The sequence below is a fragment of the Calliphora vicina genome, chromosome 5 (assembly GCF_958450345.1).
Source record: "Calliphora vicina chromosome 5, idCalVici1.1, whole genome shotgun sequence".
Classification (NCBI taxonomy): domain Eukaryota; kingdom Metazoa; phylum Arthropoda; class Insecta; order Diptera; family Calliphoridae; genus Calliphora; species Calliphora vicina.
Window position 1 is genome coordinate 82,485,347 of NC_088784.1, and position 267,281 is coordinate 82,752,627.

General features: G+C 30.3%; 2 protein-coding genes across 3 annotated transcripts; one reads left to right on the forward strand and one right to left on the reverse strand.

The window, feature by feature from the left end:
- Positions 1 to 8,976: 8,976 nt before the first annotated feature.
- On the reverse strand, positions 8,977 to 201,088 carry Sema2b (Semaphorin 2b). Of its 2 annotated transcripts, none has more exons than XM_065513665.1 (15): positions 200,759 to 201,088; positions 82,350 to 82,437; positions 69,958 to 70,009; positions 51,678 to 51,746; positions 51,153 to 51,257; positions 46,136 to 46,273; positions 44,332 to 44,464; positions 43,743 to 44,099; positions 37,258 to 37,486; positions 31,611 to 31,947; positions 31,308 to 31,471; positions 18,556 to 18,708; positions 17,500 to 17,608; positions 9,327 to 9,405; positions 8,977 to 9,061 (listed from the first exon to the last, which is right to left on the reverse strand). In XM_065513665.1, the coding sequence occupies exons 1-14, from the start codon at positions 200,961 to 200,963 to the stop codon at positions 9,334 to 9,336; spliced, it is 2,211 nt and encodes a 736-aa protein (XP_065369737.1). In that variant the 5' UTR covers positions 200,964 to 201,088; the 3' UTR covers positions 8,977 to 9,061; positions 9,327 to 9,333. The 2 variants fall into 2 exon arrangements, with proteins under 2 accessions (XP_065369737.1, XP_065369736.1); XM_065513664.1 differs by having other exon boundaries at positions 51,153 to 51,260.
- A 9,169-nt stretch (positions 201,089 to 210,257) lies between these two features.
- LOC135961422 (uncharacterized) lies at positions 210,258 to 211,061 on the forward strand. Its single transcript, XM_065512922.1, has one exon. The coding sequence runs from the start codon at positions 210,258 to 210,260 to the stop codon at positions 211,059 to 211,061; it is 804 nt and encodes a 267-aa protein (XP_065368994.1).
- Positions 211,062 to 267,281: the final 56,220 nt, after the last annotated feature.

Here is a 267,281-nt window from a genome sequence, read left to right on the forward strand (position 1 = left end):
TATTTTTGTTCTTTTGTGATCGTAAGAACTATAACAGAAAAGAAGACGCCGTATGTATCGGTTTGAAGAAACGTCTAGGTCAAGGTTTAATGTACAAAAAAAAGTAAAAATCTGCGACTTAAATACAAATTTTAAAAATAAACATACAAATTTGCAGAAAAAGCTAAAAAGTTAAAATAATCTTATTTCAAATAAATATTGTCCAACATAATTTATTTTGATTAAGATAAACTTAACGAATAAAATGTTGGTTCAAAACTATAATCGAATTTTATAGAATACCTGAATACCTGAAGACCTGAACTTTATTTTGATTTAAAGAGCTTAAAAAACTTGATTCTGGTGTTTACTATATATGCGATTTTTACTTTATAATACAAAACAGTATTTTATTCCTACACAAATTACACGATAGTTGTTCAAAATATAATTTATCATATTCAAGGACCAAGTCCATAAGAATTCCATAATTAAATATAGCCCACGTAGAAGAATATCATCATGTACATATGTATATATTAGGGCGAGTCGATTTAAAATTCACCCAAGTGACGAGGAAAATCGTACTCTGGGGATCAAAATAAGAAACTTTGAACCATACCTTTAAAATGAATTCTGATGTTCCTTATTTTGACCACAAAGTCAAATTTTGAAAAATACCTCTTTGACCCATTTAAAGTGCCCCAATCGAGTCTAAATGTGTGACCGACTCCCACTAACTTTGGAGGACTGACCCACCAATGCTAGTGGCACAACCCCTGAAATTAATCTGGGGGGATCCACATACAAAAATTTAAAAAAATCAAAATTTTTGTCACTTTACATGATGTGCACATGTATTGTGTATAAATTTTGTTTATAGAGCGTATGATAAATATAAATGTGATGTGGGTAATAAATAATATTAATCATGCGTCTATGAGAATCAGCATAGCTCTATTATACTTTTCACCTTCGTGAGAAGGGTATATATAAGTTTGTCATTCCGTTTGTAATTTCCACATTTTTTATTTCCCACCGTATAAAGGGTATATATTCTGTATCCTTATATATAGCGGAGTCGATTAAGTCATGTCCGTCTGTCTGTCTGTCCGTCTGTCTGTTGAATTTTCTGAAGACCCCTGAAGACTTACAACCTCGCTTTTTGACCTATATCTGGATTACTAAGTCATCACTATAGACAATATGGATATCTAATGAAAGATATTTCAAAGACCTTGGCAACGACGTATATAAGACCATAGTAAGTTGGACCTACAATGGGTCAAAATCGGAAAAAATATTTTTTAACCCGAATTTTTTTTTCACCAAAAAATTTTTTTTTCCAAAAAATTAAAAACTCAAAAAAAAAAAAATTTGTTCACCTACAAATAATTAAAATTTGTATTTTGAAGTATAATTTGAGAGAATTATATTCGGCACAGCCGTTTTTAAGATTTAGTTTAAACTTTAAACCAACATAAAATGATTAACACTAATAGTTTTAGGGTGCTTAAGTAGCGGAGTATTCAACAAGCTCAAAATGGGGTTCGTGTCATAATAAACAAATTTGGAAAAATACACATGGTAAATTCTTCAATTTTTTTTTAAATTTGACCATTGGGTCAAAATAAGGAACATTAGAATTCATTTTAGAGGCATGATTCCTTGGGAAAAGTTTATAATTTTGACCACTAGAATACGATTTTCCTTGTCACATGGGCAAGGACATTGCGTCCCTACAATTCGACCCGCCCTAGTGACCGTACATAATTCTCAACAAATAAATTTCATGTAAAATTTTGTGAGAATCGACCTATAAAATTTAAATTTTCCAGAAACTAATATACCAAATTTTATTACGATCGCAAGCGATCGATCTGTCCAGAATTGATCTAGCTCCTAAATATTTTTTTAAATGAAGACGCGATGTACGTTATGTATATTGAATATACATATATTAATTATAGAGTATTATACATAGAGACGGGACACTCCGATTTGTTAAACAAAAATATTGGGTGTGTGACTTAAAAATACTATATCTACTATAGATGGCGTATTTTTTGAAGGCCGTTTTTTTATAACTTTGTCATTTTGAAGGGTACATATCTTGCATTTATTCTTACTTAGTTATTTAACATTATAGTGTAAAAAACAAAGTTTTTTTCTTGCTTCGAAAATGTCTTAAAAAAGTGTCGCTGATGCACACCGATTGCTGACCAAAGCCGTGATATTGACACGGAAGACAAAGATCGCCCTGGCCAGCCAAAAAAGATTGTTATCAAACTCAGCAAGAGCTTGCAAAATCACTGGTAGCTAATCTCAGTTTCCATTACGAAAACCCGAAGCCCGAAAAACCAGCAGAATCGAAGCTAATGCCAAGTATCCATGGCGCTAAGGTAATGCTCTGAATTTGGTGAATGGGAGCCAAAGGTTCCTTTCTATTATGAGCTACTGAAATCTGGTTAGAACATTACAGGGAACCTTGTACCGTACGCAACTGATTCGTTTGAAGCGATATTTTGTCGAAAAACACCCGGAATATGCGGCCACATTATGGAACGCTCGGCCACATTATACAATACCTGTTAAAAACTACTTACAATAAAGTAGTTGGGATGTTTTGGCAACAGACCATGCCCCGTCCGATTAATATTTGTTTCGAACGATACAAAACGCTCGCTCTGGGATACGCTTCACTTTTGAACAGAGCATCCGATATTGGCTTTATTCGTTCTTGGCCTCAAAAGATGAGCAGGAATCCATATTTTGACAAAAATATGGGAAAAGTTCATAGGTGACAATGGCCAATATTTTGAACAAATTTTTCAAATAGTTCAAATCACGTTTCAAAATAAAAGCTAAAAATTTTAAAAAATCCGAATAAAATACGAAATCCATAACACTACTTTGTGATGTAGGTTATAGAATTTTAGGCTGCACATAACATTTGAAATCCCAATTTTCAATTATGCTTAAATAACCCTCTCGTTTAAAAAAAAATTTTCGAAGGCTTGTTTGTTTTTTTATTAAAAATGCTTTTTTTTAATTAAAAAAACAGAAAAAATTCCTACAACGCTAAATAAAATATATCTTTATGTATATTGTTTTGCTAAAAAAAAATTGCTCGTATTTTAGTATTTTGTTTTTCTTTTCCAATTTATTTTTTTTTATTTAATATTTTACAAATATTTACAAAATTTTGGGTTTTTTTTTATATCTTTGCTATAATTAACTATAACTAATTGTTTTATAATTTTTCTGTTTTTTTTGTTTCTTTCTTTATTATAAATTGTTTAATAATACTAAATTAAATGTAAGCTTAATATTAAGTTGTTATTTTGTGTTATTATTTTTTTAGATTTTAAAGTTTCTTGTTTTTATATAAAAAATATGTAATAAGTTTTTGAAGTTGTATATTTTAAAGATTTTTACAAGCTGGATTTTTTTGTGTTAGTTTTAATGTTGTTTTGAGTAGGAAAATGAAAGAAGGTATTGTTATAATGAAACTGAAAATGTATTTGTTTTTTTTGTTTTGTTTTATTTGTGTAAAAATTCGCTATAAAAAACTTAAGCTTTTGTAGTTTTAATTTCAATTATAATAATATAAGATTTTTGTTTTTATTTTTGTTGCCTTAAGGTTTATGAATTCTAATATAATTAATAATAATCTTAGGACTAAAATTATGTACAGAGTTTTAGTTTAACGGTTTAACACTGTTTTTCCAATGGTATAAGGATAGTGGGATTATGATTAAGTTTGAAAAAGTACTCGTACTTAAGTTGTTACATCCATAACGAATGCGGAAACATATGAAAATTTATGTGATAGCAAGAAAATGCTTTGGAAAATCGTTAACGATTTAATGAAAAACATTTTCTAGTTAAAAAAATATTCACCAATTTTTGGTGATTATAGACAAACAGATGGACATAGCTATATCATATTAAAGTTTGATTAGAATCCAAAATATAATATTCCGATATTTGGTGACTCAAAAGTAAAATTTTCTTTAAATAAATTAAACTGGCCATGTTAATTAGCAAGTCTATAAGATAGCAGGCTGATAAAAAAAACTATTTTTTTTGTTAAAATTTCTGGAAAACACAGGCAGTCATAGTCGTGGTGTCTTGCTTAGATCTATGCTATTTTTGGTCGGATTTTCAATGTAATTTCTCCTTAGTATATCAGATATATATATCAAGGCAGCGTTATAATTACAAGTTCAGCAGAAAATAATATAGATATATCTCTTAAACTACTGGTGTGTATGCCCATATTATTAAAGATGATTAATTTTTTAAGTAATTTTAAGTAAATTATTGTAGGGAAATGTAAGAAAGAGGACAAACTCACTGTTGTTTGGAAGATAGAAATTAAAACCACTGTGTGCCGTTTTGTATTTATCAGATTTTTTATATGAATTTGTATGAAAAACAAGTTTTAGCTAATAATCCTTTAAAAAATTAGACACATTGAGACTCTTTACAACCATAGAAGAGGATACAATCAATGTCTATTATTTTTTAAGAATTTAAAAACAGTCGGTTTTTGAAATGAATAACTTTGAACACCAATAATTGACCTTTGAACTATTGAATCATATTTATATCCTTTCAAATTCAATCAAATTTGAAGTTGTACATTATTCAGTTTTAAGGTTATGGATAACGAATTTTGTAATGTTTTGAATTTCAGGAGAGCCAAAAAACTGTTTTTATCGCGTATTACTTGGTATTCTACAATATTTTAAAAGCACCTACTGAATCTATAGTTTTTAAAATTTTGCATTATTGTAGATAGAGATAGAGGATTTTGCTTTTCAAAACTATTCAATGTGTATGTATGAAATGATTAAATATAGGGTTTTAAATTAAATTTGCATTTTAATAAAAATTATTAATTATTTTGATTTCATTATGCCATCTGTAATTTTTTGATGTGTAAAACTGGGACGACCTAGAAATTACATTTAGGTTGAGTAATTTTTTTTAAATCACACAAAAAATTAGATAATTATAATAACATTTTGAATGAATAATTATTTATGAGAAATGCGTAGTGAAATACTTTTTAACAGTTCTGAAGATATAGAAAAGTAATTTTCACCTGACCAGAACATTCGACATCAAAATTCATTAGAACGTTTTTCTTACAAGTATTCGAGAACGATTATCGTAAACGAAGTGAATGATGCCTGTCGCTCGGTTTGTGGTAGCAAAATCTTTATTCTGGAAGGTTCGAGAACGATAACAGAAACAATTACTTATGACTACCGTTAGAGATTTGTTTACTTATTAATCTTTGTTTGAGAATTTTTCGCTTTTGCGAAGCTTAATAAATTTTTGTTTCATCCAATTTCATCACGATATTTATTATTAGTACTTACAGTACTTGAACTAATAGTTACATCGATCTTGATGAAAATAGAAATTAATGTCACGATATTTTTTATTTTTCATTTATTCAAGATGTTTCAAAATTCCCTGGTTTCTTTCCAAAGGGTTGCAGACCTCTCCCTTTTGTTCCACATCTTTCTTTAGATTCTTTTGCTTTTCACTTGTACTTGCAGCTTTTGTTGCTTTTTCACTTCCTGTTGCAATCTCTCATTTTCCAAAAGTTTCCTGATTGGATTCACATACAAAACCAGTGTCCGAATTACAAGTTTTAGAGTTTCACAAGGACCCAGAATTTATGCACATTTGTTTGTCTGCGATGTATGTCGATGTGTTACAAATAGATAAAATAAATATATCAACCATCTTTTTTGATGGAGAGTATAAAAATCATTCAGTTTTGTAAAGGGAATAGCTTCTCTCCCATACAAACCTTGTCAAAGGTTAGCTTAAATTTTTTCTGGGTACGCACTGATAGATATCTACTTGTTGAAATTACGGGCATTAGAGGATGTCGTTTTCCCCAAATATTATTTCCGAATCAAATATTTTGTACTAAAAATTAGCAAAATCGGTTCAATCTAAACCTAGGGGAGACCTAGGAAGCTGAAATAGTTATTGTTCCAAAAAATTAACAAAATCGGCTGAACCTGTAAAAGGTTTTGAGTCAAAATATATTGACAATTTTGTTTGGACTTAGCACTATACATTAGGGTGGCCCTTAATTAACGAAAGTTGGATTTTGGTCATTCTCACCACCCAGTTTGGTGAACATTAATAAAAAATGATTTTAGGTAAATCGGTTGGGGTTAAGACGTGCCGCAAGCCCTCTGAAGTTTTGAGATGCATTTACAAGGGGAAAAAATGAATTTTTTTCAGTTTTTGTAAAAATTTTGCCATTAAAAAATTACTTTTGCAATTTAGTTTAAAAGATTAGAAATGTGTCCGTAATTGTCGTTCTAATGCAGGGAAAGGCAAAACATGGGCGCCGCGTTTTTCATTTACTCTTCTCTTACGTACGTGTGCACACGTATTGTAGAGAAATAAACAACTTTTAATCTGTCTAGCTTGAGAACTCAAACAAGCAGGTTGTGTATTGTTTTTTTATGGCACAATTTAAGAATCAGCGTTGCCAGTGAAAAAAAAAATGTCCCAACTTTTGAAGATGTATGATGAACAATATGAGATTTTACATTTTTAATTGGGGAAAAGAGACGAAAGTTTACTGGCAACACCGATTCGAGGTGAGAGCGGAGAGAGTGTATAACTAATACAGTCGTAAAATGCAATAGTATAGGTTGCCTTTCCCTGTTCTAATGAGACATAAAAAACAGAAATTGGACAAAAAATGTTAAAGTTATTAAAAATTCGCCAGGCCATTATCGTGTCTCAGGCAACTAGAAGAAGAAATGTAGGAACAAAATTAACACATTTAGATAAATATTAAAATAAAAGCTCATTTTGACTTAAAATATATCCATATTTACTTGTGTATGAGTTTTTGTCTTCGTAGGATACCGTTAACCTATTCGCAGGTGTGAACAAAAAAATAAAATTTTTTTAAAGGCAGTTTCAAAACTCCATTTTCAAATTTTTAAAAATTTTGTTAAACAAATTTCAGAATTTTTTTATCAGCTCATTGGATTTATTGAGAACATAATAGGGAATAAAAATATGAAAAAATTATGAAAATATCTCTCATAGTTGTGAAATTTTCGAGAAAAACCAATTATTTGGAAATTTTTTTGGCGAATGAGCTCTATTTCCTTACTGTTATAAATTTTAAGTAAAACCTATTCAGAATATTATAGTCCAGATAATTCTAAACATACTCTGAAAGTTTTGCTAAAATTGGAAAACCTTAAATCGTGAAGGTCAAAGGTCAGATTTTTCAATATTTTGAATTTCTAATTTAAAGAGCGAAATGTTGTACATTTTTGGGCCGATTTTGATGAAACTTAACAAGTATATAACACACAGCCTAGTATTTACAAAAACAACAGAAAAATTAAAATTAACCCTATATAGCACTTGGGGTTAAAATTAACCCAAACTTCTAAAACCATAAACAAAATTATGATCTTAACCCCAACCGATTTACCTAAAATTTTTTCAGGATGTTCATCAAACTGGGTGGTGAGAATGGCCAAAAACCAACTTTCGTTTATTAAGGGACGCCCTACTATACATTTCGATTCTTCTAACATTTAAAACCATGAATCTAGCAAGGTAATATTTTCTAGTAAAAGAAAATAAAAAAATTAATAAATCACTTGAAGTTTTTATAAAAAATGCACAATAATCGGTGGCATAAAAGTCGGCTTGGTGGTAGCTAAGATTCACTTCTAACTTGCTTTCTATTGACTTTACTTTTCTTAACTTAATAAAACAATCTCTTGACTCCAGAAATCAACCGTTGATTGATATTAAGCGACAATATTTATGTGGATCAAAAAAAAATTTTATAAACATTATAGTATTGCCTCTATCCTTATAACAATGGTAAACAGTGTAGAATAATAATATCTTAATTTTTTTTGCTTTTCTTTAAATTATATTATAATATAAAATAAAATATAATTCAATTCAAAATTATTATATATAAAAAAAATATTTTTTTTTTAAAATATCATGTTCTTCATATTTCTCTTAAATCCAGTTGTTTTTAACTTTTTCTCTTTAACAATAAAACACTGAAACAATGGATAGTAAACAAAAATCAAATTCTTATACTTAAAAAAATTTGCAAAATTGAATAAAAAGAAAACTTAACTTATTTAAATACTGAATATATAAAATCATAAATGTAGCTTTTTTATCTCTTTCATATAATGGTAGGTGGTTTATGTAATTTTGAATAAATATTTTTTTGCTCTATTTTTACAAGGTTTTTAATTTTTATTATTATTCTGTTTTTGTGTGTAAATGATTTTTGTTTTTACATTTGTTTGTTTAATTATAAAACTATACCTTGTTGTTGCTGTTTTTATGTATGATCTGTATTTGTTTTTCTGTTTAAAACCATTGTATTTCTGTTTTATTTTTATGTATTCTTGTTTTTTTTTATTTGTTTGTATTAAAATTTGCTTCTTTTAAAATCCATTTTATGTTCATTTTTAGCATTTATTTTTGTTTCTTTTGTTTTGTTTTATTTTTATTTTTCACTTTAATGTCTGTGGCAGGATTTTTTCATTCATTTAGTAACTTTTCTGTAACTTGTAGTTTGTGGGTGTGTATTTAACAGTTTCTCTTTTCGTTTTCAACCATTTTTGCTGTGTATGTGTTTGTTGTTTTTGTGTTGCCAAAATCCATAAGAAATGTAACGAAAAACCTTAACCTGTTATTTTTGTAGATTAAAAAAAAAAATTGTTGTGTTTTTTCTTTACTTTTCGTAGTTTCATGTATTTTGCAAATTTTGTTTAAAAATCCTTGTAGTAGTTTTTTTTTTCATTCACTTGTTTTTGTTCATGTTGTTTTTTTGTTGCTGCTACTGTTGCTGCTGTGGTTTGTCGTTAGAGTTGTGTTTAACCAAAATTTGAGAGTATTAATTTTTGTGTTTTTTTTTATATTTTTGCAAAATATTATTTCAACCAAAGTCAAAAAAAAAATTTAAATAATGATATTGGAAATATTGTCCTTTAAAAGCTTAAAAATGTCAGTCTTTAGTAAATGTTTTGTTTGTCTGTAAAGAAAGGGAAAATAAATAAGAAATTTATATTAAAAAATGTTTATAAATGATTAAAAATTGTGTTTTTTTTAATAACTTTTCTTAAGGATATTTTCGTAAATATTCATTTTCTCAAGGTGGAACTGATAAATTTTGACAGCTGCTGTCATAACATAAAACGTTGTTAAACAAAATAATATTCTCAATACTCATAGTATTGAGTTGCATTTAAATATTATTAGTTTTTTCAAATAAAATAATTATTACAATTTTTACTTACCATGTGGTCAGACTATGTTATCATTACTATAGACATCATTTATATGCTTTCCAGTTGTTTTTTCTTTCATACCACATTGCTGAAATTAGAAAAAGGATTTAGTTTATTAATAAATCTTTACTTTAAATACAGAATTAAATAAATAAAGCCATATTTTAGGCAAAAATCATATTAAAATTGCAATTTATTTTTGAGTATAATTTTGCTAATTTCATAGCCACATGGGATACTCCTCAAGGAGGTGTTTTATCACCACTTCTATGGATTCTGGCCATAAATTGCCTGCTCAGGAAATTGGATCTCATGGGTTATAAGACTGTCGCCTGTGCGAATGACGTTGCAGTGACAGTCTCTGGAATCCACTTAGGCACGAATCACTATGGTTGGAAAATGCACTAGCTTGTACGGAAAGTTAGCTTGTACTGTTCACAAGAATGTAAAAGATTCCTCATTTCTCGCTACACCGATTAAATAGTGTTGAAATAATCCTAAGAATTTGGCCCAAAAGTTGAATTTTATATCAAAAAAGAGGCGTTTTTTGGATGGACTTGCTACCCTCGGTATCAAAAATTTTCAAATTGGTATTTATTTAGAATATTTAATGTAAAGTTAGCTTTTCGAAAAGTATAAATTCCTAATACATCTTCTTAGAAATTTTTTAGATAAATTAAAAAGAAAAAAAGTAATTTTTTCCCAAAAACGAAAAATCTCCTTTTTTAAGATTTATAAATTCAAATCATAGAACTTTGAAGTCAGTCACGATTTATAAACAACTCTTTTTATACCCTTCGCCATGAGTCATAAGTTTGTCATTCCGTTTGTAATTTCTACATTTTTCATTTGCGACCCCACAAAGTATACATATTCTGGATCGTTATAGATAGCGAAGAAGCCTTGTCCGTCTGTATGTTGAAATCAACTTTCCGTAGCCCCTAAATAACTTGATTCATACATCAATATGTCTGGAATTCTTCCGGCTCGGTTGATAATTAAAATCGAAAAAATCGGTCCAAAAATGGCTGAAATATAAGGAAAGAACCGGGAAACCTAGACGTTTGGCCTATTTTTGATCTATATCTGGATTACTAAGTCATTAATATAGACAATATGGATATATAATGATAGATATTTTAAAGTCCATTACAACGATGTATATATATAAAGCTGTAGTAAGTTGGACCTACAATGGGTCAAAATCGGGAAAAATATTTTTTAACCCGATTTTTTTTTCATAAAAAATTTTTTTTGTCATAATTTATTTTTCAAAAAAAAAAATTTAAAAAATTTAAAAAAAAATTGGAAAAAACTTTTTAAAAAAAAAATTAAAAAACAATTTCGAAAAAAAAAAATTTAAAAAAAATATTTTATAAAACTTTTTTATAAAAAAATTTTAATTTTCTTTACCTAAAAATATTTAAAAAAAAAATATTTTTAACTATAATTTGGTGAAGGGTATCTAAGATTCGGCACAGCCGAATATAGCTCTCTTACTTGTTCTGTTTAACATATACAATTGTTGTCAGTCCAATAAAATAAAATTAGGAAATATTTGGATCCGCTATTATTAAAAAAATGGGTAAAAATTTTTAAAATTTAATTTTAAAATAAGAATATCTTCTAACCTATAATAGATAACTGATATCTTTTTATAGTGATCACTGAGGAGATTCTTTTTGTGTAATTTTTTGGAAATCGGAACCCAAACGAAGAAATAGTATCATTTTAAAAATTTAACATACCCGAGGTGTCCTACTTTGGGGACCCGTGGCCGCACATCTAGTGGGCTCATGATGTTAACACTCAAAACTTCAACTCTACAGAACTTCTTCTTTGCGCATGTAAAATTCCATTCAAATCGGACGTTACAGATTTAATAATCGAAAGTATCGGAATAATCTTATAGATGATATTGATAAGATTATTCCGATTATACTGCCGCTTAGTGGTATTTAAAAAAAGAGGGAAATAAATCTGTAACTTCTAAAGCCTTAGTTCGATTTGAGTGAAATTTTACATGCATCTCCATGTTCTTCCTATCAAGGAACATCTAACTAATGTAACTAATGGATGGACCTACGGCCAGTTCTAGGAAACGAGATCATGTTGGCGCAGGTGTATATTTTCAGGAATTTGGAATAAGGTTATATTTTAGAATTCCAAATGAATTTAGCATTATTCAAGCAGAAATATTGGGTACTAAAAGGGTGGCTAACTAGCTCAGTTATAACAGGCAGGGATATTCGTATATATAAGCAATAAAATCTCTGACAGGGGTGTACACAACATCCAGGAATGCGGGGCATCCTTAAATAGGATCACGAGAATTTCAACAGTCGTACTTATATTGTTACGTGGAAATGGAGATATTACGGGCAAATGCGCTACTGAAGTTTTGGCGAAAAAAGGCGCCTGACGGAGACATAGACTTCCCATGTGGGATTCCGTTATCTAATTGCAAGCTACAAATTAGTAACTTTTACTGTGAGCTCGCTCAGATAAGATGGGGTGTGAACATATGTGACAATATATCTTCTTGGCTTCACACGCTCTCAATTAAGTAATATAGAGGCGGTAATAACCGGACACTGCATATTTGGCAACCATGCGAGTAGACTTGGCCTACCATATAACGAATTCTGCGGAAATTGTCAAAATGAAGAGGACAGAGCTGTAAATGAATCATTAATTTTTGAATTAATTCGCGAATCATTCACACAAAAAAATTAATTAAATGAAATTTGAGAAAAAAATGAATTGCAATTTGTTTCCAATTCAAATGAATTCAAACAGCAATTTTGGCATTTCTTCTTTTTCCACAAATTAAGTGTGTGCGGTTGTCCAGGACAAGGCTTTTCAATTTTTGTACTGAATGTTCTCATTTTGGTAGGAGAAATTTAAATTTTTCTTTCCCCTTTGATTGATTGGAACTAACTTTTGATTTCATTCATTTGAATTGCAACTCATTGTTCTAATTCATTTGAATTAATTCAAAATCAATTCAATTCAAACGAATTGGAAATGAATTGCAATTCGCTTTGACAAATTCATTGGAATTAGAAACGAATTCTACAAATTCATTTCAATTGGAAACGAAATGCAATTTTTACAAATTAATTGGAAATGAATTGAAATTCATTTCGTTTGAATTGATTCAAATTTCATTCAATTCTTTTTTGTTGTGAAATGAATTAATACAAAATTTATCTAATTCGTAACAAATTAAAATAAAAAAAAAAAAGATTCATTTACAGCTCTTGTCATTGTATGACATTAGGAGAAATAGTCTTTCTGAGCTTTCGGATATGACGTTAGAGTACATCAATGCCTTTATTAGGAATAAACATTGTTTAATCAAGCCAGACACGGGAATCTGCAAGGAGTGACCTAGTATCCCTCAATTGAGTGGTGCATAATTTTCTCATCATTTCTTTTCTTCTAATCACCTTCCTCTTTACTTCTTCTAATCCTTTACTCTATCTGGCTTTCCCCTTCTCTTTTTATTTCTATCTGGCTCTCTTTTATCTGTATTTTCAAATAACACAAAGGGACCTATTGTTTGGACACAAGTGAGCTGCTCTCTTTCCTATCTCTATCATGCAACTGCCTGTTAACCTAACCTAAGACTAAATTTCCAACAACTATTTTCAAAAATAAAATTATTACATTTATATTGTACTGGAGTAGGATATCATATATATCCTATACCTTTAAAACATCTCTATAGAAAATAATACATCAAAAATTAATAAATATTACTATATTTATTAAAAAAAAGTTTTCTTCTTCCAAATTTCTTATGCAGCAACAAATTTCAATCACATTAAGGTCATATAAATCATTTGGCTAATAAACCATGGCACATTTACGTCTAGAATTTCCACTAGCAATCTTTATTAAATTAGCCCAAAAACACACAAAAAATACATGAAAAGTTAAGGAAACCTTAAAATAAATTTTAATTGCTTCAAACATAAATCATATTTTACAACCCCCCTAAACGAATATGGCGCACAGGAAAGAAAAATATTGAAATAAAAATAGCAACAAATCTTAATAAGGAAAACTCAACAGAGCAAAGCAACATATTGAATTTAAATCAAAAATTATATACACTGGCATATAAATATCTAAATACATACAAATGGCCAATGTAAAGACAAGCTAACAATAGAACCCAGAAGTTCTGGTGACTGTGATATGTAATTAGAATGCATTGGATCATAATATGATTTCATTGGGTCAATTTATGACATTGGGTCATATTATGATCGCTATATGATTATCATAATATGATTATTTCAACACATATCTAGTATGACAAAGATATTACTACTATATTTGATCATCATATGATATTTTTTGATACTAATAATGTTCATAATATGTAGTTCAACAACCATAAATATGTTTGCCACAACCATGTTTTCTCTGCTTTCAGGTATGGTCACAATTCCATCTGCTGGGAGCACAGCTACCATAAAGTTCAAATATTTTACAACTACAATAAAATTTTATATTGGTAACACTTGTTAAACCCAGCGACAAGGATGATGATTTTATTTGTGGCTGTCATTGAGTGTAGATGTTTTTTATTTTTTTTTAATTAATCGCTAAAATACAATTTTATTTCTTGTACGTCTTCAGTTCAGTTTTAATATTTAGAAATTGCTCTTGTTACTCATAAGATTTAGGTGGAATGAACTTTAATGAAAAAAAAAAACACAAGAAACACACCAAAATTAAAACTGAACTGAACAAGAAGCAACAGAAATTAATTAAAAACAATTAGAAACGTTTAATTTCATGGACATAAAATATTTTCACGTTCGTTGCTGTTATTTTACAAAGTTGCCAACAATTAACAACAATCTAGACACACATTCACCCAAAAAAAAAACACATTTCAAACCCATCAATTTATAATTAAAAGTAGGGGTTGATAATTTTGCCTGTTCTGTTTAAAATGTGTTTAAAATCGCATTAATAAATGTGTGTCTGTTTGTGTTTAAATGTTTTTAATGGTGGATTAATGAATTATTTGCTGGCAGAGGAACGGACCATTTAAAGATAATTATTTTTGAGGCTAGCACATGAAAGTGTAATAAATTATAAGTTATATTTCAAGGGGAAGTTATATATGAAACAATTTCGTTACAAAAAGAACAATTTATATTTCCTAAAGTCAGGTTAACATTTACATATATATGGGGGCCCAGCAGAAACTTTCATTATCAAGTAATGAGTTAAAATGCTATATTCTGGAACTATACTACTTACACAATAGGATTTTAACTCATTATTTTAACAATGTGATGTCATTAAAGTCAAGTTCTTACCAAAATAGCTTCTAATGTTATTACCGAGGATTTTCGGGGGGGTTTTCAGTCCTTAACACAAGATCACATACGATCATAACTTCTTTGGAAGTGGAGTTTATCAAATTTAAAAAAAGTGTTTTTAAATAAAAACTCGAGGTATCGCACAAAAAAAACTTCACAAAACTTCCCATAGAACTGACGTGAATAACCTAGCAGAATTTAATGCAGACGTTTAAGACGTTTATCTATTAAAAGCCAAAATTTTATTGACATCTTTCCCAGTAATTTTCACCAATGTCTTACTGCTTAGCTGACTCCATTTTATATATTTTTCAAGTTGACACGTATGTGCTCTTGGTAAGAAGTCAAATGGTTACTTTGTACATCCCAGGTAATCTATCTTTAACTCTTTCAGCCACGTATTTTTACTTTAAACAAGGTTATAAAAAGTAAGAAAATATTAATCAAAACATGAAAAAAACCACCTCATTCTAAGGTTTTTTGTGGAGTGAAGTGGTTAGTTTACTAACCACCGTGAGTTTTACAATATTTCCAAATTAATGCATTTATTTGATGCAAAGTTTTGCAAGAAAGTTTTACAATAAACTATATTTTAAAAACTATAGAAAATGTGGTTAGTAAACTGTCCAGCTAACGGCAAAGAGTCTTAAGTCAGTTGTCACTTTAGTGCCTTTAAGTACTCTAAAGAGTAGTCAATTTAAACAGTTTTTACTGCATTGTAATGTAGTTTTTGCAATATATGTAAGATTAGTTGACTTTCACATAAATTTATTCAAAGTATTGGCCATTGTTAGCTATGACTTTTTCCCATCTTTCTGGAAATAAATGGATTCCGAGCCAAAATAACTGCTCATCCTTTGAAGCCTATAGTGAACCAAACCAATATCGCTTACTCTGTTTCAAAGTGAAGCATATCCAACAGAGAGCATTCTACTTCGATTGAAACAAATAGTAGTCGGACGGGACAAGGTCTGGACTATAAGGCGGATGGGGCAAAACTTTCTAACAACTTTTTTCTAAATTTCTCTCTCTTCTCGAATATTCTCTTAATGGAATATTACAGTTTCATGTCTTCGCTTCAAACGAATCATTTGAGCTCGGTACAGGTTCCCTGTGATAGCCTGGTCAGAGTTTAGCAGCTCAAATTATATGAGCCAGTTTAACTCCCCTCAAATACAGAGAATTACCTTAGCGCCATGGATATTTGGCTTTGGTATCGATTCGGCGAGAGCGTTCTACAACAATTAATAGTCGGACGAGGCAATGTCTGGACTATAATGTGGGTATGACAAAACCTTACATCCACTTTTTTTCTTAATAAAGTGGACGAGCGTATTCATGAGGGAATATTACGGTTTCATGTCTGTCCACATTTTCTGGGCGTTTTTCGGCCAATTCTTTCTTCAACCGCATCATTTGCGTTTGGTACAGGTTCCCTGTGATGGTCTGGATAGATTTCAGCAGCTCATAATATATTGGACCCCTTTGGACCCACCAACTACAGAGGATTACCTTAGCGCCTTGGATATTTGGCTTTAGACATGCAAAAGCGTCTTTCAGGGTCTCTCGGTTTCAATTCGTTTGCTTCCGATTTCCCTGATTTTGGTTGAATCCTGCTGCTAGCAAACGTTTTTAAAGTACTGCTTGAGTAACTATCAATGATCTTGCAAGCTTTTATTTAGTTTGACAACAATCTTCATGTAGTAATGCCTTTAATTCTTGGTCTTCAAACATTTTTGGCTGGCAGCATTTCAGATATGCAAAATCGTCTTTCAAGGTCAGTCGGCTTCAATTGTATGATACCCAATTTCCTTGGTATTGGATGATTCCTGCTAATTGGATGAATAGCTTTCATTAATTTTGCAAGCCCTTTTTGAGTTTCACAATAATCTCCATGGAGTAATGCCGCAAATTTTTGGTCATTTGAGTTTTTGGCTGGCCTGGGCTATCTTTGTCTTCCGTATCAAAATCACCACTTCAGAACCAAACAAACCATCAATCGCACTTTGAAACTGATAGAACACATTCACCAGAAGCTTTGGTGAGTCATACACCCATTAGAATGTTTTATTTCTGGTACTGGTAGCTAGCAGTACAACATCGTAGAAATTTAAAAGCATTAATAAAAATAAACAAATTTTGTTTAGAATTCCATTGAATTAAAAATTAACAGGCAACCGTCTTCCGCCTGTGTATATTGAAATCCAGTTGGAATAATATATCTGTTTAGCGCCAAATTTCGTTTGGAATACTTTGAATTAAAGATTGGATGTATGAAGTTCTAAGACAATCAAACCTTATCCGTCCATCAGTCCATTTAAAGGACGATAGTGACTAAACTAATGTATTTAGAAAGATAAAAATCTGGGTAAGATTGTATTATTCCTAGGAATGTGTAATAAATATTATCTTCTAAGAGAATTCATATGTATATATTTACACAGCATACACCAAAATAAGCACCAGAGCCCATAAAATTCAAGCACTTGAATATTTTGTTGGAGTTTGACTTGAATGCAAATGTAATTATGTTTAAATTTGAAAAATATTTGAAAAAATTAAATATTTTTCAAACAAAAAACATATGGCTTGAATTTATGTATCCTTTTTACTATAGAAATAAAGTGTAATACAAGTGTAATTACATTGCTTGAAAGGCTTGAATTGCACCTGCTTTCAACTTGAATTCCTGTCAAGTTGCTTATTGGGACAATATTATTTATCTTCTCAAACTGTTCACTCCTCACAAAACTTTTTAATTTTAATTTCCCCTGAAAACTTACTTTAAATATTTGTATTTTATTTATTTTGAATGCTTTAAAAATTTCACTTACCTCTTGTTTGGCTTGCCATTGCTTCATGGCTGATTTATATTTTTCAAATTCATTACACCAATGTGAGTAAATTTTCTGATAATCGTTTTTCTTCGATGGTGGTGTACATCTGTAATTAAAAATCAGTACAGCAAATAAGAAAATGGTTACAGGTAAAGCATGTAAATACAAATATATGAACATTATATACTGGCATGCATGAGTTTATAACAAAATGTGTGAAAGAAATATTTAACCATAAATAAACTTTACAGAAATACAATATTTGTTCAGCCACAGAGAGAACAAACTAATAGTATAGTAAAACGTTATATTTTACAAAAGTTGCAGATTTCTTTATATAATATATTTTTATATATTTTTTAGTTCAACAAAAATCTTGTATTTTATTTTAAAATTCAGCAAACTTTAGTTTATTACTTTAAACTTTGAACTATTAATTTACTCTGTTCTGTAGAATATCTCTACTGCATGTTTGTTCTCTAGTGTTACCTGCTACACATGATAAACGTTCGTTAAACGAAAAAGTAAATTAACAACACAATATGAGAAAACGAAATTGAAAAAACGGAAATTAAATAAACGGAAGGAAAGGCGTTCATAATTGCTGTCAACATAAAAAGGAAATCGATAAAAATATCAACACACATCCATACAAGCAATCATATACATAAAACAAAATTAAAACTGAAAACCAGCCAGGGCAGCAAATAAAGTAAATATTAAAAAAAATTAAATATATTTTTTTTATTTAATAACGAAATAAAATATAAAAATAAACAAAAGTTTTAAGACATATTTAAAAGATACGTGTTAAAGCATAAGATTTTTTTTTACCCCATAAAACAAAAAAAAAATAATTACAAACGAAATCATTAATATTTCTTGTTACAATAGAGAAATATACGCAGAGAAAGAAACATTTAAGCGGATTTTCTTGTTTAATAATTTTCTCTTTTAAAGCACATTCTTAAGGCTCTGCTTTCATATTACCTTTTAAAATCAATATTGAAAAGAAATGTTTTTTTAATTATTGAAAAGAAAAACGTATCTTACCTGTGGGCATCCACATTTACACTGTAACTGCACAGCAGCGTACCATCGAGATAACTGTCGTAACGTCCACCATCGCCTTCATTAATTGAGATAATAACGAGACCACCCTCTGATGTTTCAATGTATTTTGAGGGCGTATAGCCAATTTCATAACTAAAATGAGAAAAACAATTAAATTTGTTAAAAAAATATTTTTCATTTATTATTAATTTAAAGGAGAATTATGTAAGATTTTGTTAGATTCTAATTGACTGAAAATAATGTTCTGTGTCAATTCAGTCCGTCCATCTCTCTGTCTGTCCGAGGTTGAAGTATATTTTTAAATTCATTTATTTTAACTGCAAGTATAAAAACCTTTAAAATTCATGATATATTCCAGCTATCCTACACGCAGAGAAAAAATATAATTGTCCATGTTTACTACTGTAACCATTTAAATAGTGTTACAATATTTTTAACAATATTATAGTCACAGTAACTATTTACATGATTGTGGTAACCATAATATGGTTAATTTATGATTAATATGATTGTATCAACCATATATGGTTACAGTAAACAAACATATGTTTGTGGCAACCAAATTTATGATGAATAATTTTATCTGTTCTCAGATTATGACAAGCCTTAAGCCGAGAGCAACATAATATGATAAGTCCTACATCATATGAATGGTTGTCACAAACATATATTTGTTTACTGTAACCATATATATGGTTGATACTATCATTAGAATCGTAAATTAACCATATTATGGTTACCACAATCATGTAAATGGTTACTGATATAGTTAAAAAACTTGTAACAATATAGAAATGTAACAGTAACCATGCCCAACTATATTTTTTCTCTGCGTGTATACAACAGCTTACATTACACTATACTACAAAATCAAATTTTTTCCAAAATTACAAGGTCCGACCAATAAATTTTCATAGAGGAGACAAAAAAGAAAAGACAGGTGTATCGGCGTTTTGAAAGTTTACATCTGAATTTCATTTGAGGGGGGGTTAAAGTTTCCCAATATTATCCGTGACATTTTACTATAAGTCCCTGAATATACCAAAACGGAAAATTTAAACAGAAAGTCAGAAATAAGACACAACAAAAGAGAGCTTATGCTTAATTTCGTATTTATTAAGAATTTGGTTAGGAAGTCTTCATTAATTACATTTTCTTTAGCTCTAGGTAATTCCACTTCATTACCATACCATGTCCAGCATATTTCATCTATAAGCGTTCTTCAATAGGTGCGCATGTCTGATGAAATTTTTGACCAAAATTCAATAAAAATTCATTTTTTAAATTCCTATATGGATTACTTTGAGCACTAGTTGTCAACAGAATCTGATGAGCAATGTAGACAATTTCATCTGATCTTAATCGGTTTCGATGTACGATAGATGGTTTGAGCTGTTCTGAAGTGGTAATTTTGATACGAAACAAATATCGCCCATGCCAATTAAAAAAGTTTGAAGACCAAGAATTGGAGACATTACTACACGAAAATTGTTTTCAAACTCAACAAGAGCTTCCAAATTCATTAAGACCTACTCAATCAGTAATTTCAAACATCCTCGAGCAGCAGGATTCATCAAAAACCAGGGAAATTGGATACTATACGAATTGAAGCCGAGAGACCTTGAATGACGATTTTTTATATCGGACATGATACTTTAACGCTAAAAAAGAAAATCAGTTTGGCAACGAATCATTACTTGCGATGAAAAATGGAACCATTACGATAACCCGAAGCGTAACAGATCGTATGTGAAGTCCAGCCAACTAACCGAATCGACACCAAAGCGAAATATCCACTCCCAATAAGCATTTTTGCTGGAATTCAAGTTCCAAGCAAGTGTAATTCAACCCTTGAATTATTGTCAAGCAATTGAATTACAGTTGTATTACACTTTATTTCAATAGTTCTCTATAGTAAAAAGGATACATAAATTCAAGCCATATGTTTTTTGTTGGAATTTATTTAATTTTTTAAATATTTTTCAAGTTTAAAACATAATTACATTTGCATTCAAGTCAAATTCCAACAAAATCTTCATGAGCTAGAATTTTTGAGGCTTTGGTTCTTATTAGGTTTGTAGTTGGACAAAGATCGCCCAGGCCTGCCAAAAAAGACTGAAGACCAATAATAGAAGGCATTATTCCATGAAGATTGTTGTCAAACTGAACAAGAGCTTGCAAAATCATTGGATGCTGTTCAAGCAGTAATTTCAAAACGTTTGCCAGAAGCAGGGAAATTGGGTACCATACGAAGTGAAGCCGAATGACATTGAAAGTCGATTTTGTATGTCTGAAAAGTTGGTAATCCTTTGTATTTGGCGCGACCAAAATGGTCCTTCCTCTTATGAGCTGCTGAAATTTGGCCAAACCATCATAGGGAACCTGTATCTAACACAACTAATTCGTTGGGAGCAATCATTGGCGAAAAATGTCCAGAATATTTTGCCAGATATGAAACCGTAATATTTCATCATGATAACGCTAGGTCACATGCTGCAATACCTGTTAAAAATTATTTATAATGAATTGGTTGGGAAGTTTTATCTCATCTGCTTTATAGTCCAAATCGTGCCCGTCCGACTACTATTTGTTTCGATCGATGGAAAACACTACCTTTTGGATATTATTCACCTTAAGACAGAGTTTTCATTATTGATTTGATTCTTTCTTGCCCTAAAAACATGAGCAGTTATTTTGGACAATGGCCACTACTTTGAATAAATTTATATTGTACAAATGATTCAAAATGAAAATAGATTCATGATCTGTTCCAGCCCCCATATAGCTTAAATGTGTTGATCTTCCTCTTTTCTGGTAAGGGTTATTATTACTCGGGATCATTATAGATAGAACAATCGATATAGCCATGTCAATCTGCATATTGAAATCAACTTTCCGAAGCCCCATATAGCATACTGCCATTATTGATACATCAATATATCGCGTATAGTCCTGGTTCGGTTGCTATTTAAAATCGGGAAAATCGGTTCACAGATGGCTGAGATATAAGCATAGTACAATTATCCCGATCTTTTAACCTATATCTCGATTGCTTAGTCATATAAAGGCACAACAACGTATATAACGCCATAGAAATTCGGACAGGCAATGGGTCAAAGTCGGAAAAATCATTTTTTAAGGGACTTGTTTTTTACAAAACATCTTCTAACAAAAATTTTATATTCATTAAACTTTTTTTTACCAAATTTTTTCACCAACTATTTTTTTTTAATTTGTTACTCTTTATCATAAAGTATACTTTTCTGAAGGGTACATAAGATACATTAGAATATATTACTCATACTTGGTTTTACTATTTATACTAGCATTGGAAATTTTCTATACAAATAGTAGACAAAATATTGGAAAATTGTAAAACTAAATAGCACACAAACTAACAAATTGAATAATATTATTATAAACTTTTCAGAGTATCATATGGAAGGTCATACCAAATATTTCAAATGTGACATCTACAATGAATCTGCCATAATTTCTAATATTAATTTTTTTCATTCTTATGTTGTCTCTAGACAAATTACAACCAAATTATGTTCATGACTTGACAAAAATGTACATACTTAGGAAAGAAAATCCTATTATTATTTAATAAATAATAAATTTGAGCTTTGGCACAATGTACTAGAACAAATCAAAATTGCAAAAATATGAATAATAAATTGTTTTTTAAATACTTGACAACCAAGGGTGACATTTTGAGTAACTGTAACAAATTAATTTCTAATCTAAAGAAATTGAAACCACCCTAAAAATATACACACACTCTTCTTATCCCTTCACATATGCAAATATTTTATATTGTTTTGTTTTTTGACACTTGTTTATAAGTAGACATATACACAGAGATATGAACGTTTTAATAACAAAATAATAAATCCTTCAAAAATATATATTTTATTATTTTGTCATTGATATTAAATAAATACTTAAGATTTCGCAAACTCAGTCAAGTATATTAAAGAGATGCTTGTAATCAACCAATACCGCTCACCCCTAGTCTTTATAAACTGAAAATTTGTTTTGTTTTTTCTATTGATGTCTTCATTTTTCTGCAGTACTAGGTTTATAGCAGGGATGGAAAATACAAATTTTTATTCGTTATCAAAATAATATTCAAATTATACTTGTTTCAGCCTCAGGGTACTAAAATTTGGAGGAAAATCTTTTCGACTATTCGATTATTCGAAAATTATTATTCATCAAATAACTTTTTATTCTACATTGAAAAATGTTATTCATTCAAATAAATAACATATATTCTACTTGATTATTCGAATAATATTTATTCGAATGACTAACCTACTAATGATACTGCAAATTTTCCATCCCTGCTTAATAGGTTATGATACGAATTTGCCATAAAGTATGCTATTGATATGTATAACAACAAATACTTAATAACAACAAATTTTCTTTTTCTTTTAAGTATTTATTTTGCTTCAGCAAGTTAAGAGTGCATTTTAGTAGGTCAAGAACGAATTTTCTATACACTAATTATTTATTAAATACCCATTCATTATAAATGAATAGAAAATGAAGTGTACTTCTACTAGTGTTTAGGTTTTGCTAATTGAAATATTTGTTGTACAAATTGATTATGGAAATGTTTAAAGATTTTCAATTGGATGTTAATAAGAGTTTAGTGCTTCTTAGAAAAATCTTAAATAAAAACAATAAAATACTTAAAAAAAACACTTTAAAATGTTATCGGGAAATTGGAAAATTCTATCAAATATTTGTAGTATAGTTTTCATAAAAATGTAAATCCAATTCGCCCAGACCAGTCAAAAAAGACTGGTGAAGATCAAGAATTGAAGGCATTACTTCATGAAGATTATCATAAAACTCAACAAGAGCTTTCAAAATCATTGAGAGCTAATCAAACAGCAAATCATGCGAGCAGCATGATTTATCCAAACGCAGGGAAATTGGGTACCATACGAATTGAAGCCGAGAGACTATGAAAGACAATTTTAAATGTACGAAATAATGTTTTAATGCTTTAAAAGAATGGAAGAAAATCGTTTGGATCAATTATGGTTTTGCATGTCCGAAATGATGCTTGAAAGCTATAAAAGGAAATCATTTTTGCACGGAACCATTGCTGGTGATGAAAAGTGGCTCCATAATGATAACCTAAAGCGTAGGAGATCGAATATGAAGGCCGACCAATTAGCCGAATCGACACGAAAGCCAAATACCCATGGTTCTAAAGTAATTCTCTGTATTTGGTGGGAGCAATTGAGTCCTATCTATTATGAGCTGCAGAAATCTGACCAGACCATCACAAGGAACTTGTACCGAACGCAATTGATTCGTTTGAAGTGAGCATTGACCAAAAAAACGCCCAGAATATGCCGCCAGACATGAAGCCGTAATCTTCCATCATGACAAAACTCGGCTACATGTTGCAATACTTAACAGGTATTTAGAATGAAGTGGTTGGAAAGTTTTTAATTCAGATGTTGCCCCGTCAGACAACTATTTGTTTCGATCGAAGCAGTACGCTCTCTCTGGGATATTGGATGGCTGCAAAAGATAAGAAGTTTTTTTCGCTCGAGATCCATATGTTGCCAGGAAGATGGGAAAAGGTCATAGCTCGCAAAGGCCAATATTTTGAATAAATTTATATTGTACTAATGTTTCAAAATAGAAGCTAATAATTTTAAAAATTTCGCAATTTTAGGTCAAACATTTTGAAAAATTAAAATTAGTTCTTATTTTAACTTTTTTATATGAAAACTTTTCGGTTTTGGGGGGGGTCCGCGCCGGCAACCTGTACCATATAAATTTCATACTCGTAGTATGGACACCATTTAGGAGACAAGTTCTGGCAAAGTAAAGCACATTAAATCAAAGTGTAATTGCCATCAGGTGCTGAAATCTAGCGACTTTTTCTTTGCTTAGACGTTAAGGAGTAAATGAGCATTTATAGCTCTTTTGAATCAGGCACAAATACAGGAAAAGCGGTCCGCAAACTTATGTTTCTGCTGTTGTAAAAAATTCCAGTAAACAAATTGCGGCTACATCAATTAAAACAAAGAACATCTCATTAATAATCTAGAAAGGTAAACAGGAAGCTCAAAATATATGCCAAAGTTCTTCAGATATTCGACAATAACTATGTCATTGGTATGTGAGTTGTCACATCCTTAACGGTGGGATAATATCCCTTAGCATCCCAATTTCGTACAATGTTAACAAAATAACTCATGCAAAGTACTGAGTATCAAACTACTATATTTCTCCATATATTTATCATTAACTATTTACCTTATATGGGAGGAGACACGATCATTATTCAGCAATTTAAACGAAATTTAAAAGCTCTGCTAAAATAGTTTCCAAAACATTCCATAATGACAATTAGCTTTATATAAGAGGAGCTATTCTACTTGTAACAACATAACTCACGAAGATTTGTGAGTATCTCACTATAATAGCTCTACAGATATTCGATAATAAATATTTAATTAGAAAAGGAATGACCACGCCCACTGTTCCGATCTCCTTTATTTTGTTTGTAACAGCGGACACTTAAATTAAAGTTAGCTACACAAAGTTCAAGGAGTCTCGCAATTAAAGTTCTTCAGCCGTTGAAGTACAGGAAATTTTAGAACTTCCTGTACTTCCAATTGACTATGATTATATCTTCTTCACGTTAGAGTGGAGTGAAGTTAGGAAAGGATATAGTTTTTCATCAGAAATCGAGAGAACAGGTGCGTACTTCCAATTGACCATGATTATTCCTTCTTCACGTTAGAGTGGAGTGAAGTTAGGAAAGGATATAGTTTTTCATCTTAAATCGAGAGAACAGGGGTGGATGAAGATTCGATCAGGACATGGAATCTGCACAAACAAATGCTCAACCATTTAATGCATATTGTTGCCAATTGTCTACATTCCAGTTCCACTTAATTTTAGACAAACATAAGCATGATACTAATTCAGATTCTAATTCCGAAAAATCAAATGAAGTACGAAAAGTTTCAGTTAAAGAAATTCTAAATCAAACTAAAGCTAAAGGAAATATAATAAATAAAAATCAACTGAGAATTTGAAAAGAAAAAATCATGCATTTAAGGGTTAAAAATACTATATTAAAAATCTCAAACTTATCCCCATATTTTGTCAGCAGCACCAATTGTAGGGCATTCTTCACATATAAATGTTTTCAAAACGCAACCAAAAAAAAAAATAATAATATTGTAGTAATAAAAAGATTCCTTAGAGACAACAGATGTAACTTTATACATAAATTCTCAAAACTTGTAATGAAGTTATAACCAAATTTACGTCTTCTTTTACATTTTTTTTCTTTAGCTTCCCATTCACTAAATGAAAGCTTCTGTAAAATACGCATATTTCGGGTGACAATAATAAACATACAATACTTTTATAATGACAACAACGGAAATGTAACTGATGATGCTTTTTAGATTATTTTCATACCATTGAAAAAAGAAATATGAAGGAAAAATAAGCATCAACTGTGAATATAAGTAAATAAATTTTTTTATTTGAAAGCAAATTCAATTCAAATGTTATACAAAAAATCAAACAGGATGTTGAGAGTGAAAGAAGCACACAATGTCTTTGGAATTCTAAGGCAAAAGGAACGTTTTATTTGTTATTAAAGCGGTAAATTGACACTTTAAATTGTGTTTCAACATTTTATGCTTTTAAATTTTTGTTTTTCTTTAGACAGTTTTTGTGAGCTAGTCCTTTTTGTTGCCAGGTTGTACTTTTGATTTTCAGTTAAATGCTAAAATTTTTCTTATACATATATGTATATGTATTTATATTTGTATCTTGTATTTACCAGTAAATAAATAAATTTTGTATTTCTTTTTTCAATACAATTATTCTGATGTCTGCATATTAACAAATGTTTGTATTTACGTGTATTTTGTCAGAATTTTGCTTAAAGTATTTATGAATTTCTGTATGCAGGGATACTGCTGTAACTTCATATTGGTACTAAGATAGCATATCAAACTTTTCAATTTAAATTTTGTCTGTATTTTTTATTATGATTGTTATTGGTACGTAATATATGTATTTAGTATATTCTTACTGACAAGAACATTAAGGTGTCCCTTAGTTGGGTCTATTTCGATTATTGATGATCCGTCATCTCAAAATTAAATGCTGATTTTAGCCAAATCGTATAACACTTAGAGGTTTCGAGATTTTGGGTCAAATTAGCAATATTTTAAAAATCCAAATATTTATAATGGAATTAATTTATAACGGAATTCATTCAACCTTTGAATGCTCAAATTTTTGTTAATTACAATCTAATACAAATTGAATTGAAATACTTTTTCTTCTTTCAGTTTTGTTTAGCTTTTAATCATTTAAAAAGTCAATTGAAAATAGATCTGAATTCAAGAAAAATTAAATCATTCAATAAATTTTTAAATATATTTTGTAATGGTTTTGAATTCAAGAAAATTTTAATGATTCAATAAGAAAAAAATTCTACAAATAATGAAATGAGATCTTAATCTTCATGCAGTCATGCTTTCGAGAAGATTCCTATTTAAAATCAGCAAAATCGGTTAACAAATGGCTGAAATATAAGGAAAAAACCAGGACAACCTCGATTTTTGATCTGTATCTTGATAACTAAGTCATTAATATAGACCATATGGATATCTAATGATCAGGGAAACCAAAATATGCAAATGCATGTTTTTTCTGGTGAGTCTAATGAGCACATGGATAAGATATTTACACGTTTCAGAACTATTTAAGAATTTTGGCATCGATTTGTTAGTGCATATTTTACCCTTAAATTCATATTTTTGCATATATTTGTTTTAAGAGCATATTTATGTCATATTTTTGCGTTTTTTAGAGCATATTTTACTGTTTAATAGCATATTTTGACTTCATCAAAAACTAATTTTGTCTTACTTATTTTTCGCTGTAGTGTTACAGGTTTTTACTTCCTTTGTTTAAAATTCAAAATTGAAAAATAGATGGCTTTTCACCAAAAAAAATATTAAAAAACAAAAAAAAAAATTTTAAATTTAAAAAAAAACAATTCGACAATTTTTTTTCCAAAAACTGAAAAAAAACATTTTTTTGTTCACCTATTAAAATTTTTTATTTTGAAGTATAATTTGGTGAAAGGTATATAAGATTCGGCACAGCCGAATATAGCTCTCTTACTTGTTTTAAAATAAAATAAGCACTATTTTAATAATAGCGCCATCTAAATATCAAATTTTAGTTCTAATTCAAACTAATCCATTCTAAGTGTTAAAGAAATATTGTCTTTTAAATTTGCTCCTATAACAGCAGTTGATGTCGAAAGAAAATGTTCTATGTATAAGAATGTTTTCAGATCCAATAGACAACGATTTTTATTTGAAAATTTAAGTCAATATTTTGTAATTTATTGCAATAATAACCTTAATTGAAGAAGTGACTTTATATTTATATGAAATATCATCAAAAAATACCTCTCGAGGCATTTTCATAGCTTAAGTTCCTATAGTTTTTATGTTGTATTTTTTTGTTATAGTTCATGTTATTTTTGTTTCCCAGCAAAAATTTTGTGAATTTTTGTAATGACAACTAGTTATTTCATGCATTCTTTTGTAAGGAGTGGTGGTTACCCAGCACATTATTTTATTTCTAGAATAAGTACTTATTTTTATACAGGCTGGTAATGAACTTTTGCATTTAGCACAGCTATCTAGTGTGTTTGACTGGAAAACGAGAGGTTAGTGGTTCGCCACCTGTCAAAGCCATTGACAGGTGGCGAATGTTGATGTTAAAACTATTGTTAACTTCCAATAAAATAACTCGTACATGAGGCAGTGAGTTAGCAGCTTGACTATCAAACACAAGCAAATAATGTGACTGTTCGATTCCCACACAAGGCAATATTTTTTGTGTTTTTTTTTAGCTACATATTCTTGTTGTGAATTTACTACTTATTTCTGAACTGATTGTAAGTACATTTGTAAGCTTGACCCCTGATTTTTTTAAAAATCTCGAACAACGGTAAGTAGTGTTTCAGTCAAATAATAATTAGTTATCGCTTTGCTCCAATTATACTTGCTGGCTTACTAGGTAAGTAAAGTTTTTGCTGGGTTTATTAAAAAATGATGTAAAAGTTTGTTTTTTTAAGAGCATATTTTTTAAATTTTAAGAGCATATTTTAAAGTTTTTACTGCATATTTAAAGCGCTTAAAACGCTTTTTTTAGAGCATATTTCTGGTTTCCCTGCTAATGATAAATATTTCAAAGACCTTTGCAACGACGTATAAGTTGGACCTACAATGGGTCAAATTCGGAAAAAATATTTTTTAACCAGAATTTTTTTTACCAAAAAAAAAATTTAAAAAACAAAATAAAAAATTTTAAAATTTTAAAAAAATAAATTTTAAAATAACAATTCGAAAAATTTTTTTTACAAAAAATTAAAAAAATCAACTTTGGAAAAAAAATAAATTTTGTTTACCTAAAAATATTTAAAATTTGTATTTTGAAGTATAATTTGGTGAAGCGTATATAAGATTCGGCACAGCCGAATATAGCTCTCTAACTTGTTTCAATAGTTACGGTACGATAGAGTAGATTTTAGTAAACCAATTTCATCTATTTAATATTGTTACGAAATTATATTTGAATTCAAATATAACGGTTTCTAACGGCTGGTTTCATCGTATTTCACAACATTTCTATTTCTGGAGGCTTCTAATTGCGGACAATGTTGTTTACATTCCGCTGTTAACATAGCTGTGGAACATATAAAAACCTTTGAGTTGATCAGTGTAGAAGTAGAATCTACTGGAAGGCAGATGGCGCTGTGTATAAATATTTGCAGTGCTGTAGTTCGTTAGTTCAGTTTATCATAGGCGCTGCTAGAGTTAACATCAACTGCTTTATTTTACATTATAAAGTGTAATTTACGTGTGTGTATTACTATGAATTTTAAACGTCTATTTGCAAATTTGAATAAACAAAGAGTTGCTAAAATTTTTAAACTACTAAACTGCTTTTATTTGCATTCAGACTGTTTTTAAAATGTGAAAACGTAATAATATTTTAAATCATTGTTAATGTGGAGGTCTAAATTTACTATATTGAACAGATTTGACACCAGACATAAAAGGGTTAGAAATTCGAACTTACAAAATCGTAAATTAAAACTGAATTTCTTCGAAATCCGTGTTTTTCCTACAACTTTTAAAATTTGCAGTTTTATTCCCCATTTAGGAAATAATTTTGGATTTTTTTAAATTTCGTCAGAAACAATTTTGAAAATGTAAAATTTGGTAAAATGTTTAGAACTTATGAGAACGAGAAATCTAAAAAATCCAATATAAGGCCAACCCTAATGCACATATTTAAAATACTTTACTGGATTTTAACATTTATCTGTTTCACCGACCGTCTGTTTCTACATTTATTTTAGGGTTCAAATTTGTTTGTAATTTGATTGTCTTTAATATCATCTTCAACTGTTAATATCAGTATTATGTGTCAAGGTTTTTTATTTGATTTCTCTTGAATGAAATTATCTGTATTTATATAAATATTTAAGATAAAAAGGTTATATACATTTAAATTTTTGCCTTAGGAAGCGGTGTCTGAAGCGGATTGGTGAAACTTAAAGAACTAATATTAGTAAATGCTACCGGGCAAAGCCGGGCGGGTCAACTAGTTTTTTAATATTAATGCATTTTCTATCCTTAATTTAAATTTCTTTAAATGTATAAAATATCTAATTTTGTGTGGTTTCACACACACAAGCGTGAGATGAGGGTTAACAAAAGAAATATAGTATTTTTTTTTTGGAAAATGTATGTGTTCTGATTTATTGTTTAAAGTTAACACAGAGAGCTTCAAAAATATTGAGTTTTTATACTCTTCACCATGAGTGACAAGGGTATATCAATCCCGCCTCGGTTGTCTCGAAAAAGTCGGCCCACAAATGGCTCAGATTTAAGGAAAAAATCGGGACAACCTCGATTTTGGGCCTATTTTTGATCTAAATTACTTTGATCTTAATTACTATTCATTAATATAGTCAATATGGATATCTAATGATAGATATGTACTTTAAAGTCCAAAGGCTATAGTAATTTGGACCTATAATGGGTCATAATCGGTAAAAATATTTTGAAATTCGAATTTTTTTTTTCACAAATTTAAACTTTTTTAAATTGAAAAAAAAATTTCTTGAACATTTTTTTTTTTTTTTTAATTTTTAAAAACTATTTTGACAAAAAATGTTTAAATATTGTTTACCTTAAAATATTTAAAATTTTTTTTAAAGTATAATTTGGCACGGCCTAATTTATCTCTCTTACTTCTTTTAGATAATTTATTTTCTCCGAATATATTCAAAAATTCCTGTTCACATTTATTTAAGAAACAACTAAGTTTCAATTCAATTTAAATCCTAAAAACAGCATTTGCTCTAATATAAAATCAATTGAAATACAAAGTTAAAATTTTATTATTCCGCAGGAGTAGAAAAAAAGTTCGTTGACTTTTATGCTAAAGCAAGACAAAAAAAAAACAAATCAAATTGTGCTTCAATGGCTGAGTGTCTATCTGTGAGTCTTCCTTGAAACTTAAATGCACTTAACAGCAAATATTCCAGTTTTATTTATTTTTTTTCTGTTGGTATTTTCGAAAATAAACTAAATTGTTTATGTGACATACGAGTGTCAGTAACTTACCGTCCTTTTTCTGTTGAATGATGATACCATCTAACTGTTTTTTGTTTTAGAACTTCTGGAACTTTAACAAAACATGACAAATGCAATGTTTGGCCATATGAAGCTGTAATACGTTTCTTTAAAACACTGGTATCACAAATGCCGGATGTTTCGTTGGCAACATCCTACAAAAAAAGAAAAATAAAAACAAAGAAAGAAACAAAAATTAAATGAAATTTTCGCATATAAAAGTTTAAGACATGTTGTTGTTTAAACTAAAGAAATTTGTATTAAAAAAAAACCATCATCAGCCCTTTAACTCACCTGCAGTAAACCCAATTGATAGGGCTTGCAAGTGCCAGCATCTTTATCCCAACCGCAATAGGGATCGGCGACACAGCGGAAACACGAGTCATAACGTCTTACACACATTGCCAAATCGATTTGTTTAACCACATGATCTGTAGCCAAATACAAAGAACCAGTCTTTTGACTTATGCCCATTTCACGTATTGGCTCATTGTTGGCCACTTCCAAGACATCCAAAAGATTCGAATGACGGCGTCCATAACGTATAAACTGTACTATTTTATAAATATTACCAGTGGCAGTGCCAATGAAATACACCAAATATTCTTGATTTAGCTTGTCAATGCGTATTCTGCAAATAAAAAAAGTTCATAAAAGAAATTACAAATTTAATTAAAGTTTTTTTCTATTCCTTTTGTTGGTTTCTTGTTAAACAAAAAACTTAAATTTATTTTTAAGCTTGTTAACCCCTTTCAAACTTAGTTTAACTAGCTTAAGCTTGACAACAAACAATTTTAATGCTTTAAGTTTAACCCAATTTACTTAAGCAGCTACTACTCATTTATCTTATTTTTTTAAGTTTAAATTTTTTTTTAGTAATCTTTCTTATTCTTTGCGGCTTTTATTTTATTCTGCATAAACACATACTACATATATTTTTTGCTTGAAAATAAACACCAAATTCTTTCAAATTTAAGTTTAAAATTTATTTGCAAAAAAAAAAAACAAAAAAAAGAAACATTTCTCTTGTTCCACTTAAGTTTGTGTATCTTTTTTCCTTTTTCGAAAAAAGGAAGTATAAAAAAACATTTATTTTTGTTTAAGTCGAAAAAGGGAGTAAACAAAAAAACATTCTCAAATTACTGTAATTTTTGGTTATTTAAAAAACATTACCCCAAGAACCATTAACATAAGTCACAACTACTACAAAAACAGTTCAAAAGAAAAGAAGCAACAAAAAACCTAACAGAAAAAAAATAATCTTTTCTGAAATGAACTTGGTCAACAAGGACATATTTCAAAAGCAAACCCAACAAGAGAGAGAGAGAAAGAGAAAATCAACAACAAAATAAAAGGGTCAAGTATTTAAATAGCAGTGATAACCCAGCAAAATGTTGAAGAGGAAAATATTCTTACCATCTGATCAAATGGACTTAACTATAACTTTTGCAAACAAATAGCGGAACGTATGGTTCATGTTCGCTGTTATTTGATGTGTTTGAAGATTTACCCCATACATCAGTATTTTAACCCTCTAATGTTTAAGCATGCCTCAAGGCACTCATCTCATAAATGCAAATATAACTGATTTTTCATTTCAAAAACCTTGAAAGCTTTTTAAACTATTTAAGTACGTTTTTGAGCGACTGCTAGAAGAGTTTTTGGAATTACAAATCAGTTATATTTGCATTTTTGCAATGAGTGTCTGGGGCATGCTTGAGCATCAGAGGGTTAAGAACTACAGAGATTTATTTATCAAATCAAAATTGCGCCCTTTTCATTATAAAAATATCTGATGGCACCTGGATGGAGTCTTACCGAGAAATAATTGAGATTCCATTTACTTCTCACTTCACGGCTGGCCTATTTAACAACATCGAACATAAAATGGGCGATACCGAAGATTGGACAAATTCAACACAGACTCTACACTGTCTTCCTTCTTACTTCAGATTCTAATGAGAATACTTGAAGACCAAATAAGAAACATATTACAGCAAATAATGTTCTCTTCAAAAAAGATAAATCGTTGAAGATAGAACTTCATGATCTCACGTTAGCCCTTTCAATTAAATTTATATCATGGAAAACATGCTCTTGATTTTTGTTGTTGTTGTGATCTTTCCATCAATCCTCAGAAAACTAAAAAGGTTATATTCATAAGAAAAGAATATTGAAATATTAGGTATCAAAAAATTGAGAGAAAATCGAAATTTCTGGTTGAGATTTTCAAAAGAAAAATCACACTAATCCATGAATAATTTAATGAAACAATTGTATGGTGGCCAGTAATAGAAGTACGAACCCCTGCGTGAAACTGCTGAATCGAATCAAATAAAACTAAGACCCCTTTCACACTAGGCAATTTAGTTGCGCAAGTCTCTTGTGTTTGTAGATACCAGAGGTAATGTCGGGTTGAGGAGAAGAAAATTTTGCATGCTGTTTTGTTGTTGGGCAAGAGACTTGCGCAACTAAATTGCCTAGTGTGAAAGGGGTCTAAGACAGAATTATCAATCAATTCTGGTAGTTCCGGACACTTAGCTGTGATATAAAAATATAAATTCGGGAACACAAGAAAACTGCGACAAAGGAGATTGCCACAAAAATTCCCCCCAAAAGATAACTATGATTATTTTATCAATAATATTGAAGTTATTGAAATATTCACTGACGTTTCCAAGACAGTAAATGACTTGGTAAGTGGTGTTTTCTGTGAGAAATTCAGAATTAGACATAGCTCAAGATCAGTGGTCAGCATTCATAGCCACCAAAGTTTGAATATTTTATGTCCTTTCAAAAAGGACATTGAAAGAACTTCTTCCATTTTCACGAAAAAAAGGCTCAAACTGATCCCTAAAGAGAGGAGCTAGTGCGTTAAGATCTTCCACAAAAATGTTCCCCATAAAATTCCACAACATAACTCTGACAATAAGAATTCTCTTAGACATTAACTTACAAGATTTTTTTCAGTTAGTATAATGCTCTCTTCAATCAAAAAATTAAAACTTTTATCCAATGTAAAAAAAATTCAGACCAGGGCCCTGCAGGGGTTCGATTCAGGTTCTGTGAAACGGTGAAATGAAAAGTTTTTTCATATTTTCATAGAGTTTCTGATTCTCGTTTAGTGAAAAAATTATAAATAAATTCAAATGTTTTCATATGAATAGAACAAGTGGAACGGGAATCGCAATTTGTGTAATTGTGAAATGATAATATGAAAGGTTCTTATGAAAACGAAATTGAAAAGTTGTTTTTCATTTCAACTGTGCTGGGTAATAGCTCATAACCATATTTGGGATAATGAAATTGCGCATGAATTAGACTGGGCCAGAACTGATCTTGCTACAGACGTCGATTGTGAGCATATATATATGGATATTTACCTTGTGTACAAGACGATAAGGAATAAATTAATATGCAGACAGATTATGAAATATTGTGTGGTAATGAAGAACATAACACCATTAACTTTCTGTATCAATGTCCTGCACTATCACTCATTTGGTTTAAATGTTTTAAAATTTTTTCATTCAGAATACTTGAAGAGTATGACCCAATTGGCAATAGTAAAATACATGAAAGTATTGAAGAATAATTAAACTTTACCTGTTGTTACGTTTTTACCTTTTAAAAACGGTGGTTTATTTCCTTTAAATAAATCGGATACTTTTGATTACAAACAAAAGCAGTTGAGTAGTTTATAATTTGTAACAACAAAGTTCACAAATTATACAGCACAATGAACGGCAGTTAATTTATCTTTATTGAACTATTCTTCAAATTAGACTTTATAATGCAAACAAATATATTTGATCATAACTCTAACAGCGATAAACTGACTATCGGCTGCAACTGCTACCACTATTTGTACACAGCGCCATCTTCCTTCCAGTAGCTTCACGAATAATCTTAATGGACAAAACTACAATGTTCGCATTCCAAAGCTTTTAGCAGGTTCAATGTTAATGTTAGTAGCTTAAGCCTTTAGTGTTGCAATACTTAAGGTAGGGTCACTCATGACAAATATTTGACGAAAAAGACGTAACCACTAAATAAAATACATTTGAATTCTTTTATTTATTTCAAAAACTTATTTTACTTCAATGATTCAAAATAAAAAAATTTGTTTTAATTTATTTGATGCTGTTTGATCTTACAAAACACTTGTAAGAGTAAACACGTCAAACAAATTTGTGCTAAATTTGCCGTGTGTGACCCTACCTTTACAAACAATGCTAATATTTGCGTGCTATCAACATTGTTGATAGCTGGACATGTTTATAAACATGATGAATGTTGCAAGCAGTCGTTACAAACCATTATATTCAAATTGATAGTACAATTTGGTAACAATATGAAACTCGCTAGTGATAAGGAAACTATCATTCTATGGATGAACGTTAATTATCTTGTGAAATAAACACATTTACTCAGTCGTGGATCTAGTGAGGGTAAAACCGAAATTTTCCGCCAAAACCGAAAAGTTTTCATCCAGTAGCTTCATGAATAATCTTAACGGACAAAACTAGAATTTTCGAATTCTACAGCTTCAATGTTAATGTTAGTAGCTTAAGCATTTAGTGTTGGAATGCTAATAACTTTGTGCTACCACTATTTGTACACAGCGCCCTCTTCCTTCCAGTAGCTTCATGAATAATCTTAATGGACAAAACTAGAATTTTCGAATTCCAAAGCTTTTAGCAGGTTCAATGTTAATGTTAGTCGCTTAAGCCTTTAGCGTTGCAATACTTACAAACAATGCTATCAACATTGTTGATAGCTGGACATGTTTATAAACATAATGAATGTTGCAAGCAATCTCATTAAATTCAAATTGATAGTGCAATTTTGTAACACTATGAAAACCGCTAATGATAAGGAAGCTATCATTCTCTGGATGAACGATAATTATTTTGGGAAATAAACACATTAACTCAGACTTTGATCCAGGGGGTCCAAACCGAAATTTGCCCCCCAAAACCGAAAAGTTTTAATATACTTAATAAAGGAAAAAAGAAAAATGTAAAATAAATTTCAATTTATTTTCGCGCACCAAATTATGTTCATGTAAGTTATGAAACATTCAAATATATCAAAGCTTCCTTAGATAGAATCTGTCAGCATCATTGGCAGGAATCGATGCTGCAACCTTCAGACTGATTGACCAACACACTATTATATGGTCTGTTGTAGCACTCTTATTTGCGACACTATGTTCGTGAAAACAACTCTTCAAAAATTATTAAATTTTAACAATTAAGTATTTCAAGACACAGCGAGTTGCATTTAGTTTTTTTTTCTCATAGTAACAGCAACAGTAATTGTTAACAATTCAATTCCCCTTATACAAATTTTCTTAATAAGTTGTTATTGTTTTATATGGGGAAATTTAAATCTTAAATTCATATTTTCGGCTCACTTGGTTATTTTTGATTACAATTGCATTTTGCCTGCAATCCTCTTGCGTCCTTTTTTTTTTTTTTGCTCTTTGTTAAGGCGAATATTTTTGTGTGTGTGGCATAAACTTTTGTTTTTGGCAACATTACAGAAAAACCAAAAAACCCATAAAAGATTCTACATACTCTTATTGTAGCTGTTGTTATTGGTGATGTTGCTGTTGCTGCTGTTGTTGCTGCCTTGTATTTTCTTTATTCAACACAAGTCATTGTATAAACCATTATACCATAAATATTTCTTTATTTTTTTTGTTCCTTCTGTTTTTTGTATTCGTATTTAAACAAACAGACTCAACAGAAATTTCTTAAATTATTTACCACAAAAAAAGTCGTTTATAAAATTCATGCCACAGAAACACAGCAACAGCAGCAGCGCAGCTACAATCAAGTGCACACATAAAGGCAAGTGAAATAAATGGTTTTTGAAGAAGACATGCTGAAAAGAACACACAAATATATGTATCTATAAATTGTCATATACTTACTTGTCCACAACCAATTTGGTCAAGATAATATCACGTTTATAAAATACTGGATTGCCAAATTCATGATCGATAGCTTTATCCATTAAGGGATGTTTGCGTATAAAATTCAACACCTGGTCGGGCAAAGATGTGGTATCATTTACACAAGTACCGGGTCGAGGTTCCGGAACTTTAGAGTTTAAGACTGGCAGCCAAGCTGAGTTGGAGGTAGCTTGTTCTTTGAATTTGCCTGTAAAAAAGAAAATTAAAAAAGTAAAAATTAGTATAAAGCTCAAAATAAAAAAAGTTAAATTAGTTAAGGTCATATTGATAATGTATACAATTTAATTAATTCTTATTTTAATATTTTGCACTCTTCCTAGGAAAATACATAAAACGTGAATTTAATAGTCATATTTATTGAAGCTTAAATATGCAATTCATAAAATTAATTCAAAAACTATGTATGTCTCAAATTAAAATTCCTATTAAGTCTTGAAAAAATATATAATATATTCCTTATACTTTAGGTTGAAATCAACAATAAACTACAATTTAAATGCAGTTTATGCATTTATATTTTATTTTTTTCCCCACTCTATGGCGTTTTTTATTATTTCTGCTACGCTGCAGCTACCGAGTATGTATAACACTTTAATTTTCCCATTGCTTTTATGCCACATACAATGCTTTCCGTTTCCGTTAACGAAAAATATATTAAGCAAAGAATGAAAATAACTGTTTCTGAAAGTTTTGTTTTGTGTGCTACACACAGTTTGGTATGTACGTTTGTACCTATACATTAGAGTAGCCCTTATTTTGTACTTTTTCGATTCAAAATTGTCCTCCGTTATCTAAAAGCCAAATACTAGAATTTGAGAAAAATCGAATAATGTTTAGAGGTTCACCCAAATTCAAAACAAGTCTCAAATAAGTACCACCCTAATATTCATACGTATATATATGTGTGTTTGAATAAGTGTGTTAGTACGAATGAGTATGTATTTTTTTCATTCCTTTAATATTTATTTCATTTATTTTTCTTTTCATTTTTATGTAAAATAATGCATTTATATACAATTCTTTATATAGTTTTTCTTTATTTTTTTTGGTGTATATGTTTGTTGTTTATACGTTTCTTATTTTATTTCATGGGTTCATGCAAATGTGACATGAAGTGCATGCTCAAACATGCATATAAGGCATTGCAAAACGTAACGAAAATAGAACAGAACCAAACAAAAATAAATAATAATGTTTTCGAAATTATACATGAAACTGTTTTCCTGGATTTTTTCCGTGTAATGCTTGCTTTTTGTTGCAGGAATAACAAAAACATGTGTAAATGTCACGTGTTTTTAACATTAAACGTGTTGTTTTTGTTTGACTTTTAACAGGGCGAAAGACTAAATATAATAAACAATATAAAAAAATAAATGAATAAAATAAAATGTATCTGCAAATTTGCTTTGAAGAGTGTATTAGAATGGCTCCACTTGTAAATAATCAAAAATACTATCAATTATTTATTAAGCGACCATTTCCTTGTAACAAGTAGAATCTGTTTAAATTATACCCAGATAAGACAGATTCATTAAGGCAACCAAATTTATTGTCAATGAAATGATTCGGTTGTACACAAACAATATAATTTTTCGATTGCATCAACAAAAAGTCAGTATTACAATTTATGCAAAACAAATTTTTGTTATTCCACCGAAAACTTTGTAGTCGCAACTCTAAAATTCGAACATTAAAGCTAAATTATTACATTAGTCAATAATTTTTTTGGTTCTGCCTAATGTACATACATACATATGTAAGCCGTTTTATATTGTTATACATATGTATTGTATGTATGAACTATATAATTGTAATATTTTTTTGCTTACATTGTGTTAAATAATGCTTCTATGGAGACAAACTTATGTTTTTAAATAACTGGGTCAAATAATATAATTATTTAATAAGACTCATTTCTACGAAATCTACACTGTTTTAAGATTAAATCTCAAAATTGTAGTATGTCTAGTTATTGTTTAAGAATATGTCATTGAAGTTATTATTATAAATTATTTTTTAAAAAACTAGTCTAAAATATAATGCAATTTGAAAACATACAATTTGCGATTTTGTGATTTTTTCAAAACAAAATAGAGTAACGATGTCGGAAAATTTTTATATTTATACATCAATGGGTAAATGAAATCAAAATATCATTTTAAATTGGATTGAATACGAGTGGGCGTGGCACCTCCTATACAATGTAAATCCCTAATTTCGAATATCTGAATGATTATAATCGTAAAAGTATTTAAATTTTGAACGAATTAATTTCGTATCACTATACGGAGTTTGCCTTAAAATGGGCGGGATTGATTGTATTAGTGGGTGTGTCACCACCTATCATACAAAGTAAATAGTCCAATATTTCGAGAACTATAATTTTTAAAGTATTCAAACTTTATACGAATCAATTTTGTATCACTGCATGAAGTTTAACCAAAAAATGGGAGGATCGGAAAAGGGGATAAGTCACTTCCCATACCACATTTAGTTTGTTTGTATGACTGTTTGCTTACTTGTACTTTGTAGGAGGCTAAACCGCTAAGAATGTCTTTACTACATCACGATTTTGTAATGGAACTTGACTTACAGTAAAGAAATTAATGAACAATCTATACGAGGCACACTGTGGTAAATCACAAATCTAGCTGGACAAAATTAAAAAATAAATGTCTGGCAACATTCCTTCTGATCATTGAATGAGCTTCTCTATACAATAGGGAACTGTAATTCATGTTTTGTTTTTTTGTTTTTTAGCTCCGATTAGGAAAAACTAAGCTTTAAAGTCAGTTGTTGTCAACAGGTACATTAAGATTTCAAAGAGAAGTGTATTTTTTGTGTGACTTTGGTTTATGATTAAAAATTGTCATAATTTTTTTATATTATTATTAAGCTATATTTCAAGGAAATATGCAACAATTTTCATTTAATTATTTCCATTGTAACTATTAAAAAAACTATTTTTTGTGAGAAGATCAGAAATTGGAAAAAATAAAATATTTCTTTTTTTCAAGTAGAGTTAAAGCTGTTTATTCCGAATAGTTCCGCTGTAAAACTATATTTGGGTTAATCTGTCAAGTGTTCACTTTAAGGTAAATCAAAAACATCTTGCGCATTTTTGCGACCGCCATACATTTTTTTTCACATTTCCACTATGACCTACACAAAGAAAAAATAAAATATTTCCTTTTTTCAAGTAGAGTTAAAGCTGTTTATTCCAGATAGTTCCGGTGTAAAACTATATTTGAGTTAATCTTTCAAGTGTTCACTTCAAGGTAAATCAAAAACATCTTGCGCATTCTTGCGACCGCCATAAATTTTTTCACTTTTCCAGTATGACTTCTACTTTTTCACTCCCAAAATACATTGCGAAAAAAAAAGTTGGTTTTTTATAATCGTTTTTATATTTGAACTCATTTTTTATATGATTCATAAGTGGGAAGTGAACCCAACGTGATTTATTTATTTTGTCCAGTTAGATTTGCGATCTACCACACTGTGCGAGGAGACCATTATAACTGGAAAGTATAAAACGTATGTCTTTTGATTTTAAGCAAATGCAGAGTCCTAGTCGCCTAGCATTTGAAATGACAATTAATAAAGCTTAAGGTCAGTATTTGCAAGATTGTGGACTAATTCTAGAAAATGCATGTTTTTCACATGGACAGCCTTACGTTGCAAGTTCGCGAGCCGAATTTTTTTATTTTATTTTCTTCTTTTTATAGCACCTTTAATATTTCGAATTATTCAACATATTTGAAAAAGCTTATAACATGCTGATACTATATTGAAAATTCTTTAAAATTCATAAACATATTGAATTTTTTTTTTAAAAATTTTGAGTTCGAAATTTATAAATTTAAGAAATTAGAGTTTTTTTTAAGTATCATCATAATTTAGAGATTATTTTAACAGCTTTAAACAATTTTCGAACATAAGTTAGAAATTTTCCAAATTAAATTCGGAATTTTTGAACATAATATTGCATGGTCATCAAGTTTATGCGTGAGCTAGATATTATTTACGCAGTTTTATATATTTTTCGAACATAACATCGAAAAAAAATTTAAATTCAGCTTTAAGATTTTTTCATGGTTCGAAATTTAAAATATTTGTCGACTTTATGACTTCCAAAACGACTTTTTTAGCTTTTTTCGTTAGGCAACTATTGAAATAGTAAGACTACATAAAGTCGTCCGGAAAAACGCCAGTTGAAAGTTTAGCATTTTTGAGGCTAAATTTAGCCTTTTTATTTACCCTTTAGCATCGAAATTTTGGTTTTAGCTTTTTTCTAGCCTTTTTTTGGTTTCAAAATAACCGTTTGTAATTTCCACAATATAATTTTCCGACCCTATAAAGTATATATATTCTGGATCCTTTTAAATAGCGGTGTTGATTAAGCCATGTACGTCTGTCTGTCCGTCTGTCTGTTGAAATAAATTTTCTGAAGACCCCAGATATCTTCGGGATCCAAATCTTCAATAATTCTGTCACAAGTTTCCTATTTAAAATCAGCAAAATCGGTCTACAAATGGCTGAGATATGAGGAAAAAACCAGTACAACCTCGATTTTTGACCTATATCTGGATTACTAAGTCATTAATATAGACAAAGACATTTTCAACGACGTATATAAGACCATAGTAAGTTGGACCTACAATGGGTCAAAATCGGAAAAAAAAAATTTTAAAACGGGATTTAAAAATTTAAAAACCAAAAAAAATTTTTAAAATCTAAAAAAAAAATTTGAAAATTTAAAAATTTAAAAAAAACAGTTTTCAAATTTAAAAATTTTAAAATAACAATTCGAAAAAATTTTTAAAAAAAATAAGAAAAACTACTTTGGAAAAAAAAATAATTTAAAATAACAATTCAAAATAAAAATGTTTCCATAAAATTAAAGAAACACTAATAGAGAATATACATAGAGCGGAAACTCTCCTGTCAAAGACTTAACTCAGTTGTCAGAAACCTAAGTGGTGAGAATGTATTAGTAGAAAAAACTATGTGAAAACAAAAACAACACTTGTATGTGTGATTAATTTAAGTAAATTTTTTGTTTGAGTTTTTTTCTAGTTTCCGCTCTATGTTTCTCTATGGAAACAACTTTGGAAAAAAATTAATTTTGTTTACCTAAAAATATTTAAAATTTTATTTTATAAGTATAATTTGGTGAAGTGTATATAAGATTCGGCACAGCCGAATATAGCTATCTCACTTTTTTATCTTCATATTGGGTTTGGTACAATCTGAGTCCAGAAAGGTTCTGATTGGTACATACAATTTTTATTATTTAATCGCCATCCATCTTGATTATACTTGTTATCAAAGATCAATATTACTCATACGCTAACACATTTCATGCGAAAATTACAATTCTAGAAAAAAATATTCTAGAATTAAATTTTCTTAATTTTAGTAAAACAAAAACTGTCTCTAAGTTCTTTTGTGTACAATCAGAGGCCACGAACAAGTTTCTGTTTGGTACAATTTTTAATTTCTACTAGCCATCCAAAAATAAATATTACTCATATGCTAACATGGTACATGCGAAAATAGAAGTAAGAACATATTTTTTTAAAATAAATTTTCTTAATTTTAGTTAAAAAAACTGTCTCTAGTTCTTCTGTGTTTATATTTAAATTAGTAATTGTACACAAAATTTTAGTCATTTAATAACATTTTATTATTTCAGCTCAATTGTTTCTCACTGCAGTTTACTATATTGTATAATTTTTATTAAATTTAATTTTCCACTTTTAAGCTGCCTTAAATTTAATATTATTTTTATAAACTGAATAGAAAAAAAAAGGAAACTTTGCAGACTTTTTGTGTATGTTGAAGATTTGGTGAACATCAACTTTTAACTTTATCAAAAAGTTTTTCGCAAACATTTTTTTTTATTTTATTAAACAATTCCACATTTTCTTAGTGCGACAGTAATACGGTTCAATGATTTGCTGGAAAAAATAAAGTACGAAAAAAAAGAAAAATATAAATGTACCAACATTTTTCTTAATACCATTTACTAACACATATAAAACCATTAAACTTGAAGCCATATGTGTACAAAGGTGGCTGTAAGTAAAAGAAAAATATTTCTTACTTCTGCCACAGCTATACACCTTTAGTTGCTTGCAGAAAACCAACTAAAAAACATCCTGGAAAATAAAAACTTCACTGTAAGAATTTATAGCAGGTACAATAAATCGTAACAAATACTCGCATATATTTTCGGTCTTTCTTAAACTCATACAGCACACTCTTGTTATACAAAAACCCACCCCTACTTGCCCGCTTGTAATGGCTCTGGTTTGCCACCTTCATTTATTTTAAAATGTTTTTTAGAATTATTTTTTCACTGCTACATTTCTACTTCTTTACCTTTATGCTAGTTTTACAGTCAAGTAATTTAGTACTACATAGTTTCTGTGTCTTACCTTCAAAAGTGGCATTTATGTCGCGTATATCGTAACTGCACACAGCTGAGCCCACGATACCGTGAGTGTTGGTGGTGAATGTTGCATAGAATTTTGTATCATCGTGCGGCATCTTATAGACGGATTGTATTTCATTAAAATAGAAGGGAAATTCACTTGATATACTGCAATTGATGCGTGCCTTTAAATATGTTGCCCAATTTTGTCCAGTCATATATTTGCCACCGCGATCATTTTTACAAACGCGTGCTATACGCGAATAAATGGCCTTGCCACAGTTGATGTATTCCACGGCATGTTCGCGAAAGAAGAAATACACATAGTCACCAATGTCAAAGGAGCCCACAAAGTTGGGTTCTTAAATGGAAAAGAAAGGAAAAGAAGAATTAATGAAAATTAATTTTCATGTTGAAATTAATATATTCTTAATGCTAACTACCAGTTACTATATCAAAAAGCGAGTACTTTGATTGAAAATTTAACATGATTTTTGTTAAAGTAACCACAAAGAAGTACTCGCATTGTATATAATATATATATAGAATAAGTTAGTTAGAATTTAGCTTTTCTTGTAGAAAATTATACTTACTGTCCAGCCATTTGGAATCGTATTTAACAGTTCTTTTGAAATTATGCTCCTTGCGGCCGGATGTCATGTTGTACAAATCTGAGCGGAATATAACTGAGTCAGCTTTGGTGAATTCGGCATTTGTGCCAGAATACTGTAGGGGGAAACAAATTGAAAGTATTGAGTTCAAAAAGATTATTCTAAGAAACACAATTGTGGTGTAATTAAAGTCTTAACCCATTTCAAATTCATGTGTTTAAAATGTTTATTGGTAACATGAACAATACCCAGAGTAAAATTGTGAATAGAAGATGATGATATTCTAAGAAATTGACATTTAGATATGGAATATTTATAAGAAATATGGGAGCCTCATATGGATTACAACTAAAATAAAGTATTTTCGTACGTATTTCAGCAACATGAAAAGTTCTTTGAACGATTAAACAACCGCGGACGAATTAAAAGGTCTTCCAATAGGGTCTTCCAAACTTTGCTATATCTGTCGAAGTGACTGTTATTTATTCAGTTTGTTTTGCGAAATCACCATGGAAGGATATTGCGTCCAATAGCTTAAGCAAATGATAAAATTGTTTTATCAAAATGGGTGTTTTGTTCAAGCAACTCTCCACGGTCTTCTCCCATTTTACGCGATGAGACCCAATTCTGGATGAATGGGTAGGTAAACAAACAAAACTGTCGGATATGGAACGATACCAATTCACATGAGATCCAAAAGAGTGGATTTCGACAAAGTCACTGTTTATGTTGGTTTTAGGTTGGCGGCGTCATCGGTCAATAATTCTTTGAGAACAACGTTGGACAGACCATGATGATTACCGTCTTCTTTTAGCCTGAATTATATGGAAGCAAACGACATGTGGCATCAATAAGATGACGCTATGTGCCACACAGTTCATGCCACATTAGATATTCTACACGAATGATTTGAGGGCTTGATCATATCACGTAGAGGTGATGTGAACTGCTAGAGAGATCGATTTGACCCTGTTAGACTTTTTCTTGTGGGTCTTTCTGCAGTCTCAGGTCTATGCGAATAAACCACAAACCAAAAATCGAAATAAACCAAATATTTATTTACCATTTTCCTTAAAATATTTTACACAATAAACATATGGCAATGACTTGATATGATATTCATTACTCAGAAGTCGTCATATAATGACATACTTATTACCTCGATAACGGCTTCTACGAGACCAATTTTTTTTTAAACAAACACAAACTGCGAAGCGTTTTGCTGGTCTGCAGATACACCCACGGCCTCTGGCGGGAATCCAACCCGCAACCCTCAGATTAATAGTTCAACACACTATCGACAGATCTATCGGGGTACCCTGCTATCAATTAATTACTAAACTCATTACTTTTAACTAGTTTCAGTGATATTAAATTAATGACTATTTTATACCCGGCTTTGCACAGTGGGGCAGAATAAAAATCAAAAATATTGCTCTTTGTATATTTAATGTGACTAAATCAGAACCATTGACTTTTTGTTGAATAAATTATTAAGAAAATTTGTAGAAAAATTTTGGATGAAAAAGTGAAACATTTTTGAAGGACTAATTGAATTAATTTTTTTAAAAAGAATTTCAAAACTTATTTCTAATAATAAGACATTTAAAGTCGGCTAAAGGTTGGCATTTCGACCTTATTAAAAAGTGTTCAAAAATCAGTATTTTAACGGTTGGAATGGGTTAAATAAGTAGATTACCCACAATTGTCTTCAAATCTAAATTTTATTTTTTATATATGTATTTTATTTTAACAATTGTATATATTTATATATTGCTGTACTTACCAATGCTGGCAAACCATAAGGATTGCCCTTCTCTACATAAACCGCCGTTGAATTATCAGCTGGATCATAAGGGCATTTACCAATGCCTAAGCCGATGCCGGGCACGTACTCAGATCTGGGTAAATGTGTTAAGTTTGCCTAACGTAACGACGTTTGGGTCACGCAGTCAAATACAATTACAAAATGGCAAAAACGGAGAAGGAAAAAAAAAGAAGAAAATAAAAATGACAATAATCACATTAGTTGCTAAAGAACACAAGCAAAAAAATATAAAAAAATACATACATAACAAGAAAGAAGTAAGGTATATAAAATATATATATATACATATCTTAAGAAAAACCTAACCTTGGCATTCTTTTTTTTAAAAAACCTACTAGTCATATACAACAAAATTTAGTACATTACCTAAGGTCTATTTTAACTAAAGAAATGTCGTTGCTGTTTTTGTTTCTGCTCTACTTTAGCAATGTTCGTTTTCTTTTATTTCATACTTGAAGGACTAAAAACAATGACATGTTTATTGGAAGGTTATCTTTTATTTTTTTACTTGAAAAGAGAATTTTAAATTTTACTTAGGATTAAAATCTCTTCAACATTTTTTGCCTAAGTTAACAGAAAATTATTTTCTAGTATTTACATTTAGTCTATGTGCTTGTTATTTTCTTTTTTTTAATAATCTGCTTCTTTGTATTTGTCATGGTCATATTTTAAACATTAAATATGAATTTTTTGTTATACAAAATTTCTATATTTTTTTTTTGGTAATAAGGCCTAAAGCTTTGGAAGATGTTTTATTTATAGTCATAGTTTTTTTTTAATAAGCTTTATTAAAAAACGTAGCAACATTTGAATTAGTGGTATCCTGTTTAAAATACAGGAATATTTTCGGGATTACTTGGAGTTCATTCAAGTTGATTTCTGTATGAAGGATGTCGATAGATTTGTGGGATTATTATAATACCCGGAATATTTGATCTCTAGTATTTAAATATTTTGTAAATCTAGTTTTTTAACAAAACCTGAATATTTAGAGGGATTTCGAAGTAAAAATTATGAGGTGGGATTTGGATAATTATGATACATCCTTAGAAATATTATTTTTTTAAAAAAAATTGTATTAGCTCTGAAATCGTTAATCTTTGAACTATCAGTATCCTTTATTTATTTTGAATAACATAATTTTCCGAACCTTTTATATTTCTGAACTAGTGCTTCAAAATGAATTGTGCAACGCATCTATGAATCGAGCAATAGAACCAAAAATTATGTTCCATCTGTATTCTACAACTTTTAAAATCTAAAACATTGTGAAAGGTCTAATAAGCAACCAATACATATTTAAAAACCTTTCAGATATATGAAAGAATTGATGAAAATATTATGTTTATTTTTGGCCTAAATAAATCATTTTCGGTGGTTTCAAATAGCTTCTAATAACGGCTGAAAAATAAGTTTTATATAAACATTAGTCTGCAATTTATAAAAGTTCCTAATTACTTCAAATTTTGTTAGTAGAAAAAGTGTTAATTTTTCAAATACAATAATATTAAAATTATATTTGATCCGTACTCTATCTGTTAAGGTCCATAGCTAGCAAACCGTTCAAAATTCGAGGAAACATTCCACTGCAAAAATGTACCTAAGATCTCAATAAACAACTTTCTTGAATATATGAACTTCATAGGAATTATTCTTAACATCGTTTAGGTCAATATAAGTTAGTAAGAAAAACTAAAGGAATTATTATAAACTAAAGCATACTTTTAGGCAGCCTTAAAAAAATTTATTTCTAAATTTATTTGGAATTTTTTAAAGTTTTTTGCGATTTTGATCTTGAAGATGAAGTTTTTTTGATTTTGTATGTTTACAATTTTTGTTCTATGTGACAAGGGCTACAACTTTGCCTCAGAGAGTAAATAAAAACTCCAAACTTTTTGCAAGATATGAGCCTAAGAGAATGATCTCTTTTTTGAAAAAATTTCACCGAAAACCCAAAAACTTTGCGGGCCCATAAAAAAAGTGCATGACTTTGGGAAAAACTGGGAGACACAAGTCTTTTTCTTTGGTCTTTTATCACGTAGTAGTGTCCGTATATGGTTATATTTCCGTGACTCAAAAAATTACACACAGTGTAATTCTGGAACCATATTTAGACCAAAATTTATGGTTACGAAAATAAAGCAAATTAGATTCAAATGATTAAAGTAGAAGGCAATGGTCAAAGTTCTGAGTTTTTATATTTTCTTATTTTCATAAAATTTAACAAAAGTTCTTTAATAAAACAGTAAAAAACTGGATTTTTTTGAGAAGATGGATAAATAATTTAGTCTGGAGGAATCTTATAAAAGCAGGATAATCCAGCCAAGTGCGGGACGAGTGATTAAATTAGTTATACTCAGACTGTAAAATATTATTGAAAAAAGAAAACTCTGTATCTACAATTTCACGGTTTGTAAAATTTCATGGTGAAAATTGAGTTTATGGAGTATGACTGCAGGGCTATGAAATCAGATTGTTACATTAGATTCTCTAAAAGTGGGCCAATAAGATTTTCAAAGCAAAGATTATTAAAACATAAATTTAACTATATAGACACCAAGGATTAAATCAAAAAAAATAAATTTAACTTTATAAAGGCCTACTATTGGAGCAAATATTTAACAACATATCGACGTCTGATTAAAACTTAAATTGGACTCCATAATGTTCTACGATAGAAGTAAATTTGAACTACGTAAATATCTACAATTGCAGCTAAATATGATTTTTATAGGGACCTCAATATGAATGAATTTTCATTTAAACTTTCACAATATAGACTCCTATGATTAAAGCTAAAATTGAACTACGTAAATACCTACGATTAAAGCTAAAATAGAACCATATAAAGACTTACGATTGAAGGAGACATTGAACTACATACAGACCTGAGATTAAACTGAAATTGAACTGCATTTTAACTACATACAGACGTAATATTAAACTGAAATTGAACTTTATAAAGACCTACGACTGAAGATAAAATTTAAGTACATAATACATACATAAAAATCTAAGATTGCAGCTAAAATTTGACAACGTAAAGACCTTCGATTTATGTAAAAATTGAGCTACATAACGTCCTACGATTGAAGCTGAAATTAAACTACATAAAGACTTACGATTGAAGCTAAAATTGAACTGCATAAAGACCTGCGATAAGAGCTAAAATTGAACTACATAATGATCTACTATTGAATCCAAAGTTGATCTATATGAAGACCTGCGATTGCAGCTAAAATTGAACTACATAAAGACTTACGATTGAAGCTAAAAATGAACTATATAAAGACCTACGATTGCAACTAAAAATGAACTACATAATGACCTACGATTGAAGCCAAAATTGAACTATAGAAAGACCTGCGATTGCAGCTAAAATTGAACTACATAAAGACTTACGATTGAAGCTAAAAATGAGCTACATAAAGACCTACGATTGCAGCTAAAATTGAACAATATAGAGTCTTGCAATTGAAATACATAAAGATCTATCTAGGTATTAAATAAAGACCTTTGATTGAAGCTAAGATTGAACTACATGATGACCATTATTTGAAACTAAGACTTAACTACATAAAAAACTACGATATAAGCTTAAATTGAACTCCATAATTAACTATGATTGAAGAAAGATTTAAGTTTATAGACCTATGATTGAAGCTAAAATTTAAAAGAACAGCGGTTGAAGCTAAACTGGAACTACATAGAGATCTGTGATTGAAGCTTATACTGAGGTAAATTATAACCAATATTTGAATACAAATCTAAACTATGAACTCCATAATGACCTATGATCGACGACAAATTTTAACTTCTAAGGGCTAAGATTGAAGTTAATATTAAATAAAAATTAAATGTAATTGAAGCTAAAATTGAACTGCATGAAAACTTACGACTGAAGCTAGAAATAAACTACATGAATACTTCGGTTTGCACCTTTGTTCTTTGTGTGTTGCATTTATACAGTTTAAATGGAACTTCATAATGACCTATGATTGAATATAAAATTGAAATCCATAGAACTATAATTGAAGCCAAGATTTGACTTCATAAAGAACAACGATTGAAGATCAAATTCAACTGCAGAAATATCTGTGATTGAAATTTAATCTGACCTGCATAGTGGCGAATAAATGAAACTAAAAGTTAACTACATAAAAATCTATGATTAAAGCTTAAAGGAACTCCATTATTACCTATGATTGACGATTCAATTAAAGTTCATATTGTTATGATTGAAGCCAAAATTTAATTGCATAAAGTTCCATGATTGAAACTAACAATATGAAGGCTTCATTTTGCACCTTGGTCATTTATGTGTTACATTTCTGCAGTTTAAACTGAACTCTATACTGACCTGTGATTGAAGATACAATTTAAATTCATAGCCTTATGATTGAAACTAAAATTGACCTACAAATGATTTGCAATTGAAGCCAAAATTTAACTGAATAAAGACTTCAGTTTTCACCTTAGTCCTTTGTGTGTTACACATTTCAACAGCCCACACTTCCTACCAACACGGGAGAACTGTTAACTAAAGTAAGAGGATGTCTGTTTGGGACTCAATTAAATAGTAGGATTTTTTCATTGGATCTCGCATGCATAAAATGAGTGATAATATGAAAGAACTTATTAATTTTGTTCCAAATTTTCCACATAATAATTTGCTTAGTTTTTGGTTATTTTAATCCTATCTTAAAGCCATAATTTAAAACTAAAACCTACTCTACTTAAACTCCAAGTTAAACATAATATTATTTTCTCCTATTCCACCACTAACAACCATTTCTCTACAAATAGCCTTAACTTAACCTAAATAACTGCATGAACTATTGATGCTGGTCCAGAACCTAAACGTTATATAAATGTTCTTCTTATATAACTACATACATTTGTAAATACAGGCATAAAAAAAACAAATATTGTTTTTTTTTCTTTTTTTTTTTTTGCAAATTCTTTATATACTTACATTTATCACGTAGTCCTTGGGATTGTGGGCGTTTGTACCGCAAACATATAGACGTGTCCCAGAGTCCATAGGTTGTATAACACGTATGTGATTACGGCATTCCACCTTCTTCAGGGCAATTTAGAAGACACGTACAAGCAGTTGTGTTGTGATGGTAAAAAAAAGGACGGCAACGAAGAGGAATGAAAAATTAAATGTAAAAAAGAGAATGAAGAAATAGAAGCGACACAAAAAAAATAGGAAAACAAAAATTCAATATAAATAAAAAAACAAGTGACCAAAAAACCAAACGAGTAACAGAATTACAATTTAAAAGAAAATTTCGAAAATTGTTAAGAAAATGGGAGAGAGAGAGAAAAACAGAAAACGCACCCATGAGTTATATAAAAGCCAATTGTTTTTAATTTAATTTTTGTTAAAAAAAAGTTTTAAAAATTAAACAAATTATTGCAAGAAAATGTTGTTAAGTTTAAATTTAATTTTGAATTTTTTTTATTCTCTCTTTGGTCAATAAAGTACACTTACCTCATGTTTTCCTTTAGAGACACAACTCAAAATATCTGAACCTGATGGCTCCAATATAAGAACATCACGCTGAAAGGAATGGAAAAGAAAACAGAAATTAATTTAGTTTAACAGAAAATATAAGAAATATATTCTTAGTTTAAAGTAAAGTTTATAAATAAAGTTGGGATTAAGCTTTTAATTTTTAAGTTAAATTCTTTTATTTTTTGTTTCTTAACTTAAATTAAATTGGTGGATTTTGAATAAAATTTAACTCATTTCATTAAAAATCTAATTGCATTTAAAATTTATTAAAATTGAATTATTTAAAAAAATATTCAATAAAATTATAAACACTTGAATTTTCATTTAATTTAATATACAAATTTTTCCACTTCAAGTAAGTTAGTATTTAGGTCATATTCTACGAAAAAAATAATCGACCTTCCCTTTCAATGCCATTGAAAAATCAAAATTAATTTTATTTAACTACAACAGCTTGTCATTAAAATTAATTTCCTTTCGTTGTAAAAAAATATATATCTGTATATTACAATAACTAAATTTTTTCAACGAAAAATTTTTTTTTTACTACTCGCACTGCTTAACAAAATTATCGTAAAATTTTATGTTTATTTTGCCAACGACAAAATATTTTCATATTTTCGACAACGCTGTCAACAATAACAGCCATAACAACAACAATAGTATGAAAAAAAGAAATGAAATCAATTTTCCTTTCATAAATATTTCAAACGGAAAAACGTGCAAAAATTCAAATGCCATTATTTTATTCATTCACATACACAACAAATCTTGATGTTTGAAAAAGTTTTCTTTTTAACTTCAAAAAAAAATATTGGATGGTAGCAAAATTAAATTCCAGTAAATAAAAATCAATTATTTGTAAAATATTACATTATATCTACAATATAATCTAGAAGAAGTCGTATTCTTTCAAAATTGGCCACTTAATATTTCGAAATAAATAATAATCATACCACACGTAGTACACATATTTGATTTTAGGTTGAATTTATATACATACATTTCAAATATCGAAATTTCGGTATATTGAATATACACAGATTGTCCTTATATCTATGATATGTTCGTTGTATGTATACAAATATTTAATAAGTTAATTTAAACCTTCTACACACTTCCATTGATATTGATATCATCTCCGCTATCTATAAGGATCAGTGTTGCCAGGAGCTGGCGAAAAAAGAAGCTATATTGGCTTCAAAAAAAGGCCAGAAAAAGCTAAACCGCTTTAGAAAAAAAGCCAAAAATAAGCTAAAATATTATAAATTAAGAATTTTGGTTTATATTTATTTTTAAATAAAAAATTAGAAAATATGTTCATAAAATTCATCTGCTTTACTTAAAGGAAGTACTAAAAAGTTAAAAACTATATTAACCATGTCAGAAAATGGACATTGTTGGTTCTATATTTGTCCATTTGTAGTTTAATATATTCTGCCCCTGAGCCTTAAGCTTCGTAATTTTATTAGCACTTTAATTTTTCACTATCAATATGACATAATATATTTTTTTTGGTTTTACTACTTTATTATCTACGGGAAAAAAATTGATTTTGCGTAGAGTTTTCATATGGTAATCTTTGTCGCAATTGCTCAATTAGTTTAATTTGTCATATTATTTTTGTCATAATCTTCACTAATTAAAACGTTCTTTATTTTATCTCTCATTCATCAAACTAGTATGAAAAATGTGTCAAAAACATTAAACAATTTTCAATTGGCGACGATAATGGATCAAATTCCTTGAATTTTAAATCAGAAAACAGCAAATGATTTATTTACTTTTTGTGCTTTGTGTAATACTGGTTTTAAAAAAAGATGGTACGCCAAATTATAATCAGTGTATTAATTACTTAAAAGTTTGGCTTTTTAGAATTGCTGGTTTGACGAAATTAAAACAAAATGGGTTTTAACTCGAAGCATAGATCCACAAGACGTTTAACGGCTATTGATCGCCATCGAGTATCACAAGCCTTCAAGAGTTTGTGGGGCTCTTGTCCATTATATAATGATGAATATAATGTGTAATAACAATTTTGTCTTGAAAGAGAATTTTCTAGACATTTAAGCTTTCAGATATAAAATACTCTATTTAATTTTGAACCACTTGATATCGGCAATTGTTATTTGTTCTTTTAATACTGCACAATTCTTGAGTATGTTGAAAAGCTAAATGAAAATCAGTAATGAATTAAAATGAAAATGGTTCACAAATATAAATTTAGCCTTTTTATTTACTCTTTAGTCTCGAAATTTTTAGCCTTTTTTAATTTCAAAAAAGGCTATTTTGAAATTAAGAAAAGGCTAGAAAAAAGCCACGAAGCTAAAACCAAAATTTCGAGGCTAAAGAGTAAACAAAAAGGCTAAATTTAGCCTCAAAAAGGCTAAACTGGCAACACTGATAAGGATCCAGAATATATCGCACTCGTTCAACAATACTGCATTAAATCAAAATTTTAAAATGTTCAGTAGAGGGCAAAAACTGTTTGTGATTACATTTTAAGAGAATTTGAAAATCCGAATACATCATATGAAGCAAATTTCATTTGAAAATATATTTACAATGGTTTTCTTTAAAATTTTTGCAATTATTGCAAAATAAATATATTTTTTGAGTTAATATTATTTTTCTGAAACTTCTCGATATTTTTTTGTATTATATTATCAACAAAACAGTATCAACTCAAAATACAACCAAATTTAAATAAAGCAATTTGATTATTTTTAACTTGAATAAAGGCTCAATTCAAAATAATACATTTTTTATGAAAATATACGATGCATTTCTATTTAAATTTTTGTATTAACTCAAAATAATGGTACCGTGAAATAGCTCTCAAATGAAATAGCTTCCAATGAAATAACTCCCAATGAAATAATTCCAATCAAAAATGAAATAATTCCTAAACTTGAAAAATGAAATAACTACTAAAGAGTAAATTGAAATTACTCCCAATAATCGGCGGTTTCAGAATTTTTAAAATATTAGTCCCAAAAAAAGCGAAATATCTCCCAATAGAAATGAAATAATTCCCAATCCGCAATTTATTTATGTAATCTAAAAAATGGTAATTATTCTTCGCTTATCAAACATTTTCTGCATTGTGAGCCATGTAGCCATGTAATTTTTTTGCATTTGTTAGGCGATAAGATTTTCTCCTCTGGGGAATATCAAAAATTGGCTTCGCTCTGAAAAGTGTTTTGCATTAACGGCCTTCGGCCGGGCGCTATGGTTTTCTACCCGGGGTGTATCAAAATCAGGCTTCGCTCAGAAAATATTTCTTCCATTGCAGAAAGGTTTTATAATATTTCAGAACACCGATTTAAATTTCGCACCAGATTAAGAAATCGTTGCAACCTGACAAAGGCAAGCCGGTTTTTGATATACCCCAGAGGAGAAAACCTTAGCACCCGGCCAAAGGCCGGCATTGCAAAAAACTTTTCTGAGTGAAGCCAGTTTTTGATATTTATGGGTTCTGCTTTTGCAGAAAATATTCACAATATTTTCTATTAAAAAAACTGTTATACACAAAATTTTCTATAGATAACTCTGCTATAAACAAAATTTTTATAGAAAAAACTGTTATACACAGCAAAATAAACTGTTATCCACAAAATAAACTGTTATACACAAATACTAAATTATGCACTATATTTTTAATAAAAAAAAGATGAGCACATAAGTTTTGATAACAAAACTATAGCACAGACAACGTTTAGCAGAAAAAACTATTTTAAAAGAAACTAAACGAATAATATTTAAAAAAAATAGTTATTGAACTATTACACTTATAAATTCGGTAATATTTGGTAGACATGACTTAAAACTGTTGTATTTTTGAAATTTTTAGCTTTATTAATTTATTCTGGCAACAAGAACTGATCATTTTTGAGGCCAAGAACGAATCAATCCAATATCGGATACTTCGTTCCAAAGCGAAGCGTATCCCAGACAGAACGTTCTGCATCGATCGAAACAAATAGTAGTCGGGTGCTTTCTTCTAGCGAATCAGCTGCGTTCAGTAGAGGATCCATGAACCTTTTGATCCTACCTTTGGCTTTGGTGTCGATTTGGCTGGTTGGCCGGTCTTCACATACAATCTCTTACGCTTCGTTATCATAATGTATTAATTTTTCATCATATGTACTGATTCGGTGATTATTTGCTTTTATACGTAGAGAAAACAGATTCTTAGTAGCAACCTAATTTGTTACTAATCAGGTGATTCGATTACACATACAGAATTTTTTCAATTCTATCAACAGAAAGTCAGTTCATGAAGATGACTGTCGGTTGAAACAACGAAACTCTTATTACTTCTTCTAAAATTGTGTAGAATCTACTGCAAAATTCGGTCACTATGGTAGAATCATTCGATGAGCAACAAATTCAGTTGTTATTAGGAATCAGCTTTCTCTTTATATCATTAAAGCATCATTTCGGAATGCAAAATCAATCGTCTTTCAAGATTTTTCGGCTTTACTTATCATAACTAATTTCACTTAAGTATCTGCCTAGATCCCTATGATTCTACAAGCTCTTGATGAGTTTTATAGCAATCTCCATGGAGTAATATCTTCCAATTCTTGGTCTTCAAACTTATTTGGCTGGCCAGGGTGATATTTCTCTTCCGTGTCAAAATCACCACTTCTGAACCGAACAAACCATCACTCGCACGTTTAAACCGATAGAACACATTCACCATAAGCTTCAGTGAACAGCAGCACTTCTTTTCAAATTAAAGAAGTAAAGCAAAACTTCCCGCATATGAGGATTCGTACAATATTCGAAATTTTTCAAGTAAAAAAAAGTTGTTGTTTACACTATAATTTCAGTAAGTAAGTGAAAATAAATGACAGATAAGTTATTAAAAACAAAAACCGCTTTCAAAAGATACCCCATGTATTGTAAATCCCGCATTTTTAAGATATATTTTAACAACTAATTGTCTAATTTTAAAAACTAAGACTTATATTAACCCTGGGGGGGGATTTCATGTCAAGTGAACCAACTTTAGAAATCGATGTCTTCCTATAGGGCTGAAATTTGCATCAAGGTTCTATTGGATAGTACTTCAAAGTTTTTGATTTTTGTTTTTTTTTAAATTTTTTGTTTTCGAAAGATTGAATAAATAGCTATCTAAACTATTTGGGACACATTTTGCTACGAACAATAGGTAATAAGTTACATGGATGAGAAAATACACCTGTTTGGCCAAAATGTCAAATTTTGACACCCTCTAACTCAGAAAGTTCTTTACCAATCTTGTTGAAAAAGTGTCTGAATTACAATCCAATAGAACTAACTTTAGTGCAAATTTCACCCCGATGGGAACTTTGGGAAAATCAAAAAAGCTTTTAAAACGATAAAGATTACAGCGAAATATTTCCAAAATTATATTTTATATTTATATTGCAGATGTTTGGAATAATTTTAGAATTTATTAATTTATACAATAAATGGAGGAATTCTTAATGTGTTCAGTACATTTTGAAGGACCCTACTTTGCCTATTAGTATGCGTATGATTAATATTTAATTATTAAATATGACATGAAATTTTGGACATGTAAATCCCCCTACAATATACGATCATTCTAATTTGTTGCAGTAATGAAACAATAAATGGAAAAATTCCTAATTTTTCCATTTATTAGTCCAATAAGTAGACGTATGATTGATATTTAATTAATTAAAAATTACTCATACGTCACCAGAATGCTCTATGCAAATAATTTGAATAATTCTCGGCTACTACAATAATTTTGTAAAAATATTGAAACTTCTATCTGATTTCATTCATTCAATGAACAATATGCAGATTAGTGTTATTATACAGAAACCTCAGTAAATTCTGCTGAAAGTGCACGATAATATAGGGTGTACCAAAATTTATACAAAGAAAAAATATATTTTTTCTTTTATATATGAAGAAATGGAACGTTATCCTACCCAACAAAATACCATAAAAAAAATTAAATTGTATTGTGAAAAAAATACATATTTGTTGCTGTTTACATACACAATACAATATTTAGCAAACCTCTAGGCTTCACGCAAACAAAAATTCACGCAAACAAAAAAAATACTCATACATACACGCACTCGCTTCCTTCCTGTCATGGCAAAAGAAGAAACCATCAACCATGGTACGACATAGTTCTCATCATCACACTCAAACTTTATGCACTCATTCCCAATGTATTTAAATCGCTCTCAATAGAAAATTGTTTGACATGTTTGTGCCAACGCTGCTTGTTTGTTGTATGTGTGTATTTTGTAGTTGTTGCTGCAAATTCTTTCGTTTTTTTCATTCATTCAAACAGTCAGTCATTCATTCAATTCGTTCGTTCGTTTTTTCGTCTTTAGCTTCTTGTGGCGCCTTGTAGCGCGTACAACAAATCGAATTAAATAAACAAATGCGTAACGTGACTAAACTGTAAAAATGACATTTTAAATGTTCTGCTGCTATAATAGCGAAAACAGGATGAACAATTTCTAGCATTGCTGCTGGTATGACTTTTACTAATGCCTGATACTTTTTGTGAAAAGTGTCTGCAGCAGCGGAACCAGTACAAGTTCACCACACTCTATCACACTCACCCACTTAAAGTAAATTGTTGTTTATTCAAAACATATACAAACCTAGGCACTTAGTGGGTTAAAACTGTTTTGAATTTTCTTTAATTCTGTTGACTATTTTCTTTGTGCGTTCGCTTGAATTCAGGTGTTTAAAAGTATTTATCACTTCTTATTTATTTTCTTTTTTTTTGCTACTCTTGCTTACATTTTTCTTGCCATGACTTTTAATCTTCTGCTAAACTAACTTTCATTTTGCAGCAGGTATGAAAAGTGGTTGTTGTGAATAAATTGGAAATTTTATAAAATTTTATTAACAGCAATAAAAAATGGTAAGGAGATGAAATTATTTGTATTTTTTCTTCTTTTTTTTTGGGAAATGGTATATTGATACAGTTTATTTATTGGGGAGTGAAGTGAGAAAATAATAAAATTCCAAAACGTTTTGTATAGAATACAAATAGTTGTCGAAATTGAAGTTAAATTTAAACTGCTGTAAGTGATGCAAAAATATATTAAGAAAGAAAATAAAATAAAACATTTAACGGTATTGGTAAAATGAATTTAAGTAAAATATTATAAAATGAATTTCAGAAAAATATTTATCAGGCAGAGAAAAACATGGATGTGGTAAATATAATCTAAGACCAACATATTATGATAAGATTTACGATTATAGTCCAAACATATTATGAACATTATTAGTATCATAATATTTTGTTACGAATTTGCATTAGCGATTTGAATCGGTAACGACTGCCTGCAACATTCATCATATTTATAAACATGTCCATCAGTAGAAGCTTCTACTTATCAACAATGTTGATAGCATGCAGTTATTAACATTGTTTGTAAGTGTGCTACCATTAACGTCGAAAGCTCTAGAATTCAAATATACTAGTTTTTTCGTTAAGAACAATCGAGGCTACTTTAATGAAGATGGCGGTTGCAGTAGTTAGTATGTTTATCATAGGCGCTGTTAGAGTTAACATCAACTGTCTTGTACATTATAAAGTGTGTGTTTTATAAAAGTGTAATTTAAACTGTTGTTGTGTTTGAAAAAATAAAGAGCTGTTACAAATTTTAACCTACTAAACGACTTTTATTTGCAATCAAAATTATCCAGTTTATTTAATGGAAATAAACCACTGTTTTTTAAAACGTAAAAATTAAACAGTTTGTGTCAGATGTGGGATTGCAAATTAATAAGCATGAAGTTTGAAGAACTAAAACTAGAACAACTCAAGAAAGAATTGAGGAAGTTGGAGCTACAACAGCAGGTAACAAAGCAGAATTACAGAAAAGGCTCATAGATGAAATCAAGCTGCGTGATATTGACTTTGTAGCTTACGAATTTCAATATAAAGAAGAAATGGAAGTTTCTACCCGTGCAACAACAAGCAGCAAAAATGGAAACAGCCAACAAGAAATTTCTAGTTGAAGTTCAAGAAATTTCTAAAGCCAACAACGAGACACTTCTTGCTGAAGTTAGAGAAGAAAATAAAATAATGGTCGTGAAATTTCAAGAAACTTGTAAGGTAAACAACGAGAAATTGTTAGCCGAAGTTCAAGTCAACAAAGAAAAAGTCCTAGCCGAAATGCAAGCGAATTTTCAAGAATCTTCTAGAGCCACAGACGAGAAAATTCTGGAAATATATAGAGAATGGTGTCGATAATAAATTGCTCGATCTAGAAATGAAAATTAATAATCTTAAGTGCAAAGATAGAACGGTGCGAATTATATTAGAAGCATCTAGTAGAATTCTAGAGAAGTTCAAAAAATATCTAAAGCCAACAACGAGAAACTTCTTGCTGAACAGTTGCCAAGAGAAATGTATGCAATAATGAAGAAAACGCTATAGAGTTGATGTTGGCTTTAAAAGGAAATGCAGCAATAGTTCTTGAAAGCGTACCAGTAAGTAATAAAAACAGTTATGACGACATAATGCACTTTCTACAACGTAAGTATGGTGGAGAATACATGAAAGAAATATAGAGGGAAAAAACCCAGTGAGACACTACAAGACTTTGTAATGAAAATCTAGCATTTGCTACAGCTTGTTTTTGGAGCAATTAAAGATAGAGGCATTTGTGAATGGCATTCGTGATCCTGAAATAAAACATGCGGTCTGTGACACACCATAGGCATCATTTAAAAAACAAGATACAGTAATAAATTCAAAGCCCCAAATACGAAAATCGAGGTTATCGCTTAAAATGAGAGAAATATAAGCAATTAAAGGAATTAAAAGAGGCAATTAAAGGAATTAAAGGCTTTAAGTCAGAAACAAAGTAAAGCCATAGTTAAATGTTATAACTGTAGTAAAATCAGTCACATTCAGCGAAACTGTCGAGCTCCAAGAAAGCAAACCAGATATGTTTCACCGCCACGAAACAACCAGCACTTGAATCAACAAGCATTACAAGAATCACCTTTGAAACGAGCTAGCACTGAGGGACAGGATTTGACACCCACATCTCCATTTCAGTAATGCAGCAAGAAAATAACAATACATCAACGGTCAGAAGCTCATCCTTACTATGGACAAGGGAGCGTCGTAGTCTAACATCAGATTAAATTTAGTAAAGGAAGCAATTAAACAGATTTGCAATAAGTCTCCACTTTATTATTAGTGACAAAAAGTAGGATATGAGAGCACGTTTCAAATAAAAAAGCGTATTTGTTGTGCACCAAAATTTGCCACCGCAGTCAGAGGATTTGTTATGGGCCCGTGAGGAAGAGGAGGATTGTGCAGACAATGGTTTGTGGGTGTAGCAATTGTGAAAAGATCTGGCCCGATGTCGGCTGGACGAATCTACTCATAGAATTCCGTAGGAAAGTAGGATATGAGAGAACGTTTCAAATAAAAAAGCGTATTTGTTGTGCACAAAAATTTGCCACCGCAGTCAGAAGATTTGTTATAGGCCCGTGAGGAAGAGGAGGATTGTGCAGACAATGGTTTGTGGGTGTAGCAATTGTGAAAAGATCTGGCCCGATGTCGGCTGGACGAATCTACTTACAGAATTCCGTCATGAGAAATTAAGGCTAATTGTTTATTTTATTACAGGACACTGAATAAATCGAACACATGCTAGAAGAATTTGCCTACGGTTTAACGATTTCTGTCAAAACGAATAAGAGGTGGATTTTGTGTCCCACCTATTCTGCCAATGCCCAAACCTAACAAACTTTAGGGATCGTATTCTCGTGTTTAGATAAGTTATCAAGAATGAAGCTGTGACGCATCCATTCATACATTCATTCATCAGAGAATCTGGTTGGCTCATTTTGGAAGCAACGCATGTAGTATATACATTCTGCTGCTTACTTCTGAGGTAGCACAATTCGATCAGTTTTGAATGGACCCACGAGAGCTGATTGATGGAACTCAACCTAACCTATTGCAGTTATATAAATATTCATAACTTCCTTTGAATAAGTTTTGGAAAAGAATGAAAATTTAGAAATTTTGCATGAATCTTTCTAATGTTTAAATTAAAATGTAATAGCACTGATCAAAAACTATAAATATTTTAAAACTGCAGCAATCTTGCACATCAATATTCATGCAAAATTTTAATGCTCAATAGTAAAACAAATGTTAAATCTTTACAAGTCTCTAAAATTTATATGCATTCCTTGTTTAAGACAAATATTTATATCTTTTTGCTAAAATTTAAAATTTATATGTTTATTTTCCTTACAAAATACACATACATATTTCCAAGTATTTGAGAATGTTTAGTTCAGAGGTGTTCAAAGAAACAGAGCAGTAAAGATAGAGGAAATAACAAAACAACTGTCATTACTTATTCGTTCACGTGTGAAAACCTACTTTATATGCAGTCACAAAAATATGCTACAAAAAAATTCAAAATAAAATGAAAATAAACAAAATACTTTGTTTTGTAATGTGTGTTTGTGGATCTGTGTGCAACATCAAATACTTGAACACATACAGATGTACTACATACAACTAGAAACATATATAGATGGCTGCATATTGTAGTTGTATGTATTTAGAATTTAGCTGTAACAATTTTTTTTGTAGCTGCTTCTGTTGTTGTTAACAAAACACACTTGGCAGTGTGCTAGACTGCAGGTAACATACACTCAAGAGTTTAGGGGCAGGCTATTTAAAAGTATTGTTTCTTGGGCCAAGAGACAGCCTTTCGCAATTCATCTAAATACTCCAAAATCTATGCCAAAACCTAAAAAATCTAAATTCAACACAAAAATCTAAATAATTTATAAAGGGGTTAAATTTTAGTACAGATATGCTTTTATAAATATTAGTCATATCACCAAGTTTTAAAAATATTGCTCTTTAATTGGCCCCAGGTTAATTATTGTTTATTTTAGTCCCGCAGCTCCCTATGGATCACATCGACTTTCCATCTAATTTCGATTACAGTTTAGTTAAAGAAATGATTCCAGTACACTTTTTGCTCTTGCACTTACATTCCTTTTTCTTCTCGAACTATTACAAAAAAAAGTGATGCTCATGAGTGTGTTGTCAAGAGAGTGAGTGCAATGCAGCCATGTGCGAATAAATGCAGGTATATAAAATGTTTGAAAAGGTAGACAAACTTCTAAATGCAAACATCCAAACCGACATTTATATAAATAGGTATACACTGATACCAAAGATATAGACTGACAAATGGAATAGACAGACAGTTAGACATAGAAATAATGTATATTAGAGGTGATGCAAATTTGACAAAAATATAAAATGTGTTAAAGAAAACTTTTCAAAAATTCAATATTTAATATTTTTTTTTTCCCAAAAATTTCTGGAACCCTAAGACCCTTCACTATGAGCGGCAAGGGTATATATATTTTGTAATTTCCATATTTTTCATTAGAAAACCGGTTTTTCGGTTAACCGACATCGAAAAAACCGGTTAACCGTCATATATGTATAGAAAACATAAAATGTCCTATAAAGTATACCCAGCTTTAAAATTTGTAGTTTTTAGTAGTCAGGAATGGTTAATATTAAATAACTGTAAATATACAATGTCCATTTATGCCAAGTCCAAACATGCTAAGTTCATTTTATTTTGTAAAAATTTCAAAATTATTATCTCAGTTAAATTGAATTGAGTATAAATATGTTACTAAATATATAGTAGTTTTTTAATATACATATGTAATTTTTTTAATTAAATATTTGATAATTTTAAAATTTATTATCACCTCGAGATTGCAAAAATATTTAAACTTAGTGATGATTTTACCAAACGTTAAATTGAATTTAATGTGCATACCTTCTTTCAATAAATTTGACATCATTAGTGTGTTTTGTTCTTAAAATTATATTTTATTATTCATTTCGTTAGCTTGGTGTACAAAGTCCTTTTCAGAAATATTATTATTTTAGAACTTTTTTGTCTCTTCTGTAATATTTCTGAAAAGGACTTTGTACACCAAGCTAACGAAATGAATAATAAAATATAATTTTAAGAACAAAACACACTAATGATGTCAAATTTATTGAAAGAAGGTATGCACATTTAATTAAATTTAACGTTTGGTAAAATCATCACTAAGTTTATAATGAATCATTATTAAAATTTGGCTTAACTTCTAGAATTATGCGGAATTTAATTTTTATTCTGAAAAAGTTTTTCAGTAAACTCATCGCCCTCTACTACTGATAATCATTGTAATTCTTAAAAATATTAATCTAAAGAGGTTTGTATTGTAAATGTGTATAAGATGAATATAAAAAATTAACAAAACCATGAGATTTATTAATTTTAGTCCCAAATTTTAAACCGGTTAACCGAGTGATAAAAACCAGATAAACCGGTTAACCGAAAATCAACATTTTAAATTAACCGGTTCGCAAAAAACCGAGATTTCGAAGAAAACCCGGTTTATAAACATAAAATAACAATAGATTTTTTCACCAACAATTTTGTCCAACGAAAATTTGTTCTTTAAAAAATTTGTTACCCTTTTTTTATCGTGAGAAATACTTTGAGAAGGTTATATAAGATTCGGCAAAGCCGAATATAGCTCGCTTATTGTTCCATTTACTTTTTATAGATCGTTGAGCACTGCAATTATGTTACAAAGACTATATATGGACGTGGCACATTTCATACAAAATAAATTGTTATTATAAAGTATGTGGCAAATTGTAATAAAGAAAGCTTCAAAACTTTTCAGTATTAATTTTGTTGCCACTTCGGCTAAATATCGGAAAACCGGGATCGGATTTGTGGGCGTGGCACCTTCCATACAAAGTAAATACTTATTTTAGATTATCTCAGAGTCTCTGAACTTTAAACCAAATTTGTATAAGAAAAAGTTTATTGGTTCTCTGGCACATTTTTAAGACTACATTTCATCATCGAACTCATTGTTATCTTTTTCTTGCCTCTCGATTTCTGATTTCCTGGCCTTTCCAAATTCTGTCGAGCTAAAGTAATTTGAACAAATCCCATACAAAGTAAGTACTTATTTTAGATTATCTGCAGAGTGATTAAACTTTGGGTGAATTCCCAAATGTATGTATGCAATGCAACCTTAAAAAGCGATTCTTAACGCAACCGTGTAAACTTTGATAATGTTTCATATCGCAAAATGTACGAAAAAGTAAAAACATGATATGATATGATAATTTTTTTAAAATTTTAACTATATGTTTGCAAGCTTTGTCTTGATAAAGATTGCATTGCATACATATATTTTTTAATTCACCCTTTGTATGTCCGCCAAATACAAGAAATTTGCACTAGAAATTGCTAAGACTGCAGTATAAAATCGAACTCATCTGTATCCTTCCCTTGCCGACTTTCTTGATCTTTCCACATTCTGTCGCGATAAAGTATTTTGAACAAATCATATTAAATTGATGGTTTAATGCAAATGCTCCTAAATCCCCTATATGTTAATGGTTTGCTAGTGTTTTTGTAGGAATTTGTGGGAGCAACTGCTCATTTCAACCAACAATTTGAATTTTCATGATCACTTTGGTAAAATTTTCTGGACCATTCATGGGATGTCCTTTGAATAAGAAATTCCAAAGCTACTACTTTGAAAACTGTAACCATTACATGTCTGGTTGACTCTTTTTGAAAAAACTTGAAGGATTCCAGATAAATGAAGTTCATTGATTTACAAAAATTTGGAACAAGCTTTCCAAACCACACCAAAAAAGTAATTAAACTGCATTAACGGAATTCAAAGATATTTAGAACATAGATTTTAGAACGTTTTTTTTTGTATCCTATGCAATTTGTGATAGTTGAGTTTTCAGGATTGCACACTAAGCTAACGTACTTTGCAAAACAAATAGAAAAATTAAAGAAAAAATTATCAAAAATGTTGAGAAATAAAAAATAAAATCATAAATAAACAGATTCATATAATTTACAAATTTAGTAGGATCATATTTTAATGAAATTTACATACAAATTAGTGTCCTGTCAATTATTTTCCAAATTAGAGTTTATATTACTTTAGTTTTCTTTTACTTTTTAAAATTCTTCATAATTTGAATGATCCGCAAAATTACTTATACGGGTTTAAATTAGAGTTTAGTATTCGGTTTTAATCAAAATCAAGTCCTAAAACCGAAACCGAAACCGACAATTATTCCTCGGTTTTTACTTTTAATCTATGTTCAGTAGAAAAATTAAAAATTTAAAAATGAAAAACAAACTTTTTCATTGTAAGATTCATCCAAGTATTTCCTGGCAATTAAAATTCAAATGACTTTTTATTTATTTAATTTTAAAAAAAAGAATGCAAAGTGTTTTTAACAAGACTTAGTTATTTTCAAATATCCAATAAAAGTATGTAGTACTAGGAGTACTGAAACGGTACGCTTCGCCACCCCCAATTAGAAGAAAGAAATAGTACTATAAAGTCTCCCTTTGTGAATAAATAATAATTCAGGATAACATGTCCCTAGTTTCAAGTATATTGGTTCATTGTTATGTGTATTCTAGATCATTTGAATATTTCTGGGCCCATTATTATTGAAAATGCAAAAGAAATGTACCACTAAAGTCACCTTTTGCGAATTCTAACTCATTCAGAATCATGTGTGTCTAATTTTTAGGTTTATTATTATAAAATATTCCAAAAGTACTATTACAATAAATCAATAACACTATAGCCAACTATCATGCACATAAGTACCAATTTTCCACAATTGAATACCCGCGGGGCCCCGTCAAGTTTGAAATCAAAGTAATTTCCTAACTATGGGTTCAATATTATAGAAAATTCAAAAAGTACCATTTTGAAGAACGAAAAAATATTAGAATCACAATACTATTCATCCCCCTATTCTTGATTATTTCTTTACTGAGAAGCATATTACCCAACTTTAATGTATATACGCTAACTAATTTATTATATTAAAAAAGTACCATTAAAAGAAAATGTACCAATTTTTCTTTTATCCTCTTAATCACCAGTTTGAATTTTAAATTTTTATAGCATTTCCTATATTATCAACTGATTTTGTTTCTATAACACTTGATATTTAATAAATTATCACAAAACCGACCGAAACCGATCGGCTTTCAATTTTTTAAAACCAAAACCGCGGTTTTGAAATTCTTCGGGTTTTTGGAAACTCTAGTTTAAATATCGACAGTAGTATATTAAATTAATTTATGATGCAGCTAATAAACTAGTAAGTAGAAGGTTTATTGAGCCTGAACTAAAATCTAAATGGTTATTTCAAAATTCCTAAGATTTTTGAGAATTTTATCACTGATTACATGTACCATCAATCATCATCTATTCTGTCATCGTGTCAACACGGATTTCGGAAAGGTTGTTCTACTACAACGAATGTCCTTCATCTTACAACACATGTAAACCAAGGCTTTGTCCAAAGAAAACAAACTGATGCCGTATATACCGATTTTAGTAAAGCTTTTGATAAAGTAAATCACAACCTTCTTTTTATTAAGCTGGACCTTCTGGGTTTAACATCTCGCAGCCTAAACTGGATAAAATCGTATCTTTTGGATAGAACTCAATGTGTTAAATTCAATAATAAATACTCCAAAAATATTTTGGTTACTTCTGGTGTACCTCAAGGGAGCCACCTTGGTCCTATTCTCTTCTCCCTGTTCATCAATGACCTTCCGGATGTTTTAAATTTTTGCAGCATTCTAATGTATGCGGATGATGTCAAAATCTTTTTGAGCTTCTCTCAATATGTGGATCATTTTTATCTCCAATCCGATCTCAACAATTTCTTTTTTTGGTGCAGTCAAAACCTAATGGAATTAAACTTAAAAAAATGTAAACTTATGCGCTTTTCTAGAAGTAATTATATTCCAGCCAACTATACTTTGGGCAATTATCAGCTTGATTCTGTTGAAAATTTTCTTGATCTTGGAATTTTATTAGACCATAAATTAAACTTTGTTTCGCATATTACTATGACAATAAATAAAGCCAGAGGTGTACTTGCATTTATAAAACGTTGGGCTAAGGAATTTAGCGACCCCTACATCACAAAACAACTTTACATCTCTTTAGTAAGACCTATATTGGAATATGGCTCTGTTATCTGGGATCCTTATTACAACATTCATATTCAGCGAATAGAATCTGTACAAAAACAATTCTTACTCTTCTGTTTACGTGGTTTACGTTGGAATCCTGAAATAAACCTTCCATCATACATTGATAGACTTAAGTTAATAAAATTGCCTACATTACACAGTAGAAGAACTATGCTTAATGTAACATTTATGATCAATATAATTAATGGTGAAGTCTGCTCCGAATTCCTTGTAAATAATGTTACTTTCAACGTCCCTCAACGATTGTCACGTCATTTCAAGCCACTGTATGTCAAAAACGTTAGAACTAACTACGCTCAAGCTGATGCAATAAGGAGATTATACTGCGAATTCAATAATCTTTATCATCTAATTGATTTTTCTCTTAAAACAAGTGTAATTAAATATAACATTATTCGTTTTTTAAATGATTAATTATTTGTTGTACTTTTTGTAAATTCATTGTAATTATATACTATATATTTTCATAATAGTCTGTAAGGATTTAATCCATTGACTTAAATAAATAAATAAAAAAAAAAAAAAAAATAAAAAAAATAACAACACCACAAACAACAATTCGGTATACACTCCAGAAAAACCCGAGTATCACTCGGTCAAATACTTTCAATCCAGTCAGAACGGCATCGAAAATATTTTCCCCATGTTAGGAACTTTTAACAACAGTGGAACTATTACAGTGTAGCACCGTATTCTAATATTCATAGGATGATGCAATTGGGTACGTTTTTACCTTTTAAAATCGGTGGTAAATTTCCTTTAAATAAACTGGATTCTTTTAATTGCAAATAAAAGAGATTAGTAGTTTTACGATATACTGACTCACTCACAACCCGCTGTTACTATTTAAGTATACACACAGGGCCATCTTCTAGAAGACTCATGAATAATCTGACGGAAAAACTAGAGTGTTATATTTCCACAATACCCACCTAGAACATTTTTGATAAGTAGAAGTTTCTACACACGGAAATGTTTATAATTATGATGAATGTTACAGAACATTAAATTCAAATTGATAATTAATATTCTTTCGTTTATTTCAGCTATTTATTTATTTTTTTCCATACATAAATGAACCACCCTAATGTAAATACAACATTGGTGCTACAAAGTTTACATTTGCCATATTTAGTTTTGTAACATGTTTTAAAAAAGAAGTATGTATAAACAGAAAAATACTGTCTACTTGCATGTCTAGAATTTAGTTATATGAGTGCTGCTATATACGTATGTGTTACAGTGTTTTGCTAAAAATAATAAAAACAAAATATCTAAATATATGTATGTACAAATTAGGAACCTACACTAAGGGTTCCTAATTTCTTGGACTTTTTCATTCCCGAGGATATAATGGAAAAATCGGTTCATTCCTGAGAATTTTCTATCACTAAATTAAGCCAAAAATATTATTTTGAAATATTCTGTCAAAATTCAATAGTGTATATCTGTAAAAATTCTAAGTTATATCTTATAAAAATTCGCTGATTTACCACTAATATGATTTAAGGCTAATTTGTAAATGAGAATCTGTTTTATCTGTGCAGCAATAATGCTGTTACTTTAAAAGGAAAACTTATTAAGAAATTCTCAAAATTTCCCAGAAATTCATAAACAAAATATTCCCGGATTTCCCGGGAAATTTTTCGCCGACTAGGAACCCTAATGTAATGGGGAGAGTACGAAATATGTATATTTAGATACAAGCCTTAAATGTAAACACAAAATGACAACAACAGCATCAACGTCAACACAAACAACTACAAAATATGGTTAAAAGATGCATGATGATGCATCATAGATGAATAAGATTCTTTGCAGTTGCACTTACACACTTGACTACAACAATGTTGGTAGTTTGCATTTAAACGAGAGTTATAAGAGAAGTTCTAAAAACTAAGTTAATAATATCCCATATTTCGAATAGGCATTTCAGAGTAAACTGGATAATATATCACATCACCCTCGTTTCTATAAAAAATTCACAATGTAAATAATATGGAAACCAGGAAGTCTGTTGTAAAATCACATATTATTTCTAGCATAACTACAGCTTAAATACTACTATATATAACAAATACAAAATGCACTCTCGTAAAACTTACCTCACATATTGATTGGCTTATATTATGTAAATTTAAACGAAATATACGATCCCTGTAAAGAAACAAAAAAGGAGAATAAAAATCATTAAATTTTTAATATAGATTTTGAATAATTTATAAGTTTTATTTATGTTTTATACAAAAAAAAGTACAAGGAAGAGCAGGTATTTTGTATAAACACAAAAATTCCAAACATCATCACTCGTTCTCATTTCAGGTTTTTATAGTTTTTTTTTATATTTTTTTCTTATTTCAAATTGTTTGTTTTGTACTACAAAACCAGCAAGAACAACAGAAAATTGGTAACCCCTCCATTCTTTTTTTGGGAACAAAGATATCGTGTCACACGCTACCTTTAGTTTTTATAGACTTAAATTATACTTGCACCATAAATAAATATGGAAAAATACAGTGAAAACCAGCAGAGAGTGGCAACTGACTGAAGTTAATGTGGTTTTAATATGTTAACAATAAAAACCATTAATAAAAGGCTTCTTTCTTTTTTTCTTTATTCTGTTTCAAACCAAACATCATATATGATTAGAGGGTTTCCAAAAAAAAAAATAATGTCTAGTGTCTAGTCTGTAACAACAATTCAATCATTTTTCATTTCGTGTTTCTAAATTATATACCAAAATATTTCTTATGGAGCCAAAAATTATTGTATTGTATTTTTATGTTAAATTTAATACAATAACTATGCAGAATTTCGTTTAATCGTATTTTTTCTTTTTTATTCCGGCTGCCTGTGACACCATTGACATTTTAAAGCTTTAACCTTAACACCTGCTGCCATCTATGTAATTTCCTTCACTGATTGATGGATGAATGTCATCGTCGAGAGTATGTGCTGTCATTCTAAGATTATAGGGTAGCACAGACAAATCAAAGAATACCATTATAAGGTAATGTTTAAGTATGTATACATATTTAGAATGCAAGGTATCAGAAAAAAAAATAAGTAAAACATAAGACATACACGAGTTGGGGATTTGGTAAGAATATTAAATGTATTTCATATCATATTTTGACAGTTAAAGATGGAGTGGTATGAACTTAAATTATTTCAATGACATTTTTTAACTTCTAAACGTATGGTATTTTAGTAGGATTTAAACAAGTGTGAAAGTAGATATATACAATAAGCACCAGAGCCCCAAAAATTCAAGCACTTGAACACTTTGTTGGAAATTGACTTGAATATAAATGTAATTATGTTTTAAACACGAAAAATATTTGAAAAACTATTTTTCAATGTTTCCTTTCTACTGGAGAATGCTATTAAAATAAAGTGTAATATAACTGCAATTCAATTGCTTGACTATATTTTATAGGCTTGAATTATAATTGCTTTCAACTTGAATTCCAGTAAAAATGCTTAATGGGATAGTAAAATAGCAAAGATAGCTAGATATAGACAAAAATTGGCTTAGTTGGAAGCGGATAAGTAAGAGGACTTTAGTAAATAAACTAACAGATGAGGCACAAAGACAGATAGACAGACATAGACAAAGATTGCTTTAGTTAGAAACGGACAAGTAGCTGGACTTTAGTATAAAATCTAACATATATACTGTTTTTCTTAGAAATTTGGTGATCAGGTCTGCAATGATTTTGTGTGAATAAAATATTTCTATATTCCCGTTTCAAAATCTTTTCTTTCTTGCGATTTTCATATAAAACAATGTCCACTGTACCAGGTCTTTTTGGCCAGAATGAAACAAAAATAAAGGATGAATAGATGAATAATTTTGTAGAAATTTTTCATAATCATTTTCCAATTAACAAAACGAGAAAGTACATGATCAGAAAATGTTTCCAGCAGAAACTGAATTGTTTCACAGAGTGAAATATCAGAATCACCTAATTTTGGCAGAATGATATTGAGCATCAGTAGCTGTCACTGCTTGACCAGCCTCATTTATAAAGAATTAAGGTCCAATGATGCCTCCAAACAAAAAACCACACCACCCAATGACACGTTGTGAATGCATATGCTTTTTGACAATCACACGTTTTCTGAACCCCAAAACAGCACTTCTCAACAACAGCACTTCCATTGTCCGATATTTGCCATAAAGGGCAAACATCAGCCGTTAAACAAATCCTCTACCCGATTTGGGTTTTAATCCATAGCCACCACGTGTTCACTGAAGTGACCAACAGGACATATCCGATTTGGATTTTAAATCACAACCACCACGTGTTCACCGAAGTGACCCCTCCAGAAATCCAACAGGACAAGGGTACATTGAGCCCTTGTCCTGTTGGATTTCTGTGGCAATAGATGAAGACTCTAGTCAGCTGCAAATTTAATTAATATACTACTTCTGGGTCCCGTTTTCAACCCATATTTACCTTTTAAGGATAACATCAATGTGAGAGTTTTCAGCAAGATGTTCCAAATATACGACATTCATGCGCTATTTTTTAAAACTGCCGTATACGAGTTACGGTCCAATGAATCCTCTACATACCTTGATATGTTTTTCTCCCTTCTGGCATGCCTCGGGCTAGGCTCTACTCGAGTGATTTTAAAGCCAGGATAATATTTTCTTTTTTGGGGTGAGCATTCGTTTTTGAAAGCTTTGAATATTTTTTTCCTCTAGGCATCACTCAGGAAACTGATAACACTGGAGCAGGGTAACTGACCACTAAGTAGCCAACGAGATTTCTTGGTTGAGAACTTTATTTCTACGTCGAGTTTAGAGTTGACCAACCAAAAAGTTTGAGTGGTTCACAGTGGGAAATCAGATCCCATATCTAAGGTTGCGCTTTACCTACTTTATCCAGATGGTGAAGAGTGTAGCTGAAGACTTCGTTGATAATAATTGCAGGTAATGCGCTGTTAAGAAGTTGTGTATTTCTTCTAAATAACCATTCACCCGATCGAATATATCATCATTAATGTTGTGGTCGGTCACCATAATCCTGCAGTAGTCAGCTTATGAAATCGCGTCCACCCCCTGTGGAGGTGCGGGGAGTATAGATAAGATTAGAGAAAATCTAAGGGGTGGCGAACTTGAAATTATTGGGTGTACAACTTAATCTTTCATTTTCCCATCTTTCTGGCAACATATGGATTCCGAGCCAAAAGAACTGCTTATGTTTTGAGGCCAAGAACGAATCAAGCCAATATCGGATATTCTATTCAAAAGTGCTGCGTATCCCAGAGAGGGCATTCTGCATCGATCGAAAGAAATAGTAGTCGGACTGGGCACGGTTTGGACTATAAAGCGGTTGAGGCAAACTTCACAACCACTTTATTCTAAATACTTTTTAACAGATATTGCAACATGAGACAGAACGTTGTTATGATGGAATATTACGCTTTCATGTCTGGCCGGATATTACGACCGTTCAATACTATCTTCAAACGAATCAGTTGCGTTCGATGCTGTTTCCCTGGGCTGGTCTGGTCTGGTCAGATTACAGCAACTCATAGTAGATAGGACCCTTTTGCACCCACCAAATTACCTTAGCGCCATCGATATTTGCCTTTGGGGACTATCTCTTAGTAGATCCATTTTTTATCGCAAGTATTGATTTGATGCAAAAATTATTTTTTTATAGCGTTTAAGGTCTCTCAATCAATAGTCTGGTATCCAATTTTCCTGCTTTTGGGGGAATTCTGCTGCTCACAAACGTTTTGAAATTGCTGCTTGAGTAGCTCCCAATTATTTTGCAGACTCTTGATGAGTTTTAGAACACGGTGATGCGAATAATTACGTCATGGAAGTTGAAACAAAATTTACATACTTAGACCAATTGATGGACATCGTTCAAATGGGCACAAAGGATAGTCTGAGGTAATTGGTTTACTTTATAATTAACAATTTTAGACGTTATAAACAGCAACATAAAGCCTTCCCTTATGATATGGGAGAATGGAGAAAGTAGTAAGAATTCACGCAGTAAATATTGTTTAAAGAACTTTGACTGGAAAAGTAAATTGTAAGGAAATTCCACCAATTTCAAAAGTACTTTTTTCCCTTAAAATAAACTGAGACAAATAATTCCATATTAAATGAAAGCAAAATATTGATTCGACTATTTTACACTTCATCAGCAAATTTAATAAAGATGGCTGACAGCCAGACACTGCTTAATCAACCCTAAATAATTATCATTATGCCAACACACTATTCCCATTCTAGCACATAAATATCAATTAGTCTAATTTACATTTACAAGCCATATTTATACTTTTAGCTTAATTAAGTATTTAACTCTTATCTCTAATGCTAACCTCCTCTTAAAGCATTTTCTGCCTGCTGCCATTTCACAAAAAAATAACAAAAAAAAAACACACAAACCTCAACTTTTTATATGAAAAAAAATAGAAATGAATTCCATAAAACAAAACCAACCAATGACAAAAGTATAAAAAAGTACATTTCTACTGCTGAAAAAAAAGGGGTCAGACCCTGAGTAGCATTAGTGAACTGAAATTAAGACAAACATAGAGAAGCTGTCGCAACAAAATAATATGTTGGTAGAATGAAAACATAAAAACAACTTCAACAGCCAACAAATCATAATTTTCTGAGTTACTTTTTATTTTTTGTTGTTGTTGCTGTTTGTTTGTACTTTCTGCTAACAATGAAATAATGAATGAATGACTGTGACATGCTAGAAAGTCAAGCTGTTTAAAGTATTTTGTAATGTTAGGGACATGACAGTGGCAGCTAATGGCAGAGGACATTTAAATTTAAAATAAAAATGTAGGAAATTTTATGACTTATTCACACAGACCTGAGACTTAAGAAAACCCCACCAGAAACAGTCTAATGGGGTAAAATTGCACGATCTCGGTGGCCAGTTCACATCGTCTACACGCGAGATGGTCATGCACTCAAATCTCCCTTGAAGAATATCCAATGTGGTTGAAACCACATGTTGTCGGTATCCATATTATCTAATTCAGGCCAATTCAGACCAAAAGAAGTTGGTAATCATCAACCTATAGAGCTCGACTTTGACGGTGATTTCTTGGCCAACGTCGTTCTCAAAGAAATGTTGACCGATGACGTATCAATTCATCCAGAAATGGGACTCATCGCTGAAGATGAATTAGGCTCAGTTTCCATTTCATTTCCAATCCACAATTTTATCGTATTGTCGTATTGGCTATCAATTTGCTATCAACTACCAAATCCCTTCCGGAAGACGAAACCCTTTCAGGTTCCAAGATCGCCTACTGTATCCAGTTCTTGTGACACAGTAAACAACAGCAGCAAAACAAAAGGGAAAGAGTAATAAAAAATAATGGCAATCGTAATGGTGATGATGGCGACGATGATGATGATGATAATAATAATGATGATGACGCTGATGGTTATGGTTAATGGCTGACCATCGAATGGTAGCAGGAAAATCTTAGTATTTTTTTTTCTCGGCCAACATTAAGCCATTGTTGGAAAGGAAATATTTAAGAATTTGTTAAGTGAACCAGAAAAAATTGTTTAGAGAAATGTACAAAAAAAGAAAAATAAATAAATAAATAAATAGAAAACTAAAAAGCAAGAAAGTACTTAAAAGGTCATTAGAAATTAGAGTAAAGTACTGCCAAAGAATAATATATTTAAAGGAAATGACTTAGAAACAAGCATAGAAAGATTTTCTTAAATGTTTTCAAGTTTTTTGTATATTGAATTTTTAGAAAGTAGAATGGTTGTGTGTTGTGCTACTTTAAAAAACAAACTTTAAAATGTTTAAAGTTTTTTTTTGTTTTGTTTCATTACTTTAAATGAGGTTAAATATATAAAGTTTGCTATAATTTAAGTTGAAACATTTTTGCAAAAGTTTAGCAAAATTTTTTTGAATATGTCGTCTGTGTTTTATGTGTAAGTGCAAGTGTTTGCTTTAAAGTTGTTAAATTTTAAGTTTTGTTTTTCTGCTCTATTTTGTGGTTAAATTGTTCTCGAACAATAGTCATTAATCTTCATTTTCATTCTACTTATGTAGATGTTCTGTAGTCTGAGTGTATTAGGGTGGCCTTTGTTTTCTGTTTTTGGAATATTCTCAGTCTTCTGAAAAGCAAATGTTGAAAACCACTGTATAGACTTGATGTACCATGGATACATAAGTACAAAAATGGTCAAATTTTTCATGGGGAAAAATTTTTCAAAATTCAAGCAATCGAAAGAAGAACATTAACTATTAAATTTTATGTATATCCAAAAAAAACTAAAGTTTTGTGAAAATAAGCGAATTCACTTAATTGTGAATCAATTCTAAAATAATCTATCGATTTCTATGAACGATATCTCGTTTTGTTTCTATTACATGTGGCTCTACGATACATAAATCTAAACAATTTCTGTCGTTTTCGATTTTTCATGATTTTTTTAAAACCAAAAAATTTTCTATTTTCTCTTAAAAAATATATTTTTTGCTTCAATTTGTTATTATAACTCCGAAACTACTGAGGCTATTGAAACGCAATATATGTATGAAAATTTGTACACACCATGGGGAAAATCTTTTCAGCATTCAACCAATCGAAAGAAGAACTTTAACTACTAAATTTTATTTACATCAAACAAAAACCTAAAATTTTGTGAAAATGAGCGAATTCACTTAATTAAGAATAAATTCGAAAAAAAATCAATCGATTTTTATGACTGATATCTCGATTTGTTTCCATTGCATGTGGCTTTTTGATGAAGTAATAAATCTGAACAATTTCTGCCGTTTTAGATTTTTCATGAGTTTTTTAAAACAAAAAAATTTGCTATTTTCTCGTAAAAAATATATTTTTTGCTTCAATTTGTTATTATAACTCCGAAACTACTAAACCTATGGAAACGCAATATATATATGAAAATTTGGACATATGATGGAAAAAATGTTTTCAAAATTTAATCCATGGAAAGAAGATCATTAACTACTTAATTTTATGTATATCAAACAAAAAACAAAAATTTTCTGAAAATGAGTAAATTCACTTAATTGTAAATAAATTCGAAAACAGTCAATCGATTTCTATAAACGATATCTCTTTTTGTTTCCATTACATGTGGCTCTACGATACAGTAATAAATTTGAAGAATTTCTGTCGTTTTCGATTTTTCATGATTTTTTAAAGCAAACAAATTTTCTATTTTCTTGTAAAAAATATATTTTTTAATTCAATTTGTTATTATAACTCCGAAACTACTGAACCGATTGAAACAGAATATAAATATGAAAATGTATGCATAGCGCGGGGAAAATGTTTTCAAAATGCAATAATTCAAAAGAAGAACATTACTACTCAATTTTATGTATATCAAACAAAAAACTAAAATTTTTGTGAAAATGAGCGAATTCACTTAATTGTGAATCAATTCGTAACAAATCAATCGATATTTATGATAGATATTTTATTTTGTTGATATTGTATGTGACTTTGCGACAAAGTAATAAATCTGAACAATTTCTGCCGTTTTCGATTTTCCATAATTTTTTTAAAACAAAAAAATTTGCTATTTTCTCGTAAAAAATAATTTTTTTGCTTCAATTTGTTATTATAACTCCGAAACTAATGAGCTGGTTGAAGTGAAAAATATATTTGAAAATTTGTACATAGCATGGGGAACATGGTTTCAAAATTCAATCAATCGAAAGAAGAACATTAACTACTCAATTTTATGAACAGCAAACAAAAAACTAAAATTTTGTGAAAATGATCGAATTCACTTAATTATGAATAAATTCGAAAAGAATTAATACCTTTTTATGATCGATATCTCATTTTGTTTCTATTTTATGTAGCTTTGCGATAAAGTAATAAATCTGATCAATTTTTGCCGTTTTCGATTTTTCATTATTTTTTTAAAACAAAAAAAAGTTGTTATTTTCACTTAAAAATTATATTTTTTGCTTCAATTTGTTATTATAACTCCGAAACTACTGAGCCAATTAAAACGCAATATATAAATGGATTAAAGGGTATGTAAGTTTTAATTTCTCAATATTTATTTTAATAATTGGACTAATGGTTTTTGAGTTATCATTAATTATGTGGAGAAAGGTCTAAAAAAAAATATTAAGTAAAATTATAATTTTTTTGAATAGAATTTAAAATTTTGACCATATTTGAACTACTGGAACCACAATAAATCAAAATTTGATAGTGGTTTAAAAATCTTTTAAAATTTTTTCGATTTTGTTATTGATGTTTCGAGTTTTGGGTAGAACCAAAAAAAAATTTAAAAACTTAAATATTGAAAAAATCCAATTAAAAATGGTTTTTACTCAAGATCCAATTTTGTCGAAATTTCATACACACTATTTGTAAGGTATTTATATGAATATTTATTTTTATTTTCTACACCTAAACCTGTGACATTTGAGTATTATTATACCATCTTCGGGCGTAAAACATATCGAGCCCTTTGCGCGAAATTATCGTATGTTACATTTTTACATAGTGAAATATTATACCGATATTTGCTATATTTATGGAAATATTACTACTTAAGTTAATTTTATCGTATGTGAAATTTAATTAACTAAATCGGTTATTGTATCGCATTTAAAATTTGGCCAAAGCAAAGAAATTCAAAAATAACGCTCTCCTGTAAAATTTGGTTTTTGTAACATGCGATAATTTCGCGCAAAGAGATCGATAAATTCGGATTGTAACACTTACAACAAAGCAACGCAGAGGCGGTGATAACTAACTAGAAATTGCAATTTTTCAACCATGTAAGGAAGCTTGGTTTGGCCAAAAACCAATATACAGTGGTTGACAAAACAATGGAAACTTTTCCAAATATTCCATATGTAGCCCAAAATTTAAAATATTTTTTTAAAATAAAATTTTTTTTTTAGTATTTTACTTGTATAGTTTTATTTATATAAATTAACTGAAAAACAAACAAAATAATTAATTATATTCTGAAAAAAGGGAACAAAATTAAAAATATTCACTATTTCGCTACTGACAAAACAATGGAAACATTTAAACTTATGCAAGAAAGAAGAGTAAATCGAAAATAATATTTGAAAGAACGATGTAAAAAGCATTCTGTTTACAGTTATTTTATTTTATTTTTAAATTCTGGTAATTTTTCACAATTTCTTTTTCTAAGTTTTTCGCATAATTGCTTTTTTTCAAAGTTAACGAAAATGGCTAAAGTTAAGATTTGTGAAGACTTAAAAAATAAAATAATTAACGATTTTAAAGCTGGTTTAAAACAAAAAAGTATCTGTGACAAATATTCAATAAATAAATCAGCAGTTTCAAAAATTATAAAGAAATTTCGTGAGACCGGTTCTGTAAAAACTCAACATTAGGATGACGACGCAATGGGCCCAATTCATATTATAAATGATACAATCTTTGAATTTTGTTTTCTCATTTTTAGAATTTAATTAATTATGTCCTTTGTTTTTTGTTAAATTAAGTTAATAAAAGTATACAAATAAAATACTACAAAAATGTTAAAATTTTTTAAAAAATTATTTCAGATTTTAGGCCACCAATGAAATATTTGGAAAAGTTTCCATTGTTTTGTCAACCACTTTATTCTCATTAATTGGGTTTTCGACAACAGATTTGCGTTTTTGACTCTCAGTTACCTATCTAGTTGTCCTCTGTGCTCTAAACTTTATCCAATTTGGCTCAAATTTTTAGGATTTGGTGCTTAGATTTCGGAGAACAGTTGAGAATAGTTCGGAGCATAGAAAATCGTGCAGAATTGGGGGCACCCTAGTATATATGTACTTATTATATATGTATGTGAGCATAGATTTGAGAAACTACTGATGCTTTTTAAGTAGCAACTAGCGGTGTGGCAAACAAAATGGTAGCAAACGTGTAGCAAAATTCAAAAGATATATAAATAAAAATGTTGTATTATTAAATATTTTTTTAATAAATTTAAAAAAAACTGAGCTTTTAAACGACTATAATCTCTACAAAGTAGATTATTTTAACTATTCAAAACAATATAAGCAGTTTATGAATATTATTGAGTTATAAGTATCTTAAAAGAAGGCATTCACGTATCTTAGTTTGTACTTCCCAGACGTTTTCATATAAAAACTTAAAAAAATCCACATATTCCCTCTTGAGCACCAACACATTTAACATTTCAACATACAAACTTATAATGAATGAACATTTTAAACACGTAAAACGTTAAAACCCTCAAAAAAAGGAACCAAAAAACACACACTTTGGAGCTATTATTATGAAAATGTTGTTTCATAATAAAAAGTTGGCCGTTAGTTGTGAGTCTGACTCATTAAGAAAAAAACGTATAAGGAAAATAAGGATGAAAAGTAGCAGCAGACAAAATCCTTAATTCATAATTATGTATGGCAACAATGTTTCCAAGCAGCTTTGTTTCTTTTATTTTGTTTTTGAAAACAAAAGCAGAAACCATAAAATGAAAAGAAGGAAACTGTTGAAAACTACTTAAAATATTTAATTATTTAAATACAAGTACATTTATATATTTAAATACATTAAATTGATGTTAAAGCTATTTAGAGACGACAATACCTTTTAAATTTAAGGTATTACACTAGTTTACAAATCAGACATTTTTGTTTGCACATGGAATGAAACTTATATTTTTGAGAAGAGCTAGGGATGCTAGTTAATTGACCATTTTTTGTTTCCCACCTATACGTCAAAATTTTGAGATATATAGGTTTTTATTTTTCACCTGCCCTGAGTACTACTAATACATACTGTAGTGTACCGAATTGTAGTAAATAAGTATTTACATCGTTTTTGGGTACTCAACACTCTGGCGAAGCTACTAGATACTTTCAGAGTTGCATTCTTTTGACAAATTCCAAAAAAAATTAACGGGAAAAAAATAAATACTGTTTAAAAGTACATCTTTCCTGTAGATAAAGGTTAATAAATCGCTATTAAATACAAAACTCTAAAGTAAAAACTATTTTAAAATGTCTTCTAGGAATTGTAAAATAAACCCAGACCATTTTTGTGTTATTTGCGGAAAAATTATTCAGTCAAATCGAGGTTTTCCTATAACACAAACACTGCAAAACGCTTATTTACATTAACAAATTTCGTAAAAGCTTTAAATAAGACAAAACCAGCATTTCAATATTTATGCAGCGTGTTCCCGAGTCTTTCTGAGGCTAAACTAAAAGAGGGGATATTTGCGGGTCCTCAAAGAAGAAAAAATTTGGTTGATACCAAATTTGAGTGCCTATTAACCGATGTTGAAAATGCAGCACGGAATTCTTTTAAACTTGTTGTTCAAGAATTTTTGGGGAATAAGTAAAGTCAAAATTACAAAGATATTGTTGCGAATTTATTACATAATTTCGAACTGATGGGTGTAAATATATCGCTCAAAATTAACTTTTTATATTCTCATGTGGATTTTTTCCCGGAAAACCTCGGACACATGAGTGACGAACATGGAGAGCGTTTCCATCAAGATTTGAAGTTTTTCGAGAGGAATTATCAAGGTTTTTGGGATCAGAATATGTTAGGAGACTACTGTTGAAGTGTCGTGAGGGAGACAAATGAAAATAATTATAAAAAGAGGACTAAACACTTCACTTTTAATTTTGTTGTCCTAATTTAATGTACATTTTTATATGTTTCGTTTTTAATAAATATCTCAAAAGTTTGACGTCCTGGAATTTTTTTAATATTTTTTCCTAAGTTAGAAGACCTAAATACACAAATCCCCATATGTTTTAATTCATGAGCAAAAACCTTGTAAACTAGTGTTATTAAATCCATCCGGTTTATTAAGAAAACATTTTGTAAAATACATTTCTTTTTTACAATATCCAATCCAAAGTATGTTAATTATTGATATTTTTCTGCATATTTTATATATTTTCTTCATAATTATTGTTTGTCCTATTTGTATTTACCCTGCAGGATATTTTAATAGTGAACTGTATTGACTAACTATTGACACAGTCACCAGTTCTAGTTAATTACTATACCCTAGAAAATGATTTTTACTATAGACATTTAACATGTGCGTTTCATTTGATGTCTACTACTGACGATAGTACTACACTTTTGGTATATTTCTGAAGTAAGTAGATGTCAATAATGAAACTCCATAATATGTCATCAAAAACAAATAAAAAAATGTAGATGCTTCGTTGACTATGTCGCCAAGAAGTCATCAAAATAATCGACCAAACTGGTGACTTAGAGAGACTAGTCAAAAGGTTTGCTTCAGGGTTTAAATACATATCCGACACACATGAAAATAAATAGTTTTTGAATCATTTGTAATATTTGAATATCGAATATTATACAAATTTTGTTTAGAAGATGAACTTGCATTATGATACATATTACTCAGTACTGTCGTCTGTAAGTACCCTAAAGAGTATCACTGAATATTTTGCATATATCTTCAATAAAAAATATATAATTTAATACTTACATTGCTCCTACATATAGGGCATTATTATTTTCATCAAAATAAAATGTTTTATAATGCAGCGGACCACAGCTGAAGTCTTTGACATGATCTGGAAATATATAAATAAAAGAAAAGTTAGCATAATGTTATTTACAGTTATTTGCAATTAAATATATATTATCAATCAACTTTTTGAAAAGGCTTTTAAATAAGAGAGGAATGTTTGAACAAAATATTTCGATTTACATGAAAATTAATATTTTTAATTCCCCATTATACACTAGGGGGTGAAGTTTTCCCCAAAATGTTCTCTGTTGATCAGTAATGTTTGATAGTGTAGTATTAAACAAGTAGGGGAGTCGTATTCAGCAGTCGCAAATCTTATAAATCCTTCATCAAATTGAAAATATTTAAAAAAAAATTTTAGAAAATAAAAATTTTTTGGTGAACATTTATATTAGATTTACAATAGATGGCTTATCTTTTGAAAATGATTTTAGTTTTCAAGAAGTTAGATGTCATTTTAATGGGCAGATATATGTCATTTATTCTCACCTAGTTATTGAACATTTTAGTGTAAAATGCTATGTTTTTTTGCTTCGAAAATATTGAATTTTGTACCAAGAAAGCGTCATATGCGACAAGTTTTGCTTTATATCTTTAAATAGAAAAAAGCGCAGCTAAAGCACATCGATTGGTCGTCAAAGCTAATGGAGGAGAAGTGGTGATTTTGATACGGATGACAAAGATTGCAAAGGCCAGCCAAAAAAAGTTTGAAGACCAAGAATTGGAGGCATTAATCCATGAAGGTTGTTGAAAAACCCAACAAAACCCTTCAAAATCATTGTGAGCTACTCAAGCAGCAATTTGGAAACATTGTGAGCAGCAGGATTCGTCCAAAAGCAGGAAAATTGGGTACAATACGAATTGAAGCCGAGAGTCTACTTTGCATGTCCGAAGTGATGCTTGAACGGTATAAAAGAAAAATTGATCCATTACGATAACCCGAAGAGTAAGATGTCCCCAGCAACGAACGGCCAACAAGCCGAATGGACACCAAAGTGAATTATCTATGGCGTTAAGGTAATACTCTGTATTTACTGCCAGCAAAAGGGTCCTATCTATTACGAGCTGTTGAAATCTGAGCAGGTCACTGAGCAGGACGGGAAACCTGTGCCGAACGTAAATGATTCGTTTGAAGTTAACATTGGCCGAAAAACGCCCTGAATATTTGGCCAGCCATGAAACCATAATATAGCATCATGACAACGCTCGGCCAATTGTTCCAATACCTGTTAAAAAGCATTTAGAATGAAGTGGTTAGGAAGTTTTGGCTCACCCTCTTTATAGTCCAGACCGTGTCCCGTACGACTACTATTTGATTCGATCAATGTAGAATGCTGTCTCGGTGATACGCTTCACTTTAGAACAGAGCATCCCATATTGTCTTGATACGTTCCTGGCCTCAAAAGAGAAGCCAAGTTCTTTTGGTTCGGAATCCATATGTTGCCAGAAACACTTTAAATAAATTTGTATTGTACAAATGTTTCAAAATAAAAGCTAAAAATTTTAAAAAATTCCGCATTATTATGTCATACACCCAATATTTGCTGAACATATTTATACCCTACACCACCATAGTGGGGAGGGTATTATGCGTTTGTGCAGATGTTTCTAACGCCCAAAAATATTGGTCTAACACCCACCTTAAAGTATACCGATCGACTTGTAACTTTCTGAGTCGATTAAACGATGTCCGTCCGTCTGCCTGGCTGGCTTGTTGTCTGTCCGTGTAAACCTTGTGCGCAATTTTGCAGATATTTCGATCAAATTTGGTACATATTATTTTTTCGGCCCAAGAACCAAGTCTGTTAAAAATGACTGAAATCGGTCCATTATTTCACCTAGCCCCCATACAAATGTCCTTCCGAAATTAGACTTTGTCGGTCATAAATGTTTAATTTATAAATGTATCTCCACAAATTCCGATCCAAATAAGATTTATATATACAAAATTCATGTCATCAAATTTTGTTACGATCGGTCCATAATTAGTCATACCTCCCATATAGACCCGCTTCCGAAAATCACTTTAACGTGCATAAATCGCTTAAAAATGTTGGTATACTCACAAAATTCAATATAGTTAACTTTAATATAGACATAAATCACACGACCTAATTTCATGGTGATCGGTCCATAATTGGTCATAGCCGCCATATAAGGCCCACTTCCGAAAATCTCTCAAAAATATAAATTATTGAAATTTTAAAAGAAAAATGTTTTTGCTCTTTTACTTAGTGTAGGGTATTATATGGTCGTGCTTGACCGACCATAATTTCTTACTTGGTTTTTTTTCAATATTTTTTTTTGGAAAAAAAATGTTATTGCGAAACAAGATTATTACGAAAAATTATTTGGCCGATTTTTGGCCGATTTTACCGAATTTAAAAATAGACTGAACTATAACTATATTGAATACATTAATATATCAATCATGTATGAAAGTTATTTGGGTACTACGGAAAGTTGATTTCAACATACAGACGGACATGGCTATATCGACTCCGCTATCTACGACGAGGGACAAAATATATACATACTTTATTATGTGGCAAACCTACTCATGGTGAATGGAATCAAAATATAGAATTAAGTAAACTGTCTAAACAGGATAATTGTTTTAAACATTCTACACAAAGGTTGGTGTCCTCATTCTTATAAAGTTCGAAATACAAGGGTCAAAATCATAAAAGGTCTTTACGTATTTCATTTCGAGCAATATTTTAAATGATTTTGAAAATTTATTGTATATATTTTTGTTGTACAAATGTAATTTGCCCAAGTGATTGACATTAAACAATATATGATTTATTTTTCTAAATTTATAAAGTTCAACTTAAAAACTCATACACAAGTGTTGACAGAGACAGAAAAATTCTCCATAATTTTTTTCTTTTATTATGGTTGATTGATTATGTCTGCTTCGTAAATACATGTTTATTTATTTTTTATTAAATAAAAACAAAACCAAAGGTCATATTGTAAATGTTTTGGATTTTGGTTATTTTTCATTTTGTCGCATTGCATGACATTAATTCAAGTTTTTCAAATTACTGAAATTATTTTTCTCCAACATATTTCAAAGTTTGTGAATTTTATTAATTCAAATTCTATCATAGAAATGCAATTAGACAAGTATTCAGGTGTAACGTAGTTGTTTTGTTTCCCACAATTTTTTTAACCTTCAAAATTATCTGCATAATATGTTATTAAAATTCAACAACACAGCTCTCTTTCTCTTCTTTTATTTGTTTAGATTTATTTTTTGTGCACTGATTTAAAATTTTCATTTAAATTGTTCTTTTCTACCTTGACTACCATTCTCATTGTGCTGTTGTGTCAACACCTGCTGTTGACATAAATAAAAAAGAATTGAAAAAACAACATAAATATTTTCTCTCTTTTATCTAACTTTTTAGCACAATTCGAAAAATTGTGCTTAAAAATTCTATACCAAAAAAAAAAGTTTAGAAAAAATCAAAAGAAAAATCTGACAAAAAATCCAATGTCAAATCTGTGCCAAAGTTTATGTTATTTTCAAAAATTTTCTCACACTACAATTTTCCCATACATATATTTTTATTTAAGAAATATACATTTATGTATATAAATTAATGTTTTTCTTTACTTGTTGTTTTGTTGTGACTGTCAGTCTGTAAGTAAATAGTTGTGTTTTGTACCTGTTCGGTTGGTAAATGAAAACGGACATATGTCAATTTTATGTTACTTTACTTTTATTTTTCGTATATATTTTTGCCAGTTTTATTTTTCTTTCTAACACTTTTCTGTGTTGTCTTGTTGTTGTTGTTTTTGTTACGTATGACAGCTGTTATTTGTTGTCTTATCTAACACCTGAAGTTAACAGTTTTTTGTTTATTTTGCTGGAGTTGAGAATTCTGTAAGATAGAAATCGACAAGTATTTCTAAATGCTATTCAACTTGAAATTTATGTATATGTTTGTTTATCTTTTAGTATTATTTATTTTGTAGAACATGTTCCATATGAACTGATTTCATGATTTATGTACATAAGAGCAATATTTCAATTCATGAATTAATATCAATCATACGCCTGCTTAATAGGATGGAATGGAATAGTAAATGCTGTGTTGGAATAAAGCTACTATTTTTTTAAGTTTAATTTTTGATCCAGAAAACTCTACCAGATTTTGATACCAATAAAAAAATTCTACAATTTCTTGCGTATATCAAATCCTAAGTTTTACATTTGTAAAATTTTTAAACGAAATTTTGGCCATGGAAAACGTTTATGCCATATAATACATGCTATTAGGTCGTATTGTCATAATGTCGTAAAATATTTTTTTAGTTTAAACAAATTCTTGTTGTGCTGCAAACAAAAAAAGTGTTATTTTATGGCAAACCAATAGTTCAACAAGTTTTATTAGTTTATAACTTTTTTGTTTGAAACCCAACAAAAATTTGTTTAAACTATAAAAATATTTTATGACATTATGACAATACTACCAAATAGGATACCGTTTGAATCCCCCAATTTTGTGTAATTTTTCGAGTAATGGAAAAATAACCATATATGGACCACACTACGTGACAAAAGACCAAAAAAAAGTCCCCTGTCTCCCAGTTTTTCCCAAAGTCATGCATTTTTTTTGGGACCACAAATATTTGGAGCATCGGTGTTATTATACCCTTCGCCATGAGTGGTAAGGGTATATATAAGTTTTTCATTCCAAAGTGTAAATAGTCTGGATCGTTATAGATAGCGAAGTCAATATTGCCATGTCCGTCTGCATATTGAAATCAACTTTCCGAAGCCCCCAAATAACTTACGCACATAATTCATATATCAATAAATCGGGAATTCTTTCGGTTCGGTTGTTATTTCAAATCGAGAAAATCGGCCACAAATGGCTGAGATATAAGGAAAAATCCGGGACAACCTCGATTTTTGGCCTATTTTTGATCTATATTTGGATTACTAAGTCATTAATATAGGCAATATGGTTATCTAATGATAGATATTTCAAAGTCCTTTGCAACGATGTATGTATATAGTAAGTTGGACCTACAATGGGTTAAAATCGAGAAAAATATTTTTAACCCGATTTTTTTTTTCATCAACAAATTTTTTTTTGTCATAAATGCTTTTTCCAAAATAAAAATTAAAAAAAAATTGGAAAAAATTTTTTTTTAAAAATTTTGAAAACAATTTAAAAAAAATAAAAATGAAAACAATTTAAAAAAAAAAATAATTTTGTTTAAACAAAATATTAAAAAAAAATTTTTTTAAGTATAATTTGGTGAATTGTATATGAGGGGCTTAGAGCACAAGGGGTTCAAGTGCCTTTTTTTCTCAAACTGAGTTAACATATGGAGTTAGTAGGTGAAGTTCAGAGAAGTTCATAGCACAAGAGTTGAATGTGGGATTCTCATCCGTTAGCGAGATATGGCGAACAATTCTAGCACTTGTCATTAAAATACCTGTTTCGGTTGGAGCACAAGGGGTACATGAGCACTTAAACCCCTTGTGCTCTAAGCAAATATTAAAATTAATTTTTCACATGGACTGATTTAGTGAATTCAGATAAGTGACCAGCTAAAATCTAGCGATTAATTCCATCACTTGTTATCAAAACACCTGTTTCAAATACCTTTGTGGATTATTTTCCAAAAAAGAAAAAGTAACAGAAAATAATGGAATCGAGTATATTAATAATTGTTGATTTTTTATTATTTATTAAAAATAAGTGAATCTGAAAATAATATTGACGAATTTTCTGAATCTGATCATCTCATACAAATATGATCTTATGAATGTGCAAGAAAACCGAGTCCGAGTCGTGTAGTTACTACCACAACTTCCTCCAAAAAACAGCTCAAAACAATAATATTCCAGAAATTCAAGAACCTACAGGATCTTCTTTCATGAATGGTTTAAAGCACTTCCTCACGATAGAATGGAATAAATTCCGGAAAGAATCGAAAATCAAAGTGAGGATGACCCCGATGATATCATGGAATCTGATTATGACGACTAAAAAATCTAACAAAGAACCATAAAAGCTTTTCTTAATAAAATGTTAATAAAAAAATTTAGTCTATGTGGTTTTCTTATCAGGTAATTCAGAACTTTGAAAAAAATTAAAGCACAAGGGGTATAAGTGCGACTTTCCTCACTTCAAAGGTAATTTTTGGGTATTTATATGTAAAATATGGTATTTTTTTTATCGTGTTAGATTAAAATATATCTCAGGATCTCTATTAATTAAAAAGCAATATTCCAGATAGCATCTAACATTTTTTATTATAAATTAACTTTATTCTCATTTTTCTCATTATTAAACATTAGTCACTTGAATCCCTTGTGCTCTAAGCCCCTCATATAAGATTCGGCACAGCTGAATGTAGCTCTTTTTGCATAAATGTGATAATTTTCTTAGGCTCATATCTTGCAAACAGTTTGGAATTTTATATAACATCAAAAAAACTTCATCTTCAAGATAAAAATCGCAAAAAAAATTTAAAAAATTAGTTTTTTTTACCTTTTTTCCCCTGTTCAGGTCCATAGGTAGCAAACCGTTCAAAATTCAGAGAAACAATCAATCACAAAAATGTAGCTAAGACCTCAATAAACAACTTTCTAGAACATATGAACTTGCTAGGAATGATTCGTAACACCGATTAGGTAGGCCAATATAAGTTAGTAAGAAAAAACTAAAGGAATTAAGTGTTTTGGGCCATAAACTATTAAATTATTATAAACTAAAGCATACTTTTAGGCAGCTTTAAAAAAATATTGCAAAATTTAGCTTTTTGCGATTTTGATCTTGAAGATGAGCCTGAGAAAATAATCACTTCTTTGCAAAAATGACGTATATAAAAAAAGTTCATGATTTTGGGCATAACTGGGAGGCACGATATTTATTTTTTGGTATTTTATCTTTTTTTGGTGTCCGTATATGGTTATTTTTTTCGTGTTGCACTGTGTTAACGAATTCAGAGAGTAAAGATTTAAAAATCCGAAATATATTTCGGATTGCATCAAAATGCAATAATATTTTTTCCAATTTCAATAATTCAATGTAAAATATTTGTTTAAATTTAAACATAGCCAACTATTTTATGCCCCCAGACGTATGCAATATAAATAAATATTTAATATTACTCATACGTAAGCAGTGTATTTGAATAAATATGTGTGGATGTAAGTATACCTAAATATTTGTGTGCTCATTTCATAATATTCAACTTTTATATTCAATTTCTTTTATATTTTTCAGTTTTCTTTGCACCCTTGCATCTGTAACTATACTTTGTACAATTTCAGCAACAAAATATATTATGTAAAAATGTTAGAATTTTAACCAACTTTTCACAAATGATTTTTTGATTATAAGGATTTTGTTTGGCACTGCTGCACAGTAATAAAAAGAACACATCAAGTGTATACAACTCTATATATATTACAGTATTCTATATGATGCATTTCAATGACTATTTTATGAGATCATCAGAAGAAAAGCTAAAAAAAATAAAAAAAATTGTAGTAATGCTAAAAAGAAAACTGTAAAGAAAGTAGGAAAACCTCTAAAGTAAAAAAAAAGAACAACAAGAAAAAAATCTTTAGATTTATAAAGAAATACTCAGCAAAGGAAGCATTATAAAGTCTAGACACCTACGTCATGCAATTTCAGCACGTTTAGAGTAGAAAAAAAAAGAAAAAAAATGTGTTCTAAAACCTTTGAACTGACTTAAGACAGAAATTTTTTCTTCTTTGAGTAACTTGCCATACTTATTTTGCTTTTATGAGAATTTAAATTTTTCTTTAGTATTTTCTTTTTTTCATTTTATTGTAAGCCCCTTAAGGAACATCACTTTTTTTTCATACTTGTTTGCTTTGCATGTGCTATAAACAGAAAGCTATACATTTTTATAGAAAAAATTTCAAAAAATTATTTCTTCTCAAGTTAGCTTTTACATGTGTCTCTCTGTTTTTATATACACACATTGTTTTTACAATTTTCTTTATGTTTACTTGTATTTTTTTTATATTTTCCCCATAATTTTTTCCATGACTTGCCATGTTTAATATGCTAAAAGATATTACTACAAAAGTGTAACATACTACTACTTCCGTTTTTATTTCCTTGAAGGATGTTGTTTTCTTTTGTAGCTTCATCTTTAGCAACTTTCACTGCGTTTTTATTTGGAAGTTTTCGTATGTCTGTAATGTATATGCTCCAAATAACATCATCAGTTATGGTTTCTTTGAAGAGGTTTTCACGTTTTTGGTTATGTTTTCTTTTTCGTTTTGGGAAAAAAAATTAAATTTGTAAAAAGTCATCGACATTTCCTGTTAAAGGAAATTTAAAACATGCATTGCTACTGTATCTCTTTGTGTGCATGTTGTAGCATACCTTTGGGAGTTGTAGTTTTTTTTTTATTATTGTCTGCTCTATAAATTGATGCTGAAAGATGCATATTTTTTGGGGAAATTTATTACTTTTTTATTATTAAAGAAATATTGAACCTTAAATTATCCAAACTGCTTCACAAATCTTATTCACTAATTGCAAAACAATTTTTTCTATTAAAAAAATCGTATTTGTAACATTTTGAGACTTCCATATTTTAATAAATCAATTCATTAATTTTTGTCTAAATAACTAGCTGATATTTTATTATCTTGTCTAGACAACTAATAGTTTTTCACTAGAAATTGTTTATGTAAAACATATTTTAGAAAAAAAAAATTTTATACTGACCACTGATATATGTGTGCAGATATTGTCAGTGTGTCGTTCTTTTATTTTATTTTATTTTATTTTACTTTTTGTTTTTATTTTTTACTGCTGGTTTTTAGTTCTAAACCAATGAGAATAGTTAAATTAAATTAAATACACATGGTTGCATACAATGATAAAAATCTAACAATTAAATACAAAAGAACACAGCAAAAAACAAACAAAATGTTAACATAGAAAATGCAACAAAAAAATATAAAACGCACACTTTCAAATACATTAGTTAGTGTTTGAATGTTTTAAACATTTAAATGTGTATGTGTGTAAACACATCATGTTAAATTTATAGACTAACACTCTCTAAAACTCAGCAGAGACTTTATCGCAAATATAGACACCAAAATTAGTCAGGCTCGCGAAATAAATGTCAAGAGAAATTGGATCTTGAAGAAATTAGTTTTCTAACAATATCGTCAATTAATACTTTTTTGCTGACAGAAATTTTTGTTATGAATACAAGAGTATTTACATTTTTTAAATCGTTTGAAAATTTACGAATTTAATCTACTTCATTGTAAAAACTTAGTTTTCCCAACAACATCGGGAATTAATTTTTTTTCTTTCTGACAGAAATTTTTGTTCTGAATACAAGAGTATTTAAATTTTTTAAATCGGTTGAAAATTTATGAATTTATTCCACATTTTTATATCGACGCCTAAAACTATACTACGAAAATATCATTAACATGTATATAAGAAATATGTGAAATGTTTTAGATAAAGTTTAATAACTCTTGTAGTTTTCAACCGATTTTAATAAAATATCGCTTATTTTATGAAAAATTTACAATTCTTAAGAAAAATAAATAAATGTATTTGCCTTCAAAGAAAAAAGTTTAAAAAATCTACATCAAAGTCAACAATGTTTAACAAAACATATCAAACTATATCCTTATTTTGAAAAATATTTTCCGAACTTTATTTTTAAAGAAATTATTGTTCTGAATACTAAAGTATTTTCTTTTTTTAAATCTTTTGAACATTTATGCATTTATTGATTTTTATTGCCACGACTTGCTATAACTTTATAATACTAAAGTATTTTCTTTTTTTAAATCTTTTGAACATTTATGCATTTATTGATTTTTATTGCCACGACTTGCTATAACTTTTCGTACATTCTCTTAGCGACCCCTAAAATTATGCAATGAAATAACATGTATATGTAAAATATATGATAGGCTTTGGAAAAAGTCTAATAACTTTTTTATTTTTTAACCGATTTGAATAAGAAATAGCTTATTTTATTGAAAATATACTAATATTTATAAAACTTAAATAAATACATTTACCTTCAAAGAAAAAAGTTTAGAAAAATGACATCGAATTCAAAATTTTTTTGAAAAATTAAAACAAATCATAAATGCTAAGAAAAACTCATGAACTAAAAATGTAGTTATAAAATTTTAATACTACATTCTTCATTATATTCATATTGGCTGAAATCCAAAAAACGAAAAAAATTTTAATTTTATTTCGGGGCCATTCTAATGTACATATGTATGTATACTAAATGCATGTAAATATTTCAGATGTATTTGAAAATATGCATATAGTAACATTTTTTGTATGTAATTTTTATATAATATTTCAAATGAAATACACTATCATTCATCATTGTATGTGAGCACAACTGTCCGCTGTTAGAGAGTAGTTGATGAATTTTGAAATATTTTAAATACAAAAATTTACTGTTGAATCAACAAAAATATGGAGAGAGAGAGAGACAGGATTCTATATTATTTTTATCCCTGGGGTTTATATAGTGCAAAACAACTGAAAACTACAATATGTATTTATATAAAGCATTTAAGAGTGCATATAATAAATAGCTATAAATGAAGTTTACAAAAGAAAAACAATGCATAAATATGATGCTCAAATATAAACTATTTAAACAGAATTTGAAAATTTACAATATTTATTAATGAAATTTATTGTGCAAATATTGGAAATTGACACTTGAATAAGGTTCAATTGGAATTCCTCATAAATGAGAGTATACAGCACTTTTTAAGAGAATTTTGATTTATTTGGAAATTGTAATAGGTCTTTAAAGTGGAAATATGTATTTATTAAGTATTCATTTCAGTAGTTTTTAAGAGAATTTGAATTTATTTGGTATTTGTAATAGATCTTTAAAGTGAAGTGAATATATTGAACTATTGGGCTTTTTTTATTGAGTATTCATTTATGTATATCTAGCGAAAGGTTTAACTAGAAATTTTTCCATATTTTCCAGTTTTTATGAACGCACGTGTCCATTAATTTCAACTTTTATTGAATGTTTTCGTGGAATCTTTTATACACTGAAATAATAGCAATGACACTATTAATGTTTCCCAGTTTTTGGGCATCAATTTAACATATATGTTATCATATATAAATTGTTGTTTTTAAACTCGTTATAAATTGTGTAATTTTAAGTACAATACAATGGAATTATATACAATTGTAATGGCTTACAGTCATTTTCCATACATTTTTATATCGACTCCTAAAACTATACTATGAAATAATTATTAACATGAATTTTTCAACTAACTTTTTTTATGAATAGATGTAAAAATTATACAAAAAAGCATGTTTTTGCGAAAGTATTTTTAATACTTCCCAGCGGGAAAAGGATGCTGAAATGAGGTCTTCCAGTTATAAGTCATTGGGAGCCAAGGCCTTACATACTAGCTTCTGTTAGAGCGCTCATAGAAGGCCTACTAAAGAAGGCATATTAGAATGTTTTTCGTTGAAGGCGTGTAAGTAGATCTAGGTGTAATGCGTCACCAAATGTCTTTGTACTAAATTCTATTAAAAAAGCTAAAAATTAAAGCCTAATTGAAGGTCTGCTGAAACAAGCCTTTAAGGAGGGTTATTAGGAAAAATATTGTTAATGAATTCAGCATAGAACATAAATAATGGAAGTGTGAATATCACGTGTGGAGTTTTTTATATTTAAAAAAGTTCCTTGACACGAAATTTACAACATCAACTGATATAAAAGACTAAATTTTTTTGAAGACTTTGTACCATCTTCTTGTCTTATATAATAGTAATAAAGAGATCAATGCAATTTTAATTGTGTCTGCAATTTTTTAGAAGGAAAAGCAAATCTCTTCTAGAACATCTTCTGCGAGAAGGGCGAATAAGTATTGAATCTTTTAGAATGTGTGAGCAGGTCTTTTAGAAGGCCTACAACTTTCAATTTGCCTTTCCTTTATCTCGACTTTTACAATTTTGTTTTGTATGTTGGTCATTCCATTTGTAATTTCTACCTTTTTCATATACGACCTCAAAAAGTATTCTGGATCGTTATAGAAAGCGGAGTCGATATAGCCATGTCTGTCTGTATGTTGAAATCAACTTTCCGTAACACCCAAATAACTTACATACATCAATATATCGGGAATTCTTCCGTCTCGGTTGCTGTTTAAAATCGACACAATCGGCCCACAAATGGCTGAGATATAAGAAAAAAAAACAGGACAACCTCGATTTTTATACCTTTCGTCATGAGTGCCAATGGTATAATATATAAGTTTGTTATTCAGTCTGTAATTTCTACATTTTTCATTTGCAAACCCCACAAAGTATATATACTGGATCGTTATAGATAGCGAAGTCGATATATCCATGTCCGTCTGTCAGTCTGTCCGTCTGTATGTTGAAATCAACTTTCCGAGCCCCCAAATAACTAAAATACATGATTCATACATCAATATATCGGGAATTCTTCCGGCTCGGTTGCTATTTAAAATCGACCCATAAATGGCTGAGATATAAGGAAAAAACCGGGACAACCTCGATTTTTGCCATATTTCTGATCTATATCTGGATTACTAAGTCATTAATATAGACAATGGGATATCTAATGATAGATATTTCAAAGTACATTGCAACGATGTATATAAGGCTATAGTAAGTTGGAACTACAATGAGTCAAAATCGGGAAAAATATTTTTTAAAAAAATTTAAAACAATTAAAGTAAAATTTTAATTTTGTTTAAAAAAAAATTATTTTTATGTATAATTTTTTGAAGGTTATATAAGATTCGGCACAGCCGAATATAACTCTGGATTACTTAGTTAATAGACAATATGGATATCCAATAATAGATATTTCAAAGACCTTATACATATAAGGCCAAAGTAAAAAATATTTGTTACTCCGAATATTTATTTCATCAAACAAATTTTTTTTTGTAATAAAATTTGTTTCACAAATAAATTTACAATTTTTTTTTTTTAAATTAAAAAAAAATTTGAAAGTACAAATTTTCTAGCTTAATTTTTTTTTGTTAAAAAATTAAAAAATAAAATTTAGAAATTTTTTTTTTTTTAAATTTTGTTTCCTAAGTTATTTTTACAATTTTTATTTTAAATTAATTTTTTTTTTGAAATTAAAAAAAAATTTTGAAAGAAAAAATTTCCTGGCATAAAATTATTTAAAATTTTTATTTTAAAGTATAATTTGGTTAAGGCTATAAAGATTCGGCACCACCGAATATAGCTCTGCTACTTGCTATAACTAGTAAAAATCAGTTGTGTTTAAATTTTTCTAATAATTTAAATTAAATAAATTATTGTTTCGTATTAAACTTTTTGATTATTTTCACCGTTTTGCAACCAATTTCTTTTCCGTGTTTATAAACATGATTACAGGCTCCATTTATTATTTTCATAACATTTTCAAGAGCAAAACTAAAATAATATATATCATATTTGCATATTGCCCTTAACATGAACATAAAAATGCATATGCAACATAAAATTGATATATGAGCATTTTCTAAACTATTACTAACACAGCAACAGTGATGCATTTCCTTAAACACATACTCAAGCAGAAGTTTTTCATGATATTATTGAAAGTATATATGGATAAGTATTGCTGAAGAAGAACTACATATACATAACTGCTGGTGGCAGTGAAGAATGTATGATGTTGCATAGTTTTGTCATAATAAAGTAAAGAAAAAATCTACTGTTGGTTAAAAAATGGCATGTCTTCATTTTTTACTCGTTTATTTTTTGTCTTTTCAAGTCATTTACATAGATTTCCATCCATTATGTTGTAGTAAGCGGTAGTATGTAGTTTTGTGATCATTGCTATATGCATTGTTACTTGGCATATGACATTGACTCACATCGTTTCAAATACTTATACCTAGATATTTCCATATACACATACTTTTGTTCATACACAAACAAACATTATTGTACATAAACTACTTGTATGTATGAATTTAATATACATACATATGTATGTATGTGTAGAAATATGTGTGTGTTTGCACTCATACATGAATTCATAGAATGTTACTGTTGTACTGTTTGTTTGAATAGTGTACATCATACTGTACATCAATTCATTCATGTTGAGTTGAGTTGAGAGGAGAGCATGTACACAGCAGTGGGTTTACTTTGGTTTGGTTTTTACCATCTATCGATAATGTATGATGGTTGTAGTCATAGAGTACATGTGCATTTTCTTTCTTTTTTTTTTGTTTTTATTTTCTCTGTTGCCATTACATCACTGACAATGCAAGGTTGTGTCAATCTCTGTCAGTATTTTATATCCCATGATTTTTTTCATTATTTTTTTTTTGTAGTTGTTCGTTTAAATATGTGTCAGTGGAATTTAAAATGAGTTATTTCATTGCTTTGAGCTTAAATAAATATTAGTTTGAAGTGGCTATATGGTAAAATGTACAACAAAAAAAAATACCAAAATCTGACAGGTAAAATATGTGTCAAAAAAATATTTGAGCAACATTATGAGTGTGTACATAAAAGGCTGTGCAAGAGATTTAATTTGAAAATTGTTTGTTAAAATTATATTTAACATGTGAACCAATTGGCAACCTAATACTCAACGGGGTGTTTAATATACATTAGGGAATTTTAACAATAGTTTGTGAATTTGTTCATTAACCATTTTCGTTGCAAGACCTCTGAAAATATATTCATTGTCTTTAGTTTTAAGGAATTTTAATTTAATTGAAATTTTGTATTTAGTAAAACTTTTGGCCAAAAATGAAATTTCAATTGTAATTTAGATATTATGTTATTGACGGGAAATACGTGTGTTTAGTAACGACACACATTGGCACCTCTAGAACAAGTGAGGTTGTTAAAAAAAAAACTTCATTTTACAGGAAATTATCCAACGATTTCAAATATGCTACACTTATTACAATCAGTTTTTTGGTTCAAAAGATATAGACCTTCAAATTTGACTGATTTTCAGTGTTCAAAAAACACACCATTTTTAGTTTGGTCCGCTTTCAGAAACGGTATCTCGAAAACTATATAACGGATCGTCATTCCCTTTGATTACATTGTTAGATCTATTTATTAAGAAAAGAACTAAAAAAGATTTTATTTACCAACTATCCACTTTTTTAATATTTCTCAACATTGATGGAAAATAAAAAAAAAAAATGTAAATTTCTATATTTTCCATATTTTCAAAATAAGTTCTTTAATAACACACTGCAACACGAAAAAATATAACCATATAGGGACACCGAAAAGACCAACAAAAATTCCCGCCTCTCCCAATTTTGCCCAAAGTCATGCACTTTTCTTATGTGCCCCCCAAGGTTTGGGACCTCGGTGTCGTTTTTGCAAAATAGTGATAATTTTCTCAGGCTCATATCTTGCAAACAGTTCGGAATTTCGATTTACTCTCATAAAGAACAAAAATTGTGAACATATAAAAAAAAAACTTAATCCTCTTCAAGATCAAAACCGCCAAAAAATTTAAAAAATTAGTTTTTTTATTTATTGAGATCCCTAAGATCTCAATAAACAACTTTCTAGAACATATGCACTTCCTAGGAATGATTATTAACACCGTTTAGGTAGGTTAATATAAGTTAGTAAGAAAAAAATAAAGAAATTAAGTGTTTTGGGCCATAAACTATTAAATTATTATAAACTAAAGCATACTTTTAGGCAGCTTTAAAAATTTTATTTCGAATTTTTTAAAGTTTTTTGCGATTTTGTTCTTGAAGATTTTTGATTTTATATGTTCACAATTTTTGTTCTTTATGACTTTGCCTCAGCAAGATATGAGCCTGAGAAAATTATCACTTTTTTGCAAAAATGACACCGTGGCACCAAATCTTTGGGGGCACATAAAAGAAGTGCATGACTATGTTGAAAACTGGGAGACACGGGTAATTTTTTTTGGCCTTTTATCACGTACTGGTGTCCGTATATTGTTAGATTTCCATGACTTAAAAAATTACACATAGTGTTATTCCTTTACCTAATGCAAAAATTTTCAGTTGCACGTCATTATCCAATTTTTAGCTAGAGGTAAACTTTTAGAAACGTCATAGTTCCAAAAATGTGTGACATGCACTTTTTGCAATTTATGACCAGTGTTGCCAGTTTAGCCTTTTTGAGGCTAAATTTAGCCTTTTTATTTACTCTTTAGCCTCGAAATTTTGGTTTTAGCTTCGTGGCTTTTTTCTAGCCTTTTCTTAATTTCAAAATAGCCTTTTTTGAAATTAAAAAAGGCTAAAAATTTCGAGACTAAAGAGTAAATAAAAAGGCTAAATTTATATTTGTGAACCATTTTCATATTAATTCATTACTGATTTTCATTTAGCTTTTCAACATACTCAAGAATTGTGCAGTATTAAAAGAACAAATAACAATTGCCAATATCAAATGGTTCAAAATGAAATAGAGTATTTTATATCTGAAAGCTTAAATGTCTAGCAAATTCTCTTTCAAGACAAAATTGTTATTACACATTATATTCATCATTATATAATGGACAAGAGCCCCACAAACTCTTGAAGGCTTGTGATACTCGATGGCGATCAATAGCCGTCAAACGTCTTGTGGATCTATGCTTCGAGTTAAAACCCATTTTGTTTTAATTTCGTCAAACCAGCAATTCTAAAAAGCCAAACTTTTAAGTAATTAATACACTGATTATAATTTGGCGTACCATCTTTTTTTAAAACCAGTATTGCACAAAGTACAAAAAGTAAATAAATCATTTGCTGTTTTCTGATTTAAAATTCAAGGAATTTGATCCATTATCGTCACCAATTGAAAATTGTTTAATGTTTTTGACACATTTTTCATACTAGTTTGATGAATGAGAGATAAAATAAAGAACGTTTTAATTAGTGAAGATTATGACAAAAATAATATGACAAATTAAACTAATTGAGCAATTGCGACAAAGATTACCATATGAAAACTCTACGTAAAATCAATTTTTTCCCGTTGATAATAAAGTAGTAAAACCAAAAAAAATATATTATGTCATATTGATAGTGAAAAATTAAAGTGCTAATAAAATTACGAAGCTTAAGGCTCAGGGGCAGAATATATTAAACTACAAATGGACAAATATAGAACCAACAATGTCCATTTTCTGACATGGTTAATCTAGGCTCAGGGGCAGAATATATTAAACTACAAATGGACAAATATAGAACCAACAATGTCCATTTTCTGACATGGTTAATCTAGTATTTAACTTTTTAGTACTTCCTTTAAGTAAAGCTGATGAATTTTATGAACATATTTTCTAATTTTTTATTTAAAAATAAATATAAACCAAAATTCTTAATTTATAATATTTTAGCTTTTTTTTGGCTTTTTTTCTAAAGAGGTTTAGCTTTTTCTGGCCTTTTTTTGAAGCCAATATAGCTTCTTTTTTCGCCAGCTCCTGGCAACACTGTTTATGACATATAACCGTGAAAACCCATTACATATACCTTTGTGGACAATATTTATAAAAATAAATTTAAATAAAAGACATGGTTCCAAAAATGTGTTGCATTAGATATACCTTCTTTTATGATTTGCGAGCAATATTTTACAAAAAATTTTAAAATAAATTAAAAAAAATATTTTTTTAAAACTTTTCTGGAATAATTTTAAATAATAAAAAGAATCAAAAATTTTAAAAAATATTTTATTTTACTTCCCATAAAACTGTTTTTTTCACAAATTTCAATATTGCTAATCCATAACTAGGCACCTAAAAGGCGTAGAACACTTTTCAAACACTCATTTCATAGGCCGAACAATTATCTATATCATGCATTTTAAATTTTTGGATTTTCTCCTTTGGTTCCAAAGTTATGAATTTTGCAAAGAAAAAACTCAAATGGCGCCACTTCGCGACGGAAAGGTTATATTACAAAACATCATTGGTCCCTAATAATTGAGAAAATTCCTAAATTTATTTATTTTATTTATATAGCATTAGAGAATAATTACAAATTAAAATCTAATGTTTAACGATGGCCATGGCTACAGGACCTTAGGCTCTACATATCAAATAATTATTTTACATTGTAAGAGATATATTTTATTTACAGGTATTTACATATATCGAGTATGTTATGATATCAAATAAGATTGTATAGGTTAGATTCTTTTAGAAAGGATATAACTTTTGAAATGGATTCAGATGTAGGATTTGAGATAAGTTGTATGGGATCTGGTGTATTTTTAAAGGAGTTGTTCCGTTGGATTTGAAAATTAGGACAAGAGGTGAGGATATGATCTAGAATTTTGTTTGACGAAATGTTGCAGTTACAAATCGGCTCGATTGGTATATGGATTATGTGGCCGTGTGAGAGCTTAGTGTGTCCCAGGCGAATTCGTTCAAATTTGATGCAGTCTCTTCTGTTCAGTGTGTTTTTTCTATTTTGTAGAAAATTATCAATGGTTATTTTTCCATTATTCGTTTTCCTGTACCAATCAGATGTCAAGGTAAAGGTTTTATTTCTGGAGAAATGATATGTCCTTATGAATTTGTTTATGTCGTATATGTTATAGTTGGATGTTGATAAAAGAGGAGATATTAATGCTTCCTTCGCAAGTTTGTCGGCTAGCTCATTTCCCTCAATACCACAGTGACCTGGGGTCCAGATTAAGATAACTTTTGGATATTTTTCAATTAGAAAATTTCTTATAAACGAAGCGTATATATTGTTATTGGACATGTTAGAAATAGCTTTTAATGATGACATTGAGTCGGAACAGATTGCAAAAAATCCAATCTTGTTCTTAATTATATTCAAAGCCTCAGTAATGGCAATAATTTCTGCGGTAAATATGGTTGTGTAATTTGGAAGTAATGAGGTTTTAATAGTTATATTGTTGGAAGTTATACCATAACTTACTTGATCGTTTGTTTTAGAGGCGTCCGTATAGATAAAACAGTAGTTTTTATGTTTGTCACGAATTTCATGAAATAATTTTTTAAATAATGATGAATCAGTTGTTGTTTTTGTAAAGTTGTTTAGAACAGTATTTATGGATGTTTGATTAAAATGCCAATGAGGTTTTATTTTTTGCTTAAAGATGTGTCTTTGAATTGGTAGATCTAATTCCTTCGCGGTTTGGACAATTTTATAAATTACAGATGGGAATTTAGGCACTTTTTTAGTATTGGAACATTTTTTTATGATTGCATTTAGGGGTGTGTCTGGATTATTATATATAGATTTCAGTAATCGAGATGTTAGAAGATCCTTCTGGATTTCTAATGGTAATATGTTGGATTCGAATAACATATTCGTTACAGGAGTAGTACGAAACGCTCCTAGGGCAAATCTTATAGCCGAAAAAATTTTTGATTTTAATCTTTTTAAGCATGACTTTGGTGAATAGCCAAAAAAGGGAAGAGCATAATTAATTTTGGATAACAGAAGTGTTTTTGTAATAGATACCAGCGTATAAGTGTTACAGTTGAATTTGGGACTAGACAAGCATTTAATAATATTAAGTTGCTTGGTTAAAGATGATGTTAAATTTTCTATTTGACATTTCCAATTGTATTTCCTGTTTATAGTTAGCCCAAGTATTCTAAGATTGTCAACCTCCATTATAGAAATATTGTTACACAATATTGTACAAGCACAATTTTTTTTCCTGCAGATGTGTACACATTTGCATTTTGTTGATGATAGAACTGCTCCTGAGTAATCACACCAATTTTGAATGTCTTTAAAAAGGTTTTGTACATTAATTATTGGGTTTTTTTCATGGTTTGATCTTACTATTAAGTGAAAATCATCGGCATAAGCTACATAATCGATATCTTTATAGAACGATATGTTTACGCAGAGTTTATTATATGCTATGAGAAATAGTATAACTGATAAAGGTGATCCCTGAGGTATCCCATTCTGTAGTGGTTGACATTTAGAGTAATAGTTTGCTACTCTTACAAGTATTTTCCTATTTGTCATAAAATTTCTGATATAATTCAAAATTTTTGGTCCAACTTGCCAGGCAACTAATTGCTCGACTATTACGTGGATGCCAATTTTATCAAAAGCTTTCTCGAAGTCTAATGAAATGATTGTTGCATGTTTTTTTAAGGAAAGGCAGTTTGCAATTTGATAATCTACATAAAGTAGAGAATCAATTGTGGATTTACCTTTCTTAAATCCGAATTGACGACTATCGAGAAGCTTGTTGGACATGACAAGCCACCATAGCCTGTTTGCTATGATTTTATCTAGAACTTTTGACAGGCATGGGTTCAGTGATATAGGTCGATACGAATTGGGGATAGTTTTATTAGCGTTTGGTTTTAGTATTGGAACTATTATGCTCATTTTGTATTGCTGTGGTATTAAGTTTTTAAATATGTTGTTAAAAAAATCAAGTATTCTCTGTTGCATATTAGTTGGTAATTTTTTCAGCATTACATAAGAAATTCTATCAATACCTGGGGTTTTTCCCTTTAGACTTTGAAGAACTGTTGTTAATTCCGTTAAAAGTATGTCCTGTTCTATTGTAATCGAAGTAGCTGAAGGTGAAGTTGTGGGTACATTACGTATGGCAGTGTATTTCTTGTTTCTGAATTCCTTTGTGAATTTATAATCTGATGCGCTATCAGACCAGAATTTACATAAAGTATTTGCAATTTCCTCTTTGTTTGTAGTCAAATGTGATGAATTAACATTTGATTGTATACTGTGTATTTGATGGGAGGCTCTGTAACCGGTAAAGTTGTTTATATTTCTCCATAAATATTCTATTGACGAAGTTGGATTGATGGTTGAAGTAAACTCATATAAAGATTTTTGTTTTGCTGATTTTATTTCCCTTTTAAAAGCTGCGTTTAGTTTTTTGAAATTTATGAGGTTTTGGGTATTTATATTTCGTTTGAAATAGTTCCACGCAGTGTTCTTTTGTTTTTTTAGTTTATCAAGGCTTTGATTCCACCAAGGAACTTTCTTGGAGATCATATTTGCGGATGATTGGGGTATAGATATATTAGCGGCTTGAGTTACAATTTTACGTATGTTGGCTGCCTCTTTGTTTATGTTATTACTAATGGTTTTTTGCAAGCAAAGATTTGAACAAATGTTGTGAAATTTTGACCAGTCGGCTTTGTGCGTTTTGAAATAAGGTTTTTGTGGGATATCAGTAGCGTTATGTTGAAAATATAGTGATATTATAATTGGAAAATGGTCGCTTCCGTAAAGATTTTCTTCAATTTCCCAATTTGCTATAGCTGCCATAGAAGGGGTGCATAATGTAAGGTCAACATGTGTAAGTGTGCCATGTGTGCTCAAATGAGTTGGAGATCCATTGTTTAGACTTATGAATTGTGATTTGGATACAAAGTTTTCTATAAGTTTTCCTCGTTGGTTATTTGAGGGGGATCCCCAAGCACTGTGCCATGCATTAAAGTCTCCTGTTATAATAGTTTCACTGTTAAAGATTCCAAAGACATTCTCCAAGTTCATATTATTTATTCTCATTTGCGGAGAGGGTGGGATGTATGCGCTGACAATATTAAATTTGATACCAGATTTTATTTCTAAACACACTGTATCAAAGTCTTTTTCAAGGGGAATAATTTTATGTTCTATTGATGTGTGAATTAGAATTGCTACACCTCCGTATCTGGTGGATGATGAGTTTGTACAGTAAAGATTATAATTTATAGGAATTGGTATGTTAGCTAGGGAGTGGATATGGGATTCTTGAATAGTTATAATTTTTGGATTGTATTTTTTAATAAGAATCAACAATTCATTATAATTGTTAATATATCCGTTGATGTTCCATTGAATAATATTCAATAACATATTTTAATCATTTGATAATTATGTATTTTCTTATTTTTAGCATTTTATAATGAGAAGTAAATAAATTGAAAATATATATTAAAAAGTAATATGGTTCATTAAAATGCATAAAATTTGTTAATAAATGAAATGATAGTTTTAAATAGATTATTTTAATTACAGAAAAATCGATAAGTTCTGATACAGACTGTAGTTTTATAGATATGTAATGAAAATTATTAAGTATGTAAACAAAGTCTAAATACGTGGGAGAAAAATATATATTATTGTGTGTAAAAGGTACTATTATTTTCGTATTAAGAAATAAATATAAAATTGAAATATAGAGAGAAAAAGTAATACGAGAGATAATTCGAATATTTTGATTACAATTGTTGACTATGTAGAGAATGTGGAATAACGGCAAGTGTGGATTGTAATTTATAAGAGACATTGTAACAAAATATGTATAAGAGATTATTTTTTCTTGTTGCCTGATATCAGTTTCTTCTTTATCTTGGTCTTGTTTTTATTTGATATGTTCTTTGGGAGAAGAAATGTATTGTTACTTGTTGTTGGTTGGGATTGGGTATTTTCTGTTCCTGATAGAGAAGAGACACTTTGCAATTCTATATCATTTACATCACTCTCTGATATATCTACATCAGATATAATAGTAGAATAGTCTTGTGAGACCCGTTGGGTAGTATTAATATTTTCTGTTGCTATGTGATCAGTGATATTTACCGATATGCTCTTTTGATCTGATTTCATTGTTTGTTGAGGAGTTAAGTAGTTAGAGTTTGATATATTTTTAACTATAGAAGCATATGAAGTATTTGTATTATGGTGACGTTCTTTATATATATTCGTAGCTTTCTTCTTGCTAACTTTTTCTTGGGTGATAATTGCTTGGATCTCTTTTTCCTTAAGAAATATTGGACAGTTTTTGTCTGTTGCGGAGTGATTAAAATTAAGATTATCTTCTTTGCAGTTTATACATGTTTTGGTGGTTGTACATAATTCTTCAGTTTCTCCTAAATGAAATTCCTGAGAACAGTTAGGGCATAATTTTATATTTTTGCAGGTTTTAGCAATGTGGCCGTAACGTAAGCACGACTTGCATCGGAGTGGTAATGGGATGTATGTGCGTATTCTTACTCTCTCATATCCAATTGCAATCTCAGAAGGGAGAGATGTAGAGTTAAATGTAAGAATGACTAAACCGGTTTCATCTAGTTTACCTTCTGTAGTTTTTTTCAATATTTTTTCAACTTTTCCAACATTCTGTGATTTTAATTCTTCTTGAATTTCGTTTTCGGGAATGCCGCGCAGATCATTAGAATAAATTACTCCCTTGGAATAATTAAGGGAATTATGTTCTGATACTTCAACTTCGATGTCGGGGGACAGAGATCCTAATTTAATTAACTTGCTGGCTTGTATCATGTTTTTAGTTTTAATTAATATTGTTCCGTTTCGTAGCTTATTACAAGATGTAACTTCACCTCCACAGATATTATCAATTACCTTTTTTATTAAAAAGGGCGATACTTTTGAGAGTGAATCGGTGTTATTTTTTCTTACCATAACCAGATATTTTGGACCTGGAGTTGTTATCTTTAGTGTTTTATTTTTATCAAGTAAAATTGGCGGATGAAATAAACCACCGCTGTCTGGGGGTTTCTCCATGTTGTTGTTGTAATTAAGATTGATCACTAAGAGAGAGCTCGCTGATAATTAAGTCTTTTTACTATAACAGTTAAAGTCTGACTGAAATTCCTAAATTATTGCTTTATCATCTAAGAAACTGCATAAATTATTTCAGGAAAATCATTACATTGCTTTGGATTTAGTTCTACTGATTTTTAAATTTACAATAAATAGCGACTGTTTCTAAAGAAAGCTTTAAATATTTTTGAAATTTGTGGGAAATTTATGTAATAACAATTTAATATCCTATGCAGTAAATATTTTAAAACTTGTGTTGTATAATTTTAATTACAAGTAAGCCAGCTATATTGTTTCCCCTTTATATTCTATAAAAAAGGGGCCATGTAACAACATACATGCAGTGGTTACATTCTACAAATTTCATAAATAATCATTAAAAATTATCTTTATACTCGACCTACATTTTTAATTTAGTTTTCCTTTACTTTGTTTTATTTTAATAATTTTTTCCTCGTTCAACTTGTTTTGTTTTATCTGTTGGTGTTTGAGTTTTAAACACACAAACAGTATAAAGTTGCAGTTTTTATTCATGTTTATATTTAACTTTTCATTTATTTTTTTTTTATAATTTTTTTTTATTCTATAAAATATTTTTTATTCAGTTTAAAGCTGACGCATCATAAAATATTGTAAAAGTAACTGTTGCAGTTTTGTATTCTGCCTTCACTACCACCACCAACACCACTACAAGCACCATTACCCTTAACAATATGGCTGAATGAATACTTCCGTATTCAGACATGAATGCCTCAACTACAGCACTCTGCTCTTCAGTTATAACACATATAAATTGTGTTTTATTTTTTATTTTTGGTTTAACCTTTGGCTTAAGTTTTATGACCTGCTTGTGGCATTTACATTCCTTAACCAACTCTGATATACACACGCACTCTGCCACCAAAATCTGGGAGAGCAAGCAGGAATATTTATACAGATACAATATATAAAATGAGTTTAGAGCTTTAACTGCTGATATCAGCAGTAATTGTTTGAGTTTAAGGGTCCTGCTGTTGTAGTTGAAAAAAAAATACCAAATGAACACAACTTTAAATCCGAACAAAAAAGCTCAACAGATTTATAGACTTTTTCCTCTATGTAGAGATGAGTTTTTTATGTATTTTCTACTCAATTTTTATGGTCAATTAAATTCTATAAAATTTATTCCAGCTAAAAAGCGTTACTATCTAAATAGGCTGCAACATTTTGGTTTCGGCAAAGTGATTTTAACTATTTTTTGGGGCTGTTTTAAAATAAAGCAAGAACTTTTTGTTTTAAAGCTATCAGTCAAATTTATTTTAAATACTTTAAACTAAAAAAAAATAATTTCTAAAACAAGCTTTTCTAACAGCTAAAATTGCCACTTATAAATATTTTATAAATGTCACTCATTATATATGCCCTAATTTAGTTCCTCAATTAATTCAACCTTGAACAAATTAAACAATTTTTTCGAAATGTCATTGCCACAATTACTTTAATTTTAACAATATCTCCTACACTAATTGCACAGATAAAAGCAACTACCAAAAGAAAAATGTTCAAAACAAAGTCTGTTTTTGAAAGAAGTTAAGATAAATAGAAAAAAAGAAATCTATTAACTTCAAATAAAAGTAAAAACATGTATACATCGCTTTATTTCAAGTAGAGACAATAGGGTGGCCTTTAGTTTGCACTTTTTCCACCGAATCGAATTTTCTAAAGTTTTTTGATATTTTGATCTTGAAGAATTTTTTTTGATTTTATATGACCACAATTTTTGTTCTCTATAGCAAGGGCTACAACTTTGCCTCAGGAAGTATATCAAAATTCCGAACTGTTTGCAAGATATGAGCCTGAGAAAATTATCACTTTTTTGGAAAAAAGTGCATAACTTGGGCAAAACTGGGAGACACCGAATCGAATTTTTTAAAGTTTTTTGAGATTTTCATCTGAAGTTGAATTTTTTTTGCTTTTATATGACCACAATTTTTGTTCTCTATAGCAAGGGCTACAACTTTGCTTCAGGAAGTAAATAAAAATTCGGAACTGTTTGCAAGATATGAGCCTGAGAAAATTATCACTTTTTTGGAAAAAAGTGCACGACTTGGGCAAAACTGGGAGACACGGGTATTTTTTTTTATCACGTAGTGATGTCCGTATATGGTTATTTTTGTTCGTGTTGCACTGTGTTGTTCTCCATCAAAAAAATTTTTGTGGAAAAAAACTCGGATGCCCAACTTTCCGGCAACATATGGATTCGGAGGCAAAAGTACTGCTCATCCTTTGATGCCAAGAACGAATAAAGCAAATATAGGATAATCTGCTGCAAATTGAAGCGCATCCCAGAGAGAGCGTTTTGCGTCAATCGGACGGGGAAATTTCTGGACTATAAAGTGACTGTTCTAAATACTTTTGAACAGGTATTGAAACATGTGGCCGAGCGTTGTCATGATGGAATATTACGAGTTCATGTCTGGGCGTTTTTCTGCCAATGCTTCAAACCAATCAGTTGCATTTGGTACAAGTTCCCTGTAATAGTCTGGTCAGATTTCAGCAGCTCATAAAGGATAGGACCCTTTTGCTCCCTCCAGATACAGAGAATTGCCTTAGCGTAATGGATATTTAGCTTAGGTGTCGATTCGGCTCTTCGGCCAGGCTTCACATACGATCTTGTACGCGTAGAAGATTAATTTTTCATCGCATGTAATGAATCGGTGCAAAAATTATTTTCTTTTATAGCTTTCAAGCGTCATTTCGGATATGCATAATTAAGGTCTTTTAAGGTCTCTTGACTTCAATTCTTATGGTACCCAATTTCCCTGCTTTTGGCTGTATCCTGCTGCTGGCAAATATTTTGAAATTGCTGCTTCAGTAGCTGCCAATGATTTAGCAATCTGTTGTTGAGTTTAGAAAAATCTTCATGAAGTAGTGCCTCCAATTCGTGGTTTTCAAAAATGTTTGGCTGCCAGGGCGATCTTCGCCTTCCATATCAAAATTGCACAAACTATCACTCGGACGTTTAAACCGATGGAAAACTTTGACCATAAGCTTTGGTAAGCAATTGATGTGCTTCAGAAGGTAAGATCGCCAGGGCGATCTTTGTCTTCCGTATCAAAATCACCACCTATGCAAAATCGTATTAAAAGGTCTCTTTGCTTCAATTCATATTGTACCCAATTTCCCTGCTTTTGGATGAATCCTGCTGCTCGCAAATGTTTTGAAATTGCTGCTTGAGTAGCTCTTAATGATTTTGCAAGCTCTTGTTGTTGCAAGCTCTTTGACAATATTTTTCTTCGGTATCAAAATCGCCTCTTCTGAACCGAACAAATTATCTCTCGGACGTTTAAACCGATTTGAGTTTGTTGATGAAAGGGGAAAGAGGAATGAAAAAGGGAACTTTGTTTCATGTACATGAAGTTTTTGTTGAGTATGTCATCCACATTTATTCGTTCGTATTCGTACTATACAGAAATGTTAAAAACTGAAAAGCAAAAACTTCACTGTGTGAACACGAATGCAGTTTCAAAAGAGAATTGAAAAATGTTTTGCAGCAAATGTTTCACAGTGTGGACCGGGGCCAACTTAGTAAGAATAAATGATAGATATTTACCGTTTCAAATGCCATAGAAGATATTAAAAACAAAAACTGCGTTCAAAAGATACGCAATTAATAGTAAATCCCAAATTTTTAAGTCTGAGTGTATGATGAGTGCAAAATATGAGCGACCCTAATACACACACACAAAATGACGAGACTATAAATTAAAACCAAAAATAAAACAAAGATTTAAAATACACAAAATAACAGCGACATAAAATATGGTTGGTAATAAAACATAAAAAATAACAAAAGGCCAACAAACACAAAAAACAACCCCTAAAAACCACACCTGTTTAAAAAAGAAACAACCAAATGTTGGCCTGTTATAAAAATCTCAAAAATAAAATAAATACTAAATATAATAGATAGATATAAGTGGCAAGTCAGCCATACAAAATGCCAGCACATTCAAACATTTATGGAAAAACTCTCCCAAATTAAACCACCATAACTTAAAACCAACAGAAATATATATCATTGTAAATAAGATCCTGTGGCAAATAATCGAGCATAGATTTTTTTTTTTTTTAGGTAGAGTGGATAGACTGGAGGGTGTGTAAGAGCAAATTTCCTTTTTTTTGGCATTTAGCATAAAAGGCAAGGAATTGTGTTAAACTTACCGGGTTCTAAACTCGACTATAAAACAAATGATGCATATAAATTTTCATACCTGAATAACTAAGAAAAATAACTAGATTTACATATCTACATATGTATACAAATTTACTGCTTAAAATGCCATGAAACTTAAATAGAATTAAACAATTTGTTTATTTTTTTGGGGGATTTTAAAAGGACAGTTATTTCATTGTATTTAAATATGTATTTAATTTGCTTTTACTGTTATTGCTGCTTGTTAAATACACATTTCTATCCAAATTTGTTTAAACATCGAATGAAGTCTGAATGATTCTAATTCTTTAGTCAAATTAGCTTCAAGTTTTATTTTATATTATTACCCTAACTGAAAGGGACAGGTTCCAGTTTGACAACTTTGTAAGAAATGGACCTATAACTTCAACATTATGAATTCTTTGGAGGGAAGTCGCACAGTGGCGCCATTTGAGTTTTTTCGTTGCAAAAATCATAACTGTATAACCAAATGAGATAATCAGAAAATTTTAAAGGAATACGACAGATAATTGATCATCCTATGAAATGAGTGTTTGAAAAGTGTTCTACCCATTTTTAGGTGCCTACTTATGGGTTAGCAAAGATTAAATTTGTTGAAAAGTCAATTCTATGGGAAGTAAAATAAAATATTTTTTTAAAATTTTTGATTTTTTATGTTCCTTTTTAAAGGCTTTTATGATTTAAAATTTTCCCAGAGATTTCAATTTTTTTTTTAAATTTTTTGTAAAATCTTCTATAAAAGATTTATAATTTTTTTGTTTTTTTAGATATTTTTAAATTTATATTTAAAATATTGCTCACAATCCGTAAAAGAAGTTTTTAAAACGGCATTAAAATTTGAAAAATGGATGTACGCTATTAATTTTACACATACAGAAAATGAAGTTCTAAATAAAATAAGCCCTAAATGATTAAAATCTGTCCACAAATTTTCATTTTATTCACAAAAAATTTTAAAAGTATTCCCTAATATTTGATCAAAATACATAACTCGTAGTAATTAGCTACATCGTGCAGTGCACAGTGGTATAGAAAAACAAGTAAGAAAGTATGGTCGCTCAAGCCCGACCATATAATACCCTACACTAAGTAAAAGAGCTAAAAAAATTTTTCTTTTAAAATTTCAATAATTTATATTTTTGAGTGATTTTCGAAAGTGGGGTTATATGGGGGCTACGACCAATTATGGACCGATCACCATGAAATTAGGTCGTGTGATTTATGTCTATATTAAAGTTAACTATGTTGAATTTTGTGTGTATACCAACATTTTGAAGCGATTTATGCACGTTAAAGTGATTTTCGGAAGCGGGTCTATATGGGAGCTATGACTAATTATGGACCGATCGTAACAAAATTTGGTGACATGAATTTTGTGTATATACAACTTATTTGGAGCGGAATTTGTGGAGATACATATATATAAATTAAACATTTATGACCGATAAAGTCCAATTTCGGGAGGACATTTGTATGGGGGCTAGGTGAAATAGTGGACCGATTTCAGCCAGTTTCAATAGGCTTGGTCCTTGAGCAGAAAAATAATATGTACCAAATTTGATCGAAATATCTTCAAAATTGCGACCTGTACTCTGCGCACAAAGTTTACAAGGACAGCCAGCCAGCCGACCGGACGGACGGACGGACGGACATCACTTAATCGACTTAGAAAGTGATTCTAAGTCGATCGGTATACTTTAAGGTGGGTGTTAGACTAATATTTTTGGGCGTTACAAACACCTGCACTAACGCATTATACTTATACCCTCCCCACTATGGTGGTATAGGGTATAAAAAGAAGGAAATTAATCTAAATCCTTAGTCCGATTTGAATTAAATTTGACATGTGCAAAAAAAAAAGTGTTGTCGAGATTCAGATTTGAATTTTGACCTCATGAGTCCACCAGAGGTGCGGCCAGGGGTCCCCAAATTTATAAGGGACACATGAAATTTTTGATTATTGCAATCTCTCTTGTTCTACAGACGCAACTGTGCGTCGTATGCGGGAAGTTTTGCTTTACTTCTTTAATTTGAAAAAAAGTGCCGCTGAAGCACTCCGACTGATCACCAAATCTTATGGTGAATATGCTCATCGATTTCAACGGTCGATAGAAGGTTTGTTGGGTTTAGAAGTGGTGATTTTGAAGACCAAAAATTGGCGGCATTACTACATGAAGATTGTTTTCAAACTCATCACGAGAATGCAGAGTCATTGAGAGCTACTTCAGCAGCAATTTCAAAACGTTTGCGAGCAGCATGGTTAATCAAAATGTAGGAAAATAGGGTAGCATACGAATTGAATCCGAAAAACCTTGAAACACGATTTTGCATGTCTGAAATGACGACTGAACGCAATAAAAGAAAATCATTGCTGCAACGAATATTACTTGCGATGAAAAATGGATTCATTATGATAACCCGAAGCATAAGAGATCATATGAGAAGTCCGGCCAATCAATCGACACCAAAGATAAATATCCATGTATTCTGTATCTGTATTTGGTGGGAATAAAACTGTCCTATGTATTATGAGCTGCCGTAGTCAGACCAGACCATCATAAGGAACCTTTAGAGAACGCAACTGATTCATTTGAAGAGAGACAAAGTACACCTAGGCCAGCTAAAATAAATTTGAAGACCAGAAGTATTACTCAATGAATATTGTTGTAAAACTCAACAAGAGATTGCAAAATCATTGGGAGCTACTCAAGCAGCAATTACAAAATGTTTGCGAGCAGCAGGATTCATTCAAAGCAGGGAAATTAGGTACCATACGGATTGAAGCCGAGAGAACTTGAAAAACGATTCTGCATGTTCGAAATGATGCTAAGCCCGGCCAACCAACCGAATCGACACCAAAGCCAAATATCCATGTATTCTGTGTCTGTATTTGATGGGAACAAAATGGTCCTATCTATTATGATCTACTAAAATATGACCAGAGCAAGCGAGCATTGTCACAAAAACTCCCAGAATTTGCGGTCAGACATGAAATCGTAATATTCCGTCAATGCAACGCTAGGCCACATGTTGAAATACCTGCTAAAAAGTATTTAGAATGAAATGGTAACAAAGTTTTGCTTCACCAACTTTATAGTACAGAACATGCCCCGTCTATCTACTATTTGTTTCGATCGAACCAAAACGATGTCTCTGGGATACGCTTTACTTTGAAACAGAGTATCCGATTCGTGCTTGTCCTCAAAAGCTGACCAGTTCTTTCGGCTTGCAATCCATATGTGGACAGAAAGATGGGAAGAGATGATGGAAAATAGTTCAGACCGATCCCCGTCCAACTACTATTTGTTTCGATCGATGCAGAACGTTCTCTCTGGGATATGCTTCATTTTGTAATAGAGTATCTGATATTGCCTTGATTTGTTCTAGGCCTCAAAAGAGGAGCAGTGCTTTTGGCTCGGAATCAATATGTTGGCAGAAAGATGGGAAAAAATCATAGCTAACAATGGCCAATACTTTGATTAGATTTATATTGTACAAATGTTTTAAAATAAAAGCTAAAAATTTAAAAAAATTCAGCATTTTTAAGTCATACTGTCATAATATATAAACCATTTAAATGCAAGGCAATGCTATATTTTCAAGTTTTAAACTTTTAGATTTTATATTATTTATACGCTTCGTGGTTCCAAGCCTAAATTCATATTAATCATATGCCTTATTATTTTTGTTTCCTTTAAATTTTCTTGAAATCCCCTAAATTGTTTAAATTTTATGTACCATTATGGTCTTTAAACCACTCTAGTTTTTTATCTACTATCGCTACTCTTTGTTGTACAATTCTATTCATTATTATGCAAATCTAGTTTTATATTTTAATACTGTCATTAAAATGTTGTTGATGTCGCCTTTCACAAGCATCTAACAACATTTCTATTATTGTTCTTTTTTTTGTGTTAACCCTGGCCGTAGTATAATTTAAAGAACTTAGCGTAGCAACACTCTTAAATTAAGCATAAATTAGTTGTAATTTCATTTAAGTGTATGCATACAGCAGCTAAAGCTAGTTTGTTAAATTTAGAACATTTTCAGTTTATTCTAATTGTAGCAAAATGCTAAAATATTGCTTGTTTTGTTTTTTATGTGTAGTGTTTTAAATTAGTTGTTATACAAAATAATTGTCCTAGTTTCTAAACTTTATGTTGGAAATTGTTTGAGTGACAAGTGAAACATTTGCTGGATTTAGACAAGTGACAATTTATATGGAAATGTATATGGTTTTTTTTGTGAAATTTTAATAAATGTTTTGCATTTTCTTTTTTGTAGAAAGTAAAGGGATAGAATCGAAGCACAATACTTAGTAATGGCATTGATATTACTGATTAACATATTTAAAATATACAAAAATAAACAATTGATATTAAAATGGAAAATGAGAATCTTACAATGAATGGCAAAATATTGATAACATCCTCAAATATAAAAACAAGAATTTGTATTCAATTCATAGCTCGAATTCATAAGATTTTAAAACTATAAAATGTTTTTAGTATTTTCATGTTCCCGAGATAAAATTTAAAAACCATATTTTTAGTGGAAATATCTAGAAAACTGACCGTACGATTTCAAAATTTCTGCCATATTTCTCTTCAAGAAAAATTAGTTTTGCAGGAGGAGCCCTTTTTGGATGTTGAGTACTGTAATTATTGACCATTAGCTGCAGCTCCAATATTATTGTAGCTAAAAATCTCAAATATTGAAAAAAGCTTAACGTACTGCTGCAGCACGTATGATTATTTTTTAATTTCAATGTGAACTCCACTACGTATGATTATTATTTATTTATTTCAATTAACACATCCATGACACATGATTGATTTGAAATGTAATTTCCGTTTATTCATGCCGTTCTGGAAATAACTAACAATTCCATTAAATTTTAATTCCCCAGCAGTTGAATACTATTGCAAATCTCTCAATATTATCAAGTGTTTAGATAATAATATGCAAACACCGATAATACCACATTTATTTGTTGTTTTTTGTTCTTTCTTTTATATTCGAACAACATAGACAAACGACAATTTTATGTTTATCTTGTCAGGATGACACAATAAACACATAACAAGGAAAATAGTTGAAATTTTCAATTTTCCATACTGAATCAAACTAAAAATAAACATGTTTAGCTAGAGCAACATTACAGACGTTCATGTGATTCCACAAAATCATGTCATGTCTGCAAGAGTATGTAGGAAAGTGTATTTCCCAAGGCTGCTTTTAAAATGGGACAAACTACAATTGTATTATGTTTCCATGCTGGTGGTATTCTTTAACTTTACTTTTCTCATTCATACTCATGTGTACTGGTGGTATTATGTTGTTTTCTCTTTGGTTTCCCTTTTTTTGTTTGTACTGAAAATAAATTCATTTTAAATAAGTGTCTCCAGTATCTTTATAACATATGGTAAACATTGTCATGTCCAGGTATTCTATACTTATACTTACGTATATGTGTAAATGTATATATGCAAACGTAGTCTTTGTCTACCTAAAAATATGCTCTAACTTTTGTTATGTATTGTAGTTGTAGGGATATATAAGTATTTATATGTATGAGATTGTCTAACTACAAACAAGGTTTTTGTTCTAGGATCTGTATGTATATGTTTAAGGTAGAAGGTTTTATTTATATTTTATTGTAGCTTCACTGGCAGATAAAAACCAGCAGCAGTAGTTAGTCTCTAAGCAAATAAGCTTTTTTCCTATTTATATTGAGTTTGGTAGTTTTAGTTTTTTTCTACTCGTATTTCTGGATTAAATAAACTTAATATGTATTTTAAGCCTTTAGTTAGCAATATATTTATATTAGGATGACCATTATTTAAGACTTAGTAGATCTCCAAAGATTCCAAGGTCTTAAAATGTTCTTTATCTTCTATAAACCAAATGCTGAAAATTTCAGCAAAGTCGGCAAAGGTTTAGAGGTCCCCTTTATTAGAAGTTATGAGATTTGGGTAAAATAACAATAATTTAAAAAAAAATAAATCTTGAAAAAATTCAATTAAAACATTTTGTTGTGTTCATTGTTAAATATAATCATTTCAAAAACTTAAAAAAAAATTAATTCGCAAATTGCGAAGAAATTTTTTTTTTTAATTTGTTATAATTTCTTTAAAATTTTTTTAATAAATTTAGATTTTAGTTTGCTTTCCCAAAATCATAAAAATCTTTGCACATCACAAATAACAAACATTGCGTTTTCAAAATTTATTTTAACCAAATTTCGAAAACTTTAAAGAATTGCCCTTGATTCTAATAAATGCTAAATGAGGATTAAAAATGCAAATCTGAGTGGTTGCAGCTATTATAAATTATCGTCGAGATCGATTTTAAATTGTCAAATTTCAAGGAAATTTATTTAAAATATTTCGTAGCCCATTTAATAAATTAAAATTTCAGTTTTATTCCTTGGGCTGCTTATTAACCTCTACATAAAAAACTATTTAAATATCAAATACATGAAATTTTTTGTTAAGATAAACTTTCATGCTCTATTGAACCGTGAATATAATAAAAAATAAGGAGTCTTCCAATAGGGACTTACGAACTTCGACAGTAGATACCAGCCATAATTTTAAAGCTATAATTTTCTACATCAAATTGGCTGCTATTTATTCAGTTTAATTTGACATATCACCATATAGGGATATAACTAGATACCATGAAGTAACTTCCAATGAAATAAATCCCAACAAATATGAACTTATTCCCAAGCATAATAAAATTAAATAAATCTGATAGGGTAAAATTATATTACTCCCAATAATTGAGGCCATCAGCGCAAAAGTGATGTAACCCACAATTTTTCTCTGTTGCTGTTCTGGATTTACATACATTACCAACCATCAATACAAAAGCTGAATGGTGTAGGGCAAAAATGTAAGTTGATTATACCACTTTTTCATTATGTATTCTGACCAATGCGGGGGACAGAATAGAAACATAAATATATCGTTATCCTGTCAGTATATTATACCTCAGACGGAATTTCCTGTTGAAGAAATATTTTGATTAATTTCTTAATAAACATGTCCTAAAGTGTAACTTCTTTATTATTTTAAATTGGATCAAAATATCATAAATGCAGAAGTGGTGTAAACCACATTTTTTTCAATACACAAATATTGGAAATTTGGTAGTTCTTTTTATGAATAAGAAATAAAATAATTAAAATAATGTTTACAAAAGAAATTAAAATAAAAAAACTATTTACCAAATTTAAAATCACCTTTCTCTCCTAAGTTAATAGTTTGGGGTTACACCACTTTTGCGCTGATAGCCTCAATTATCATTTTTATAATAATAAAAATATTAGAACAAACAAATGTGAAATAGCTACCAGACTCGGAAGCAATCCCACCTGGAAAAAATTATAGGTCTTCAGCTTGTAGGGCTTCTGAAAAGCATATTTATACATTCTAAAAGATCCGATACTCATTGCACTCTGCTTTAAGGGTGTTTAAGAATGAATCCCCTTCTAATAACAAGTGATTAAATGAAAATAGTCTACATCAACAAATAAAATAATCTGCATCTCTTTGATTAACTCTTTTTACAAATTTACAACAATAAATTGGCTTCTTATTTATTTTCCCTTCCTACGTAGGCCTACCAGCAGCCCATCATAAGTAGGCCTTCTCTCAGAACTCTAACAGCAGCGAGTATGCAAGGTCTTGGCTCGCAATGAACGCAGTGTAAAACTGAAATGATTTGGTAATGCGGCTAGAAGATATTGAGGCCTTTAGTAATCCATCTTTACTGCATATTTTGCCCTCTGGGCTGTGTAGTGTTATTGCATTGCCGGTTTTATCCTTTAGGGTTTATCATAAACCAGCTTCACATATCAGATATTTCATTTACTGCAGATATGTTTCGAAATTCCACAGAAAATCTTTTCTTCCCAATAAGACCAAATTTGTATGGAAATTTGTGTGGGAGTTATTTAATTTTTTACTTCATTTGGGAACTATTTTACGATTTTTTTGGTATCAAATTATAGGGGGTTAACAATGCCAATAAATGTTTGTAATACAGATACTATTCTCAATTCGATTTTTTTGAAAATATTGCTTTTACCCAAAACATTCAATAAAATTAGCAACCGATAAATGTAGTTCGATTTTGCAAAAATTTTTCAGCATTTAGTTTTTAGATTACTGAGAATACTCGTGATTATAAAGTTCAATATAAGTACCATCCTAATGTAATTGGAATTTGTTTGCATGTTTGTTCTTGTGTATGTAAAATATCCTGAAGTAGCTTAAAACCTGCAGAGGTAGAGGTAATTAAATGGAGTCTAAAATTAAATTCAGTAAATGTAATGCAAAAAGAGTTATTTTACAAATATAAGATATCTGAAATAAGAATTTTCTAAATTCCAGCTCTTTTAAGTAGGTAGAATTTTTATACTCACCATATGGGCAATTCCATATCATCGTACGTGACATTTGTACGCCTATAGAGTGGAATAGATTTTGCAAAAATAAGAGTATCTGAAAAATAATTTGGTCTTTATGTTCCATTCAGAGGGTACTATATTTTAATATAATAAAAAGTTCTTTCGAAATATTGTTGTCCAAAATATTGAGCGAAATAAGGGTATATCGTATGTGACATAAAACGGAACTCATTTTGAGGTACATGTAGAAATATGCGAAAATATTCGAATCGTGAGAGGCGTTATGTTTTCTTTTAATTTTTTACACTAAACGCAATATTTTTCCTTTACAATCCGTCATATTTATATAAAAACAATCTTTGGATGATTTTATAATAAATAAAATTTAATAGCGTACGTGACATACTGTACGTGATAAATTTTTCTCTTATAATAAAACAATATATATTCTGGAAATATATGTATACAAAAACTAAAAAAATTAATAGAAAATATACATTCGTTTTCAATAAACAATTCGACAATAGCAAAAAAACAATCAAATTCAATTCGACAATAGCAAAAAAACAATCATTTCATACTACAAGCTAATTGGGAGCCTAGTTTTCGCCGCAATTTTAGCCTAAATCATACCTTAAACATTAAAAAATTAAATATAATCAGTTTAAACTATTATTTTTTTCTTTAAAATGTCATTTTATTATTTTCTTCTATTCAAATCATCTTGAAAAAAAGTTTCAAGGGTTTTTGTTTTTTCAGTCGTTGTAGCGATTCTCGTGGAATTGCCCATATGGAAAAATATGGAGGGTAAATTATACTATAAAGTATAAATACAAGTTCCCTCTCAGAAAATGTCTTGAACATTCTTAACTCTCTTGTAATAATTAATACCGAAATGAAATTGGACATAAACAAATTCTATATGAACTGAAATCTTTGTACAAACTTTTGTGAGGATCCGTTCATAATAGAGTTTTTATATTAAAAAGACCTTAAGCTTAAATAAATACCGTTTCAAAATTAAACCATAAAGTAAGCTATAGCGTTTTAATTTAAATTTGTCTGGTCTCAAGACATCTTAGATTTAATTGACGCTTTAAAAATATCATAATAAAATGTATTGCTCAATTTCCTATTACAGGTACCTAATATATTATTCACCCTTTACTATTACCCCCATCACTTTATATATTTTATAATGGTTTTATTAATTTCATGTAAATTGAAATAAAGTAATTAAAACATTCAATTAATTTGTAGGTGTAATCAATTGGGTTTGTTTTCCTCTACACATCAAAAATTCTCAAACTTTCTATTTATGTATATGCTGTTATTGTTTTGTGTATTATGTTTATGTTTTTTTTTTTCAATAAAAATTTAAATAATTTCACACTATAGATAATTATTGCTGTTAGAGAGCTACTAAGTTAAACAGTTTAAATACATAATCACATATTAAACATTTATTTACATATACATGCTTTACAATTATATGAGGATATGAGCAGTTTCTATTGTTTTCTATTTTATAATGGTATAAACAATGTAATTAAAAGTTTTTATATGAATATCATATAACCATAAAATATACATACATATGAACATACTCACACATATGAATATGTTATTAAACAAATTTACTTGCACACTCAAACAAACACACATCCTTAGGAGTTGTAAGTGTATGTTTCTAAAGTTGTATTAGTATATGGGTGTTGTTGTTTGGTTGTTTGTGTTAGTGTTTATGATATAACATTAAAAACATATCATAGTTAAATTTAACGTTTATAATTACCTTCATTTTTGTTTTTTTTTTTTTGTTTAATTATACTTTATAAAGCATTTAATTACCCACATTATGTGATACAAAGCGGTTATAAGTAGATCATAAGCAATATGTTTTGCTGCTGTGTTGGTTGAGAGATTAACAGGGTTTGAAAATTATTATAAAATATGGAATTAAGGCAAAAGGTGTATTGTTGTTACTTCTCTTACACAGTACAACATTTTTCAGTTCATTGCTTTGGGACTCAATTCTGACAATTGCACGTGAAAGTAGCCCCAAAAATAAGAACTTCTGCATCATTAGTTTTGTCAAGTTGGCTGCCGTATTAATTTAATGGCCATACGAATTTTCTTTCCTCAAGGTGGATTTTTATCACTTTTTCTATATTTTAGCACGGTTATATCTCGTATACCGTACGGAATATCTCTTTTGTGGCTGAAGTAAAGTTGTAGATATTGAATAGTAGAAAAAAAGTACGGAACATACATACACGAAAAAGGTGCACCCAGTGCCGTAAAAATCGCAAAAATGCCCATTTTTTAAAAATTTTTCACATTTTTTGCTCAATAACTGGATTACAAATCCAATTATGGACTGATCACCATGAAATTAGGTCTTGTGATTTGTGTCTATATAAAAGTTATTTATCATGAATTTTGTATGTATACCATCATTTTTAACAGATTTATTCACTTTAAAGTGATTTTCGGAAGCGGGTCTTATATGCGAGCTATGAATAATTATGGACCGATCATAATACAATTTTTTGACATGAATTTTGTATATATAAAGCTTATTTGGAGCGAAATTTGTGTATATACATTAGGGTGGCCCTTAATAAACGAAAGTTGGATTTTGGCCATTCTCACCCTCCAGTTTGGTGAACATTAGCAAAAAAATCATCCTGAAAAAATTTTAGGTAAATCGGTTGGGGTTAAGACCTCTGAAGTTTTGAGATGCATTTACAAGGGGAAAAAATGCATTTTTTTCAGTTTTTGTAAAAATTTTGCCATTAAAAAATTACTTTTGTAATTTAATTTAAAAGAATCGAAATGTGTACGTAATTGTCGTTCTAATGAGACATAAAAAACAGAAATCGGTCAAAAAATGTTAAAGTTATTAAAAATTCGCCAGGCCATTAACGTGTCTCAGGCCACTAGAACATGAAATGTAGGAACAAAATTAACATATTTTGAGAAATATTAAAATAAAAGCTCATTTTTACTTAAAATATGTCCATATTTACTTGTATATGAGTTTTTGTCTTCGTAGGATACCGTTAACCTATTCTTAGGTATGAACAAAAAAATTTAATTTTTTTAACGGCAGTTTCAAAACTCCATTTTCAAATTTTTAAAAATTTTGTTAAACAAATTTCAGAATTTTTTGATCATCTCATTGGGATTTATTAAGAGTATAATAGGGAATAAAAATGTGAAAAAATTATGAAAATATCTCTTATAGTTTTTCCGTACCTGCGATTTAAATTTTGAAATTTTCGAGAAAAACCAATTATTTGGCAATTTTTAGGCCAATGAGCTCTATTTCCTTACTCTTATGAATTTTAAGTAAAACCTATTCAGAATATTATAGTCCAGATAATTCAAAATATACTCTGAAACTTCTACTAAAATCGGAAGACGTTAACCCTTAAATCGTGAAGGTCAAAGGTAAAATTTTTCAATATTTGGAATTTCTCTTGGAAAGATTTCGAAATGATCGAAATGTTGTATATTTTTGGGCCGATTTTGATGAAATTTAACAAAAATATAACATAAACTCTAGGGTTTATAATAACAGCACAAGAATGGAAATTAACGCTTAATGGCACTTGGGGTTAAAATGACACCAAACTTTTAAAATCATAATTTTTTATGGTTTTAGAAGTTTGGGGTCATTTTAACACCAAGTGCTATATAGGGTTAATTTTAATTTTTCTGCTGCTTTTGTAAATACTAGGCTTTGTGTTATATTTTTGTTAAATTTCATCAAAATCGGCCCAAAAATATACAACATTTCGAACATTTCAAAATCTTTCCAAGAGAAATTCCAAATATTGAAAAATTTGACCTTTGACCTTCACGATTTAAGGGTTAACGTTTTTTGATTTTAGTAAAAGTTTCAGAGTATATTTAGAATTATCTGGACTATAATATTCTAATTAAGTTTTGCTTAAAATTCATAAGAGTAAGAAAATAGAGCTCATTGGCCTAAAAATTGCCAAATAATTGGTTTTTCTCGAAAATTTCAAAATTTAAATCGCAGGTACGGAAAAACTATAAGAGATATTTTCATAATTTTTTCACGATTTAATTCCCTATTATACTCTTAATAAATCCCAATGAGATGATCAAAAAATTCTGAAATTTGTTTAACAAAATTTTTAAAAATTTGAAAATGGAGTTTTGAAACTGCCGTTAAAAAAATTAATTTTTTTTGTTCATACCTAAGAATAGGTTAACGGTATCCTACGAAGACAAAAACTCATATACAAGTAAATATGGACATATTTTAAGTAAAAATGAGCTTTTATTTTAATATTTCTCAAAATATGTTAATTTTGTTCCAACATTTCTTGTTCTAGTGGCCTGAGACACGTTAATGGCCTGGCGAATTTTTAATAACTTTAAAATTTTTTAACCGATTTCTGTTTTTTATGTCTCATTAGAACGACAATTACGTACACATTTCGATTCTTTTAAATTGAATTACAAAAGTAATTTTTTAATGGCAAAATTTTTACAAAAACTGAAAAAAATGAATTTTTTCCCCTTGTAAATGCATCTCAAAACTTCAGAGGGCTTGCGGCACGTCTTAACCCCAACCGATTTACCTAAAATTTTTTCAGGATGATTTTTTTACTAATGTTCACCAAACTGGGGGGTGAGAATGGCCAAAATCCAACTTTCGTTTATTAAGGGCCACCCTAATATACATATATAAATTAAACATTTTTGACCGATAAAGTCCAATTTCGGGAGGACATTTATGTGGGGGCTAGGTGAAATAATGAACCGATTTTAGCCAATTTCAACAGTCTTCGTCCTTGGGCCGAACAAATTATATGTACCGAATTTGTTTTTGATCGGTCCATAATTAGTCATAGCTCTCATATAAGACACGCTTCCGAAAATCACTTTAAAGTGAATAAATCTGTTAAAAATGATGGTATACATACAAAATTCATGATAAATAACTTTTATATAGACACAAATCACACGACCTAATTTCATGGTGATCAGTCCATAATTGGATTTGTAATCCAGTTATTGAGCAAATAAGGTGAAAAATTGGAAAACAAATTTAATAAAATGGGCATTTTTGCGATTTTTAAGGCACTGGATGAATCTTTTTCGGGTAGGTATGTTCCGTACTTTTTTCTACTATTCAATATCTACAACTTTGATTCAGCCACAAAGGAGATATTCCGTACGGTATATGAGATATAACCGTACTAAAATATAGAAAAAGTGATAAAAATCCACCTTGAGGAAAAAAATTCATATGGCCATTAAATTATTACGGCAGCCAACTTGACAAAACTAAGGATGCAGAAGTTCTTATTTTTGGGGCTACTTTCACGTGCAATTGTCAGAATTGAGTCCCAAAATCATGTGTTGTACTGTGTTATTATTACATATTTTCGGTGGGAATTGTGTGACTAACTTCAGAATAATTCCCAGAAAGGCCGGCTTTTTATAAAGAAAATTGTATTTTTTTAATACAGCCCAAAGACCATTGAAATTGACATTAAAATTGTTTCTTTTATTTAATAACACTGTCCAACAAATTTAAAATTTTTGATTGGAACAGAATAGCCACCCTATAATTCTGAAAGGGCATGTGGAGTAGATACTCTTTGTAGAATAAACTTATAGTCCAGCTGGTCGGATCTTTGTTTTACAGTGGGTCAAAGTTCTAATTTTTTTTTAACGAAAGGAGCCTAATAAATGAAAAAAAATGTTGTAAATTAATGTCTGAGAGAATTCTTATTGCCAGAGTTGTATTGTTGAATTTTATGGTGATTATTTTTGTAGAAGTTCCTAATTTGACCCCTCTCAATTTGACTTCTTTTTAAAGAAAATCAAAAAAAAATCCTTTCAAAAAGGACATTTAAGGATTAAAATTTTCCATGTGTATTTACCTACTCTATGGACTCCAAAAAAAAAACAGAGTTACTTTACGAATTGCTTTGTACCACTGTGTTATTGGGTGTATGACTTAAAAATGCGAAATTTACTATTAATGGCGTATCTTTATACCCTACACCACCATAGTTGGGAGGGTATAATGCGTTTGTGCAGATGTTTGTAACGCCCAAAAATATTAGTCTAACACCTTAAAGTATACCGATCGACTTAGAATCACTTTCTGAGTCGATTAAACGATGTCCGTCCGTCTGGTGGGCTGGCTGGATGTCCATGTAAAGCTTGTGCGCAGAGTACAGGTCGCAATTTTGAAGATATTATGATGAAATTTGGTATATATTATTTTTTTGGCTCAAGGACCAAGACTATTGAAACTGGCTGGAATCGGTAAATTATTTAACCTAGCCCCCATACAAATGTCCTTCCGAAATTTTACTTTATCAGTCATAACTGTTTAATTTATAAATGTATGTCTACAAATTCCACTCCAAATAAGTTTTATATATACAAAATTCATTTCACAAAATTTTGTTACGATCGGTCCATAATTAGTCATAGTTCCCATATAGATCCGCTTCCGAAAATCACTTTAACGTGCATAAATCGCTTAAAACTGTTGGTATATACACAAAATTCAACATAGTTAACTTTAATATAGACATAAATCACATAACCTAATTTCATGGTAATCGGTCCATAATTGGTCATAGCTCTCATATAAGGCCCACTTCCGAAAATCACTCAAAAATATTAATTATTGAAATTTTAAAACAAAAATGTTTTTGCTCTTTTACTTAGTGTAGGGTATTATATGGTCGGGCTTGACCGACCATACTTCCTTAATGTCGAATTTTGTGCCAATAAAGCATCATATGCGAGAAGTTTTGCTTTACTTCTTTAATTTAAAAACAAGTGCCGCTGAAACACACCGAAGCTTATGGTGAATGTATTCCATCGGTTTCAACGTGCGAAAGATGTTTGGGTTCAGAAGTGGTGATTTTTTTACGGAAGACAAAGATCGCCCAGGCCAGCCAAAAAAGCTTGAACACCTAGAATTGAAGGCATTATTCCATGAATGTTGTTGTAAATCTCAACAAGAGGTTCCAAATTATTGAGAGCTGCTTAGGTAGTAATTTCGAAACGTTTACGAGCAGCAGGATTCTTCCAAATGAAGAGAGACCTTGAAACACTATTTTGCATATCCGAAATGATGCTTGAACGCTATAAAAGAAAATCATTTTTGCAACGAATCATTACTTGCGATAAAAAATAGATTCATTACGATAATCCGATGTGTAAGAGATCGTACTTGAAGCCCGGCCAACAGTCGAATCGACACCAAGGCTAAATATCCATGGCGCTAAGGTAATGCTCTGTACTTAATGGGAGCAAATGAGACAAATTTATGAGCTACTGAAATCTAACCATACCATCACAGGGAAACTTTACCGAACACAACTGATTCATTTGAAGGAAGCATTGGCCGAATATTCGGTACTGTAATATTTCAGCATGACAATGCTCGGCCACATATTGCAATACCTGTTCAAAAGTATTCATAATGAAGTGGTTGGGTAGTTTTGCCTCACCCGCTTTGTTGTCCAGAGCTTGCCCCGTCTGACAACAATTTGTTTCGATCTACGCATTACTCACTCTCTGAGATATGTTGCTCTTCAGAACGGAGTATCCGAAATTGGCTTGAAATTGGATACTAGCAACAGTTTAAACCAAGTTTGAAAATTCTGACTAAAACTTTTTTCATAATATTCGGTAATGGTAACAAAATAACTCACACACGATTTTGAGAATTAAAATTAATATTTACTTACTATGGGAGGGGCCACACCCACTATTCCGATGCCGGCATCAAAGTAATTTATACAAAGTTTTAACACTCTTGCAATTATAATTCTCAAGATATTCTAAATTAAATAATTCCTTGGTATGGGAGGTGCCACGCCCACTTTTCTTAACTCATATTTGTATAAAGATAACAATATAACTCATGCCTAGTTTGGAGGCTTTAATTGTTATAGTTTTCTAGATATTTAAAAATAACTATTTAGTCTCTATGGGCGATGCCACGCCCACTAAGCCAATAACATAAATTTTCAGCCTAACTACGTTTGTTCTAAAAATTGATGGGAAACATTTTTGCTTCCTCAAGTTTTAAAGTTTACAATAATATCAAATATTTGTACAAAGTCTTATTCTACTTATTTTTTTACAAAAGAAAAAACTACGCTACACCCATTTATCAGGATATCATAATAGCAATAATTGCAATCTGTAAAATAATTTAATCATTCTATCCTCAGCAGATTCACATTTCAAACATGGCATAAATTAGTTTCAAGTAATTGGCGTAAAATTTTGTTTTTTCAATTAAATGAAAGTATGTTAAAAAAATTATTATCCTTTTCAATATTTAAAAAGAAAAACCTAATAATAAATACTTAACCTTTTTATCTTAAGAAACCCACCCCTAATTATATTTATCAATATTTTAACTTTTGACTCTACAAATACTCTTAAATGCACCATACAAATTCGTTAAGAACTTAATTATTTATGACAAGACTAGAAAAATATTTCGTACCCTATAACACACCTTATTTTGATTTATAGCTAATCAAAAAAAAGCAGAGCAATAAAAGAAACTAAAAAGGCAATTTTTCCAGCTAATTAACATACTTTAAATCTACCCTTAATAATGTTTTCATTCCATTGTCTGATCTAATCTAATCTAGTGTAAAAACATACATATATTCATATATTTTTAAGAGGTTTAGGGGAGGTCTGCTAAGAACGCATCTTTAATAACAAAAGGTAACATATTGTTTTGAACTTAAAAACAAGAAAATAATAAAAACAACCACTTTTAATATTAAAAGATCGTATATGAATACTGAGTGAGTCATATACTTGAACAAAAAGTAAGATAGTTAGACATAAAATGCAACTACCAACCACTCTACTCTACTTTCCTAGAACCAGAAACAAGAAAACTTTATTTTATGGGGATATATTTGTGTATGTTTGTAAAAAAAAAGAACAGAAATATGAAATAATAAGGCAATCATAAGATTATTTCTGCATGTTGAAGGTACATTGACTTTATAACAAAGTTACTTTTGCAATGGAATACACAATGTTGTGGGTAGAGTAGCAGTAAATGAATTAGTTTAGAAGGCCCAGTAGGAAATGAATAAAGATTTGTTTAGATTATTAAGTCGATTTTGATGGACTTTTTATCGATTAAGATTAACTTTACAAAGCCGATATAAAACACAAGAACTGATTTATTTTATAAATATTTTAAGGGATAAATAGATTCAAACGAATCAAGAAAATCAATATGTTATCAATACCTTATCATTGGATCCGAAAAAAACAAATTTGCACAAGTCGCACCACAAAGTCCATCAATACTATTGACAACTGTTTCTCATGTCATAAACTAATGATGCATTTGTCAACGAATCATACGCCTTTGATGGAAATAAAGGAAATATGAAAGAAATTAGAATGATCCAAGCACTAGGTCCCAAAAATTTTCGACAAGGCATCAGACCTTATTCATTATAAATTTGTTAAAACTTGCTAGGCAGCTCGTTTATGGTCATACAAAACTTGAAGTTGCTGAATAATTTTCAATTTCTTTTCGTTTGTCTTTCATTGAGGAGTAATTAGTCTCATAGTAAAGCTTAGGTGTCCCAGTTTCAATATATTTTTCTAAAAATGTTTTTCTTTGTAGCACACTGTCCTTGAACAAAGGATGTCTCAAAGAACATATCTAACATCATCTTAAGATTTCTCTTAAGTTTAACAACAACAATGGCTAACAGCAAATAAAGAGTGAGATCGAAAAAACCGTTTTTTCCTTAAAACTCTTCCTTATGTCAGTTATTATGTTCAATTTCAATTATGTTAATTTCTTGTTAATCTGAAGAGAAAAAATTGCGTACTAAAATTATAAAATATTTTCAACAAAACTCAAACAGTATCGGGGAACTTTTCCATTGATAGAAAACCTGGTTCATGTAGAAGGAATAATCCACATGATGTTTCTAAAACTAATAAATAGAAAGCATTTTCAAAAGAGCTACCAACACATACGGTAGGAAAGCAGTCCGGTTAGCTCAGTACTCAGACTATTTGGTACGAAAAGCTAAATCCAATGCAGGTTTAAAAAACATACAATGATCAAACAATTCCTGGCAGGAACTCTACTAAAACTTTAGAGGCCAAAGACAGAGCACGGCAATTGAAGTCAAATTTTATAAACGAATGTACCTGCTGCATAATGGATACACCACCATAGTGGGGAGTGTATAATGCGTTTGTGCAGATGTTTGTAACGCCCAAAAATATTAGTCTTACACCCACCTTAAAGTATACCGATCGACTTAGAATCAGTTTCTGAGTCGATTAAATGATGTCCGTCTGTCTGGCTGGTCGGCTGGCTGGCTGGTTGTCCATGTAAACCTTGTGCGCAGAGTAAAGGTCGCAATTTTGAAGATATTTTGATGAAATTTAGCACATATTATATTTTCGGCTCAATGACCAAGCCTATTGAAACTGGCTGAAATCGGTAAATTATTTCTCCTAGCCCCCATACAAATGTCCTCCCGAAATTGGAGTTTATCGGTCATAAATGTTTAATTTATATATGTATCTCCACAAATTCCGCTCCAAATAAGTTTTATATACACAAAATTCATGTCACCAAATTTTGTTACGATCGGTCCATAATTAGTCATAGCTCCCATATAGACCCGCTTCCGAAAATCACTTTAACGTGCATAAATCGCTTAAAAATGTTGGTATACACACAAAATTCAACATAGACATAAATTACACGACCTAATTTCATGGTGATCGGTTCTTAATTGGTCATTGCTCCCATATAAGGCCCACTTCCGAAAATCACTCAAAAATATAAATTATTGAAATTTTAAAAGAAAAATATTTTTGGTCTTTTACTGAGTGTTGGATATTATATGGTCTGGCTTGACCGACCATACTTTCTTAGTTGTTTTATGTTGCTGATGCTCGAGGGAATGTTGAAGAAAAGTTCAGGATCCAAAAGCAAAAAATTTTCCTAAAACGTTCTTGGTAGGACAAGCAATACGCAGTTGCGGTAAAAGAAGCCAAACATTTGTTACAAATGGCTCTATAGTGTATGATTCCATTCATAAGACTTCTTAGTTGGCATCCTGTAACTATGGTAAGCAAGGATGTGGTACAAGAACAATAATGTGGTATTTGTACCAAGAGAGGCAAATCCACCAAACTGCCTGGAGCTAAGGCCAGTGGAGAGATATTGGGTTCTTGTTAAAAGAGAATTGAAGAACACAAAAAGGTATCCAAAATTGTGGTAGATTTTAAATGGAGATGGAAAGCGCTATAAAATCCTTAATGGAAGGGTTTCCGGAAAAAGTTCATAAATTCATCAATATTGATTAATAATAATTTCAATCAAAACTGTAGGTGTTCTGGTTTCTTTTTTATTAACATTTATGTGTGTTAAGATTTTTTTGATCTCACTCCTAAAAAAATTCAGATTGGTATCATGATGCGATCTCGATATAATAAAATGTAGAAAATTTGCTTACATTTCATGGAATAATAAAAAAACTTCATATATATTTATAGGCATATTTTTGTAACCAGTTGTCCGATTTTTACAAACTTAGTCATATATAAATCGTAAGGTGTTCAATTATCAAGACTTTAAAATTTTGTGCGGCCATTATGATTGAATTTAGAAGAGTAAATGTTCAAAATAGTAAAATTTTTTAGATCAAAATTTTTTGTTTCGATCCTACGGAAAATTTTCGGGTGATAATTTGTATCAAGTACGTAAAAATAATGCAGAATTTCCTACAGGGTTTCTAGCTCTAAATTGAACACAATAAAAAACATCAAAAGCTTATAATAAACTTAAAATGAAAATAACCTGAATAATAACTTGAGAGAAGAAAAAAATTCATACTAGCCATAACAACTTATAGTTTTTTTTATAATAAAAAAATAAGTATTTGTATTTACTCGATTTTCCTTGCTTTCCTTTTGACCATCAAACATACAATTGTTGTTTTATCCTGTATGAACACACACACACACATATTACATTAGTATGCATGTGTAGGTATATAAATCTAAGGTATGATGTTAAATAAAACACAAGTAATAATAATGACGATGATGAGGGTTGAAAAGTTATAACAAAGTATGAAAAAAAAAAATGTAAAAATAAAAAAGCTGGTTATAAGGAAGAGCAAAAAAATCATTAACATTTAAATGAGTTTATCTGCCTATTTAAGTAAATCTTCTCTTACTACTGCAAAAACTACAAACTATAAATAGTACAACTTTACTGGTCTTTCTTAAGCAACATTAACTATGAGAAATTGTTTGTACAGGTTTATTATGCAAACACACACCAGTACAATAGACAGGGTTTGTCCGTCCTAGAGCATAGCTTATGAAACTGAGTATCTATCTGTTGGACAGGTTATAGAAAGAAAAAAAAAATAACAACAAAGAAAAAAAAAGTGAAAAATTACCACTTAAGTTATGCCATCATGTTGAAAATATGTTCAGACACACAAAACTTTACATACTAAATAAACACGCACACACTTTTAACTATAATTACGAGGGCAATCTAAATAAAAGAAAACTATATAGAAATATAAACTTAGTCCTCTCATGACTAAAACAAAATGAAATAGTCCTTTTTAACCAGCCCTCATATATAGTAAAATGCAACAATAAACATGCTAACATTTTGTTTTTCATTTTTGAATAGTCTCTACAAGGATTTACTTTACTTGCTTTTTGCGTAAGTGCGTTTTTAATGCTCACACTCTTTTTATTTACTCTTACTCTCATTTAACGAAAGAACAATCGGTAAACATTAATTTTAAAAAACAACAACAACAAAGTACATTGCCTGCATGAGTTTGTATGCGAGCTTGTTCGTTTTTACCAGAAGTCGTATATTGTTGTTTCGTCTATTTTAATGATGTTTAGTAGTTGTTTTTGTTTGTATATTTATTCCCTTTTGCGCTTTAAAACTAGTGTTGTTGCTATAGTTGTAGTTTTGTTGCTGCTAATGTTGCTCTTGCTGTTGCTGTTAACATTTTACATTGATTTATGAGTTTTTGAACTTTTCACATTAATTTTTGTTGTAATTTAATTAATACAGGAAACATGTTTATTTGTTGTTTGAAGTTAAAAGGAGGCTTGACACATGCTTGATTTGTATAAATTGTAAATATGCATACAAAAACAAATACACAAAGGCACGATTTATACAAATTAATTTTATTTTTTCTTAGTTAAATAAAACCACTTTAAATTTTAATTAAAAAACTTATTTTAAATTTTATTACATTCCAATTCATTTCTTCACAAATCTTAAATTATAAATGTCGCTTTCCTTTTCTATGAGGATTGCTTATTAAACGGTAGACAAAATAATACTGAACTAAATACTATTTGCATAACGAAAAAGAGATCGCTTAATGGAGAGTAAATAAGTTCATAGAAATAAGACTAATACTTTAAGTACGGCCTTAACTACCCTCCCTCTTTAAAACCAGTCGTCCTCGACTGTTGCATTATTTCTTAACGTATCTATATTTTATTATTTTTTTAAGTATTACACAATAATTCCATAAAAATAAATTTTTGTCTTATTTCAAAATAATTTGGTTATAATTCGGTTAAAAATAACAAAATTCAAAATTCTATTGTATATTATCCTTATGAACAGGTCGATTATCTATCAGCACATAACTACCCATATCCTTTTGAACAACTTTTTCTACAAAGCGTTTACTAAATTTATTCCCTAATCTCCTGTTAATTTTTAAAAATACCCTGTCTCCCTGGGAGAAGTTTCTCACTATCCTATGTGTGTTATGGTAAGTCAAATCCTTGTCCTGAGCTATATCCAGTTTCTTCATCAATGATATTCTTAGCTTGTCAGAAATACGGTGAAGGACGTCAATGGGTTTGAGTCCAGTAACAGAATGTATCGTTTGATTATATTTAGAAACAGAAATCAGAACTAACTCCGTTGTGTCGACATACCCTTTTTCGGCTTTCAAACACCTTGCGATTTCGGCCAAAGTGCTATGAAAACGTTCTACTTGACCATTACTTGTGCTATGTGCCGGTGGAACTGTAAAAATGTCCACTCCAAATTGATTTGCGAGAATAGATTTAATTGTTTCAGAATTGAAAGCTTTTTCATTGTCGCACACTACAGTCTTGGCCTTTGGAAAAAAATTCAATATTGCTAATAATGGAATTTTTATATCTACAATTGACCGAGATGCGATTGGGAAAACGAGTGCGAATTTGCTAAACTTGTCGACACAGGTAAGAAAATGGGTGTTATCAGTTGAAAAAACGTCTATATGTAGCAGTTCACCAGGATTTTCAGGGATAGGTGTTTTGCCTATTCTAGTTTTTTTAGGATGCCTGACGTACTTCGATTCTTTACAGGTTTTGCAAGTTGAAACTATCTCTTCAAGTTTCTTTCGAATGCTTGGAAAATAGTATTCTCTAAGGATTTGATTAAGATTTTCTCGAATATTACGATGTGCCCTGTTGTGTTCATTTAATAGAATTTCAAGCTGATCATCAGGATTGTGAATATCCATTACCATTTTTTTGCTAATGACAAATCTTACCGACGGAAAATTTTTTATAAGATCATTCTGAATTTGCCCTAACGTGTGATGATCACGATATATGCAGTTCACAACACTTGGATTCACAGCATCCCTCACGAACTTCATGATGTCCGGCACCTTATTGTAATTTATTAAATGTCTTACTTGATTGACAAATACGGTTTCTGAAATCAAAGCAGATTTTGATGCCTCAATTAGAACAAGTTGGTTTTTAAAGCAGTTAATTGGGTTTGCAACTGACTTGATCACTTCTGTGGAAGATTCTTCACTATGTATTGTTGCAATGGTCGATGTTTCTGACGCAGTTAAAGTGTCAGAACCTATAGATCCTTCAGTTGCAGACATAGTTTCAGAGCCAATTGTGGCATCCATGCTCATTGAGTCAATTTCCGCGTAGTGCATATATTGACGGGACAAAGCGTCTGCCACTATATTATCTTTGCCGGGTTTGTAGTGAAACTTTGGTGAAAATTCTTCTATAAATGCCCTCCACCTCCTTATTTTTGTATTGGGATTTTTTTCCGAAAGAGAAAATGAGAGCGGCTGGTGATCTGTGTAAATGTTTACGTTTTTTGCGCCATACAGATAATTTCTTAACTTTTGAAGCGACCACACTATAGCCAAAAGTTCACGCTCATTTGTGGAATAATTTTCTTCCGTCGTAGATAAAGTCCTTGAAATCATGGTTATAGGTCTACCATGTTGTGTCAATACAGCACCTATTGCACTAGACGATGCATCGGTAGTAAGTTCAAAGGGTTCATTAAAGTCTGGATGAAGCAACAATACGTCTTCTGATGCCAATATATTTTTTATCCTTTGAAAGGCGACCAGTGCTTCCCTATCAAGACATACCTTTACATTTCGAGAGCACTTTGCAGACACGTTGCCATTTTCTCCTCGGAGATATTTTGTGAGTGGTTTTGTTATTAGTGCGTAGTCTTTGACAAATCTGCGGTAATACCCCGCCAACCCTAAAAATGACCTCAGACTACGCAATGTTTCAGGGACCTGATAGTTTATAATATCATTGACTTTTTCAGGACAGGTCTTTATACCATCTTCTGAAATAACAAATCCTAAAAACTCCACAGAACTTTTAAAAAATCTTGACTTCTCACTTGAAACTCGCATGTTCGCCTTGTACAATTTTTGGAGGATTCTATCAATGTCAGAGATATGCTTTTCAGCCGATGATGAGAAGATGATAATATCATCGATATACACGTGACAGGTTTTTCCAATTTCTTCGCGTAAAACGTCATCTATTGTACGCTGAAAAATACTGGGTGCATTTTTCAATCCAAACGGAAGTCGACAAAATTCAAATTTCCCATTATTGACACTAAAAGCCGTTTTTTCCCTGTCATTCTCTGCTAGGCTGATTTGATGGAATCCTGATTTTAAATCTAATGTAGTGAAATAAGTAGATTTTCCTAAATTTGATAAAATGGTCGATGTATCGGGTATTGGGTACCGATCGCTTGTAGTTTTTGAATTTAGTTTCCGAAAGTCAATAACAAGTCTTTTTTTCGGTTTCCCTGACTCATCGAAACCTTTCTTATCAACTATCCATATAGGATTATTATATGGAGAGCGAGAAGGTTTTATTATGCCATTTTTCAATAAATTAGTTATTTCATTATTAACAAAATCATTCAAAGCTAAAGGGTACGGATATGACTTTGAGTATACTGGCTCTTGGTCTTCAGTTCTAATAGTAGCTACAACCTTGGTGACAAAAGGAAGGGATTCTATAGGATCAGCAAAGGCTCCTTTGTTAGCTTCCAGAATATTTTCGAGTTTCTTAACTAAGTAAGTAGGTACATCACAAGCTTCAGGGCTGATCATATTATTAACAGCATTACAGTAAATAAACGACAATTTTTCTTCTCCATCATTATATTTTAGTATTCCTTCTTTGCAGTCAATTTGCGCTTTTATTTGAGTCAGAAAGTCAAAGCCAACTATTACATCAAAAGTAGTCAAATCCGGTAAAACGAAAAAGTTAGCAGTTGTTCCCAATAAATATGCTACACATTTTGAAAAGATTTTTGAATTTCCATTTACTGATTTTACAAAAAAGGGTTTATCGAGCGGTTTAACTGATTTCAAAGAACTAAGATTTTTAATATAATTTTTGGATGTACCGGTGTCAATTAATATTCTTAACGTCCTACCTCCTAACGATCTAACTATGAACGGCAGGAGGGATCTTGTTCTAAAAAATTAATTTCGTCTTGTATATCGAGTTCAGGATTTTGAACTTGTGGGACATAAGTAGGCTGAGGCTCAGGTGGAACAAATTCGAAACTAGATTCAGGTGGCTCATTATAATCGGAATTAAAATAGTTTTCTGTAGGATAGTGTTGATTTAAATGATTAACTCTTTGTATTTTTGACATATTCTGATTTAAACTGCCAGCTGGTCGTTTTTGATGATGCTGAGTGAAACGATTACTAATGTCAACATCCATTGGCTCGGCATTTTGTCTATGATTGCCATCATAAAATTGCATTCTATTACTATTTCTTTTAAATGTAGCGTTCTGATGTGGATGGGAAAAAGGAGTGGCGAAGTTGTTGCTATTTTCGTTAATATTTAAGAATTGATTGTGTGCTGTTTGAAATCTATTGTTAAATTGATTTCTAGGAATAAAACTTTGTTGTGTTGGTCTATTATGAAAATAAGGTTGTCGAACAGGTTGATAATGTGGTGAATTGTAAGTAATGCCTTGTGGCGAATTATTCCAAAAGGTTGTTGCAAAATTATACCTCGCCTGGTTAGTCTCAAGTTCCTGGGCTAGAGCGAGAGCAGAAGGCATGTCTGGAGGTTTACACGAAAACAATACATCCGACATTGGACGTCTTAACCCAGAAATAAATACACGTAATGCATTTTCCCTGTATTTCTGACTAAGAGCTTCAATTAATGCCGAATTTCCTTCATTGGTCATTATTACTTTGTTCAAAATCAGTGCCAATTTCTTCTCGACTGCATCATAAAACTCAATAATTCCCTGGGGACCTTGCTTCAATGTCGACAACTCCTGCTCAAGTGTAAATATGGATCTTTTATCTCCAAATGAAAAATCTAATCTAGATAAAATTGCTTTGAAATTCAATACTGTATTATACGAACTGAGTACTGTGTCAGCAGCTCCTACAACTTTATTTCTAATAATTCCTACAGCCTGATAATATGTTGAGCTGCCCTCATAGGATTCATATAATTTGTGGGCAGTTATTGCGGCCTGACGCCACGACATATACTTGCTCGCATCACCACTGAACTCTGGAATAGATTTCACTATATCTAGAGATTCACTGCATCTCACACCTACCCTGATAGCTATAGGCTTATATTCTTCAACTTGAACTGGATTTTCTAAGATGGATAATCTTTTAGTTAGATCATCAATAGTGTTCTGAAAACCTTGCCGTGCTTGCTCAGTTGCCTGAACTAAAGCAGTATTTAGTAAAGCTTGGACGGTACTGGCGTCCATATTTTTAGGATTTAAGGAAGTATTTTCTGAGCTAATTTTAATGTTTTTTATATCCGATATTAAATCATCGATGTTCATAAGGATAGAAGTTATTATTTATTAAATATTTTAATAGGTATCTCTTCGTTAACAACTTTAATCATAAATCTAAATATACTTACAATAAAGACAAACAAATTTTAAATAAGGAAAGTTAATAATAATTTTATAATAGCCAATTAAAATTAGTAGCAAAATTATTTAAGATAATATATAGACCAATAAATTTAAGTAAATATACGATTAGTTAGGTAATTGTAGAGAAAATAAATTATTTTATAAAATTATTGATATTAAGTTACTCTTAAGTAGATAGTTCATATTTCTAAATCTCTTAATTAATTATAGCAAATATTTATTTATTTTCAAGAAGACTTAAATAATATATAATTAATTATACAATTTAATACTTAAATTATTTATTAATCATAGATACTCTTTTTATATATTATTTATCAGCAACTTTTGTCAACAGCAGTTCTCTTAATAATTACGTCCTCTCGTAGATTTGTCCATGCAAATTAATTCGTGTTTATAGGCAGTTATTTTTAGGATCTCTTTATTATTTCGCAGCAGTACTCTTAGTAATTACGCCTTCTTAATGAGTACTCCTAAACAAGCATATCTTTAAGTCTCCAATTTTTTATTATTTGCTTTTATTTAATCTTATTTCTCTGCTACTGAATTTATTTATTATTAATTTTGCTTTGATTCTTATGTTATTTTGAATTATTGTCACAGATTTTTATAAAGAATTTTAGTACCGTTATTTTTATTAACTTAAATTTTTGTCATTTAAAAGTTTATTTTTGCTTTCTATTAAATATTTTTTGTTCTTCGTTTAATATTTTTTTAACATTCGCTTAGATTTCATGTATCTTTGTTTATTCATTTATTTTTTCATTTTCAATATTTTAAATTAAAATTTTAACTTTAACTTTTTGATTATTTTATTTTAATTTACGTTAATGTAGTTGAATTATTGTAATTTCATTTATAAGATATATTATATGATTTTCTTTAGTTTTTTTTAATGAACATCACTTAAATACATAGATTTATTTTTTTAATTTTATAAAGTCAAATATTTTGGGTGTTATTAAATTGATTTTATTTTATTATATTATATTTTTTGTTTTAAAGTTTCAATATTTTACTTTAGCCCCAGCCCCACGTTGGGCGCCAATTAATTTTATTTTTTCTTAGTTAAATAAAACCACTTTAAATTTTAATTAAAAAACTTATTTTAAATTTTATTACATTCCAATTCATTTCTTCACAAATCTTAAATTATAAATGTCGCTTTCCTTTTCTATGAGGATTGCTTATTAAACGGTAGACAAAATAATACTGAACTAAATACTATTTGCATAACGAAAAAGAGATCGCTTAATGGAGAGTAAATAAGTTCATAGAAATAAGACTAATACTTTAAGTACGGCCTTAACTTACACATACATAAAGAATGTATGTATATATAGAATTTGTATATAATCATACAATATGCCTTAATTAAGAATTTATGCATACAATTTTATCTGTTTGTTAGCTGTGTATTTTTGTTGCATTTTCACCTTTTATGTGATTTTTCACTGACATTTTCATTAAGTTTAATTATATTAAGAAACGCATGTAATTATTTTAATTCTTATCAAGGAGTGTTAAGGTAAATTTTCAAAGATAAGATTAATTTATATGTATTTGAGTGGCCGCATGTGTAATGGCATATGCTATTGGTCTTTGACCTTTGCAATGTATCATCAAAGTAAGCTTAATTTGAATATAAATAAGATGTTCGGCACTATTATCTTATATTGGAAAAAGAAATGTTACTAACGATATGTCAACATATGACAACATGACATATCCATATGTACATACATACATATATTTTGAAATATTTCAAAACTAGTTTTAATACAAATCTTACCACATATTCACAAAAGTTTGACGCTTACCTGAAAAGAAGAGGAACATTATTTATAATGTAATTGATTTCACAAATATTACTTAAATATAAATAGTTGGGAGCCTAACATTTGTATTTGACACTATGCACTAAATTGATTCATTATAAGGAGTGAGATCGAAAAAATCTTAACATACATAAATGTTAATAAAAAACAATTAAGAGAGCTATATTGGCTGTGCCGAATTTTATATACCCTTCACCAAATTATACTTCAAAATACAGATTTCAAATATTTTTAGGTAAACAAAATTTATTTTTTTTCCAAAGTTGTTTTTTAATTTTTGGAAAAATTTTTTATCGAATTGTTGTTTTAATTTTTTTTTAAATTTTAAAATTGCCGAAAAAAAAATTCGGCTTAGAAAATATTTTTCCGATTTTGTCCCATTGTAGGTCCAACTTACTATGGTCGTTGCAAACGTCTTTGAAATATCTATCATAAGATATTCATATTGTATATATTAATGATTTAGTAATCCTGATATATGTAGGTCAAAAATAGGTCAAAAATCGAAGTTGTCCTGGTTTTTTCCTCATATCTCTTTCATTTGTGGACCGATTTTGCTGATTTTAAATAGGAAACTTTCCGAAAGCGTGTCTGACAGAATTATTGAAGATTTTGATCCCGAAGATACATATTTGAGGTCTTCAGACATGGCTTAATTGACTGCGCTATCTATAAGGATCCAGAATATATATACTTTATAGGGTCGAAGAAATAAATTGTGGAAATTACAAACGGAATGACAAACTTATATGTACCCTTCTCACGAAGGTGAAACTAAAGCTTCAGTTTTAATTTTTTTTATTTGATTTAAATTATTATTAAAACTTACAAGAAAAAAATATCTTTATAGTTCTAATCCCTAGTGATGAAATTTTGTACATTTTTCGGAAACCCTTCCACAGGTAATCCATCTCCGTTTCAAACCAACCACACTTTTGGACTCCTTTTTATGCTCTTCTCTTTTAACAAGAGCCCAATATCTCTTCACTGGCCTTAGATCTAGGCAGTTTGGCGGATTTGTCTCTCTTGGTACAAATATCACATTATTGTTCTTGTACCTCTCATAGTGACAGGATACCACATCAGGCCAAAAATAAGTGGACACATTAAGAAGTCTTATGAATGGAAGCATTGTCTTTTGAAAACATTCCTTGATGTAAATTTCGGTATTTATAGAGCCATTTGTAACAACTGTTTGGTTTCCCTTGCCGCAACTGCATATTGTTTGTCATACCACGAACGTTTTGGGATAATTTTCTGCTTTTGAGTCCTAAACTTTTCTACAACATTCCCTCGAGCATCAGCAACATAAAAATATTGACCCGGAAGCTGCGAAAAATTTTCCAGAACATACGTTTAGTCATCCATTATGCAGCAGGTATAATTTTTATAAAATCTGACTTCAATTTCCTCTCTGCTTTGTCTTTGGACACTAAATATTTAGCAGAGTTCTTCTCAAGAACTTTTTTAGACTTGTGTGTTTTTAAACCTGCATTGGCTTTAACTATTCGTACCAAATAGTCCGAGTACTGAGCTAACCGGACTGCTTTCCTACCGGATGTATTGGGAGCTCTTTTGAAAATGCTTTCTTTTTATGGGTTTTAGAAACATCATGTGGACTATTCCATCTACTTGAACCAGATTTTCTATTAACGCACAAGTTCTCCCGATACTGTTTAATAACTCTGGAATCAGTTTGACTGGATACCTTCGATTGTTTGGCCAAGTTGGATTATATTGAAAATATTTAATAATTTTAGTACGTACTTTTTTCTCGTCACTCATTTTAATCAGATTAATAACAAATTAATATAATTGACATTAAAAATAACTGACATACTTTACAAATGTAACTTTTTTTTTTTTTTTCATCATTTATTTATTGTATCTTCATTATTTAATGAACTAAAAATAAGTGGTTCAAATCTTATATCTAATATTATTATTTAATTTGTCCAGCCAGTGCCGGACGAAAAAATTTTGTGTTCATGGTTGTTTTGGTTAAATTGGCATTCTTCCTTCTAGATTAGGTCTGCTGTGTCCCTCCTTCTTAATCGAGTGTGGCCACGGTTATCTAATATGTTGGGGGCCAGCGGGTTTGGGTGAACTTCAAGTTTTTTTAAATATTTTTTTACGTTTTTCGAGATTTCAGTTTTTACAATGGGCACGTTTAGATCTTTGTGTATATTCACGTTTTTGATATACCAGGGGGCAACTGTGATCATTCTTAGAAACTTGTTTTGGCGTCTTTGGATCTTTTCTACATTTGACGCTGAGGCCGTGCCCCATAACTGTATGCCATAACACCATATCGGTTTTATGATCATGTTATGAAGCAGAAGTTTACAATCTAAACTAAGCGTGGAGTTTCTGCCAATAAGCCAATTAATTTGAATTGATTTCAATTTCATTTGAGTCAACTTTGCATCTATATGACTTTTCCATGTAAGGCGACGATCGAAATGTAACTTGATTAAAAAAAATCAAATAAGACTTGGGTTAAAAGTTTTAAGGAAAAACGTGTGTTAAGGTTTTTTCGATCTCACTCCTTTTTAAACTAACAGTAGAAAAAATCACAAGAGAATTCAAGAAAAACCATCCCATAATTTGTTTAGAACTTTTTAATGTTGAGAGAAAGATACTTCATTGTACAAAAGGATGCTAAAAGTCTATATGATTCTCGTGGCTATTTAAATAAAGTTTTGTTTACTACATTTTTAGAATCTAGTTGCCTACTGATAGCTAAAAATGTTATAAAAATACAAATTTTATTTCAAGTACCAAAACAATTTTATATATGTAAATACCAACATTTAAAATAAATTTTCTTAGAATTTCTTAAATTTGATTTGATCTAATACATATTAAATTGTAGCAAATACTTTATAAAGACAAATAATTTTCTTTTTCCTCTAAAGAAACCTTTAGAAAAGTTAAAGAAATATTCGTGACAAAATGCTTCTTTTGTACAAGGCTTCCAATATGACAGGCAAGTAAAAAATAAAGGAAAAAAAAAGTAAAGAATTTTCCTTTATTAAATATATGTATATAAAAACATAAATAGGAGTATATAAGTTTAAGTACATATAAAATTATCCCTGTAGCTACACATTATAAAATAAAAAAAACATACGAGGGCAATTCCTGAATACTTTTCAAAATCACAGGTGAATTCCATGTTCAACATATAATTGTATTGTTACGAAATTGTATATTTCTATCAGTAGAAACTTCTATTTATCAACAATATTTATTACAAGCTGGTAATGCTCTGCTAAAGAGCTCTAGGTGATCATTGTGGAAATAGAACATTCTAGTTTTGTCCGTAAGAAAATTCATGAAACTACTAGAACATGGCACAGTGTATAGAAATAGTAACAGCAAGTTGCTGAGTTAGTTAGTTTATGGTAGATGTGTGTGTATATTAAAAGAGGGTGATCATTTAAATAGTTGTGCTAACAACAACAAACTTCTTGCACAGAGAATACTCATAGGAGAGCAGTTGCAAAACAGACTTTCAGCAACGCTGAGACTGCCGGTTAAAATTATAAGACTAAGAAGAACATTTCTCTCAGAAGAACTACATCATAAAATCTACAATGAAACTATCGCAACAGTCGGTAAATGTTTATGCAGACCATTTACTGATGGATCCATACTTGAACAAGTGATCAATAAAAAGATTTTGTGACAAAATAAAACCGAAAATGATTAATTTCTTGTTAACATAACTTCCCATTACTTTCAAAAGGACTTTTCATGCCACCCATATACACATGCATACACCTACATCTGCTGATATGAAGTAAATATAATAAGGCCATTTTGTATTGTGCTAAAGTATAACAAATATTGACATGGCTGCATATTAAGAGAAGCCAAGACATACAGTTCAGATATTTTCTTAACAAACCTACAAACTACAATATCATAAATACTAGCAATGTTGAATGTGTGTTAACGTTAATAATGCACGCACATTTGAGGTGGTGTTTAAGTGATGGATAGATTCCAAAAATACAACAACTAAAACATAAAAATCGTTTGTAAGTATGTCAGTATAGAATATATTTAGTTTGGAGTTATGAGTGCGAAAATGTACACATGAAAGAGAGTATGTGTCAGGATGTATTTGTATGTTGTTGGCTGTTATAAAGCAGACACTAAACCGTGTTGTGCTAAAGGTAGAACGTGTATTTTACACCTTAAGGTATAGACTTAAAACATATAGACACACACATATATTCTTCTATAATCAAGGTTTTCTGAATCAGACATACCCATGTGTAAGTTTACACATACAAAGTATTTCTACATACATCTATACAAGAAAACACAAAGCCATAGATTTTGTTACCACCTCAGCAAAGACTTGACTCTGTACTGCTTCTAGGTTTTTATCAGTTTCTTCTTGTTTTATTGTATGTCTTGTAGAATCAGCAAAAATAAAAATGAAACAAAAACTTAAATATATTTAAGGAGAAAATTTACTAAAATTATAATCTTTCCTTTGTAGGATACACAGGAAAAATATAAAGAAAATATTAATACGTATACAAACAGTTTTGTGTGTATATAAATACGTAGGTACTACGATAAAAACAAATACATATAAATTAATGTGTAAGTGTTCAACAGAGAGTACAGTACAGAATAAAACCTGAAAGACTTTTTGATTTGTTTAACATTAAAATAAAATGGAAGGAAACGAAAAACTTTGTTCAACAAAAATAATTTTTGAATCCTTACTCTGCTTACTCTAATAAGATTTGGGTTTCCTCCCAAATCTTATTCAGAATCTAAATATTGCTTTTAATTTGCACCAACAAAATGAGAAAATTCTTCAAGTATTTTAGTTTCTAGACAAAAATCTCCAAATAGCAATATTTTTTTAATAAAAAATCTCCATAATGACAAAGAATTATCAAGTCTGTACTCCATGTTCCAGAGGTCATTGGATATTGCATCGATATGTTAAAAAATTTTAAGAAATAATTTCCGTAAAAGCATTCAGCATATCGCTGGCTTAACATGCAAAGGCTCTAAGTCCACTTCTTTAGAAATTGTGATTTAATGCAGTATTATTTTTTAAATTAAAAAAAAAAATATATCCAATTTTTTTTTCTAAATTGTTTTTTTTTTCAAGTTTTTTACATTTTTTCAAATTATTAGTGAAAAACAAGTAGGAGAGCTATATTTGGCTGTGCCGAATCTTATATACCCTTTTTAAAAAAGATTTTTTTTAAATTTTTTTTAATTTTTAAATTAAAAAAAAGAATTTTTGGCAAAGAAAAAATTTTTATGAAAAAAAATTTCGGGTTAAATAAAATATTTTTTTCCCGATTGTAGTCCAACTTATATACATCGTTGCAATGGACTTTGAAATTTTTATCATTAGATATCCATATTGTCTCTATTAATGGCTTAGTAATCCAGATATAAAAACTAGTAAATAAGAAATGAAAGACAATTTCTAAGAAAAAGACCTAAGTCCATAAAAAAATGCAAACTAAGCAATAGAAAAAGCTCTAAGTCCAAAAAACCTTTTATCTCGGCAAATACTTATTTTATCATTTTGCTTTTAAGCACATAGAAAACAAAGAAAAATATAAAAAACTTGCGTTTACAGAATTAAAAAATGTTTACACAAAACAATGTTTGATTGTTTTTTGTCTCTCCTGTAAAATTTTAAAATATGGACTTAGAGCCTTTGCATGTTAAGCCAGCGATATTTCAAAACAAATAGTGGTCGGATGGGGTCAGGTCTGTACTATACAGCGGGTAAGGTAAAGCTTACCAACCACTTTTTTTCTAAAGAGTTTTTAACAGGTATTGCAACATGTGGCCTAGCGTTGTCATGATGGAATGTTACGGTTTCATGTTTGGTCGCATATTCTGGACATTTTTCGGCCAATGCTCGCTTAAAACGAATCAGTTGCATTTGGTACAGATACCCTGTGATTGTCTGGTCAGATTTCAGCAGCTATCTTGGAGAGAACTATTTTCATTGAAAGATTCTGGTATAAAATTTTCGGTGAAAAATATTTTCAGTGAACATTTTTATTGAAAAATATTTTAATGAAGATTTTGATCGACATATAATTTTAAGTGTTTGAAGACATTTTCGGCGAAATATATTTTCAGTGAAAATTTTTGGTGAAACATTTTTTCAGATAAAGTTTTTCATCAAAAATATTTTCAGTAAAAATTGTTGATGCAAAATAGTTTTTAACAGGTATTGCAACATGTGGCCTAGCGTTGTCATGATGGAATATTACAGTTTCATGTCTGGCCTTATATTCTGGGTGGGTTTTGTCAAATGATCACTTCAAATGAATCACTTGCATTCGGAAGAGGTTCCCTGTGATAGTCTGGCCAGATTTCAGCAGCTCACAATAGATAGGACTTTTTGGTCCCACCAAATACGCAACGTTACCTTAATGCCATGGATATTTGGCTTTGGTGTCGATTCAGCTTGTTTGCCGGACTTCACATATGATCTATTACGCTTCGGGTTATCGTAATGGATCCATTTTGCATTCCAAGTAATGATTCGGTGCAGAAATAATTTTATTTTATAGCGTTGAAGCATGATTAAGACATACCTAATCGTTTTTCAATGTCTCTCAGCTTCAATTCGTATGGTACACAATTTCTCCGCTTTTGTAGCTCCCATTGATTGAGCTTGTTAAGTTTTACAACCATTTTCATTTAGTAGAGCCTCAAATCCTTGGTCTTCGAACTTTTTTGACAGGCCTGGGCGATCATCACATCTACACCGCACAAACCATCTGTTGCGCGTTAAAATAAATGGAACACTATCACCATAAACTTTGGTGGGAAATCGATGTATTTCAGCGGCACGTTTTTTCAAATTAAAGAAGTAAAGCAAAACTTCCCGCATATAACGCGTTGTTGGTACAAAATTCGACATTAGTTAGCAAAATAAACTTAGTTTTTTACACTATAATGTTTAAATTTAGAATAAATAACAAATAAATAGAATTTTAATGAACAAATTTTTCAATAAAAATGTTCGGTGAAGTAAAATTTTTTGTGAAATAAAATTTTGAGTAAAAATTCAGTATGCTTCTTTACAAACGCAAAACTGACTCAATTAATAAATATCTGGAGAACTTAGATGCCACCCAGTACTCAAATTAATCTCTATGGCGAGCTACACAAAAATTAAAAAGACTTGTTATGAGCAGACCTCCTCTACGTAATTCTAGTGGAGGCTGGGCGAGAAACGATACTGAAAAAGGAAACCTGTTTGTTAGTTTTCTAAAGAATCTGTTTTCCCCAAACGAGTCAAATGACATAATAGAGTTATCAAATACTTTACCCCATATTACTGCAGCTGAACCACTTCGTTTTGAGATTTCAGAGACTGACAAGGCTATTGTTGATTTAAACTCCAAAAAATCACCTGGTATTGATAAAATCAGTATCAAGATGCTCCTCGAGCTACCCCAAATTGCATTAAGAAAATCCTATTTATTTTTAATGCTATATTATGCCTTGAATATTATGCACCAGAATGGAAGGTTTCTTTAGCTACAATGATACCTAAACTGGGAATAGATCACAGTAAAGTAGAAAGCTAATGGGTCAGCCTATTGTCAAATATATCAAAGCTATTCGAAAAACTGTTAATGCACAAGTTAAAGCCGATAGTGAGTCATTTCGATTATATTCCAACTCATCAATTCGAATTTCGAGAAAAACATAACAAAAGAACAAACTCACAAGTTGGTAGAAATCATATCCAAGACATTTGAAGAAAAAAATATTGTTCTGCACTCTTCATCGACGTTTCGCAAGCATTCGACAAAGTAGGGCATGAAGGATTATCGATAAGAATAAAACAATATTTACCAGTGAACACACACAAGCTTCTAGAAAGTTATTTAAGTCACCGAAAGTTCGTTCTTAAAGAGGGAGACTTCATAAGTTCACCACAGCCTATTGAAGCAGGCGTACCCCAAGGAAGTATACTTGGTCCCTTCCTATATTTGCTATATATGTATGTACTTGTGATATGCCTACAAACAGTCGAACCCACATATCAACTTTTGCTGATGACACAGCTATACTAGCCATTCATGAAAACCCCCAAGAAGCATCTGTACTTTTACAAGACCATATACTCGACATAGAAAGGTGGTTAAAACAATGGAGAATAAAAGTAAACGAGCAAAAATGTATACATCTCACTTTCACATTGCGTAGAGAATCGTGCCCTCCAATCCTAATAAATAATCATATAATACCTCAACAAACTGAAGTTAAATATCTAGGTCTGCATCTAGACCGACGTCTTACCTGGAAAAAGCATATAGATACGAAATTGACTCAAATGAAGTTAAAATTACTACAAATTTACTGGCTAATTGGTAAAAATTCGAGATTGAGTTTAAATTGCAAACTTTTGCTGTACAGCCCAATAATTAAACCCATATGGTGCTATGGAATTCAATTATGGGACACGGCCTCAGCTTCTAATATTGAAAAAATTTAAAGATTCCAAAATAAAATATTAATAATGATGAAAGCAGCGCCTTGGCATTTGGGAAATATTAACATTCATAAGGACCTAGGTGTCTTCCTGGTAAAAAATTAAATAAAAAAACAAGCGGTCATATTTGAGAAAGTTAGAAGTTCACCCTAACACACTTGCACCAACATTAGTGAGAAGTAATGGCTAAATCCGACTAAGAAAAAGGAATCCAACAGACCTGCGCTGATGATAGGATCTATAAATTAAACATAATTTTTCGTATAACTGTGGTGAGACCTAAATAAAAATTACTATTTAGATTTGATCAAATTATTGATAGTTCACATTATTTTGTGAATATACAATAAATAAAATATGAAAAAAAAAATTCTAGATGAAATACAATTTTATTTAAAATTAAAAGCTTACTAAATTATTTACAACTAGACTAAAGTAGACCAGACTAATGCCTTAAGAAAATGTTGAACTAAATGTTTTAAAACTTTTAGATCCTCAATTTTTAACACAAATCCTTCCCAGATATCCCTTTTCTAAACTCCACTGTATAATTATGTATGTGTATATGTATGAGTATTTAAACATAAATTTGTGTGTTTCGTTTCAATGTGCGTGTCATATCTTTAGGCGGAAATCGTTAACCTGACTTGTAAGCAACTTAAAGAACTAAAATTGTGTGATAAGTTGGCATTTGTTCTGTATGTGTTATAGACGACAAATAAGATACTTAGCATTATATACGAGCCTGGGTATTGGTGTAAATAAATTTATGTGCAGTTCATGAAAAGAGTGTGTTCAAATGAATTAATTAACATGTATAACAAGTTGCAGAAAACTTACATAAGATTTAAACAGAAGAATTTCAGCTATATTCAGACTAATTTAATATCAATGACGTACTTTAAAACATATATTGCCTAATTTTAGGAGCTTACACAAAAAAAACAGCACTTAAGGCAATTGACATAGTTTAAGAGATAGCTCTATTTCAAATAATTAAAATAAATTTTTAAAATAACAAAATGCTTTATACAAAATCATTAATTAAAACAAGAAAACAATAAGATCAACGAGATTTTGATTTTGTTGTTTTTAAACAAAAATCTTGCATATTTTAAGGAATAAAAATACATTAAAATACTAGTAAAATCCTAAATATTAGTCAATAAACTCTTCCAAAAAGTAGTGCCTACTTTTAGGTGCCCAAAATTACCCAAATTTAAATAAGAATCAGTTGGAAAAGAAATACTTTCAGGATTTAATTCTTTCAAAACCCATTTTCAATACGTATCGGCATGTGTTAGAATTCAGCGTGCGTTTGTGTATTTTAAGTTAGATGCGTGTTTAACAAACTCTTTCGTTTATAATATTAAATTATATTTTTTTTCTTCTTGGTATATATTAAATTATTTTCTTTTATTTTTCCTTTTTCTTCTTCTCCTCCACAAAATCCCTCGTTTATTGTTTCCTAAATGTGTATGTATTTATAAATTTCTTTTTGATATTTTCCACAATTTGTTATTCCCTCTCTCACCATTGCCAATATTTGTTGCTGTTACTGTCAACACAACACTTTTATGTCATGCCAACATGTCAAGTATTTTGTTGTCTTCCTTTTGCCAAGTGTTTGTTTGTTTGTTTGAGAAAAAAAAGGAAAATTTTTTTAAATGTATGTATATGTTTGTATACATACACATACTACATATTTCTCTGTTTGTGTTGGCTGTGTCAAAAATTTATTATCTTTCAATAGTGTGTCTTCTGTTAATGTCAATATTATTAACAATACAGCTGAATAAAACAAAGTTATTAAATTTTTCTTTTTACGACTTGTCATATAATTTAAGATTTTTGACTTGCAGAAACAAGTTTAGATTTAATTTATTATTGATTATTTTTTAGGTGGAAGAGATATTAGAAAGTAATTTGGTAAAATTATTATAATAATAATATAAAACATAGAGAAAAACAGTCATGACATATCTTATGATCTCTTTAATGAAACTTTATTTGGAATTGTGAAAATCATATTAAAGATCTGTAACAAAAATACAAACAAACTTTTATATTTTTTATTTAATATTTCCTTGAAAAACCTCCTTCATAATAAGCGATTTAAAGCTTAATTTTAAATCCTCATCAGTATTTGCAACCTACCACTTTATAGGAATTTTAATTTTAATGCCTTAAACCTATAAAAGCCACCAAAAGAAATTCCCTTTCTAGGAATAATTTTATTATGGCTAATCTGTAAAGACAATTTTCAAAGCCTATTTAAAGGGGTTTTGGTAACTGCTGTTATGTAAATTTATTTTTTTTTTCTATCCCAAAATAAAATAAAACTGAACATTTTTGCACGAATAAATCCAACATTACTTTTTCTTTAAATAAAACTTTTTTCCAAAAGCATAATAATTCTTTTTCACTCCAAAAGGAATCAAGCTAATTTTGAAATGGGAAATAAGCAGAAAAAATTGTGAGCGTCATATAGTTGCTTCAAGGTATTTCCGTTTAAAAATTCAAAAAAGAAAACTTTTTTTTTTGTGGACTTGTTATTATGGTATCATAAACAACATTTGTTGAACTTTTGTGAGGTATAGACAAAAAAAAAAAAATAAAAATAAAAACAGCAAACACCGGTTACTGAGGGATGCATTCAGAGAAGGGGGATAACAGGGGAGCAACCACAGTAACAAGGAAAAATATTTTCGCAGACATCAGCATGAAAACATTTATTGTTTTAACACTCCATGGCAATATACAAGACCTACAAACATTCACATACATATAAGGATATAAAATATTTCACTAATCCAAAATGAAAACATTGTTGTCGTTTTTCCTTTGTGACTTGAAAAAAAAGGGTGCATAAATTATACAATACTCTGAAATTTAAATAGAAACAATGCAACAAAATAACATGTAGTTGGAGTTTACCGGTATAAAACAAACAATACGAGAAACAATGTGTATGTCCCAAAGATTACAAACACAAAACGTAAAGAAACCACCCCACATGCTCTTCTTATTTATATTAATACAAACTTTACACAAAACAGTTGGCTTTTTCCTTAATAAAAAATCTAAGAGGTGGAGTTGTTTGTAAGATTTCAAGTGTTGGTTTTCAATAACTTAAAAATAACACCTTTCTAATAAATGCAAATTTGTCTATGTTGCATAAGCAACAATTCTTTTTTTCTTTTGTTAGAACAATAAAACAAATACACAATTCATCCCTCTTAACCAAATTGGCAATTATCATGGAAAATCAAAAGGTTTTTATTTGCTTTGAGCAAAATGTTTAAATATTTATATTAAATGCTTCTTTTTTCTAAGGACCTATTAAAACATTTCCTATATATATGCCTTAAAGTATGCCGCATTTTCTTAAACATTCATAAGTTATACCAACAAACACTTTTAATACATTTATGCATATGAAAATAATTGTGCCAAGTTACTCCCTTTCTTCATACATAAGCTGTTCGCAAAAAAAAATACACCATATGTGTGATTATGACGTTAAAATTGTTTTTCGATTTTTTTTCTCCATATTTTATTTTCTTTAATGTGCGGTTTTATACAATTTTATAATTTACCTTCTTTGGTATTTCATACTTACGTATTCCCTTTAATTTTATATTGGAATTTCGATATATGTAGGAATATTTATATAGGTTTTTTTTTATAATTTTTACTAACTTTATGGAAAATGTGTGTGCAGTGAGTGTTTGGCTTTTTTACCTTAAAGTTTACATGTGTTGCGGTCTTAAATAATTGAAGTATTATACCACAAATAAGAACGTAGTTAATTGTAGCAAAGGATTATGTTGAGGATTATAAGGGAAATAATGACATTCAATGATATTGCTAAACCTTTTAATCAAAATCCTACAATAGATACAGAACAAATATTCCACTGAATTTTAACAATGTTTTCAAAACTGTAATTAATAAAGTAATAGGCTTCACATTGTTGTTTCAGACATGTTTGGTAATGCCGTAGTGGGTAATGCAGTGACAAAAAATATTCCACTAAAAGGTAAGATTCTGCAAATCTACGGTCTATTGTTGATTTTGAATCCATTAATTTCAATATTGCAAATGATAAGATAGACACTTACTGCTTATACAAATGATAAGAAAATAAACAATAACTTATAACATGACTACTTCTATGTAATGCAGACGGTATGCAGTAGTCATTGAAAAGAAAGTTATTTAGTAATTGCAAGTTATTACGAAGTTTCTGAATAAATTGTTTCAATAGCTGACATTCACTTTAAAATAATCAATATAAAAAGTAATTTCGCCCTTGTATTCATATTGTTACGAAATTGCACTATTAATTTGAATTTAACGATCTGTAACGACTGCTTGCAATATTCATCATGTTTATAAACATGTCCATCAGTAGAATGTGTCAATAATGTTGATATCACCCAGTTATTAGCATTGTTTTTAAGTATGGCAACAATAAATGTAAAAGCTGCTAACATTTACATTGACGCTGTTAAAAGCTCTAGAATTCTAACATTCTAGATTGTCCGTTAAGATTATTCATGAAGCTACTGGAAGGAATATAGCGCTGTGTATAAATATTGACAGAGGTTGCAGTCGTTAAGTTAGTTTAACATAGACGCTGTTAGAGTTTACAACAACTGTCTTGTACATTATAAATTGTAATTTAAGTGTGTGTATTATTGTGAATTATTAACGTGTATTTGTATAAGAACACAAACTGCTGTTTTATAAATTTGAATATATAAAGAGTTGCTACAATTTTTAAACTACTGAACTGCTTTAATTTTCTATCAAAAGTATCCGGTTTATTTAAAGGAGATAAACCACCCTTTTTAAAAGGTAAAAACTTAACAATATAGTCTTATTAGTTAGGGATTTGCAATAGATGACATATATTTTTGAAGGGTACCTACCTGTCATTTCTTCTCACTTAGTTATTGAAGATTATAGTGTAATCAACAAAGTTTTATTTGCTTCGATAATGTCGAATTTTCTAGCAACAAATCGTTAAGTGCGGGAAAATTTGATTTACTTCTTTAATTTGTAAAAAGAAGCACACCGATTACTTCATTGGCTTCAATGTTTGAGAGATGGTTTGTGCGGTTTAAAAGTGGTGAATTTGACACGGAAGACAAAGTTCGCCCAGACCAGCCCAAAACAGTTTGAAGACAACAAATTGGAGGCATTACTCCACGAACATTGTTGTAAAACCCAACAAGACCTTGAAAAATGACTGGGAACTACACAATTCAAGGAAATTGGATGCCATACGAATTGAAGCTGAAGGGCTTTGAAAGACGACTTTGCATGTCTGAAATGCTGTTTGAAGGCTATTAAAGAGAATAATTTTGAAAGACGTTTTTTCATTTGCTTCGAAAATGTCGAATATTGTGCCAACAAAGCGTCATATGCAGGAAGTTTTGCGTTACTTCTTTAATTACAAAAAAGTGTCGCTGAAGTACACAGATAGCTTAACGAAGCTTATGGTGAATGTGTTCCATCGATTTCTACGTGCGAGTTGGTTTGTGGGGTTCAGAAGTGGTGATTTTGACACGGAAGTCAAAGATTGCGCAGGCCAGCCAAAAAAGTTTGAATACCAAGAATCGGAGGCAATTTCAAAAACGTTTGCGAGCAGCAGGATTCATCAAAAAGCAAGGCAATTGGGTACCATACGAATTGAAGCGGAGAAACCTTGAATGACGATTTTGTATGTCTGAAATGCTGCTTGAACGCGATTAAAGAAAATAATTTTTGCACCGAATCATCACTTGCGATGAAAAATGGATCCATTACGATACCTCGAAGGGTAAGAGATCATATGTGAAGCCCAGCCGACTCGACACCAAAGTCAAATATCATTGGCGGTAAGGTAATGATCTGTATTTGGTAGGAGAAAAAGCATCCTGTCTATTATAAGCTGCTGAAAATCTGATCAGGGAATCTGTACCGAAAGCAACTGATGCGATTGAAGCGATTGAAGCGTTCCAGATATGAAACCTAGTACTCTATCATGACGTGCGCCGTCCGACTCTCATTTGTTTAGATCGATGCATCTCTGGGACACAATTCAATTCAGAATAGTGCATATGTTTTAACCCTCTAACCAGCAAACTTTAGAAAGCTAAAAACGGATGCGTTTGAAGCGTTCCAGATATGAAACCGTAGTACTCCATCATGACGTGCGCCGTCCGACTCTCATTTGTTCAGATCATTGGTAGGCGTTCATATTGTTGAGATTACGAACATATTCGTGAATTTACACGTACACAACCCGAAAGTAAACAAAACACACAGCAAGAGCGTAAAAAATACAAATAACTCATTTAGTTGCAAACAATAGAGCGTAAAAATACAAATATTTCATTCTGTTGCTTGATGTTGCGAATTTTTTATTTTTAACCCATACATGCACACAAACTACAATTTCTCTTTTTGCGCTTCCCTGGTTTAGATCGATGCATCTCTGGGACACAATTCAATTCAGAATAATGCATATGTTTTAACCCTCTAACCAGCAAACTTTAGAAAGCTAGAAAAAGTTGTCGAATAATTTTTTTTAATGTAATTATGACCTCAGAGAAGCCATCAGAAACTAATTTGCAAATTAATTATAAGAACCAGGTGCAAAATGGTGAAGAGTGCCTCAGGGCATTGTTGCAGATTTAGGTGTAAAAAAAATATTTTTAAAATTATATTATTGAAAAACTAATAAAAAGTATTTCGAATTGATCGGGCGACTAAAAGTAAGTAAAACTTTGATTTATAAAAAAAAATCACTTCACTTGCTAAAATTATGACATCAATCACAAAACAGCTGATTTCCCTCGAAAGTTAGAATGCATTTCGACTTTCGAGGGAAATGTTAATGAATCTGTAACTAAGGTCACGGTAAAATTTTAAAAAAATATTGTAATTACTTTTTGAGATAACTGGAATTCAGTAATGCATGCCTTCAGCACTCTTGCGGGTTAGAGGGTTAAGAGATCCAACCAGCCGAATCAACACCAAAGCCAAATATCCTTGGCGCTAAGACCTGCCTTGTAATCTAGACCTTGCCCCGTCCGACTACTCTTTGTTTCGATCGAAGGTGAACGCTCTCACTGGGATATCTGGGATATGCATAACTTTGGAACAAAGTTGTTTGAACTTCAATAATAAATTTTCAATTGTGTTGGCACAATTAAACTAGTTAAGTGATATGTCCCCTTTTCCGTGCACAATTTTCAAGAAATTATAAAAAATTATTAATTTTTTGTTCCATTATATATTAATTTGAATTTTGTCATAAAATTCCAGCAATAACCCCCCCCTTTCTAACTAAGCTCCTGCCTGCATTTAAACCTTCTTTTAATATTCATCTTACTTTTTTTATATTATATTGCATACTTTAAGGGGATGAAACATTATTGCAATTTAATACCTATCAAACATGTGGTTTTTATGTGAAATAATGTTTTATTTTTTTCTTCAACATTCCATATATTGTGGAAATTAAGTCATATTATAAATGCCTTGCAGTAGACAACCAAGATATTTAAGAATTTATACAGCATTATGTCATGCTGAGCGTAACAAATAACATTTTTGAAAGCATAAATTATTGTGTTAAAATTACAAACAAAAAACTATCAGGTTTTTTGATATTTAGGTCAACTCTTTTTTTAAAGTATATGAAAATACATATATTTAAAAAATTTGTCATCATAGACATAAAACAGACTGATATACTTAGTTGATAATTATGATGTTTGCCTTTATATCAAGGAGTTTGTTATCATTGTTGATGACATGTTTGAAGCTGTTTTGTTTGTTTGTGGCAAGCAAAAACACAAATTCTTTTACGTTTGTAGAGATTTCCTAGGGGCTTTTTTTTTGTTGATTTAAGTGTGTTTTTATAGGCGACCCAATTTTTATACCCCTTTTGAAATCAAAATAAAAAAAATCTGCGTGTTAAGCATTTCTGCTTTATTTTTTTTCTACTGAACAACAAAAGAAATTATATGGGGAAAGAAAAATAGAAAACATTACCGCACCTTATTTTGAGTTTTGTTTTTTTTTTGTTCTATTGTTTAATTGCCAGACTTCATTGTAGACATACAATTTTATACGATTTGTTTGCGGTCTTTTTAACTATTAAATAGGAAAAAAAGAAAAGAAAGATTGTGTAGAAAACAAACTTGCATGTTTTTGTATAATCATGTTGAAATTTAATTTGTTGCTACTACAGGAAACATCAAAAGTCCGAAAAATTAAAGTGAAAAAAATGTTAAACTGAGTAATTTTTTGAGAAAAATAACATGTTAACAGTTATTATGCTGGGCATACATAAGTAAATAATGGGTCTCTGCATGACTTTTACAGTAAGCTATAGTTTTTTGTTGTTGTTGTTTTGAAGGATTCACAGCAGGAGTTGAAGGAGTCAGTTGGAGTTAATATGTTTTATTTTGCACTTTTTGCTGACATCTATAAACCATTATAATTTAATATAAACAAAATAATCAAATTCCAAATTTTACATTTTCTAATTTTTTAACGAATTTTCGAAAAGTTTAAATTTTCTTTCAAGAATCTAATAAATACTAAATTAGGATTCAAAACGTATGTTATTGAGATTGTGCATACTATTGAGATCGATTTTTGGCAGATTTGGCAGATTTCGAACAACCGAATTAAAATTTTTGCCATCACTTCAAGAAGAGATAATTTATTACTTGCATGATCAAGACAGTATTGAGAGAACATTCATGTGAGCATTAAATTAAAATATTTGTACAATTTATACATTTAAAAATTTCATTTAAAATTTCCACAAATATTTTCCCAAACATTACCTCCTACATACACAGATAAAACAGATTCGTGATAGCAACCGAATGATTCGGTTGCACACATAGAATTTTTCGATTCTATCAAGAGAAAGTCAGTTGCCAAAGAAAAATTTCGGTTAAAGCAAACAAATTTTTGTTACCCCTTTTAAAATTTTGTAGCCACAACTGTAAAATTCGGTTACTAAGATAGAATCATTCGATTGGCAACAAATTCGGTTGCTATCACAAATCTGTTTTCTCTGTGTACAAATAAATCCTTTCAAATTACATATTTATATCCATAAATCAATACATTTTAATCTATGTTTAAGTAGTTTCAAAAATTTATTTGAAACTATTAATCTTTTTCTGTTTGTAACTTTAATAACTTCCATATACAATTTTACATATGCTTGTTTTCCATATAAGAAATTTTTATATATAAAATATATTTATTTGCTATAATTTATTATAGAATTTTCATATTATATGAATATTGTGAGTGTGCATGAAGAAAGTAATAATATTTATATATATATATGTATATTATTTTATGACAAAAGCATTTGTTATCACATCATATTTTATTTATAAAAAAATATATAAATATTCACCAGATGATTACACTCATTAACATTTGAGTTGGGGAATGTAATATGAAATTTTTAGCAAACTAATAACAAATACATTAAAAGAAATTATATAGAAAGTAGAAATCAAAATAGAAAATTTAAAATATTGGGTGTATGACGTATAAATGCCGGATTTTTTCAAGTTTTTAGCTTTGAAACATTTGTACAATATAAAATAACTCAAAGTATTGTCTATTGTTAGCTATCAACTTTACTCATATTTCTGGCAACATATGGATTCCGAGCCAATAGAACAACTCAAGCCAATATTGGATACCCTGTTCTAAAGTGAAGCGTATCCCAGAGAGAGAGTTCTGCATCGATCGAAACAAATAGTACTCGGAATGGGCATGGTGTGGACTATAAAGTGGGTGAGGCAAAACTTCCCTACCACTTCATTCTAAATACTTTTTAGCATATATTGCAACATGTTGCCGAAAGTTGTCATATTGGAATATTACGGTTGCATTTCTTGGCATTTATCGGCCAAGGCTCGCCTCAACTGAATCAGTTGCATTCTCATAATATAGAAGACACTTTTGCTCCCACCAAATACAGAACATTCCCTTAGCGTCATAGATATTTGTCCTTGATGTCGATTCGGCTGGTTGGCCGGGCTTGACAAACGATCTCTTACGCTTCGTGTTATCATAATGGATTTTTGAACGTACATAATGATCTGGTGCAAAAATGATTTTCTTTTATAGCTTTTAAGCATCATTTCGGCCATGCTTCAATACCCAATTTCCCAGCTTTTAGATTAAACCTGTTGCCCGGAAAAGTTTTGAAATTGCCGATTGAGTAGCTCCCAATGATTTTATAATTAAAGATTTAAAGCAAAACTTCCCGCATATGGTGATTAGTTTTTACAAAATTCGACATTTTCGAAGTATAAAAAAAATTTGTTGTTCAATAACTGAGTGAGAATAAATTACAGATATCTGTGCTTTAAAATTACATATATGTTATTAAAAGTCAAACCCGAGTTCAAAAAATACGCAATCTATTGTAAATCCCACATTATTAAGTCAAACACCCAATAACTTTACCTCTATATGGTCTTGATAATGCTAGAAGAGGTCTATTGGTTACTCTTTATAACCCACGTAATCTAGCATTAAGTCAATTGACACTACAATGTCTTTAAGTTATCAAAATTGTTGTCCTGCACTGTAGAAAGTAATCATTTGTCATTAAGTGTCCTGTATTTTATCGACAGTCAATTGATTTCTTAATTCCTTATACTCAGGATCATCATCATACTTTTAGAATGAAAACTTCCGAATGGAGTTTTCAGTCTCCCATCGGACGCGTCTCAGGTGGTGGATAGGGGGTGCGGATAGGGGTTTTTACAACAGGTCATTATCCCTGACAATTGGTTAATCGATGTCAATATCTTGTAATACATCTTCTATACGAATGGTCTCAACTTCTTGACAGAGCTGGGTTTGTAACCAGAATTGAGATTTCCAATTATTGTAAAACTGTGATGTAACACATTCTTTCTCACTTTCCATCAGATTTACAACACGCGGACCAAAACTATTCTTTCCTTTCTTCTCTCTTCCATACCCACCTATCCTTCTAATCCCACGCTTTCCCTTTCCCCCACTGGTAAGGTTAATGTGGTTGATATCAGTGCTGATAACCTGAATGGATTGTTAGTGGTTAAAGAAGACCAGTCGCGAATAGCTCCTTTCCAACGCCTGGGCACAGGTCGGTTGTAATACAGATTTTTCCCAGTCCATGTTCGCCGTCACTGCATGGATGGTATAACCTCTCACGCGACTGTACTTGGGAATCAAATGTGCCAACAATTAAAAAACAAAAAATACAACAATAAACAATGGCAAAAGTTCAGAAGGGTAACCTATGCTGGCTGATTGCAAACAAAGAACTTTCCAACCTTTTGCTGACAGCTTGAAAAAATGCAGTGAGCTGCTTTAGCTCTCGCCGGTAATAAACCAGCAACAGCCTCTACTTTGGACACTGTGGAAAGGACAATTATCCCTGCGAGACCGTTACAGTTTGGATCGTTGAACCAGATGTCGGGTCCAACCGTAACCTCTCCCACCACTATGGTATTAACGAATTCCCCCACTCACAAAGAACCATCAAAGGAGGGCCTTTGTACACAGGCGTGCCGCCTAGCGCATAATCGATCGGCATGGTTTCAAGTCCGTCGATGCGCTTACTAGCGACAAACTGTCTGCTCTAGGTTGGACTAAGGCCCGTTTGGCTGAGCTGGACAGCTCCGATCCTCGTACCAGTACAGATCGAGCGGACCAAGCCGCATCTGTCGCACCTAAACGGCAATGTTCGGAGGAGGAGCAGCTTCAACAACAAAACCAACAGCCGAAGGTAAGAAGAAAAGACAGTGAGGTTGCTCGCAATCTGATGGTAAGAGCCATTATCGATAAGAGTGTTGAAGACGACGCTATCTCCCAAGAAACATTTGTGATTATTTGTCAGGGTATACTTGAAGATTCTCAAAGAGAATCGCGGTCTATCCCTGCAAAACTAATTAAAAAATGTATTTAATTAAATATTTAATTTATTCAATAACGAATTTTCATTTTGCGTACATTTCTCACTTGTTATAGTTTCTATGCTTTTATTAAATTTTCTTTCAGTGTCTATAGATTTCATTTTATTTATTATTTTTATTTACCAATTCTTTTTCGATTTCCTATTGTTTTATTGTGGAAATTGGTCGGAGCATGTGGGTGTTTGTATGTGATTTTTGTAACGATATTACTTTTCTATTCACATTTATATATATTCAAAATGATAATGCTTTTGTTTTGTTTTTTTTTCCTATTTTACTTCTATTTTTTTGAGTTTTATTTCTTGTTATACTACACATTTTCACAAGAAAAAAAATACTAATATTAGGGTGGCACTTTATAATATTACCTTTTGGATATTCGATGCCTCTAAGGTCTAAAATTGTTGTACGTCTTTTAAAAAACAAATGCTCATCATTTAAGGAGAATCGTCTAATGTCTAGAGGTTGCTCATTTAATTTAAAGTTTCGCGTAACTCTTTCAGTCACGGTTTTTGTGTACAAATTTAAAATCAAAACAATTACATTTTTACTTTAATTAAGTTTAGTTTATTATAAAAAATAAGATAAAATAAATCAAAATATAAAAAGCTGTCCCATTCCAAGGTTTTTCTGTGGACTGAGGTGGTTAGTTTATTAACCACCCTGGCGGTTGGCATTAAAAATAATTATGGTACTTTAGACCTAGGATAATTAGATAATTTTAGACCATGAAAGCATCGAATTTCCAAAAAATGCAAACTAGGGGCCATCCTAATATATACACACATCCATATGAGGGTGTTCTTGTATGTGTGAATTCATTGTGAATTCAGTGAATAGAAAAGTTGTTGGTGGAAGTAATGTTCAATTGTTTTTATGCATTTTTGATATTGATCATTTGGTTGGCTGACTGGCTAGATGGTTGAATGGTTGTCTGATTGTCTGGCAGTGTATTCGACAGGCTGACTGCTGGTTGTTTAGTTGTTGATAGTATAGTTGGTGTGACCAATATGTTTATTTATTCACATAGTTTTATTATTTTGTTTTGTTTTCTTTTAGTAGTTTCTTTATTATATTTAATAAAATTATAGTTAGATAGAAAATAGTTTTATTATTGTATTAACTATTTCCATAAACATGTTAGTTTTCTATATATTTTTTTATATAATAAATAAAAATAAACATTGCCTAGTTGTAGGACACACATATGTTAAAGTACGTACTATGTGTTGGTATATTTGCTTAAGCTTTAAGGCATAAATAGAAAACGGGTCAATCAATACAAATGTATTTTCATTTGAATTTAACTTTAATATAAATCAAACTACTTACAATCAAACTAGTAAAAGGCGTTGCTAGTTGGTTATCAACAAAAACCTACACGCTTCTAAGACAACACAATCGTATGTGTTTTATGCCTAGATATGTATGTATAGGCAATCACACATACATATCCTTATATTTAAACAAAAATCACTAATTTAACTTTAGGTTTTCATTTCCACATTTGTTTATTGTCTTTGACTTACAAACACCAATAGCAGGCATGAATATCCCAGCAGTTCTAGAAAACAGTACCGAACTAGAGAATTTACCCATCATTTAGGGTGACAACTAGTTACATAACTAGCTACGTGGCTTGTTATTTTTAACATCTGCATGTCCTAAGTAGGGGATCAATTGACCCTTTTTGATTACAATGAGACTGTCTGATAACTGGACCAAAGTTGTCAACGTATTGGATTCACATACTGGTTACATAGAGTCAGTTACTTCACTAGCTACCTAGCTGGTTACTTGACCTCAAATAGTCAGCTAAAAAGACATGCCCAATAAACGATTGATTGTAAAGAAATCTTTCTCCTACAATTCTCCAATAGATTGCTTCTGGTGGGTAAAATAACTACTTTCCAAAGTGCAGTACAAAATAAGCGTTTAAAGTGACTACACTATAGGTTACTAAGAGACAATAAAGTGACAATTGACTTCACGCTAGGTGACATGTCATATCAGTATACTTCAACAAAAATAAAAATAAACTGTATGAGAATTATATCAACACAATTTGTATAAAACCAGTTTGTACGAATTACTCACAAAAAAGAGCATTACAAAATATATGTTTAAATCGACTGCACCCTAGATTACTTAGAAATACTTAAGTGACAATTGTCTTCGCGCAAGATTACCTGTGGATGTTTAAAGTAATCAATTGACTTCTCTCTGAACTACGAAGAGTACATACGTGTCTAAACCCAAAATATTAGCTGGAGTCAGCCAAGTGCTCACATATTAGTGAACATTACTGTTGAGCACATTAAACTGCTGTGATAGTATAATGTGACTACACTATAGATTACTTAGAGACACTTAAGTGACAATTGTCTTCTCACTAGATTACCTGGGATGTATAAAGTAACCAAATGTCTTATATCTGCACTACAAAGAGCACATACGTGTCGAATGACCCAAAATATATAAATTAGAGTCAGCCAAGTGGTCAGATATTAGTGACAATTACTGTCTATAAGTGATACATTGACTACTGGCTTAACAAGTACTCACCCCAAATGATGGGTAAAATCACTAGTTTGGGACTATCTCCTAGAACTGCTGGGATCTGATCAAATGTATATGTAAATGTCAGTATTCTGTTTTATATAACTTGATATATCTATTGTTTTCCTTAACATTATCCTTTCCCTTTATCCTTCATTACCATGTGTTTATACATATATATTCTTATATATATCACACATGTTGTTATATACTCTAGCTTAAGCATGTGTTGTATGTATTTATTTGTTTTATATAGAGAACTATATTTAATGAACATCTTAACTTTATGGATTTTTCTTTATTTATTCTATTTTACATATGAGTTTGTGTATTTGCTTTCTTCTTAACAGCACATGTATGTATGTATGTCTGTCTGTCTGTATTTTGTTTATGAAATTAGTTTTCTATTCACTATTTTAATGAAAAGCTGGTACATATAATTTTGTTGTTGCTTTAAGTTCGTTCTTTTATTGTTGATTTAATTATGAAAAGTTTTCCTTTCTGTTATTTGTTAGGTTTTATTTATTATTTAATGATGTGTTTACTTTAAACACTTAATCTGCAAACAGAAATTAAATTAAATAATTTGTTGTTTTGAATAAATTTGGTTTACTGGTTAAGGAGGTAAATGCTTTTGTTTGTTAAATAAATTGCAGTAATATTTAATTGAATAGTTTTAGAAATTTTGTAATAATAATCATATGAAGGATATACACAAATACGTTGTATATTTAAGTGAATTTCTTTTAAGTCAGAATATATTTAGAAATGAAGCTATCAGTGCAAAAGTGGTGTAACCCAAAAAATTTAGTTTTATATCCAACATACACCACTTTTGCTGTATTACATTATTATATTATGCTTTTTGCAAAAACTATTTTTTTTACCTCCATCTGCTTTTGAATACCAAAAGGTAGCTTACCCCACTTTAGTATTGATATTGGTAATGTAAGGTAATGTAACAGCAACCAAACAAAAATGTGGGTTAGTATGTATAACCCACGCGGATGGCGTCAAATTTGAATTGGTTGCTGTGCATTAAATCCCGAATTATATTTTTGAAACAATGCACAATGAGACAGAATCAAAATATATTGGACATTAATCTGCCATTTCTAAACACCAGATTAATTCAATATATCAAAAGTTCCCAATACAACAAATTCAATATTTGTAGAGTAAAAATTCTAAAGTGAAATAATTTGGATTTGATATTGGGATAACAAACAGCAAAATAAATAATACAAAATAATACATTCTATACAATTGCAACTTCTTGAAAGCATTAGATGTTTTTTAATACCCTTCATCATGAGTGGCAAGGGTATGCATAAGTTTTTCATAATTTTTACATTTTTCAATTCCGACCCCACAAAATTATTTATTCTGGATCGTTATAGATAGCGGCGTCGATATAGCCAAGTCCGTCTGTATGTTGAAATCAACCTTCCATAGACCTCAAATAACTTACAGACATGATTCATACAACAATATATCCGCTATAAACCTTATTATAAAGACTATAGAAAAGGTGGTTAGAAAAGTGACCACTAAACCGCAAAGAGTTAAAATATAATTTGGCTCTCTTATTGTTTTATTTTACATTGAATTTATTGAGTTTTGAAATAATTAAGCCAAATTAAATTGGAGTCATCTGATTTGCAATAATAAACTTTAAATGACACATCGATTGAAGATGAAGAAGATATCGTTTCTGAAAATGGTTCTATTAATGATTTCTATATAACAATATGTTTAAACGAAGTATACTGTGGAATTTTAGATGAGAGTGTAACCGCGAAACATGAACGGTCAGAAACATCAGGAATAAATGCTAGACAAAATATTGTGAATCTAAATTCTGGTCCCACGTGTTATGCTATTTCTAGAACAGAAACAAAATTGGTCGATTCACAAGGTCCTAAGGATCCTAACATGTCATATTTTCATAATGCTAAAATTTTACTACTCAGCAGATCAGTTTAACTCTTTCAGCCATGCTTTTTTGTGTATAAGTTTCAATCAAAACAATTGCATTTTTACTTTAATCAAGGTTATTTTATTATAATAAGTAAGAAAAAATAAATTAGAACATAAAAAACCACCCCATTCCAAGTTTTTTTGTGGAGAGAAGTGGTTAGTTTACTAACCAAACTTTTGTTTTGTATAAATTTATTTGAAGTCGAATATTTTTGACTAAATTTTCTGAACAAACAACCGAAATAGCAAAGTAACACTGAATTCAATGAATAAACACTGTAACAATGCGTGAAAGTCTCTTAAAAAACTGATTTTTACAATAATTTCAAATTAATATATTTATCTAACTAGAGCATAAACGATGACTTCAAAAAATATAATAGTTTAGCAAAGTGGCAATAGATGCCAATTAACTATGCTTTAAAGACTATAGAAAAGGTGGTTAGTAAAGTGACCACGCAAAGAGTTAACTCTTAGGAATTCGGCGCAAGTCTCTGCTGGTTTGTTACGATATTATTTTAGGAAATTTTTTTAACATCATTTTCAAACCATTGGTAATTTTAGAACATTATGATATGATAGGATACCTTGTGAATCGACCATATATTTCCATAGAATCATAGTTTAAACATCATTCCCATGATGAAGCTTCGGATTCTTGGTTGTTTATTATTCAAATCACCAATGAGTTTGCGAAAATTTCAAAATATATCGCTAATGGTGCGATTTGACTAAAAGTCCGATAGGAAGGAAATACGAGATAGAGAAAAGTTTGATACAGAAACATGGTATTTGCATGTATATAGCGGCAAAGACAGAAACTTCAAGTTAGAAATAGTTATATGACTCATTATATGAAGTAATAATACATACATGCAGCCTAAGATTTAATCGATGGCCACAATCAAAATAAATAGGCCTGTGCGTACTATTTCTACACAGAAAAAACTATTTCTTAAACCGTTTCAATTCAAATATTTGTCACATATTGAACTGGTTTCAATTATTTCATAATTAAATCAAGTATTCATTTGCTCAAAAACAAAATTTCTTGATATTTTCTATTGAGTTTTGAGTTTTGAATTTGATTATTTTGAGAATTGAATATAAAATTTTCGTTATTGGTTGAATTCAAATACAAAAATTATGGAATAGATAATTTTCGTAATTGAAAACACGTTTTTGTTATTTTTTGTGTTTCAATTACGAAAAATATCTATTCAATAATTTTTGTATTTGAAATTCAACCAATAACGAAAATTGTATATTCAATTGTCAAAATAATCAAATTCAAAACTCAAAATTCAATAGAAAATATCAAGAAATTTTGTTTTTGAGCAAATGAATACTTGATTTAATTATGAAATAATTGAAACCAGTTCAATATGGGATAAATGTTTGAATTGAAATATAATTTTTTCTGTGTAAGGATTAAACCGGCCAGGAATTTAAAAGGCAAAATTGGATATGAACCAAATAAGCCCTTAAAGTGATCGGCAGCTAGACCCAAATGTTAACAAAATAAATTTGACGATATATTTTAAAAAAATGATCGGGTTCTATAATAAATTTATTTCTAAGAATAATTCCGAAAGGCGTATTTGGAAGTGGTCCTTATTTGGTAGCTACGACCAATTATGTATCGATCATTATCAAATTAAGTGGCGTGATTTATTTCTATATGAAACTTATTTCTGTTGAACTTTTTTTGGATACCAACATTTCTATGAGATTTATGCACGTTAAAGTGATTGTCGGAAATGAGCCTTGTATGAAAGCTATGACCAATTACGGTGTGATCGCCATGAAATTTGATCGCTTGATTTTTTTTGTACATTAAACTTTGCCAATTTATAAGGCTTCGTCTTTGGGCAGTAGATAATACATTTGCCAAATTTGATCGCAATATCATTGACTGACGGACGGATGGATGGACAGACGGTCGGACCAACATCGTTGTATTGACAAGGAATGTTCTGAATGGATCGGCGTACTTTTAAAGTGGGTACTATACTAATATTAGTGGGCGTTGTAATAAATGTAATTGATAACAGGTTAGAACTGGCAATCTTCTAAAATTACATATTTTTCAAAAGTTTTTATAATAAATAATTTTTAAAATTAAAAATTTTTAAATAGTAAGGACAAAGAACATACTTGCTGGCAAACTGTTGTCAAGTTTTTGACTGGGAATACTGGTATTTGGTGTCATTCAAAAATGTATTTGAATATATAATACTGTGGTATTTTAAAACATTGCAATATCATAATTTGAATGATACCTAAAGTTAGCTTAAAATGAGGTTTTTGGAGAAACTTGTCGTTTATTTTATATATAATTTTATGGCTTTATTTTCAACTTTAAAACATTATAAAATTAGCAATATTTGTATTTTTATTGTTATGCCTTAGTTTAATAAACATGTTTTAACTAATTATATTTCAAACAGCAGCAATTATTTGAATTTAAAATTTAACAATTTAAAACAAACACAAAACACAACATTTTTGGCAAATAAATAAAATGTTTAATTAAAGCTTTTTTTAGTCAAGCCATTTCATTATATTTATATTTAGAAAATTTAATTTATTTATTTATATTTATTAAATACGAAAATGAAATTTGCATACCAAAAATGATTTTAATCAAAAAACTACTTTAATTTATTTGTGCACATATGCAAACTAACACAAATAAAACATTTAAATTATTAAATTTTATTACACACATAAATTTATAAACCTATACTTCAAACTAATTTTTGTTTTTTTTTCAAAATGTTTCTAAATTAAATATAAAAGTTTCTAAATTAAATTTTTAAACAATTTAAATGAATTTATATTGCTTATTATGACTGAAAATAATGATTTTTGGAAAACGTATTCACTTCATTTGTCGTTCATATCGCACTGGTTCCTCTAAAGAGCGTCAACTCAAAATTTTTCAATTTTCACTTTTTGAAATTGATGTGCAGTGGTCATATTTACCCACTGTAAAAATCTGCTATCAATGTCCCTACTCTTTCGCCCAAAAATACAGTTGTATCGTACACTTGTTTCATTGCATTGTAATGTATTGAAAAAAAAATAGTTTTTTGCTTCTACTGAACATTTTAAAATTTTGAGTTGACATCTTTAGAGGAACCAGTGCGATATATTGGTTGAAATAAACTTTCGGAAGTTGATATTTAAAAAAGAAATCTTAAGATATCTACCCATCATTTTCAATTGATGGGTAGATATGGGTCTATGGATCACTTCTCTACCTATAAAGATTTAACGAAATATGTATATTCCTTATATGTATGTTCGCAAATAAACCTTGTAGCAATTACAAACGAATTCCACTCATGATGAAATATATTAAAAAATACGAAAAATTTAATGTTAACTAAAAAAGAACGATTACAAAATTTTACAAAAAAATATTTAAAAATTTTAACTAAAATACAACTTTTTTTTATGAAATGTAATATTTCTGTTTATAATTTATTTAGTTTATGCCTGAATAAATATAATAAATCGTTTAAAAATTTTGCAATTAGATATCGTAAAAATTCTGTAGAAATCTACATTTAGTTTTTTTTTTATTAAAAAATACTTAACAAAAAAATACTAAACAAAAGTCCTTGAATTGAATTTTTGCTGTTAAGTTTTATTTGGTTTTTTTTTATGAGTTTGTAGTAAAATGGCAATATAAAGTTTTACCGCTGTGACAATTTGATTTAATAACATGGCAAAATGAAACTAAATTTTGACAGACAAACAGAAGGTTATATGAAAAATAAAAATAAATTATTTAACCATTTTGTTTAGTACATTGCTGGATATGTATACATTAGGGTGGTCCTAACATTGGACTATCGATTTTTGGTTATTTTTTGCTTCGAAAATTACAATCAGATTTTTGATTCAGAAGATATAGCCCTTCAAAGTTGGCTGATTTTCAGTGTTCAAAAAAACAGACTTTGGGTAATTTGGTCCGCTTTCAGATACAGTATCCCGAAAACTAGGCAACGGATCGTCATTATTTTTGATTCTGTTGATGGATCTATTTATTAAGAAAGGACTAGAAGAGAAAATTGTACTGTGTGCTTTGTCTTTGTTCAGGTAAATCGATGTTTACCAACTATCCATTTTTTCAATATTTCTTAACTTTAATGGAACATAATAAAAACATATTAATTTCTATATTCGCCATATTCTAAAAACAAGTTATCTGATTATTTTTTACCTAATGCAAAAATGCCCAACTGTCATGTCCTTGCCCCATTTTTTGCTAGAAGTAAAATTTTTAAAAAAGACATGGATCCTAACTGTGTTTTCATGCATTTTTGGTTAATTTATAAAAAAAAAATTCAAAGCGGGCAAGGTTTGTGGAACATCTGAGGAATAAATAAAGACGTTTCATAAAAGTATTTGATATTGATGAAAACCTTCGAACTTGTAGATTTATATTTTAGTACAATATAATAATTTTAGAAATTTTTGAGAGGTCATTTACCTTAAAAACTAAAATAATTATAATATGGTGATTTTCCATGAAGAAAAATATAAAATTTGAATTAATGTAAAATTGTAACTGTTATAGATATCATAACAAAATTTGGAAATAGTATAGACCTAAATGTCCTTAAATCAATAACATTATAACGTTTGACATTTTATATTTTCAAATACCGAAATTCCTAAACCGGGAAAATTTCTTCCAAAAACTGAGTTTTTTTTAGAAAAGTGCCTACTGTGACGTTATTTACCGTGCAATAGTAAAAAAACTCTGTAAGTATTTAAGAAACATATAGGGTTACACAAATAAGGAGTTGTTTTGAGGATCCGTTCTTTTGCTTTTTATAATTTTTTACTCAAACCTAAATTTGTTTTTCATAACTTTCCAAGTTTGGTTAGGTCTGGGGGATGATAAATTTTTTTCTTTACACGCTTTTGCATTAAGTAATCATTCCAGATCATATAAAAATTCTACCATATAATACCCTACACTAAGTAAAAGAGCAAAAACTTAATTCTTTTAAAATTTCAATAATTTATATTTTTGAATGATTTTCGGAAGTGGGCCTTATATGGGGGCAATGACCAATTATGGACCGATCACCATGAAATTAAGTCGTGTGATTTATGTCTGTATGAAAGTTTACCGTGTTGAATTTTGTGTGTATACCAACATTTTTAAGCGATTTATGCACGTTAAAGTGATTTTCGGAAGCGGGTCTATATGGGAGCTATGTCTAATTATGGACCGATTGTAACAAAATTTGGTGACATAAATTTTGTATATACAAAACTTATTTGGAGCGTAATCTGTGGAGATACATATATAAATTAAACATTTATGACCGATAAAGTCCAATTTCGGAAGGACATTTGTATGGGGGCTAGGTGAAATAATAGAGCGATTTCAGCCAGTTTCAATGGGCTTGGTCCTTGGGCCAAAAAAATAATATGTACTAAATTTGGTCGAAATATCTTCAAAATTGCTACCTGTACTCTGCGCACAAGGTTAACATGGACAGCCAGCCAACCAGACGGACGGACATCGTTTAATCGACTCAGAAAGTGATTCTAAGTCGATCGGTATACTTTAAGGTATTTGTTAGACTAATATTTTTGGGCGTTACAAACATCTGCACAAACGCATAATACCCTCCCCACTATGGTAGTGTAGGGTATAATAAATCAATAAACCTGAATATCTTTTCAACTAATAGAGATAACCTACACTTGTATGCATATTTTTTGAAGATCTTCTCAAAGACTATTTATATTTAAAATTTGAGCTCACTAGGATCATGAATGGATTTTTGGCGATTTTTTTAAAAAATTTGAGACCCGAGGTGACCAACTTTGATGGGCTACGCACTGGCCCCCATAAGTCTACACAAACGATGTAAAATTTCGTGACAATATCTGCAATAGTTCCAAAGATACCGAATCACTTCCAAATAAAAACGTTTCTAAGCCACTGTACAATGGTTTGTGTGACTCAGAAGTGGTGATACAAAGATCGCCCAGGCCAGCCAAAAAAGACCAAAAATTGTTGTAAAACTCAACAAGAGCTTGCAAATCACAATTTAAGGCCCACCCTTATACATAAGTATTTATCTATTATTTTACATATAATCTATGTTCAACATATACAAAAAAAATATATATAAATGTAAGTATAACATTTATAAATTGGTGATATTAAATTTATGTACTGTATACACATGTATATACATTTAAATATGTTTTTATTTACTGCATAATACCAAAAATTTTCTATTTGTTTATGGTAGTTATAATTTTGTTTTATGATGTGCTTTTGTTATTTTTTTTTCGTTTACTGCTTTGCTGTTTCCCACCAGTTCATATTACGAGTATTATTATTATAAATTTATATGTAAGTAATAAATATTTTGGTTTATTTAGCGTTAAAATTGCTTTAGATAAACAACATGGCAATTTGTATAATCGACATGAAAAATAAACACTCCATCTCTGGAAGTCAAACAAAAAAAAAAAGAAAAAATAAACACACATATGAATAAAAACTACCACCCACTAATAATATATATAAACAAATACGATTACATAGCACTCAAATATAAATGAATTTTACATGTTTTTATATAAAAAAAACAAAATAATACTTGTATAACAAATTCGTATTTGTTTAGTTATTATGCGAGATTTTGTGTGAGCTTAAGCCAATCAATATTATTGATGAGATTTTAGTTAAACATATTTGAAATTTATTAACTATATATGTATTAAGGTAGTTTGTGTCATATAGAAATATAAAGAGAGCGGAAACTCTACTGTCAAAGACCTAACTCAGTTGTCAAAAACCTATGGGGTGATAATGTATTAGTAAAACTATGTGATTATTTTTAGCAATATTTTTGTTAGAGTTTTTTTCTAGTTTCCGCTCTATGTATATTTCTCTATGGTTTGTGTTAAGCATGCAATTTCAAACGTTTATGAATAATTTGATATTTGTGGCAATTGAAAAAAATAATGATACAAATTCTGTAGCCATATTTAAAACTAATTAAATTTATAAGTAAATAACTTCAGTTTCTATAATTCCAACATGTTAAATGTTAAATTTTCACTCTAGTTGCTTGATTGTGTTACCAAAACTGTTAGTAAGGTTATTGCCAAAAATTCCATTGACCTACATTAAATGACATTATTTTTTAGTTATTTGATTCCTTTCAAACGCAGCAACCAAAATTGTATTAATTTATAATTTTAAATGTAGTCTAATTATTATGTTTAACATTGTGGTTGAAATACCAACCAAAATTAAATACATAAAATGTAATTTTGCAAATATTTACCAACAACAAAAAAAAACCTAAATATATTAAATTAGAATGGTTTATGAAATAAATTTTTAATGTTCTTGGAATAAATAACTAGAAATAATTAAAATATTAAAATAAATTGCACCATATTATAAAGTCATGGAATTTGTTAAACAATTTAATGATATTTTGGTGTACTGGTTATGGAAATAATAATAATGAGTCAAAGGACTTAGGGTCCAACAAAAATTTATACTTTTAACTTTTCTAGGATGAGATCAGCAAACAATTTTAAGCTATATTTATTTTTATATAAAGCCAACAAATTGATGTATAAGCTAAAGTTTTAGAATCAATTTTTCTCGATTTATCAATGGTTCCTGAACGATATTAGTTTTTTAACAGACTTGTTTACTTCCTACGTTCTTTCCAGTTATATTCATGATTATAAACACGACTGCACAGTGGGGCAGAATCAAAATATTTAGGAAATAAATCTGGCATTTCTAAACAGCTGGTCCCATCGGGACAAAATTTGATGTGGCCATAGCCAAGAAGCATTCGAGTTTAACTTATAAAAATGGGTCTTACAAATTCTCGAAGGCCGGCGCTATGGGGGCTCAAAGAAGGTTACCTTCGACATTTCAAATTTTTAAACACGTGAAATTTTGTTGTTTCCGATCCGAAAGATTTTTATATTTTTTTGAAAAGCACTCAGCTAGGTCTTGAAACAACATGCTTGCGTGTGCTGTTTGTCTCCTATAATTTCAGAGTTAAAGGCAATTCAAAATTGAAATTTTAAAATTTTGCCATACCTTGATCCGATTTTTTAAAAATATAGAGAGTAATTTTGGATTGGGTGGACTCGAATTTCCTTTATTAGTTAGACAAATTAAATTACCAATAATAAACAAATGATTTCAGAGCAACATCGATTATAGATCCAAAAATAAATGATTTTCCATTTAAAAATTCAAAAAGAGTAGATTTTTGCTGTTTTTTTTTTATTAAAAAAAAACTTTCTTTAAAAACATATAACAATTTTATGTTTTTCTGTAAGGTATCTTTACACAGAATATTTTCGTATAAAAATCATGTCCCATTTTTCGAATATGTCGCCACTACGTCCTCCGGAGTTTGACCTATTTTTTTCATCAAAATTTCAACATTGTTATAAAATCTCATGTTATAATATCTCAAACCTGGGATCAGAAAACGGAAAGCAGGTTTGGAAATCTTGACGTGTTCCTTATTTATCCCCAAAGTATTTTCTGAGTCCCGAAGGAGATGCGGTCAAAATTGTAAAAAATAAAATTTTTGGGATTTCCGTTCCAATTTTTAGGAATTGAGGGATACCGTTTGATATGTTTTTTTTACACTTTTTTATTTAGAATGGCAAATTTAAAAAGTAAGAGAGCTGTATTCGGTTTTCAAAATAAAAATTTTAAATATTTTTAGGTAAAAAAAAGTTGTTTTTTAATTTTTTGAAAAACAAAATTTCGAATAGTTTTTTTAAATTTTTTTAAATTTAAAAATTTTTTTTTAAAGTTTTAAAATTCTTTTTTTAATATTTAGCGAAAAAAAATTTTTGGTGAAAAAAAAATTCGGGTTCAAAAATATTTTTTCCGATTTTGAACCATTGTAGATCCAACTTATGGTCCTATATACGTCATTGTAAAGGTCTTTAAGATATCTATCATTAGATATCCATATTGTCTATATTAATAAATTAGCAGTCCAGATATAGGTAAAAAAATAGATCAAAAATCGAGGTTGTCCTGGTTTTTTCCGTATATCTCAGCCATTTGTGGACCGATTTTCTCGATTTCTCGAGCCGAGCGAAAGTTGATTTCAACAGACAGATGGACATGGCTTCATCGACTCCGCTATTTATAAGGATCCAGAATATATATACTTTATAGGGTCGGAAATGAAAAACGTAAAAATTACAAACGGAATGACAAACTTATATATACCTTTCTCACGAAGTTAAAAGGTATAAAAAACGTTAAAAAAATCGATAAATTCACGGTGTTTACTCACATCTATATTCATAAATTCTATGAATTATAAATTGGGTTTTTGACTAGAGACTTAGGTTTTTCTCTCAGTTAAATCTGATTGTCATCTATGACCAGCAACTTCAAATTAAACGAGGAACCTCTAAACAGTATAAGAGTTTGCACAAATTTTCAGCCTTTAGTTTTTAGAAGAGGGAGAACAATTTTTAACTTAGGATCATTGAACATCGAAGAACAGCAAAATTATGGTCACTTTAATGTATTTTTACTACTTACAGTAAAATACATATAATTTTTAAAGACCTTTATAAGGAATAATCATAAAAAGCTACGCTGTAGCTTTAAATATATCTTCTTAATAGCTGCCTGGGGAAACACTATTTAACTTGAAGCTGCAATGCTATTTAAATGAGTTTTATGTAAATTTAAAACAGTAAATAAACCGACAAAATTTGTTCATATATCATGATTTCAGTGTTAGTTTTGTAGCTAAATGCTTTGCTCATTTCAATAAAAAGTACATTTTACAGAAAATAGCAAAAAAAAAATAAAAAAAAACAATTTAATATCATGAATAAATCATTAAACTTTATGTGTCTGTGTAGAAATATGTGTATTTGTTAGAGGAAAAGTACATACAGATATGCATGAGAATGTTTGAAATGTAATAGTGGTAGTGTAAATGTAAGTGTGTATGTTTTTCTGATAAATATTGTATGCATGTTAACATAAACTACTTAATTTGTTATTAAACAGTTCATTTCTATGCAAGACCACACATAAACTATAAAACTACTAGACACACAAACACTCACTCACACACATGCACTCTTCTCATACACCCACCCATACCATTACAAAAGTATTAAATAACAGAAACGGAAATACTTTTCTCTTCAATCACACAAAACAATCTAAAACTGTAAACGTTATACTGGTCACATAAAAAATATATACTAACTGCAGTTATAGTAAAAGGGAAAAAAATCTATCTAAAATTTATTTATGCGAAAATTGTTTAGAAAAATTCGCAAAACCGAAAAAACCACCACCCTCACAAAACAGTGACTGACCATCAAATAATATAAAATAAAGGGAAATAAGAAATTGGAAATAAATACAAAAATTAAGTTTTGGGTAACAAACAGCAAAATAAAGTTAGAAAAACACATAAACAGTTTTTGTTAAACAACAAACCAATTTAACTTTTGCAATCTGCTGAAAATTACTCAAACCAAGCGCAACAAATCTACTCACTCTATAACTTTATAAACCGGTCACTGTATTTGTCCTAACTTTGTTATTATATGGTGGCCTTTAATAGAAATAAATAGAAACCTTTTGTCTTCCCTTTATAGATAAATTCATGTTATTGCCTGAAAATCGGTCAGAATATTAAAACAGGGCAGTAACATAAACCTTAAATAAAACACCCCATCATTTGGCTGCATTCTTTAAGGAAATATATTGTTTGAGCGGTGGTGGTTTTTCAAAAATATTTAAGGAATGTAAGGATTTAGTTATTCAATGAGTGTCCCCCTTTATTTTTATAAGCATTACCAGTGCACAAAAGGGTCAGTTTCTATGCAGTTGGGTGGAGTGTTTAAATAGTTTTCTTTGAATTATTTGCTTTTATCAAAGGGGGGTTTTAATCATATTTTTCCTTTAGAGTAACCGATTTTCTTGGGATTATTATTAACACAAAACATATTTTTTTCAGTCAGTGACAACAACTGATGCAACAATAAAATATTATTTTGATATATGTAGGTTTGGGTAGAATTATTAAACGAATTTTTATTAAATTTAGTAAAACAAAGACAACTTTTTGCATTGGAAAATAAATATAAGCAGAATTAAAGACAATGCTATAGCTCAATAGCATTGTCTTTGTGTCATTGTGCCTAACATTACTGCACAAATATTTGACTTTTTGAATATCTCCGGGAGAAGGAATTTAAATATTATTAGAACTGTGCTTTAAAATAAAAGGAAAGCAATTAATAAATGCCTAAAATATAATGTAATAGCAGAAATATAAAGGTTAGTTTCATTCCACAGGACAGTGCTATAGTCAATAAATTAAAATCAAAATAATAAATATTCCTAAAAGTTCTTCATATAAAAATTAGCATAATAAGTAGATTCCACGACTTTCACAAGATCTGTGAATCTGTCAGTCTACAATGTTGCGAATTTAGCAAAATACCCTTTCAAGTTCTGATGGCACATAATCATGTATCGAATGTACTCATTCCGATTGAGACCTGCAAAAGTTTGAAGCGGTGCATACCATAAATCCACAAATAATGAAAATGATCACAGACTAATTTCGGCCCCAATGAGGTGGACGTAATAGTGGTATGTAATTAAAACAACATAGATTAACATTGCACACACTGTGCCAATATTTTCTCTCTTGAATCTAGGGAACCGATCCGGCCATATCTAACTCAAAGTTTAAATCATAATATGTGGAAGATTGGCTGCAAATTTACTAAAAAAAAATCGTTAAAAACATGATCTCGATGGTAACATGAAATATTTTAAACTATTTGGCTCAATATCTCAACTATTTAGTGGATCATCGGGCATTGCATATTCGGTACCCATGCAGGAAGACTTGGGCTGCTTCACCATGATTTCTGTAGGAGTTTGCAAAATGAGGTGAAGGAAGAGATTGTCATACACTTCTTCTGAAACTGCCCGGCACCTGGTGTATTGCGTGTCAGGCTCTTATGGGAACTATCCTTTAGCAACCTCTCCGAAAGAAGGAATTAAGGTGTATAAATGTTTTTGTTAGGAATAGCATATGGTTAATTAGACCGGGCATAAAAATGGCACCTAATATTGACACTTTATCTATCGCATGATGGTCTGCGCTTTCTGAATTTCTTCTCTGCTCTAGCTCCGCTAATTTCTATCTACAACTTCTCTTATACACACTTCTCTCACTACCTTTTACTTCTCTCTTTCTTCTCTTCTTTATTTTCTTTATCACATAAAGGAAACAATCAATGGACCCACTTGAGCTATATATAAGACGAAAAGCTTTGAACTGCTATCTGTAAACCTAACCTAACCTGCTATAGTTTTTTATGTTATTTTTGTTTGTTTGTTTCTTAGACCTGCACTCAGCGGATGACCCGCTGATCCAATGCATTGTCGTGGAAATAGTAAAATATGTTATGGGAGGAAGATATGTGAGAGGAGTGTTTGTGGAATTCGTTTTGAACTTTTCTTCATTGAAGAAACAGGAAAGATATCTGATGTTTGACGATATATGGACAGTACGGCTAAAGAATGAATTTTTTCTGTAGTGTGTTGTGCGGTCCACTGGTCAATCGACCAAAAAAGGATGAGTTCTCAATGAAATGAAGAAGTTCTCTATTTTCAGCAGAACGCATTCCATTGTTGTTGCGACAGAACCGTGAAACACATCCCATATTGACCCAGAAAATTGAGCAGTTTCTACAATTGTGCAGCTCCAAAATAGACTTTGAAGCATCGGACAATATATAAAAGTTGAGTTCGATTTTCGGTCGGATATAGTTGGTGCAAATAGTAAAGAAATCCGATGGAGTGATAGAAACCAACGAATTTCAATGGTTCTGTCGACACTTGAAAAATATATTAGGTTCAGAAAATATTGCGCTGTATTCTCATATTCAGAATATCAAGATTCTGTAATATTTATACCACCCATAAAAACAGAACCAAACATAATTTGGATAATTGCTGAAACCGAATTCAGGTGGCTTGTATTTCTTATTTGTATTTAGAAATGAAAAACTCAGTAAAACTATGAATCCGAAATTTTTGGTTACATTCACTTTTAAATGTTATTAGTATTGAATATTTAAAAATATGTTTAAAGCGGACAAGTTTAGCAAAAAAATCCAACCAATATTTTTAGTCAAATTCTGCAATATTGTTAATTTTCCTCATATTGTGGATATTAGAAAAATTTCACTACGGCATAATATATTATAGGAAGATACTTTCACCAAAAAAGTGATATGATGATGTCCTCAATTAAACAACCTCATACATTTATCTTTACAGAGTTTGAGTTTGGTTTTCCCAGTTTCAAAGCATCATATTAAAAAAACCGAAAATGTTTCATTTAGGACAGCAAAACATTCAACTTTTTAATATTTCTTCATTATTACAATTAGATGATTCTAATTGGCATTTGGGGATTTAATGGAAATGCACTAAGATATTTATTTCAAAAACTTTTACGAAGAATTTCGAATTTCCTCATATCGCTCATTTGCTGCAACATCGTACTAACTAAAAAGATGTAATTTTTCAGGAGACGCTCACATCATTGCAGCAATCATATATATGATTGTAGTAAATAAATATACATATATTTATGATATTCATGTTCATGATGAATCATTATATCAAAATAGAATGTTGTCAGAGTATGATAACAATAAACCTAGAACAACAAAATATGGGAAGTAATACATCATAAAAATTGTTGCCACAATCATATACCATATTAATACAATCATATATGTGATTGGTACTATGTTGTAAATGGTAACTTAAACATATTTTGGTTTGCAATCATAGGCATAGTTATAGTGAACATAATATTTTTAAAAAAATTTAAAAATGTTGAAATGTTTAAGGTAAATATGCAAATTTAGTCTAGATCTCTATAAAATGTTTAAATTCGATATATCTACAGCATGATTTCGCTTAAGCTTACGTCATCTTAAATAACCTTTAAAATTATCTAAAAACTTAAATATTTCCAACCCTGTTAAAAATTTATTAAAGGGGTTGTTTATAGCTCTAAGCAATCAAAGTAATAATGCCAGCTATTTGGGCACAAACTCATATGTATAGACGTGTGTACAAAATATATCCAATTTAAACCATATTTGTGAGTGTGTTTGAAACGGTATTCACTAAACTGTTAATAATTCTTATAGGCCATTTTCCTGTTTTTCTTCTTTTTTCATTATTAATAATTTGTTCATACTTATATACATTTAAACATACATATAGGTATATGTGTTCTGCTTAAACATAATTTTTCGGTTTCCATTTAATGGTCAATGTCTTTATGACACGTTTATTTTGTGCGGTTTTTTTCTCTTTGTTTTTATTGAAGGGAGGCAAATGCTTTGTATTTGCAGGTCTATTTATTAATAAATTGTCTGGACTATTATTATTGGACCCTTCCATTTTTTTTTTTGTAGTTTAGTTTTAGCCAGCTAACCAGACCAGGGTAAATGACTGCTGTTTTTTTTTCATGGCATAGAAAATATTAACAGTTAATTGAATTAAGTGTCAATGGTTGAAGGTGTTGCTATTATTAATGTTTTCCATTTGTTAATGAAAAAATTAAATTAACAAAAAGAAAATATGTTTTTGGTTAAAGGGAAAATTACATACAAATATTTGATGAAAATCATAGTTTAGCTTGGAGTTAGTTGTAATTATTTAGTTTCTATAGAACTACAACTATTAAGCTGCAATTGTTAAAGAAAATATCGAAAGGTATGGAAAAATTCATAATTTCTATGTTTTCTTGTGTAGCCCTATTAATATAAATACTCATGGCGTATGATTAATATACATTTTTTGTATGAATTAAATATTATGTATACGCAAAAACTTTAGAACAATTAAAGTAATTTAGCTTTAAATTTAAATATTTTACAATTGAAATCCTAAAACACAAAATAAATAAATTTAAATTTTCCAAGAATATGTTTGTTTATAGTTATTTTTTGGAATCAAATATCTACAATGTAAATATTTAATGCAAAAACGGATGATGTGTAATGGAAATATTTTATGGAATTATACAATACATAGATTACAGAATTCATAATATTTAAAAGCAATTAATTTAAACGATATTTTAGTGACAAAAGTTCCATCCAAAAATCTAAGTGAAACGTATAATGAATATTATTTATGGTCATGAATTAAATATTACTCATACGTAAAAGCTTTTTATATAACGAGCCAGAACAGCGAAAATATCTTAACCATTGCACAGTGGGGCAGAATCAAAATCTTTTGGAAAAAAATCTGGCATTTTCAAAGTATGGAGTTTTAAAGTGGATTATTTGTGAATCTAATTGAGATATTCACTTTGTATTTTTTTTGTAAGACCAAAAATTAACTTATATAAACAAAAAAAAATAGTTTGGATTAAATGTGGTTCAAATTGTTCCTAATATTTGCGATCCTATTAAAATTTTGATACAAATTTTATTTTGAGAAACTCAATGAATAAGTAATAAAATCTTTATTTATTAACGAAACTCAATGGAATTTTTAACGTTTTTTATATTTGTCATTCTAAACAAGTAAAAAAATTATCAAAAGGTCAAAGACAAACCCGCAATTCCTAAAAATTGGAGCGAAAATCCCAAAAATAGTATTTTTTACAATATTGCCTATAGGGTCCACATTTCCTTCGGGGCTGGGAAATTACTTTTACGATAAATAGGAAACACATCAAGGTTTCCAAAGCTGATTTTTGTTTTCTGATCCCAGATTTGGGATTTTAGAACATGTGGCCCAAATTTGAAATTTCGATAAAAAATAGGTCAAATTCCGAAGCGCGTAGGAACAACATGTTCGAAAAATAGGACATGTTTTTTATACCAAAATGTTTTCCGTAAATATAGCTTACAGAAAAACATAAAATAGTTATATGTTATTAAAGATAGTTTTTTTTTATAAAAAAGGAGTTAAGTCACCTTTTCGCCCAAAAAACAGCAAAAATCTAATATTTTTTTAATTTTTAAATTGAAAATCGTTTATTTTTGGATCCATATTGCTATCTTTTGTATTTTTTTTTCTGCATTACCCCACTTGGGGGCATTTGGCTTCCACAAATTCATCTCCATTTTATACAAATTGTTGAAGTAGTTGTTTTCCGAGTATTTCCAATGTAAATTGCACTGTCCTTCCTAATTATTGGAGTATCGTGCGTCTCCATGTACGGATGTTGCCATTAAATCCATTATTATTGTTTGTATCAGTTTTAAACGATTGTTGTTCCAGCTAAGTAGATGATTGGTCTGCTGTAGCGGGTCTTCGGATACATGTATGATGTTGCCATAAGGATTCAATTGATTGTTATTATTGCCGTGTGTCAGTTTCGTTAATCGGTTGTTGATCCAGCTGAGTAGATGATTGGTCTGCTGTTACTGGTCTAGGATAATGGTGCTGCCATCTGTCATTGCCTATAAACAACGCCCTCTGTGTATTTGGTGTAGTGGAACCTTGGGAACCTTGCTGATCTTTGATTCCTACCTTTTTTCTCCCAGGGGGTGGCAGGTTGCCTGAACTTTTTCCATGATGTTATCCACTTTTCCAGGTGGAGGAGCGGTCAGGGGACTTCTTGGATGGATTGTTTAGAGGGAGGTTAATTTTTAAAAAACTCGAAAACCATGATTTAAATTTTTCGTCCTCTGCCAGGGACCGAACCTGGGGTGCTTGGTTTTGTAGGCAAGCACTTTAACCACTACACTATGCCGCCACTTTTGTATATTATTTGTAAATTATTTGCCTAACTAACAGCAAAAAATCGAGTACATGCGGTCCAAACGTAAGACCTATATTTTTAAAAAAGCGACCAATGTTTGACAAATTTTTAAAATTTTCAAATGCCTATAACTCGAAAATTGTAAGAGATAAATAACGCACACAAGACCTAGACGAGTGCTTGGAAACAAAAAAATGTCACGGGTTTAAACATTTTATATGTATAAGTTACCCTACTTTGAGACCCCCCCTAGCGCCGCCCCTGGAGCATTTGCGAGATTTAGTTTAATAACTTAAACTGGAATACTCCTTGGCTACTGCCACGTCAAATTATATCCCGATCGGACCAGCCCTTCAGAAATGCCAGATTTATTTCCAAAAAAATTTGATTTGAACCTACAATGCACAGTGGGCTTTTTAACACTTTAAATTAATTTTATTAAATAGAACGTATTTACAAACAAAAACTTAATTTCATAATCCTGCTGTTTATGTAAATGCTATTTTTTCTTTAAAATATTGTTCTAGTAGTCTGCTATAAAACAGAAAAATAAAATAAAATTATTTAAAAAAAAATATTCTAAAAAAATAACTTATTACAGCGAAGCGAGAATAAAAAAACACTATAAGCAAAGCTTAATTTCCTTTGGTAGTTAAATGGTATTAACAGTTAATAATTTGCTTGGTTTAGACGTTTCTTTTTTTTTCTACTAGTTAAAAGAGCAGAATTGCTTAAGGTAATAAAACGCAATTAACTTGGGTAAACAAAAATGTGAAGGAAATTGTTAATGTTTGCGGTATTAAAGGTATTAAAACGATTTTATATTGTTTCGTTGCTAATTAAAGCAAAATATTGATTGTTTTTCTTGTACTAAATTCTTGGTACTTAAATAATAAAGCAATATATTCCTTAGTTATAATATTTTCCTAACATAAATCCTTTTTCTGGGAATTTTCTGTTTGATTTCTTAGCAAGAGAAAAGCGTTCGCTGAAAACCTTAAAGATGAAAAAAACATTGTGTAAATTACTGGTACGTGTTAACAGTTTAGGGCACGTTGTATGCGTAATAGACCACAATATAGAAGTCATAATTTTTGTTTCCCCAGCCATTATAGTAAAATAAATATAAAATAAGAAGAAAGAATATAAAAAAATATGTTGAACTCTGTAACGCAAACACCAACATTTATTTATGTACATCTATATTCGCTTATTTCTTTTTGTTGAGTTCTTTTTGGTCCAGCAGCCAACATGTTTCAAAAGAAACTTTCACCGCAACAATAAATTTAGTTAACTAAAGCCAACAGCTTACATATTTCTTATATCAGCGACTACTAAAAGGCGGTAATGTATAAACATTTCATCCATGTATTTGCAACAGCTGAAAAAGTTTGTTTGTGGTAATTGTCTGTGTAAGACAGTATGTCCAGACACTTGAATGTCTTATTTTGATTAGCCTGGCTGGTTAATTGTGCTTTTAGGTTTTTAAGGTGTCTAGTAGAGAATTTATTTAGTTTGGTCTATATTGAGGCAGATGTCTTGATGACTTATAGAATCAAGCCATATTTCGTAAAAGGTACATTAAATTCGTCTATGACTATTTCATAATTCCTTTTATTTACGTTAAGAATACATATGAAAAATTTATATGTAAAAACCTATATATTTTACAAACATATGCATGCATGCATGTGAGTGCTTTTATACCAAAAAAAAATATATATAACTTTAAATATGTAGTTGTATGAAAGTCCTTATATACATAGTTTATTTTTCTTATTGTATGTTTTATTATAAAAATTATTTTATAGCTCCACAAAATGTACATACATACAAAAAAAAGTAACAAATTGTAATGCCCAGATGTGTTCAATGATGAAAATTTCCAACAATACAATAGTAAATTGTACAGAAAAATAAAACGTTGAAAATAAAATGAAATATTATTTTGGACATTTAAGTGGAAGACATTTTCATTGAAAAGTTCGAGACTAAAATACATATTTTGCTGAAGTAAGGAATGTTTTTTTTTTATTTTCAATTTTTAGAGCAAAGAAACTCACATGACACACATAATTTGTTTAAAGTTTTGCTAAACTGAAAACTACTAAGTTAGTTTATGAACAATTTGAAGACCTTGAAGAAATGAACATGTTTAGTTATTGTTAAATTTTTGAAGATATTTTTTGACAGCAAATACTTTAGGGCAAAAAAGTTAATGAATTTAAAAGGAATTTGAAATATTTAAATAAGAAATATTTGTACATGTTTTAGTTACATGAACTAGTTCCGCATCTAGTTGTAGAATCTATGCCTATAACCAGTACTTGTTCTAATTTGGCGCTGCGAAATATGCTGTATGTTTGAAATAAGCTTTAGGAAGACAGTACCCATTCATTGGAATGGCTATTAAGCCAGTTCTATAATCAAAGGTTTTAGCTAGAAATTGTCATCATTTGCACTAGTTCTATGGAATCCCTTAAAAATAAACATATCTTTATTAAAACGGTTTTGCAAGTAGTTCTTCTCTCAATGTTTTTTGTTCGAAATTCTCAAACTTGGAACAAACTCCGAGGAGCAATTAAAGAACATTTATTGTTTCTTTTCTATTACAGAAAATATTATAAAACTTATATTTATTGAAAAATAAGTAAGAAAGTATGGTCGATTAATACCGACCATATAATACCCTACACTGAGTAAATGATCAAACACATTTTTCTTTTAAAATTTCCATAATTTATTTTCTGAAGTGGGGACTAATTTATTTCTATTGAATTCTATGTAGATGCCAAAATTTTTTGGAGATTTATGCTCGTTAAAATGATATTCTGAAGTGGGCCTTATATGTGAGCTTAGACTAATTATGGAATCATGACAGACTTCAGTATGTATAAAACTTATTTGGAGGGAAATTTCTGTAAATAGATACCCATATATGTTAAGAATTTATGACCGATAAAGTTCTATTTCGAGAGGACATTTGTATGGTGGTTTGATGAAGTAATGGGCCGATTTCAGCGGCTTTCAATAGGTTTCATTCTTGGACTGAAAAAAATCGATTTGCCAAATTTGATCGAAATACCTTCAAAATTGCGTCCTGCACTTTTCGCACAAGTTTTACTAAATAGACAGCCAGCCAGACAGTTAGACTAATATTTTTGAGAGTTAAGAACTTCAGCAGAAACACATAATACCATCCACATTATGGATTTTCTTTTCTCAAATCCATCTGAACTTTATTACATTAAATTTTAAACAAGTCCACCAACAAATACTATTGAAAAGTGTTTGAAAAAGATTCGATATCTATTTTTAGTGGATTTTTAAAAGGATTACATACCCAGATTTTAGTATATTGGATTAATCTATTATGAATCGATCATGAACCAGTTCGACATCCATAAATTTCCGAATGATTCGTTCCTATAAGAATACAAGTCACTTTAAAACTTCTTCTATGGATGTCATCGCAGGAACTGTAGTGTTTTAAATTATAGTCGATCTAGAACTAGTGATTTTGGAATAAATTCGAAAAATTTGTTTGTAAAAAAATGACTAAAAATGGACCGTAGATGTTGTTGCGACATTATTAAATCTATGAATAAAGTCAAATGATTTAAATTGGTTTTATTCTTGAACTAGAGATTCAGGAACTAGTTCTTAATATGCAGCTGTTGACTTTGGTTGACTGTTCAATACATCGGCTCTTCTTGACTGTATTGTAATACAGTTCAATACATCGGCTTCGGTTGACTGTACCATGAGTTGTTTTGGCTACCTTTTTAAGACAGCCATTTTTATGAAGTTCTCAATAAGTTTTGTCGAGTTAAACTTCATAAATAGGAGCTTATAGAGTATCAGCTGAAAGCCTTCGGGTTATGTAACATTTAAAACCACCTCAATTTCCTGTTTCTGATCCGATCCGAATGATTGTACATGCCAAATACTATAGAATAAACACATAGAACGGAAGGAGAGAGTAATATATATTGAAAAATTACTCTCTTTTCACAGGTGATACAATAACAAAATACATGCAATACATTCTCATGAATTAGGTTTTTGACAACAGACTTAGGTTTTTGGCTCTCAGTTACCTATCTAGTTATTGTCTATGCCAAATACCCTTTTAGTTCATGGCTGTATATCCTAGTGTTATGCTCCAAAGGTAATTATGGAACTAAAACGTGGACCCGAGGTAGTACAGGCTTCATTTCTGGTTAGAGTTCTAGTGCCACGGGGACCCATTGAGCCCCAGGAGTTGTCCTCTTGGATCATTAGTGAGGTCACTTCGGTGAATACGTGGTGGCTGTGATTTACAATCCAAAGTGGTTGAGGGTTGAATAAATGTCTGAAGTTTGACCTTTGTGGCAAATTTCGGACAATAAAATCCTACTAGGAGCTATTGATGAATAAACAGATACATTTAAAGCTATGACTGGTTGGCTTGGTTTGAGAAAAGTGTTGGATTTGGTGGCGTTAGTAGTACATTGGCTAGGACTTGGCTCTCAGTTGTTGTCAATGATGTGCTTAAGAAGGACATAACTTAACAACAACTGCTTGGGAGTTATAGGTCGCTGGTGCTGGTGTGGTATCTTGTATTATCTTATTGACTAGCTGGTCTATGAGATGGCAAGGATTAGGCATCCCGAGCCTTTGAGGAAAGAGCTTGTTCATTTATCTGTGCAGTCAGAGTAGGAAAAGTTGGCAATTGTGTTTACATTAGGTCATACAATGACTGTGATAGACGCATTGTCTCTCTCAGGTGTTGAGAGCACCGTGCGATTAGTCATTCGTACAGGTGCAGGTACGCACGTTAACCTTCGCTTTACCAATACCCACCCGGGTGACCATTACAGATTTAGTAGTTTAAAATTTTTTTTAATTTTGTTTCGATTTAAATGAAATTAAGACTCTGTGAACACATTTTTGAGTTCTGTAGAATTTATTAAAATCATTTTAAACTTTTTATGATGTTTATTGGATTTTTTAAAATTTTGTCCGTCGCATATATGTATAAAAGTGTAGTACCACCAGGGTGGGTATTGGTAAACCATGTACATAAAAAAACCTTTGGTAAAGCGAAGGTTAATCTTGAACAATATATATCGACAGAAAACCTATATATTATCTCTTACAATTTACCAAACTGTCCAATAAAGTGGAATAATATTTAAGTTGTTTATTGTTAGATTCCTTAAGTATCTAAGCAACCAAGCTGTAGGCAAACCGTGTATGTTATTCGAGTATTTTTATGGTTTTTTAATAAAAATGTTTAACAATTTGTAATAACTCGTAATGAGTTTTAGTTAATATTTAAATACTTCGTTTTAATAAAGCATCCTTCTCTATAATTAAATCGGGATTGTCATAGAATCCAATCATTGTCGGATTCGGTTTTGAAAATGACAAAAAAGGTACATTTGACTTATGAAATCCAATGTAATTTCTTGTCTAAACGATAAAGAATTTAGTTCTAGATCGAATATAAAACCAATAACTTTCGATTTGTCGAGAGCAATGTACTTTTTCTGTCGTTTTCAAACCTGATTTCGACAATGCTAGGAATCTATCAGGAGTACAAGGTATACAAATATAAATTTTAAGAAATAGACTTTTTCATTTTACGCAGCATATAAATTGATTCAGAAAATATAGCAATATTTAAAAATATTCCTGCCCTTTCTGTCTTTTAAAGATTTTAATAAAGCAAATTATAATAATTTTCTAAATTCTTTATATAATTCTCACAGAATTACCAGGAAGCCAAACAAAAAATCTCAGACAAAAATAAAAAGAATAAAAGTAAATTGCAAATAAAAGATTATATTAGTGGTCTTATCATGTACATGCCATAATAGACTAGTAAATTTTTATAAACTAAACCGGCTAAAGACAGTAAAATCAAGAAAAAATTCAAGCTAAAAGAAAAGAAGGGAACTTAATAAAAATAACACTTGAAAACTAATTAAAGCTAAATAACAACAAAAATGGAAAGAAAATAAGAAGGAAAAGAAAAAATCAACAGCAACGTTTAAAAGAAAAGTTTTTCATTTAAAAAAAATAACACAAAAAAAAACGAACTAGACAATTAAAAAAAAGAAACTTCAAAAAAGGATATACGGTCTAGGCAAACTCAAGAAAATTGTAAAAAGAATCATCATGAAAAAAAATCTCTATATAATGCTTTCTTTAAGACTTAAATGTCTTTTAAAAACAAAACTTTTTTTTTACAAACATTTTCTAAGAATCTTCCCTCCTTCTTTCTTATTTCTTTTTTTGACTGAAAATAATGAAAAAATAACAAATCAATGAATTATAATAACAAGGAGATTTTTTTCTCATCTGTGTTTTCTTCCAGCTTTGTGCCCTCAAAAAATTTCTAGACAAAGCAAAAGGGACTTTAGCAAACCCTTGTCATTTCTCGAAATATCAATAGTTTAAGTAAAGTGGCAAAAAATTGTTACAATAACAAAAAGAAGAATGAAAAAGAAAAAAATAATAATGAAAAAACGGAAACAAAACCAATAAATGCTGTGTGTAAAGGTAACAATGGTAGTGGTAATGGTGGTGGCAGCACAAATATCCTGACAAAGAGTTTTCAAAACATTGTTTCACACTTAAATACTTCCTTGTTTAGATGTGGGTTTGTGTTTTCAGAAGGTGTTAGCAGACAAAAGTATGAGAATTTATAAATCCGCTTAAAATGAAATTATTTTGTTAAAAGATTTGTCTTTTCGATTCTTTGTGTATATTTTTTAGCTTTGTTTTCCTACAATTTAGCACTTCAGACAAGTCGTTTGTATTTTATTATAATATTGAGTATTTTTTTCTTTTTGAAGTTAAAGCTAGGAGTTAAATTATTTTCGGAATGATACCTAAGAACTTTCGAGATAATTTTAGGGAAGAAGTCTTTACTAAAGTCTGATTCTGGAATGAAAATGGCATTTAAGTGTTAAATTGACTAGATTTTTTAATGTCAAAAAATTCGACAATTTTTCAATTTCAATTTTGAAAATTTTAAACCCATTTCGGAATAATTGCTGGTGATGATGATTTCTGGATGAAGGGTTACGTCAACAAACAAAATTGTAAAACTTGGGACGATACTAATCCACATGAAATCCAAGAGCGTTCAACACATCTCCAAAAATTCACTAAAAAATCTTTGAAATTTGTCAGAGGAGTCAAGGTTTGTGGAACTTTTGCGGAGTAAATAAAGGATTTTTATATAAGTATTTGATACCGTTGAAAACCCTAGGATTTAGCGATTAATATTTTTTGGTAAACCTAAAGAATTTTATAAATTTTTGGGAGGTCATTTATCTTAAAAACTAAAAAAAATATAATATGGTGATTTTACACGAAGAAAAATATAAAATTTGAATTAATGTACAATTTTAACTGCTAAAGGTATTATAACAAAATTTGGATCCAATATAGACCCAAATTTTCTTAAGTCAATGGCGTTATAATCTTTAAATACCGAAATTCCCAAAATTGGGAAAAAATATCCAAAACTGAGCTTGTTTAGAATAGTGCCTAGTGTGACGTTATTTACCGTGTAATAGTAAATAAGCTTCATAGGTATTTAAGAAACATATAGGGTTATTCAAATATGGAACTTTTTCGAGGATCGGTGTTTTGGCTTTTTAGATTTTTTACTCAAACCTAAACTTTTTTTTTAATTGTCCAAGTTAGGATAGGTCTGGGGGTGGTTGTGTCGACTTAAAGAGCCAAGTTTTACTTTACACGATTTTGCATTAAATTCTCTTTTTGGATGATATAAAAATTGTATATAGTCCCGAAGAAATTTTTTTTCTATAAAAGAAAAAATATATGAGCTTTTTTGGGAAGAAATGTAAAAAAACGGCACTTTGTACATGTTGCAAATTTGGATGCGTGGAAGTTTTTATAGGCTCGAGATAGCTGTTAGTTATACCCTACACCACCATAGTGGGGAGGGTATTATGCGCTTGTGCAGATGTGTGTAAGGCCCAAAAATATTGGTCCAACACCCACCTTAAAGACTTAGAATCACTTTCTGAGTCGATTAAACGATGTCCGTCCGTCTGGCTGGTTGGCAGGCTGTCCATGTAAACCTTGTGCGCAGAGTACAGGTCGCAATTTTGAAAATATTTCAATAAACTTTGGCACATATAATTTTTTCGGCCCAAGGACAAAGTCTATTGAAACTGGCTGAAATCGGTCCATTTTTTCACCTAGCCCCCATACAAATGTCCTCTCGAAATTGGACTTTATCGGTCATAAACGTTTAATTTATATATATATCTACACAATTTTCGCTCCAAATAAGTTTTATATATACAAAATTCATGTCACCAAATTTTGTTACGATCGGTCCATAATTAGTCATAGCTCCCATGTAGACCCGCTTCCGAAAATCACTTTAACGTGCTTAAATCACTTAAAAATGTTGGTATATATACAAAATTCAACATAAATAACTTTCTTACATACATAAATCACACGACCTAATTTTATGGTGATCGGTCCATAATTAGTCATAGCTCCCATATAAGGCCCACTTCCGAAAATCACTCACGAATATAAATTATTGATATTTTAAAAGAAAAATATTTTTACTCATTTACTTGGTGTAGGGTATTATATGGTCGGGCTTGACCGACCATACTTTCTTACTTGTTTTTTATTTTATTTAGAATTTTAACGAGAATACAGCTGATAACTTAAAAATAAATTCTGACCCTCCGTAGACCTGCCATATCTAAAAAACCATAAAAAAATCGAGCAAAATTATAAAAAAATAAATCAATAAATTAAAAATCTCTTCATCTCTTCAAGAGTAAGCTTATTTTTTGTAGACCTTCCCAAGGACTATTTATTTTTTTCTTTTCAGCTCATTAGGATTAAAATGGATTTTTTTCGATTTTTTTTTAAAATAACTTGTGACCAGATTTTGGCCCCCAATACCACCAGAAAGCTGATTAAATTTAAATCAACATAAAAAATCCTCAGCTCCAACCACGTGAAATTTCGTAACAATGCCTCCAATATTTCCCAAGATACCGAATAAATTCCAAAAAAAAAGTTTTTAAACCTGCAGCTCATGCCAAATTGAACAGTCTATACGTGCAAAGGAGTGATATTGTGATTCAAGGATTATAAGTGTAACGTATAATGTACTAGTTTGTGTATATATGTTGTCCGTTATGTTATATATATTTGTCCCTCGATAATTAGTAAATTTAGTACATAATGGGATCTTGACGAAACATTGAAACTTTTCTAGATCACAAACTGAGAGCGAAATGAATATTAGAAATTAATAAACATCTTATCGAGCTCCTTCAGATTAAGTAGGAAATTAGTCGCGAGAACCTAGATTTAGGAAAACATATCATTTTGAGTCTAGAAATAAAGGTTTTATCAATATCAATGAATTTGAGTAAGAATAAGCTTTAAATTAAGAATAATGCTGAGGGAAATCTGTATAGGTGTGTTTGTTTATTTTTTGTGTTATTTGTTTACATTTAAGAAATTTAATAATTATATAAGCTAATTTTGATCTTTTGATTTAGCTAAGGTTTGGCAATGATGGAAAGGTAAGTGGTGAAGTGGTCGAGTGGATATTGGGTCGTAGGAACTTTTGAGCGGATGCGCCTACGACATGGTAAGGAGGGCTAGAGAGACGAACAGCTTGTCTCTGAGAATTCTTCATGTGGTTTAGTTTATCAGTGTAGTGTCAGTTTTGTGTACTTTAGTGTTTACCATTTTTTGTTTACTGTGCGGATTCGCGGCTAGTGAGAGGGTTGCGACCTCCCTGAGGTCAATACATGCAACGAGCTAGTTAGAAACCTCGCCAATCCAACCGGTCCTTAACAAAAGGCATGTTCATCTCACGTGGAGATTATGTGAACTGGCCACAGAGATCGTGCTTTTTTTACTAGCAACAAAAAATTGTGGCCCTCAAAGCCAATATAATCCATGCCATTGGTCAAATTCAGCTTTGCTCCAGAGTCATGGAAAAATTTTACATATCGAATGACCAGCGAAATAGCCTTTCAAATGAATAACAAAATTTCGATGATATCTCACACACTTTGATTTCTTTAATTTTAAAGATTGAAAGCGCTTAATGAAAAACCCAATAGATTAGTTAATATTTTATGTATGTATTTGTTTTTTGTGGAAGCACATTTGAACATTTTAATTTTAAGCTCTTATATAAGATTTTATCTTAAATAAATTGCATTTTTCGTTAGTATTTTTGTTTTTTTACAGATGATACACATATGAGTTTTGTATGACTTCCACCAAAAGTTATAATATATTCTAGAGTTAATTAAATAGGAACAAATATTGTTAAAATATCTGGGATGAATTTCAACAAAAACTGTATAAATTTAAAATGCAAATTTATTTCCCAAAACTTTTTAATTGTGAGTATGAATTTAGTTCAAAAATACTTACACACATGATGTAGTGTTTTATTTAAACAATTTTTTGTTCTACAATTTCTTCGCAAGAGAAAGTTGCTATGGACTATAATGTAAATTTAGGAACTATAAAATTTAAAAGTAAAATTTCGTAATAACTAATTCTTCAATTCTACCTCTGGCATAATTAAAACGTATTGAAATCTTTTTATTGAATCATACCATTTTTCCTTAAATCAGAACCATTACAAATGAGTTTAATTAAATTTGTTTGCATCATTAAATCTTTCTCAATTTAAATCTAGTTTTAGAAAATATTTTCTCATGCATGTAGGATATTAAAAACAAGGAAAACTGAAAATATTTACAAAATGAATGCATAAAAAAACATTCTAAAGCTATTTGCAGATTACAATTAACAAACAAATGCATCATTTGAAACATGAATGTAAAGCTTTTTTGGATTAATTCAATAATGAATGAATGCTATTCATAGTTCTAACTGTGTTAATTAATTTGTTTTGGTAGATCGAAATAACCAACAAATTTTATTATGTATTTTACATGCTTATTTCAAATAGTTTTCTGTTTCTTGAATAGGGAGGTAACTAAAATTTTCGAAGAGGCATTGAACTTTACATTTTCCATTTTTTTAATACTTGATACAAAGGATGTTTATGGTAAAGCAAAATTGACTATAGTTTCAATATATTTAACTAAAAATCCTTTCTATTCTGCGCAGGATATTGAACCAACAAATTTTCCTTAAACAAACACTTAGAGAAAAAACATGGTTGTGCTAAACATAATTCAAGAGCAACATATTATGATTTTAGTCCAAACACATTATGCTCATTATTAGTATCATAAAATATCATATTATGATTAAATATAGTTGCAATATCATTTTAAAATATGACTATAATATGACCCAAAGAAATTATATTATTGGGTGTATGACTTTAAAATGTGGGACTTACAACAGATGGCGTATATTTTGAATGCGGTTTTTGTTTTTAATAACTTATGTGTCATTTTGAAGATACATATGGATGTGTAAAAAGCTAAAAGGCCTAACTAAACCAATTCGTTTAATTAAAGGGGAATAAATTGGAATAGCTTCTGAACACAATCAAATAAGGTACCGATTTTTCATATTTTTTAATGGAAAATATTAAAATAATAGAAGAACAAATTAATTTTCAAAGAGTTCTAATTAGATACTCATATAACAAAATTTATAAATTTTCAAAAAGTGGAGTTAGGCTTTTTAGCTTCTCGCACATCCATATCTGTCAGTTATTCTCACTTAACTATTGAACATTATAGTGTAAACAACAGAGTTTTTTTTGCTTCGAAAATGTGGAAATTTGTATCAACGAAACATCATATGCGGGAAGTTTTGCTTTATTTCTTTAATTTTAAAAAAAAGTGCAGGTGAAGCACACCAATTGCTCTCCAAAGCTTGCGGTGAATATGTTTCATCGGTTTCAACGTTCGAGAGATGATCTGTGCGGCTATGAAGTGGTGATTTTGACATGGAAGACAAAGATAGTCCAGGCCAGACAAAACAGTTCGAAGAATAAGAATTGGAGGCATTGTTGTTAAACTCAACAAGAGTTTGCAGAATCATTTGGAGCTACTGAATCAGCAGGATTTATCCAAAAGCAGTGAAATTGGATACCAAACAAATTGAATCCGAGAGATCTAGAAAGACGATTTTGCATTTCCGAAATGATGATTGAACGCTATAAAAGGAACATCATTTTTGCACAGAATATTTACTTGCAATGAAAATTGGATTGGATTGGAACTAAAGCTTGCGGTGATTGTGTTTCATCGGTTTAAACGTTCTAGAGATAATATGTGCGGCTCTGAAGTGGTGATTTTGACACATAAGACAAAGATAGTCCAGGCCAGACAAAAAAGTTCGAAGACCAAGAATTGGAGGCATTGTTGTTAAACTCAACAAGAGTTTGCAGAATCATTTGGAGCTACTGAAGCAGCAGGATTTATCCAAAAGCAGGAAAATTGGGTAACAAACAAATTGAATCCGAGAGACCTAGAAAGACGATTTTGCATTTCCGAAATGATGATTGAACGCTATAAAAGGAACATAATTTTTGCACCGAATATTTACTTGCAATGAAAATTGGATTCATTGCGATAACCCGAAGCGTAAGAGATCATACGTGAACCCCGGCCATCCAGCCGAATCGACACCTAAGCCAAATATCCTGTAATTTGTGAGCTGCTTAGTTCTGACCAGAACAATACATGGAACCTGTACCAAAGCGACCAGACATGAAACAGTAATACTCCATCATAACTACAATCGGCTACATTTTGCAATACCTGTTAAAAACTATTTATAATGAAGTGGTTGTGCAGTTTTGGCTTGCCCGCTTTATAGTCCAGAACTTGCCCCGTCCGAATGCTATTTGTTTCGAACGATACAGAACGCTTTCTCTGGGATTCGCTTTACTTCTGAACAGAGTATCCGATATTGGCTTGATTCGTTCTTGGCCTAAAAAGATGATCACTGCTCATTGAGCAGTTCTTTTGGCTCGGAATTCATATGTTGCCAGAAAGATTGGAAAAGATCATAGCTTGCAATGGCCGATACTTTGAATAATTTTATATTGTACAAATGATTCAAAATAAAGGCTAAAAATTTGAAAAAATTCCGCATTTTTATGTTGTACACCCAATACATGTATGTAATTTTTTCTTTCTATTTCTTAAATATACTTTTCTTTGTGTTTTCTCAAATAAAAATTCACTTTCTTACTTTTGTTGTTCTTAAACAACTTTGAGCTTATTGTCGCATATCTTAACATATGTCTTTTCGATTGTTATTCTGTCTGTCTCTATCATTTCCTCCTTTAGATATGTATTTTTTGATCCTTCTCATCTGTTGTTGTTTAAGCTTGAACGCGGCTTAAATATCAAAAAACAATTTTGAAAGGATAACATTCATTGTATTGAAAACAAAATCAAAAAACGAAATGAAAATAACTTTGCTTTGAAGTATTGGCAACAACAATAACAGGGATAACAGCTGAAAAGAATAACTAAAGAAAATTTGTTAACAACAAAAGTTTATGCTTAAACCAGTTGCTTACGATATTTTTTGTTTGGGAGTTTTCTTTGGCATTGATGGGGATACAAATGTTGATGTAGAAGATGTTTGTTAGTGATGATGATGAGGATGATTAGTGGTGGTGTTGGCAAGGATGATAATAATTTAATGTTTAACATAATAAATAAAACATGTGGGTTGTAGTTTCAAATAAATTGGTTAAAGGTTAAAATTGATTAAACTTTGTATCAATTTATTAGGATTTTAAGTTGAAATTTAAATATTTTCTAAATTTTCGTTAATTTTAGAATATTGTATGGAAGTTTAATATTTTGAAAGTTTCAAAGTTCTACAACTTATTAGCTCTATCTGAAAATGAAACAAAGCATTTTTAAGCATTAAAAAAATATAAAATTTTTAAAAAGTGTACTGAAATTTTTGAATTTTATAAATAAATATTCCGGTACAACATGTACTTCCGGCTACAGCATCAACTAAAATTAAAATAAATTATCTGCAATTAATATTTCATGGATATCGCCATATATCCTTTTTCTTAATTTGTCTTTATTTAATAAATAATTTTATTTTTTTAACATTTCGATTGTAAATGTGTTAAAAATCAAATTTTAATTCTAATAAATCCCAAGCAATTGTTTAGCAAACTAATAAACATAATAATTTTCTGCTAAATTATTTTTCTTTAGACTTAGTTTATAAATTTTACCAAACTTATATCTTTTTTCTATTCCCATAAATTCTACTCACCTTTGCTTTCAAACAATATTTTAATGCCTTTGGTTACTCTACTTATTTTATTTACTTATTTTGCAAACAATAACTTTCCTTGATTTTACAATTATTTGCATACTTTTGAGCAAGGAACAACCTCCTTTGAAATTAAGTCTAGACTTTTATACATATATTTCTCAGCTTTAAGATAAATATCTTTTGAAATGTTCCTCCCCATTATGGAAGGCATGTGACTTGCTTTCTTTTGTATATACTTATTTTATTGTCAATTCTCCAATCAAGTAAAAGTTTTAATAGTCTACTTCTTTTCTTTTATATTAACAGGCAAAAAAAAAAGAAGTAAACAAATACTTTTTTGTGTAGATTTGACAGCAGTTTTAAGGCATTTTATGCCATTTTATATAAATACATTTTTGGGAACTTTATAAAAGTTTTGTTTATGTTGTTTTTTTATTTCTGCAGTAAATAAAATTTTTCTTAGAAATCTTAAAATTTTCAATGGAATTTTTATTACCCAGAGAGGACAATGTGGTGGTTGTATCTTTTGCATACAAAACAGGACAGCAACTGTCACTGGCGAGTCACAAACAATTTTATGTTTTTTCATTAATTTTGTTTTGTTTTTTTTAATGGAAATAATTAAAAATAAACAAAATATATTTATGTATGAGTTCAGATAGACGTAAAATGAATGTGGCAAGCAAACTACCATCAATGTTAAAATATTTTGACAAAATTTTAGTAGTAAACTTACTGCTACCGCTATAATGTTTTAACCAAAATATACAAAGATACCTTTATTCCATAAATAATTTTAAATTATTTAAGAAATATAAAAATATTTTGTTTTGTTTTCAAAAAAAATGTATTGAAATCGAAAAAATTACAATTTAAAATTAAATAATGTTAAAGAAATTACTGAAAATTTCCTTAGTTTTACTATAAATTTGTAAACTGTTAAAATTTCAGCATTATTTGTAAAATAAAGACAAGTTAAGAAAAAGGATATATGGCGATCTTCATGAAATATTATTTGAAGAAAATTTATTTCAATTTTTATTGATGCTATAGCCAGAAATACATGTTGTACGGAAATAATTTTTTATAAAATTAAAAAATTTCAGGACACTTTTTAAAAATTTTATATTTTTTAACTAAATTGTGTTGAAAAAAATGTTGGTGTTTATTTCTACAGACAGAACTACTTAGTTGTACAACTTTGAATGTTTTTTTATAAAACTTCCATACAACATTATATAATAAAGACAAATTAAGTAAAAAAGGATATATGGCCATCTTCCTGAAATATGCTTTACAGGACATTTTTTTAATGCCAGATATTGCTATAGGGAATACTACGTGTTGTACAGAAATAATATTTTATAAATTTTAAAAAATTCAGCAGCAGTACATTTTTTAAAAAAATTTATTTTTTTTTGGAAATTTAATAAAATTTAAAGTTTTTAGATATTTTAAAAAAATTTCAGGACACTTTTTAAAAATTTTATATTTTTTAACTAAATTGTGTTGAAAAAAATGTTGGTGTTTATTTCTACAGACAGAACTACTTAGTTGTACAACTTTGAATGTTTTTTTATAAAACTTCCATACAATATTATATAATAAAGACAAATTTAGTAAAAAGGATATATGGCCATCTTCCTGAAATATGCTTTACAGGACATTTTTTTAATGCTAGATATTGCTGTAGGGAATACTACGTGTTGTACAGAAATAATATTGTATAAATATTAAAAAATTCAGCAGCAGGACAATGTTTTAAAAAAATCGATATTTTTTGGAAATTTAATAAAATTTAAAGTTTTTAAATATTTTAAAAAACATGTAAGAAAAAAGCATAAAAGCTTATAAAAGATAATTCAAGTTTATTTATTTAACTACAAGTTGTACCACTTTTAAACTTTTATAGAATTTTATAAAATAATGATAGAAACCCTTCTTTTAGGCTATCTTCCTGATATATGATTTCTTGGAAATTTATAAATACTATTTATTGTTTCAGAGAAAACTACAAGTTGTGCAAGAATCATGTTATATAAATGTCTAAAACTTCTGCTGACAGCCACTTTTTTCCAAAAGTCTGTTTTTAGGAAATTTATAAAATTCATAAGAAGCAACTTTAAATTTCATTTGAATTTTTAAATTATTAGGATTTTTTACAAACTTACAATTCCTAGTAAATATTATCGCCTTGAAACTTAAACAAAAATACAAATTCCTTGAAAGTTATAAAAAGAAAATTGTTTCTTAATAAGAAAAATTAAGAAAAAAATATTTATGGCTATGTTCCTGAAAGAATGTTTGTAAAAAATTCTTTGAAAATCGAAGCAACATTAAATTTCATTGTAATATTAAAATTAAATATGAACGTAAAAAGGATATATGAGAAACTTATAAAAGAAATTTCAATGAAAAATATTATTGGCTTTATTTGTTTCAACTCAAAGAACTTTAAGCTGTAGAACTTTGAGACTTTAAAAGAAATGGAATATTCATAAAATTTTATAACATACAGTAAAAGGATATATGGCTATCTCCCTGAAATATTTTTTGTTGCAAATAGTATTAATTATATATGTTACTACAGCGAAAACTACGTGTTGTAAAGGAAAAATTTTATAGAAATTAATAAAATTTCAGCTGAAGAAAATTCTTTAAAAAATTGTCAGGTTTTTTAGAGAATTATCAAAATTATTTTGAAATGATAAACTCATAAATTCATAATTTTGCATTTATTAGAAGTTGTACAACTCTGAAAATTTTATTGAAATAAAACTTCTTAAAAAATGTATAAAATAAAGAGAAATTTAAAAAAGGATATATGGGAATCTATCTGAAATAAAGCAAGCAGACAATTATTTTAATTGTATATGTTGGAATAGCGAAACTTACTTGTTGTATAGGAAGCATTTTATATAAACGCTTGAAACTTCAGCTGAAGCACATTTTTTACTATGCTTTTCTTAGACAATTTCTAATATTCTGTTAAATTTCATATTCGAAAATTCTGATCAAAATAATCACTTTAGTGTGGTTTTTATATGGGTTCATATTTTTTAATAAAATCAAGAAAAGTAAAACGTAACAACTAAAAAAATCGATATTTCTCTTGCCACTAAACCAATATTTCTTTCAATAAACAATGTTAAGATTCAAATATATCTCAATATTCGATCATTATTATTTTGTTTTATGTTATTTGCTCTTATAAAAGTTATCTAATATCAAATAAACATGTGCTGAATATATGGGTTTCGATGATCAAATATTTGATCAATTCATATGTTATAATTTTTGATCTCATATTAAAACTATAGAGTTTTTTTTGTAGAAAATCTTAAAGAAATTATGTTTCCCAAAGGATATTCTGTATTTTCCAAAATTGTTGCATAAATATGAATCATGTCACGATAAAAATAATATACAAAATTTAGAACAGGACCATTAGGGGTAATTGAAATTTATACCAAGACAGGACGTGTGAAAAATTGTTTTAACGTATTTTGTTTGTGTATATTTTTATAACTAATTGTTAAATTATTATAAACTTAGACTGAAACTTTGATTTTCCAATGTATTACTCAAAAACAAACATTTTTATCATAAAGAGGATAATCAGTATGATTAGGATCCTTTGAAAAATTATATCTCAAAAATCATGTCCTTACCATCAAAATCAGTTTATACTGTTTATGAAAAACATGAAAAAAATTTAAAATTTAAAAATAAATGTTTAGTTAAGGACATTTTTATACAATATGTTAAATAAATTACAATCTTAGTATAACACCGTCACATCTAATTTATTATATTTAAATATTATTTGTATCATTCATTATCTAAAATATAAGTAAAATTCACTTCGATTTGTCAAACAAAAATAAAACAAATCATATTTCTTATACAACAGTTTTTGAACACAGACTTAGATTTTGTATCACACAATAAAAAAGCACTTAAAAATATAAATTTTAAATATTTCATATATTACTGTCTACATAACCAGAAAAATTCCTTTTAGTTTTATGTTAAAAATTCACTTGAGTGAAATGACAGCTATGCCGACAGATATTTGCATTTTGATAGAAAATAAAAGTAAAAATCTATATAGATACGATATTGTAAGGAATATTCTATGGTTATTATGATTTAGTATTAATATAATCAGGTACAAATTTGAGGAATATGAAAATATCCTTGTTTAAATTTATTATTATTTTTCCTTCGTTAAATTGAAGACTAAATTTATAAATATCTTACTCTTTATAAAATGAAAGATTTTTATTTGAGATATCCGTTGTTTTAAGACAATTCTGTTGTTTCTATATTCTGTTTTGAAAAGATAATAATTTCCTTGGAAAATATATTGGGACTATGTTACATAAATAGGCATTACTATGAGAGCAATATTGTAAAAATTATATAAAATTTAACTTTAAAGTTTGATGAAAGACAAATCAAAGCGAATCTAAAGTTTTTGAGCAACTTTGAAACAGCTAAGGTCCGACACCTTGTCAAAAATTTTTATTTCATATCAGCTGCAGGACATTTTCAACCATATGTCTGTGTTTTTTTTTTTAAGAAAATTTTATTAAATACCTTTGAAGCAACAAATTATTTAATTTTAATTTGTGAAATAAACTCATATGAAATGATATGAAAAGAAATATTTACATACGAATAACATACAAGACAAGCCTCGACACAAAAATATGTTTGCCTTAATTTGTTCGTACATACAGAAATACAAGTATTACAGGAGTAATTGTTTCTAAACGTCTTAATTTTCCGCTGTTTTTTTTAAATAAAGAAAAATTCTGTTAATTCTTTTTACAATATTTGTATAATGCTGTTGAAACAATATGTACATAATTTCATATGATTTTGTAAAATAAAAATATTTGTGTGAAAAAAGGATATATGACTAACTTCGAAAATATACTTCTCCAAAAAAAAATAGTTCATTTATATATTACTACAGACAAAACTACAAGTTGTAGACCTAAATTTTTTTATTTTAACATTATTTTAAGAAATTTCAGACACTTTGAAAAAATAAAATATTAAGTTTACATTTGAAAATAAAAAAAAAAATTTCTGGAGAGTTCTTAAAATAAAAGATTTTTATGGTTTTATTAACATGATTTCATATGATTTTATAAAATAAAAATATTTATATGAAAAAAGGATATATGACTAACTTCAAAAGGATAAATCTCCAAAAAATATTAGTTCATTTATATAATACTACAGACAGAACTACAAGTTGTAAACATAAAAATTTGTATATTAACATTATTTTAAACAATTTCAGACACTTAGAAAGAATAAAATATTAAGTTTACATTTTAAAATGAAAACAAATTTTATAGATTTAATCTTGCTGTAGTACTGTTTACAAAAAAACTTAAGATTTAGAATAAGATATAGAATTTTATGGTCTTAATCTTGCTGTAGTACGGTTTACAAAAAAAAACTTAAGATTTTAAGCTACTCTAATTAATTTCTTGAAAATATTCGTATAAAAATATATTTTCCTCAAAATTAACTTAAAACTACTAATAACTATAAAATTTTCTTAAAGGCTTAAGAATTTTAAATATTGAAATATTCTAACCTATACAGCTACCTTAAAATATGCTTAGAATTTTATTATTCATTTGATTTCATTAATTTTCTTATAAAATTTGTCTACCCAACATTTTCTACCTCAAAAATTCCTCTGTTTTTTGTGCATTTTATTAATTAAAAAAGCAAAACTCATCTTACCTTTATGATGTCTTATATGATGCTGGTTATTTCCTCCCATACAGCAGGGTTGTTCATAATATAAATTCCAAGTGTTTTCGTAATCTGAGTAGGCATAATCCACAAAATTTAGCAGCAGCACAAAGATTTGTATAGCCAACACACTAAGTGTGGCCGATTTATTTAATAATTTCATTGAGCCCATTTTTTTTAAATAACACACCATGCAATAACAACAAAATAATGGAAAATATTCACTATATATTTTTTTCCAACAAATTTCACACTTCGTAGAGACTCATAAATATTTATACTTTTTTTTTTACCAAATTGATTGAGCAAAAATTACACTATTTTTTGAATAAAATTTTTTTTCTTTATTAATTTTATTTAGAAAATTTTTAACATGATTTTCTTAAACACTAGATTTATTAATTTTTTGTTACTTTTTTTTATTTAATTTCTTATTAATATCTGTTATTGGTTTAAATAAGTTAGTTTCACTTTTAGTTTATTTATTAAGATTTTGCTTAGGAATTTCTTTTAATATTTTCCTTTGTAGCTTAAAATTTAGCTTGCTTGTTTTTATTTTATACTTGTAGTTTGTTTGTTTAAAAAATTTCCGTAAATTCTTGTGTAATTTATTCTTTTTAAAATTTCCGTTCAAATTTTTTCAACCATTCGTTATGTTCTCTCTAGCACTAACCGTTACGAACTGAGTTTTGAAAACACGACAACTTTAGTTAAATAAACTTGAAAATATGTTTCAAACTAAACGAACAAACCCGATGTTAAAGAGAGCCACGTACCGTTATTTTTATTATAATTGAGCACACACGAGCAACACATTTCCTTGATTGTAGCAACCACTTTTTTTGAAAGAGTAATAAATTATTTCAGCAGTTAGTTTTTCCTTGTTGTGTTTCAAAATTTCTCAGGCCTTCTATGTTGAGTGTTATAAAGTGACAGGTGCTTATTCTAAGCAGTCAGACAAACATCCTGTTTTTGAGAGCGGGAGAGCATGTCCTTCGTGTTAGAAACTGCTGTAATGAAATGAGAAAACATAAATGTTTGTATTATTTTTTGTTTACATACAGCGCTTGCTTTTTAGAGATTTGTATTCTCTCTCTGTTTTAAGGGAGAGCACATTTTAATCCATTATCTCTATATAAAAAAGAAAGCGAGAAAATTTCCCTTTTTTGTGTTTTCCTATTAGAAGTAAATAGTTAAAGCAAAAATATCCTTAGTTTATTTTTCAATTTTGCAATACTTTAATTTCTAGTTAATGGTTGTAGTGAACTTGTAATTGTTGTTGTTGTTATTTTCTGTTTGTTCGTTTGTTTGTTTGTTTTTTTGCGCTCAAACACTAACAAAAATGAACACATTTCAAGAGTAACAATAACAAAAGCGAAAAAAAAAACAACAACAATAATAGCAATCGTTACAAAAACTATACAAATGCAGCAGCAACAATAACAATAATACAAATATTTTGTGCACTATACAGCAGGGCTGAAATATTTGGTACAATTGTACTTTTTGTTTTGCTGCAATTCCAACTTGAATAATACAAAGCTACAAGGGACTTATTTTATTTATGTTCCAAAAGTATTTCTGGGGGACATTTGTATGGGGAATAGGTGAAATCATGGATTTTCAATACCAAAAAAACCTTATCAACAGAGAATATTTGTTAAAAATTTTAGGCAGCTGCCCTATCGTGTTTTCAACAGATAGACAGACGGACTGTCTATCGGCTTAGAATAGCTTGATCGGCTTAGAATTTCATAAGGAGCTAGCATATATCGTCCTCTTAATAAAACAATAGTTTATAATTTTTTTGCCATTTCGAAATAATTGAGTTTAAAACTTTTGTGTTAGTAGACATCTAGAACAATTGAGGGGACGATATATACTTTTGTGGATCTACGATGAATATGAATATGTGTTTTTTGATGGTGGGTATACAAATTAAATACATGAGGAAAATCAAAAATTTTGGAGAATCGTTGAAACTGTAGTCAGATGGCTTGTATGTACTTCAGTTTCAACGATTCTCAAACATTTTTGATTTTCCTCATACCGGCTGACTACAGACAAAAACTTACGAATCCGAAATCTGAGGCTACCAATCTTTCACCTCTTAAAGTTTGAGACATTTAAAATTTTAAAAACAAAATTTTTCCAATTTTTAAAATTGTTCAGTTTTTATCAAACTGTTTTACACCATAGATAACTAAGCACTGATAGATATTTATGACAATAGAATTTAAAAAAAACTGATAAGCAACCCTATTGATGGCTGAGCATCAATATAACACGATCATCACAAACTTTTAAGGAATTGCCGTAAAATTTTCGGAAATCGATTTTTTCGCTAGTGCCGCGTAGATATAACTTCTTTATTATTGACAAAATAATACTTAGCTAATTTGAAAAAATTTGTTCTTCATTTCTTTAATAGCTATCGCCATGTATTATTACCATATTAGTGTTAAATGAAAGCTTTAATTTAGCTTGATACCAAAATCCTTTGGGCACTAAAATATTAGAAGGACTTACAATAATATCAACTTAAATAGCATTAAATATTTCCTATTACTTTTCCAATATAAAAGTATTAAATACTACCTCCTACTTAAAAATAAAATTTTATACCATATAGTTACAGCTATAGTCGGCTGTACCGAATCTTACATATCCTTCACCAAATTATACTTTAAAATAAATTTTTTAGGTAAATAAAATTTAAAATTGTTTTTTTCAAAATTGTTTTTTAATTTTTTTTTAAAAAAATTTCCCGATTTTTTTTTGATTTTTTTAAATTTATTTTTTTAATAAAATTTTTTTTTTTTATTTTTAAAAATTTAAAATTTTTTGGATAAAGAATTTTTGCCAAAAAAAATTTTTTTGATGAAAAAAAATTCGGCTTAAAAAATATTTTTCCCGATTTTACTATAGCCTTATATACATCGTTGCAATGGATTATCTATCATTAGATATCCATATTGTCTATATAAATGACTTAGAAATCCAAATATAAATCAAAAATAGGCCAAAAATCGAGGTTATCCCGGTTTTTTTTCTTATATCGACCGAGCCGGAAGAATTCCTGATATATTGATGTATGAATCATGTATGTTCTTATTCAAGCCTTTTTTGCTGTTGACCTGTGTAACTTCCTAATCCAGATATAGATCAAAAATAGGCCAAAAATCGAGTTTATCCGGGTTTTTTCCTTTCATCTCAGTGCCAATTTGAGGGCCAATTTTGTCGATTTTAAATAGCAACCGGAAGAATTCCCGATATAGTGATGTATGAATCAAGTATTTTGGGGGCTACGGAAAGTTGATTTCAACATGCAGCCGGACAGACAGACTTGTCTATATCGACTTCGCTACCTATAACAATCCAGAATATATATATTTTGTGGGGTCGCAAATGAAAAATGTAGAAATTACAAACGCAATGACAAACTTCTATATATCCTTGCCAATCATGGTGAATGGTATAATAATTAGCTCATCGAAATATTGGGTGTATGAATTAAAAATGCGGTAGTTTTTAAAATTTTTAGCTTTTATTTTGAAACATTTGTGCAATATCAATTTTCCCGCATAACTAATCAAAAGTTCCCGCATAACTAATGATACAAATTTTTGTTTCGTATAAAATTTTTTGAAATCGAATATTTATAGTGGGTCGGGTATTATGCGTTTGAGCAGATGTTTGTAACTCCCAAAAATATTAGCATACCGATCGACTTAGAATCACTTTCTGAGTCGATTAAACGATGTCCGTCCGTCCGTCTGGCTGGCTGACCTTGTGCGCAGAGTACAGGTCGCAATTTTGAAGATATTTCGATCAAATTTGGTACATATTATTTTTTGGGCCCAAGGACCAAGCCTGTTGAAACTGGCTGAAATCAGTCCATTATTTCACCTAGCCCCCATACAAATGTCCTTCCGAAATTGGACTTTATCGGTCATAAATATTTAATTTATAAATGTATCTCCACAAATTGCACTCCAAATAAGTTTTATATATATAAAATGCATGTCACCAAATTTTGTTACGATCGGTCCATAATTGGTCATAGCCCCCATATAAGGCCCACTTCCGAAAACCACTCAAAAATATAAATTATTGAAATTTTAGAAGAAAAATGTTTTTGCTCTTTTACTCAGTGTAGGGTATTATATGGTCGGGCTTGACCGAAAAGTCTTTTTAAAACACTGATTTTTTCAAATTAACATATTTATCTAACTAGAGCACACTGCCGGCAAAGTTCTGCAAAAAATCATAAACGATGACTTCAAAAAATATAATTGTTTAACAAATTGGCAATAGATGCCAATAAACTATGTTTTAAAGACTATAGAAAAGGTGGTTAGTAAAGTGACCACTCAACCGCAAAGAGTTAACGAGCATAAATTTAATAAAAATGTTGGAATAGAAATAATATTCAGCAAGAAGCTATTTCATATAGAAAGGAATCAAGCGACTTAATATTATGGCGATCAGTCCATAATTGGTCATAGCTCCGATATAAGGCACACTTCCAAAAATTACAAATTATTGAAATTTTTAAAGAAAAATCATTTGCTCATATACTTAGTGTAGGGTATTAAATGTTCGGGCTTGATCGACTACTTTCTTACTTGTTCTCTTCAATTTTTTTATATTCATTTGAATTTTTGTATTGAACATCATCAAACCCATGGTACTATTGCATCAGTAAAAGTACATTTTTAAAAAGTACAATTTGCTCATTTCATTTCTCAACCCTGTCATACACTATTATAGAGTAGTTAGTGTATGCGAAAATGTAAAAGTGTAGTTCTCGTAGTTGTTGGTATATATATGTATTTTTTTTTAAATAAGTATAAATTTCAAGGGTAATACATACCGGCTGATGCAGCACTTGAATACTCAGCCATATAACAAAAATGATGCTGTCTGTTTTATCTGTCTGTCTGTCTTGTTGGTCTGCGTGTATTATTTGTGGATAGTATATGTTTGAAAGTGTGTTTGGCTGTGTATGAAGTTGAATATTTAAAAGTGTTGGTTGCCTTGTTTGTTAGTGTTTATAAAGCTGAAATGTCCCTGGCAACATTTTGTAGAGCTGACAAAGGTGATTATTTCTTTCGAATTTTGTATGGATACAAAGATATTTATTAGAGTTTGAAACCTATTCAGAGAGGAGCAGTAGCATTTGTTCAGGGATAAATAATTTACCGGTTCTAATAAAATTCTAAATATTAAATATTATCCTTAAAGAATTTAATCATCATGGTATTACGATTTAAAAACTTATTCGCTAAAAATTGCTGGCAGGGTAAAGCTGAATATCTAAAAGTGTTGGTTGTCTTGTTTGTTTGTGTTTATAAATCTAAAATGTTTTATCCTTTTTCCGCTTCTCTCTCTCCACAAACATACACGCAGACAACTATTTTCCGTTTAATTTTGTTGTTGCTTTCTTTTGTATTTTTTTTTTTCTTGCTTGCATCGAAATTATTATTTATGCATGTGCGTGTAATTGCAAAATGAAAAGTTCATATTCAACTCATTGTATCCTTGGTTCTACCGGGTATTTGTGCTGTCTTTTTTTCCCATTTTTGTTTTAATTTGTGTGCAAAAATGTTTACATTCTACTAGCTGTTGCAACAGACATTTGTGACAGACGGTAAAACGAGGTTCCTAAGAAAAAATATTGTCTAGTAATGTGTCTAGCTAGATTTTTGCAAAGTTTATTTAAATTGTTCACTGGAAGTTAGCAACTGTTGGTACATGGAATTTGTGTTTAAAATAAAACTTGTTGGATTTTTATTTTTAATTTTAGAAAGCTTCTAAAAATTGGTTAGAGTTGCAGTGCATTTTATTGTGTAGAAATATAACTATGTAGTACATAGTTAAAAAAATATGGAAAATTTTAATTGAATATTTTTGTTTATATTACAACTAGAAATATTCAGTTTATTCATTATTATCGTTTTTGAAATATTGTAAATCTAAGTTTTTTTTAAACAAAATTATATACCAATGAAATTTACAAGTGTTTTTCCAAATTTTGTTTTATATTCACCACAAATTAGTTTAAAACATCCATCCATCCAAAACAAGTATGAGTGTTATATTCGGCTGTGCAAAATCTTTTATACCCACCATTAGTATTTGACAATAAAGGATATGTTAGATATAGGGGTTAGAAAGATTTAGGTTCATTAAAACTTGTTTACGTCCAATCTCATCACGATATTAATTATTATAAGACAATTATGAATGTTCAAGGAAAAAATGTTGCCCGATTTTAACTATACTTTACACTATAATTTCAGAGTACATAGAACTAATTTGGGCCAGTTTTATCACGATTGCCTCATAACCAATATATTTATGATTGCTCAATACGCAACAAACCTTGTTAATAGAGAGTATTTGTGAAAAAATTCAGCCATCTTTCGTTTGGGCTCTATCGTATTTTGAACAGACAGACATACAGTCAGACGGACAGCCGGACGGAATGAGCTAGACCTTCTTAGACTATTATAAGGACCCAGAATATATATGGGGGATTTCACGTCAAGTGAACCAACTTTTAAAATCGATGTCTTCCGATCGGGATGAAATTTGCACCAAGGTAGACCTATTGAATAGTAATTCAGACACAATTCGGTCAAGAACTCTCGGAGTTAGAGCGGGTCAAAATTTGACATTTTGGCCAAACATGTGATTTTTCTCATCCATGTAATTTATTACCTATTGTTCTTAGCAAAATGTGCCCCAAATAGTTTAGATATCTATTTCTATTTCGAAAAAAATATTTAAAAAAAATTTTAAATTTTTTTCCAAATCCAAAAATTTTTTTGATTTTTTTTTAAAAATGGTCCCTTTTTTCTTAAAATAAAGCTTAGATATTTTCCTTCAGGACTTATTTGGGCGCTTAGTGGGATGCGAGTTCGATATCTATCAAAAAAAATCAAAAACTTTGTTGATTTTTTTTCGAAATGGGCCCTTTTTTAATTTTTTTTTTTTGCTCAACAGAAAGCTCTGATATTTTCCTTGAAGACCTATTTAGTCGCGAGAATACATGTTTTTTAACTGAAGATATACATCAACTTTTTATTTTTTTTTTTGACAAAATCGAACTTTTTTCCAAAATGGGATGCGAGTGGGATATATAGCAAAATAAATGTTTTGTAACTCAAGATATACAATTTTTGATTTTTTTTTGGCAAAATCGAACTTTTTTCTAAAAGGGGCCCTCTTTTTAAATTTTTTTGCTCAAATGAAAGCTTAGATCCATTCCTTTAAGAGTTTTTTGGTCTCTTAGTGGGAGGCGAGAGGGATAGTATCAAAATAAATGTTTTAACGCATAAATTTTATGTCTTGAGTTACAAAATATTTATTTCTGTCTAACTAGGACAGCGTTTCTGGGTCAAAAAAAGTGTTTTTAATTCATTTCCAAAAATCCAAACCAACACTTTGTGAAATGAATTCTAAAAATTTTACAAAAACTTTATATGATTTTATTAACGATATATCCAAAAGCATTACCTGCGATTTATACTGTAAGAATATCGGGAGAAACAAAATGTTTGGCTATGATTTGCTCAATATAGCATTATTTAATACTGTTGCTAAGTTTTAATACACTAAATTCTGAATACCTACACAAAGTATACAGAGGTACAAAAAGTTGTTATATCGTTCCCACTATATCACAACTGCCTTGGAAAGCTAGTTTAGTCTCTTTGAACGTTAAGGTGTTTTCGAGTTGATTTACATTTGATATGACATTATAAATAAAATAGTCCTTGAGGGGATCTACAAAAATACGGTAAATAACGTTACAGTAGGAACTTTTCTAAAAAAAAACTCAGTTTTTGGAACATATTTTCCCCGTTTTAGGAATTTCGGTACTTTAAAATAAAAAAAAGTGTAATGTCATTAATTTAAGGACATCTGAGTTTATATTATTTCCGAATTTTGTTATGATATCTTTAACCGTTAAAAATGTTCATTAAAATCTTATATTTGTCTTCATGGAAAATCACCATATTATATTTTTTTTAGTTTTCAAGATAAATGATGTCCCAAAAATGTAAATATTATTTAATTTTACTAAGTCCTAGGTATTTCACAAATTACCAAATATTTATATAAAAAGTCTTTATCTATACCTCAGAAGTTCCAGAAACCTTGGCCTCTTTGAAAAATTTTTATTATTTTTCATAATTAATGTGTAGCAGGGTCAAATGTAACAGTTTTTAGTATTTTGGATTTTTTTAAATACTGCTTATTCACTTTTGTGAAGTATATTGCAGGCCAGTATATATATGGTCGGGCCCACTATACTATCTTACTTATTTTTATACCTTAAACCATGAGTGGTAAGGGTGTATATAAGTTTGTCATTCCGCAAATTCTTCAGGCTCCGTTGCTATTTAAAATCGAGACAATCGGACCACAAATGGCTGAGATATAAGGAAAAAGCAGTAAAAAAAGTTTGTCATTCCGTTTGTAATTTCCGCAATATAATTTTCCGACCCTATAAAGTATATATATTCTGGATCCTTATAGATAGCGGAGTCGATTAAGCCATGCCCGTCTGTCTGTTGAATTTTCTGAAGACCCCAGATATCTTCGGGATCCAAATCATCAATAATTCTGTCAGACGTGCTTTCGAGAAGTTTCCTATTTAAAATCAGAAAAATCGGTCCACAAATGGCTGAGATATGAGGAAAAAACCAGAACAACATCGATTTTTGACCTACATATATCTGGATTACTAAGTCATTAATATAGACAATGTGGATATGTAATGATAGATATTTCAAAGACAAAGGAAAAAATATTTTTTCACAAAAAATTAAAAAACAAAATTTTTTTTAAAATTTAAAAAAATTAAAACAATTCTAAAATTTTTTTTCCAAAAAATGAAAAAAACAACTTTGGAAAATAAAAATAAATTTTGTTTACCTAAAAATATTTAAAATTAGTGTTTTGAAGTATAATTTGGTGAAGGATATATAATATTCGGCACAGCCGAATATAGCTGTCTTACTTGTTGATCTATATCTGGATTTCTAAGTCTTTAAAACGGCGTATATTAGCCAAATACTTTGTCAAAATTGCGTAAAATATTTTTTATCCCGATTTTTTTTTTCTAATAAATTTAAATTTTTTTTTAAAAAATATATTAAAAAAATATTTTCCGAATGCGAATGTAAGAAAAGATAAACTCACTGTAATTCTCATTCACTCCATGGCTTTGTAGTGCCACACTCATGGGTTTACGATCTGGCAACGCCGTTATACTTTGACGTTTGACAACTCACTAATACATGTACACAGATTTGAATAAACGACTTTTTCAACAGCGTCAGTAGATTTTCTAGTAGACTATTTTAGTGTGTAAACAGACGCAAATGAATTAACAAATAAAACTTTAGTTTATAGTAAATTAAATTATCGTGTTTTATTGAACGCACTAAATTGGTGACCACCGACAGCAGCGATGCCAAATGCTGATGTGAACACAACGCCAAGCGCAAATGAAGACGCCACAGCACCACAAGTATCCCGAGTGGCCGTAAAACCACCACCTTTTTGGAAACCTGACCCGAAGCTATGGTTTTTACAGGTGGAGGCACAATTTATGCGAGCTGGGATTACTACGGACGACTCGAAATATTATACGCTGGTGGCTGAGATCGATTCTTCGATATTGAAATGTGCATCTGATATAATATCAACGCCACCGATAGCCGGGAAATATGAGACACTCAAGGCAAGACTTATCGACGAATTTAGTGAATCAGATGACTACCGTTTCAAACGCTTGTTCGACAATTTGGCTATTGAAGGAAAGAAACCTTCAGGCTTGCTACGTGAAATCAAAGATTTATCCGGGAATAAATTGGACCCGGAAATTTTAAAATCGTTATGGCTGCGACAATTGCCAACACAGGTACAACAAATTTTGGCAACGGTAGAAGGTGACGTAAATGTTCTTGCAAAAAAGGCCGACTGTATGACGGAGATACAATATCAACCGAAGGTGAGCCTTGTCGACGAAAGCGGAAACATGCACAAGGCGATAGCCGAATTAACGAAACGATTTGACCGCTTAGAGCAAGGCCGGGGTTATCATACACCGGACCGACAACAACGATCACCTCGACGCAGAGGTTCATCTCACCCACGTTCGTCTCGTTCGCCATCGAACGAAATCTGTTGGTATCATCGGACATTTAAGGAGAGAGCAACTAAGTGCCGATCACCCTGCAGTTTCCGACCACGCCCTTCGGAAAACTTGTAAGCCCTCCGTTTTCGACGGCAAACGAGGATGGGCACGGTACAAACACACGCCGTCTTTACGTTAAGGACAAGGATTCGAAAGTGCAATTCTTGATAGACACAGGGGCAGAATTATCTGTAGTTCCCAAACCAAGGGACGTTCAACTACAGCCATCCTTAGTGAAATTGCTGGCGGCGAATAATACGGAGATCAACACATACGGCAAGAAACTCCTTACATTAGACATCGGTTTACGACGACAGTTCAAATGGCTTTTTACAAACAGACGCAAATGAATTAACAAATAAAACTTTAGTTTATAGTAAATTAAATTATCCTGTTTTATTGAACGCACTAAAGCTTGATTTGTTAATATTTCTAGTTTTTCTAAAGCCTTTTGGGAAAAGGTTTCCTGCTGATCTGGCCTAAGCAACCAGTGAAATGCGCATAGGAACTATAATTGGGAAATTTAGCACAATTCTTACTATAAAATCAATTTTGTTAACCTAAAAAAAATTTTTTTTAATAGTATAATTTGGGAAAGGGTATGTCTGATTAGGCATAGTCGAATGCAGCTCTCTTACTTGTTATACCCTACACCACCATAGTGGGGAGGGTATAATGCGTTTGTGCAGATGATAGTAAGTATACCGATCGACTTAGAATCACTTACTGAGTCGATTAAACAATGTCCGTCCGCCTGGCTGGTTAGCTGGCTCTCCATATAAACTTTGTGCGCAGAGTACAGGTCGCAATTTTGAAGCTATTTCGATAAAATTTGGTACATATTAGTTTTTCACCCCAAGGTCCAAGCCTGTTTAAACTGGCTGAAATCGGTCTATTATTTCTCCTAGCCCCCATACAAATGTTCTTCGAAATTGGACTTTATCGGTCATAATTGTTTAACTTATATATGTCTCTCCACAAATTCCGCTTCAAATAAGTTCTATATATACAAAATTCATGTCACCAAATTTTGTTACGATCGATCCATAATTAGTCATAGCTCCTATACAGACCCGCTTCCGAAAATCACTTTAACGTGCAAAAATCGCTTAAAAATTTTGGTATACTCACAAAATTCAACATAGTAAACTTTCATATAGACATAAATCACACGACCTAATTTCATGGTGATCGGTCTATAATTGGTCATAGCCCCCCTTATAAGGCCCACTTCCGAAAATCACTCAAAAATATAAATTATTGAAATTTTAAAAGAAAAATGTTTTTGCTCTTTTACATAGTGTAGGGTATTATATGGTCGGGCTTGACCTTCCATACTTTCTTACTTGTTTTTAATTGGCCTTATTTTGACCTGCTATAAACTTTCGATCAAAATAACCCAGTTAAAAAAGTAAAGGTTAATTTTGTATAGAATTTAATCTTCTGTTATTTTCAAATATTACTTTGAAATTTCATTAAAATCTGCTAAAAAATCCATCATTAAAATTAAAATTTTACACCGTTTTGAAACTTCACATTTTTAGTACAATTTCAAGCAAATATTTTCAATAACATTGTAGTGTTTCTTTATTAAAACTGAGCAGCAGTACAAATAATGTTTTAATAAAAATTTAGTTTTTCCCGAAAAACGTAGAAATCCTTAAAGTTCATTTTCATTTCTATTTTGCTTAATTTAATAAATCGAACGTTTTTCAATAGATTTTATAGAGTTATTTTCGTTGTAACTACTTACATGAAAAATTAATATTTAATAACATTTTTTTTTGCAAAAAACTAGCTATAATCTAGCTACAATCTTTAGCTTTTACCAATGAGATATTTATTACAGTACTTCAAATAATTTCTGAGTTATTAAGAAACAATTTGTTATGCTAATTTTACTTTTTATTTGGAAATACTCAAAAATTAAATACAAAATATACTCTCATGTTACTTAGATACCCATTACTATTTCACGTTCTAAATTAGATATATATGTAAGTGGGCTTTTAAAAGTATTTTCCTATTTAAGCCTTTTTCATGATTTTGGGGTTTTAATTCTTTATTTATTTTTCAAAATAACACATCAAGAATGTTTAATTCTTGATGTGTAATATTTTCCATTTAGTTTATGAGTTCTTTACTACTGTTTTTTTTTTTTAAATTGTAAAATAAAAAATGAATAACAAAGAGAAATATCCTTAAATTTCTAAGTTGACCACAATTTTGTTGTATCTATGGAGGAGTGTAATGGATTGTATCTGTGTTCTTAGCCATTCTGGTTTATTTGTGAATTCATTTCTTGAAAGTGTGGGCAAAAAAGTATTTAAAAATCCCAGCAAATGGTTGATTGTAAATTAAAGAGTAGCTAAATAAGAAGATTTTAAAAATTGTCTCTTAAATGATGTTTTTTTTTTTAAAAAAACACTACTTTTAGGTAAATATACAAATTTTCAAAAAAGTTGCAAATTTTCTGAAAAACAAAATCAACTTTGGTGCGCTGTCAGTAGTTAGTACTCTATTGACTTTTTACCTTCTAATATTGTCCTTTTATCATAGTTGTGAAAACCATATGTTATTAGATTATTATATAAAAACCAATTTTCTAATTAAATAAACTTTCTCAAAATAATTTTGCTGGGCTACAAGATATTTATTTGAATACAAATACATATTTGTTTAATTCATTTTTTTTTTATTTTTTCCTATTTTATAAAAGTAGCTTCTAATATTAAGATAAATTTCAATTTTCTTTTTATTTACAATTTTTTTTTATACTATTTTCTTGTTTTGTGGTTTACCATAAAAATAATTATGTTTCTTTTAAATAGTTTTATAAGAATTTTCAATTTTATTTTAAATTAAGGTTATTTTTCTTTGTTTTTTTATATAGAATGTTTGTGTATATACGGTATTCTTTCTGTTTGGTAAATAGAAAACTATGCAGACAATGAATTGGTAAACTGAAAGAAGAAAATTGTATTTATTTAAACTTAAACAAAATGCTACAAAATTGATAGAATTTTAAATATTTGCTTTATTTAATAAAGAAATAGTAGAATATTTATTAAATTTAATTTAAACAATAACACATATTTGCTTAGTTTATAATTCAAATATAAGAAAAAATAAGGAAATTAGGTTATTTTGAAAACAAGTATTGGGCGTATGACTTAAAAATGAGGGATTTACAATAGATGGTGTATCTTTTGAACAAGGTTTTTGTTTTTAATATTTTATGTAATTTTGAAGGGTGCATATCTGTCAAAATTAGGTAAACTATAAAGCTTTTTTTCTTCGAAAACGTAAAAATTTAAAAAATATATTTTTTTTTAATTTATTGAGATTTTTTTTTTTTTAATTTAAAAAAATAAATAAATTTATTAGTGAAAAAAATGTTATATAATAAAAAAATATTTTGATGTTAAAAAAAAATTCGGTATAAATAATATTTTTCCGATTTTGACCCATTGCAGATCCGACTTTAGCCTTACATACGCCATTGCAAAAGTCTTTGAAATATTTATTATTGGATGTACATACTGTCTATATTAATCACTTAATAATCCAGTTATAGATAAACAAATAAGAGAGCTATATTCGGCTGTGCCGAATCTTATACATCCTTCACCAAATTACACTTTAAAATAATATTTTTAGGTAAACTAATTTTTTTTTTTTTTCAAAATTGGTTTTCATTTTTTTTTATTTTCGATATTTTTTTTTAATTTATTTTGAAAAATTTTTTTTAAATTTTTTAACCTTTTTTTTAATTTATTGAAAAAATGTCCAAAAAATATTTTTGGTAAAAAATTCGGGTTAAAAAATATTATTCTCGATTTTGACCCATTGTAGGTCCAAGTTACTATGGCCTTATATACATCGTTGCAATGGACTTTGAAATATCTATCATTGGATATCCAATTTGTTTATATTAATGACTTAGTAATTCAGATATAGATAAAACAAAAAAAAGATCTATATTCGGCTGTGCCGAATCTTATATACCCTTCACCAAATTATACTTTAAAATAAATTTTTTTAAAAATTTTTAGGTAAACAAAATTTAATTTTTTTTTAATTGTTTTTAAATTTTTTTTTTCGAAATTGTTTTTTAATTTTTTTTTAAAAAATGTTTTTTCCAAATTTGTTTAAAAATGTTTTTTTTTAGTTTTTAATTTTTTTAAAAAAAATTCGGGTTAAAAAATATTTTTCCCGATTTTGACCCATTGTAGGTCCAATATCTATCATTAGATATCCATATTGTCTATATTAATGACTTAGTAATCCATATATAGATCAAAAATACGTCAAAAATCGAGGTTGTCCCGGTTTTTTGCTCATATCTCCGTTATTTGTGCACCGATTTTGCTGATTTTAAATAGCAAACTTCTCGAAAGCATGTCTGACCGAATTATTGAAGATTTGGATCCCGAAGATATCTGGGGTTAAAAAATATTTTTCCCGATTTTGACCCATTGTAGGTCCAACTTACTATAGCCTTATCTACATCATTGCAATGGACTTTGAAATATCTATCATTAGATATATATATTGTCTATATTAATGACTTAGTAATCCATATATAGATCAAAAATACGTCAAAAATCGAGGTTGTCCCTCCCTTAAATAGCAAACTTCTCGAAAGCATGTCTGACAGAATTATTGAAGATTTGGATCCCGAAGATATCTGGGGTCTTCAGAAAATTGATTTCAACAGACGGACAGACAGACGGACATGGCTTAATCGACTCCGCTATCTATAAGGATTCAGAATATATATACTTTATAAGGTCGGAAATGAAAAATGTAGAAATTACAAACGGAATGACTAACTTATATATACCCTTCTCACGAAGGTGAAGGGTATAAAAATAGGCCAAAAATTGAGGTTATTACCGATTTTTTCCTTATATATCAGCCATTTATGGACCGATTTTGTCGATTTTAAATAGCAACCGAGCAGGAAGAATTCCCGATATATTGCTGTATCATGTATGTACATTTTTTGGGGGCTACGGAAAGTTGATTTTAACATACAGACGGACATGTCTATATCGACTCCGATATATATAACAATCCAGAATATATACACTTTGTGGGGTCGCAAATGAAAAATGTAGAAATTACAAACGGAATGACAAACTTGTATACTTGCCATTCATGGTGGCAAGTCATCGGCGTCAACGCGTTGAAGCCGATGGAACACTTTCACTTGACAAGAATTGGAGGCAATAATCCATGAAGATTGTTGTAAAACTCAACAAGAGCTTACAAAATCATTAGGAGCTACTCAAGCAGCAATTGCAAAACGTTTGCTAGCAGCAGGATTCATCCAAAAGCAGGGAAATTGGGTTACATACGAATTGATGCCGAGAGACCTTGAAAGAAGATTTTTCTTGATCGCTATAAAAGAAAATCATTATTGCACCGAATCATTACTTGCGATGGAAAATTGATCCGAAGTGTATGTGAAGCACGGCCAATCAGCCAAATCGACACCAATATCCATGGCGCTATGACAATTCTCTGTGTTCGGTGGTTGTGTCCAATCTATTATGAGCTGCTGAAATCTGTTCAGACCATTACAGAGAAACAGCACTGAACACATCTGATTTGTTTGAGGAGAGCATTGACCGAAAAATGTCCAGAATATGCAGCCAGACCGAAATATTCTATCATGACATCGATCGGCCACATACAGTGAACGACAAAAGACTACGTACGACCATTATTTTCGTAACTCGCGGACTTCTAAACCATAATAAGTAAAAGTAATGATGCAGTTTTATTTCAAATGCATTTTTAGTAATATAACAAAAAAATGTCGCTAAATTTATAATTAATTTAACTTTTATTCACAAAAAATTAAAAAAAATATGTTGACAAAAGTCTACATACGATCTGTACACTAAATAAACATTTTTCAGCGAATACAAATTTTTTGAAAAATTCAATAATTCGTTGGGCCACCGCGGGCATCTACAAGCGTCTGGGCATCGAAGCAACTAAATTATCCAGTTCTGTGGACGTTATATTTTCCCATTCTTCTGGAAGGTTCTCCTTTAACACTGGTGCACAAGTAATAAGATGTTTTCGGATCTTCCGTTGTAGAATTTCCCACACGTGCTCAATAACATTTAAGTCCGGGCTTTGAGGTGGTGTGTACAATTGTCATGGGGCAAGGTAGAGTAGCCAATCTTGGACAATTTGAGACCAATGTTTCGGATCGTTATCTTGCTGAAAAATCCAACTTTAACGAAGAGTTAAAATATCAATGGATGCTCTCAAATTTTGTTCCAAAATGGATTTGTACTGATAACGATCCATATTATCCTTAATAAACACTAACTTTCCCAGTCCAGAAGCAGCGACAGTACCCCAAACCATCACACTGTCAACACCATGCTTAACTGTAGCGAGTAAGTTTTTCGAATCCATTGCTGTATTTGTTTTGCGCCATACTTTATCTCTCCCATCACTTCCAAATATGTTATACTTCAACTCATCAGTGAACAAAACTCGCTTCCAGAATTCCATGTCCTTCGCAAAGCGCTTTTACGGGAAGTTCTGCTTTAATTACCATTATTATTTAAGGTTCTTTGAATTGTTCGTGGATGAACAATAACTTCTGATATTGTTGCGAGTTCTTTGGCCAATTTTGTCGTATTTACTTTTGAGTTTTTGTTGACTTCTTTTAAAATGAAGATTACATCTCTACGATGTAGTTTCTTTGTGCGACCACTTCGCAGATTGTTTTTAACTCTACCAGTGTTTTCAAAGTTACTGAATATGGTTTGAACTGTAGACTTAATAAATTGCATGCTTATCTGTTAGTATTCAAAAAAACCAGGACATGCTGTAGTCATATGTAGACTTTTGTCAATGTTTTTTTTATTGTTTTTTATGAATAATTTTGCAAGTTTACATTGCAACAAAATTTTTTTGGTGCATAGCAATAAAAATAGATTTCAAACAAAACTGCATTATTTTTTTATTACCGGGTTTTCTCTAATAAATTGGCAAAAATTGTAGTCGTACGTAGACTTATGTCGACCACTGTATTGTAATAACTGTTAAAAAATATTTAGAATGAAATGGTTGGGAAGGCTTCACAGTCCAGAACTTGGCCTGTCCGACTACTATTTGGGATACACTTTACTTCAGAACAGAGCCAAAACAACAGCCAATATCGGAGGCTTGATTCGTTCTTGGCCTCAAAAGATGAACAGTCCTGTTGGCTCGGAATCCATAGCTGACAATGGCCAATGCTTTCCATAAATTTATATTGTACAAATGTTTTAAAATACAAGCTGAAAATTTTAAAAACTCCCGCATTTTTAAATCATGCACCCAATTTTAAAACATCTTTTAATAATTGGAATACAAAAACTTTTTTGGATTTATTTCCATTTGTTTTATTTTTTAATTTGAAAGAAAATATTGCTACTTTGTTACAAATCGAAACTTGTTTAATGGCATTAAATAACAAAACGATTTCGGTGAAATAATTTTTTGCTCCGGCAACAATTTAAACTCTATTTCATCATGCATTGTCATCCACTGAAAGGTATCGATATGGTCAATTTGTTATTTGGAAACAAATTTTCAAAAATATAAAGCTTATTTTCAGTTAATATTATTTAGAGGCTTGTATTTTTCCGCAACAAAAACATACTATTTATTTTCTAGACAATACAATTATAACTTTGATTTTATTTCAAATCTAATTTACGTTAAATTCATGATTTAACATAATTAAACCAAATTACAGGTCAAAATGTTGAAATTTAATATAAATCAAATTTTGCACATATAAAATGTAAATAAAAAGGTTGATTTTGTTTTTTTTTTTTTTGTTTTTGTCTGTTTCAACTGTCCATCCGAATAATTATTTTGCATTGCATGTTCAAGTTTTTAATTGAAATTTGATATGAGTGGACAATTTGATAGTAGAATTTGTAAATATGTCCGTACGTACTCGCATGTATTTGTTTATAATCGTATGGTTTTGTGTATTTATTGATTACAGGTGATATTGATGCAATTTAATTTATAACAAAAATAAAATATAAAATTCACTTATTATGGGTTGCTTTACAAAGCCAAACGATTTGAAACCTTTTGTTATATTGAGGCAATTAAATAGTGTTTTAAAATATTTAAATATTGTAATTATTTTTCAATGCCATTGTAATGCATATGCAAATCAAATGATTATATTTTTAGGTAGGGTTTTAGTATTCGTAATATTTGTTATAATATTAAATGGCCAGGAAGTAATTTCGTTTTGTCTATATATAGTGTACCATCACAATATCATAAATACAAAATTACGACTTTAACAAAAATGTATTGCTGCAGCATATGGTTTGGAAATATGCTACCAAGTATAAATGTTTATCCATAGCAATGCGATTTCTCCTGAGGCTAATTCCTTGAACCGTTGGCTGAATTGCTCCACTAATTTACTAAGGCTTGAAAGTGAAAATATTAGCTATACAATTTTAATTATATCATCTTGTAGGTACTCATAGTTACAGCCCCAATATTATCAATAACAATTATCGTGTATATTATTGTAAAACTACACCCATTAGTCATAATTCATTTTGGCATATTCAAAACTAATTACAATCATTTGTAATAAATAATAGGGAATAAAAAAGTGTCCAAACAAGTTTGATGTATGTTGGTTTCATGTCATTGGTAAATATTCCCTTCTTTTTATGATCATTTACAGGCAGTATGTCCACTAGGGTGGCCTTAAAAATGAAAAAAAAAATATTTGAATAAAACCAAAATATTATACTTTTTATACCCTACACCACCATAGTGGGGAGGGTATTATGCGTTTGTCCAGATGTTTGTAACGCCCAAAAATATTAGTCTAACACCCACCTTAAAGTATACCGATCGACTTAGAATCACTTTCTGAGACGATTAAACGATGTCCGTCCGTCCGTCCATCCGTCCGTCTGGTTGGCTGGCTGTCCATGTAAACCTTGTGCGCAGAGTACAGGTCGCAATTTTGAAGATATTTCGATCAAATTTGGTACATATTACTTTTTCGCCCCAAGGACCAAGTCTATTGAAACTGGCTGAAATCGGTCCATTATTTCACCTAGCCCCCATACAAATGTCCCCTCGAAATTGGACTTTATCGGTCATAAATGTTTAATTTAGCTATGTATCTACACAAATTTCGCTCCAAATAAGTTTTATATATACAAAATTCATGTCACCAAATTTTGTTACGATCGGTCCATAATTAGTCATAGCTCCCGTATAGACCCGCTTCCGAAAATCACTTTAACGTGCATAAATCACTTAAAAATTTTGGTATATACACAAAATTCAACATAAATAACTTTCATATAGACATAAATCACACGACCTAATTTTATGGTGATTTACGACCTAATTCGAAAAATCACTCAAAAATATAATTTATTGATATTTTAAAAGAAAAATATTTTTACTCATTTACTTGGTGTAGGGTATTATATGGTCGGGCTTGACCGACCATACTTTCTTACTTCTTTTATTTTGCCTTAGGTCGCAATTTTGAGGATATTTCCATAACATTTTGCACATGTATTACTTTTTTGGCCCAAGGACGAACGAAACCTATTGAAATAAGCAAAAATCTGTCCATTTTTTCTGTTAATTTATTTTGTCCATTATTCTGTTTATTTTAGGTATCTTGTATCCAGTTATTAAAAAAATAGGTACTTTGAACCTACATAAAAGTCAAGTCAAATCGAATTTTGAAAATCTGGAGAACTCAATATTCTGTATAGCTACGAAAACCAGTGCTCCAAATTATTTTTTAAAACTCATTTAATATCAGCGAAACAGTTTTATATGTGTATTGATTTCCAATTAAGTTCAAATTTTATTTAGATTTATTATTTGATACTTTGAGCTTTGATCCTCACCAAATACTGGCGCCAGAGCAAAAATTTAGAATTTCCTTAAAAAAATCAAACTTTTATTTTAGTTGGAAACATCCACACCTTATTTATTTTTCCTACAAATGGGACCACGCTAATATCCACATTTTTCTAAGGCGTAAGGAAACACAAATTATAAATACATTAGGTAAATGAGATATTGTCAATTAAACAGGTGTTTTATGGTTAATGTTTTTTTTTTGTGTTCATTTTCACCACTAAACAACAACATGTTCTTTTATAATCAAGATTGTGTTATTGAATAGATTGATTTTTGTTAGTGAAAGTAATTATTTTGATTTTTTTTTTTGTTCGTAAATTCTGCGCAGAGTGATTTGAGTAATGGTTAGTGGCAATTGAATAATTTAGTTGGAACAAATAAGCAGAGGAATATATTTCAATGGTGTTTTACCAGCATAATTAATATTTATAAAATACATTAATAAAATATTGACATATGTATGTTGTCCTGATTTCTGAAAATAAACTGAAAATCAAAGAGTGCTATATTCGGCACAGTTGAACAGCATATGAGGAATAAGCACTTGTTCAAATGGTCGTATATGTGGATCGTTATCTTTTGTTCTATAAAAGCTAATTTCAGTATTCATTATATAATTTATTTTATTTTCCCAAACATTATTTGTTTATAAAGCTATAAAGATATCGATTTCAAAACTATTACCCCATATTCATAAATAATTTTTAAATTTATAAAAGGTTTATAAAACAAAAATCTATTTTATAAGTATTTTATAAATTTAAAAACTGTTTATGAATATGGGGGCTAATATGTAAGTAAACTTACTGGAATCCATTTTAATCTATTGGAATTATATAGAATCTATTTTATTTGAATCTTCGCAAACATTATCTGCAATTATGGGGGTCCTAGCTGATTTTCACATTATTTTAGAATAGACAAAAAATAGCTTTTTAGAATAAGGACTTCCGAACTTTGACAGTTGATAGCGACAATATTGTTCAAGCTCCATCTGTCAAATTGACTTTCATTTACTCGTTTTGTTTTGCCAATTCGCCATGGTCGGATAATATATACAATAACATATACAAATTATACAATTGCTCAAAAAAAGAAATTCTGTACGTGCAACTTTTCGCGTCCTTCGCCCATTTTATGGTGATTAAATGGGTAAGACAACAAACAAAACGAGATTTAAGAGCATCCAAAACATGACGAAAAAGTCACTGTTTGGTATGAATTATGGATTGGTACAGTGTCGAAAGTAGAACAAGTGCGGTTGCAAAATTCAAAAATTTCGTGTGCCCGTAAAAAATATTGAATAAACCGATTTTACAAGAAATTCTCCAACGAATCGGGTTTTTGGTTCCGAAGATATAGCACTCCAAAGTTAATTGATTTTCAGTGTTCAAAAAACAAACCATTTTTAGCTAATTTGGTCTGCTTTAAGATACAGTATTTCGAAATCTATATAACGGATCGTCATTCTATTTGATTCTACTCATAGATCTATTTATTAAGAAAAGAATAAAAAAATGTTCTGTTTGCTTTGTGTTTGTCCAGGTAAATCGACATTTACCAACTATCAATTTTTTTTCAATATTTCTCAACTTTGCACAGTGTGGAGGTTTTGACATTCTGGCTTATCAAAATTCATAACTCGGTAATAAATAAAGGTACAGTCACGCATTTTGGTACAAGTAATATATGATTAACATCACAACTTCTGTAGAAAAATGGGACTTTAACTATTTTCAGATAGGGCATTTGTATGGGGGCTAGGAGAAATAATGTACCGATTCTATCCAAATTCAACAGGCTTAGTTCTTGGGGCAATGTAAAAGTTCTTGCCTAATTTTGTCGAAGTATCTTTAAAATTGCGACCTGTTGTCAAAAATTTGTTGTCGCGAAATACCTGAACCCATGATCAGTTTTTGGATCGGCAATTGTGGAGAGGCAAGTTGGGGCAGACTTTTTTGGTTGATTCTGTAAGAAGATAGATAAGGTTATCTAATGTAGATGATGTAACTACTTTTCCTTGCTTTCCTTTATATTTTTATGACCAATTAAAAAATACAAAATTTCAAAATAAGTTCAAAAAAGAGATATATTTTAAAACCTTCAAACTTTTTTTCTGCTCACGTGTTTTACGATTTATTTTTTTTTTTAATAAAAAATATAAAACTAGCAAAATTTTCATAAAGATATTGCATTTAAAAAAAAGTTACAAACATTTAATTTTGAGCTACGCGCCTTGACTTGTTTATGTCTTACAATAGTCTGCAATTACAACGAAGTTTAAGGTGCTGTTACTTTATAAAACTGTACATTTTTTTTATTTTCAAATGCAATTCTTTGTAGTTTGGAATGTTATCTATTTATTCTAGTTAAAATTCTTTAAAAAAGCAAACAAAAAATTGTATTTAGATAAGCTAAATTGTTAAAACCTCACACTGTGCATTGATGGAAAATAAAAAAATCTATAATTTTCTATATTTGCCATATTTTCAAAATATGTAAGTTCTTTACCTAATGACAAAATGTCCAGCTACCAGTCCCATTTTTAGCTAGAGGTAAAATTTTTAAAATTTTGGTTTCAAAAATGTGTTGCAAGCATTTTTGGGCAATTTGTAACATACAGCCTTGAAAATCCATTTAAAAATAAATTTAAACTTTTTTAATATTCTCTGGAATATTTTATAAAAAAAATTTAAAAATAAATTTAAATCTGTTCTGGAATAATTTTAGATCATAAAAAGAAACATAAAAAAAAAATAAAAAAAAAATATTTCATTTTTACTTCACACAAAATTGATTTTTGAACAAATTGATAACCCATAAGTAGGCACGTTAAAGGAGTAAGACCCTTTTCAAACACTCATTTCATAGGTTGATCAATTATCTATCATTTGCCTTTTACATTTTAAAATTATCTCATTTGGTTTAAAAGTCAAACAGCGCTATGTTGGTTAAGCCATCACCGACAATAGCGAGCGCTCGATGATTACCAACTTCTTTTGACCTGAATTGGATTGGCACCATTCGATTTGGCTACATTTAAATTTTTTCTTTAAGTCTCAGATGCTATCTGTAAAATTCGGCCCGATTTATGCATCAAAGTCGTGGAAATTTTAACATTTCGGATGCGCACCAACAAGCGAGCTTGCGCGGTCGTGTGCACCATGTTACATTCCATAAATAATGAAATCGATAGGGCTTTCAAACGGATTAAAAAAATTGAAGATATCACACACACAATTTGTTTTATTTAAATTTGAAGATAAGAAGCGTTTAATGAAAGGCTACGTGTGTTAGTAACTGAACTCTTCCTTAACGGCTGGGGCCGATTTCGATGAAATTTGTTGTGTGTGTTTAAGTGGGTCCCTGAATGGGTTAGATTCACAATTGACCTACATATATAGGTAAAATGGGCGTGGGACCTCCCATACGAAGTAAACATTTATTAGTAGCTACCGAGCGATGCCGGGACGCCTTATTTATTTAAAACTATTGAACATAATATTATTATTTTCCTTAACTTTCAATTAACATTTAAACAATTTTATTACATCCTAATTGTTTTCTTAATTTCCTTTATATTTCAATTCCCACACTATCGCGCTGCCATCCATACATTCTGTTATCCTTCCCCTTTTTAAATAAACACACTGTTTAAACACAACGATTAACAATAATTTTAATAAAATGCTATAAATGCTTGTGATAATAGCAACGGTAGCAACAACAACAAAAGCAGTCAGTAGCAGCACAAAACAGAACAGAGGACTTTTGTTGTTGGACGTAAAATTTATTGCTGATTGCGAAACAATTGATAAGCCGAAAAGCAAATCATAGCGGACGCCAGTGAAATGTTGACTTTGCAACACAACAATGCTGCGAGTCGCATTCAGTTGGGTTTTTTGTGATTGTTGACAACAATAAGGCAAATCCAACGATCAAATAGAAATATGTATGTATATGTACACTGAAAAACACACACGCACTCTTTCCTGCTCTTTCAAACACACACACTCACACGCTAGGCCAGTGAGTTAAAGCCAGAAAGAAATATAACATTATTTTGTGTGAAATGCTATAAATGCGTAAGTTTGCGTAAGTTCGGTAGTGTGTATGTATACAAAACATACATTTGGCAGTGTATAAATATGTATGTATGAGTGTGCTTAACATTGTGGGATTGATGTGCTTTATATTTGATTGTTATTTGCTAATTTTAACTCTCTGGTATTAATGTAACGTTTGCCAAGCAGGAAGTCAACAAAAATGAAAATGGACTAATAACACACACACACAGACTATATACATAAATACTTACATACGCGCGTCTGAACGTAAGGCCATTTAAACTACAGCAACAACATTTTTTGAGTTAAAGCAAATAGTAACAATTGTCGGCAAAAGCAGTGTACCATTTTAGCAAAGTTTCAACTACCATTTTTGATAATTTCTGATTCGAATTTTTGCACAGTAATGGAAGGTAAGTATCTTATTTTAAAAATTTTCAAGTTTTATGATGTTTTAATGGTTTTTTGTAAAATTATACAAAATGAAAACTGTTGAAGAATTTGACTACAAATATTTAAATTTTTTTTCTTATTTTTTATACGCCGATACTTGTTCAACAGGTCGTGATAATTATTATTTTTTCAAAAGTTATGTTGGGTTAGAGTTGAAATTTTACGTTGAATAAAATCTGTACCGTCATATAACAATCTTCACGCGATGTGGTGGCTTTAGTGTTGGCTGTGGTTTTTATTTTGGTTGTGGATTCCGCTAATGTAGGGACAACTTTCGAGATAATGAACTCAAAAGCCTTCACGATCAAAGGACTCTCTCCCCTCTCCCTTTTAATTCCCTCTCCCCGTTTTTCATTCCTTCCTCCACTTGTAAGGTTAACGTGCCGAGAACCTCAAGGGATAATTAGTGGTAAAAGAAGATTAGTCGTTAACAGCTCCCTTCCAGTGCTAGACACTGCATGGATTGTCCATCCCTTTCATTAACGAAAATAATCAACAAAACAACAGACATATCTCCTCAGAAGACGACTTTCTAGCCTCTACTAAAGAGACTTTGGTTGATCAGGCAGCGTGAGTGAACGACAAAGTATTCAGATGACAAGAGTCAGCAAGACATCCTCAATACACCAAGGCGCTATTCATTCTTAACAAGAATGATAAGAATGCTGTAAGCGGTGCAACCCATTAGCGTCATGAGGAAGATCAAGCAAAAAACCAATCTGTGGTAGATGAAATACCAAAATTTTTGGATTCCGTACCCAGGACAAAATCTAAAGCAGCAGCCGATGTGCAATCGCTATCAGACAGTGGGAGAAAAATCTCCCAAATGGAGACAGGTTGCTGACAAAAAGGCCACTCCAGTACCCACAATAACAACGACCACATCCGCCAGACGATCATTTAGCGTGGTGAAAGACCACCTTTTAATGGCTCTGGCAATAGTAAAAGACGGCAACATCGGTAACAGAATGGGGTGCTATCGAGTCAAATTAACTAAACTTGCTATGGAACATTTTCTCGCTAATGGGACTAGTACGGCACCTCTTTTTGACTCCGGCGAAATTCACCGGGCGACAGGTTGATCAGATGCTTGGACGAGTTTTCAAAGGACTTTCTTTAGCAATTGCATAAAAAAGAGCAGTGGTGCATGGGAAGGTTTAAGTTTAAAACCAATCCCTGCTGAGGAAATTAATTTGAGACCGAAGATTACAACCGATTCGCATAAGACGTTGGAGCGTTTGAAGCTACAAAACTCCAATATTCACATGGATGACTGGTCAATCATCCGCACTGAACCAGAAGATGATCACACTTGTCTAATTCTCGCCATCACTGAATCTGTCTCTGTCGAGCTTAAGAAGGCGAGCTTTAAGTTGTTCTTCGGGATGAGGAACGGTAAGGTGATAGTTTTCCGGACCACAGGAATGGGGAGTGGTGAAGCGGAAAACTCTCTACTCACAGAGATGAAGCTCTTCGAAACATAAATGTCGTGCTACCGTATAACAGAAGCCTTACGAATGCCTCAAGCTACATTACACATGAGATGACAGCTCCTCCAGCCGAAGTGAGTGCTCTACTGTTCTCTGCTGGGCCATCTGACGACGTTGTCCTGGGCTGTGATACCAATGGCAGGCATTCATTTCATTAACACATTAATTTTTATTAATTCCGGTTCTAAAATGAGCTGTGGTGTTGGTTCGGGCGTCTTCTGCGACAAACTTGGGATAGACATCTCACACCGTCTTCCGAATGTGTGTGGTGTTTTGCATGCGGAAATTTTTGCAATTCTGGTAGCTTGTCATACACTACTTGATCATAATACTCGCTGCAATATAGGTATTTTTGGCGACAGTCAGGCGGCACTTCTCTCAATGAAGTGCTACAGAACTTCATCAGCAGTAGTCAGGAAATGTAAGAATTCTCTGTCGTCTATCTGACATTACTTTGGTTTGGGACCATGCGCACAGGGACCACTACGATAATGACCAGGCAGACGAACTAGCCAGCATGTAATCTGGCCTAGATATGTCCAATGCAGTCTCAGTAGCAATTCCACCAGGCACTATTAAAAGTATTATCTTCAGACACTTTCTAACAAATGCTGAGAATAGGTGGTATAATTTGGCATAATGATGTGGTACTCTTTTAACGATAAACGTATTACGCAACTGATTACCCGGAATAGAAGGGATATATCAAGGTTGCTGGCAGTATTAACAGGCCACTGGACATTAGGCAAGCATGCGAATCGACAGGGACTCCTTTTTAATGACCATTATCGTAGTTGTAAGGATAGGGAAAAGAGAAAACGATTTTCCACCTTCTGCCCAACACTGAGTGTCAATAAATTCATAGGAAACTATATATTGACCAACCTTGGAGAGGTAGCCGGGTCTAAACTTAATAACCTACTACAGGTTACAGGTTGGGACTAGCAAACTCCACATTTTTATAAACATTGCAATGTAAACGACATTATATCTGACGAGTGATGTGGTCCTGTCAAAACGGGGTTCCTTCTACTCTACTTGATCCTTCCAACGCAGTAAACTACCACGTAAACCAACAAACATATTCTTTAAGTTAGAAATTGTGAGTGGAAAAATCTGCTGTAAGTGTGAAAGCATATTTTTTCACTTTTAATTTTTAAATGACCATTAACTTTAAGAGGTAAACTATTAGTAACTCACTTGTTTTTTTCTATGGTCTACCGATATTTGTCACTGTTTCTTTTCGTTTCGAAGCCCAAAAGATCAAGCCATCTGAATTCAGTTTCAGCGATTCTCCAAAATGTCTGATGTTCCCATAGCTTAAACACTTACAATTCCTTTGCAAAAAATTGAAACAAAAAATCATTTTATAAAACATAGTAAACTCTCATAAATTCGACTAAAAACATTCGACAATAGGTACCAAAACTCCAACAATTTTAATGCAAACGTATAACATACATACATCATGTCTACGCAACGGCAACAAAATTAATGTCATTTCAAAATAAATACAACATTTATAAGTTACGACGACAAGTTCATGTGAAAAATTTGCTACTGATAAGGGTTGTACACGACAATCTATCTAATGTGCGTATCGCCAGGACATCTACGAACATATGTATGTATGTACGTCCTTGTGTATGTTAATGTTCGCTTATGCTCTCTCACTGTTGCCTCAATATAGAACATTGGGATTTCTAGTTTATTTGTTAATGGTTTATTCATTAATTCCTGCGGATTATCACATCAGACACATCAACCCAACACAGTCGACCGACCGACCAGTCAAATAAATAAACAAACAAACAAATAAACAGGCGACCTAACGAACAAACAAACAACGAACCAGCCGACCTAATATTACACTGCTGCCCACTGACGCGTTTACTTGAAACCAATACAATAAAAGGATCATTTTATAACAAATATCGTATGTTTGTAGGCGATAATATAAACGTGCATTAATACATACACTTGCATAAGCTTGTTCATTAGGATGGCCCTTATTTTAGACTTGGCCGATGTTCGGTGCTCTAAATGTCTAATATTGTTCTCCTTCATCTAATAATAAAATGCCAAAGATTAGAGTTTTGGATCTAAATATAAATATTTTGAAAAAAACAATGATTTGGATAGAACCGTAAAACCACCTTGATGGAACAAAATATGGAACAGCAAAGCAAAACATGATCATTGGATAATGAATGACTGTCCTCTGATAGAAAACATGGCGGTTGGAAAACAAAATTTTATTAACCCTCCTTTTGTTTCCAGAGATAAGATCACTTTGCTTCCATTACACAATAAATTGGGACTTTTGAAGCAGTATATGAAGATAAACAGGAGTTGTACAATCAGCTAACTGCTATAATCCGCAAAATATAAAATCGTGATAATTCTCTTGATGACAGGAGATTTTAGCGCAAAGATTGGTAGTGACAACCATGGCATATCTCATATCATGGGAACCCATGGCACTTGTTGAATTCTGTCAAACATTTAAACTGATGATTGGTGGTTCAATCTTCCCTCACAAGTATATTCATAAAAATACGTGGTCATCCCCAAACGGTAATAAGCGGAATCAAGGATAGAAGCCATAAAGGATACAAATGGTCAGCTACTTACAACTTTTCGAATGCATTAGTAACATCACTAAAGACAACAATGTGGAAACCCCCTCATCTTCTTTGAGACATTTTAAAACCAAAAAATCCGTGATGCTTCTGCTTGTGAACAGTTTCCTAGAACATGGACAAAAGGAGTCACCTATCAGTAAGCTTCCAAAGAAAAATTAAAGCGGTCAGCTTTATTTAGTCTTGTCGACTTAAGAAAGGCATTCGATTATAGAAGACTTGGCACAATATGGAACGCATTAAGATCTAAGGGCGTACCATCAAAATTAATGAACTTTGTCAAGACTATGTACACCTATTCCTCACTACAAGTTCATCACAATAGCATGATAAGTGAATCCTTATGAGATAATGTGTGCTGATTTCGCAAACATCTACAAAACTTTGATTTCGCAGACGATATCTGTCTCATTTCGAACAAATTCAACGACATGCTAAGCTAAGTGGACGATTTAGTCAAGTTAGTTAGGACCGTTAGCTTAGAAATAAACATTGAAAATACACATGCAATGCGAGTTAATAACGTCAACGATAACCAACTCAGAATACAAAACCAGGGCTGCATGATGTCAATTAGAACGAGAAAGGGCATGGTCAGCATTTGGTCGCCTAAACAAAACGTGGAAGGACTCACAAATATCAGATAACATGATGATCCGCGTATGCTTACGTAAAATCCACACTGCTTTGTGGAAGCGAAACTTGGCTGATGATAAACACTAGAGCACAGAGACTCCAAGTATTTATAAACAAGTGTCTACGAATAATATGTTGAATATTTTGGGCTAAATAAAATCACAAACACAGAGCTCTGGAGGCTAAAAAAGGAAGAACCAATAGTTCGTCAAATAACAAGAAGAAAACTAAGATGGATAGAACATACCCTTCGTAAAGCCTTAGAATGGAATCCACAAGGAAGTAGGCGTACAGGTCGTGAGAAAATAAATGGCGCTGAACAATTTTAAATCAACATAACCTTCTCACCCGCAAGAGTGCCTTAAGGCATGCATTATGAAACACCAATTATTTCAAAAAGTAATTATAATTTTAAGATTTGTAAATATTTCCGTGGAAGGTCGAAATGCATTCTGACTTTTAATTTTTGTTCTGTCAGCTGTTTTGTGAGTGATTTCATATTATTTTAATCAAAGTTTTACTAACTTTTAGTCGCCCGATCTATTCGAAATATTTTTTAATTAGTTGTTTTTAATTGGTTTTTCAATAAAATCGTATCATAATTATTGTTTTTTACACCTAAACCAGCAACAATGCCCTGAGGCACTTTTTGCACCTGGTTTCTAAACTTAATTTGCAAATTAGTTTCTAATAACTGTTCTGAGTTTATTGGGTCATAATTACCCTAAAAAAAATTATTCGACAATTTTTTTTTAGATTTTTAAAGTTTGCGGGTTAGAGGGTTAAGAAAGTAAACAAATCATTTATTAAAATTAAATTAATTTGTAATGATGGAATTCGATTGTAGAAAAAAATGTGCAGGTATTAGAAAAAACTGTTTGATGTTTTACATTTCTTTAACCCTCCGTTAGTCGCAATCATTTTCAATCAATAAAAAAAGCGCGTTTGAAAACAATCACATCACTTTTTATTTCGAAAACATAAAAACAATATTAAATGCAATGTATTTAAGAGAGTAATACAAACAAATTATTTTATCAAAAAATAGCTTAAAATTTAGGGTGTTTAAAACCATTTACAGTAAAAACATTTTTGCCTGTATCAACCAGATCAGTTGCGAGTAACGGAGGGTTAAAGAAGTTTAATTAACAAGCTGCGGCATATAAATCTTCCTAAGAAATATTAAAATGTTCTTAAGAAATCAGTAGTGTTTCATCATTTTCGACGTGCTAGCAATGATTTGTGCGGTTCAGAAGTGGTGATAAAGATCGCCCAGGGCAGCCAAATAAGTGTACAGACCAAGAACTGGAGACATTACTCCATGAATACTGTAATAAAACTTAACAAAAATCATTGGGAGCTAATCAATCAGCATTTCAAAATATTTTCAAGCAGCAGGATTCATCCAAAAGCAGGGAAATTGAGTACCAAACGAATTCAAACTGAAAGACCTTGAAAAACGATTTTGTATGTCTGAAATGAACGCTATATATATAAGAAAATAATTTTTGCACCGTATCAATACTCGCGATGAAAAATGGATTCATTACGATAACTCGAAGCATAAGAGATCGTATATCAAGCCCGACCAACCTGCAGAATCGACACCAAAACCAAATATTCATGGCGCTAAGATAATGCTCTTTATTAGGTGAGACCAAATGCATTATGAGCTGATGAAATCTGGCCAGATAATCACAGCTAGAGTGTACCAAACCCAAATGATCCATTTGAAGCGAGCATTTGCCGAAAACACAGACATTAAACCGTAATACACTGGTGCATATTCCTATAAACGCACTTAATTATACCCTACACCACCATAGTGGGGAGGGTATTATGCGTTTGTGCAGATGTTTGTAACGCCCAAAAATATTAGTCTAGCACCCACCTTAAAGTATACCGATCGACTTAGAATCACTTTCTGAGTCGATTAAACGATGTCCGTCCGTCCGTCCGTCTGGTTGGCTGGCTGGCTGGCTGTCCATGTAAACCTTGTGCGCAAAGTACAGGTCGCAATTTTGAATATATTTCGATAAAATTTGGTACATATAATTTTTTCGGCCCAAGGACGAACCCTATTGAAACTGGCTGAAATCGGTCCATTATTTCATATAGCCCCCATACAAATGTCCTCCCGAAATTGGACTTTATCGGTCATAAATGTTTATTTATATATGTATCTACACAAATTTCGCTCCAAATAACTTTTATACATTTTCAACATAGTTAACTTTAATATAGACATAAATCACACGACCTAATTTTATGGTGATCGGTCCATAATTGGTCATAGCTCCCATATAAGGCCCACTTCCAAAAATCACTCAAAAATATAAATTATTGATATTTTAAAAGAAAAATATTTTTACTCATTTACTTGGTGTAGGGTATTATATGGTCGGGCTTGACCGACCATACTTTCTTACTTGTTTTTTTCTGTATTTTTGTTATATCTTTGATGTTCTCATCCAAAAGCAAAATTTAACTTTTTTAATGAGAGACAACTTAACGGTACTTTATGAAAGTAAACAAGTTTTTTTTCTTATTCCTGTTGTTTGCCTTAATTATGCGATCAAATGTTCTTGGTGCTATTTTAAGTGGAAGATTCGTATAAACGCAGACGTGAAATTTGTTTTAAAAAAGTTACCCAAAATAAAATATTATCAATATTAGTTTTTTTTCAACCACAGTTACGTTTCTAATAGTAAAATCTCCATTTACTGCAACTTTTTCTATTTGAATCAATAAATTTCTTCACTTTTAAAGATGCCCAAGGGAACTTTTTTGTCCGATCAAGAAAAGGTTCAAATTCAATTTTTTCACGACCAAAGATGTTCCAATAGAGAAATTCGACGTAAAATCGATCGTTTGGAAAGTGTGGTGCGAAATTTCTTGAAGAAAGGTCAAAATTATGGAGTTCTCAAACCTACAAAGGGAAATACAAAACTAACAAGAAGACCACTTTATCTAATAAAACAAGAAGCAACCCGCAACAAATTGAATTCCACACAAATAAAGAATAAATTGAACCTTCTTGTGACTTCCAAACACGTTGCACACATTTTACGAAACGATGAAAACATAAAATGGAAAAAGTCGAAATGTAAACCAATGTTAAAAAGGCACCATAAAGAAAATCGTCTAAAATTCAAAAGAAAATATATGAAATGGACAGATGAGTGCAAAAAAGTAATTTTTTATGACGAAAAAAAAATAATTTAGACGATCTTGACTCATACTCATGCTATTGGCACGATTTGAGATCAAACGATGTTCAGATGTCAAAACGTAATTTCTGCAGCGTTTTCTGTAGTTGGCAAGTCGAAAATATGTTTTGTTCCGACAAAAATTAATAGTGCGATTAATAACGAACTGTTGGAAGATGCTCTTCTCTCATTTATGGATGAAAAAATGGATGAAGATTGCATATTCCAACAAGATAATGCTGTAATCCATGTTTCTAAGCAATCGAAATCTTGGTTTAATGAAGATAGCATTCGTCTGTTGGACTGGCCGGCTTGTAGTCCGGACTTAAACCCAATGGAGAACTTGTGTGGATACATGGCCCGTAAAGTTTATGCAAATAATGCTAAGAATGAAAGCATAATGACTGTGATAGAGATGAAACTAAAAATTAAACAAGTCTAGGAGGAAATTGATTCCGATCTGCTTAAAAATTAGTGGAATCAATGCCAGAGCGTATTTTTGAAACAATCCATAACAAAGGATCATCCACACATTATTAATAATGCTACAGTGGCCCATAAATTAAAGTGCGTTTATAGGAAAATACCCTTAAAAATGGCTGTTAATCTCGAAAATTAAGTAAAAAAAAATAAATAAAGTACAAATGATTTTTTTTTTTGTAAACAATATTTTAAGTGAAGTCTCAACTAATTTAATAAAAATAATTGTAGCCCCCTAAATATGTTCTTGTTTAATTTTTAAAATTTTTAAAAAAAGTAGTGCGCGTTTATAGGAATATACACCAGTGTATTACATCATGACAGCACTAGGCCACATATTGCAATACCTGTTAAAAACTATTTACAATGAAGTGGTAGGATAGTTTCGCCTAGCCCAGACCACGCCCTCTAAACGTTACATGATTTTGCTAAAATTTTCAGAATTTGATGACAGAGAACAATTTTAGAATTTTCGAAAATAGAACAGTGCCAACTAAAGGCCACCCTATTGTTCATTTAAAAATACTTGAATATTACGTTTTATAGGTATAAATATGTCTGTGTGTGTTTGTTTAAAGGGTGTGCGTGTGAATTTATGGAAAAAATTAAGGATTATAGATTTCTATCGCAAAAATATCAAATAATACAACATGATATTTTGCACGATAAAACACGTTTATTTAATGATTATTTGTTGCTGGTATTGCTATTTTGCGAAATACAATAAAAACAGTAATAAAAACAATTAAATTTAGTAAGTACAATAAAAATAAAACAAATTCATTTAAATAATAACCAAATAATTGACATTGTGAAATCGCGATATAATTGTTTCAAATTAAACTTTAACCTTTGAGGAAATAAATTGGCAAAAACTAACGCAAAAAATTAGTTTAAGGGTCGTTGGGTCAAAGTCTATATATTCAGCAGAATGTTTTATGGTGATGGGAAATGTGGTATTCGTTACAAATGAAACTAAAAATAAGAATTACTTAAAAACTTAAATTTGAAAAGCAGTAAGTACACAAAACGATATTTCAATAAAATATTTATGAGCGTTAAATAAAAGGAGGCAGCTGTTTGTCTAAACTTACAACTTAAAATGACTCCAGGAATAGACATCCACCAGGTATTTGTGAATTCTAAAACGACCTTCTATTATGGTAATGTAAAGTTTAAAAACATAAATATTTTTTTTTCTATTTGACAAATTAATATTATGATATACGATTATTGAGACCACCAGACATCCATCAGTGAGAGCCTCCCCTTTAACATTTATGATTCTTTTCCCAACTAATTTACAACAATTTTATGCAGGAAAAAGCCTGCAAAAAAATTAACTTCAATTCCTGTTTTTTTTTGTGAGCAAAACAATAAAAGGCTTAAAATTGTTTTCGATTCAATTCTGCAAAAACGAAAACCAACAACAGACATCATGTAGAAAATAAGCAGTCAACAATATCCTTATACATAGCAAGAAAAAAGCTACAAATGGCATTGAAATAACGAAAAAAGGAAACAGCAAACGGCATACAAAGCCACTCTAATGAAATTCAAGACTAAGAATATAAAACGCGAGAAAAAACTCTAAAAAAAAATTTGCGAATAAAAAAGGCAAATTTATAAACAGTTTTACATTTTATTGGGTAAGAGGAAAAGTTAAACCGTAAAAGAGTTAAGGAAAATATTGAGCGAAACTAACAAGGCAACACTGCATGTTATTATCGGTGTAAAATTATTGAAAACAAGATTTGGGCCAGAATTATTTGACGTTATCTTAACTGAAGTTACAACGATTTCATAGTAAGTTTCCGATCCTTCACAAACACAACTCTCCCTTCGAATTTACCTTCTCCTCCAACTTAATAACTTTAAATACCAGCCTTATGCTGGTACGTACCATTGATATCTGTGCGCCCACGTTTCCATGAAAGAAAAGCACAAACGAAAACATTTTAAGAGTTACAACGACTAGTAGCTATGTTGGTCTGGTGTTGATGGTGCTGCATGCAGTTAATAGAAAATGTAATTCAATGCAATGTAATTCAAGTTGATGGCGAAGACAAAAAACCAACCAGCCCACTCACACATCCACACAAAAGAAAGGACGACAATACGAGAAAAAAAAGCTTAGCGGGCGGGTGGATAGATGTTAATAAAAAATCAGCTAGAATCCAGCAATGGAAAAAAGAAAAATATTGAAAGTAAAAAAAGACCATAACAGCAGGACGTGGTAAAAGTAGAGAGAAGAAACGATAACAACAACAACAATACCAACACATGTTTAACATGCTGAGACATTTAGCGAAGGCCAGTTGTAATGGCGATAACAGGTCCTTTTTTTTGTCTACATTTACATTGTACGCGCACTCTGTTAAAGCTGGTATTGTTAGACGGCATAAAGCATACGGTTAGTTAAAGCTGTTGAAGTGATATGCGAGAGTTGGCCCAAACAGTTTGATTAATAATGAAAAGAGTTCGTGAAAGTGAAATTTATTTCCAACAAACATTATCATGCCCTATTGTGCTTTGTTTCATTAAAATGAGTTGTTCTTTTCCTATCCACTTCTGTTTTTAGCTGATATTTACTGTTTAAAGTGGAATTTTTAAGCCTTTGGAATTTATACTGTCAAAACGAGTAAGCCATAGAAACGGAATTGGCTGGTAATTAGAGGAGATTAAAGATAAGTTATTCCTTGGGCGGGATTTTTTTATTTTGTATGGCTAAATACCTACATACTTTTGTACGCCTGGTGGCGGTGTTGGCAGCCCCAACACCAGGATCAGACGCTACGGTCTAATAAGCCATACGTCTTAAATATAAATCTTATTAATGAAACCAGATCAAGAATAACTAATAAACCCGATAAAACGATGACGGAAATCTAGGACTGGAATCGGAACACGAAATGTACGCACTCTTTTGGAAACATCAAGGCTTGCACAATTATGCAAACAATTCACCGCTTATAAACTCTCCTTACTTTGGTTATGCGAAATTCGATGGTGTGAATTAGAAGAACTTACAACAGCAGAAGGTTTTACAGATATTTTTTTTCCGGAAAACCAGCGAATGATTTGCCTCGATAAAGTGGCGTCGGATTCGTTTTATCAAAACAGGTAAAACGTGACCTAATAGATTAGAAATCTCACTCTGAGGTTTTGTCCAATGTTACGCCCACACGGAAACCTCTGAAAACTCCACAAAGAATTATCAATAGCGTCCTCGCAACAGTGCACAAGGAAGACACTGTCATAATGATGGGGATTTTAACGCTCAAGTGGGTTCGTAAATACCAATGTAGAGACAGGCATGGACTAGGACGAATAACAGAGAATGGAAAAAATGGATTATCGATGTTAGGTGGAACTTAACCCATCAGAGGAAGGTTGCACTGTTAACACAAGCAAAACACGCTGGAATAAAAACAGACAGGAACTATAATCACCTTAATTCTGAGGTGAGATAAACGCAAATAACAAAAGAACTTCAAGCAGCGGCTGAAACCCATCGTGTAAGGGACCCATATATGTCTGTCAACAAGTTGATAAAAAACGATGTGGGTGAACTTATAACATCGAAATCTCACAATTGGAAATCTATTACTCCGGTATGCTATCAACATCTACTACTCAGTGTCAACCCATTTGTGGATGTGACACCTCTACTGATTGTCCTGAAATTAATGAAATTAGCGAAGCGATAAGATCTCTAAAACCAAACAAATCACCTGGTTTGGATAATATCTCTCTAAAATTGCTTACAGCCGACCATATAACCTATTATTAAAGCATTTTGGACTCATGAATCTTTGCCTGCCGATTTGTCTGATGTAGTCATCAAAAATCTTCCAAAAAAAGGTGACGTTACCAATAGAAAGTACTAGAAGAGGCATAGCCTTATTAAGCATGGTAAATAAGGTAATTGCTTTCACTCCAGAAAATCTTGTGTTGACCAAGTAAATCCTAAGACTGATCATCGTTGAGCAATCAAGATCTTACGGAGTTTCTGGCCTGCGGCAATATCCAAGAACCAACTTTAGGTGCTGGCAAACCGGCAGCCTATTAAAACGGAAATAATTAAGCAGAAATGGAATTGGATAGATCACACCCTTCGAAAACCAGACGATGCCAAGAAATTCTTAGACTACAACCCGCAGGGAAGCAGACGAGTTGGGAGACCAGCTCATAACTGGAAGCGACAACTAATAACAGAGCTTTCGAGATTGCGGATGAAGTGGAACAAAGTCAAGCATCGAGCGGACGATCGAAATTATTGGAACCATTTTGTTAGGGCCCTACGCTCCCTCGAGGAGTGAAAGCAACATATATATATAATTTGATGTGCAAGAAAGTACTTCGAAATACCATTTTTCGTGCCATCCTCGTATAATCTTAGTTGGAATAACAATCAGTTTATTTTGTATTTTTTTAGCTCAAGCTGATTTTTTTTATTGTTAATCCTTGCAAACAAGTAAAATACGTTTGTTAAACAAACAGGAAACATTCAAACATTGATGGTGGCAAATATTCACACACAAACCCACACACTTAGATATAAAAATATACACTCTTATAAATGCAAACATAGGATGGATGCATGCCTTAAATGGCAAAATAAACAGGGTCTATCAGAAAAGCAAAAAAAAAAAAAAGAGAATATGAAATTAAACAAGAGAAGAATTACAGCTAAATGTTGTTAATGTTTTGTACACGTATAAAAACTTAGTCTGGCACGAGTTGGATGGAGTTCATTTTGCTTTAATTTTTGTTGTTCTATTTGATATTATTGCTATTGTTGTTTGTTATTGTTGTTGTGTTCGTTTATCAGCAAGCCCAGAGACTGCATACATCCCTACATATTTTGTGATGCACCATGAGAAAAGTAAACAATATTAATACACACTCTTACATACGTTTAAGGTTAATGGTACAGTGAACAAAGGTTGCAATTGCTTATTTAAAAAAGGACACATATCAGTCACTCACCCTGCCGTTTTTTTTTCTGAAATCAGCAGTTGAATGTGTGGCAACCAAATGCTGGCGTTAGCTAAAGAATATACCAGCGTTGAAGGTGGTGGTTGTTCTGTTTTTGCCATTTTTATCACTACGGTTGCATTTTTGTAGGTAAAAAGCGATTGTGGCAACCAAGCAGGCTGGCTGGCTGGCTGGCTGGCTGGCAGGCAGGCAAAGACCACAGTGCAGTGGTCTTGTGGCATAAAAAGAAATTCACTTAAATTCACAATACAACACGATTAAAGGTATATGGGCTCTTAAGCAATCAAAATCTAATATTATTGCACTCTAACTATTAACCCTCAAATGTAACATTATAAATATAGTACGCTCGATAAAATTTGTTTGACCATAAATTTGATTTGTGTGAGAAATAAAAGATAATAAGCAAGTTGTCGTTTGCAGTTAAGATTTAAATATTGCAAATAAAAGTGATTTATTTTAGGGTTTTTTTAAAATAAAATAAATTTAGTTGTATCGTAAATTTATTATTTAGATGGTTATTTTATTCAAATAAATTTAGTTTTAGGATAATCGTTTGCTTTAACCCTTTGACGACTGGGACATATGTGTCCCATTCGTCGTCAAAGGGTTAAAAGTCGTTCAAATTTTATGAATAATTTTCAAATATAATTTTCAATAATAAATACGCCTGTTCCTATTTACATACATAGGTTCGTAGTTTTAATGGGAGGTTGTGGTCGACCTCGGACCACCAATATTTAAAAATAAATCACAAAAAAATTTAGTTTTGAAATGACATACAATTACAATTAGGAAAGTATAGTCAAGCCTGACTATATAATATGCTACACTGAGTAAATGAGCACATACCTTCTTCTTTTAAAATTTCAATAATTTATTTTCGTGAATAATTTTCTGAAGTGGTTTTATATGGCGGTTATGACTAATTATGGACCGATCACCATGAAATTATGTCGTCTGATTTATGTCTATATGAAAGTCATTTCTGTTGAAGAATATGTCGATACCAACAATTTTAAGAGATTTACTCTAGTTATTGTTATTTTCGGAAGCGGGCCTTATATTGGAGCTGCGACTAATTATGACTTATATTTTTAGGCGTTATAAATCTCTTACTATGATGATGTAGGGTTAAACCCTCGATTCGATTTCACACGGACATCGTGAAATCGACTTTGCTGCCTCTAAATGAATTCATAAATATTATATAAAAAGTTTGTTCGTTAACATGTCACAATGATATTTTGTATGATGAACAGGGATTTAGAGACTTTTTATTTTGGAAATAATTCGGTAGTTCGTGAACGATTAGAGATATATTAATGAAACTTTACACAGCCATTTGTGAAATTACACACAGTTTCTGAGGTGATTTGTATTTACATGCGTTCGTAGTTGTAAGCTTGCGGCCTTCCATAGTTGCTCAGCTCGGACCTACAAAATTTTAAAAAGACTTACCAAAAATTCAGTTCTGTTCTAACATGAAATTTCATAAATTTTAACGACGGAATCCAAGGGCCCGTCAGTAGCGACTCAGTGCGAGTGCTGAGACATACAAAATTCGTCAACAATTTATGATTCATTTCATTAAAACTGGCCAGTCTGTTAGTTGAAAATTTTAAATTTTCTTATTTTTTTAATGAATATTTTTTAAGGAACTTAATTTTATATTTGTTTAAAGCTAGCTTTAAAACAGAAAACGTCTAAAATATTCTAGGACCTTCCTCATCTTCCTATTCTGAAATTCCTAACAGATTCCAAAACGGTTAATTCTCATTATTTTTTAACAGCTCCGACCTAATCAGTATAGGTAGTCGAGTCGATATAGCCTTGTCCATCTATCGGTCTGTATGTTGAAATCATTTTTCCGAATCACCCGTATAACTTACATTAATGATTGATGTAGGGTGTATGATTAAAAAATGCGGTATTTTTTAAAGATGTAAGCTTTAATTTTGAAACATTTGTACAATATTCATTCAAAGTATTGGCCGTAGTTAGCTATTTTTCTTGCAACATATGGATTCCGAGCCAAAACAACTGCTCATCTTTCGAGGTCAGTAACTCTGTTCCAAAGTGAAACTTATTCCAGAGAGAGCATTCTGCATCGATCGAAACAAATAGTAGTGGAATGGGAACGGTCTGGACTATAAAGCGAGTTAGGCAAAACTTCATAACCTCTTCATATATAGCTCTTAACAGGTATTGGAATTTTACGGATTTAACGTTCAAGCATTATTTCGTTCAAGTATCTTCCAAGGTCTTTCGGCTTCAATTCATATGATACTCAATTTTCCTGCTTTTATATGAATCCACCTGCCTACACATGTTTTGATATTGATGATTGAGTAGTTCAAAATGATTTTGCAATCTCTTATTGAATTTGACAACAATCTTCATGGAGTACTGTCTCGAATTCTTGGTCTTCAAACTTGTTCGGCTTTGTCTTCAGCGTCAAAATCATCACTTATGAACCGCACAAAATATCTCTCGAGCATTGAAATCGATAGAACTTTTTTCCAAATTAAGGAAGTAAGGCAAAACTTTTTGTATATGACGCTTTGTTGGCAAAAAATTCGATATTTTCGAAACAAAAAAAAACTAGGAATTTCAATAACTAAGTGAGAATAAATGACAGATATGTACCCTTACAATTATATATAAGTTATTAAAAACAATATCCATTTAAAAAAAAAACACCATGTAAACCTTGTGCGCAAAGTACAGGTCGCAATTTTGAAGATATTTCGATAAAGTTTAGTACATATAATTATTATGGTCCTTGGGCGAAGCCTATTGAAATTGGCTGAAATCGGTTTATTATTTCACCTAGCCCATATACAAAAGTCCTCCCGAAATTGTTCCTTATCGGTCATATATGTTTAAGTTACATAGGCATCTACATAATATTCGCTATAAATATGTTTTATTTATACGGAATTCATGGCACCAAATTTTATTATGATTGGTTCATAATTAGTTATAGCTCCCATATAAACGCACTTCCGAAAATCACCCGCGAATATATATTATTTAAATTTTAAAAGAAAAATGTTTTTGCTCATTTACTTAGTGCAGGGTATTATTTGGTTGGGCTTGACCGAACATACTCTCTTACTTGTTATACCCTTCACCTTCGTGAGAAGGGTATATATAAGTTTGTCATTCCGTTTGTAATTTCTACATTTTTCATTTCCGACCCTATAAAGTATATATATTCTGGATCCTTATAGATAGCGGAGTCGATTAAGCCATGTCCGTCTGTCTGTTGAAATCAATTTTCTGAAGACCCCAGATATCTTCGGGATCCAAATCTTCAATAATTCTGTCAGACATGCTTTCGAGAATTTTGCTATTTAAAATCAGCAAAATCGGTCCACAAATGGCTGAGATATGAGGAAAAAACCAAGACAACCTCGATTTTTTACCTATTTTTGACCTACACTGAATCAATTAAGTCTCCGTACAGACATACTCATAATATAAACTAGATATTTATGGTCACTTTTCAATACATATTTAAACCTTTTTTTAATTCATTTTATAAAAAATCTTATAAACTAGAAATCAACATAAAAAAACTACAAACATTTTCATTAAAAACATAAAAATTTACATAAATTCAATAATTGTACGAAAAGTATCACCAAAAAAGTCTCCGTACAGTTAACCGTTTTAAGGCAAGGAATCCCAATATTAATTTTAATTGAATTTAATATGTGGTAGGTCCTCCTTTCTGAGCAATTGCAGCATTTTAATGGCTGTGCATGGAATGGACCAGCTTTTTTGTTGTCAGGGAATCTATTTTATACCACTCTTCCATTATAACGGCTTTTAGCTGATTTTTTCTTGTTATATTGTGCTGCCGAACCTTTCTTTCCAAGTGATCCCATATATGCTCAATCGGGTTGAGATCAGGTGACTGAGTTGTGCGATTTAAGTGCTTAAGAACATTATAAATAAGACATTCCTTTACTAATCTAGAGGTGTGATTAGGATCGTTGTCTTGTTGGAAGCAATACAAACGTCCCAAGCCTAATTTTCCAGAACTTTGTTTTAAGTTTTCTTTTAATATAATAAGGTATGCATATTATACCATAGTGTTTTCAACAAAAATAAGTTATCCCACCCCAGATGAAGCCATGTAACCCCAAACAATAACGTTACCTCCTCCATGCTTTACGGTTAGCGTCAAATGCTTCGGATTCATTTCAGTATTTGGCTTTCTCCATAACATTTCTCTTCCATCAGAACCAAAAACATTCAATTTACTTTCATCGCTAAAAATAACTCGATCCCAAAATAAAAAAATCTTTATCAATATGCTCGATAGCGTAATCCAATCTCTTTTTCATGTTCACTTTTCGAACAAGGGGCTTTTTACGGCTTACTCGACCATTGTATCCATTTAGTTTAAGAGCGTTTCTTACAGTTTGGGGGTTTACCGTTAATTCATCACTAGTTTTCAAGTTTCCCGCAATTAAACATGCGTTAATTTTTGGATTACCTTCTACAAATCGTACAATTCTTCTCTCTAAGTGGTGATCTATTTTTCTTGGATGGTCAGTTCTTTGTTTATTTGCCATTGTTCCGGTTTTTTTGAACTGTTGAATAACGTACTGAATGGAAGAGCGTGGTCTTTTTACAATATCCTTGATTTCGGTTAGATTTTTTCCTTCATTTTACAAGTTAATAATAATTTTCTTTCTATCCATTAAAATTTGCTTATTTTTGGATTCCCTGACAACAACAAAGCTGGTCCATTCCATGCACAGCCATTAAAATTAAGCAATTGCTTAGAAAGGAGGACCTACTACATATTAAATGCAATTAAGTTTAATATTGGGATTCCTAGCCTTAAAATGGTTAACTGTACGGAGACTTTTTTGGTGATACTTTTCGTACAATTATTGAATTTATGTAAATTTTTATGTTTTTAAGGAAAACGTTTATATTTTTTTTATGTTGATTTCTAGTTTATAAGATTTTTTATAAAATGAATTAAAAAAAGTTTTAAATATGTATTGAAAAGTGACCATAAATTGCTAGTTTATATTATGAGTATGTCTGTACGGAGACTTAATTGATTCAGTGTATATCTAGATTACTAAGACATTAATATAGACAATATGGATATCTAATGATAGATATTTCAAAGACATTTGCAACGACGTATACTATGGTCTTAGTAAGTTGGACCTACAATGGGTCAAAATCAGAAAAAAAAATTTTTAACCCGAATTTAAAAAAAAAAAAAAAAATGAAAAATCAAAAAAAAAAAATTTTTAAATTTAAAAAAAAAAAAAAAATTTTCCAAAAAATTTAAAAAAAAACTGGAAAACAAATTAAATCTTGTTTACCTAAAAATATTTAAAATTTTTAAGTATAATTTGGTGAAGGGTATATAAGATTCGGCACAGCCGAATATAGCACTCTTACTTATTTTTATTATTATACCCTTCACCTTCGTGAGAAGGGTATATATAAGTTTGTCATTCCGTTTGTAATTTCTACATTTTTTTTGTAATAGATAGATTAATATGTAGTTATCTCAATGTTGAAGTAAAGAAAAAACAAATGAAATTAAAAAAATGTTTGGGGAACTTTTTCTTTTTCGCGGCTACCTAAAGGGTATCAAGAATCATTCCTAGGAAGTTAATATGTTCTAGAAAGTTGTTTAATGAGATCTTAGATACATTTTTGTAGTTGATTATTTCCTTGAATTTTGAACGGTTTGCTACCTATGGACCTGAACAGGGGAAAAATGTAAAAAAACGATTTTTTTTAAAGTTTTGTGCGATTTTGATCTTGAAGATGAAGAATTTTTGAGTTTATATGTTGAAAAGTTTAGTTATTTATGACAAGAACGGTTTGTAAGATATGGGTCTGAGAAATTGACCACCTTTTAGCAAAAATGACTCCGAGGCCCCAAATCTTTGGGGCCCATAAAAAAGTGATTAACTTTGGACAAAACTGGGAAACACGGGTCTTTTTTTTTGGTATTTTATCACGTAGTGGTGTCCGTATATGGTTATATTTCCATGACTTAAAAAATTACACACAGTGTTATCTTAACGGACAAAACCAGAATGTTCTTTTTCTTTTAGCAGCATTAATAATATTGTTAGCATAGTGCAATTTCAAAGCAATATTATATGCATTATTACACTAGTCAAGTGTACTATAAATCTATTCAATTCTCTTCTAGACCGATCTAACATCTTGTCCCAATTACTCAAGCTATAAACATAAAGTTGGAACGACTGGAAAACAAACTTTACGCCAATCAGTATATTTGAATTTTATTCATATGTTCTCGTAAAAAAAATGTCAAGTGATCAAAATGGAGATATACTAAAAGCATATAATTTATTTGTGCTGAATATTTCTAGGAAATCTAGTTTTTTGGGATACAATCTGATTTAGGTTGTTCCAAATATACATATGTATTCATAACAATAATTCTCAAAATTGAAAAAAATTAAATACTATTACCCCCATTAACACAAAGCCTGGTTATGTCTTAACAAATAATTATACTGTCGGTTAAAATTATTTTTGTATAAAAACTGTCAGTATAACTATTAGTTAACACATAACCAGCCTTCGTGTTACTGGGGGTTAGAAGTACATTTTACATTCTATTGCTCGTTTTAGGGTTAATAGAACATTCACTCCCTTTTGAACTGTCTGTTCTAGAGGTCGTTTATTAATAAATAAACGACGAGTGCAAAAATAATTTAAGTGAAAAATTAAGGGTAGACTTTTATCTTAATAAAACGGCAATGTTGTATATTTATCTTGTTTATATTTTAATATCATATTTACATTTGTTTTTGATCAATGTGAATGCATTTTCAATGCTCTCCGTCCATTTATTCATTCATTCATTTGCTGGTTTTTGTCATATTATTTGTTTATTTATTTATTTGACTGCCAGCGCCCTCATTCAATGTGGTTGGTTGTTCATATTCATATGACCTGACCTAAGAGCTGTAGGAATATTTTGCATAAACCTTAAATACACTCGTACTTGCCTGTAAATACGAATATGCTTTTGTTCCTGTTTTGCTCCCTCTTTTTGACTAAATCAACAAAGTATTTTATTTGGTTTTGTTGGTATTTTATCCCTTATTTTTAGTTTTTTTTGGACAATATGCATGTATACAAACATACGTGCATATACAAATGTGCGATGTTAATCTAAAAGGTCCTTTCAAAATAGAAAAATACAATTTTTGCATAGTTGCTCATTTTAATTTTTAAAATATAACTATTTTAGTTTGATTTAGTTTAATCAAAAGTTTGGCAATTTATATATTTGACATATTTTACATTATGGTCAATTATTTAAATATTAATGTAACAAATTTTAGGATATGTATTTTAAAATATTCTTTCTCGAAGGATAATAACTTCATGTGGTTGGGTATTCAAATTCCATGGAAGCCTAAAATGTAAAAATATCTTTTGAGCGCAAGGAGACAACTTTTAAGACGATCCTCGTCTACATGTCGCTATTTGTTTGATTTTTTGTATCGACTTCCCCTAAAAAAAGAAAAACAGCGTATGGGAAAATACCCATTGCATCAGTGCAGTTATATGTTGGTGTTTTTGTTTATATCCTTTCTGTTTTGTAAGTGTATATTTGTGTACAAAATGCATTTTCATTGTTTGTAATTTTAATGTTTTTTTTTTGCTTTCTTTGTGGTTTGAGTGTTGTTGTGTTTTACTGTTATTATTCTAATTCTTGTTTATTTTAACTAATTCAGATTAGTGTCAGTGTCAAGGATAACATCAGTGTGTGTTTCGAGTATATATACTAGTTGAAAAGTCTGCAAATGTGATGTTGACAAAAAAAAAAGGGATCAGCACTTGCCATAGAAAAGTATGGAAGGAATAAAAACCACTAAGGACTTTAATGTATTTACATACAGAAAATTTTGTGACAAATAAGAAAAACTTTTAATGGCTTAATTTAAATTGTGGTTTCAATTGATTTTTATTAGATTTTGCAGTCGGTTAAAAGAGGCTGCACAATTAAATACGAGTAAATACATATGAAGATAATATTTTGCTTATTTTAATTGAAGCAAACTTAACTGATTAAGACTGGTTGGGTAGAAAAATAAACAAAAATGGAGCTATTTTAGAAAAATTTGAACTAGAGCCAGCTGAGAGGTATCCCGAATCCCGAAAGATATGACTATCAATGAGGAATCAGTGACTCAAAATTCGGAAATTTCAATAACTAAAAAAAATGTGAATATAAATATCTCTATAGATGTCCTCTATTTTAAAAAGATACATCCGGGTGGGTTCACTTATCTGAGTTACAGTTATGATTTCATTGCTTGGCTATTTAAATACACACTTCGTCATTAACCGCTTCTAAACCACATGAATAGGAATTTTATTTCAAGTATCGAATAAGGTCACACAGTTTTTTATACGATGACGAGCCGGACAATCTTAAAGTAGGTAAGCAGCGTTTCTCATTCTATGCTGGCTAAAATTTTCTCGCAGTTGTGCATGTTTGTATTTTGAGCTATTCATTGTCAGCCTTCTGTTGATAGAAGTCTGAAGGATTTTAATAGTACCAAACGATATTGCGAAAAATAATGCATTAGAGCTAGCTATATGCTTGCTCATCACCGTAGTAATCCCTCTACGCTGGGACTAGAGTAATCTCAGATAGATATCATGGTAAGGATACTGTTTTCATACACTGTCTAACTAAGATAAAAGTCTCACCTCTTGGTAATTTGGATCATTGTACCATTTCCGCCTCTTTTTCGCTCTCTGAACTTCGTAACGTTTCACTAACAGCTACAAAACGTTCAACTTATGTTTACGAAATGGCTCGATGGGCTGAGCTCAACGCTTTCTTTCGGCATTTTAAATGGAAACTCTGTTTTTTTAGAAAATAATGTGAATTCCATGGCAAAAATGGTAGAAAATGGGGATGAAAACCTTCATTCCAACAACAAAAAAAATTGTTGACAAATATGGATAAATCCTGATTTAATCAGAAGTGCAAAATTACAATCAGATCCAGAGAAGAAGAATTCAGAATCTGGCGTAATATCAATAATACCGAAAGTTCTCTACGCGAGCAGCGCCTCCGATCCAAAATTCTTACTGATTCCCGGGGCAATAAAAGCTTTTGGTCATTCGTTAAAAGAACAAAGGATAATGCTAGTTCCTCAATTCCTACTTATTTAAGGAATGACCAATCATTCACGAACACAGCTAACCTTATGGCTGAATTATTTTCAAATAATTCGAAACTACCACAAAACAATCAACCACTACCTGAGCTCGAAGGAGTATCAGTTACTAAGCCGAATATATTCTATCGCGCTCGCGCAGTTAAACATTTTCTAAGGGATCTCAATATAAACATGGCTCCTGGGCCTGATAGTATACCAGCAATGGTCTTGAAGCAGTGTTCTTCTACGCTAGTTCGTTCATTAGCTAACCTTTTCAGCACTTTATACTGTGTCGGCAAATTTCCTGTACGTTTGAAGGTTGCTAATTTAACGTCAACTCCTAACAAGGGAGAGGCTAACAATCCTGAAAATTTTGCGAAAGTAAAGTGGTGACTCTAGACCCATGGTAGGCGTTCATATTGTTCAGGTTACGATGATTTTCGTCAAACAGCCCGAATGTGAACAAAAGAGCGTAATAGAGCGTAAAAATACACACAATTCATTCAGTTTCTTGATGTTGTTGTGGATATTTTATTTTTCACCCAAAAGAGCACACAAATTAAATGCATCTTTTTGCCTACCAATGCTCTAGACATTTCTAGGGCGTTCATTGCATTTGGTGTCGGTAATAACTTTTCTCGATTTATATCGAGCTTTCTCATATGACGCACTATACGAGTTGTTTTAGATGGGATCTCATCAAACGAGTTCAAGATTAATTCAGGGGTTCCGAAAGGCTGCGTTCTTTCTCCTACTCTATTTCTAATTTTTCTAATCGATCTTCTACGTCAAACTTCAAACCATATCTATTCTTTTTTATATGACAGCAACATTTGCCATTCATTTTCTTTTAATTATAGACCAGGCCTCTCGGGCATTGGGATAATGATGCAAAAATTTAATGATTTTCTTAATCGGGAACTTGTGATAATCTCTCAATGTTGTATGTTAAAACACAAGGGCACGACAGATCATGTTGCTTCATCTGTTTTTATGGGTGATGTGAATATTAACCCTTTCGGTACTACTGGGATTATATGTCCTAACAATTTTCAAATGTATTTTCTTATCTAAATAACACCTAAATCATGTTTAAGAGTTCAATATAATATTTGAATTAAAACATTACGGTACCTGTCAGCGTACTCATGCAGCTTGAAAATGAATTTCACACCATTACTGAAATTTGAGCAGTTTGGAAGTCGGCCGCGCAGTAGTATAGAAAAAATATAGAGGGAAATAAATCTGTAACTTCTAAACGCTTAGTCCAATTTGAATGAAATTTGACATTCAAATTGGACTAAGTAGAGTTAAAGTATTGAGTTTGGACCTCATGGACCTACAAAGGGCGCGGCCAGGGGATCCCTAAGTAGGTCACTTTGGGATCCCCTTGTTTGGATTGCGAGTTCAAAATAATTACAAATAAAGAATCTCCTCATCAAGCAATAAACAAAACCGTATCGTATCTATCAATTATCTTTTATAGCTATATATATTCGTACTTGAAAATTAAATTTTTAAAATTTTGTTGCAACAACGCTTTGTGTTACAAGTGTTTTTGACTATTCTACAAATTAAATTCCTAATTACATTTATAAAATGCTATAAACAAGCAAATAAATGTGTATTTTCATCAAAATTTAATAATATTCTGATGTTTTATTAATTTTTTAATATCGAATCACCGATCAAGAACACTGATTGGGATTATATGTCCCACTAAAAATGCTTATTGGGATTATATGTCCCTGGATAAAAGGACGATTTCAGGATTTCTGAGTATGCAGAACATAATACTTTTTTTCTCATCTTTTAGAATATGCAAAAATTTCTACCACATATATTTTGTTGCTCAAAATAAAACTCCGTACGGAAAGGGTTAAAAAATAAGAACCACTTGATGTTCTAGGCATGAGTATTCAGTGCGATATTCGATGAACAAAACACATTTCTCAAGTGTCGAAAGAAAGCAGGGGCTTGATTTCCAAAAACGGTGTAGGAAATACTTCACTACGTCTGATCTCCTTACTATTAACACCACTTATATCCGACACAAAATGGAATACAAAGAGTCAGACGACCGTATTGATCATGGCGTAATTCAACAAAGTGAGCCAGACATAAGGAATCTCGATATGTCAACCATTAATGTATACTAGTGTTTTATTATTGAAATGAAAAGTCAACATTAAATTTTTTTTTTCAATTTTGGAATATTTATCTTTTCGATCTTTAGACTTCTATATATTTTGGTAAAGTCGACTTTGTAGAGCACTCACGGTGCTTTACGTTAATTAGGGCTCTAAATTAGAACTGCGTAAATTCTCTGGCCTTCTATACTTGATCATGTCGTTTTAGTATAGGTTCAGGGTCCTAAAAGCATTCGAAGTAATAAAAGACCTTAGAATGTTCAATAAACGTTAATTTCTTGGATGCAACTATATAGGAATTAAACTTTAATATGAGATATCAATGATGATATCATTCTTCGAAATTCGACTTTCCTCGTTCCCCCTTAATTTAAGTCTCACAAAGTGTTCAACAGAATTGTTTATTTCCCCACTTATGGTTAAAATATGAAAATCCCCATTCATTATTCTACTTCCACTTAAATGCAATAAACATGCCACAATTTAAACACTAATACCTTTACAAAGACAGTAAAACACATTTCATTCATTCAGATTTTCCTTGCCGCTGCGCTGCTTATGTTTGACACAAAAGAAGGATTTGCTTATAAATAAATACGTTTTGTATTGAAAATATATTGTTAAGTAAATGTATGTACGCATTTGTTTAAATAAGTCAGTGTATAGACAAGTATGTGTATTTAGTATTTGCTTCACTTAAATAAGAAACATAAAAAAAGTATTGAAACGTTAACAAGTGAAATGAAATGCAAAATAATTTGTGTTGTACGCAATTCTTCCACATAAACACACTTTAAAGGAAGAAAGTGCGTGAGGATGTTTGACAGTAGGTGGATGTTTGCGCGCCACAGTAACCGGTACGTGTTAGTCCGAAATAAATGGATATAAATGTATGTGTTTTTTTGTATTTAATCATCAATGTGATTAAAAATTTCGAATATGTTAAATGCATCCTTTTTTAACAATTTTGCATTTGAATCGGTCCACAAAAAGCGTTCAAATTAGGGTGGTAGAATTTTACAGTTTTGAGCGTGTGTGCAAAAGTTAAGTGTATAAATTGTATTGTTTGTATATTCTATTCATTAAATTGTTTGTTTTTTCATATGAATACATACTTGATGTACTTATGCTTATACATTAACGTATGTGGCTGTGTTGTAATACAAAAAAGCTAACCTTTTTATCCTTAACATCCTAACATCATCACACCCTAATAACTGTGGTTAGTCTGTTGTTGTTGTTGCTGCTGCTGTTCGAGAGAAAAGTGCGGTCTTAGTCTTAATTTGTGGTACTTATCATTGGAGTTGAAAAAGGGCTCATCAAAATAATAATTATCATTAGAAATATAAATATGTGGGGTTTTTAACTATATACTGACTCTCTTTTTGTTTTAACCAAAGTTATCCTTTTGGGTATTTTTATGGCAGAATAAAATATTTAAATTCATTTTGAAATAGTATATAATTTTATCAGCGAGTTTAATACATACAAGCTAGGTACATATCTAGAAATACTTCTGAGAATCAATATCGTCTAACAGATTAGATGCCATATTATAGCCAACTACTTATTGAGCATCTGCAGTTAATATGTCTCTCGAAGGTCGAAATGCATTCTGACTTTAAACCTCGGAGGTATAGGGGTTTTTTGGCGCTAAACGGTATAACCAGGTCTGTGCAGACCTATATGGGACTTGCATGGAAATACATATTCAGGCCTCCTAAAATTATGTGAAAATTTGTTTGTTTGGCATTCAAGGCACGAATACCTGGCATGTGAATGCTGTAAACTAAACGGCTTTTTGCAATAGATGCAATGGAACCATAATTATGTACATGCATTATTAATGTGTAAAACCCCTTACATTATACATAGAAAGGAGCTTCTATATGTACAGTTTCGGTTTTTAATTTTTCTTAACGTTCTAATTATTCATAGGTCTTCACAGACCTGGTTATGAAGTTTGAACCAAAACATTTGAAAATCTGGATTATGCCGAACCCAGATTCACAATCTGTTTGATTGTTTGCTCATTGTGTACGGAGAATGTTGCTCCAGGAAGTCATGAAAGGATTTGTCTCTAACACGAAAAGCAATAAACACACTTTTATATGCAAAAGGTCTGCACAGACCTGGTTATACCTCCGAGGGTTAAGTTTTTGTTCAGTCAGCTGTTTTGTGACTGATGTTATCATTTTAGCACGTGAAATTTTGTGTGTGATTTTTTATGAAAATCAAAGTTTTACTAACTTTTGGTCGCCCGATCTATTCGAAATATTTTTTTTTTAAAATGTAAGATATTCTTACTTCATTCTATGTAGTATTTGTAAATGTTAAACAATTAACAAAAATTGTGTTGAGATCACAAAAACTAAGGGGTGCCTCAAGGCACTGTAGCGGGTTGTGGCTAAATTTATCGTTGTGTTATATTTCACAGTTTTTTTACGTTTTTGTTATATTTTTTGTTATATAAAAAAAATTATAGGAATGACTCATGATCAGTTGGTACTCTACAAGAAGTTCCACAGCCAGGAAGTTTAAAACATATACTGTATACAGTTAATGACGTCTGTTATAAAAATATCGACCACTTTCCAATCTGGTTAGGCAAAACAGTTGGAAAAATATGGTGCAAACTATGCAAAAATAGCAAACACAGAGTGTTTGCTCAAAATGCGATCTTCATTTATGCTGCTCAAATCCCAAAAAAATATTTAATGAGTATAATCGTAGAAAGTAAAATATATTTTCTTACTTTCTGTATCTTTTTCATTAGTTTATCAATAAAATCGTATCATAATTAAAGTTTACATCTTATTGTTTTTTGCACCTAAGCCGGCAACAGTGCCCTGAGGCACATTTCAACTTTTTGCATCTGATTTAATTTGGCGAATTAGTTTCTAATGCCCGTCCTGAGTTTATTGGATCATAATTACCCTAAACATGTATTAAATTTTTTTTTTGCTTTTTAGAGTTTGCGGTGAGAGGGTTAAGTGAAATTAAAATAATGCCAATTAATAGAACTCTCTGGGCAGTAGCTGTATATGTTAAAATATTTATTCCATATTAAATAACTCTATGCTACACCAAAAATATGCTGGAATTCTCATAACGGAATTCTGTTTTATTGGAGTCCATAGAGATCGTAAATAATTTTTCTCGATCACTTTGTTTAGCACTTTTGTAGCACCTTTTTTTAGAAAAAGTTCCAACTTCAAAAAATCGTAAGAATGTTATTTTAAAATTGATTCTACAAATGTATATGTATGTTTTATATCAAACAGCAAGGACTTTTTGAAAATCGCTTGGAAAATGGCTGTATAACGGTCCACAGTGAGGAAATGTAAAAAAAAATGGAAATAAATCTGTAAATCCTAAACAGATGATCAGATTTTATTAAAACTTACCACGACTATAGAAGAGATGCAGCTGTTCAAGTCTTGAATTTGGACATTAAACACTACGGAAGGGCGGAGCCTGAAGGCTCCAATGGCCCCAATGTGTGTTAAATCTGGTATATGAAATATTAAAAATTATGTCAAACTTTTGTTCTCGATACGATTTAAAAGATTTGTATACACATAGACTCTACAAGAGGAGACCAACATAAAACATTGATATAGCTGTATTTTGTCTCTTAAAGTTTACGAGATATTTGAATTTGAAAATTAAAATTTCAATTTTGTTAAAGAGTGAGTCAAAAAAGAAGTTATACACACTATTCCAGCGAAAACTTATCCTTGGTCCAACAAATTATTACTTTTTTAATCACTTCAGCTTTTAAAAATATGTCAGAATTTCGGTCAAAATGATCTCCGAAATAAAAGAAGGCTATGAAGGTTCATTGTCACACTGTTTCCAAAGCCATTAAATAATATAAGGAAGACTTGGGCTTGAAAGTAAACCAGGAAGGTCTAACAGATATTGGTAAGGCAAATAATTCGAACAACTATTTCGAATAGCATAGAACACTTCTATCAGAAAAGCAGCTCGTAAAGTTAAATGATCTGATTCTTTTGTGCGCAGAGCCAAAGCTAATATTTGGTTGAAGTCATATGAAGTTCAGAATGTTCCCGATCGAAATGTAGTAAAGAACTTAGAGGAAAAAAAAAAACGAGCGAAAAATTTATGTAAAATTTTATAAAAAAAAATACACCTGTTGGATAAGGAAACTTATGTACTGGCAGACTTTTCACAACTTCCGGGTCAATATATTTATGTGCTGTTGGACGAGGTAATGTTCAATAACATAGAAATATATATTACGGAGTGTCTGCAAAAACGGCTTTGAATATATCCGATTTTAAGCGTAAGTGGACCACCTCGTAGAAAAAGATAACGGAAGTAACTATTAAATCATTAATGAGAGGATTTCCGGAAAAATATGCCATTATTTTAATGTATTTGTACAATATTTAAATAAATTTATGTATTTTTGAGAATTTTTATATTGAACGGTTTAAGTTTTTGTTTGGCTCACTCTTTAATTTTTCGCCAAGTTTTATTCTACATTATTATTTGAGTTCAAGTTTTTAGCGCCAAAAAATATTAATCCAACAGCCTTTAAGAAATACAAAACGACTCAGAATAACTTCTTATTCTTAATAATGTCCCATAGTGTTCCAAATGCTCAATCTAGCCGGAAAAAAGTCTTTTGAAAAGCTGTATCGACATAAAGCTTTGTACGTTTATATATTTTTTTTTTTTGGCATGAATGTGTGTTTTTGTATGTACATTTTTTCTTTGTGGGTTTGTTTGAAGCCTATAAACGGCGAATTTTCCTGAAATTTTCACATCGTCTTTCTGTATGTGTGGAAGGAATTAAAGGATACCATTCACTAAAAAATTTGAAGTGGGCGAAATGCCACGCCAACCTTAAAAATAAAAATACAGCTCCTTCCTTGTAATTGACATGTTAAACTCTAAATGAAATAAAAATCGTTGATTTTTACTCTTACCTTTGTTATATTAATTACACCAACAAATATTTTTTAATTGTTCTTATTATTTTTTGACGAAAATTTCACTTGCACTGTTTTATTTTTTAACAAAGTAGCAATTACTTGTTTTTGAAGCAATGTACCAATGCTAGTGTAGCTATTTAAAGAAAAAAAAAAATATGCCGTTATGTACTATGGACACTTGTCAACATATTACCATACAAAAAATTTGCTTTTGAAACATTTAAAAAAAATACTTTTTTCCGGCTAGATTGAGCATTTGGACCACAGTGTGTCCGTCTGTCTGACAGCTTATGACTTTTTTTTGTCATAATAGTCTATACGTAAAATTCTTAAAAATTTTGATATCCAAATAAAACAGAAATAAATTTCTTATAGAAAGAAAACATGCGACCTAATTGCATGACGATCGGTTCAGTGCTCACATATAAGCCGCTCTTAAGAAAATCATTAACGATACCAAATATGTCGGACTTAACCGACTATTCTTTTTACTTGTTTTTTAAATAGGTATTATCCAATAGAGTACAAAAATTTATCTAAACCAATAAATTTAATTACGGTCTTATAAAATTCTTTAAATTTCTTTGAATTTCAAGATATTATATCCTTTCAATAAATATTATTGTTTTAAATTTCACTGAAATCGGATATGAAAAATCCAACTGCTAACCGCTTTGACATGGACTGTCTCAATAACTTTTTGATCACATTTCTAAGAACATTAAGAAAGAATTGACTTCTTCCTTCATAGTAACTATTTTACTGCACAAATAATGTCAATTGCCCATCGCCAGTACTTGCAACTTTAATTTCCAACCACTTCTACTCTAGTACTTCAAAATTTTCCAATATAAATCCTTTTCATTTCTGCTCTCAACTGAAAGCATCATTAAGAAAAAATAAAGAAAATAGAATTACTATTAAATACAAATACACACAATCACCTACCTAAATATACATTCAAGAGAATGCTCTCCATATACATACATATAGACACATAGTATATCAGTTACACTTACATATTGATAAGTATGCAGGACTCCGGAATGTGTGAGTGAGTTGCATGATGTGTGGTTATCAAAATAATGCATATAAGCCATTTATCGATTTATTATCAAATAACGAGCAAAACGTCTCTTACTTTTTACGTCCCTCTTAATGTCTACTGATTACTCTATTATTTACCAGAAATGTGGTAACAAATCTGATGTACCAGGGCACATTAGACTGCTCCAGAAATAAATTTGGTTTGTAATATTTTACATAATGTTAGGTTATAAAGATAATCAGCCAGTGATATTCAGCTTAACTGCATGAGTCAATAAATTAACTGGTCTCATTGTGATTACCTATTGCCCCAATCAGGACCTTTCCATGTGATGTTCAGTATCAACCATCCCGTGGGAAGAATGAACAAAAAATACAGTTTTAATATCCACCATGGTTAGATCCACAGGTCGTGCAGAATTTAATTCCTAAATATCGCGATTCTTATCCACGAGAAAGCATGGCAAAGACTGAGTGGACGTCATCATGATCACTCCTACTGAAGTCATTAATATATCCTCTCAGTGTCCTGTCAACACGGCTACCAAAACGTGTAGCCGATCCTTTGAATGCTGAGAGCCGCTGACTTATGGCATCCGTATATGAACCATGTAAGCTTCGATGCTGAACATATAGTCAAATAGACCATCGCGTCCGAGAAGACCTATTTAGCCGCCACTGTACATATCCAGCCTTCTTCATTGCCAAAATCTCACATTGATCCAGCCTTTAACAAACCTCTTTCGAAAACGGGAACTGATCGTGTTTAACTTGGTAAAGTCCAGAGCCAATCCTTGTTCTTGTAACCAACTAAGAAGACTCACGACCTCCGACCCCTCGGGGCAGGTGGACACCGGGCAATGATATTATAACACCCGTTATGATATTAGCTGACTTATTCGGGGAATAAGATTCAGATCATATTATTGAGCTATTATGGCAGGATAGTGCAAAAGGGATGGTAGCGGATAAACCTTTAAAGGTCAACGTCCATAGGCTTCCAGGAAGCCTACGCCTGTGCTTAGTCAAACAAGGAGTATCAGGCTCCACCAAGATCTTCTTTGTCCTTACAAGCATTGAAGGAATCCTGACAAATCAGTCGAAAAAAAAACATGAATAAAACTTTAATACAGAGGACAAGTCTCCCAGAAGGTCACAGACGTTCGTCAAATCCTCCCGCTTCGGCTGCAAGCACCATGTCTCATGTGTCAGGGAGGGAGCAATTCATGTTCAGACAATATTTTAGAAACCTTTTGAGGTCCTATGCTCCACAGGAAGTTAAGGGGACAGACGATAGATCTCGATATAGAAAATCGTCTGTCGATGTGGGTGTACAAGAGATAATAATCACGGGGTTGTTAGCGACACATCCAAAAATGACCGCGTGATCTGGTGTTGCTAGTCCATGCTGCCACAGTAGTGAGCCTGACCGACGAGGATCTCCAAAATAGAAATAATGAGACAATCGATATCCAGTTCCTCCAGAACCATTATGATCTACTCCAGATTTATATCCAAAAATTTAAACATTTCATACTCTCTGTGCTCCAGTGATTTTTCCATGAATCCAACGAATAAATATAATGCAATCTTAACTCATTTATCCTTCTTGTAGGCCTTTTGAGAAGCAGAAATTCTGGCCGGATCTATTAACGATCGCAGATAAAAGTAAATTATCATTTCCATAGGAAATGCCACAAGTTGATGAGCTAAAAGTATTTCAGTCTAGTGTGAGAGGCCTTCCCCTATTAAATATGAAGACAACTGTGCACCTGGTCAAAGCATCCGGTATACTTTACTATAACTGTTTAATTTAGTATAAACTCATTTTCTGTAAGATTTTCGCATATAGTTGCGTTGGGCCGAAGAAACACAACAACAATATCAGTTAATTTTCTGCTGATCCTGGTATTACATTAAAATAAACCATTCTAGGGAGAGATGAGGCAATACCAAGAACTTCTATTTTCTCCACACAATTCTGTAGCAGTCTATTACAGAGAGTAGCAGCACTTTCCAACTTATAAGATGCAATAGATGTATGAGTATGACTAAATACTGTATTAAAGTAAAATACAAACATCACAAAGTAATTGAAAATTGAATAAAAATCAAAGTGAACTGATATATAATCGTAATATCAGTTCTGTCTGTAAGTGCTTCTTGGCTTTGAGTCTGTGTGTCATTTTTGTAGCTACAAAAAAAGCTACGGAATGTATCATTTGCTGTGTGTATAGTTTTTCTTTAGTGTCGTTGCTCGTATAAAATGTGTTTAATATGCTTGTGTAAATGTAATATTAGAGCAATCGAGAGATCGTGTGAGAAGTTTAATGAATTTATACTTAGAAGTGTAGGAAAGATAATAAATTACATTGAGTTGGAAATGGTCTAAATATTGTTTGTATGATTTTGGAATGAAGGCCTACAAGAGATGCTGGAGTGAAGCTTAGAAAACTTCACAGATTTCTACATCCATTCATATACTCTATCATTATAATATGTGAATTAGTCTGTCCCAGAAATGTATTGTTGAAAACCACTTCAAGTTACTGCACTCTTATCCATGCGATAGCACACCTCTTATGTGACATAATATGGTTACACGATAAATCAAAAGGTGTCATACGAGTTGTGTCCTCTGAAAAGTGTATTATTGTTCTATGATTCCAATTTGATGATAATTGATTTTTTTGTGGCCATAATTGGCTAATGTTGACAGTGATCATTGTTTTTTGACGAGCTAAGCGAAGCATTATTGCAAAACTTTGTGAGAAGAGAGGGGTCAATTGGAAAAAATGTGGTAATAAATCAGTATTTTCTAAACTACTGGACATAAGCTTCCAGAAAATTAAATTTTTGATCAAACAGTATTTAGAACATGTTGTTAAAGTAGATCACCTCTGGTTTGTAAAACTTTTTACAGCAAATATATATAATCTCACTTCGGATCTCAATGTAAATAAGTCTCCTGGTGCAGAGAGTATACCAGCGCTGGTCTTGAAACAGTGCTGTTCCCCATTCGGTAGCCATACTGTGTCAGAGTATTTCCTGAGTGTTGGAAGGTTGCTAATACCACTCCAATTGCTATAAAGGAAAGTCTAATTACCTTCCAATAGTATGGTAAACAACCATCTACGAGAGGCTTGCTAACCTTCGTTCCATTCACCGTTTTGGCGAAAATAAAGTGGTGGTTCTAGAAATTTCCAAGAGTGTGTGTCATGGTGCACTTTTATCAAAACTTATTGCTTTTGGTGTCGGCATTAACTTCTCTGGATTTATATCTTTCTCAGAGATCACTCTATAAAAGTTATTATAGATGAGATCTCATCAAATGAGTTCAAGATAAATTCAGGGGTACCACACGGCTCCGTTCTTCATCCTACTGTATTCCTTATTTTTCTAAATGACCTTCTACGTAAAACTTCCAAACCTATTTATTTTATTTGCGGATGACAGCAAAATTTGCCATTCATATTAATTCAGTTATAGGCAAAGCCTGTCGGAGTTTGGGACAATGAGGCAAAATATAAATGATTCACTTAATCGGGACCTTCTGACAATCCATGAATGGGGTCGTGCGAATATGGTCTCTGGCAAGGCTCAATGCTGCGTGTTGAATTTATTTATTTAGGTGGTGTAAATATTATGGAATCTGTCGCTCTTGATGTTCTGGGCATGAGAATACAACGTGATGACCGATGGTCTAAACACCTTATTCAAGTGTCTCGGTTTTCTGAAACGGTGCAGGCATTATTACATACACTAAATTTGATCTCCTTACTATTGTCCAAAGATATATCCATCCACAGTTGACTGATTTTCAGTGCTCAAAAATTTTTTGGGTGATTTGGTCCGATTTCAGATACTGTATCTCGAAAACTAGGATAGATATATTTATTAAGAATAGAATATACAAAATTTTACTGTTTTCTTTGTGTTTGTCCAGATAGATCGATATTTACCAACTATCCATTTTTTCAATATTTATTAATTTTGATGGAAAATACTACAAACAAAACACAATATATTTCTATATTTGCGATATTTTCAAAATAAGTTCTTTAATTATTCATTTACCTAATGAAAAAAAGTCCTAGAGGTAAAATTTTGAAAAAGGATAGATTCAAAAAATGTGTTGCATGCATTTGAATCTTCTTTTACGGATTATGAGCAATATTTTACAAAAAATTTTAAAAATAATTAAAAACAAGTAAGAAAGTACCCTACACCAAGTAAATGAGTAAAAATATTTTTCTTTTAAAATATCAATAATTTATATTCGTGAGTGATTTTTGGAAGTGGGAGTATGACCAATTATGGACCGATCACCATAAAATTAGGTCGTGTAATTTATGTCTATATGAAAGTTATTTATGTTGAATTTTGTGTATATACCAAAATTTTTAAGTGATTTAAGCACTTTAAAGTGATTTTCGGAAGGGGTCTATATGGGAGCTATGACTAATTATGGACCGATCGTAACAAAATTTGGTGACATAAATGTTGTATATATAAAACTTATTTGGAGTGGAATTTGTGGAGATACATATATAAATTAAATATTTATGACCGATAAAGTCCAATTTCGGAAGGACATTTGTATGGGGGCTATGTGAAATAATGGACCGATTTCAGCCAGTTTCAATAGGCTTTGTGCATGGGCCGAAAAAATAATATGTACCAAATTTGATCGAAATATCTTCAAAATTGCGACCTGTACTCTGCGCACAGTTTACATGGACAGCCGACCAGCCAGACGGACGGACATCGTTTAGTCGACTCAGAAAGTGATTCTAAGTCGATCGATATACTTCAAGGTGGGTGTTAGACTAGTAATTTTGTGCCTAATATTTATACCCTCCCCACTATTGTGGTGTAGGGTATAAAAAATGTTTAAATCTTTTCAAGAATATTTTACAAAAAATTTAAAAATAAATTAAAACAAGTAAGAAAGTATGGTCGGTCAAGCCCGACCATATAATACCCTACACCAAGTAAATGAGTAAAAATATTTTTCTTTTAAATATCAATAATTTATATTCATGAGTGATTTTCGGAAGTGGGCCTTATATGGGAGCTATGACCAATTATGGACCGATCACCTTGAAATTAGGTCGTGTGATTTATGTCTATATTAAATTTAACTATGTTGAATTTTGTGTGTATACCAACATTTTTAAGCGATTTGTGCACGTTAAAGTGATTTTCGGAAGCGGGTCTATATGGGAGCTATGACTAATTATGGACCGATCGTAACACAATTTGGTGACATGAGTTTTGTATATATAAAACTTATTTGGAGCGAAATTTGTGTAGATACATAGATAAATTAAACATTTATGACCGATAAAGTCCAATTTCGAGGGGACTTTGTATGGGGGCTAGGTGAAATAATGGACCGATTTCAGCCAGTTTCAATAGGCTTGGTCCTTGGGCCGAAGAAGTAATATGTACCAAATTTGATCGAAATATCTTCAAAATTGCGACCTGTACTCTGCGCACAAGGTTTACATGGACAGCCAGCCAGCCAGCCAGCCAGCCAGCCAGCCAGCCAGCCAGCCAACCAGACGGACGGACGGACGGACGGACATCGTTTAATCGACTCAGAAAGTGATTCTAAGTCGATCGGTATACTTTAAGGTGGGTGTTAGACTAATATTTTTGGGCGTTACAAACATCTGCACAAACGCATAATACCCTCCCCACTATGGTGGTGTAGGGTATAAAAAGTTTTAAAATCTTCCATATTTGATCATACCCTCCATATTAGGTCCACTTCCAAAATCATTAAAATATAAATAAATATAATTAGTCTTATATTCGACATCATTAATCCTCAAGTACATAAGAATCACCGCACATATTTTTATGAAAGTCAGATCGCAATTGGACCGCGTCCAAAAAACACATTAACCTAAATAAAAATCTTATAAATATCGATACCGAACCAACATTTACTAATGATTTTTATGACGATCAGGCCATAACTTGTCATAGCTGCCACATAAGACAATACATATGTACATATTTTAAAAAAGTATTTTTTTCGCACTGGTTTCTCTAAAGAGAGTAAACTCAAAATGTTTACTTTTTGCAAGAAATCAGTGTACAGAGTTCATATCTACCCACTGTAAAAGCCTAACATAATTTTCTCTACTCTTTCGTCAAAAAATACAGTTGTATCCGATTACTCTCTTTAGAGGAACCAGTGCGATATATTATTTCCAAAAATTACTTTTTTAAAATTATAATTACTGTTAAATTAAAAGAAGTTTTACCTTAGTTGTTTTGACTTCTAAAACGCCTAGAAATATGCTTAGTTGTGTATGAATATGAAAATTGTGTAAAATATTTAAAATGTCCGATCAAAATACGGAATTTGTTTTTTCCGAGTTTTATTTTTTCGAGCAGTCTAATGTGCATTGTCTTCCTTAAAAATATCGTTTTCTATATTTGGTTTTAAAATTGCATTAAATACATGAGAATGTTTGTGTGTATGTATGACTATACAGAAATACATTTATAGCATCATATAAATACATATAAACTTGTATTTGATAGTTCTGTCTGTGTCTGCTAGAATGTCTGTTCGTTGGTCTGCTTGTATTTCCTCATCTTATTTTTTATATTTATGGTTTTCTTTTTATTTTATAATGCTCATATATATACCCTCTTCTTTAGTATTATTCATTTCGTTGTAATATTGGATTTCTGGCTTTTTTTTTATTTTTAAAGTTTTGTGCTTTTTTTTTCATTATCAAAGTTTATTTCATTATTGTGTCATTGGTTTGTAAGGACAACGACAACGGCAAGGGCAGCATCAACACAAGAACAATAATTCCAGCATCATTTTCCAATGTTAGAGACATGTAATACATCAATAAAATAACAGGACTATGGAGAATACCAAACGACCGAAATGAAAAGCTGAACAATTTTTCTTCTATATATGGCTTCATTCCTCAGTATTTTAGCGTTACAGTCATCAGAACATCAATAAAATAATCGGACTGTAGAGGGATAGCAAATGAGAAAAAAAATCAGAAGAAAAAATAAAACGGAAAAATGAAAACAGTATGAGGCAGAAAGCAAATAAATAAAGTTGTGGAAAAGAAGATAATTGATAATAAAATAAATAATTGAATTATCCAGAGTCATCGTAAACATTGCTTCTTTGTTTTGATGTCAGCTTTAAGTCAATTTCTATAATGTCTGCCAAACATACATGGATATATACTCGGACATAAATATATCGACAGCAGCTTTAACTATAATTTTTAAAGGAGTTTAAATAACGTATAGACAATTTTATGAAGTACATTAGAGAAAGATTACATTGTAATAGGATTTAAAATTTTCGTGAAACAGAAATTGTTTTAATATTTTAAGTAAATTAGAAAAAAATTAAACAAGTGACACAATTTTCCCATAGGGAAGGGACCAATATCCTTACTGTAAATTTGATTTTGGGTCTGTGGGCGGAGGGGCGTGGTTAATTCAAATTTTTAAAATATGCCACAAATGACATTAAAACGCCAAACTCTTTTACCGAAACATTTTCAAAACAACTGTTGGTCATTGGAAATGGGAAAATTGCAATTGATCCCGTAATATATATGAGATTTTGTTGCCGCCGAATTTCTTCCAAATGCAAATGAATATTGAGGAAGTTGTAGACAAGGTATTCCCAAGTCTTACAACTAACTACAAAAATTCGGATTGGCTGAGGGGACATGCAATTTTGGCTCAAAAAAATTATGATCTCAACAAGCTCAATTGAATCATTGAATTCCGGATCACCGATAATGCTTCTCCGGAACTTAAACGCGACAAAATTATGTAACAGAACAAGATTGACCACCAAATTAAACTGTAAAATACAAATTTTAAATTTTTGTAGTAGGGTTCTATAGTTGAAACAAAAAGTTGACTTTTGGAACATTCGACTTTTGATAATTTATGAAAAGTCGACTTTTCGACTTTTTAGTTAAATCGACTTTTTTCGGCTTCTAGATTTTTTTTCGACTACTTTCGACTTTCCGACTATTTTCGACTTTTTTCAACTTTTTAACATTTTTTGTAAAATACACATGGTTTCTACATTTATTTATGCGCCTTTTGTAATGTTAGCAATAAAAATGAAATGTGTTTTATTATCAAACACATTCCCCTTGTAAATGTTCTCACGAACTTTAACCCTCGTGCGGCACGCCAATTTTTAACTAATCGAGCTCAAATTCTTTTCAGATTTTTTTCTATCCTAACCTCACACGAAATTGCCCTTCGTTTTTGGAAAATCGAAAATAAAAAATAAGAGTACATACTAGGGTATTCATTCGATTAATGATCGTACGATTAATCGAATAATTTCTTACGAATAATTATTCGAACAATTTAAAAATGGCCATTTTCGAATAACGAATAATTCGAACAATTTTATGTAGAATAATCGATTAAAACGAATAAATGTTCATATATATTTAAATTTATTAAATTGCTTAACATTTTTCATAATTTCAAATTTAAATAAGTAATAATGACTCAAAAAAATTGTATTGTTTCTGAAATTCGACAAATAATTAAAGAAAAAGGGACTTATGAGCACTGTAGATGAGTGTTCCGATAGCTCCTTCTATAAATATATAAATATTTCTGCAAACAGTTACAAATCAAAAAACAAATCTTTGAAAATTTTTAACTTAGGACTTGAACCAATGAAAATGAAAGGTACGGAATAAAATATTTGTTATTTAGCTGGCGAAATATTAGAAGAATAGCAATTAATATTCAAAATTTTAACTTAGATTAAAGTGGAGATGAATGCGATTTTGAAACGGTCGTCGAAAGTGATATTGAGGATAACATTTATAATGATTACAATGAAGTGTTCCAAAATATTTAATAAATCGAATGATAAACACAAATATTGCAAACTAATGTTTTGTTGCAAGAAAAGCATGGAGTTTGTCTTATACATGATTTTGAACATCTCTGTCTAACATCGAAATAAACTTGTTGTGTATTTGTAAATGCGTCAATCATGCACTGCCTGACTTCAAATTAGCCACGTTCACTGACAATGATATCAAACTTTGGACAGATTCCCTTTATTAAGCAAAGATTCGGCAACGTTGATAGAGCTTGATTTATAATACAATTTGTTATAAATAATTTAGAAATAGTGAATAATTAATTTACTAAAGAATTAGTTACTCAATTTAAAACCCGAATTAATGAACGACATAAAAAAGTTCTTAATACGTTTATATTGTATTTGAATTCAGGATCATGTTCAACTAGCTCAAATTTTTTAAAGCATAGCTCTAAAACGGAAAAAGGGGTTTGCTAGTCAATTGTTTTGTGGATATATTTTGGTTTATTTATTATTTATTGTAGGATACACTAGAAAAAATGCAAGTGTACCAAATTAAATATTTTTTAACAATCTAAAAAGTCGACTTTTATTTGTTTACTATTCGACTTTTTTCGACTTTTGAGAAAATAAAATCGATTGTTCGACTTTTTTCAGCAAAAAGTCGATTGCTCGAACTATGCTCTTATAGAACCCTAATTTGTAGGTAAACAAAATTAAAAAAGATAAAATTTTAATTGCTTTTGAAAATGTTTAAAAAAATATGTTTTTTTTTTAAATTATGTTTTTAATTTTTTTAGAAATTTTTGTTTTAATTTTTTAAAAAAAATGTAAACAAAAAAATTTTTTGGTAAAAAAAAATTTATTTAAAAATATTTTTCCCGACTTTGACCCATTTGTAGGTCCAGATTACTATTGCCTTAACTTTGTTACAATGGACTCAGAAATATCTATCATTAGATATCCATGTTGTCTATATTAATATTAATTATATTAATATCTAACCACATCCAATCACTTGTTTCCCAAACGTATTTAAAGCTAAGAACACTTTGGATAACTCAATTCTATACACCGTTAAGAATAAGAATTCTAATTGCAAAGACATACCTGATTCCAGGACTTATATATGGGTGTGAACTATTTGCAAACTGTGATTCAGTGAGCAAAACAAAACTCAACGTCCTGTATAATAACATTACCAGATATGTTTACGGATTGAGACAACGTGACCATGTTTCCTCTTTCTCAAAATTACTTTTTGGTGTATCCTTTGATAACTTACTTAAAATAAGAGTTCTCATATTTTTGCATAAAATCATATACACTCAACAACCTGAATATCTTTTCCGTCTTCTACGGTTTGGAAGGTCACCCAGGGGAAAGAATATTATCATACCCCATCATCGTAAGCTAGTGTCCGAATGGCAGTTCCTTATAAATGCTACTCGTCTTTGGAATACTCTTCCACATGTCCAACAAATAAACAGCAACGCGATGCATTTTAGGAAGTTTTTGTATACTTTTTTTTGTAACTAATTGTTTTTATTTAATTAATTATTTTAAAATTTAAATTGTTCTCACTCCACTTAATGTTAATGTTAAGTTTTTCTTTTTTTTATAACATCCAAATCCACATACAAATTCCTGTACTATAATTATAAGACGTGTCTTGCTGTATAGGAAACCAATAAATAAATAAATAAATAAATAAATAATACTAAGTAATCCAAATATATATCAAAAATAGACTAAAAATCGAGGTTGTCCCGGTTTTTTCCTTATATCTCAGCCATTTGTGGACTGATTTTCTCGATGTTAAAAAGCAGCAAAGCCGGGAGGATTCCCGGCTTGGCTGCCGGGAATTTGTAAGTTATTTGGTGGTTCAACATTCTTACGGACATGGATATATCGACTTCACTATCTATAACGATCCAGAATATATATACTTTCTGGGGTCGCAAATGAAAAATGTAGAAATTACAAATGGAGGAAAAACTTATATATACCCTTGCAACTCATGTTTATTTGTTTGTCTGTGACTTATAGGAGCCTAAACTACTGGAATGTTCCTCTTAAAATGTTTGCTGTCTGTTTTTCTATATCTGGAAG

Coding starts and splice junctions, on each gene's coding strand:
- Sema2b (XM_065513664.1), bottom strand. CDS start 200,963: ATGGTGTGTTATTTAAAAAAAATGGGCTCAATGAAATTATTAAATAAA. Junction 82,438..200,758: donor TCATATAAGACATCATAAAG/GTAAGATGAGTT, acceptor ATATATTTCCAG/ATCATGTCAAAGACTTCAGC. Junction 31,472..31,610: donor ATCAATTGGGTTTACTGCAG/GTGAGTTAAAGG, acceptor CTTTTTTTGTAG/GATGTTGCCAACGAAACATC.
- LOC135961422 (XM_065512922.1), top strand. CDS start 210,258: ATGCCAAATGCTGATGTGAACACAACGCCAAGCGCAAATGAAGACGCC.